The following is a 288,358-nucleotide window of genomic DNA, read 5'->3' on the forward strand; positions in this document are numbered from 1 at the left end:
ATCTCAAACTAATTTGAAAATTATAAATAACTTGAAAAAATCGAACTGCCTAAGGCGGGAATTGAACCCACGACCTTCCGCTTGCCGGGCGACTGCTCTTCCAACTGAGCTACTTAGACACTGGATGAACCCGTCGTCGTCAGTTGGAAGAGCAGTCGCCCGGCAAGCGGAAGGTCGTGGGTTCAATTCCCGCCTTAGGCTGTTCGATTTTTTCAAGTTATTTATAATTTTCAAAATGGTGAATTTATTAATTAAATTGAAGCCAATCGCGCCAGTGTCCGCCGCGGCTGCATGGCGTGTGCCCGCGGCAGGTGCGCGCGGCGACCGGTCTGCGCTCGCGCATACTGCACGCTCGCGCCACACATCTCATAGCCCCCGCAATCTACGCCTATACAAAACGATCTCGCCTTTGAGATGCTCGGGATTTTGTCTTTATTATACCCTGACGTTCAGTTTATCTGTAAATAAAAAAATCTTTTTTGCAGACAGCACGCGCATCACGATTCTGGGTTATTTTCTGAAAACGGATAGAATATCAGAAATAGTACTATTTTTATCTGATGGCAAAGTAGATTGATTACCTAATGAAAAGGATTTCAATAGGTCTTTTATTCCAGGCATATTATTGTATAGTACTAAATAACTACTTTAAAAAATATTATGTAGTTGAAAATAGCTATCGTTAAGTAGACCATAGAAAATTTATCAGTGCCTATGTAGAGTCCTTTTCCCGGAAAAGTTATAATAGCACAACGTAGATATTCAAGTAAACATGTAGGATGTATGTTCGATTATTTAACTCGATAAAATTATATTTGTCTCTAGGTGACATTCAGCAATTGACGTTCTATGGCCGAAATGATTTTTAATAGTAACGTTGTTAGGTCAGTTAATAAAACTGTAATATAAGAAAATAGAGACAGAACACTTCTTTTTCGATCATTCTTGACAGAGGAAAGCACATGGGATACCAGTTGCCATGGCCGGTTGTTATAATACCCTGCCGCTTCTCAGTTATTTACCAGACCGATGGTTACCAATTTCTTACACCACCGTTCGAATGGACTCTTACATTGTTGAAGCGACTATTGTTGGTAACTTGTTATACAGAGTAACAACATGATGGCAAATCTTATTGAGGTGTAATTTTGTTAATAACTTATCAGTAGGAAAGTACTTATCTATAGATTTGCCTAGAGTTACCTCCTATTGTTTCACCCTGACTGAAAGATGATTTTCACGCTTAACCCACTAAAGTAATTACATGAGATACTTATACATTTTTTTGTTGTGTAAGGCAAAAACATAGGATAATTTTTATTAACATAGGTATTTGACAGACCGAAATTCAAACATCGAAGAACCTTCCCTTCCTTTACCTAATTAATACATTGAAGAAAATATTGGATAACTTAAAACAAGCTCAACAACATTATTTTAATACAGAGGAATAATTACGGATGCATCAAAAAGAACTCCAACCGCAAGCTACGACTGCAAAATGTAATTCCCTTCTTACTTGTGTCTGTGTCACATCATAACGAATTGCAATTTTTATTATTGTATGCTTAGGGTTCCTCGCCTAAAAAAATATTAAGTCTGTAGTAGTAGGTAAGTAGTAGGATAGCCCAATTTTAATGTTTTATTTAATTTCATTTAAGTTCCATTCTAGGGTGTTATTAGCTTGGGAAGTAGTGCACCGCACAGAATATGTTTGATTTTCCCAATTATTATGCCATTTTCTTCTTCTTTTCTTCTAGCTCTTGTCCTGCCATTATGTCTCTTGTAAANTTCCTCATTGACAGGGGGTTTAGCATGGCATGTTAGTGTACACATATGTTAGATTTTTTCAATTTTCCTCTCATCATCTTCTTCTTATTTTTCATACAAGCCTTGTTCTGCCATTATGCCTCTTGTAAATAGACTTGCGGGAATAATTTCTTTCGTAACGAATAAGTTCCCTTGTTATTTTTTTAAAGCTTCGAGAACAGTTTGGGTACATTTTGTTTTTTTTTTTTCAGAATTTGACTTTCAACTTTAAAAACCCTACGGGCCCCTCAATCCATTGCTCACTTGGCTGATTTTATTTGAATGTGCATTCTTTCAACGCTGTCAGGACCTGCGCTGGGGCCACTAAGTGGTGCATATGCAGTGACTTGCATTCGCTTTTTAAATTGAGGGAGCAGCCAAACCCTTTTAAATGTAATGATGTTGAGAATAATAGCGAATCGCGCGCAGGATTGGCATGACTGGTATTACGCGCCGTCTTTGAAATGCCCGTGGCTGAGACGTGCGTTTGCATTTTTACCACTATATTTTTATGTGTATTCACTAGGTAGGTATGTTCTTTAATAAGTAACGTGCACTATTAAAACTATTACGGTTGCTTATGTAAAACAAAAGTGAAACTAGACTAATCTTTGCAGTTTAAGTTACCTATTTAGTTCTTAAAATAAAATAATATATTTATCCCTCTTCTAGCATTTAGCAAAAGTGATATAGACATAACAGCCTGGCTACAAAGGAGTTTTAGCGGTGAGAATCAGAGAATCATAGTTTAATTAAAAATAAAAAGTACCATAAAGGCCTAAGACGCGTGAAGAGCTCACTTGGCTCCGTAAAGCCGGTTCTAGCGGAATAGGATAGCCAGGGCACAGTCACGTTTTGAAGGAATACTCGGAAGATGTAACACTGATTTTAGTGAAGTAATGAATATTTCAATAGATTTCAGCCGCTTATTAATTCCATCAATCAATCAAAATTCCAAACATACAGGCTTCGTGCAGGCATGTCGTGTTTTTGAGTTTTAACTTATTTATTAGGCCTTAAATATAATCATAATGACACTAATGTAGGACAAGACGTTACGAGTACAAAAAATATTTTCAGTATTTAAAATAAAATTCGCCAAATTTCATTTTAGGGACATTAATGTTTCAGTATGAAATATGAAACAACTTTTGCATACTTTCATGTCGTGATCGAAGTAAATTATTTCTCGAATATTTAGTTCAAATATTTATCTTTTTCAAAGTTCGTTAAGATTAATCGTATCGGGCTCTGTACATCGCAATAACTGGTCCCCCGACATCGAATCGCCGACCTTTCTACAGCTCCGTTTGTTTTTTCACTCGCAAAACTGTCTTATTTAAGTTAATTAAGTGAAGTATAAGTTCGTGACTAGTACTGTGGGAGAGCGGTGCGTATCTCGAGAAACGTGACGCTCCCTGGCTGGAACTCTTTATGTCATACATAAAGCGATTTTAATCCATTTGCAGCCATGGGAATGATAAATTCGCAGCTACGGTGTTAAATTTTAATAATTTTTATGATAGGTGGAACTGAAAACTACAAACTTGTTTTTCATAACTTCCTGAAAAATGAAGTAGGTTACTTCAACCACGTTTGTTAACTAGTTTTATTGATATTAGTCAAGCTGTAAGTCCTGGTTACAAAGGACTTGTTGTCATGGTTTTGGTTACACAGTCACGGGAACGAGTAGTGGGAACAGTCCGGTGCCTCATAGACTACGTGATACGTGGCTTAAACCGGGAGAATACAAAAGCATACTCGATGATATACTCGATCGTATATCAAGTTTATGTAGATGTTCAATGTAGATCGTACAGGTTTAAAAATATTTCAATAAAGCTTTAATTGATCCACAATGGACTGTCAAAACTCCTTTATCCCAATATAGAAATGTCAGCCCATTGTTTTATGAGCCGTAAAAATTGCCTTGCGGGAAAATGAAATTAACTCGTAAAAAATCACACGCTGTTTTTTATGTCTCCGGCGAGTTAATTCGACCTATCAACGTGACTTGGACAGATTTTTTTGGTATTTTAATTACTTCATCGTCAGAAGTATTCAGAACCAATAAAGACAGTATTGGCCATAACTAGTGATGTCGATAGATATCTACTTTAGTAAGAAAGATGTACAAATGACGGGCTCAAACCACACATTCTCTATCAGTCAACTTTATTGCACACAGAAAAAAGAAGTGGTACAAAAGGTGAACTTAATACCATGTGGCATTCTCTTACGTACGATTTGAAATAACGCCGAAAACGTGATGCGTTTGTGTATGTTTTCTGTCTTAGATGTCATGCTTCGTACCTAGACTGCAGAAAGAATTCTTCGACTGACGGCAATTTTGTATTTTTCATCTCGTAGTCTTCAGGAGCATATTCCCTCGGAGTTAATCTGGCATTTTCTTAATGGGAACGCGATTCTACGGCTGCCGTGACTTATGGTGCCCGCGGTGCGTGTTATTACAGTTATTACGGGCCGGCGCGCCGGCTCACGAATTGTGCAGTAACGGCTCTGAGAAACGAACGGCCTTTTTTATCGATGTTCCACCCCAGGGAAAGCAGGTAATGTGTCATATTCGATCCGAGCTCATTTACGACATGATGTACAGACACATCAAGTTGAATACAGCATCGTGTAGTTGTAAAAGGTGCGATTTTGCAACAATGTGTACTTTGATGCTNAGGTACTCTATACCTATGCTGTCGACTGTATTTAAACGCAGTGCCCCGAATGTAGCAAGTTAACTTGATACGGTGATATGAACTTATTTGATGAACGAGTTTCAGATATGACTGAAAAATCTTTCACACAATCCATCATTTTCATCTACATAACTAACTCTTTACATTCAGGGCTGAAAACTAAAATAGACGTTAAACGACACTTCAACCATGTCCTTTATTGTACTAAGTATAATTAAAACCTTAGTACCCGCTAAAATCCATGACGATAAGTGTAAAGATGAACCCGCGATAGAGTCAAGTGAAAATACCATGTCGGAATCTACAATTTAACGTTTACTGTTTAAGTAAGCGAGTAATAAAGCTTTCGCAAAAGATGAGAGCTCATAATAATCCCACCTTTAAGCGTTCGTCTCCTTGGAGAATACTCCTTTCACTTAGCGTATCGTCGGCACTTAAACCATAGTAAAACTGAGATCAGTGGGCTTATTTAATTGTCCACATCACTAAGAATATGCTTAATGACCAAGAGTAGGCTGTCTTTTGGATGTGCTGCCATCTCCCAATGACAACAACTGACTAATAGACCCCAAATCGGTAAAGGGAAGGACATTTTTAGTTACAAATGATAAAAGTCCTAAACTAATGTAAGTATCTAACTAACTATACTTTAGAAATGTATAAATCTCGTCAGGTATTGAGTTAGTCAAATATGGTATTACAGCGAATGGCTACTGTATCTCTATAGATTTCTTTCTTTACAAAGTAACCAAAGAAAATGAACTCTTTCAAATTATATGAGCCTGCTCTACCTACTTGTAGCTGATAATAAAATATACTACCAAACACGCCGATTACTCGGTTAAAGTGAGTTTGATAGGCGTTTAAGGTAAACCATTTTGAAATAAAAGTTTCAAAACAATAACTCGTAAAGCTTCTAGTTACATGCCAATCAATTTTACGGTTATTCGTCTATTTAATAGGGCACATGAGTTGCGATTTGTTTCTTCAACGCGCTTTAGATGTGAAAAAATGAACAGAAGCCAGCTAATGCAATCAAAAGAAAAGAAAAACGTTTTACGAAAAGGAAAATACTTATTCGCCAGTAAGTAATTTGGTAGCACTAATTTCCTAAAAAAGCAACACAAACCAACGCTTATTTGCTGAATCAGAAGTCGTACCTTTAACTTATTCCTTAACCTTATTTTACGCTTTGTCGGCGAACTAAATTACATGATGAGGTTCTGGTGTTGGTGTAAAAAGGCGAACGGAGTAGCAAGCGTGACCGGCCCGGGTCTGTCTGTCGCACATCAGTTACGCCTTTCATGCGAACGTTTATGTAACGCTCGGCAACCTCTCTACAATCTCGGGTGTCAATAGACCATAAAAAAACATAACAAACAAGTACTAAAGATAGCACAGCGGGTGGTGAAAAAAAATAATCCAACATATCGCCAAGTAGGTATAATCAGATTTGATACTTTTTGTTTTTATGTAATGATCTGTTGTTGATATTGATGCAAAAATTAAGTTAAAAAAACTAAAAACAAAAAAAGGACGATATTACAATATAGAATTTGCAGTGTCTTCTGTTCAACTGCCAGTTACCTAATATTCAAGTTTTATTCCAGTAAGCACTTAGTAGAGTGCACTCGAGTGTGTAGGTGATATTAGTTTAAGCAAAAAGCAAAGTCACTGCAAATAACGAACGATGTCCTTATTGCACCCTGATGAAGATAATTCTCTGTTATTTGTACCAAAGTGCGCATCGGGGATAGCTCATAATAATTTCAGTTCATATTATAATGAATGGCTGTAAATGTATATTAATATTGCTGTACATAAAATTGTAGCGTACGTGCGACATTTCTATGAGATACAGGCCGATGCGTGCACAGATTTAAGCTAAAAGATTATACAAAACTTATTTCCGCGACCTACGTCCAATTATCCAATAATGTCTATGTGAATAGGTAAGTATAATTTAAAAGTTACATAATTTTACTACATGATTGTCTATGCACTTCAATTAGTTCTAATATGTGATCTTTTATTTTTCCTTATATTCTTCTTGGCATATCATTTCACAGTTGTGTAACAATAATCACAAATACCGCAATGTGATCCATTTTCCTTAATATTTGGCTTCAGTGATATTTTTTTTTCTTGGAGCTAGGTAATTCACCGCTTAGGAAAGGCATATTTAAGTATTTTATAGGTTTGTCCTCAAAATGTCATCTTATATGTATGTAGGTAAGTACCTACATAATGCAATAAATGCAATGCACGCTTCTACCACATATGAATAAAGAACTATGGAACTTGTAAATAATTGCATATTTTTAGTAGTTTGCAATAAATACAAAGTGCCAATAGTTACCTGCTAATACTGAAATGTATTATTATCTATCTATGTACTTACTTTCTGTAATGATTTTACTAAACTATGTAATAATTGTAGTGTAATACAGGGTGTGAATTACAAGTTAGCAAAAACTATAAGTCACACTATTATTTTAATTTTCTGTTCGGTCGATCATTCACTATTTTTAATATCTACCTACTTATATTTTTTACTGTTGTTTAAAAAAATAAATAAACAATAATTAAAATGTAGTAAGTAATTGAATACACTTTAATGAACAAAAACATTAATGAACGAAAAACTCTCGGCCTTCATTTCCGGAAAAATAAGTAGCATTAAGGCCGGAAAATTTGTCTTTATTGTTGTTACTCTAACCTGAGCCCCGATTACCATAATTTTTAACGTCAACAATCCAGACACGCTTCTCGATTCTGCGATACGATAGGTCGTTCAACAGCGTACGTCAGCTGTTTTGACCAATCGTATTGCAGAATCAGAAACGCGTCTGGATTGTAGACGTTAAAAGTTACCGTAATCGGGGCTCTGTACCTTACATCCTGTATTCTTTGTAAAAATGAATATTGAAAAATAATAGAGCCGCGGAGTAGACTCACTAGCTCATTTTCATGCTCCATACTTACACGCTGTATGAAATTGCCAATTACCTGAGTCTACGTGGTTATTATCCTAAGTAGGTAGTGTCCATTAGAGAGCAGAAGCCAAGTAAAATATTGGACAAACGTTAGGCCATGTCTCACTTACTTAGTAAAACTAGCTACTGCTATTCTCCGTGGTTAGTTATTTGAAGGCGGACGGTTTCAAAGTCATGGGTAAATACGTTTAGTGGGCCTTGGTCGAAACAGAGTTATTTCGAGAGTTGGGAAAGCAAACAGTACTCAATGCAGCGCAGCGAGACGTTTGCTCCGCACACAGAGTTATCAATCAGCGATGGCTGACGTTCACGTTTGCCGAGTTATAGATGAAATAAAACTGCAGCTTTTATAGAGCGAAGATTTTTTCTACAGTAAGCCTGGCTTGCTTTTTAAAGTTTAAAAGAGGTAGCATGCGACGTAAGCCCTAGCTAATAAAGGTTTTTACCTTATGTTTTACCAGCTTGATTTTGTACTGTGTGATTTGTTAATTCTTGCAAAGTTTTGAATAAATGTTATGTACCTGCCTACTTCTATTTATATTAATTAAACTGACGCGTCGGGAGCCTTGAGCTCTTAAGTTATGTAGAGATTCAAATCTAATATTAGAATAGTTTCCTATTAATTCTTTATTAAAAACAGGCTAGGTAAGTATCCACGTGGACTATAATAATGTCCTAGGTTAATTTTTAACGTTAAGTATTCTTGGAAGCTTTACTCCTGAATTACGTGAAACGGTGTCTTTTCCGGCACCAACTCCGCTACTCGCTCTGCTCTCATCTCCTCTATCTGACCAACGAGACTTTAGTTTGTTTGTCCTGCGGCGTGACTGAGGTCCTCACGCACCGCCACACGTGCGCTCTTTGTGCGCCTGCCCAGGATAATCTGACCCCTGGATTTAAATTACTCTGATAGCTACGAGAGATTACTGCTCTCTACACTTGATTTCACAAGGCTTTTAGACTTTTAAGCACGTAAAGATCAAACAATTTTCTGAAGCTTAATGGATTTTCTCGCATAATCTTTTTAAATGTTTCATTCCATAAATAAACTTCGTTTACAGTATAACAGTAGGTACACTTAAATCCGTAATAAGTTGTAATGTTTACTCATACGTAATTGGTTTCTTAATAAGTCGTTAAAGTTTTCTTTCAGCCATCAAAATTAGTCATTTCAACTAGCCGAAAGGAACGTGGAAGCAGATGTTCAATTACGGTTTGATTTACAAATTAAGGCGTCTAAGTGCCGAGAGCTCAGAGTAGAATTGTCTTTGTGAATTGAGAGGCATTGTATCTAATTCTCGGAGGTTGCAGCGCGTCACGAGCGTGCGCTGCCGGCAGCCGCTCGCGACGGCACGACGCGCATAAATGAGGATTCCGTCAACTGGGACCGCAATTAACTGGGACCGCGGTCCCAGTCGCCGGATGCGTAAAAATTAAATAATTTTCTTCCGGCGACTGGGACCACTCATAGATAACTTAAAAGAAAATATTATTCAATCCAAAATCGGTACAGTACTAAAATCTATGCTATGGAGGCATCCGGCGACTGGGACCGCGGTCCTAGTTAATTGCGGTCCCAGTCGCCGGAAGCCTCCATACAATAAATCATAAATCAGGTACAAGATTACGCTCCGACTGCGCTGGACCCGGGATCTCGCAGACGATTTTGTCGCCACAGAAATACAAGATTACAATGTTTGTCGTTTTTCAGAAGTAACAAGCCTAATATGATCGTCGTTTGTTATTTATTGCGTCAACACCGGCCCTGGGAGGATTACTACTGGCCACTGTCATTTGTTATTTTTGATTATCGTTTTGCTTGTGTCATTTGTTTTATGAATGATGAAGAAAGATGTGAGAGATGCATCTCGTACAGTACCTACCCATAAGTATAGTATTCTATAGGTAAGCTCCATTTGAATACTTCTACAAACATCTAATGTAGTATTTGACGTAGAGTTCTCAAAGTTTCAGAAATTACAGAAATGGATATCTACGAGTATTTATGCATTCCATATGTTTCGTTAAAAGTTAATGTTAGTTGAAAATGCATATAACATTATAGGCCGTATAATTATATGACAGGAAAGTGATAGCGCAAAGTGAACGGAGTGATTGGCTAAACATTGCATAATTTGCTTACTTTGTTTTAGATTTATTTGACGCATCATTGAGTTATGTATCGCCGACAATACTGCATAATGAATACAGTTTGTAATAGCTCAGTATTTTCACTTGCAGTGGTAACCGATAGACTTTTCAGGCCGATGTAGCATCCTAGCTTTCAAAGCTTTTTAGCAATTAAGTAGGTATATGTAGAATTCATATCTAATAGCGACTAGTTAATAAATTACGTTAGCAGCCATAAATACCTGTTTTAATGTTTATTTAATTAGTGCGGCAGATTTTAGTCTTCTATCTGGCTAGACTTTAGACAGCTATTCGAGGTGCCTAGTTTCTACCGCGTACCTGTGATTTATTATCCATCGTTCAATTACTTGTGAAGGTGTGTTTATAGACGAGCGTAGTGCAGGGCTGGCAGTGTGTGTAACAATAAAGCCACAACATAGCCATTAAATAACATTTGAATTTCTGCATGTTGCATGGTGATAGGTATTGGTGATGTGGGTTTATAATACACACAATGCCCTTTAAATACACCTTTGTCAACTTATTGTAACAGCTGAAAACTTTAAAGATTCTTTAAACTTTAAGAAACTTTAAAGGTAGAAATCAAGAATCGCAAATTCAAGATGGAAAAGTTTCGCGAACTTTTTTCGTAGCAATTAAGTAGCCTTGTGTCTGAAAATCATGTAACATTCGTAGCTGACTTCGATGCAATAGTTACATCCATCTTTTGTTTTGTACTTTATTAACTTCGAAGTATTGCGAAGAGATCACACCTAGCTTTTAAAGTTCTAGTCAACTGTAGCAGTTCCATCCTACGTGCGGCTGTGATCGTGACGCGTTAAACAAAACAAAACAAAACAAAAGTGTATCTTTTAGAAGCCTTCGTAACAGCCCTGGCAGCGGCAGTCTCATCCCACGAGCGGTTGCGGGGAGCGGCGCGCGACCGCGACGACCTCGCGCACGCCGCGTCTCGGGGTACACCCGAAGGACATGTTGACGCTAGCCAAGCCCATGATTTATTCTGAAAGAATTAGAATTTTGATAGACAATTTGAAAATAAAAGGAACTGTCTTCCTCAGTGAAACAATTGCTTTTTTCTTAGGTGAATCTTTTTACCAATTATTTGTAAGCCGAATAAAGTCGGTACCTAACTTCGGTTCCCATCTCATCATCTCTCTACTTACGGTTATGTTTTCAGTATGGTTAGTTTGCTGGTTACGGTAATTGCGACTTGACTAGCGATCACGTAAGTTTATGTGCCAATGCGCTGCTCTAGTATTGTAATCACTATCCAGAGGCCCAGTATTTCTTGAATCGGAACATTAAGCACATAAAACTTCTCCTATTTATTTATTTATGTAGAATTCTATCAATCTATGTAGATCTAATGAAGGACAACACAAAAGTTTGATGTGGCTAATAATTTCTAAAACAAATTATGCTTATCAACACTAGACTTTGTGTAGGTGTGTATACCAAGTAGGGATTGGTTATTTTTTTTTAGGTTCACATGTTATCTAGTACGATGACTAGTTTTATTCCGAATGACTGCTGGTAACAGCAGCGCAAGCTAACTTTTCCAGCTTCACCGTGCAACAGCTGAATGGAGCCCCATGAAGCTCTCAACCTCAAGACGATGACTAGTTTTTTTCTGAATTACTCTGCTAGTAACAGTAGCCTAAGCAACTTTTCCAGCTTCACCATGCAACAGTAGAACACTCGCTCTCAACCTCAAGACGATGATTATCGTCAAATCATCATGCCCTGCGGGTGTACGCGGTGTGGTCGCGCGCTGGGCGCGGGCGGCGCGTGCCTGGGAACCGGCGGCGCGCGCGCGTTCTCACGGCCTCGCCGACCTCCCCGCCCGCCCCGCGCCGCCGCCCACCGCATCGGTAGGTTGCCTGTAGGTCGCAGCCAGCAAGGATATTGTGACTACTGAAGTGACTACATCAAACGAATATCTACCTACATATTTCACAAAACACAACTTTTTCATCACTTATCGCCTAGGCGCCATTTGCCTGTGCGTGGATTCGCACACATTATTGATGGATGGGTTGTCAACGTGCATCCACAGGTAATAACTAACACTGAAAAGAACTTACTGTATCAAGGATTACTTTACTTCTGAAAATTCGAACAGAATCTTTAGAACTAAAGATTATTATGTACCTACTTTCTTTTATAATCCTCTAGTTTTCAAAATTTCGTGTTATGTACGAGACTGTATCTTGGCGCACTTATGCCTGAAAAGCCAATGACTGAAACTTTTCCTTCGTGAAACCACAATTGTTGTAAAGATTTAGAAACTATCTTTTTGAGTCATAAGCACACTATCATTTTCATCAGATGAGCCTACATGTATCTGAAACTATTCGTAGCTTATTTAACTTTAGGTTTCATTTAGAGAGATGCTGTGGAAAATAAATAAAGGGTGAGATTTCTCTTGTCTTTTTTCCATCCCAAGAAGCTTGGTAACCCTAAATGCATCTAACACACGAACATCTCGCACCGCGCTCGTGAGCCGCCTCTCGCGCCAACGCTTGCTTCCTTCTGGCTGCCGACGCCGGCTTATTTATTTACCTCTTTCCAGACGATGATCTGAATATTTAAGTCTTCTGACGGGGCAAAAAAAGTAGATATTTAGACACGAGACTAGTACCTAATATCAATTGTGCCTTGTGACTACCTAGTTATTTCAGGCATCTGAAAAACTGCTCTTATTATGTTGTGCTACCTGCTCTATTTAGTGTTGTGTGCATTTAATAAATCATAACACAAAAGTTTGAGGTGCTTGCCTACTTAATGGTAACAAACTGCCTTAGGAATATGGCATGACCTGATAGAGATAATTAATGAAACTGTGAAACTAGTGACTCTAAAAACTGTAAATTTTTTATTTCTACATACCTTAATAAATCATTGTATCATTTCTAAAACTTTAGAGTAGGATACCTAAGTTAGGAAGCTTTGCTATTTAACAGAGGTGTCTCTGTTTTGTCTTTCAAATGGTTTTTTGCTTGGTAACCCTGAATGCATCCTGTGTCTAACACGCGAATACCCGTGAGATCGCAGCGGTTGTGAGCCTCGCCTCGGACGGTACCTGCCACCTACTTACTTACCGCAGACTTATTTATTCGTCATTACGGAATATTTACAACAGCACTTACGAAATTGTTGTCTAATTGCATACCGGCTGTTTGATTTATACGCAATTAGTAATTTAACGTGGGCTGCTGATGAATGGTGACCTTAATCGATAGGTGAGGAGGGTAGAGTCTCAGTAAGGTAAGAAGGTGATCTTTGTGATATAAAAAAAAGCGTGAAATTTCATTAGCACAATGACGCATAAAAAAGAGTAAAGTAAGCTACCACAATACAGAATTTTTAACTTTAAGCATCATTACATTCATTACTCTTAATGGACTTAAGCATAATGGCCCGTACTTTGGCAAAGCTTAATAAATTCATACCTGGTGCAACAAAGATAGTTTCTCACAATCAACTGCTATCAANGATGCTAATCAAACTTGCTAAGAAGCTGTCGACTGTATTTTAGTGCAGTGCCGCGTTAACTGATAGGGTACGGGGTACTGTTTAGTTCGTTCTAGTTTGATTTTTGCACTGTCTATTACTTTCTCGAATTACTGAATATTAATGACTATTTTTAATGCAGAAGAAACAATGATTCCGCAATAACTTACAATGAATAAAAACATCCGACGTAGTATAAAATATTATAATCATAATGATTACGGATTTCCTTGCTTGATTTTTTCTATTGTTTGGTATTATGCTGTAGGAATAAGACTGAAACTCTCTCCCTCTCAATGCATTAATTTTCATCTTTACCTTTATAACGAAATCCCAGAAAATTAGACTGAAAATGTTATTTTAAACTCAGAACCCACAAATTCAGTTAAAATGGGATTTTATCTTATACCTTTTTGGATGAGATTAATTAAACCAATATAAGCGCCCGCTAAAATCCGTGACGATAAGTGTAAAGATGAACCCGCGATAGAGTCAAGTAAAACGGCTAAATACCATGTCTGAATCTACAATTTAACGTTTACTGTTTAAGTAAGCGAGTAATAAAGCTTTCGCAAAAGATGAGAGCTCATAATAATCCCACCTTTAAGCGTTCGTCTCCTTGGAGAATACTCCTTTCACTTAGCGTATATCGTCGGCACTTAAACCATAGTAAAACTGAGATCAGTGGGCTTACTTAATTTTCCACATGACTAACGCTTGCACAGGGTGATATATGAACCAATCACAGAGCTCTATTCAACGCTGTGTGCTTCACTTAAGCAAGCATCATTTCAGAATACGGGCGTAAAAATATCCATATATGACCAAGAGACACGAGTAGAAGTCTTTTGGATGTGCTGCCATCTCCAAATGACAACAACTGACTAATAGACCCCAAATCGATAAAGGGAAGGACATTTTTAGTTACAAATGATAAAAATCCTAAACTAATTAGTAAGTAGCTATAACTAACTATACCTACTATAGAAATCTATAAATCTCGTTAGGTAGTGAGTTAGTCAAATATGGTATTACAGCGTATGACTACTGTCTCTCTATAGATTTCTTTCTATACAAAGTAACCAAAGAAAATGAACTCTTTCAAATTATATGAGCCTGCTCTGCCTACTTGTAGCTGTTAATAAAATATACTTACTACCAAACGCGCCGATTACTCGGTTAAGGNGCTATCAAGGGAACAGGGTCCGGTCGTGTTCTTTTGTAATAACTCGAGCATACTAATTTTTTATGAACGCAAACCGAGCACAGAAATCCCTCGCAATCCGAAAAGAATGTTACAAGTTTCCCACGAGAGTGTGGTGTATATTATCCAGATAATGGCTACAAGGCACTGTCGGATCGCGCTTTTTGTATTTCGTGTTTCAACAGCACTCCTCCTGTTGCTGGAAAAACTTTAAATTAGCCATAGCTCACGAATTTCTTAATGGTCCTCCATTTAGCTGAAAGATCTCAAAGCATCTAAGGCTCTACAAGTATTTAGTCGGCATTTTTATTTTAATTACAGTAGTTTGCCTCACTAAGTCTAATTATACCTACTTTTAAGTTGTTTTGTTGCCAGCTATCGTACAAACACGAGCTACTTAGTACTTACTCTATATTAATGCACAGTTATTAAAGAAACTTATTTGTTCACTTTGCTCTCGCAACAGATCTTTTGTAGTTTTTATGGAGGCTTGAGAGGTCGAAAATGGAAGTAAAATTAAGTTAATAACAGTTGTACGATTACATTTATTGCATTTTGTGCACGGGTAACACTTAAATCAAAGGGAGCTGCGCCGCCCGCGAATGAGGCGGGCAATTAATGAAACGCTTTATTTCCCTTGAAAACACCGACTTTACTATTTAATTGCAAAACAATAATTCCAAGTTGCGCGTGCGAGGACTAGTGCGTGTAGTCCAGTCAATGAATGCTTTAACGACGGTGTAGAGAGAAATCCCTGGAACACAATTTCTGACCTGGGGACTTTATTTAGACTAGTTAGGAGGTGAACATAGCAAAAGTCCCCGCCCTTAGCCCTTGAGCCGGCGGGGAGAGGGGGGTTTAAAGGTACCACTTTTCGGTTTTTCGCTTAATCCTCGGAAACTATGCGTGCTAGTGACATGGCTACTATGAACCAAAAAAAGCTTATTCAATTTGCTATAGATGAGACAGTCAAATTTTTCTATATCTTGTATAGTTTTCGCGGCATCTGCTCTAGAAGGTCTGTAATATTGGAAATTTTAATTTTGTCTTACATGTTCCCATCAGGAGAAAATCGACTAAATCAACATTGAGCAAACATTATAGATATGCGGAAGCATGTTAAGCTTAGTTCCAGGGAGGGGACTGCATCGTGCGTATATTTAGACGAACTAATTGGAGCCACTTTTGACTCCTCATCACTCAAAAAGCACTGTGCATTAACACTTCAAATTAGGCTTATGTGTTGAGACTTGCAAGATAAACATCAGCTTCAAATTTCATAAATATACCTGAAACGGTTATTTAGGTATTGACGTTCAAAAATCGACATTTAGGACACTAAAATCTATCTATCACCTGTGAAATGTTAAAATTTACTGGTTTTTTATTTGTTCCTTTATATTTATACAACTACCTATCTGGATGCCAAATTTGAACCTTCAAGGTCATCTGGAAGTGGTTAGAATTTGGTCTTATAGGTCAGCCATGTAGATTTTTGGACGTCAATACCTAAAGAACCGTTTGAGGTATATTTATGAAATTTGAAGCTCATGTTTATCTTGCAAGTTTCAACATATGAGCCAAATTTGAAGTGTTAATGCACAGTACTTTTTGAGTGATGAGGAGTCAAAAGTGGCTCCAATTGGTTCGTCTAAATATACGCACGGTGCAGTCCCCTCCCTGGAACTAGGCTTAACATGCTCCAGCATGTCTAGAATATTAGCTTAATGTTAATTTAGTCGATTTTCTCCTGATGGAAACATGTAAGACGAAAATAAAATTTCCAATATTACAGACCTTCTAGAAAAGATGCCGCGTAAACTATACAAGATATAGAAAAACTTGACTATCTCACCTGTAGCAAATTGAATAAGCTTTTTTTGGTTCGTAGTAGTCATGTCACTAGGACGCATAGTTTCCGAGGATTAAGCGATAAACCGAAAAGTGGTACCTTTAAGCCCCCCTCTCCCCGCCGGCTCTAGGGCTAAGGGCGGGGACTTTTGCTATGTTCACCTCCTAACTAGTCTAAATAAAGTCCCGAAGTCGAAAATTGTGTTCCACGGATTTCCATCTATAATGCTTTATTGACTGGACTAGTGGTTAAAACGTGATCATACATTGGCGCGTGAGTTCTCACTAAGTGTATACCTATGTCAGTGTAACTTGAAATTGCATACTTTTAAGGTAATTAAATAGAGAGACTGGATTTCCTTGAGTGCAATAATTAATTTCCCTCCCTTTCAGACAGGAAGTCCTCGTAGCGTTTCTGAATTGGAATGAGCAATTCCACTACCTACTTTACTATATACTTTATTATTTTCTAGGCACACTGTCGTTTTTAGGATATTTTTCAAGCGGCACATCCATCGGTAGTCTAGGTTTGAATAGCAATATTGAAAAAGCTTAGTTCATACTAGAATAGATCAAGATAACTCTTGACTATGTATGTGTTCTATAATGATACAATAAATTATGTTAATAGAAGTTAGATATTGAAAAGTTGCTTGTATAAATAGCGTCATTTTCAGAGGCCATGTAGCTTGCAAATACACGGGCGTCTACACGTCTTCTGCAATGATTAAGGTTTGTGTTTGGATTTTAAATGAAATCGAGAAGAGGCTGAGAGATAAACCGTTGCAAATAAACCGCGTGATTCAGGCGGCCGCGTCGCATGCATTCAGCGTGCGTTCGTCCCGCACGTACTTGCACTGCGATGCAATCTGTATGCTTTATGCGCCGGGAGGCGGCAGGCTTTATTGTCGGGCCTAGCCTTGATTACACATACATACCTACTCGTACATGCTTAATATACTAAATAGAATATAGGTAATTAGGTACGTTGCAATCCTAGAACGCATTTAAGGAAATTATCATTGGATTTTAATTAAATAACCCTTATAATATACATAATTATGACAAATGCCCTTATTAAAGCAAATAGTGTTTGAGGAGAGCTGAAGTGCTGTGAAAAAAAATGTCGAGCAGGTTTTTCTTTTCTCGCGCAAATGAAACTCTATATAGTTTACCTTTATGATAACGTATGAATAAAACTTGTAAAAAAAGTCAAGAAGAATCTGGCAGTTAAGCCATCCAAGTACAGTTTTAAATTGCTCTTTTACTTTAGTATTACCTACTCTACATACATAAAGTCCAAAGTAATCTTGCTTTAATTAACCGCCTTTTACCATATAAAGGGCCTTACAAAATTACGAGAATTCAAGGAGGGTTAATCTACATAAAGCATGTCTGTGTCACCGAAAGACGTAAAGAACAATAAGTCGACATAAACGAGCGGTAGTCGGCGCACGTCCGCCGTATCCCGGCCGCATCGCGTGGAGCACCACATCTCAGTTAATTTACTTACGATTAGAGATGAAACGGATATCCGGCAACTATCCGGTAGGCCGGATATCCGGCCTAAATTTACTATCCGGCCGGATACCGGATAGTAACTCACTATCCGGCCGGATACCGGATATTAAAAAACTACGACAATTTTCTATTAATAAAATGAAGTACATTAATCTTTGAGGTAAATATGAATAAAATGGCTTATAATAATGACGGCTTTTTTTTAAAGTCCAAAAAGTATTATTATTAGTAAAGCATACAAAAAAGCTATTCTTCAAAAAGCCTTTCAAAAAAAAAATTCTTTTTCTGGGCTATTCACACTAATGACGAATACATAAATACAGGGTGGCCCAGAAGAAAATTCACTTTTGAAAATTGAAGGAAACGAAAACTGTAAATTTTTATAGAACTTTAACTTTTACAATTTGAAGGAAATTTAATGCAATATATTTTTAAATTTACCTTTATTAAATTAAATCGCCTAGGAGATTTCCTTGACGCTTACAACATTCGATCAACATACATCAAAATCTTGAAATGCGTTCGTTAGAATTACCTCGAAAAATTGAAAATAGGTTTTCAATTTTTTGCCGAATGCTCAGCTTCAGTTGCTGCATGTTTGTTGGATTATAAAATTTGTATACTCTATTCTTAATGTAAAACCACAAAAAAGAATTTTCTGGAGTGAGATCAGGGCTTCCTGGTGGCGAGGAGATGTCACCCCTGCCTGAAATTATTTTTTTGTGGGAACTTGTCTCTTACCATCTAAATGCTCTCATTTGAAATGTGACACGTAGCCCCATCTTGGTGAAGCCAAGTGCTCCGGTCATAGCCTTGCGAATCTTGCAGCTTTAAAAATCAAAAAGCTTTTCAGCCTACCGGTATAGCATTCTCAAAAATTAATCATCCTTTCAATGCAACAAACCAATTAAGCAGGGATGAAATCTCACTGCCTCTAAGAAGCGCTAGTCTCATTCCAGCAGACTTCTTTTTGCGGGGTTACCTTATGAGCAGAGTATACTCTAATAATCCAAAAACTCTGCAGAATTCATCCATCCTGAATCCATTTCGAGGTAAATCCAAACGAAAGTTTTCCAAAATTTTGATGTATGTTGACCGAATGTTGTAAACATCAAGGGAATCACATGTACGATAAAATTTATAAAAGGAAGTAAATTTTAAAATAAATTGCACTAAATTTTTATTTAAATTGCAATAGTTAAAGTTCTACAAAAATGTACAGTTTTCGTTTCATTGAATTTTCAAAAGTGAATTTTTTTCTGGGCCACCCTGTAGTAAATAATATCTGTTAATGTCGAAATATTGCCAAATAAAAAAGGCGATCTTTTTTTCACTGATGGTTTGATGACATGATGCATGCAGTTCAGTCAGATTACGCAGCAAGTAAACTAATTTAATTTTCGCTATTCAATCACACACGATATCAACCGAAATCGCTCAAATTGATCTGCCCCCTAGACAAGTGGCAAAATCTGACATTCTATTCGGACAGATTCGATTTTCGAAAAGTGTGACTAGTCTAGTCTACTAATAGACCCACTAATCGCGTTCGAAGCACCTGTGCGGCGCTAAACTCGCCACGACATGAAACGAGACAATGGGCCAACTATCCGGCCGCCGGATATCCGGCTATCCGGCCTAGCAGCTGGCCGGATATCCGGTATCCGGTATCCGGCCAAACAACTATCCGTTTCATCTTTACTTACGATCTTGTACGATAACGTAAAATATCGCGGACTCCGCCGACCGGCTTAAGGGCACATGAAATATAATCCTTACCGTTCGTGACGGCTCATAAACCGGGTACGAGTAAGTCACGTGTCGAGCTCGTGCGAGGTCACAAAATAAACAAAAGAATAACGCTCAACACGAAACGAGCGCGCAAAAACACGCTACCTGCGCATCGTCATTTTAGGACTGTTTGTAAAGACGCCGCGCGCCGCCTCCTGTGCATCTAAACAAAACGATGCATCACCTACACTCGAGAGAGATGAAACATCCTGCCGGCGCAAGCAAGAAAAGAACATCCGACCCCCTTCTAAGCAAGGGTTATGTCAAAGCGGTCGGTAGCCGAAACAAGTTATTTAAATTTGGTAGTCGGGACACTGCTACACCTACAATTGTGTGCCCCAAGCGACCTGCATCTAATTTTTATCTACCTGAAATTTTGAATGAAATTAGAAGCTGGAGACGATTTGGGCGACGTTAAAGTTAATAGTTACATTTAGGTTTGCAAATGTGCAGATGTGTCGGGATGGCGTATGGTCAATAAAGTAATCATCGGGATGGCCTAACCAATTACGCCGCTGCCGACTCATTCGTTGGCGATCGAAAATTAAAATTTAATTGATGGCGCAGCGCGAGGCATAAGTTGTGGCCGTCGGGCGCGCCGCCCGCTGCCGGTGGCGCGTACCATTTATGCAAAATAGACTGTAATTCAATTTTCGCTTTTAAACACGCCAAGTTCTTTATGCTTCAATATCACCATAAGTTTAGTTACATAAGCGCTGCACGGGAATAATTTTCTTGCACGAGCCTCACGAGCCACCTGTAGATTTTACGCCGCCGTATTATGGTTGTCATCCATAATTTGATGCAATTTTATGAAAAACTTCCACTTCGAAAATAGTAACCATAATCAACCAAAGCATGCTAAATGGATTTCCAGCTGCTCAATTGTTGTTTTGAAAGACATTTAGTTAAATGGATCGGCGTCTGTCTCGGTGGAATTTTAAAGTATCTCCATATAACGACAAGTTAAGTGGCTGAAATCGTGCATCTTCTTTATATGGGTACGCAAATACGACTTTTCAAACGGGCTATTTCCATGACAATGATTGACTTTTAAATGGGTTTAAACAGCGGGCAAATCGGCGTATCTTTCAGTCGCGGATACATTTGGAGGTCCGGCGTCGAGTGAGGTGGCACCGCACGTAGCCACCGAGCCGGGCTGGTTTCAATTACTCATATGGTGAGTTGAAAAACATGCGGTTATTAGGAAAAAAGATGGCGTTCGAATTTCTTAAAAGTAGCCACTGGTTAAGGCAATTTGTTGTGGATTGTGCGGCGCAGATGAATGGCGGCGGAATGCGGAGCTCCGCGCCACGCGCATACTGATGAGCCGCCGACCTCCCGCTTCTAAGTCGAACGTGATCCTAGAGATGGGCTGAAACACTATTTGTTCGGTGCGAATATCGATGTTTAAGCACAAACTACGTAGTAAGTATGCAGTTAGTTTTTAATTAAATAGAAACTAATGGTTCTATTCCTTTTAGAAGCGGTTGAGTAAAGCAAAGTTCTTTGGTTAGAAGCACGGTGCGAAAACTGATTCACCATAAGTTTTTTTTTCAAACGGTTCTATAATATCAATCCCGTATTCACAAACATTACTATGAAATCTCACAGTGCGCGTGGACGTACAGGGTGACATACGAACTAATCACAGAGCTCTATTCAAAGCTGTGCGTTCGATTTGCTGCTACACTTAAGCAAACCTTGTTGCTCTACTTGCACTGAGAACTTGCAAGAAGTTTGCACAATCTAATGTCATTTACAAGCGTTTCTTGTAATCTGGGGGCACGGCAGTGCCCCCCCACCAAGTCGAGCAAAAAAGCGGCACGGCCGTACCATCCTTTTCTCGAAGCAATTCAGGCCATTTTCGACCGCCTGTAACTTCGTTGTGGATAAAACTAGAAGGCTGAATTTTCATTAGCTATGCAGGCATTGTAAAGACACGGTATATTTAAAATTTCATTCAATTTGAACCAGTAGTTTAAGAATTATAACGGGTCAAAGTTACTTAATTTTGTCACTCACTGACTCACTGACTCACTGACTCACCGATCATCAAAATTCTAAGGCACTTTTAGCAGACCTAGAAGCTTCAAATTTGGATTATAAGTAGTGTTTGGTGTATGAATCAAGGAAAAACTAAAATATTTGGGGGCACGGTAGTGCAACCGCCAAGTCGAGTAAAATTTTTCAATTACGGTCCAGTTTTCTAGATACATAACTGCTGTCTACAAAATACAAAAAAAAATGAGATTTGGGGGCACGGTAGTGCAACCGCCAAGTCGAGTAAAATTTTTCAATTTCGGTCCAGTTTTCTAGATACATAACTGCTGTCTACAAAATACAAAAAGAAATGAGATCCCATCAAAAATGAAAACACGTGTAAATTAAATTATTTAGTGCGATGGCCAAGTCAATAATTTATGTAAAACGTTAAAGATTTCCTGGCCTGGACTTGGTATTACATGGATCTCACAACTTTTTACCGTAGAACAACTGAGTTGCGAGACTTGGTTTTTTTGACAAGTATTGTTTTGATGGGATGTTCTTTACTAAAACAAATGCACTGTAAAATAATAATAAAGAACTCTATACATACAGTCGATGGTGTGGTCATCCCTAGTGGTTCCTATCGTAAATGCGCCTATTACCGACAGTTTAAGCTGACTTCGGATAAACGTTAGAAAATTAGATATAAGACGTGGTGATAGAAAAGACACTTTAATTTATTTATAACAATGATGAAGTAATCTTNTTAATTATATGTGTTTTCTGGTCTATAGATAGTGAACTTGCCTTTTTGAGAGGAATACCTACATTAGATAAGGTGAATAAAACCTTTTGAGTAATCCAATAAAAGTTACTTCTTATGTAAATTTATCTCTTCGAAGTGTTAAGAATGCCGTCAAATTAGGCCGTTTAAATAAATTCTGAGTAAAATGGGTTTTAGAATTTTAAATTTGAGTTTCAAATGAGGCTCCTAAATTAATATGACAGAGAAAAGAATCATAGGTATCTAAGAAGAAACGACTCAAAAATCTCCAGCACAGTTTCTTCGTTAAACTTTGTTTCAAAATTATCGACAGCAAAAACACCACACGTTTTTGCTTAATATCAATATTATAAAATTGGGCTACTTATTTTATGTTCGGAAATTATTTTTTACTTCACATAAGAATACGATTACAGGCCACACAATTTACTCTCATTGCCCGAGTCGATTACTTATTACCGAGCCGAGGTGAAAAATAAGAATTGAGTGAGGAGCATTTTCCAAAATCGATTAAAGAAGACATGATTAAGTAGCCACGTTTTTGTGTCGAAGCGTACACACAGCCACCGTAGCTCCGAGAGAGGAAAGTTAACAACTCTAGAACTGAAAACTTTTTAACGTAGCTCCTTATTTTTTATTTATAAAGTTATTTAAAATATAAATAATTATGTGCTTCATCTTCCATTATTCGCATTCACCTAAACTTTAACTTAATAGATAGGTAGTATTCAAACTTAACCAAAGGATAATATTAAGTACAAATCTGAAAGACGAAAGAGGCTTACATGACTACTGAGATTCATTCAGTCACTAAGTATTTTCAGTAGATAAAGTCGCATTGTGTTTTTTCAGCGTTTCGAGCTATTGAGCTATCTCAAAAACGTCTTTTTAGGGTTGCCGATATTTTACTGCTAGGATGTATGTTCATACGCGGTAGTAAAGCAATCTGACGGTAAATAATTACGTCGCGTGGTATCTTTTTGTTGTCCCCATAACGCCATACTTATTGCATTCGCGTTGTTATCGGTTATGTATAATGCGCGGACACGACAGCGCGTGCGGTGTCGCCGATATATTAATGTTGGACAAATAAAAATGCAGTACAAATAAATTGCACAGCGCTGAACAGAAAGAAAGCAAGACCCTTATGATATAAGGAGCAGCTGCAGAATGTGCGTTTATGAATACATTCTTAAACTTTGATCTTATTTACACTATATTAGCTGTAACAATGGAAAATAAGGATCTGAAATGTGGGATAATTTTGAATGTTGCAAACAATTCTTGTTTTTCTAGTTGGATCAAAAGTCAACCTGTATCTTACACCCCTGTGAAACTTTGTATAGTACCTTACAATGTATAGGATATTTTAATGTGATTCAAATTAATCTATGTAGTTACGGGTCCGTAAAAACCAAATAAAAAATTGCGTAGAGTCGCACAGATCTGAAGCGTGCGAGAACTCAAGCAATATTATAAGCGTCTTGTTCAAAATGTAGGTAATAATTAAAACTCACGAACCGATTTCATCGAAAATCAAAAAGCCATCAGTAAAATCATGCCGCCAACATTCGCAATCGGTTTGGAATCGACACGCCCCCCGCAAGATTTAATTACGAAATCAATAATCGAATTGTGGAGTCGAGTTAATTGATTGTCTCTCGATGATACGCGTATCGAGTGCGTGCATCGGTGGCCGGCATAAACAAATAAACAAAGATATTACCGGCAAACAAATAAACAACGATAAACACGCGCGACCAAACGTTGGGGTAGATCAAGAGATGTTATCGTTTTCTTTTTGTTTTATGCAATGAGAAACTACGGGGGATTAAAATAAAGTTTTGGCGGTATAATTCAATTATTTTGCATCGGCTTTTTATGTTTTGTTATAAATCAAGCGTTTGGTATGTAACTTAAAAACTCTATCAAAGTCTTCTCTACAAATCACATTTTAAAACCCAATGAAATGTCATACCAAAACTCAACTTTTTTTAATGGTTAATAAATATCCTTTCCGATATAAAGTACCTAACTGTACCTTTCAGACCTGTTACTTTGTGCTTGACGGGTTATAAAAGACGTCCGTCCCTCATTGCGTATACGACAACATTCTTAGGAGTAATTTTTTAACTGAACTCCCCACTTGATAATTATCCTTAACAAAACGGTAGATGGTTTATTTTTGGTTGTGTTGCGGCGTGGTGGTCATTAAAATCACATCAGTGTTCAATAAATTATTTTATTAAATGTCGATTCACACCTTTGCCCCTGGTGGAGCGTGTCTAATCGTAGGGGACCTTGGCCATGTTTTACCGCGGTTCTTTTGGTTTTTATTTTGCAGCCTAAGATAGTAACTACCTCAGACTAGTTAGATTCGGTGACTGGACAGAGCTGTTGAGCTTTAAATGTTTTTGTGCAATGTAAACATAAGATACGACAAAAGTTGCACCAAAATGATAGATAGAGTCAAACATTTTAATTCCGAATTTAAATCGAACCATTTATAATTTATCAATTTAAGATCCTACAAATTATTCCAATCATTGTCACACTTACTAGCACACAGATAAATAATCTAGCACTGACTAGTTTTTAGAGCCACTATACAAAAGGAAAATCAAAACCAGCTCAATCACTCTTTGGAGCATTTTTGCTATTTCTTAGTTTTGGTTTTAGTCAAATACGTACACACAATAGAAAATTTTACCATTTACGAGTACATTAGTGTGCTATTACTTCCGACAGGTAGGTAGGTAATTACTTATTTAAGACGCGATCTTTGGTAATAATTATTAGCTAAGAATATCGATCAGTCAGCGATGAACAAGCAAATAGTATTCAATTAATTATCCAACAAAAAATAATTGCTATCTTTAAACGCATCACAAAAAGTCATGTAAAATTTAATGAACAACAATTACACGGTCATTATAAGCGCGTTATCATCCAGTTAATTAGCAGTTAATGCGAAAAGGAGATAGTATACTTGTATAGCTACATGAAACCCCCTTGGTCTTTATATCCATAGGTATAAGACACAGAATTTAACATATTGGGTATTGAATATCAGACTTATTCCATAACTTTACAATAAGTAGAGCTCAGGTTACATTCATCGAGTATTCTTTTTTCCGTTACATTACATCCCATAGCCTTGTAATTATTACTTATTTGTTTATTACCCCTCAATAGGGTAAATTTAAAGTAATTATAAGCTATATTTATTAAAATAATTATGATTAAGATGAATAAGATAGATCAGATCTGGTAAATAAACAGTAGGTATTTCAATTAGGTAGGTATGTGCTTTCTATAAAACGATTAGGTAGGAAGGACTACTCAACTATTGAACTGATATAAGAAGATCCGCATTTTAAATTAGATTTTTACATTCTGATATAGGTAATTATAGATGAATGCGAACAATCTTTAAGAGAAAATAGGTAATCTGTAATAAGATCAGGCACAACTATTAATCAAGTTACTTTGAAAGTGATTAAAAAAGCTTTTTTTAACTCATTACTAATTCATGCCGCTTTTGTGTGGCCTCAAAGCGGTAGCTTAGTTATTAATTTGTCTTTTTATGGTAACGAGTATAAAAGATGTGACGAAAATGCCATTTTGTGTGGCTGTCGGCCGTCTCCCGGTATCAGCGCGATCTGGCGCGGAGATTATCCTGCTAAGCTATTATTAGTGCCACCAACTTGACTTATCAGTGGAGGATAGTACAGAACACCAATCAGAACACAAGCTAAATAGTGTAGCTTCTTAGGTTTCAGGTGTGATAGGCATTGTTTTGCATCAAAAAGTATAAGAATAAGAATAATAAGAATAAATTTATTACTTAATAAAACTTAGCCTAGATACATTTGATTTCACTTACTTAAATTAAGGTTAGTGTGCGAAGGTAAAATTATTAATACCTAAACTAAGCAAAATTGTTTGCCTGTGTCTTAGGTATTTTATTAAAAGTAGGTTAGTGCATACTAAACATTATCACAATAACAGTATAGTCTGATGAGCCTTCGACAGTACTTATGCATGTGATGTCGACTGTACTGACTGAAACATATTTGATGTTATTGACAAAGTGTTGGATTAGGAAGTTTAATGCCCGTTTTCACCATCAATCCCTAATTTTTAGGTAAAACAAAATGCCTGTTATGTGTTACCATAGTGATCACTTAATAAGTAGGGACTGATTTTGAAAACGGACATGAAACTTCTACTTATGCCATTTTAAATTACAGATGTAATTTTCATAAAACGCTCAAACCAATTTGAAATATTCACAGCAGAGCCTGAAACTCCATAAAATCAAGGTGCCGTATTAAATACACGTATCTACTCGTAAATAGCTAATACATTTACCAATTTATTATGTAGTATTATCGTTTACCTACCCACTGTTTTTTATCACAGCACTCTACCTATAATGATTTATAATAAATCATAGTGCATCAAAACAAATGTTGAACGAACCTCTCTTCTAAGAAAAGCTCAATCTTACTAATTCAGTGACAGTGAAAACTTTTAAAAATACAGGAGAAAAGATTGTACTTAGTATTTTAATACCTTTAAAATTTAGTCGCAAACACGCAGCGGGCATTTAAAGAAGTTACGTTTGTATCCCAAAGTTACTGCTTTTATGGTAACTCTATTTTACGCCTCGACCGATAAGATCTCGGAACACCACTCTAATTCATGGTAAGCATTTTAGATTTACTATCTCTTTAATTGAAAGCTTCATTTCATACAACGATTTTAATCTCGAAGTAACTACGTAACGAGCCCGTTCGCGCAAATCAATTTATATGGCCATTGAATTATTAATTACATTCTATATTTAGCTGAGATGTAACTGATGCACTTTTAAGGAGTGCGGAAGCAGTGGGCTGTCGGTTTATGTAATATACAGCGGTGATGATTAAAGACTTGACTCAGAGACGCTAACAACCGAAAAGCAAAAGAAGTTTTATAAGCGAGGTTGATTGAGCTTGATAAAGCTGATGGTTTCCTCGTGCTTCTCCGTTCTCCTATTGATAGCATAGCAGTTTGATATAAAGTTCATGCTTTCTATCACACACATCATTATAGTGTGATAGTTGGATCTAACAATTAATATTATTGATAAAAATTAACATGAAAGTTTTATCCATACATTCAAATCCTGGTAGATGTTCGTATTTCAAAATCTTTGATTGTGTCCTCAGTGGGAATCGAATGTGCAAAGCTGTGTTTTATAGCTCAGTAGCCCATGCATGACTTGTAAACAGTCATGCATGAGAGTACTAGTGTATCTGTTTATGTAGTCATAAATGGTATACAAAGCCTCATTTAGTAATTTAGTAATCAATTACTATCAGCTTTACTATTATTAATAGAGATTCAACTGAATGTTTTCTCCATACCTTATAAACCGACAAAAAATCCGGGTAGATGTTCGTAATTTACAATCTTTGATTTTCCCTTCAGTGAGAATCGAATGGGCAACTGCGCTTTATACTTAATCCTGTACGTGAACCACCAGAAAAACTTGTAAACAGTCATGAGTCTATCTGTTTATGCAGTCCTATATGGTATACAAAGCCTCATTTAGTATTACACACCTTCCAAGTAATCCATGAATATGAACTTACGTTATCTCAGTAAAGCGTAATGAATCTTTGCATTTACATAAAAGCTTATTCGATGTTCATTCGTACAAAATAGTCGCAATTAACAAAGTCATTAGCGTCCCAGCCTTAGTTTAATTTCTGAGATATGCGCACGAGTCGCGCCTACATACACTTCACGCTATAAATCGTACGTCGTTAAACACCATCATTATTCCTTATGAGACGAGAACGATCGTGGTTAAATGACCCTGCTAAACCTACTGGTTACTCCGTGTCAAGCCAAGTTTTCAAAGACGGCACTAAGTAGTTTAATTAAGATAAACTAGGTATGTTTCTTACAACATCTGACTGATAGACTGATCGCTCGAAGGAATAAACTCTGCCGGTCATTTAACACGAATAAATGTCAGTTGCAGTAATTACATAGAAAAACATGGTTGTAAAAGTTATTTCGAATCATTATCCTTTCACACTATAATCATAGCAAGTTTGTCACGAAAAGGATGACGTGACGAGTTTATTGGTACTTCATTGGCTGTAATGTATTTTCAGACAGAAGACATTTAGGGAAATTATGAAATATGAGTCATACACTAAATCCTTGAACTTACACTCACTGAAAAAAATGATGAAAAATGTGGGAAAATTATAATTTTTCAGGAGTACGTTCCATTGATTTTCGGCTAAAAATTATTATCTGCCCTGAGTGTTTTCTAATTTTTTTAACGGTTTGATATCTCTAATGTACTTACTTGTTCTAAGGATAATTTTAGTTTAATTGTAGAGCTGATATCCAAATAAGAAAGCCGTGCCTAGAGCCAGCTTTCTTTCTTGCTATCACAGTGTCAAACGGACGAACTTTGCCTGCCTATAATTACGTCAATCAATTCTAATTACAGGCGTAACGCGTGACTTGTAATTTGTAATTATATCTGTACCTACAACACCTACATAATGGATAGTTGTGGCTATTGTATTTCTCGCAAATTAAGAGCTAATGTCAATTGTGAATGTTCGGACGAGCAACAACTGTTAATTACTTCTGTAATTACTTCTCGAAATTATGTTATTAAGCTTAATGAACTGCCTGTATAGATGCCGGCTGCATACAAAACGAATGGAGCTGGATGTTAGACCATGCTTGTTTAGGTTATGGGAGCAGTGGAGCTGGTAAAATTTTAAGATTTTTTTTTTAATTAAATGACTTGATAGAGAATGCTTACTGGCATTCAGTCCACCATTTTACACCGTAACATGTGCAATAAAGAGGACCTAAATAAAAAAAAAGTTGTCTAAACTATCCAGGTTGCCCTCTATCGTAGTAAGAGCAAAACAGTCGGTCGGTCCAGAAAAACCTCGTAGCATGGATTAATCTCATTTACATTGCAAAAAGGCATTTTGGAAAATCTCACGTGAGATTAGGGGGTGGGGGAGGGGGTTGGGCAAAATGTCATGAAATCTCACCAAGGGGAGCGGGGGGGTTAAAAAATAGCCAAAATTGTCTCACGTAATTAATGGACGCTCGCGCCCCCTTATCACTATAAAACCATCCCTTCANCCCCTTCAAAAAATTATGATCAACCGATGCTGAACAGATAACGAGTAGCTTTTCATCGATTGAAAGCAGCTATTCGGTTCAACAGGCTCTAACAAATATTAAATAACAACATCGATTGTTTTCTCTGTGCGAGCTCCGTCCACCGAGACGAGGCGAGATTTATCGGCCTTCGTTAATAATCGAGGCCGGGTTTAAAAGGGTGATTATGTCCGCCGGGATTAATGATGCCTGTGCACCCATTGAAATTATTGCAAATCAAGTCAATGTTAAGTAGTTTTGGTTGGTTTGTAGAGCCAAAATGCGATGAGTACGAAAATATCTCAAAAATGCAAGGGTTAAGTTGATAATCCGCTTCCATTTCACACTGAAAACTTTTATAAATATGTAGATGACTTCAGTCTTCAGTAAGTACATGAAGAATAATATTACTGATGTAAGGAGCTAATTTAGTCTTTATTTCTTAAAGCTGGTAAACCTTTGAATGTATTGAAGATTACCCTTTTTCTTTGCGGCCTAGTATATTTAAATTGAAGTAGAAACAAAACACATTAGTAATTTAATGTAACCTTACCTAAACTCATATTAAAGAGTGTCGTAATTTCGTGGTTTTTAACGGACTTGACCGTGACTACTTCTCGTCATTGTGGAATTATTTTAAAGTTACGTATTATGAAGTAAATTGGCTACCGGGCATGTTATTATAAGTACATTTTCTCCTTGACTACGGACGAGTAATTGGACAGACATTAAGTTTGATTTCTCACAGTTAAACCTTAAAGTTCCGTTTGTGAGCAATCAAGGATAAAGTTTAAAACATCGAAACGTATAAAATATAAATATCCGATTTTCATGAGTATTTTACGGTAGTTACAAGAAAACCCCTCTTGACCCGTATTTTCTGGTCCTGTATTTCGTTATACTTATACACATCCTTCATTCATAGATTCCATAGATATTACGGACCATAAACAAAACTTTAGTTAACCTATTAAAGAATGCAGAAATGGTCCTTAGTATCAGTAAACACACTGCTACCAGTGACTGTAGTAGATAATGTGCATAATTATGGGACATAGCGAAACAAATTTATATTACCTGATAAAGGTACGTTTATAGAAAACAAACTACTTAATTTATAATCGTAGACTCAAGTCACGTTTTATTTGCTAGGCATTAAACTAATATAATGCAGACGGCAAAAAGTGGTCGCAAAAAATGGCCGATTGAATCCGTACCTGCCACTCAAGTGTAATCGTTAGTTTACCATTATTGTGGTGGTCCGCAACGAGTCGTTAGCTACCGGACAACAGACAAATCAAATCTGTCACGGCGCTTGCGCACGCTTTGATGGGATACAGACACGGATTCTGAACAAAACAAAACAACTTAGGCCGATTGAGGTTTTTTTACTGTTATTTATTTATTTATTTGAACACCAACAAGGTTACATTGAGGCTTAAAATTATGGGCATCTATGTATAAAAAGTATATTAACTAAGTAGGATTTCCGACCTAACTTAATTTTAAAGCTATCCATATTCAATGTAGAGTCACACTTATTTTGACTGAAAATCCCAATCAATGTTAAACGTCGAGACCTAGAAATTATATTCTACTGTGATAATTCGGGTGTGAAACTTTTGTTTTATAAAAACAAAATTACCCAAACAATAACTGAAACCATCTCTGTACAAACTTTATCGAAATTATACGCCTCTAGGCCCTCAATTCAATACACCTAACCTACCAATGGAAACGTTTCCTCAAATTGCTAACGGAACAAATTAACAGAGTCTTATCGCATTCACTACGATCAAGCTACGTCAGTCACTACACAAAGGGATTAGTGCCAGACATTGAGTTGAGACTATCTGCCTTTTATAAAGCAAGTTAAATAGAGGTCATAGATAATTTTACCATTATATCCAAACATTTTGACAATATTCAAATAATCTTACATAGTATTTATTTAAACCACGTGACACTACACCAAATAAGCATGACACACATAATTATTCCTGAATAAAAATATGTAGCTACCTATCTACTTAAGAAACGAGGAATAAATAAATATCTCATTAAATGGCGATTAAAAAACTAATTGAGAGAAGAACAATAACACGTTGGAGATTAATAAATAGTGTCAAAAGCTCATTAATCGTATGGAGACAATAAGATAAACATTATAATCCCAGAGTGACATTTTTATTGGGCCTTTTTTAATAACGACATTAAATTGCAATGTGACTTACACTGACGTTCTTTTGTTTTATTTAAATAAAAAATAACTCGCAGTCCAGTGATGTCGTTTTTCGAAATTTAATAGTGTCTCGCTATTGTTTATTATGACATAAATCTGCCTTTTATTAACTGAGCTCAGGTTTATTTTTACTTTGCTTCTATTCTATACGAAGCGAGATATTATATAAATTTATAGCACAGGGTTAAATATCACGAGAGCGTTACAATACCAGAATACATATTTAAAATAAAACAATTTAAGGTAAGTATACGTCATGAAAATCTCACCTTTAAAGTTAATAAGTTACGAGTACCTAGGTTAGAATTTTACAGCAATAAATTAGTAAGTATTAATTAGACTCTACCTTTTTTGTCAATTTACGCAAAATTAGTAAAGTTATCTTTACTGTTTGGGAACAAATCTATGCAAAATTGGTATACCCTTGAAATAATGAATTATTTTGCAATCTTATAAGACCTCTGGTGTTTTCCTTTACCGTAAAGCCGGGACACCACTGAAAACATTTTATCTGTGCCTGCATTTAGGCCTCAACGTCTTAAATTAAATTAAATATTTTTATGCGGTCCCATTTCCTTGCTCGCATATAATTCCGCATATCTGTCGCGTTGGCAACGCCACCGGCATTGTCAAAAACTAAAGATAAGCCAAAACTTGCCGACAGGAACATTTACTGCTGCCCTGCCTTATCGTGGCGTGGCTCAACATTTCAATTAAAGCTACGATTAAGAAATTAAACGTAATGAGTGGCGAACGCAGGAGTGCTGATTACACATCCAGTCGATTTACGATGCAAAAGAGGGCGGTAATTGGTGGCATTTAGTGGACAGGATAGTGTTGTGCGCGCGACAATTTTGCAGCCTTCTGTGTCTGAAAAAGTGCTGAGGAAAACACGGCAATTTAGACTGTTAGGATTAGCATTAACTCGTATATTCTAGAGGGACAACCGGATTCGAACTAGTCTCTATCAAATCAATGTAGCGATGGCCGATGGAGTGTCATTAGTCCCTTTTTAGCCTGTTGTGTCCCACCGCTGGGTAAAGGTACCTTTTATTCCAATTTCGACTAAAATCTGCCAGTCCCTTTCATGAAGTATCTACCTACGTGAAGTAAAGTAACTAATTTGTTTCATTTTTTAAAGCCTAAATTCCTGAGATATCTCTTACTACCTTCTAAACTTTTCACTTCAATTTCCAAATCAACGATTTCTTTTTCCGATTCTATTTTAACCTTTGTGTAATTGATTTGGGATATTTGCTGATTCCTTCCTAGTGATTACTGAAAAGTTATGATTCCACTATGCAGCATAATTAACCGTTCCTTTAGTTTCCAGAGAGTTAGCGTCGTGAGCTTGTCATTTGCTTAATATTTAAGTTAGTTTTGTCAATCATTATACCGGCCCTGCATTATTTACCACAAATATCTAATATTTTATGCCATTTACTACCCTCCTTACCGAGTAGTTAAGATGCCAGTTCATATTCACTGAGGCATCTCTACAAATCTCTACTAACGAGGTTCGGAAGATGCCATTAAGAGTGATGTATACTCAGGCTTTGTTTTTACATCTTATTAAACGCATATCGCATAAAATACTCAATGGAACGAACGTTACTTATATGTAAAACATCTTTTTGCAATAATTCTGATTTACATCCGAGTCGTATTAAAATTTAATACCAGCGCACGGTACTTTACTCGATTAATTAATAAACCTTATGCTACGGGATAAATATTGTAAACTAAGTATGAGTAATAAAGTTTTATACTTTCCTACTTAGTATCTTTTGTAGCATCTTCTACAATTTTTTTTTCAAGGTGGTCATTTGGCACGATCTAATTAATTAAGACAAAAACTTGCTTTTCAGGTCTTTTGTTTTCAAGTAATTTATTTTTCCTGCCCTTTATTTCAAGATCTTGTTCGTTCTCGTCAAAAACAGCTTATATTCAGGTCTCATTAAAGTGACGCTGCGCGCACGGCACGTTACGCATTGTTAGTTGTTGCGCGTGCGTCGGTAATTGGACCGGGATATTCGCCAAAAACGCGAATAAAAACACCCCAAATGAGTATCGGCGCCGTCATAAGCACAATAATCCCGGTGAGTATCGATCAAGATAACAGTTCTGTCATCATCGGAGGTCTGGCTAAATTATATCATTATTTATGCTTTTTTGTACTTTTTAGTGAACATTTAAAAAAGCGATTAATGTTAAAAGTTCAACAATAAAAGTAATCGTACATAGCTTGTTTCTTTTAGTATGAAGGTTAAAGCTTTAAATTTTCACACCATGCCAACCTAATGTTTTAAGAAGTGAGTAGATTTTTCCAAATTCAAGTTATCACCGTTAAAAAGAGTTATCAAACTCTTTTTAACGAAATTATACAAATCAAGTATGTATGGTGAATAACGTCTTAAATCCAGTTTCTTTCTTTCTTTACTATAATAGAGCCTTAATTCTCAATATCCAATATTATTTGTGGTAATTATTGAACAGTTAAGTAGCGTTTCACCTAAAGCTTTGGGTGACTATGACAGCGCGTTTTCATCGCCATCAAAGAATGATACAAGAAATAATTACGCCCATTGATCGGAGCTCATTACAGCGAGCAATGTTCGCCGGCGAGCGTCACAAAAGGAGCCACCGCAATTTGCCGGCGCCGGCCGCGACTGCTTTCTTACAGGAATAATTCGAATCCGCTACCGTTGAATTCAATTAGATGGAACCCGTTGCTTCTGAGGATTTATCGGTTAATTGGCGAATTGCTGTGTATAACGAATAACACCTTTACAATGGCGATTGAAATGATGTTCTGAAAGTTGTTGTCTTGACGGACTATTGTTAACAACTGAGTAGGTAGGTAATAATGATATAGAACGTCTCTACATCGTCGTCGTGGACTCAATTTCCACCTAAAGCAGTTAATTTTGTCAAGTTTTTCAAAGCCTTTTATCTAGACTAGACCTACATTTGTACCCAAACTTGATGTAACGCCTCAGTCAGTAAAATCTCTACTATGAGTGTAACTAGGTCAATGGTTTTTCACCGAAGATTACTGCTGGAAATCAAATGTTTTATATTAATTTTATATTTTTAACTGTCACCCATCCCATCTGTATTACAAAGTTACAAAGGTAAAAAATTAAATTAAACATGAATTATATGAAAGTCAAGAAAAACAACGATTGGGAAACTTTTGAAAGCCCAAGGCAAATATTTCAAGCCAGTGCTAATGATACATCGCGCGCAATCACAAATTAGCAAACGTATCTTCGACGCCTCGCAAAAAGTAAGTTCGATAAGTGTTTACTTTGGCGGCGAAATGCGCTTCCCTTATGCGATGAAAATTTCAATAAAACCCGGTACGTTTTCGAGGAATGTCGTTAAGTAATTTAATTTAATATTCAGACAGTGCTGTGCAGTTTAATGTCAATTTGCGAATCCGTGAGCGACGAGGGCAGGACACGCACGGCTACTCGTGAACAGATGCTGTTTCGTTACAAACTCGACGGAATTTAATTCCGCATCCTAACGGAGATATTGAATTTATGAGGTACAGTAAGTAACGAGTTCAGAGTAAGACTGAAGTGTAACTTATTACACTTTATAAATTCTTTTTCATGTAGAATTATGAGTAAAGTTTTTAGATTTCATGAATTTCATTTAAGTCCTTACTAATAAGAATAAACTAATGTGATTCATAAATATCTCTGTTTACATCAGGAAAGCGTTTTATGGAAGACCCTGCCAGCGTCAGTATTATCGCGTGAATCAAGGTTTGAGATTGGATTATGGAAATAATAAAGTCAGGCCGATAGTTAAAAATTAACTGAACTCCAGACGTGGGTCGGGTAATTTACTGCTCCGACAGTTTATGTTCTTCGCTGTAATTCCCGTTTTTTCGTAAATGCACATTATAACGTATTTCGACCATAATTTAGCGGCTCATCAGGGCTTTAAGGACTATCTCGGGTTTTATTACAACAACGGTTTTGGCAACAATACTTATCGATTTTTATAATGCACGTAAAACACTAATTGCATTCGGCCATATCAGTGGCGCACGTAAAATCGTTATAACATAAATTCAGTGTTATTTATGAAGTTGTTTGTGTATTTTCAGGTGTTATTAATTATGTTTATCTTTACACAGCATTCTCAGTTTTGTCTTAGTTTATCAGCGCCCTAATGCGTCCCTTATTTTTACAACCGTTTAAAAACCCAGTTAATTGCAAGTCAATATCTGTCTCAACATCGCTGTGTAAATACTTGGGGACAATTGTCAATGCAATTAAAAGCTTGCCTCACCTCGGCGGAGCAAAAACCGATCACGTCCTTGTCGAAAAGTGGGGTAAAAAGCCGCAATTTTAGTTTGTGCGTTGCACAAGAGGAACGGCGAGTTTTTGTTTGGTCAGTATCAATGGAAAGCTGAATGGGTTTGGCGGTGGGACAAAAAGCGGCTCGCCGCGTGTCGTCATTAGTATGTGCGGCGTCGTCCGAATGTGAGCATTAATTTATTGGTAATATAATATTGAATAATGCACGCGTCGGTATGCCGGGCCGTGCCAGCACGCGCGTCGCTCTCCCTTCCTGCCCCGGTGCAGTGTTTCGGGAGCGAGTGCAGGATTGCAACATTGCAAAAGATACTTTTGGATTCGGACGGGGTACGTTACAAAGGCTGAACGGGTTTGTTCCCGTTATGCGATACTTTGTAGGTCGAAAACTCTGAAAAATTTAAAAATAACGTACTGTATTTAGCCTTGTTATTGTTGCAATGTTATTAGAATAATTTGATTTGAGATTGAGATTGAAATGATTTTTTGAAACAAGTAAAATGTAGAGTTTGTCTACATCTAAGTACGTTACAAATCTACTTTCTAAGATCAGACAAACTCTACATTTTACTGATCTCACTACCTTATTACAAACCGTAATGAAACGAGTGAAGATTGATATTCCGCCTTTCGGTAGAAAAGATGATCAATCAAAAGTCATAATGTTTATTCATGTAGAGTAGGCAGCGATAACGTAAGATATTAAATTTTATTTTTATAAACATAAAGCGAAATTCACAATGAAAAGTAGGATACGCAGCAATCGAGGAAGAATTTATGAAAGGCTGCACGGGCAATCTGCGATGCGCCGACGCCGAAAGCCTTAATCAGCACGATGGCCTGGAAATTTATGTGCCCTGGTGTGGCATTAATTAAAATACTTCGCGGCCGTCCCAGCCACACACGGCAATCTGTCAGGGACACTTGTTAAAAGGCAAGCTTTGATAAAAACGCAGATAGGGAATCGCTGAAATAATTTCTCTTTACCATTTGAGCGTAAACATGCATAAAGGTTTACTTAAACGAATGAGGCTTTTATGGTGCAGAATGTAAAAATGCGGGAGAGGGCACGGTAGTATAATTTGTATATTCTTTAGATATTATGCCGCCGAGAGCGAGGCGCTGACGCGGACGTGTCGCTCTGCGGGTAAGAGGCGTTTATCCATTTTGCATATCTCATGACCGGCATTGACAGCCGATTGACAATGAGCTCCCATTAAGTCAAGTGGGCCGAATTGTTTATCGGGTATGTATTTATGTAGATGACATGATATAATGAGGTAGTCGCTTAACACAGAGTAAAGGTTTTTTAAGTAGGACTTGATCGCGGACGGCGCCACAATGTAGATACCGTATCTGTGTACGCTAGCATAAATCATTATGAACAGAAGGTACGTACTACCTATGTATTCTTACAGTCATATAGAGTTCTCGTGAAAATAAGAATTAATCTAAGTTTTGAGCTTTTAAAAGCTTCTTCTGAAAAAACTCCACAAAAATATTCAGCTCCAGTCTAAGCTATTTGAAAGCTAAATGTATACGGCCGTGAGATTCCTCAGCACTATGATTGCGCTGCATTCATGTGGGACAATTACAAGTGACCGAAATACCGACAGTATCGTTTTATGTATGTATATTCAGACGGTAAAGTGGGGGTCCCGGCATCCGAGGCATCAGGACGGGTGCCGCAAAAACCCGGCTGCACCCAGCGCTGACCACTTATTTGTCAAAAATAAAATTATGTTCTGATTATTATTTCAAGAGAGGCGGACGCGGTATCCGCCGCCAGAGGCCGAGATCTGAGATGCACGCGATAAAGCGACAATAAAATATATAAATAATTCATATCGGCAACGTGAGTATTGATTCACAAGAACGTGTTTCAAATGTTTTATTGTGGAGGTATTAATAAATGGGGGCAGATGTATGGCGATTGCGACGCTCTCGCCGCTGCATGATTGCCCGATTGGCAGTTCAATTAATAAAAATCAAATTCGTTATTTTCAACGTATTGTCCCTCACCGCGGCTTTTCAAAGCGAGTGTTTTTACGAATTTAGTTTAAGAACAGGTTGTTGCTTTTCATTGTATATGGTGGCCGGCGGCTGATATTTCTTAAAGAAAGCCAGATACAATGACATCATTATAAATCGCTTTCGTCAACTCCGTCAAGTGATATACTGTTGTTACCTCCATATATTTTTTGTGTCTCGTTTTTACTTACCTACACCTAAATATAAACATACATTGTTGCTTGATTTTTACACATACCTAAATACACACGTTAAATTACACACATGAACACGTAATAAAGGCATGTAGAGTTTAGATTCCTCGCCAAATTATTTTAGTTTTTACTGCAGTAATGTACCAGTTAATTGGTCCAGAGTAATTATTTAGCTATTTTTATTTTTAAAAATGCCTATTTAATGCTGGTTATAAATAAATAAGCAAATGCATCATTGTCATTATTAATGACTTATTACGTGGCTTGCAATTACACCCACCAGCTGAAAAATGCGGCAATGTGAGCCATATTTGCTGACCAATGGTAGGGCCGCGGCAAGGTCGCAGATTGTAGGCGGTGCCGACTAGCCAGCTCCTCATACAAGCTAGCCTTCATACTGGTAGATCGCTACAATGCAATTGGCCAGCAATTATCTGATGTGCAATCGTTTTATTGGAATCATATCGATTTTTTTGAGGCTATGATAAAAGGCGCTAGTTTTAATAACCCACATGCCGAAGAGAACTAATTGGTGACAATATAAGCTTACAGGTATTAAGTTTTATGATTTATTTTGTAAGTAAATTAGGATACCTCATGAAAATTTCGTCTGGTGCGATAAGAATCAAAGAATGTAGGTAGTCACGCTACCTTGTAGAGCACTTAACTTTTCCTGCGTTGGAATTAACTTTGCTTAAAAAACACAACATCACTCCCCAATAGGAAAAAGGGTAAAAAACGTAATCGTATTCGTAAACTCGTTAAGAGTGTGCAATTAACCGATTAAGTACATAAGCAACTTTCAAATAAGCGTGGCGGTCCTCGGATTCCCGACCTCTGGCCGGTCCTTTGTCGGTACCTGCGCAGTGACATTTTGTGGGGCAAACCGTCATTCCGCGGCGCTTTTGATGTGCCCACTACATTGCTTTTTGATGTACGCCTCATCCCAACTAATATTATAAATGCGAAAGTAACTCTGTCTGTCTGTCTGTCTGTTACGCTTTCCCGCTTAAACCTCGCAACCGATTTTGATGAAATTTGGCATAGAGATAGTTTGAGTCCCGGGAAAGAACATAGGATAGTTTTTATGCCGGTTTTTGAAACAGGGACGCGCGCGATAAAGTTTTTCTGTGACAGACAAAATTCCACGCGGGCGAAGCCGCGGGCGGAAAGCTAGTATGCTATAAATATGTAATACAATTGGGTACCACTTTTCTTGCATCGTACCTCTTAAGGAAGATCGTGCCTATAACATATCAACACAGTAAGTATGATAGACTTTTCTATCCTTTAACTTATTTGAATCTTTGCATCTTGGGTCTAATTAGGTTTTGCGTGAGTTGTTAATTGAGGGCTATCGTTTTAGCGCTCACCAGTTAGCGCCACTGTAGAGTAAGGTCCTGTCACTTGCTAGTAGCGAAGACAGTGGCACCAACTGGTGAGCGCTAAAGTGGTAGGAGGACTATCGCATTTGCACTCATCAAGATGGCGCCACTGTAGAGTAAGGTCCTGTCAATCGCCAGGGGTGCCAACTGTTAAGTCTAAAAACGATAGCCCTCATTAAGCAGTTACGAGCAATATCGTGTTTAGTATACAGACAAATATAAGGTGACATAAGTACTCTACAAGTTACAGTTTACGCAAAGAGTTATTACAATGGTACTAGGGCATGAATATCGGAATCTCGGAATCTCGTAATATCGGAATCTCGGACTGCGAGATCCGATATTTCAATTCCGATATTGAGCGACCAAATATCGGAATATCGGAATCAGATAAAAGTTTTAATTGACATTTTAAACAAAGCGTTTAAACTCGCCACAACCTGCCACAAAGCCCAAAGTACATGATTGGCAAAGACCAATGATTTTCTCATGTCTCTCACCATCACTTTTTGTTCCACTGCAAATATTTTAATATCTTTACCATTAATGGTTAATTTAACTTGTTCTAAATCAATTTTANGTATGCAATTTGTAAATTGGAATTGCCGCCTTAATTTTGGTCACCAGTGGTGATGGTGATTGATGGTTTAAATCTAAGAAAGAACTTAACTTAACTTAAGGTACGAAGGAACTTAACTTACGTAGGTATTTACACTTATAAATGAAATAGGCACTCAAACATTGGATAACCCATTAACATTAATTTCTAGTTAATTGCAAACTTAGTTAATAAATTAAAATAGTTAAAGCCGAGCTTTAAGTTTGCTTATCTTAATTTGCTTTTAATTCGTCCGATATGCAGCATAATTTCTGACGAAATCTGTTCTAAGATATTCGATGAGAAGCATTCTGCATAATTTGCGTAATGAGTTGATATTTGTCGATACTTAATATTGAAATGATTTTAAGTCGGACCACACACCGCGGTGTTTGCAAGCCGCGATGCCGCAAGATGATCGTATTTTAGCAGCATAAGGTGGATTTACACTTAAAGACCACGTGAGAATGACTAATGTAGAGAAACGTAGCCATAAAACTAGGTTTTAACACCGTTTGTCTTTTACAAAAGGTATAAAATAAAATTGTTATAAAAATTAAATTATTCTGTAACTTTTTCAACCTATTTATTTGTACAATGTACAAATGTAGAGCACATTGAGACGTTGACATGTCTGTTTTAGGCATTTTCGTATTATCAATAACCCGCGAAGCCAGAGATTTCAATCCTGTGGAGACTTGGGATGTAGGGCCTATTTTAAGGTAGCTTTCGATCGGCCGGTGTAAATGCTCCTATTTGTAATACGAGTGACATGCGACGACGGGCGGGCAATCTTCTTTATCTCAAGCAGGAATTCGATTAATCCTTGATTAAAATAATTAGCAATTCGCCACGCAAGCTGCCGACTCGTGCTAAAAAGAAACTTTTTCGATTCGTAATAATATTTTATGACGAAAAATTTAAGTAGGTATATTTGTGTTATCAGTACTTATAATTAGTTCGAAATTGTTTATTATGGAATGATGTAGGGAGCTCTTTTTTATTTCATTCACAACCTTCCCTAACTTTACGTTCTTTCTATTCCAATAGCTAAGTAACTCTTACGCTGTTCACATGGGAGCATTTTTTTTAGTTAAGTACGAAACAGTAACTGAAGGACAATCAACCCTGCAATGTCAATGTGAATGATGTAAAATACAATGCGGACATCTCCAAGTCTCTACATTGTCATCTATGAGCCTCGTATTGTGCAGGTGATGGGTTAACCCATTCAAGCCTGCCCGCTGACAGTGGGATGCGCCCGCGCAATCCTTTTGCATGCCGTGGGAATTTTACGACATGCTTACTAACTCATATGAAGAGATTGAGATTTTTGCATCCGACAACATGAAGAAGTTAGAAAAATCGTTAGAATAGTGACAGGAACTGTTAAAATTAATTTCGTTATTTGTCTAGCTTAATTTTTTTTTTATTTACTTATCATTGAAAAAAAAACACAGTACATTATATTATATCGATAGCCTATACTATAAACACCACTAGGGTTTATTCTTAAGAGTATCTTGAGCTTACATAATTAGGTAGGTAGGTAATAAGTTTAGTTAGAAAAGCTCTACCTATTGTGCCTATTTGCAGTGCCAGAAAACGTATGGAAGTAGTTATCGTAAAAAAAATAACCTCACATTATGTATTGTGTTAAATTAACAAATCATGAATATGCATATTTGTGCACTTGTATTTTTTTTATATTTTTAACCCTTCTTTTACATACATAATGAAAGGACACAATTCGAAACCCCTTTCTAAGGGTCTATCTATTGAATCGATTTTTATGAATATTCAAAAGGAACAATTAAGTTAATAAATAAATCAATATTGGCAATGATCTTGACGTATCGATGAGTCATGCAAGGGTAATTTAATAGTTAAAAGTAGGTGCATTTACTTCTACTTTTTATAGAGGGTGCTTACTGCTTGTGTTCATTGAAGAGCACCTGGAAATTTGATTANTTTTATCATTATTAAAACAGATGCATAGTTTAAAATAAAGTTTAAGGTTGGGTTTACTACGCATGTGCGAATGACGAATGTCCGAAAGCATTTATCGATAAAAATATAATTATGTTTGTGCTAAAAAAACTCATTTGTAGGTACGATGATTAGGTGTAGTTAATTTATACTGTACAAGTTTGCTAGGTGGAATTTTACTTAAAATAAACTTGTAAGTAACCATTGATCCTAAAATTGTTACTGTATTTTTTAATTAACAAACTGACCTTACGGAAATTCAAAATTTTATGGCAACCTGCAGGACTTAAATCGTCAGCTCCCAAAGCTATAAAAGCTCTCGTTTTCCGAAAGCCTAGCGCCATCTCTCGATGGGGAAACGCACTACATATTGATAATTTAGATTTTTAAAGCAAGTGGGTAAAGCAAACCTCATCTTTGGACATTTAATACTCCGAAACATCCGCGAGAGTGCGCTTTTTTGTGCGCGTGCGTGCGTTTTTTGTTGGCCAGTTGACATTTATTATGTCCAAAACTACACTGGTCATCACAAAAATCGGCCCACCTACGTTTTACAGGAAAACTCGATTCTACTGACACAATCATGGTGCCCCAACAATATTGGTGTTATTTGAAAGCCCAATAAATATCCTTAAAGAAAAACACATTTAATCCCAACTAATATTATAAATGCGAAAGTAACTCTGTCTGTCTGTCTGTCTGTCTGTCTGTCTGTCTGTCTGTTACGCTTTCCCGCTTAAACCTCGCAACCGATTTTGATGAAATTTGGCATAGAGATAGTTTGAGTCCCGGGAAAGAACTTTTTCCGGGTTTTTATCCCGGTTTTTGAAACAGGGACGCGCGCGATAAAGTTTTTCTGTGACAGACAAAATTCCACGCGGGCGAAGCCGCGGGCGGAAAGCTAGTTTCCTAATAAACGATTAACATAATATTATTATACCTACAATAAATGTGACTTGAAAAAAGACCTCACTCTGGGCTCACCTCTGGGATCAATTTGACCAATTTTTATGGTTATAAAACCAAATAATGATCTCACGTGTCCTCTTTAACAGATGGATAGCGATTAATCCCAACTTAAAAGTTTTATAGCCATAAAAGTTGGCTCAAGCGTAACTACCTATTTTTTGAATAAGTGACTCTGGATTCTTCTACAGACACATTTTTGGGGTAAAAACCTTTCCTTTAATGAAATGAACTTTAGAACTAGGCTTTTAAATGGTAATATAGTATAGTTATATTGGTGGGAAGTGGGGATGCATACGTTTGAAAGTGCTTGTCGCGGGTGGGTCGATTTTTATGATGACCAGTGTATGTTAATCTTAGGAAACCTAGGCCTTGTCCTAAGTCCTGGAGGGCGAATTCGCCGCGAATCCTACGCACGTAGGATCATACGCGCGTTGGCGAGATACCAATACATTGCGTCCACAAGACGTACACGTAAATCTCATCATACATACGCTCGTGTTCGCGCGAAGACATTCGCGGCGAATTCACCCTCCTGGACAAGGCCTTACATGCAGGTCCTAGCTTTATGAGGACGTTTTAAAACTTAGCATAATAAAATTATCTTTATTTTTTGTAGAAAAAGCTTTATTCATTGAAAAACTTAATGAGCAAAATATAATAAGTAAATTCGGTAAGACATTCATAAACAGTCACCTTTCATCACTTATTAATTAATCACAAACCATTAACATCCGACTATTATAATGCAGAAAAGTATTTATAATACTTAAAAAGACACTACAATATCTTATTGGATAAAAAGGTTGGCATTTTACCAAGTTGTAGCTGGTAGTAATAGATACGGTTATCTCGAGATCGCTTTTAGCGACAAGAGCGCCTAAAATATTTCAATTGTTTTTTTTTTGTTATGGTGATGTACCTACAACAACACAGAGTTCCTACCTCCCTATTATAGTATAATTCAGAAAAGTATGTAAAATGGTTAAAAAGACACTACAATATCATACTGGATTACATGGTTGGCACTTTCCATTTGGATAAATGCAATTTTATGACTACATAATATTAATTATCTGACTTTAGTAGGTACTAGAGATGGGAAACAACTAAATGTCGTTTGAGTAAATAGTCAGTGGTGTTTGCCCCACCAAGTATAATACAGAGAACTTCAGAGAGGGATTAAAAATGTTTAAAAACAGTCTTTTAAAAGACTACAAATATGATACTGGATTACATTGGTCTTTCACTTAACCAAAATAGTTCTTTTACAAAGAACTATTAATGTAAAATAGTTCTTTTATTTTTATAAATAATAACCGCCTCAAATTACAAAAATAGTTTTTTAACTATTTTTGTAATTTGAGGCGGTTATCACACTGCGTCGCGCTCCGCCGCGGTCCGCGTGATTTCATATAAAAAATCCCGCGCGCGGACGCGTTGTCAGTGTGTTGTGCCGCGCGTGTTTTCTATACAAACTGAGGTACTTGCATACAATGATTAAATCTGTCGTCCCGCGTACCGCGGCGCAGTGTGATAATCGCCTAATAGTCAATAAGGTATCGCCAATAACACTCGACTAGGCCATGTTAGTTTTATTACGATGTTTGAGATCATCTAAATAAGTTGGTTATAATTTCAATAACATGGCTTGGTTACGAAAATGCATTGCATTTAGAGACAGTCGATCCATTCTTTCAGCATTTTTAAGTCAGCATAGTCGCGTTCATTACCAGTGTTCGCCGAACATTCAGCTACATCAACCTTGCAGTTCAGATGAGAGAACTGAAAATCTTTGCCTTGTTTGCCCAAAAATACAGCGGTGTTCGTCTCTGCTGGGTCTACTGATTTCAGTTGGTTTGACTTGGTTACACGCACCAGGTTTCTGTAACAAAACAAGCAAGCTGTTTAGTTTTATGTAAAGTAACATATTATTTACACCGCCTAGTTTAATCATGGTTAAAATAGCTACTAGAAAAATATTTGGAAAAATGACATAATAAATAACTTGAAAAAATCGAACTGCCTATGGCGGGAATTGAACCAACATTCCAACTGAGCTACTTAGAATTGGATAAACTTTCAAATTAGTTTGAGATGCAACTCTTGACACTAAAAAATTAAATAAGTAAATGACATACATTTCCTTTTCCAATAAGCCCTTGATGACCTGGCTGCCTTTAGCAAGAGGCTGGTCCTGTTTGTTGCAGAGGATCAATAGCGGCGGATTGTAAAGTTGCACGATTGGGTCAGCAAGGATTGTGTACAAATACCTGGAAAAAGATTGATTTAACACTTGAAACGCAAATTAGAATTTTTAGAAATAAGTAGAATAAGAATGGGCCAATGTAAGTTTCATATTTAGTTTGAAATACACTCGACGTCAAATAAATCGCACCTCCCGCGACAAGCATTTTCAAACGTATGCATCCCCACTTCCCACCAATATTGGTACCATTTAAAAGCCTAGTTCTAACCTTCATTTCATTAAAGGAAAGGTTTTTACCCCAAAAATGTGTCTTTAGAAGGATCCAGAGTCACTTCTTCAAAAAATAGGTAGTTACGCTAGAGCCAACTTTTATGGCTATAAGACTGTTAATTGCTATCCATCTGTTAAAGAGGACAAGTGAAATCATTATTTGGTTTTATATTAATAAAAATTGGTCTAATTGATCCCATAGGTGGGCCCAAAGTGAGGTATTTTTTCAAGTCACATTTATGGTATATGTTATTCATTTATTAAGAAATTAAATGTGTTTTTCTTTAAGGATATTTATTGGGCTTTCAAATAACACCAATATTGTTGGGGCACCATGATTGTGTCAGGAGAAAATCGTTAAAGTTTGCGTCGCGGAAGGTGCGGTTTATTTGATGTTGAGTGTATTAGTAACTTAAAACTGCATTTCATATTTTTGATTTAACAGTTTTGGACAGTTAATTTAACACTTTTATTAAATATAAATTTTAGTCCAATTGTTGATCCTAAATTGTACAGAAGTATTAAAAAGATAATATATTAAAATAATTTAAATACATACTCAGCAGCATCCCTAATTTCTTTCTGTATAGTAACCGAGTCAACTACGAAGACGATGCCCTTTGCTTTGTTTTTGTATTGATCGAAGAATTTATTCCTCAGCCTCTCTTGTCCAGGCAAGTCCACAAGAAGCATTGAATGCTGTAAAATATAAATTAACATAATCAATTTAGGTACTAATAAAAAATGTAAGACATTGAAAATTCTAATGGCTGGTTCACTCGTCATGTCTGTGAACAGGCGCTGCTTTCGGGGACTGGTCAATCCAAGTTATTCCAACTTATGTATGCGAGTCATTTCTACTGGTATTTGAGTGTGTAATCTGTAAGTCTAGATATTAGCACGTCACTACCTTGTTTAATATGCCACGCAATTTTGTATACCCATTCTTATAAGATACACTATACAAGAATGCATGGTAAATTCAGTGAACTGCTCCTGAATCGAATGTACCTACTACTGCTATTTCTATTTATTTATATTAACCGACAGACAGTGGTGACTGAGTTTGTTGCGGCGCTTCTTCTCAGCACTTGCCAAATGTTGGTCTCGAAGCGCTGGTAGGGTAAAAAGATTATGAGACATGTAGAGGCTCCTTAAGAGCAAAATGACGATTTGTAAGAACTATTTATTAGTCTAAACAAATAAAGAAATTTTGACTTTGACTTTGACTTAATTAAAATCAAGCTTACAGGGAGGGCCGGTGTCAAATACTCTTCTGTGTTTTCGCACATTGATGTGAATGTTTGCCTATACTGTGTATAAGCAAGTCTAACATAAATCAATGTTTTCCCGGAATCTGAGAGACCCGTCAGTAGAATGCATCTTCGAGGATATCGTTTATTATAGAGCCACCAGCAAACTAGAACAAGTTGAAAAATTAACACATGAAAACCAGACCAATATTGAAATAAGTACGACTATATTCTATTACAGGACTACTGTCTACATAGCTAGCTACAGTCTACATGACTGGAATGGTTACTTAAAAATAATGTAATGTTGTCCAAAAATGTTTTTAATCTTAAAGTGAATTATTGTACTTACACGCGGTTAAAGCAACAAGGAATAAACCAACAAAGGTTAAGAAGTCTATATTTTTCATTACATCGGCAGTATGCATCCTCTCTTTTAATACTTCTGGATCCATGGTTATGTTAAAGATTTACAAATTATTTCAATAAACTTTTGACGTTGTGGGCTTTCCACACTCGTTCGTTTCGTTCAGTTTCGTTGTCACACACGTCACGTCACGTCACAAACTCACACTTGTCACAACAACAACCACAACCAACAACCACCATCAGTGAATTTTATTCGATCGATCGATTTCACGATTTCAGCAGTCAAAAATAAAAGTGTCATGTCACTATTGTAATTTATTTATTTCGGTGGCAATACTTGTTGAAAAGTGAAGAATCCTCAAAATCTATAAAATTGTTTATAATAATTTTATTAGTGTGATAAAAATACTGTTGATATTTTATTTAAAACTGAGGTTATTGTGAATAAAGAGACTTAAAAATAAAAACTCAAATAAGTGGGATAATTGAATGTTCAATTGAACTCGTGCGTACATCCCTATCACTGAAGAAAACATCTCACATTCATTGATCAATTTCGTCAGTGTTTTGATATGCATAGAACGTGAATTTGTAGATAGTTCTTCAATTATTTTTCCAGTAAGAGTATTTTAATTATATTTTTACAAGTGTTAACATATGGGATTAAACCGTTTCATATTTTTATTTACGAATCTGAGGAGTTCCAACTTCAACTTATATCACAAAATGAGTATCGACATTGGAGGTATGTAATTCAAAAATATTTCATTGGTATTTTAATACTTGAGCACTTAACTAAATTTCCTTTATAGGAGTTAAATAAATTACATTTAATATGAAAGGTTATAAGGAATATTATTTTCTTGATAGTAATTTCAGCCATAAAATATAAATAAAATAAAATAAATATACTTTAATTGTACATGTTATGTCTTAGTTTTTAAAGTTACGCAATAAGTTTAACGTTATGTGTTTTAACCTTTGTTTTAGGTATGAGAATTAGGTATAAGGATAAAAATGAAACCTTTTTGGAAAAACATTTAGTTGCCAAAGAACCATTCGGGCAGTTTAAAGCCTGGTTTGAAGAAGCTTGTGGTCGTAAAGAGATTCTTGAACCTAATGCTATGTGCCTGGCAACAGCTACAAGGTATGTCAAGGATCCAGGAAAATGTTTTAAGTTATACTTGAATAGCAAATAAAATAAGTAAATAACTACACACACCNTTATAACAAACACATGAAAATATTAGATAAGATTATAATGGTTCGGTTTACAGTCTCTTATCAGCAGTTAATAGTAGGTATTACATTGTTCTCATTACATAATTTAGTCAACTCACAGTCTTACAATAGTTGTCTAATCTGAACTCAGTACAATCCTCACAACTAATTTAGCATCACGTTTTCCTCAATTAATTAACTTACTGGTAAGTAATTAATTAATAGTCCTTCATTGGTAACGTTTAGGTTCGTTCGTTCGAATGACGTTCACTGCTAGACAAAAGCCTCCCTTATAGACTTCCACAAAGACCGGTCCTGCGCAACCCGCACCCAGGCACCTCCCGTGACCTTCACCAGATCGTCGGTCCTGAAGTAAAATTTTCGTATTTTTGCCTGAGTGTGGTGGATGGGTGACTTTATTTTTTATATCTTGATTGAGCTTTTAGTGTGGGATCAAGATGTTTGTTCTCTATTTAAACTTTAAGCTGAACCTACCTTAAATATTAACTTCTATTTCTATTTTTGTAGAGATGGATACCCTTCGGCACGCTTTGTTTTATGTAAAGGTTATGGCAAAGATGGATTTAAGTTTTTTACCAATCATGGCAGTAGAAAAGCCAAAGAAATGGTAAATACTAGTTTTATCTACTGACATTATAAATAATTTATATTAATACCAGTTGATATTTATATTTTTGAGATAAGGTAGATACACTAATTAATTGTTTTTCCAGAGTGATAATCCAAATGTTGCGGCTACATTTTATTGGGAAATCCTGAATAGATCTGTAAGAATCGAGGGCCATATTGAAAAGCTTCCTGAAGAGGAATCTACAAAATACTTCCATTCAAGACCTGTACCCAGTCAAATAGCAGCATGTGCAAGCTACCAAAGTACACCTATAGAATCCAGAGATATTCTATGTGAACGTGAAGCTGTGTTGGAAGCAGAATACATGATACCTGGAAAAGAAGTTCCGAAACCTGAATTTTGGTGACATATTTAATTTAATGAAATAACAGTATAATTTTGTTTTGATATTTTTTATAGTTATTATAAATGTTGTATAATTTTTATATATTTCCAACTTTATTTTCTAGGGGCGGATACATAATAATACCACGAGCTGTGGAGTTTTGGCAAGGTCAGCGAGATCGCTTGCATGACAGAATAAAATTCAGAAAGCTTCGGGACGGAGAAAATGTAGATGGAAAACTACTGCATCAAGGCGACGAGGGATGGGTTTACGAAAGGTTGTCTCCTTAAATCACATATTATATTAAGATCGATTTAAACACGGGTAAATGTCTTCCATTCAAATAAGTACACAATTATTTTAGTTAATAAATGGTTTATTATAATTTTCGCGTTATTTTTAATATTTCTCTCTGAATGCCATGAGTGTTTTTCCAACAGACTTCACAATCAAGAGATTTATTACTATTGATTGAACTTTCAAATTGCCTTATGCCACCTCCTACACCAAAATAACATGTCTTTGCAGCTACATAAACAACACCATCCTCCTTAAGTCTCTTTATGAATAGATTTATTAGTTTTTCATAGTTATCTTCATTATAAATCGTCTCTGAAGTAAGAATAATGTCAAACTTGTCATCATCACCAAGTTTCTTATTAAAAGAACTCCAATCGCCCGAAAAGAAGTTACATTTCTTCAATTCTTGTTCCCATGCATCTTCGTCTTCGATATTCAAAATAACATTAGGTATTGTGACATATTCCAAGACTTCTCTATTCTGTAATAGTTAAGACCATTTTAATAACATTAATAATATTAGTAACAATAAAATTTTATTTATTTATCTATCATTATGATACTTACATAATCTTGGAATGTTACTTTTGATCCTTTTAGAAAGGAGTATATACCCAATATACCAGCCCCACATCCCAGGTCCAAAACCTTCTTGTCTCTCAATATAATTTTACTTTCATTGTCTGCTAAATACTCAAGCATGTCTTTTGTACACTCCCAAATTTTAAGGCCACCTAAAATGTAATGTACTTATTATGTAGGTATGTACTAATTACTATAACATGTAAAACACACGATAAAATCACTAAAGCCAACACTATTAAGTATCATACCTTCGTATATACCAGTTACCAGATCGCTATTTTCTTCTTCTGCTAGTTTTGAAGCGTTTTCCAAACTCATGTTAGCTATAGCTTCATTTACATTTACATGACCGATCTCTATGTCTCCACAAGTAAACATGTTAGCATGTTTCACCATTTCATCAAAATCCTTGAGTTGTTTAGATGGCATAACTTCTTCACACTCCTGCCATTTAATATTATCTTCTTTTTTTTCAACTAATGTAAAAAATAAGTAACATTATTACGTCATCAAGCTAAACCAAGTGATATCTTAAACAGTTGTATATAAGTGCGAATTTGCTATAAAAATAAGACTAAGTGTTATTATGAAAGTACCTAAATTATTCACATTTAAGTAGGTAATTTAAATCATATTATTAATAAATAATTTCACCTTCTTACTTGGATAGGTAGGTAATTTAGAGTCGGTTTATCAATAAAATCTATATGCTTACAATTCACACTCTGTAAGAAACTTCTTAAATGACAATTACATTTAATAATTTTAAGAGTTAGGTTTGTTGACAATAAAACAGATGCGAGCCGGGACATTTTTAAAACCACTGCCACTGCACTGATGCACTCGCATTTGTTTCATTCAGCGTTTTTTTTTGTATGAGTAGGTAAGTAGGTAATTAGTTTTTATAAAAATGATATTTTTTACCTTTTTCATCGTCGACGTCTGCGTCACCAACAAAATTAAATCGGAATGACATATTATTAACCTATCTATTACATTAAAAAAGTATGTGTTGGAAATTGTTTTTTTTAGAATTAACTTATATAATTTAATTCAAGTTCCTAAATAAATTAAGAATAACGATGGCTAGAGGGCTACGATAGCAGTAACATTTGCTTACTGACTGCTTTAAAAAAAATGTGCTTTACTAAAATAAAATAATACGAATTCGAATAAAGTAATTCTTATGGCCTTACNAGCCTTAACAATAAGATCGATTATTCTAAACATTGTAGATCAGCTGGAATAAGAAACACACAAACTTGACACTTAAGTGTCAAATCTGACATTGAAAACCAAGGGCCGCTCATAAAATAATAATTCAATTGAACATTCAATTGATTAACTTTAAGTTAAAAGGTAATTAATTGTGATGTGTAATTAATTGGTAAGAGTTGGTAAGTAACTTTATTAATCTAAGTAAGTAACTAAGTCGGCGTCTCTGTTTATAATATTATATTTCTTTAATTAATTCGGCGCGAAAAAAGTCCTTTTCTTCTATCTCCGGTTGGTCGTCGGAAAAGTACAAAAAGAATGAAAAATTAAAAAGTAAAACGACATTATGTTGTCAAAATACGACGGAAAACGGGGCTAATGAAATAAATTATTCTTAAAATGGCATCTGACTCCAGTTTAGAGGAGACGTTGGTTAAGGTAAATTATTTTGTTTGAATTAGATTTTACTTACGAAAATGATAAAGGAACGCGTTTTTTTCGATTACACATTTCTTTCTCAATCTACGACTCATTCGTTTTAATGACATTCGTTCATTCACATAACCGTTCCATTGATGTTCATTCACTCATTCGCACACGAGTTGTTGGGACTGTTGGGAGTCGCGAATTTATGTGAAACGTTTGTCATTTCTCCAGAAATCAATTAATTCGGTTTATAATAATTAAAGTATAGTAATTAATCTCTAAAACAATGACAGACGTTGCGTTAAAGGTAAAAGTGTGTATTATTCTTCTACCTACTTACAATTTTTACTTTGTTTGACGTAGTATGTAACGTATGATGATTAGTGTGCTTGACCTTAGATTTTTCTGTTGTATTACAATGAATTAGTATTTAATAGTCTAGTGTTTCATGTTTCATAAAATTTTTGATTGTTCTATGGGATAAACATGCCTATTATTGACTCGGCAACAATATAATTTGGCCATGGTCAACATAACCTCAATAGCGGCCATGGGGATAATGGTTTCCGATAATGATTCAGATATTATTTCACCATAATTGTTGCATGTGCATTATTTCAGGTCCAAGAATACAAAGACTCTCTGAAGCAGAAGGCTGAACATTTAATAATCAAAGGATTTCCAGAAAAAATAGTGAAATTGAATGAATTACTAGAGAAATCAAATTTCCAAAGCCGCGACTTGGCTGATGTGCATCAGGTACCTACTTACTAAAGATTACTTTAACAATAATCATAATTGTGTTGTTCATATACTTGATATTAATGTTTATATTTATGAGAATGAGAAACAAACCTCTGTTTTCAGGATTTAAACATTCCAGTTCCGCCTCCTGCTTCTTCAGCTAATGAACCAAATGCTAAGCGCCCACGAGTGGACTCCTCCGAAGTGTCCAGCAACACTACTGTAGAAGGCACACGGGTGTACTCCCTGCCCAACGGCACAGTTCCGTGCAACAAACCACTCAGTGACCTCATACATCTTGTCAAGCCTCACATCAGAGAACTTGTTGAAGATTCTAATCTAGTTAGTACATGATTTTTGTTTCAAGAAATGTGGTGTCCTCTCTAATAGACTGATCAACTGTTAAATCTAAATATATTAGGATAAATATACCATTGGAGATTTTGTATCTCATTACTTTGCAATCTAAGATATCTTGCTAAAATCCTATCCAGTTCCCTTTTGCTATTGGTGTGGTGTTCAGCATTACGATTTGTTTACTATTTTAGGGTTATAGTTTGTTATAATGGTGCTCAATCAATTTTATAGGGATTATAAAGCCATTTTGGTGCTATGGGCCACAAAATACTACTATTTAACAATGAAAAGGAGACTGCCATGTTTTCAACTATTGAAGAGGGAAGTCCAGAATTTATTGACCCTCACTAACATTATTGCTTTTTCAAATTTTGCAGCTGAAAATGTGGATCTCCTTCATGATTCCCAAAATTGAAGACGGAAACAACTTTGGTGTATCAATACAAGAGGACACACTCGCAGAGATTCAGTCGGTGGAGTCAGAGGCGGCTGCATTTTTTGACCAAATCTCAAGATATTTTATTTCAAGAGCAAAGATTTTGTCGAAGGTTGCCAAATACCCACATATTGACGATTACAGGAGAGCAGTCAGAGTAAGTATTTTATTTTTTAAATAAAGATCCAAACCATCAAAATATAAATCACAATCATCAAGTCCTAAATGATGTAATAAAATAATCTTACATCTGTAATTACATACTTTTTTGCATAGTGCCAGAATTTTAACCAGTTGAATAACAAATTGTGGGGTCTGGCTATATTATCCTGTAGGGACATTCAGATTAAACATTTACTTACTATTGACTCTTATGTTAAGATATTAATTCATCAATTTTTACAAGATTAAAATGTTTTTCTAGGAATTGGACGAAAAAGAGTATCTTTCACTATGGCTGGTGATGTGCGAGATCCGCAACCGCTACTGCTCACTTCACGACATTGTCATCAAAAACCTCGAGAAGATCAAGAAGCCGCGTTCGTCTAACGCCGAATCACTATACTAGGCCTCCTCTATCGCAATTAGTATTTTAGTCACATGCAGTTGTAAGAATAATTCCTCGTGGACTTAAGAGTAATTGATGCTATCGCGTTCCATTTTTATTCACTAAATGAGATAGCTAGCTGTTTTTTTACTTTCGACTTTTGCATTGGATTTTGTAACTCAAATTGTACTTAGGTGCTAAATATCTTGACTATAGTTATTGTCTGATGTTTCAATTCAACATCATCACTTATCACATACCTCTTATTCTCCAATAAGAAATAATCTAATTGGCCTGTATTCTCTATCAGCTTGTCTCAAGGGTGTGCCACAAAATAAACGGTACAGAAGTAAAGCTTCATAAAAAATTTACAATTGCCTACTTGATCTTACACATAAAACATCGCTCATGGACACAAAGTACTGGAACCGGTCGGAGCAGTTCTGTTTCACAGACGACACGACACGCGCTATGTAACATTTTTTGTGAATGATAGGGCACCAAAAATTTACTTATTCTAATTATTCTGCTTCTTTAAATTCAGCTTTGAATAGTGAATCGTTTTTCATACTTCCAGTTCATGCCTAAACAAGAGTTGACCTAGCGCGACCGTCGATAAAAAAAGGACGCACAAGCTTTACTTCTCTCCTTTTTGTGGCATTTATGCCCGTTTTTACCATCAATTCCTAATTTTTAGTGAGCCCTATGGAAAAAAAAATCATATTATGTGTTTTACTATAGGCATCACTTAAAAGTTAGGGATTGAAGGTGAAAACGGGCATTAGGCTACTATAGGCTATTAGGCAGTGACATGTTTTCTTGATAAAAATCAATAAAATTTGTAAGTAACCCTCTCGTGGGTAGCTCTGCTGAGTGCTATACCTCAGTCTCAGTATTTGCCAGTGCAGTTTTCTAATGGAGAAACATTTAAGTAAATTTAATTTTATCAATGCCTTACGCCTTTAAATTTGTAAATAAGAAGCTTTACCCAGTAGGCCTTTACTTCATCTGGTGAATAAGAATGGAACATTTTGTCATGTAGTGCTTATAGCAAGGTGATAGGATGACAACATATTAACGATATCATGAGACTGACTGTTAGGATTAAAATTTGTACATGGTCAGCCAATTTGTGGTTACCACAGGTCTTAACTTTGTTTTGTGTTGACGAATGAACTTCTTTTATCTGATCAGAATGCGACTAGTGCTAGGTCAACTTGCTATAACACTACATTTTTTTTCTATGACAGTGATTCCAAAACTTCTCATAATTAGATCTTAATTTAAGGGCATACTATATTGGCATATTCTTATTAGATACTTAATGCAGTTCCCTTTAAGATTAATGAATGGACCTAATTTATTTCNTTTATTTCTAGAAAATTTCAGTTATAAAGTGCCTGTAAAGATCGAGGTTGACGATTCCCATCTACTTTAAAAGTGATATTGATTGGCTGTTAGTCAACATTTATTTAAATATGTACCCTATGTCAATAACGTTAAAATACATTTTTATGAATGTGTAATTTATGTCTTTTATTTCACTGTTCAAAACTTTCTACTTAAAGGGAGAACTTTGTCTTTTTATGTACCTACTGAAGATTCAGAAAAGTAGGCATCTAAATTGGCGATCGATGCTTGTTTTAAAAGGTTACAATCTTTTCGTATAGTGCTGCTGGTGCTATAGGCGTATTTTTGTAACGACGAATTTGTAACAAAAATACGCCTCCAGCACCACTGCTATCCAGTATGTACTATTACATTACATTCGTGTATGTGGAATTCATACAGGAAATCTTTACGATTTGTGAGATACTGTAAGCGACATTGTAAACGACTTCATGCGTTAGGGTCATCTACGAATTTTCGGGCCATAAATTATTTTATTGTGGCCCATTTTCACAGAGCGCGCCGGGTTGGTTCCATTTGGCGCCGGGTTCGTTCCATTTGGCCATAAACTGCCGCTCGGGATAGGCGCCCCGGTTTGCCCCCCTAGAGTCGTGCCTCTGTGACGTCATGAAAGACATATTTGGCGTGTTTTTGGCTACGATAAAATCTAACTGGCCGCAAAGAAAATTGTTCGAAATCGTAACGAAATTGACATGACATTCTTTGAGTAAGATAATTTGACAGCCGTTAAGCTTTCACTCATATATTTTTTACATTTATTTTAGCATTGATATTGTAGCGTATATAGCTGAGAATTTGTTTGGTTGCTTTTACTTAGTTATGGAAATATTTTAAAGAAATGGCGAGCCACTTCGACAGGGGAAACTTTGGAGATAGCGCACGGAACAAGCCCGAATGGGATTTGCTGACTAAAAATTCTAATCATGTATTTGACGGAGCAGGCGAAAATGTTCAGTATCATAGTGATTCAGAGTCCTTGGGCTCCAGGAAGAGCAAGACCAGGTACATCAATCCGGCGATTTACATTGAGACAGTCGAGGCGACACATTCGGTGACGTCACTGCAGACAGATTCTTGCATCGATGACGTGACACCACACCCACACAGTAGCTACCGGAGCAATTCTACTCCGTTTCTGAGCGGACGCGATAGCGATTCATCGGGTAGCGTCAAAAGGAAGTCGTGCCGTTTGACAGAAAACATCAAAATTAATAACGATCATAATGCGGAAGAGGAGACTCCTCGCTACAGTCGTACTTATCGCGAGGACGGAGCTGACACGTTCAGGTTATCGGTTGCATCGATCTCTACCACCACGACGGCTAAGGAGGAGCGCGAGCGAAATGAGAAAAAGAAGCAGGACGCTTTCAAGCAGTGGTTAGCGCGGAAAGAACAAGAGGTGAGTAGGACAGTTTCAAGTGTCATAATTTATTTAATAATTTATCTCTCGTGTAATTTCACTAAATCTTATTCTCAATCTGTGTGCTCAGAAAAAAGACAAGCTACGACAGGAGAAGATGAAGCAGCAAACGGCACCGGTGACGTCACAGCAGCAGCGCGAAGAATCTTTCCGGCGCTGGATGGAGCGCAAGCGCGCGCAGATGGAGCGCCGGCGCGCCGACGAGATCATGCGCCAGTACCGGGACAACGAGCGGCTGGAGCGAGAGCGAGCTAAACGCGAGAGGGAGAAGGAAGAGAAGCTCAACGACTGGATCAGGAAGAAGGAGGAGGAGATAAAATGTGAGTAGGTCTAGTCTTCCTATTATCTATACTTATAATAAATCTGTAGAGAGGTCAATTCTGTACATGAAAGATATTTGCAAAATAACTATCAGGGGGTGATTAGTGATCGATACTGATGTCAAAAATGCAATCAGTAAATTTTTTGTCTGTCTGTCTGTCTGTCCGTCTGTATGTTCCTCTATAGAAACAAAAACTACTCGACGGATTTTAACGAAACTTGGTACAATTATTCTTCATACTCCTGGGCAGGTTATAGTATACTTAGGAATTCCGACGGGAACAGGAATTAGCGGGAAAATCCTTTTGTATGAAAAGTCTAAACCACTTAAGTCAGACGCTTGAAATTTGGCATGTAGGTACCTTTGTAAACTTAAAGATTAGTTACAACAAGGAATTCCCGAAATTCCCACGGGATCGGGAATTAGCGGGAAAGACATTTGTATGAAAAAATCTAAACCGCGTAAGATAGATGAAGGGGGTAAAACGGGATCCACGCGTACGAAGTCGCGGGCGGCCGCTAGTCCTACCTAAGTCTCTATTAATCGTCGGGCAAGTTATTTCTCGTTTGCAAAATCTCCTACTAACATTCAGTGAAAACCTTTGGATTGTATTAATGAAATATTTGTTTATCCATAGCGATGAAGACCCGCGAAGAGCGCCGAGCGGCGCGACAGGCGATCGAGGAAGAGCGCCGTCGGTCGAAGGGCGAGCGCGCGTACCGCGACTGGCTGCGGACTAGCAAGAACAAGCCGCTGCCCGTGCCCCTCAACCAGGGCGAGCTCAGTAAGTTCTTTATGAGAACTTTGTATGAGAGACAGGAGTCTTTAGCAGTTGAGGAGGAGCGGTGCAGTGGTGGACGTAGGGCCAGCGCGCGTACCGTGTCTGGCTGCGTCCTCGTGGTAAATACTATGCTTGTGTTACAAGTGGGTTCACACCACAATATTTAGCCGAGCGGCGCGCGGCGGCGGGGTTCGAACCCGCGCCGCATTCTTCGGATCACGGTGGTGGTCAGTGGACCACGTAGACCCCTTCACCGTTCGGCTATCGTGACTGTTCTACTTTTGGACCTAACCCATAGAATAAAGTACAAATTCCATACAGGACTAGGGTTGCCAGGTCCAAAATCACAAAAGCCGGACTTTGTGCTTGATTTGGCCGGACATTTTACCCTAAAAGCCGGACATGATGTGTGCAATAAGTGTCAGCTAGTGAGTACTTTCAGCATCGGTTGCTAACCAACATCCTGATGCGTGCGCTTCATATGACTCTGTGGCTCGACTTTCGCCTGGCGCGGCAACCAAATAAAAAGCCTAACAAAAGCCGGACAGGCCGGACAAGGCAATATTTGGCCGGACAAGTCCCTAAAAAGCCAAACATGTCCGGCTAAAGCCGGACGCCTGGCAACCCTATACAGGACTAACAATGAAGCGTTACTTTTCATAAAACCCATTAGATAGGATCTAATTATAGCTTCGGATATCATGGAAATAAATCTGTGATAAATCGTAGCACTAACTGAGGTTTAAAATATTTTAATTGCATTGCATGACGCTTGTCGTGTCTGATAATTATGTTCAATGCAGATATTTTATAGGCAACGCGATATAATCTTTAATGCTAAGTTTTATTTACGTTGATGTACTTATACATCCGATTTTTTTCTGATGCCTTTTATTTCGTTGGTACCAGGTATGCGGGGATCGGTGTCACAGATGTACATAAACCCAATCCCATGGCAGTCTCCCACTTGACGTTTTAGAAGATTCTCCAACGTCTATGGGGACAAACTTATACAAATCCATAATTTTTCAATTTCGGTAATACCTACGTATATTTTTTATGTTTAAATTCCTACCATGTTGTATGATATCGCTGTTATTTCTCGGCAGTTACGTGTATTTTAGATTAAATTTTCATTTTTAGATTAACGTTTTGTTGTAGTTCAATTTATTATTATCACGGTTGTTATTAGGATATGAACGTGTTTAGACAAAATAAAACAGACTGTTTTAACTTTAACTGATTTTTTATTTCTAAATCTAGAATAAATTTTCTTTAACAGGGTCCCGTCAAGTATAAAGTCGAATAATACGTTAGAAAATTCACAAATACTACGTTTAAACATTCGGCACACGAGATCTAAAGTTTCAATTTTACACCAAAATAAAATTATATTGCAATAAGTGCGTAAAAAGCGTTTTCTAGTCATTCATCGCTATCCATTCATCCAGAGCAAAATTTCTGATTTTTTTTTGTTTTCTAAGGGTGCTGAATTGTTACACTATGGCTGCATAGAGATGTCGATCTTATCATTTCTTTCAGTAAGCTTCCTCCTCTTCCTTGAGCCGTAGTATGTCGGATTTGTTCATAAAGTAGTACGTGGGCTGACGCCCCTTCAGGTCTTTCAGGACACGCTTGGCCCCTGCCCGTATTAGTACTCTGCTCAGTGACTCTATCTTCTCTACTCCCATCGCGTAATGTAGTGGTGTGCGTTCCAACTGGAATTAAGAAAATGTTGGTTGAGTTTCGTCACGTTTCGTAACCTAATTGAACCCAATTCCATTCATAAATAATTTTTATAAGGTGACCTGAAATTATGACTATTGATAACAAAGTTTTTCAGTATTTAGTTGCGGCGTTTTAACTTTTCTGAATATAGGATCCACTGTATTCTAATTTGGAAATTCTAAGTAATTTTCGATGTATTTTTGGGCCTATAATTATAATCGCTTACACCCACGCCATTATCAATCACGCCCAAACAGCATTAATGACACCCTCGAGCCACGCCCTACCACGCATTACCAGTGTGCTTTGTAACTGATTTGGTACTGATTACCGAACTTCACCATCACGTTACCGGCGTGTAAATGGTTGCTTTTAAAGATAAAGTGGATATCAAAACTAATAAAAAACTCGTATCTAATATTGCTTATTTCCCTGGCTTTATGGCTTATTTCCCTAAAACTATATAAGACTCTTCATTAGTATTAAAGCAAAGACTCACATTGTCCCCTATCCTCAGCAATTCTGGGAAGGATTGCGCCAAGTAAGCCACGATATCCTCGTGCTGCGCCAGCACGGCTATGTGCATTGCTGTTCTGCCGAAGGTGTTCTGTCCCCTAGCGAGGGTCCTGCCACCCTCAGCCGAGAGCAGTTCCTCGACAGCCGACAGGTCGCCTCGTCTGATCGCTCCGTGAAGGGACTCCCGTGATTCCTTGAGATAATAAACAACGGCGAATAAAATAATATTGTACAAGGCAGGTGAAGGCATTGACCACTGAGGCAGCAAATGGTTCGGCGAAATTCGTATCGCCTAATAGACAATGATTGTTGCCATTGAGATGGTACTGCGTCGTGGGCTACCCGCAGTTTATTAGATACAATAAAAACATCACCCTTATTTTTTGAGCAGTTGTTGGGTAAAAAGTAGTATACCAAATTTTATCAAAATCTATCAAGCCGTTCTTGAGTTATAAATGGTGTAACTAACTACGGCTGAGATGATGATGACGTTGAGCTAACACCACTTTGTTTTATGTAAGTATAAAAACATTTACCTCGAAGGTAGGTATCGAAGCAAGCAGACTTCCCATTTCAGTGTCACGCCGTTGAGTGATTACTTCCATTATTGGCATCCCTTCCTCGTCCACTACATCCAAAATGTGGTCGTATCCTTCCAATAAAAGCTCCATTATTTTCTCTTTGTTCCCTGAAAAAAAGTAGTTATAAAATAGAGTAGGGTCTGAATGTTTAATAGGTACTTTTTCTTTGTACTGGCTGAGAGACCGTCAGGTGTCTATGAAAAATTACTGAAACGCCTGAAGTTGAATATGTACTATGTTATCGATTTGTATTTCTCAAGAAACACTTATTATTTATTTATGCGAAGAAAACGATGATTATTTTCAGTCGAAAGATATATTTGAGGGAGCATCCCCCCACTCTGAAATCGACGGTGCCTGCACTTGCCCATTAGTTTTTATGAAATCTAGTTAGGACTTAAATTTAGTAAGGGTTGTCACAAGCTCTCGACTTACCCCTGGCGGCCAAGTGGACGACCCACCTATCTATCTCAGCCGTGTTTTCTGGCACATTAGCCTGAATAGACACGTCTCTTGCTGTTCGGTACAACTCGTCCCTGTAGCCCAAACTGACGTCCGATTCTTGGAGAAGTTGGAATAAGGCGTTCCTGGTATGCGTTCTTGCAGCTGCGAAGTGCAGCATCGACTGTCCATGCTCGTCCTGCAAAAATAAAAAACTGTTGTACCTACCTACTTACTGCCTAGTTCAAGACTCCGAATATTTCCCCGATTTTTAATACACTGCTTCCAAAATTTTAACTTTTAATATTAAGAGCCATTTTACATTTTCGTGCGAATTTCTAAGATTTTGGAAGCATGAATTACTATCTTAAGCAACACCCAGAGATTATTTAATAACTGCGAAAGATAGGTCAATCCTTGTTGTTGACCATTAATGAAACGGATTTACTAAAACTCTTTTGCTTAATTCACAGTGCCCCATCTCCCACAACCATTTTANTGTTGTTTCACTTCCTTGATTCCCGAAATTTTCAGTGCCGCCCTCGTATATATTACAGTGCGTTTATTAGTCGTTTATTTATATATGGATTGTGTAAGTATACGTATAATTATTTATTTTTTTTCCTGTAAAAAAATTTGCTAAATTTGCCGCCCCTCTAAATCTGCCGCCCTAGGCACTGGCCTACTTGGCCTATTGGTAAATCCGCCACTGTCTTAATGCCTTTTTCCTGTAATGCGGATTTCGGCACGCATGCGGATGGCAAGCAGAACAAAGATTTCGTATTGTGTGCCCGCAGCCGATACACGATCCGCGTGCGTTGCTTAGTCCGCTTAAGAAAAAATATGTATCATCATCATCATCATCTCAGCAATAGGACGTCCACTACTGAATATAGGCCTCCCCCAATGCTTTCCATGTTGCCCGGTTGGTAGCGGCCTGCGTCCGTAAACGAACTAAAGTCGCTGAAATAGCCCGACGGATTAGCAAACTGAAGTGGAAATGGGCAGGGCACATAGTACGCAGAACTGACGGCTCATGGGGCAGCAAGGTTATAGAGTGGAGGCCGCGGAAAACGCAGCGTGGGACGTCCACCCACACGGTGGACCGACGATATCGTAAAAGTAGCAGGAAATTGTATGAAATAATGAAATGCGAACAACCTGTATGCGTACAGGAAGAAGATACACTTACTCACTGTTTTAAACATTGTATAATGCTTGAATTTTTACCGTTTCATTACAGACCAAGGGTTCTCAGCGCAGAAGCACCTCTAAGGGAAAATTGATAAGGCCAATTATATCGGCAATACCAATAAAATAAATCGTTTCATTGCGTATTTTTTTGGTTTATAATTTACCTTGTGATACTTCAAAGTGATTAACGTTTGATTGATGGGCCTTTGATATATGAGAGCGCAAATAAATTATGTTTTTTCAGAAGTCAAATTAAAGTATCAATCGATAACCAATTAATGTTAACATAATATTAAGTAGGTACTGTATGTTTTCTTCTTTTTTCAAGTAGGTAAGTATATATTTTTGCGACTTTAGTTATGAATTAGCATTACATAATATTATTACATTATAACTATACAAGATAGTCCATCTTAAGGTATATCTGAACAATAATCCCTTAAAATTCACGTCGGAAAAATCCCGAGAACTCTCAAACTGATTCAGTCCCAATCCAATACAAAAGAGCTTGAACCAACAAGATTAAACTCACGTATCCCTAATACCCTGAACTAAAGTGAAACATTAAAGAGGAAACTCGAGTCCTAAAAGAGAATCTTGAAGAAAATTCAAAATCACTCGCTCCCAATCCTAACTATAGTCATTAAGATCAGCCTTTGCTGAATTTAAATAACTATTTAGCTGGGTAATAATGGGGTGGGAGGGGGGGCTACGTGCACCAGATGTTAATTGCTGGAAGCTATTTAATAAACACGGTTAGCTGATGACGGGTCGGGCGTGTAGTGAAGCAAAAAACGTCACGCGGCGTTTATTAAAATTTAATTTGAAGTATAAAGTGGAAAATTTTGTTTAATTTTTACCGGAACGCCCATCATTAGGGTGAAAGGTAGAGGTTTGATTCACGTTAAAAGTAGAGACGGCAAATAATACAAGATAAAGATGTCGTTTTTGTCCTGTGTCAAATAAAATGTATTCTATTCCATTTTGTTTTTAATAGGGTTACACAGTTTATAAGTATAGACAGGTATGTCATTTTCTATTTACATGTATGATAATTACCCATTACGACTACTTATCCGGTATCTACTCGTATAAGTGGTGCAAAGTTAAAAGTTTAGGTAATTGATAATACAGTTGAAAAAAAATTTCAAGGCATTTATTTTAGATTGAAATAAAAGCCAGCCATTATTTGCATAATATCTGTATCTATCTTATTTATAGCACAACGTAAAGATGTCAAAACCTTTTCTATTTAACTAAATACAATGTTGCAATGTTATCCATCATTAAATTGCAATAAACCGTTTCATTAACAACCCACGTGCACAGCAATAAATCTTTTTGACGTTTTAACTGGCTGATGAAACTCTAAGTGGGAAAAATATTGTTTTATTATCCAGTTAGCACTAAAACTATTTAACAGGCATGCTTGTCGGAGACAGTCCGGTCACGTACGACCAATAAATTCCCGTCGCGACTTTTATAAGCGCAAAAGTGGGAGCGGTGAAAATACAGCTTAATGTTAATGGACGTTGTACATGTATTAAGGTGCTGAAAATTTAATTTTAGGATGTTTTTTTAATTTTTTTAATTAACTGTCGACAGTGACATAGACATGTAGAGTGTGAAAGATTGAATCAGTACGTATTGTTGGCTTAGGTTAGTACCTACCTATTGTAATTAAAAGTACTATGAGTTTTTATACTCACAGAATATACTGTGGGTATTGTATAACACACTATTACGTATGAAACATTTACCGTATCATTAGCAACTCTTTGATCATCTCATCCGACACCAAAATAGCCATTATTTCAGTTAATTGCTGAATTCCACTAGATACCACGTATTGAATACATAAGTTTGCTTGCAGTTTAATGTAATCTAAAAATATTAGCGTCAATTATAACAACTATTATCTAGACAACAAATAAAACCTTATTAAATTACAAAACCTTATGTATGTAAATGCAATTTTGCAACAAAATAAATAGCCTAATATGCTGTCCAGTATACGTGAACCTTTATACCCATCGCTTCCAACTTCCTCTGACGACCGCATCCTATTCACAAGTATCCTGAAATACTCCATCTTACTTGCATACGTATGCAGAAACTACACCCGAAACATCTGTCTCACTCGCACGTAAAGTTGAGGCTTGACTAGAGGAGATTAATTGAAAATTAATGTAAATAATGTATTTCATGGGATAAAAAGTATTTATCTTCTAAATCTAAATTATATAACTCAAAGGTGACTGACTGACTGACATAGTGATCTATCAACGCACAGCCCAAACCACTCGACGGATCGGGCTGAAATTTGGCATGCAGGTAGATGTTATGACGTAGGCATCCGCTAAGAAAGGATTTTACGAAACTCCACCCCTAAGGGGGTGAAACGGGATCCACGCGTACGAAGTCGCGGGCGGCCGCCAGTTATTGAATAAGTAAATTGTATGTTTTTGTTAACTGTCTATTAAAATCGCTTGGCGTAAATGTAGCGTAAAATTTTATCATTAATGAATAACCAATTTAGTTCGTGAATAGCGGACTTATAAATAGAGTGTAAACCTTTACAAATAGCTTCATCTTGTTAAAGATTGATACCATCTAATATCATGATCCTTCGTTAGAGAGATTAATAATGAAGACTGTAGACTAATTAGTAAGAATATTGATACTCTAATTAATTATTGAAAACTAGCGGCCAGCTTCTATTTCGCACGGTTAGATATAGGTATTTAAAAATTATGATAAAAAAATGCCCATGCTCATCAGAAATAAATGTGGATTCTAATGGTGAAACCATTTTCAAATGAGTCCAATAGTGTCGGAGCCTATTCAATACAAATATACAATTTACAGATCGTCGGTCCACCTAGTAGGAGGCCTACCCACGCTCTTCCAGTCCGTTGTCGCCTCGAGAACTTTTCTGCCCCAACGGCCATCGTCTCTGCGAGCTATGTGCCCCGCCCACTGCCACTTGATTTTTAGCAATTCTGCGAGCTATGTCAGTCACTTTGGTTCTCCTGTAGATCTCCTCATTTCTGATTAGATCACGCTGGGACATCATAGTAATGTTTGTGAAAACGGGTGTTAGTGAATCCGCTTGCACACGAGCACAGCTTTACATTTCGTCAAGTTGTAAAGGGCATCTTGCGATATGCGGTTCGTGCATCGGGATTTGCATATTACTTCGTTTGAAATTCGCCAAAATTAATTTTACTAGACTTGCTCCTTGTTGGGGTTGTTTGGAAATGTCCATTTAAACGTGGGAAATTGCTGAGGCTTTGTCCGTCTGTTTGTGACTTTAATAACGATTGTTGATATGAACGCTGGAAGGGGAAATAATAATACACTAATGAGTGTAAGTTTTGGTCTCGTTTCCTCTTTGTTCTCATAAGTAGAACGTGTTTTAATGCCTTTAAATAAAACAGTTTAATAAAAAGCAATACTATAGAATAATTTATCTGGCAATACTGTGTTTAATCTATAATCTATAATAATAAATAAAAATGAATCGGAAAATGTGTTGGTAAGCACATAACTCAACAACGCCTGGTCCAAGGTTAACTATTTCTTATTTTTTTTAAATATTCGTTGAAGTCCAAGGATGGTTTTTAGGGTGATAAAATATTGAATAATTTCCGGGCAAACCCAGGGCGAAGCTCTGGGCTGAAAGCTAGTGTTACAATAATGGAAACTATTTGAAGAAGTAGACCGTTAAATAGGTTATTGTACCAAATACCATGTAGGTACGAGTGAGTATAGACAATTTTAAGAGAATCGATATAATACGAGTATTTATAGATGGGTTTACTCATCCAAACTGATTGTCTACTCCAAATAATAGCGGCTTAAATATGGCGACATGTGACCGAATTCTTACAACAATGGACACGTTCTAGTGATGGGACATGATTATCGATAAAACTTCATCATTATTATTTGTAAATTACATTTTTTTTAACAATTTTTTTAACTAAACATACTTTTATTTTTTATGCTGATTGAGATCGTCATCAATCTATAAATAAATCTTAATGAGTTGCCATAGACTTTTGTGATGGAAAGCCTCAATTTGACCTCTTTACTTCTTTAGATGCCAATATATCAAATAAAAATCTTGATTTTCAACTTTTTGCATATCAGAATACGTCTCAATAAGAACATTTATTAAAGCCGGTTTGATCAGATACCGATAAGCTTTAAAGCAGATTCTATCAAAGCTCACAGATCAGTCACATCACAAAAAACAGATTTGATTTAATGCCGATAAATTTTAACACATATTTATCGAAGCACAGATCTGTCACAAAACTCGACGCTTAAAATAGATTATCAGGTCATCACTAGCGCTTTTGTTTACGTCAGAATGACCGAATCCGAGCTCGAAACTAAGAACAATAGGGTTATAATTTAATGCCACATGCAAACTGGAATATGTCGGGAACGCTGCGTATGTCGGGATAGTTTCTGTGGTTAGATTTTTTGCTGGTATTTTATTCAGCGAAGCATTTCCAATATGATACACGTAGTTCTATTTTTGATTGCCTTTTAAAAAGGTTTTTGTGTTTATAAGTGGTCAATTAATAATGGGATCTTTTTAGATTTCAAAAACGCCTATCTCACACTTTTAAGAAGTTTGTGACAAAAATTAATATTTTCCTTCTTAGAGTAGTAAATCTATTATTTAAAACTATTAGGCGGAGTTGCATGACCTAATTTTAACAGTAACTATAACGATAACCAGTGTATTTTGTATGGAGTTTGACAGATGTTTGACGTTTGTTAAAGTTAAAGCAAGATGGTGCAACCCAACCTTAGAATAAAAAAAAGACAACCTATTTTTTTTATTAAAAATTATATTTAATTAATTTGGTTATGCCCAGAGCCACTAATGGAAAATGTCTTTATTTACGAGATTCTAATCTAAATTATCTACTTTAAACTGAACTCTCATAGATGATCCAGTTTCCAAACAAGGTCATCAATTGCCAACACCATAAATATTCACCGGTTTCAAATGTCCCCATTCCGTAACCCCGTCAAAACCCCTTCTCACCTCGAAGAGACTATATTCGGGAGGGTCGCATTAATACCCTAAATATTAATCACAATTGCCAATTACGTACAGCCTCGTCACATTAAATTCAATAATACGACCTGCAAATAAATTATTTATACGCTGCAATAAACTTAGTTCATCAAATGCGATAGTGTTGCTAGTAATTAATGGATTTGTCACTGATATCGATACTTTATAAATAATTCATGATGCCGTGTGCTTTGATTGAGCGCTGCTCTATTATGTATTGACGACCGATTTGTCATGTCAAGCAGGGTATGAACGCTTGATTTATTTTTGAAGGTTATTAGAGCCTTGGGTTATTTTGACAGTTTAATAAAAATTAAAATGCTGCCAGCCTTTTAGGTTAAAAATCATGTTTAAAAAAAGTGATAGCTAGTCACTGAAATTATAGTCTTTTAAAATTGTCAAATTTTGCACAAAAACAGGCGACAAGTGAAATTATGAGTGAACATCCCACCTCTATGTTTTATACTACATTAAAAACCGTTATTTGAAAATACCGGTAAATTACTCGAGTGTCTCATCACTATCCCCAGCTATGATTTGAATGGAACCTATAATGGCAAGTTTAATCACTACCAACCCAACTTATTCCATGTTTAAGTTTGCGTAATTTCCTCTGGGAGGGTTGTTTGACGATGGCCGGCCACACTGAATTACTAACCGTCCGGCCTATCGGTCATTTCGATCCTAATAATACTGGCTGTTTTGTAAAATAGGTTTAATAAAAACAATAATCTATAATATAAAAATGAATTTAACCATTTCTTTTTTTTGATGTTCGTTGAAGTCCTAGAATGGTTTTTACAGCAAGGAGATTTCGAATAATTTCCGGGAAAACCCTAAAAACAGCCCTTTTTTCGGCGGGCGAAGCCGCGGGCGGAAAGCTAGTTCTGAATAAAAATAAAGAAAAGTTTGGTGAAACAGCATTAGAAGTGAAAGAACTCACAGTTTTTTCTATTTTACATTTTAACTACCCATAACGAAGAAACTCTTAGGCTGAGTTGCACCACCTATCTTTGACCGTAACTATAACGACTAACCGGTTTTTTGTATGGAGTTTGACAGATTATTGACGTTTGTCAAAGTTAAAGTGAGAAGGTGCAACCCAGACTTAGTCTTCCTGTCTCCTGTTGGAAAGTAACGACTAAGCCGAAGGTGGAAGCAAACTTCACCCGGAATCTTCAATTACAGACGAACTGGCTATCTTACCTCCAACTGTTACAACAGAACAACGCTGCAACATTGTTGTTACGGCAAAAGACTAAAACTGGGTTGCACCATCTTACTTTAACTTTAACAAACGTCGAAAAACTGTCAAACTCCATACAAAAAGCACCGGTTATTGTTATTGTTACAGTTTAAATAAGGTGGTGCAACTCAGCCTTAGGAAAGATAAACGTAGCTAGCCAGGCAGACTTAGAACAAAGCACAAGCCCTACAAACCAAACTTTTCATCTTCCACAAAATTATTTTGGATAGTAACAGATAGACTAAGACAGTAAAAGCTAGCGAACGCCAGACCTACGTCATTTAATAAAAAATGAAAGTTTGTCAGCGTATGCTCCCAATATAGGATAGAATGTTGGTGAATCATGAAGTTTGGGTCATCATGGCTTTGGCAGCTACCTTAAAAAAACTGTCTGGCAAGGAGTTGGTTCTGTCAAAACTGTCTGGCTGATGGAGAAACTACTTATAATTATTTCCCAAATATGATTTATAAAAAACAGCTTTTTTTTAGGGTACAGGTACTACTTTTTTTAGCAGACAGTTTTTCTAGGGTAGCTGCCAAAGCCACGATGACCCAAACTTCATGATTCACCAACATTATATCCTATATTGGGAGCATACGCTGACAAACTTTCAGCTTTTATAAAATGACGTAGGTCTGGCGATCACTAGCTCTTAGTCTAAGAGTTTCACAAACATGCAACGTTATACATTTCAATCCATCTATCTCATTTCGGGCTCTGAATAGTTTGATTATGATATTGAATGTTAGTCCCAAACAGTAATGGAATTCATTATGATTTGGGGCTAATCAAAACCTATTGTTGATTGATGTTTGCGTCCTCGAAGATATAATTTCATATTACAGATTATTTCTTAACAGATAAATGAGCTGGTAAAGATTATTGTGCTTTATAACTTTTATACAGAAGGAAAAAACTCAAGTGATGATAGGAAAGTAAATATAAAAATAATAAACAAAAATACTTAAATAAGATTATTTCGATTAAAAGTGTTATTATAACGGTAATAATTAGATAATCCTTAAAATGTAATATGAAGTAAATTTAGCAAGCTATTCAACGTACAAAAACGACCCGTGCCCCAACTACTGATGTTCATTATTTAGTGTAAAATTTTCATCTTATAATGTAAAAAAAAAACAATACGATAACGTGTATTCGTTGATTATGACGCTAATTTCTGTTTGCCAAAATAAAACCTATCGTACTTCAATTTTTGTTTACTACGCCCTCACGCTTCTTTCTGTTACTCGTAGTACAGATGCTGCTACGGCGCTACGACGCTACGGCGTGGCAAGCATCGTAGTCCGAAGTTTACAATACATACTACGACGACTAAAATGTTTGAAATTATCTCTTACAAAACTAAGAACGTTATAAAATGGGGTTTTATATTCTAACATGAAGCATTATAATTTATAAAATATAGTTACCTCCTCTGTTTTCGCTGTCCGCCGGTTTCACCTGTATTGCTCGGTTCATCTGAAACAAAAATATAAACTTAATATTTTGTACTAAATTCTTGCAATTGTATATTTTGTACTAAAATTTTATATAAATAATTGTGATTTTAACTCCTTAACCGATTGAGTCCCAGACGGCATTAATTAATATCAACAATTGATTATCTATTGTGTCTAGATTCGCGGAGCTTGAAGGATTAAAATACATGAAATATTGCAATGACATACGTAGCAAATTACTGCTATGAAATTAATGACAATTATTTTATTTGTAACTTTATTTTCTCCAAATACTAGGGGAGTCTTTTAAAATTATCTTATTGTATATTTTTAAAACATTAGACAGTAAATTCAACAGTAACAGGACAAAAGGGGTATTTATGTAAATAACTTCATTGTCGTTAAATTTAATTAATTACTACCGACCCTTCTGGAAATACTGTCAATACAACAGAGCTTATCAGCAGGTATAATAAAGCAAATAAACATGTTTAAAGACCACTGCAACTGTTTAGGAATTACCGATCATCTACAAATATAACTATGTTTTAACTTTAGAGTTTGTAAGCCTCTTTATAGGCAGTATTTTAGGGACAAAATACTTAAACATTGAAGAATGAAAATAAGCTATGTTATACAAACAGCTAAAGTTATTTTAGGCAATGTAAAGTACTTTTGAATTATGCATTGAACAGCGATAGCCGAGGGCTTTATTTGGAATATCTAGCTGTGCTAATTTTAGAAAGTTTGTTTCTAAATTGACCCAACCGGAAATCGAACACGGCCCCTTGAGCTCAAGGCGTTTCACAACGTCACGGTTGTTTGCAAAGCCTTTTCTCGGATTGCCATTTCGCCATACTGATAGAAATATTTTAAGTCAAAGTCAAAGTCAAAATTTCTTTATTTGTTTAGACTAATAAATAGTTCTTACAAATCGTCATTTTGCTCTTAAGGAGCCTCTACATGTCTCATAATCTTTTTACCCTACCAGCGCTTCGAGACCAACATTTGGCAAGTGCTGAGAAGAAGCGCCGCAACAAACTCAGTCACCACTGTCTGCCGGTTAATATAAATAAATAGAAATAGTAGTAGTAGGTACATTCGATTCAGGAGCAGTTCACCGAATTTACCATGCATTCTTGTATAGTGTATCTTATAAGAATGGGTATACAAAATTGCGTGGTATATTAAACAAGGTAGTGACGTGCTAATATCTAGACTTACAGATTACATATTATTATGATAAGAATATGATGTAGTCATATCAGGCATAATTTTTAAGCAAGCAATTTTGGTTTGAGTTCTATCTAAAATGCATCATCCTAGATTAAGATAGATAGTATCTATTAGATACTAGAGAAGATAGACTGCATCTACACTCAACTATACTTAAGGTTTGACTACGAATACCTGATTTAAAAAAAAAACATTATTTCACATTATCTAATCGCAAATACATAATTATTTTGTTTTAAAGAATTGAGTTGCTTCTGGATCTTGATTGTCAGTCAAAGAAACTAAAAACATTTCGACATGATCCTATCTCTTGTGCACTTGCCTATGACATTGAATCGATTAATAAATGTTATCTCAGTTTCATAATTTTCACTATTTTACTACATCACACCGACAAAATTATTGCTCGCACAGCATTCCCAGTACATGAAAATGGTCGAGAAAAACTCCAACTCATGGGATACCTAACCTAGTTCCCAAAGTTGCTAGTCGTTCGCTGAGTTATATAAAAATACATTTGGTTTAGTTTTGAACTGCACTGGTAATATTGGAATTAGCTCAGAGGCAGAAAGAGACAAAAATATATATGCATTGCAGTGGGCGGGGCGAACATAGCTTACACACCTCTGCCACTTTAGGTATAAGCCTGATTCGTGAACACTTAAATTTCAGTTGACTGAAAAAGTTTCAGGAAACGCTAAAGAGTACTCGACTGAAAATATAGCGTCAACTCAAAAATGACCATAAATTCCGAACAATTTCTAAATGAGTAAACTAAAAATAAAAGAATGAAAAGGTCATGATATCATATTAGCAATGCAGTAAGTCATATTCAAAATTAAGCTCAAAATTAAATAAATGATTCGTAGTGACCTAAAATAATTATCTAATGATACTGCTCTAGTAGCTTACGAAATGAAATGTAAATAAAGGTGTAATTTGAAAAACAAATAATTTATTTATGACCTCTTGATCTGGAAAATAATTAAATAAGGGTCAATCTAAGTCTATCCATTACAGCCAAACCTTTGGATGTTCTAATGTTATTAATAGACGTAATCTTTTCCTTATCAACATGTATAGAAACTGTGTGCCTTTTGTCTAACCTTACAACTAAAAAACTCATTAAAAGGTCATTCTCTAATGACATAACCATTCATCCATTAACAGCCATTATGCTCTTCTCTTATCATTTGACATACAATTTCCCATTTAACCTAAACAACATTTCATTTCAAAGAAATATCAAACCATTATTACTAAGCTCATATTATTTGTCTCTTCGAATCACAATCGTACTCCCGACGAAAATATCGTCTAAACGAGCATCGAAAAACGTGAAGATAACTAATAGGTGTGCCTCGAACCAATCAATAACCATTTACGTTTCGAACGATGTAGCTTTGAATAACATGTCAGATGTTCAACTGTCAAACGGGTGAACTGTTAAAATGTCATCGGGCAATCCGTTGCTAGGCAACCGGTCAACAACAATCGAATTGAATGTCACTTTTATTCAGTTTGATGTGTACGTTTTTGGATAAATGTAGAGGTGACTTAAGTTGAGCTTTGTGTGAGCGATGTTTTTATAATGCAATATAAGTACACAAATAGAAATAATATACGGAGAAAAAAATATTATTTCACTTTGATTTTTTGGCTAAATAGTGACAGGATAATGACAACAATCTATTGTATAAAATGATACCAAACATTAAATTGACATTTTCAATTATCGATCCTAGTCATAGAACCCGCAACCCAATGTAAAAAAAGGTTTTCAAGTTTTTTAGTTGAGTCAAATACATAATAATCAAATCATATTAGTTAGATTCTAATTTTTGAATAAGTAGACAACGAAAATGTAATTTGATAACCTTTTTCATTCTTGAATCTATTAAAGTAATATCTAGTCCTAACTTATCACAGACGCATAAAGACCAAAAATTCTATAATGGAAAGTTACCTAGTTAAATGTGATCCTAAATTAGGTAGACTAGTTTGATACAACTTAGGTATTTGATCATTCAGGTCAATCTCTAGGCTGGCCTGAGAATGAACTCATCTCAGTACAAATAGTTTTAGACAAGTATTAAATAGTTCGAGCATAGTGCCGAAACTTCGTAGGTTATTACGTAGGTATTCGTGTAAATTCATTATTACATCTTAACCAAGAATTTGAGGTTAGTAGATTCGGGAAACTAATAAAAAGTAATTACTTGTAAGATGAAATCTTTTGTATTTAGTCAGTCGTTGAATTTCTTTAATATACCTCTTAAATATCTTGATAAGACTGTAACTTCTCTAAGGCTGAGTTGCCCAATTTTACTTTAATTCTGAGAAACGTCAAAAATCTGCCAAACTCTATACAAAAAGCACCGGTTAATGTTATTGTCATAAAATATATTTTTTTATGTTTGACGTTTGTCAAAGTTAACCTTTGACATAAACTTTGACAAACGTCAGAAATCTGTTTCCATACAAAAAGCAGCGGTTAAAGTTACGGTCAAAGTTTAGTGGTGCAACTCAGCCGTAATATTTCTAAATAACACAACTCAGTTTCTACATTTTTTAAGGAGTTTAGCAAAATTTTATTTAATACTTATGGACAGACGCTGAAAGAACTTGATTGATAACATTGTTTGTGACCGTGAAATTCTTACTTTTATTTTGTCAATTATTGGCAGTAGTTAGGTAGGTATACTAAAAATTATTGTTTATTATGATTAAAAACTTTAAATTGGACGACTTACTGAATTATTTATATTAAAAACCATGCCATAAATATTATTTACTTTAAGTTGATGCCTATTAAGAACCGTCTGTACTGATAAAAACAATGAAGAAATTACTTGGAAGAAAATCTTTTTAGCACACATTACAGTATCAAAATAAACTTCATCAAAAGTGCAAAGTTGCAAACGTGTCGTAAACACTAAAATTAACAACGACTGGCGCAGTTCAAAAGTCAAACATAGAAAATTAATTTAACACATTATATTAAATTTCCAAAGTTCGGGGCCGATGTGGTTCCAACAAGAAAATTCAGAAACAAATTATATAGCTTTTGTTTGAAAGTAAAACCGATCATAAATTACGAATCCGTTATCCAATCCTAAAACTTAAACAGAATTTATTAAGTAGGTAAGTAATTTGATAAAATAACTGGCTCCGGTACGGGTTTTGGACTGGTTTTATTAAATAGTAGATAGTGACATGAATTTGTAATTTTGTTGTCTATGAATTTTGTTATCGGTTAGTTTCTCATCTAAATAACTGGTACAAAAGTGTAGGCCTAATAGTATAAAATCAAAGGTAAAATAGATGCTGTATAAGTACTTAAGTATGCCCTACATTTCCGTTTTGTAATATTCTTAGTAGCAGGTAATGCGAATGCACTACCGGTAACAAGGTTACCTACTTTTTCTGAAACTAAAAAATCTTTTAAAAAACTTATTCTAATCATTCATCATTGTAAACTGTTCATATACCACAGAAAAGTTCGATAGATGAGTACTAAGTAAAATAATTTCTTTCTTCTACTATATTATTATTTGGAACGTGTATAAACGCCCTCGAACGAAACTTTGACTTTGACTTAAAGTTTACCAAACCCGACTGATTTAAGTAACATATCACGTGTCGTTGTTTCTGTCATCACTTTGTTACCCAAAAGTTTATAAATAAAACCGGTAAAGAACGGATTTTACTAGCTTAAATAGGTTCCGTATATTTTCTAAAAACTATCTAGTCTAAAGAAGGTAGATGCACTTTCAATTAAAAATAACACAAAATGATATTTTCTGAATTTTTAACGACAGTATCACATACAGTTTATCCTAAATTTTTCTTTGAGAATCTTTCAGACATGAGATGAAGTTCTTTTTGTATAACTTTTGTAAGGTGCACTTATCTTTATATTAATTAGGCCGATAAAAGTTAAACCCTTCAGTTTTGACCCACTACACTGTTCTTGTCTTCATTTCACATCTTTTTCTATGTAACTATACGTCATAACTATTCAATTTGTTTATGTGAAAATTGTAAGCGAAGAGACACGTGAGTGATTCTATAAGAGACCCGTTTTTTTTTAAGTATTAGGGAACCCTAAAAATGGAGTTTGGCGATACAGTCGAGGTAATGGCGCGAGGGCTCGGCTGGGCGGGACTTGATAAAACTTTTATGGCATCTTATGAGGCTAGTGATTCCCGAATATGTTATGTGAGGCCATCCGGCGAGGGTATTGTGAACTTACGAAACAAGAGTTCATAGAGTTTAAGCTTCATTAGATTGTAAAGGGGTTGCCTTTATTTTTGAGGTTGACACTATTTTTAGGTGTATATTAAAAGTCTATTATTGATAAAAGATGGACACACACTTTCTATTTAAGTTTTTAAGCCTTTGATATTGATAAAAAGTTTATTGTATTTAAAACACACACAAACACATTTCGATTGTTATAAATGTACTTTATTTTTAATTGATAGTTAGCTCTTTGTAATTAGTCCACAAACCCAGCAGTGTACTTAAATTTGAAAACGATTTGCTTTATTTATTTGCTCAATTAATTATGCACCAGCTAGTATTTTTAAAAACAATTATTAAAATATTTACAAGTAGGTAATTTATTCTAACACTAAGCGATAATTTGAGCGATAAAATTATCATTAAATTTCAATGGTTACTAAAATAAATTAATGATTATTAATTATAAATCAAAAAGTTAATGCCGCATGTTACTTTTGAACCATATTATTATTAACAAGAACCAATACTTTTGCATTTAGTATTGAAACAAATTGTAGTAAAATTGCACAGAATATAAACTTTTTAAGACGAAGTTTCACACATAATACAGTAAAAAAAACAGATACAACTAATAGCAAATTTATTCAAGGAAAAGACCCGAATGACAATTTCCAAAACCAGATGCGATTCCATAAGTCCGCCATTATTTATTATACAACTTCCACATTCACTGCACAAAACGACTAAGTACAAAAACGACAGAATCGCCACGAGAGAATTTGTTTCGAGTGCAAAATTAAACGGCACTGTCATAGTGAGGCAGTTATAAATGCTGTCATAAAGTAGAACCTTTTTTTATTAAGTCCCTAAGTATTAAATTCTGTAAGGTCACGATGAGATCGCACAATTAAGGCCAAGTAGTCCTTGTGAAGTAAAAGCGTGCAATTTTTTTCTAATGGAATTAAGAGAGTGTAATTAAAATGCTGATTGTTTTGTAAACACTGTGGGTAATCCTAATAATGGTTTTGAAGTTTTATTTGTAATGTTCTTGCCTTTTATTTTTTGACTTGTAAAGTTGACATCATTTTTATGCATTTATTGTTAACATAAATATAAAATAATAAATAAGATGTAAATTAAAATAATAATAACTAAATTAGAAAAATAAAACAAGCTAAAAATTAATTAATACTAAATATGTAATTGTAATAAAAATAATAACTTAATTACAATTAAAGGAGAGGTTTTTAATTAATAATTTAAAACAATATGTAAATTACAAGTATTAAGTTTACATTTTTTAAATTAAATATGTAAATTATTATTTAATAACAAAAATATTATTAGTAATTAAGCGATTAAAAGTTTTGACACAAGTTTGCAATATTTAATTAGATCTCGTATAAACTGGACACGCAGTGTTAGTAGTTTGTAAACACTATCTAGTAGCCACGTACCAAAACAAAAGCTAATAAGGTAAAAAATACAAACAGTATTTATTTACGAAAGTTAACAACAAACAATCCCGAAGAACTTTTATATGAAACCAAAGAAAATTAAAAACATAAAAGTAACGAAAACAAATAAAAATAAACAAAAAAAAAAGTTCATCCTGCCCACTTAATTTCAATTATTTACTTACAATAATAGGCGGTGGATAGTCAACTTTTGCGGAACGCAAAATATCTACGAGATGAACCATATGGACAGCTGAACTTAGTATCAGTTTTGAAATGAAACTTCGTTACGTTCGGTCGGGAGCGCGCGTCGTACGATCGTCACTCGGAGCGCGAGGCCGTACGTCTGACCCGTGCGAGCGGCGGCGCGCGACTGAGATGACTTGCGGGGGTGGGCATACGCACGCGGGGAGGTACGCACGCACGCAGACTTGACAGCCAATCGCGTGCGTGCGCCTCGCGCACCCCCGCGCCTCAGACCCCGCCCCGCGCTCGCCCGTCACCTCACAATCGATGCCCTATATTGCATTAATTATTTAGGAAACACGCAATAAGATAACGGAAGGTGGCAGATAAGGGCCTGCACGTAACTTTAAATAAATCATCGTCTTCGGTCACTCGCGGCTCTCGCAGAAAACACCGACAGGCGGCGCCACTCGCGTATTATTTACGTTGTCACTTCCGAAGCACCTTTTCTCAGCGATTGTTTTTATCTGCGTGCGTTATTTATGTTGTAACTTTATTGCGAGCGGAATAAATAATAAAATAAAAAACTGAATTTCATTCATAAGGCAGGATGGAGTTTATCTACATTTCCACCTTCGGTTCGCGACGCGAAAACAATCGTAATATTTTTTGGAACGTTGTCAAGTTGTCGTTTGCCGATATTATATGGGGGAATAGGAATATTCGGCGGCGAGAGGCTTCATACACGGGTACAAATGTTTCTATTATTTCGCAGACAATGACTCTGTAGGTATCCGCTTGTTTTTGTAATGTCGTACTAAGTGCAAAATAATAATGCCGTCAGGGAAGTTTTTGGCGGAGAATTTTCTTTTTTCTTTTTGATGGACGCCTTAAAAATGCGTTAAAAGAAAGAGCGTTGATTCTTCAGATGCTATTTTCGTATGAAAGGTGAATGAGGCAGTTTAAAAATATATGAATGAGAGTTTAACTCAATTTTACATAATAGCTGCTTTATTTTACGGCTGCCTTTAAATCTTCGTAACTTTTATTAATAGAAATTATGTGGGAACTTGGTACAATCATTGCAAAACTTTTTATGCAATGTTAAACATTTTCCCTTACTTAATACATTTTGAAAAGCGACTTTGTTCGTAACTTGATTGATATATTTTTTAATGATTTTAAAGCACTTTAATGTCCCAATTTTAAAGACATATTTTATTTCGCCCGCCCCTCCACGAACCCTATTAAATGAGCCGTACTCATAATGCGAATACAATACAGTGCCTAACTGGCCTAATGTCTTCATCGCGATTCAGGACAAGTGCAGCACGTGTGGTGACCACGTGACAGGAATCTTCGTATGGTTTGTAAACAACGTACTTTGCTGCAGTAGAATCACTAAATGAAGGTCTATTAGATGAATATGGCCGTATTACAGTGATGCTCGTTCAATTTACTCAAATATTGAGATCGAGGTGAGTTGTCACAGAGGACAGTTGTGACATTGTCGATTTTTAGGACTTATTAACTACTAGCGAGCGCATTACTTTGATCAAGTCTCGAGCTAACAAATTCGTGTAGTTGCGAGCTCGCAGTTAATAGGTTTCTAAATATCGACAATATCACAACACTCCTCTGTTACAACTCACCTCGGTCTCCCCTACACCTAAATTAAAGCCTCAGATTTCTTGCATTTTAATACATGATTCAGCTTAGTTTATTATTTTGGCACCTAACTCTCTAAATAAAAATTTTATAAACAATGATTTTTATGATTGGTAAATTACAATTGGTAAGTTAAGAATATTTTGTGATAGATCTATGGTGTAACGGAAAAGAGCTTAGTTATTTTTTTGGTGTTCTGGTCTTAATTGTTTGCTACATACAAGTCATAAATAAAAACAGTTGCGATTAATTTAAAAGAAGGCCAGTTAAATTTACCAGAAAATTACTTTTTCAAGTATTTCTAAACTTAGTGATTTATTTAGTAGTGATTCTTTTTTAACTTGTGAAAGACTTTACTGGTCACTCGTTTGTGTTTGATGGTTATAGTCACTAAAAACATACACTCGAATTGAGAACATCCTCCTTTTTGAAGTCGGTTAAAAACTAGCTCTACTGAGTGTGTTTGAGCTATGAACATGGTTTATAGTTTATTCAAATGGTAATTCCGACGTATGAATGCGAATCTGAGTGTTTGTTAGTGTATTTTGAGAGAACAAAATAGCAAATCAATTAGTGGGTGCATGTGGGTGGTATGCTGAATAAGGGATAGTAAAGATTGTGGGTTAGAAAGATTTTATAGGGACTGATAACAGTGTTAAAGTATCGGTACGTATTTATTTTTACTTGCCGGATTGTGATTTACGCCCGTTTTCACAAACATTACTATGAGGTCTCACAGTGCGCGTGGACGTACAGGGTGACACACGAACTAATCACAGAGGTCTATGCATGCAACGCTATGCGTTTGATTTGCTGCTTCACTTAAGCAAACTTCGTTTGTAAATACGAGCGTTATTTACATGAACCGAATTTAGATTTTTTATTATTATCTCTAATAGCTAAGTCATAAAAAATGGGTTCTCCTAAATAATTAGGTGCTGCATTGTTATAAATCAAAACTAATTATATGTATAATACGCGGAAGTAGCTCTACTTGTTTGATTATTATGTTTTAAGAAAAAACCTTTAAATATAGAGTAAGATAGTAGCAGGAACTGAATATTGGATTACAATTTGGTTCCAAAAACTCTTAAATGGAAGAGGTAATTTCTCTTCGAACGAACGAACGAATTTCTCTTAGTGGGAAGCGCATTATAGTTGTTGCAATTCACGAAGGCGACTGAGCTTTACATAATGTGTGGTGGCTCGCTACTGTTCGTTTTTCAAAAGTTTTCCGCTGTCACATAGTATGAAATTTTTGGCAGCGCGTCTGTCGCGCGTTTGTCGCGCTGCTAAACGCCTAAATGTGAAAACGCTCTTAATCCATGATAATATGATTCATGACATACCAAACTCTACGCTACTGAAACTAAATCAGGCATATTATAATAGGGATGTTTCCTGGGTCAAAAAGCAAGAGTTTTAATTAGTCCGTCAGTTAACTTATCAAAAAATACTCTACACGTATTTTTCACTTTTTCAAACTAATGAAAATTTAAAGAGATCAAGCGCGCCAAAGTTCATAAGAAGAGGCCCGTGACGTCAATGCGTGCATAAAAGTGCCGCACGTTGTGACGTCGTGCGGAACTTTAACGCACCATAACTATGTAATTATTTGTTAGATTGACAAATAAAAATATATGTGTACAATATTTTTTGATATTAAACATGACGGAGTAAAAAAATTTTTTTAGGAAACTAGCCCATTATTATTGAACACTATATCCCGGATATCAGACTTTGTGGTAACAGTATAATTATCAAGGGAGGCGTATAAGGGTATCGGATTCAAAGAGCATTCCTGAATAAGAGTATCGTTGTCGGCTGGTCTATTATAATTAATAACAATTCGTGCTATAATTCACTGAAATTCAGTATGTCAAATACAAAAATGGGTTATATCAGTAAGCAACTTGGCATACAAAGCAAGAAGCGCTTCTTAAGATTCAAACTACTGGGAACTTTAATTGAAATGTACGAATTTTGTTGAGATATGATACTTTTAAAGAGTAATATCGGTATTGTACACCTTGCTGCTTACTTAAGTGAAGCAGCAAATCGAATGCACAGCGTTGAGTAGAGCTCTGTGATTGGTTCGTGTCTCGCTGTGCGTCCACGCGCACTGTGAGATCTCATAGTAATGTTTGTGAATATGGGCGTTAGATTTTGGTTGGTAAAAAACGTTTTCTCCATATTTATTATCATCTGATTCTATGCCTGATCGGTATTTTCAGTAAATAAGGACATCATATTGCGCGCCATCTCACTACGTCTCAAGCTTGTTGACCGTAACTTTTCTTTCTAGTAGAAAACATCCAAAATCTTGTATCCGTCCAAAAACTTCACCGTATTTTGTAAGTCACTTAACAATCGATTGCTCCAATGTCAGATTAAGGTGCCATCCAAGTTGTCAGTCGTTAAACGAAAAAACATATCCACCGGTCATGAAGCTTGTTAAAACTTGTTCCTAGCTGGATAGAAAAAAGTTTTAATGGCCGAGGCTACAGGCAAACATGATCAAAGGGAAAGAGACATTTTGCCCAATGCTTATTATAAAGAAATCGCCGGCATTCCTTCAGAACTCGAGCAATTAAGTGCGAGACGAAATTGGGTAGTGTAATAAATACCTTACGGAATTACTCGAGCTGTCAATGTTGTTTTTCATATGAAATCTGGCACAAAAGTCTTTGTCACCTGGCACGAGTTATTTGGGGGTTATTTTGACTGGTTTTCTCGGTAATATACTTGACAAATATCAATAAAAAGATACCTAACTTTATGGAGAAAATTTTGCGTTACTATGGCAATAACTTAAGTCTTTCAGTTCATTAAATAAATATAAAATAAGAGACATACATACAACAATATGACCCAATAGAATTCAAACCAGCTCCAGCTGCCGTTTATGCCGAAACATACTACCATACTTTATAAGAAGGCCTTTGCTTTGTCCAGCAGAAGATGTCATTTAGATGAAACGAATCAACTTTCTAAGGTTGAGTTGCACCATCTTATTTTAACCGTAACAATAACAATAACCGGTGTATTTTGTGTGGAGTTTGAAAGATTTTTGACGTTTGTCAAAGTTAAACTAAGATGGTGCAACTCAGCCTAAGAGTTGGAAACAGCTTCAATTGTTATTTAACAATAGTTAATTAGGTATTGAGGTCTAAAGGTCCTTGAAACTAATAGTTAACGGTGTTAAACCCCTTTTAATTGGTTTACTATTTCAATAGATACGTAATTACCTCGTATAGAGCTCCAACATAATGTACCTGCACCCGGATCGGCGTGATTACATTATGATTTTCATCAAGCGGAGCCGACGGCGCAAAATTAAAATGGATTCAATCTCATTAAGGCGGCTTATTTAGCTATAGTAAACCCCTCAACGCTGTTCTCCATTTTGTTCTACCAGCCGCCGGCTGTTGACATAGTTTTTTTGCTGATCATTTAATTAGTTCTTTGAGCTTGCGTAAAATAAAGAACGTCGAAAATTAGATAACGCTTTTGTAAGATTTCGAGTCAGGCTAAGCACTCACGGCGCGATTTTCACCAGCGCCCGCGGCGGTTGCAGGCCCGCAGCTTTTGTAGAATGCAGATACTTATGTAAAAACTAATGCACAACTTACGACGCGGTTTTCGCCCGCAGCGGGCGCGGTTGTAATCGGGTCCCGCTCGGCGGGCGACCATTTTGTACCAGTGACTTAAAATTGCGCCGTGAGTTCTTAGAATAACCGCGCAAATAACCGCTCCCGTGAGTTTTAAATAAAACCGCAATTCCACAACCGCCGCGGGCGCGGGTGAAAATCGCGCCGTGAGTTCTTAACCTTACTTGTCGTGTTTTTGCGTGAGCTGAAATTTGTTTTAAAGGTACCGCAATAGAAAAGGTTTCAATTAATTAATGAAACTACTTGGTATGAGTTTTTGTTATTATAAACATAGCCAAGTCGCTTCCAACCCAAATATAGAGTTTTAAGTACAACATGAATGAAAAAATATCCAGGAAAAAAATTCTTAGTAATTTTACCTTCCTGGCAACCCTCAGTAAGGCATAAAAAGTTAATTATAAGGTGCAATAGCCTAATTATAAGATGGGCTCTAGCCCCAAAATTACCTGAAAATTAATGAACCGTAATTAATTAACATGGCCCTTTAAATTATGTAACTACAGTTTTCAATATTACCAAAGATGGGAAATTATGTAATGTTTCATTTGACATGGTTCTTGGTCAATACAGTTTTGGTATTTTATGTTTCAGAGTTCCTAAACCACTGAACCAATTTTGATGAAAATTAGCATAGAGATCACTATGTTATATCCTTAAATAGGATACCTATATCCTTTATAGGATAGTTTTTATCCCGGTTTTTGAAAAAGGGACGCGCGCGGTAATGTTTTTCTGTGACAGACAAAATTTCGACAAAAAGACAAAAAGACGCGGGCAAAAGCTAGTTTTTTTAATTAATTGGTTTAGCGATTTAATCATAAAAATATAACAAACCTACTCGTACCTACTTACTTTCTCATTTGAAGTAACTTAGCTCTAAATAAGACAAGTATAATAATGCAAGAAAGAGTATTTTCCTTCAATGCCATTAGTTATTATAATAGTCTTGTAGGTATATCTACACCTAATGAGACAACTCCAAATTGGCTAATTAAATCCGTCTTTATAGTGTGCCGACGCATCTACCTACTTCAGTATGCTATGACCCGTTGCTTGGCAACTGTTCGAATCACAGACAATTTCCGCTGCCATAGTCAATGAAGAACAGCTAATTCATAGTAGATTGTGTGAAAAAACTCGATGAAACCTTTATTTTAACTAAAATAGAGAAACACGGGTCTCAACGCGACATTTTTATTTTTATTTATTTATTTTATTTTATTTGGGATAACAAACAATTGCGCAATATTGCAAATACAACATATGACTATGTACTCATGTAATACTCACTACTTTATTTAAAACTAGCTTTTGCCCGCGGCTTAACCCGTGTGAAACAATAATACTGTAAATTTTCATCAAAATCCGTTTATAGTTTTTGCGTGAAAGAGTAACAAACATCCACACATTCATACAAACTTTTGCATTTATAATATTAGTAGGATGGAATGCGAAAGTTTAAAATCTAACCTTTATTTTGTTACAAAATCAAATCTTGTTCATTAAGTACATTGGAAACCTACTCGTAACAACTTATTTTTAACCTTAACATTTTAAAGAGAGATCGGTGCTAACGATAAAATGTTTGTGAACTATTTTGATTGAATTTTATTTGCATTCTATTTTCTAGAGTCAATAAAATAAGTCACAAACACGGTTTAGTTTTCTCAATAAAGTTATGATTTGAAACGTCTTCATACTGAAGTGGCTTTTCTCTCTTAACTGTACTCCGGTTTCTCTTGCTAGTTGGATTAAATCCCATATGAAGGATGTTTGTGCTTAATGATTAGATAACTAATGATGTGGGAGACGTATGTACTTACGAGGATTTATAGAATTTGAAGTCAAATATTTTGTCAAAGCTGCATTTTGATACTTTATGTGTATGTGAGGGCAGAATTCAAACCCTTTATTACAATATTATACTAATATTAGTTTGTGAGGATGAATGGAGGGACAATTGAAATTTTTTCGGACAAAATATACTGGACAGATTTTGTTGAAAAACATAAAGGTTCATCATAATTTAATCTAAAGATTATAAATGTATAACGATATGAAATAAATTAGCTGATTTAAGTATCACAAGTGCGACAAACTAAATAGCACGTTTATCCGCGGGCAAACGCTAATTTTAAATAGCTTAACTTTTTGCGTCCTTTTAAAAACTGTGGATAAATTCCCCTTTTAATTAGATGCAATATAATATAGACAATATGGAAAACTGCTATAACAATCTCGTGAATTGGGCTTTTTGATGGACGTCCTTATTAAGGGTGAGTACGGTTCATAATTGCCATTTCCGTATTGAAAGTCCACTACGTCATACTAGAGTGAACCTGTTCACTTGAAAATGAAACCAATTAAGGGTTTGCTCCAAGTTTTTACTGAAAGCGATTAAAATTATGTTTTTTTCTGGCGAAGATTATTAGATTACAGTAAAGGTTTGTTGGTGAAGATCGCGGGAGGTGCCTGGATGCGAGCGGCGCAGGACCGGTCTTTATGGAAGTCCTTGGGGGATGCCTTTGTCCAGCAGTGGACTTCTTTTGGCTGAAAGGAACGAACGAAAGGTTTGTTACGAAATAGCAACTATAGATAAAGTTGCCACAGTTATAAGTTTGGTATTATAATAATATGAACAAGAATAACATTAATACAGAACTTTATGCATTCGCGTTTTGCAAGATAAATACGATTGACGTACAATTAATTGATTTAATATTTTCTGTTTTAAAAACATTGCATCGTGAAAATGCACTATAACGTTTGAAAAGGCAATAATAACCCACACAGTTGGCCTATTTGGCATCAAAATGCCGATTCAATTTTAAGTACTAAAACTATTGTGGCGAATCCACTCCAAACATAAGCATAATAATATTTAATTGCAGGAGATAACATGATGTGTCACAAATACAACGCAACCTTTGAAAAATTCAGGGTATAAAAATTACTCTAAAACTCAAAAGAATCTAGTTTCGCTTACAAAACAATTAATTCACAAACGCAAACGCTTAACGCCACCGGCAATAATAATCCGGTTACATTTAATCAGTCGACCACAGTGGAACTATTGCTGCCATGCTATCACTTATTCATGACCTTACGGCAATGAAGGGATGGATCACGGTGACTTCTTACACTTTAGTGTAATGGTTTAACATCAAATACCGTGATAGGGTTTTCAGTTTTATGATTAACTAGCTGCCGCCCGCGATTTCGTACGTGTGGATCCCGTTTTATCCCCTTAGGGGTAAAATTTTGCAAAATCTCGTCTTAGTGAGCACCTACGTTATAAAAGGAACCCCCATGCAAAATTTCAGACTCCTAGCACTTGAAGTTTCTAAGATTCCGTGATGAGTGAGTCAGTTAGTGACCTTTCGCTTTTATATTTTAAAGATTGATTAGGTAGTATTTTTGCTGATGATCATGATTTAGTAGGCTACTGGATGGAGTACTAAGCTAAAGCTTGAGAGGAGGTCCCTGATTAGCGACCGCAGTGGAACTATCGCTGGCATGCTATCACTTATTGAGGACCTCGCAACGAGGGGACGGATCACGGCGACTTCTTACACTTTAGTGCAATGGTTAAACATCAAATACCGTGATAGGGTTTTCAGTTTTATGATGAACTAGCTTTGAACTACAATACTTAGCTTTCCTAACGCGTGAAATTTTGTCTGTCACAGAAAAACTTTATCGCGCGCGTCCCTGTTTCAAAGCCGGGAAAAACTTTCCTATGTCCTTTCCCGGGAATGAAACACATAAAGTTCTTGTCTCTATGCCTTTGACGCGGACCTATCCTTTGGCTGATGATGATGATTAGTTAGTAGGCTGTTGGAGGGAATACCAGGAATTTGGCTTGGAATAACCAGGGTCTCAAAAACTTATATGAAGTTTCTGTTGCGAATTCACTCCTTGGCCGCGCGACACTGGCCATTAACAAAACTACATTCTTTTTTCATCGCCGAATTTCGGTGCTCCTTTGTTTTCGCTCTTGCTCCCGACCCTTAGTTTTTCACTTATGCTTTTCCAACGTCTGGAATAGTGTTAACAATAAATATTGTAAATGATGCAGATAAATAATTTTACAGTATGCATTATATGGGCATTTCTACTGTACGGTGTATTTTTTCTCAATTCGGTGCTAAAATTTATATTTCGTTTTTTAAGAAGTTTTAATACAAAAAAATAAATGTTACTCCATTCTGAATGTAAAAATAGCATTGTCACTAAATATTGTGAAGTGGTTTATGAGAAATGTTAAGCATCGAATTGAGAGAGCACCGAATTGAGAAAATGAATTACGGAATTGAGAAATGAATCTCCAAATATAAAAATCGCTCCGCAAACTTAGAATTGATGACATTATGAAGAAATACCTAATGTATTTCAATAATTAATATAATAAATACTTAAAACGTTTTGATATCTGATTGCTGGTCCATTAGTTAGATGGTTCATTTTAGGTTTATGTATCTGAAATACCAATGGAATAAAACAAAAATCCTAATCAATATGTTTAATTTTTTATTAAGGAACTATAATAAATTCTTAATTTTTATATATTATTTTAATTTTATTTAAATAAAACAAATAAATACATAACACAGCGTCTCTTTGTTTATTTATTCTTAACCTTAAACATAAAACAAATATTGCAAAACCCAAGAGCTAGATTGACCTGACACTATACCGAAGATATTATATCGGACGTCAGTTTGTACACGATTAAAATGGCTCTCAAATAGCTGAAATACAACAAGGCAACAGGTGTTACGGCATTATAACTGAGCTTCGCCGGTACTAAAGGCTCTACAGAAGCAGTTCAATTCCGTCATTCTCGAAGAAAAAAAGCCTTCGGCATGGCACAGAAGTTTGGTGATAGCATTATAGACTCATTTCACTTATGAGGCGTGTTTACAAGCTGTTTTCGAGAGTCCTTACGAATCATCTCGTTCGCAGACTCGACGACTTCCAGTCTTCCGAACAAGCTTGTTTCCGAAAAGGCTTTAGTATTATGGTACACACACAGGTACGCTACGGCAGATTATACAGAAGACCAAGGAGTCGCGATATTGGGGATGATATTGGAGTCATGGCCTCCGTAGAGCCTTTCAACAAGTGGGTCTCAAAATGAACATGGACAAGACAAAAATCATGTCAAATGTCCGTGTTGCACCCACTCCTCTGAAGGTTGGAGACTACACTCGAAGTTGTTGACAATTGTGTATACCTGGGACAAGAGTCCAGATAGTTAGGTCCAACTTTGAGAAAGAGGTCTATCGCTGAATTCAACTCAGCTAAGCATAGATCGGGAAGTTTCGCTATTACGTCTGAAATACCGCAGCGTCTTAAGACAAAAGTCTTCTACCAGTGTGTGTTGCCAGTGATGGTGTATGGATGTGAAACTTGCTTACTATCGCTTACTATGAGCCTAATAAGAATCAGAAATGTGAATATCGGCAAGAGAATCAAAGTGACCGGCATAGCCCCTAAAATTGCATAAATCAAGTAGCAGTGGGCGGGGCACATAGCTCGTACAGATAATGTCTGTTGGGACTGAAAAGTTGTCGAGTGGAAACCACGGACCAGTAAGCAGGCCCCCACTAGGTAGACCGACGATCTGGTGAAGGTCGAGGGTAGAACCTGGAAGAATTATTTTAATAAGATAGCAATAGCAGTGTATTTTTTTTATTGAAACCTCAAAAAATTAGTTTTATTTTCTTCTGTCCAATGGCTGGTACGGTCCAATGATTGGTAGTTCACCCTATTATTATGCTCTATTGATTTCATTATTATTTTAAGTTACACAAACAATTTAAANATTTGTGTACTTATAATAATATTTATTTATTTATTTCTTAGCTCTGTCTGATAATGGATCTGGAGGAGATGCAATGGCAACCTCCATAACAAAACAATAGAACAATATGGAGTTTGGGCTTGTGTGATTCGCCTTGTCGAATATTTCGTATCCAGGGTCCGATGATGGAGCTGTAAGGGGGCAGATTTTTTTTTTCACTATGTGACTGTCTTTATTTTGTACTTAATATATCTAAATATATAAAAGGAGAAACTGACTGACTGACTGACAGATCAACGCACAGCCTAAACGGCTAAACGTAGGCACTTGAAATTTGGAAGAGACGTAACTTAGGTACCGTAGAGGTGCACTAAGAAAGGAATTCCCGAAATTCCCACGGGAACGGGAATTAGCGGGAAAAACGGGATTCACGCGTACGAAGTCGCGGGCGGCCGCTAGTTTTACATATTATACCTATTCGTGTTTCATTATTCGTATCCAGGGTCCGATGATGGAGCTGTAAGGGGGCAGATTTATTTTTCACTATGTGACTGTCTTTATTTTGTACTTAATATTATATTTAACATATTATACCTATTCGTGTTTCATTATGAATCGAAATATAAAAGACTTAATAAACTCTATTAAAAATTTAAATTAATTAATCAAGTTTGTTAAAAATAATAATTTAAATCAAGTCTTAATACGGTCACGGCTCAAGATTTTTTTGTCCATTTCAGCGTTCTTTTTACTCTTTTGACGTTGCGTTGACAGCTTTTACCTAAATTCGCGCGGAATATTTTTGTGAAATGGCTCTTAAGAAAATTTTGAGCACTTACTCTATTGGCACTGCTGAAAGCAGCCTCGGGGCCATCAGGGCTGATCTCTGGCTGTGGGTCCACGGTAACGACGTCGATGGGCCGGTGCCGCGTCGCCGTCCGAGTCCCAGTTCGCTTGTCGGTGATCACAGGAACTTCTGGCTCCGGTGGCTGTGAAGGCGGAGCATCATTGTTCTCTACCTCAGCCATCTGACGCGCTACGAACACTTTTGATTCCTGTTCACAAAGGTCCCAGTGGTGTTTTAATTTTTTTTCATGCACTAAGTGATCAAATCACTGCATTGCAATAACAGTAAAGAATACATTGTTGGCTCACCTGCGTACCTAAATGAGGCTTTTCATGGTCAGGAAAGTTGTGTAGGAAACTTGCAAGGAACGCGACCGGATCTTTAGGCTTTGCGTTTGCCACTTCGGTCAGACCTTTAATCAAAGGATCGCCGAGAGCTGCAAGAACGTTGTCCGCGTCATGAGAGTCTTTAACATTCGCTACGTTCATTTTAAATTATTTTAAAACTTAGTTAAAAAGTTCGCGTAAATGCTTACACTTAGCAAGATATCTGCCCTCTTCTGTCCGAAAGACGGGAATGTCCATGTGACCATTGGCGGCTTGAGGGGTTGTACCTGAAATCGATCAATTATTAACTGTGACGGCCTTCGGCACACTAGTGGGGGTATCGAATACATGTGATAATACACGCCAGTGTACACCTGGTAGAATGCGCGGTTGGACGTCATTTGTCAGCTGTGGTGGTCGAGTAAACTACACACAAAGGCACTATTAACTCTCTTCTGAAACCATAATAATTGATACGACCTAGCTAGTGTATCGATCAGTCATTCATTATGAAGTCCAGTTAATGATAGGCTTGACATCGATATACGAAAACGTTTTATACCTTTAATGATACTGTATTTATCTGGTTTATCACGGGCTAAGTTATTATTTATTCAATATCTAATACAGTTAAGTAATAAGTTTCAAGGCAATTGAATTTAGGTATTTTCCATAAAGTTTTCAGCATGTTGTAATTTTAGAAATGGCCTTAAAATGAAATATCTATAACAACTGAAAAGTTATCAATAACACGTACCTAATAACATCACACACTATCTAATGTTGGAAAGACAGGAATGGCTGGTGGTGAGCGTGCAGTAAAATACAAAAGCGTCAATATTTCAAACTGTCTGGTGTACGAGTAGCAAGCGTGAACGTTTTGCAATCACGTCACTCCAAAATGTAACTCACACGAACACGCGACACGATGCACGATAGTACAATACTGACCTAAAAGTTTCAGAAGAATTCGATAGATGTTTAAAGTCGCTCATCTTCAGCCATAGGTATGTAGTAATTTCAGCACCTAAATCTTTCCAACATTCGACATAATTACATTACAATACAGCAAAAAGTGAGATTATGTTACATAAAATTGCATAAAGTTTGCTATATAACTTTTTTGACATTATTGCTGTGGAAACTGCTCGGGATTATCTAAATCCGCCAAACTGCTTCTTTTTCTCCGGAAAATATTTGAAAGCATCGTCGCAATGTGTGCTGAGTTTTGCATAGCTAGATCTTTTTCTAGGTGAAGCAGATTTGAAGCGGCTGTTGCAAAATCATTAAAACAGTTGGTTTCTGTAACGCTTAGGCACTGGTAGTTGCTGATTCTTGCAATGTCCGCTGTCAAGGTTTCTCTATATTGCAGTCCTCTCATAGCACAAAGATGTTTCATATTATCTGGGTCCTTCGAGAGACCAGGAAAGTTAATAATCAAACTGAATCGTATTCCGGCGCCTAGGTATGTTGGTCTACTACTCAAGTGACCAAGCTTTTCATCCCAAACAAAATCTATCTTTTCATGTAAATACGCCATTATGTATGACAGTTTGCTAAATGGCAAACCAATTTCTCCTGGAGAATCGATCGGATTTGATATAAGGACCCTCACATGGTCGTGCACATTTATCCAAACTGCTAGTGTCTTGTCTTCACTAACAAAAACACCGCGACCGTAAGGCCAGTGAGTGCCGTGTAGACGGGCGCAGTCATCGATTTCGTCTCTATCACACAAAGCTATCAATAATCCACTGGCAGCCAGTGTTGCACATATTTCTGATGGCTTTTCCATTACCTCATTCAATGTATAGTAAGTTCCTCCTTTCTGATCGGATTCAGCAGTTGAAGTTTCACTAAATTTTGCAAAATCCTGCTGCATAAGAACTGTTGTTATAATTCTTTCTATGGTTTCTAATTTCCCAATCTTAAGGTTCAAGGGCAACTCAAACCCTGCCAAGTTTCGGGAACATTCAATAGTTCCTGATAGAACGAACTCGTCATTTGGATCGATGTTTAACTCTACAAGAGGTTCAGAAGAAATTGTGGTCGAAGGTTTCAATGACAGTTTCGTGAAATCGGATGGTGGATGCGTAGTTAAATCTAAATTGACATTGATATTGTGTAGGTCTTTGATGAGTGGGATTAAAAATTCGTGAAACACTTCGTAAACATAGTAGTCTGGAGCTGCAATACCCCCTGGAAAATCTTCCTCTACTGTTTGTATAATATTTCTATTGTCTGGTAGTTTTTTAACGGCTGGCCAAATAACATCAAATAGATCATGGTCTAGTTTGGTTACTCTGCATTTGATTATTTCAAATATAGGTCGCTTTAGAAATCTGCCCAAAACAAGCGGTGGTGTTGCTCTGTTTGAAGAAGCTGACAAAGGAGTTCGATTTGGTCTCGCGGACGCTAGCAGACGGTAACAGCGCTCAAGCGTGTCCAAAGCTTCAGGCACATCCAATGCTCGTCGTGACGACACGCGGTCCTCAGGAACTACACATTTATTTGAATTAAAACAAAACACCGGATCATATTTCTAGGATTGTAAAATTATTATTTTATAAATTGTAATTATTATTATTATAGGAGTAAATACTACTCTTCTATTATTCAGCTAAGGTCGTACCTTTATCAGACAACATTTCATGAGCTGCTTCTTCGCTTATTCCATAATCAGCTAACAGTTGTTGAAACGGTAATAAATCTGGATTTTTAAGGTAATCATCAGCTGATCGTCCACTCTGCAAAAGCAACCATTCAAAATAACACAAAGTCCCAAAACGATTGCGTTCCAGGAAACCAACAAAAATATTTTATTTATAAGAATTTTAAATACTAATTATTTATCTTACATCATCTAAATCCTTAGAATTGGCTCCAAGCTGTTGCAATAAGTTGTAATAATGACCATTGTCAGGTATTACAGCGGCATAATGTAATGCTGTCCTTCCTTCAAAATCGACGGCAGACAAAGTTTCAGGAAATCTATGAAATTGAATACAAAAAGCTTATAAAGTTGTCTTTCTAGAGTAAATATGAAAGTATAAAGTGTTTAAAAGTAGGTACAATTATTTACAAACCTTCCTCCCAAATATTTCATTATGTTAGTTTTTCCAAATACAGTTGCGACGTGCAAAGGCGTTGCTCCATTTGGCGATATAGGATCTCTAGCAATTGCAAATTTCCGTCTATCTAAGGCAGCCTGAAGATCTCGTATGTTGCCTTCTCTCGCCGCTAAGTGAACTTTGTTAATTTTTTGCTGAAATATTCATAAAATTAAGTACTACTTCTTATTACGAATATTGTCAATTGCACAGTGAAAATAAAATAGTGTATAAACACTCACCATGTACGTGGGTACATTATCCAAAAACGCTTGTAATTCAGAATTTCCTGAATGTCTGCCTACCAATCTAGATCCTTCTCCATTTAAGACTAAAGTAGCTAACATTTCCATGTTGGCGGTATTAATTAAGTCAGTTACTTCTGGATCTATTTCGTTATCCTGTTGAATGTAAAATTATCGCTTCAGTTTCAGTTGTTTCGTAACGTGCAGAAGAAGAACTAGCGTGTTAGGCGTTCGCAGGATAAAATGGTAGATTGGATTGGAACACAGAACTAAAAAGCTGGCAAATTATTTGACAGTTGTGTCACGAGGTGTCTATGAGAAATACACAGTGCCACAATGATGCTACTAATCTAAGAACACCACAATAACCTACGTAATTTACTTTTTTACCTTCATTCTTTGATTGTAGTAGTAGATCGTTTAGTAGTATTGTCATTTCTTTTCGAAGTACAAAAAAATATACTCACAACAATAAGTATGTCCTCATGTACTGATCCATTTCTTTCCGTCATACTTGCATCTTGTGAATCCTGCTCGGCTTCACCACTAATAATGCCTTCAATCAGACTTTCTAGTGCGCTTCGGCCGTTGGACAGGTTTCCTTAATTAGCAAAATAATCAAAAATGTTGAACTTGTCAGGGACCCTTGTATAATAGTTAAATTGATGTGTGGTTTATGTTTTGATTGTTTCGTGTACAGTGCCAGAAGAGATGTCAATGTCACCTCTCTTGACATGTTCTATCTCAATAAAATCTGATGTCTATGGATAATCACAAAAAGTTACGTATTTTTTTCGCGAAGCGACGATCGACTTATCTCACCTCCGCAATGGCAGGAGCGCGACTGACGTTAACCGAATAGAGCACAGTGATTGGTTGCTGGTGTTCGGTTTAACGGCAATCTTGTATGATTACTCAAAATTTTAGGTACCTAAAATCGTGTGACCGACGTATTTTCCTTCCTCAATTCGAAATAATTATAAGAAGATATTTTTTTAACTATTGTGTGGAAAGTATATTTAATTACGATGATTTTAGTATATGCTACACACAAATTGAATGAAAATTGTGAATGCAGTAACCAAATGTTTCATTGCAACCGAAGGTGTGACACGATGAGAACGCGAAAAATGACCCCGTTTTTTATCGTTTCATGTGATGTTTTCGTATTATTTTTGCTTCTATTACGATAAAATTTATTTTGTATGTAGCTAAATAGATATGTTATCACCTGATTTCAAAGTTATTGTTCTAACTTATACCGTTTATGAACTATTATTGTGTGACCATCAAATTTGAGTATAAATGAGAAGTACCCATTAATATGTATTATAGCTAACATCTGTTCATTGTTTTTCTCAGTACTCTTGCATATTCTATGTTTTTACCGTTATCATGTAGCAATGCTGGCTGGTCTTGGCAGGTTCAGTGATGTAATGTTTTATCTTGATGCAAAAGGTGTGATGTTTTTAAATAGTATCTGTATAATCTTAATAATAAGCAATTTATTCACTTTTGAGTCGCGTATTATTATTTCTTACACGCATTCTTTTTCCCACAGTTACCTTTTACAATATACTATGATATGTATGAAGATATTAATTTTTAACAGGGGCGGTTTCTCACTATCACAACAATGTCCAACTTATGCAGTGGAGGTTATTTTTCTTCTCAATAACTTAAAACGTAATTTGTACACTCACTTTCGTTTTAGATGGAATATATTGAATTTTATCAAAGACTGTCTCTCACTTTCACAATTATTTACAACTTATAAAATATTGCAATTTTTTAATCATATTTACTTATTTTTATACAAATTATTTAATCAATCTAATATTGGGATGGTATTTTATTTTAAAAGGCGCTGATTCGCTTCAATTCAACAATCAACAACTCTTACAATGATGTTTTATTGCAATAATTTAGAATATAGTTTGAACAATGGTTTTCATTTTGGTAAGAACATATTCAACTCTTTTAGAAGCTATCATCAACTCAACTATTTATAATTACTACAGTGATAATTACTCGTGCAATTGTATCTATTTTTACAAGCTTTATTTATGACTATTACGCTAGTTCTGCAAGTATAATATTTTTTTTATTTTTATAGTTAAATATGGATTTCAATAAAAAACCTATTAGTATCTATTATCAAAATGTAGGGGGCCTAAGAACCAAATGCTTAGATCTTTGTAACAACTTACTCAGTTCAGACTTTGACATAGTTTTATTCACGGAGACGTGGCTCCAAGACGACATTATGGATTCGGAGCTGTGTGATAACAATACCTATGATATATTTAGAAAGGATCGTAACTTAGCAAACACTGGTAAGAAAACTGGTGGGGGGGTCATGGCTTGTGTAAGGAATTCCTTGAATGCACAGGCATCGGGTAATTTCAATACCAATGCAAACACAGAATTGCTTTGTATTACTATCCCTGCTTCCAAAACGGGTTCAAGCTCAGAGTTAACAATAATATTAGTTTACATTCCGCCTGACATGTCTTCTAAGCCTGCTCAACTTGCCGAAACAAAGGAGTTTTTGGCTCAACTGGTGGACTGCCAACCCACTCATACCTTCTTACTGGTCGGAGACTTCAACCTTCCTTTCCTGAATTGGCAGGATGAACAGTACTCATTAGCATCATCTCCTGTGGTGAGTTCTGAACAACAGGCTGCAGCATTCTCTTTTGTTGAGGATTTAACTTACTTGGGCATGACTCAATATAATTATATCCGTAATAACAATGACCGCTGTCTTGATTTGGTATTCTGCAATATACACAGCACCTGCGATCAATGTATTCTTCCTCTGTTAAACGTAAGCTCTCATCATCCAGCTCTGACTATCAGTATTATGGATTTGTTTAATAGGCCGCTCTCCAAAACTATTATCAAACGTCGAAAATTTCATTGCTCTGATTACAGGCTGATAAATGATTATTTAAGCAAAATAGATTGGCATGATACCCTCTCGCATGGGTCCGTGGATGAAGCTATTGACAGGTTCTACTCAGTTTTGGGCGAGTGTTTTGACAAGTATATTCCTGTTTCTGCAGTGAGTACTAATAGCAATAGATATCCAATTTGGTATAGTAATCCATTGAAGAAAATTATCAAAGAAAAAAGCAAAATTCACAAGAAATGGAAACGGTTTAACAACCCTCGCGATTATAATGAATTTGCGATACTCAGACAACGTGTACGATTGTTGCAAGATGCCTGCTTCAGGAAGTACATTGCTACTATAGAGAATGGAATGTGTAAAGGTCCTAAAGCGTTTTGGTCTTATATAAAATCAAAGAGAGGAGGCTCGCAACACCCTAACCATTTTATTCATGACGGGGAGACCTTGGACCGATGGCAATGTTATTTGTGATGCCTTTAATAACTACTTTCATAACATGTTCTCTAATCCCCAAGATAATGTCATCCTTAATAATTTAGATAATGGCGATGAGATTACAGGAGATATTATAACTAATATCGACATTCAGCATGAAAGAGTGGTGGGGCTGTTGGAAAGGCTTGACGCTTCCAAGGGGCCAGGTTGTGATGATGTACCACCTATCTTCTTAAGAAACTGTGCTGAATCATTGGCTTTTCCTATAACCCTGTTATTTAACCGATCAATAAGGGAGTGTATTTGTCCCACTATCTGGAAAAAAGCCTTCGTAATTCCAGTGCATAAGAAGGGGTCTAAATTACAAATACAAAACTATAGGCCGATCTCTATCCTTAACACTCTTAGTAAATTACTTGAAAAAGCTGTATTTGAAAGTATTTACCCCATCATCAGCAACTCCATATCCACTCATCAACATGGCTTTTTAAAGAAAAAATCCACTGTCACTAACCTAGCTGAGTTTACAAATTACGTTCTATGTGAAATGGAAGGGGGAGGGCAGGTTGACGTGATCTACACCGATTTTGAAAAAGCTTTCGATCGTGTCGATCACGTCATCCTGATCAACAAACTATATACACTCGGTATACGAGGGAATCTGTTGAGATGGGTTGAGTCCTATCTAACTAACCGTTCTCAAGCAGTGGTCGTGGGGGGATACAAATCAGACTTCATAAATATTCCTTCCGGCGTTCCTCAGGGATCTCACCTTGGTCCTCTCTTTTATTGTGCTTATATATACGACATCCACAGATGTTTTAAATACTCTAAACATTTGTTATATGCTGACGATAAGAAAATATATATGAAAATTAATTCTACTCTAGACTGTGAACTTATTCAACATGATCTTAACTCTCTTTATACGTATTACAAGATGAATAATATTAAGGTAAACATAAAAAAATGTCAATGTTTAAGCTTTAGTCGTAAAAACACAATAATTAATTATCCGTATAATTTCAACAACACGATCATTGAGAGGACCAAGATAGTGAGAGACCTGGGAGTCTGGTTGGACTCTAAAATGCTCTTGTCCGAACATATTGACCACATCACAAAGCAGGCTTACCGCAACTTAGGCTTTCTAATGAGATCTTGCAAGCCATTTAGAAACATCCATAGTTTGAAAGTGGTTTACTACGCTTACTGTCGAAGTATCCTTGAATACGCAAGTGCCATATGGTCTCCTCAATACAATAAATACATAGACAGAATTGAGAGAATCCAAAAACTTTTTGTAAAGCACCTTAACTACAAGACCCATAGGCATAGCGTATCTTACGAGGACGACTGTCGTCACTACTCACTCATGCCTCTTAAATCTCGGCGTGAGTTACTAGACATGTCTTTACTACATGATATTGTAAATAGTAATATTAATAACCCTATTTTACTTGAACAAATTCAGTTCCGTACCCCCAAGTATCGCACGGCCAAGACTCCTTTGTTCAATGTGCCTTTGCACCGCACTAACTATGCCAAGAACTGTGTTATGTCTCGTTTGCTTAGTACCTATAACAATAATCATAGTGAAATAGATTTATTTAATATCTCAAAGGGCTCATTAAAACAGCAAATAGTTCAGGCATACATGGATATGGATGAAACCTAATCATTACCATTGTATGAGTTGGATATGACATAATTATGACACAATTGAACAGATTTTTTTTTCTTTTATCCTTTTATTCTGAAATCCAAACATCACACCTTCGTCTTTGTATTTCCTGTTGTCTAGGAGCTTTCTATCCTCGCCAAGCGCCAGCCAGCACATCTTGTTTTATTTTTGCTTTTTTTATCTGCATTATTGTTTATTTTTGTAACCTAAAATAACAAATTACATTATTTATTATGTTGTTCCTACACACTTAAATTAGCTGTGAGACTCTGTAATTGGCTAGAGTTATATAATGTACTACTCTACTAGTAACATGTAAATTGTCGACCAAGCTGTTGAGTTTCCAAATAAATAAATAAATTATACATAGTAACACCTAGACCCATCACAGAAATTAAAATGTATCAATTCAATTTCTGCCAGGCCGGGGATCGAACCCGGGACCTCTCGGCATAGTAGTCCGTTTCGAAACCACTACACCAAATGACTGACAAATAAATATTTTTACAATGCTCAATTACATCATTGTACCTACCTTACTCTATTTTCTTAGCATATTCTAAAGTCGGGTNTGCTTTATAAAAGCAACGCAAATCAATTGTAATAGCATTCCGTGATATATCATGCACAACTTACCCGGTTACATTCTATCATTGGGATGTGTACATCCCCTACATTTGGTTTACTTGTGTCATCTAAATCTGGCAGGTCTTTAATCAGATCCCGCGTGCTACTATTTTTCATGCCACCTACATGGTTGTCCGTGCTTTCTGATATGGTATTAGAAAGATTCTTTGATGATATATTTTCTGTAGATGCCTTTAAATTTCTCTTTCTGGATTTTTTGTGTAATTCAGCTATCACTTCTGTATCCAGCAGTTTCCAATCCCAAGAATTAGGGTAAGCACTCGACGCAGTTCGGGGTGCATCTGGTAGAGCTTTGAATAGGTTTTTGTCGATTTCTTGGGGTCTGTTTATGTAATAGCCTGGTGTTTTATTTTTCTAAAATATAGAAAACAATGTACTACGTTACCAAGATCTGTATATGTTAGGACAGTCTCAACAACATTCAACGTTCTAAATTATGAAATATGTATTTTTTAACGTTAAAAGGCCTATAACGATAAAACTATAAAGTGCACTAAAGATTTATTACGTGCATGTAACACTAATGCTCACGTTATCAACGATGCCCTCATCAGCACCGTAGCCCACGAGAGTGTTGTACGTGTGTTGTTCATCTTTGACCGCAGCTGCGTAGTGCAAGGGGGTGCGTCCGTCGTTATCCACGTCATTTATGCCTTGGGGGTACCTTTCTGCTATATACTTGAGGATGCCTCCGTGACCCAGTCCCGCGGCCTGTAAAGACATTTTAATATAATGTTGTTAACGTTCGCCTTTTACGTAATGTATTTCCAAGTTAGTTATTTATCTTAAATGAAATGGTCTAGTTCGACACAAATGAACCAACAACTTGCTTAGATAATAATTTTTAACAAAGAATTGCTTAAATGTAGACAGCGTTAATGTCGGGCGTTAAAAACTAAGCTCCAATTTTAAGCAATCTTACTAACAACACTTTGTTTGTGTCGATGCAATGATTTCATCAAAAATTAATCTTATTGTCGAAATGCCAGATCTATTGTCATCATGTGTACCTACTGGTATCGCTGTGACTCTACCTAAGTGCAAACCTCGGAAACTAAGGCTTGGTTCCACCATCTTACTTGAGCTTTAACAAACATCAAAAATATGTCAATTCCATACAAAAAGCACCGGTTAAAGTTAGGTGGTGCAACTCAGTCTAAGAAACATAAAAAGTGTAGGCATTATACAAAAACTCATGCCGTACCTTGTGCATGACGGTCATGTTGTTACCATCTCTGCTGGACAGCGCCTGCGGCGGCACTGGATCGCCCGAGTGCTTCATCAGACCTTCCAGATCGTTCTGGATCACCGCGCTGTGGATGTCGCGGATTGTGTTCTGGAACAGTATTAAGACATGTTTAAGTGCCTTGAAATTGTATTGGAAAACAAAAACTTCCTAACATAACTTCTAATATTGTCTATCAGTACTGAAATCAATATTTTCTAAAGTATCTAATCCTTCTGGCATCTTATACGAATACTGTAAGCACTATTTTTAATAGTCCACGCAAATAAAGGAATTTTGACTTTTTGACTTCGTCTTTGAGTTCTGCTTATTTTAAAAAAAAACAGAACCTAAATAGCTATGCACTCACTAATCGTTATTATCATCATTCCACTGTACTACAGTGACTGTAGAATCCAGGCTTCTCGCAATGTGCTAATCATAATAAAATATCCGCTGTCTGTACGAGCTTTACTTAATGTGGAACAAGATGTAAACTTTACAAGAATAAAATATTTAATACAATAAAAAAGTTGCACTTACCATGATATAAGGCACGGCCTCCAAGAACTTCTTGACCACAGGCTGGCTGGAGACCTCGCTGAGCAGCCGCGAGCCGTGGCCCTCCCACACGACCCGCTGCAGCTTCGCCATGTCGCAGTCGTGGCACCATATTCGTATGTTATGCCGTTTGATCACCAGACCTGACGAGGAGAGATGGACTTATTACACACATATACTTACCTCACACATACTTGATTGATTGTGGTAAACAAACATTAAACCTACTTTTTTAATTTAATTTAATTAGATTGTTTTGTTCTTTTCCTGTTAAAAGAATTATGATACAGATACTCGGGAGGAAGGCGCAGGCAGCTGTGACACAGTTTATACTAGTACGGCTGCCGACGTAACCTAACCCAATAGTTCAATTAAATTGTAATCTCTAAATAGGTTAAGACTTACTGTAATTTTGGAGCGAATAAATATTATTATTATTATTTTCGGTTTACACTTTTGTGTCTCAGCTCATGGCTGGTATCAGAGGAGAACACGGGCCTAAGCCAAGTGCAATCCCGATTCAATATTTTTACCTAATTTAAATTATTATGCTGCGTTTGTGCTGGTGGTAGCTGTCTTAATTGGTTAGGGGTTATTATTATTATTATTAGTGGTACGGCCTCAAAGTAACGGGACTATTCCTACCTCTTGTTCCCACCGCTGCAATTCCTGTGTAGCTAAGATCTACAGCTCGCCAATAAAAACCCAACCAGTAAAGGTCAAGTTTGTCCCAGGGGAACGTTAAGCTGTCATGGGACCCGCAACGAAACTAATCAGAAAAATATAGGAGGAGTTTGAAAGGTTAGGTAAGGCTCCTTACGAGCTAGATCCATTTTAGCTCACATCAATATGTCTATAGCTAAGCAATTGAAAAATGGGGCTCACTCATTCTTCTCCGCACCGGCCCGCTTTACTATCGCAAAGCAGTGGTAGAGTTAAAGATCACGAACTTAGTGGAGGATATGTCTTAGTTCTCTTACAACTGAATCCGATTAAAAGGGTTCTATTTCTTTTGAGACGAGATATCGTCAAAGTATAAAAAGCAAAAAAATATATAACTTCTACGACTACAAGTAAGGTATGAAGTGAAGCTAATAAGTAATTTATACCAATAAAGGAATAATAACAGAAGCTAGAGCCTAGTAATTTATATCAATAAAGGCAATAATAGCAGTAACTAACTAGTCTAGTGCGTGTAGGCACACTAGCTACAATATGTAAGTACTATTTGGGTGACCTACACATTTAGACCTTGGGTATTACAAGGTTTTACACATTTCATGAAAACACCTTGTCATCTCCTACTTTATTAAAACATGAACGTAGCTAACGAATTAAATTGATTAATGATACCTAGTTCTGAATACTACGCGAACTACTCAACTTTACGAGTAGGCATTATTCCTTTCGAACGTATGCACACTTTTACTGCTTGGCATATTGTTAAGCTTGCTTTTAATTGGAAATGAAATACTTTTTTTTAACCACGGTAGCTAAAAAACTTCCCTGAATGGGTATTTTTTACGAAGAATTGCAATCGATGGTAAGGTTCAAGGTGAAATGGTGTATATTATTATCAAAAAAGAAGTATGAGTAAACATGAGTAAAATGAATTTACGGTTTCATTTATATTAGGAAATGTAGCAAGACAACGTCAAGAGATAGCTAAGCGTAAGATGCCTGCTGATCCGGAAGTTTAAATTTTTAATTAATCGGTCAAGGTTTCATTAATTGATCATGTATGCGAGTTTCATAAAATAACTTTTTTTTATGCAAGACAAGGAGGCAGGTATTTCACTGCAATCGCACCTGATGTTAAGTGAGATGCAGTCTAGGATGGTAATAACGACCCTGTAAAGTGCCTATTCACTCATTTTATTTCTTCATCTTTCTGGACCAGAGTATCTGAGCTACAGCTAACATTGAACTGATTTTTGCTGGAGTGCGTGACAGCAAACGGCAAACCAATTGATTTCCAACGATGGAAGGCATCGTTCACACGTACATAATGAAGTAGATCCACTTTCGTCGAATCGAAGATATATTGCCAATCCACAATCAAATGAATGGTTTTGTGTGGGGTCGGCGCAAAACTTTTCTAATTCATTCTTGATTGCATTACATATAACAAAACTTTTCGAATCTACTTTTTGTTTGTGACTAGGTATCTCATTTGTAATGTAAGTTTGTGAGAACGGATTTTCATCTCTTTGACACAAAATTACTGGGCTGATTTCGACAAAAACTTTGGACACAATAACCTACATTAATTTACTGGCTTAGATTTCTATATGTGGTAGAACAATCTCGTTTGTAAAGTGTTTTCACCCGGTGAGGTAATATGTAGATCCGACCGAGGCGACTACTCCATAAGTTAGACGATTGCTACAAACTACAGCGCAGAAATACAATGATTATTAAGAAATTATTGTCAATTATCGGCCGATATTCTAACAGCCTTAGCTTCGACATTAGTGGCTCGACAGGACGAAAGGTCTGCTAGTGTCAAGGCCGCCTGTACATTATTCAGCTGAAGCACAGACAGACGGCTTAATTTTTAATGAGTGGGCTATCGATCGATGACAACACACCTGTCCTGTATGACCCAGCCTTTGTGGGGCAGTCAATCGAACTGCTTCAGGACAGTCATTCAAAAGCTATGTGGGTCGTAGATTTTAGATTTTCGATTAGTCATGTGAACATGTCGCTCATTAAGGAAAAATACTGTGGTTCCAAAATTTTTAGGAAAAATGTCTTTAAACATACTTAACACATTATCTAATAGTCGATTTGTTTGATACCCATATAATTTGGTTGGTGACACAATCAAACAAAATTCCAAGGCACAACTAACTTACTATCTTATCGTTACCCAGTGCCATTGTGTACCCAAAATCACCATTTGGAGGAACAACCCCTCTATTAAAACTGTTTACTTAAAAATGAAAAAAATATAAAATCTGATTAAACTTAAGTGCCTACGTAATTTAAGGTGTCCATTTTATTTGTATTAACCACAAAGATTAATAGTTTGTTAAAGACTATTAATCTTATGACGTGCTGTAGATTATTTTTATTGCTCTTTTTGCCTTCGTAATAAGTTTTAGGAATAAAACAGAATGTCCAATGCTTGTAATCATTAATGGAAGTACAATTTGTCTACATTAAACCCACAATATTGGAGGTAGATGGCTATTATTCCGTATATTTGTGTTATAACTTATGACTCGGTGACATGTGGGTGTGTCTGTGGTGGAGTATCGATTAGGTTTTACCATATTTTATCTGTATTCAATCTAGAATTGTCCGTAAGGTATAATATTATGTACTACTCAGCTATTTTCAATGAAATTGCATGGCTAGAGGGTTATGTATTCAAATAGTAAATTACTGATCACACATAAACCTAGTGTGTATTGTAAACATTGGTCATGAAATAATAATAAGGTAGGCAAGTACTAGCTACTAGTAACGTCTGTTTTGGATAAATCGATAGTTTTTAATTAACTCTGTTGGTAAATTGGAGCTTAAAAACCTTTAATCGACGAACCTTGTTTCTTTTGAAACTCTGTTTCGTTTAATTACCTAATTTAATTGAAAAAGAAACCGACTCTACGTGATGTCGATTTATTTCTGTGAAAGATCACGTTCCGTACAAAATACTCTAAAATTGACAGTCGTAAGCAGCTGTGAAGCTGTGAGATGACAGTCATCAAACTGAAATGCTGCGTTTACGTTGTGCCATACTGCTGTCATGCCAGCTGTAGGCCAGCAGCTAGAGAACGATCCTGACTCACAGCTTAGGTAAATCGTTTTAAATTTTAGATAAGATAGCAAATGTTTTGGTAGCGCAGGATCAAAAGATTGTGGGTATAAGGCACACGTAAATTTTTCCAGTAAAAATCATGTTTTATACTTAAGTACTTATGTCTCATAAATGTAAGAGCTATTAAAGCTTCAGCAGGCTTTCAGCTGCGTTAATTACCGCTATTGTGGTAGCTTTCCTTAGTAGCAAAGACAGAGAGGCAATATATTTCGGCAAGCAACAAGTTCGCGTGTAACTTTCTATCGCCGGGATTAGCATAATCGAAACTTTTACAAAACACTCACAAACCGAGTGATCGCGCGACCGATAAAGACCATTACCGAACCCTGCAAACGTCGACTCTTTTTATAGAAACGATTTAAAACTTTCGTAATGCTTTCTTTCAGAAATGTTAACCAAATCCGTGTATTATTAATCTGTTATTTGTCTCAAACAAATCAGTAGGAAACGCGAAGTCTTTTGACGTATAACTGCAACAAAGCCACATTTGTAATTGTAATTGGGTAGGTAATGTGGTAATTGTTTAATAATATAATCTGTTTCGAAACTATGTTTTAAGTTTTTTAAAATATGTATTTACTAGGATAAACAAGATATAAAAAGTTGTATAATTTATTATTATTAACTATAACTGAAAAAATAGTTTACGTAATCTGTGTAAAATTTTAAATTAAACTACAATTTTCAACGTCAATCATGAATATTGTTAATTAATTCCAGTTATAACGTTTTCCTTTTAATTCGTGTCGCTAGATTTATGGGAACTGAGATATGAGTTGACCTTCGCGGTTCAGAATGACCAGTTATTTTTAGAGGGTAAAAAAATAATGGCAGGGTGTGCCGTGGCTTTGGCACAAAAAGCCTTCCACAAAATAAATATTCATGACCACGCAAGCCGACCCCACCTATGTGGCCAAGCCTTTATTAAGTTAATGTAATAGTGTGAAGTAATGAAGGAATGCGACGAGCTGTAGACAGCTTTTAGATAACAGTGATGTATAGTTCATCAAATTTGTATAATAGCACCGAGAAACGTTCGGAACATTTTAATCGATAGGTGCCTACATTTATTTATTAAAAAATATTACATGAAACATTCTAAACAGAAAATTTTTCGCTGTGATGAGTTGATGGGGATACCCAAAAAGGAAAAAATCTATAAGATCAGTTAAAAAAAATCTTGCTAAAGTTTCATAAATAAAGTTATCTAATCAAGCCCTTTCTTTTTACAGGAGGCAGAAACATTGATTTGCCAGATAAAAGTTAGTACATCTTGTCAGTCAAACAGAGAAAAAAGCATTCAATGAAAAAATTAGAGTATCCACGGCAAAATAGGGCAGACCAGTGTGCAATTGTAAAGTTATTCAGTGTTTTCTCCTGTTAAGTAGCTATTATTGATAACAATCACCATAAACACTTCAGAAACACCATTGTGTTTGCAATTCAAACACTGGAATATTTGCATAATCGTTCCTATATTTAATGTCATAGCTGTCCAAGGTCAGTAAATGGTTTATAAACTGACCGTTTCTACGTTTGCAAAGAAATGTATAAGCAGTAACAATCGTTTCGTTATTACCTGCTATAAAAATTAATACGCCTTATCAACTGCGTAAAATTGTTAGAGCTAGACTTAATCTGGATACCTACACTTAGACTTAGGTACAAACCTAAAAAGAAAAACTGGTTTTTAAGAAACTCATTACGACCAATACAACTCACGAAAGTGTGTTCTTATTTTTTTTTTCAAGAAATCTACTATACTGGACGCATAGACTCGTGGCAGGCGGGGCCATAAGTATTTTAAAACAGAGATGCATATTCGCCAATATTTTTATTAAATATTACGTATTATAAACAACGCCTGCCTTTGTGTGACGTCACTCATGACCAGTGTGAGTGTGAGAGAAAATAAAATGTGATATGCACTTTTTATTATTACACCACCTGCCACGAGTTTTTGCGCTGAGTATAAGTATATTATTTTGGTCTCTTTGTGAAAAAATAATAAAAATCAAACGTCAAGCTATATTCATGCACTGCATTGTGGCATAGTCGTTCCATTAATCTTTCGAAATTGGTTTTAGGCCCGGTTTCCACCAAAACGGAGAAGAGACGAGATGGTTTTGAATAATCAGATTTCCTTGGTGACGTAGTAAACGTCACCTCTTCGCTCAGCTTCGGTTCGAAAATCTGATTGGTTATTCAACCATATCTCTTCTCTCGGTTTTGGTGGAAACCGGGCCTTACAGTTTGCTATGCGGTACAGAATTACCTAGTATTTCTGTGGTGTGAACTGTAAAGTACTGTTTGCACAGTGCATGTAGAGGGCAATTTAAAAATGAATAATAGAGCCTTTTGACAGCTAAGGCCACAAAACGAGCGGCACTTTGCCTTGTTATGAAGGATATTATCGAGACATATATCCAGCCACTATAGCAAAGGAAATTATTGGTATTAGCTTAGCAACAAACGTGTACTTATAATGTCCGTAGGCGAATAGTTTAGGTGGTAAAAATCTTAAAAATAAACATGTTTATTTTAAAACCAAAGATAGAAAGGAAAAACATACGTATGCAAATAACCTTTGCCGCAGTTGCCTCCTACTCTAGGTTTAATGTTTTCAATATGTTGGGTGGTAAGTTTTTAATTACTCAGACATTTTTTATTATTTTGCACATTATTTAATTTGAAACTTACTCTTACTTTGTGGTCAAAAGATTTACCGTGTCATGCATTTAAATATTAGAAAAAAATATTCAGCAGTTGCGTCCAATGAACTTGTAAAATTTTATTATGTGTTTGGAATAAGCCGTAAATATTGTAGCTTGCGTTCGTAGCTCGTAGCAAACACGTAAAATTTCGTAGCACGCTGGCATGCTACGTGTCGTAGCAGAATGTGTTTCTAGTAATTGTGTAAATTATATTGTAAATATTTGATTAGTAATATTACGTTTCAATATTTTGAAATATTATGTAATCATGACTTTCAATAATTGCTCCTGCCTAATCATCTTTTAGTAAGTCCTGATATTATGTCTCTAATTTTGTTAATGGGACTTCGTATCTTTGTAAATCGTATTTTTTTTCTATATAGGAAAATCTTAATAATAAGGATTTCGTAGAAAAATAAAATTACTAAGTTTTATCCACTGCATCTAAGAACTAAAAACTACAAAAAGTTTGTTCAACTTCCCTCCCAACTTTCAATCGAGAAAACGGTTTGCAAAACTTAAGGTGCGCACTCACCAGGTGGGTTCCTCGTCGTTTCGCGCGACATGTCCATCGGTAGCGGCAGCGCGANTCTTCTTCACTTTGACAGCTCAAGAAAGTTGTTTCATTTCATACATTTTATACATATTTTAATACATTATTCAGTAATACAATAATTAATTTATGTCATAAGCAACACCACCAAAACGGAGAAGAGACGAGATGGTTTTGAATAATCAGATTTCCTTGGTGACGTAGTAAACGTCACCTCTTCGCTCAGCTTCGGTTCGAAAATCTGATTGGTTATTCAAGCATATCTCTTCTCTCGGTTTTGGTGGAAACCGGGCCTTACAGTTTATTATGCGGTACAAAATTACCTAGTATCTTTGTAGTGTGAACTGTGAAGTACTGTTTGCACAGTGCAAGAGGGCAATTTAAAAATGAATAATAGAGCCTTTTGACAGCTAAGGCCACAAAACGAGGCACTTTGACTTGTTATGAAGGATATTATCAAGACACATATCCAGCCACTTTAGCAAAGGAAATTATTGCTATTAGCTAAGCAACAAATGTGTGCTTATACTGGTCGTAGGCGAATAGTTTAGTTAGGTGGTAAAAATCTTAAAAATAAACATGTTTATTTTAAAACCAAAGATAGAAAGGAAAAACATACGTATGCAAATAACCTTTGCCGTAGTTGCCTCTTACATTCTAGGTTTAATGTTTTCAATATGTTGGGTGGTAAGTTTTTAATTACTCAGACATTTTTTATTATTTTGCACATTAATTAATTTGAAACTTACTCATAACTTTGTGATCAAAAATTTTATCAAACTTAATACCGTGTTATAAAAAAATATTCTGCGTCCAATGAACTTGTAAAATTTTATTATGTGTTTGGAATAAGCCGTAAATATTGTAGCTTGCGTTCATAGCTCGTAGCAAACACTTAAAATTTCGTAGCATGCTGGCATTGCTACGTGTCGTAGCGGAATATGTTTTCTATTTGTGTAAAACGTTGTAAATATTTGATTAGTAATGTTACGTTTCAATATTTTGAAATATTATGTAAAGTCATGACTTTCAATAATTGCGCCTACCTAACAAGTATAATAATCTTTTAGTAAGTCCAGATACTTAATATGTCTCTAATTTTGTAATTGTGATTTTGTACCTTTGAAAATCTTATTTTTTCTATATGGGAAAGTCTGTCAGTCTAATAATTAAATAGTATTTGGTAGAAAAATAAAATAACTAAGTTTTATCCACTGCATCTAAGAACTGCAAACTACAAAAAGTTTGTTCAACTTCCCTCCCAACTTTCAATCGAGAAAACAGTTTGCAAAACTTAAGGTGCGCACTCACCAGGTGGGTTCCTCGTCGTTTCGCGCGACATGTCCGTCGGTAGCGGCAGCGCGAGTTGAGTGCGCGCGGCGCCGCGGTAGTGTGCCGGCGTCCGGCCGGACGCGTCCCGGGCGCCCCGCGACGCCCCCGCGCCTTCTAACAGCGCAGCCGCGGTCGGCTCGTCGCGACATACTGCTGCGTAGTGCAGTGGCGTCCTTCCTTCCTAAGTATGAGAAATCCTCATAGATCCTCATTGTCATCATAACAAATAGAACAACCATATAGGCACAGCCCCCTTGCCTCCCAAAAGCGCAGCCGCGGTCGGCTCGTCGCGACATACTGCTGCGTAGTGCAGTGGTGTACTTCCTTCCTAAGTATGAGAAATCCTCATAGAAATCTAAGATGTTTTTATGGTATGTCATTGATAGAAATTATCATTGTCATCACATAACAAATATAACGACCACACTGGTTTGGTTACACAGAGCCCCCTTGTTTCCCAAAAGTGCAGCCGCGGTCGGCTCGTCGCGACATACTGCTGCGTAGTGCAGTTTTGTCCTTCCTTCCTAAGTATGACAAAATACTCATAATGAGAGAGTTACGACTCATGAATCAATGATGTACCATCATGAGTCATGATGAGATACAAAAAGGGGAACCATGGTAAGGTCGCCGAAGTAGAATGACCACTCTGGCGAGACTAAGCTCCCTTGCTTCTCAACAGCGCAGCCGCGGTCGGCTCGTCGCGACATACTGCTGCGTAGTGCAGTGGTGTTCTTCCTTCCTAAGTATGAGAAATACTCATGATGAGAGAGTTAATTAAGACTCATGATGGTACATCAAATTGCAAAAAGGCGTGCCATGGCAACTGCAACATGCTTCCCAAAAGCACAGCCGCGGTCAGCTCGTCGTGATACTGCTGCGTAGTGCAGTGGCGTCCTTCCTACCTAAGTATGAGAAATCATTGTCATCACATAACAATTAGAACTACCATACTGATTAGATAGAGCCCCCTTGCTTCCCAAAAGTGCAGCCACGGTCGGCTCATCGCGACATACTGCTGCGTAGTGCAGTGGCGTCCTTCCTTCCTAAGTATGAAAAATCCTCATTGACATCACATTCCGTTCTGATTAGACAGAGCCCCCTTGCTCCTTGCCCCTTTCCAAAAGCGCAGCCGCGGTCGGCTCGTCGCCACATACTGCTGTGTAGTGCAGTGGTTTTCTTCCTTCCTAAGTACAAGAAATCCTCATTGTCATCACATTTCTATCTTGAGCATAGTCTTGGTAACAGGTCGCTAAGATGCCCCAGTGCCTATCAAAATGTCAACCGTGGTCAGTTCCTTGCGACAAAAAACTGCATACTTAGTGCAGCAGATCCTTCCTATGTATGATAATATATCCTCATCTTCTATTCGCGATCACATCATTATCCCCTGATAATGAACATTGTTTCGGAGATGAAATAACTCAAGTTCACAAATTCACCCGTCGCAAGTTATAGCTTGTGGTTCTTGTTCTAGGTAGGTATAGTCCGCATAATAAATAAAAGAAAACAACTATTTCGTTTTAAATAAATACAATACTCACAGAATCCTTCTGATGCACCAGCTCTGGACACTCAGCTACGAGCCACTTGGCGATGTCCATAAAGTCGTAGAACACAGCCTTATGCAGCAAACCCACGCCCGCTTCATCACGGCACATGATGTACTTGCGCCGGTTGTAGTCCGAGTCCAGCAACTCCTGGGAACACGACACCATAATTGCAAAGGAAAGTCAACAAGGCGGAAAGTGCACGCTCGTGTGCACACACCTGAATAAACTACGACGAAGTTAGGGTACAGTTTGCTACGAATATGCTACGAATATTTCAGTACTTTAATTTAAGTAGCCATTTCCTGTTACTTACGGTTCGCCTCCTGAATTTTCTAACGAATTTTAGAACTTGAAATTCAAATTTTTATTAAATACCGGAAAAATATATCAGCCTTGTTTTGAAATTTATTTCAAGTGATTAATCTGTAGACCAACATTTGTCCGCGGCCTTGCTAGGGTTAATATCGGTTTATCTTACTCACATTACTTTTAGGTATAGGTAATTAAGTAGAATGCAATTTTCATTTCCATAGATATCTTTATGGGAGGTCACACAAGTCTTGACAAAAAACTGAGAGAGTTAAGTAGGTACTACTACTAAGTGACTGGACTTGGTAGCTTTGCTTGATTGTCTTTTGCTAAAAATCCTACCTACCTATTGCATTGATGCATGTTTACCATCAGTACCTGGAGCTCGGCCAACGACCCCCTCTCGACGGCGGCGTGCAGCGCGTCGCATTTCGCCACCAGGGTGGGCAGGTGGTGCGACAGAGGCAGGGCCTCCGCCACGGCCAGCAGGCGGCGACCTTGCCCCGCCAGCACTGCTCGCTCCAGCCTGCCCTCGGAGCCCCCGCGAGCCCACTGACGCAGCTGCGCCTCCGATGCAACACCTATCACTTAAACAAACGTATCCTCACAAATATGACACCTTGAGTGACAGTTTGGCAACTACTATGGCGCAATATTCAAGTGATATCAAACATTCCTCAAGGCTTTCAGCTGAATTGCATCGATATCCGCAAAGAAACTAGACGGCTACCTTGAACTTCTTTCACGTTAATTGAAACGAATCGAATGCACCACTTCAATTTCTAGTTCTGAAATTAAACCGACTGTCAGTCTGAGGAGCTAAACTAGAAGTAAACGAGTGGATGTTCGAGTCAGGTACTACGGCACTACCGCAATCGGATTCGTGATATCGTCCTACCCGATCAAAGACCTACGATTAACAGATTATTTACAGCATGCTGCTCTTTAAGAAAAGTGAACAATATTTTCTTTAAGCTTTATTGGGTTCCGCATAAAACAAATTATTTTCTGCAGTGGAAAATTTATCGATACCTAAGTTTTAGCGCGCTTTAAAATACTACTAACGGTTGACATATTTTATTGCAGCTACTAAAGTTATTATGATTCTATGAATTAATAATGCCAATAATCGTAATTCAATATTCTCTTAAGTATAAACCTACTACGAAAAATCCTCGTAGTCTCGTAGCACTTTCGTAGCAAATTATTATGTTTTGCATTTAAATAAATAAATAAAAAATGCCATGAGTTGATGGTGGTTGATCTAAATAAAGTCTTTTATTTTTTAATTCATTTCATGACAACACCCTTACGATTGTAGTTCGCAAGTGGTCAGGCATCGTGGGAGGCGAGATTGTGAAATTTATACGTTAACAGCCGGCCTGCTTATCGGCACATCTCCTGACCTTCAACGCCAGCTTGCATTATTTTTTGCCAATCCGTTTCACGTGTTCATGTCAAATCGCATATATTAATATGACCTTAATACGCGAGTCGCATGCAAATTAATTTGCTTAATAGTTTTAGAGTTACGTGATTGTTTCGCGGTAATTTTTAAGTTCAGTATTTAAGTAATTTCACCGCTATTTATTACGAAAATAAATATAGTGGATATTTTGCAGCCATAATGGAAGATTGGTGGTTATAAGGTAGCATAAGTGTTCAAAAAACATAAAGTTCACACATATTGACTTACGTTAGGTGTTTAAATAAACTTTTGTAGAAATTTTTTACTGAATTTTTTCCAACATTTGAAATTGTCCTTAGATTTTAGGTCACAGACAAGGAGGTTAACAGCCGATTGGGCGTCGAACCCCATCAATAAACGTCAGTTAATGTACATCATGTCCACCACATTGTTGCTAGCCTGTGCCTTCCGCCTTCAAATTGTTGGGCTAACCCTAACTATGGTCATTTGGGCCTAATTGCTGTGGACACTAAAACACACACAATGTTATTGAATACAATGTAACGTGTTGTTTTACGTTCTTTTGTTTCTTTTTAGCTTAAAACCACGTTTAGTATCCATAATACAATCCCTTTTATAATTTGTTTTACTATTGTTTCTTTCGAATACTAATATCAAATTAATTCATAATATAGGTACCTAACCGCTCGATTTTAATTTTAAAATAACTAATTACTTGTGTAGTGTGGATTCGGTTATAATTTTAATATTAATTGAATAACTAAAAGGTTCCTCCTGTAAGGATTTCCAAATGGAAGCAATGTAAAATGTTTAGAGCTTGGTAGTAAAAATTTAAGTTAATGAAAGGCAAAATTAGATACATTGAAATACAATGTTTCCTTGTAGACTTTGCCTTGCCCTTGTACCCACCAGTTTAATTTTATCTTTGCGGGAAGGTGGAAGTATGCAATTGAAAAATATCGTGTAGTTAATAACTATATCTGAAGTAAAAGCGCGAAGTATAAAAGAAATGCTTTCGCAAGAAAAATGCAATTTGAAACATGAAATGGCACGTTTTAAAGCGTTTTATTGAAATTGGCACGCTTAAGCAAAATTCTTTGAATCTTTCAACTTCAAGGTTTCAAGATTTTCTCAAAACATTGAATGCAAGACACATAGTAATGTTACATACATTACAATTTCGTGCGTAGCAATACCAAAATAATATGAATCTTAGTTTTTTTTTATCGTAATCCAGATATTATCAAAGGGTCGACTAAAAGGAGGAGGCTAGAGAAATAATTCCCTCCCTCACGCGATCTGGACGCCACTCAGGCTGTTTGCACTCGTCCTGTCGGTTTGCATGTGTACGCTACCATCCTTTGTTGTGAGCAATTTTGGTGTCTATGGAAGGACGATCGTTTTTTAAGTGTAGTAGTTTTCTTTTGTTTTTTTTTTATGTATAGAATGACAGGACGATCATTTAAGTGTTTGTTGTAGTTTTCTTTTGTTTTTCTAAAGTTAGGTATTGTTCTTTGTTATGTGTACCTTTCATTTGTTTTTTTTGTAACACAGCTAGTTGTTAAAAGATATTGCGATGAATTTGGCTCGTCTGACCTTTTTAAATGGCCAATATAATTTAATATTCGTGCGTAAATGTCAAACTACAGGTAACACCCACGTCTACGAAATTAAGTTATACCTATAAGTATTGGTATTGGTACGTTTGTGTGGAACAGACATGGAAAATTCTACTAGATTCGATTTAGGATATTTCGACTCGGGTTACCGAATAGTATTTATTGCTTAGGAGTAAACAAGAACTAGAAAATTGTTTTATAGGTATCATAAGATCATTTTACTTACATTTTGGCGGGCTGTAGTGAACATACAGGCCATTCTTCTTAGTTGAACGTTCCGCTAACCATTTCTTTACACTTTCCATGAGTGGTCAGATTTACATTATAACTCTAAAACATGTAAAATTTCACAGGAATCAAAGTAATAGATTATGGTGTTAAAAATACAATAAGTATTTATGAATTTTCTGGTTAATAGTGCATGAAGAATAGAATGTCAGTTGCCATTGTATCTACTTATTTGAAACCAAAAGTAAAAAGCAAAGCACAAGGCAATTTAAAATGACAAAGACATCTAAAGTGGTGGTCTATTTTAAAGATAAATAAGTTAGTATGGCGGATAAATCGATTTTATAGTTTCCATTGGGCACGATCGAAAATGCTAGTTATAAAATATTTACGGCTCGTCCGACTAACACCGATGTACCTGTGGCCTACTATTGAGGCATATGTTTACGTTTCAATTGTTAAACATCACCGATTTCAATTTTAGATTAAAATGCAATGCATTGGTAACTAGCTTTTAAGATTTACCCTTACACACAAACCGAAATAAACAAGATCTGCAAATAAACTGTGTACCTACCTAAAAAACAAACAAAACATCTGAAAGTCTGGAAATAATACTTTTAAAAATGACACGACAGAATACTAATTTAATTCATAACTAATGATGCTAATGAGTAGATAATAATGAAAAATTCCATAACGGAATGGTCTCCAAGCAATTTCTATCAATTACCTTGCTCCCATATACCACACCCACGTTTTACCTAGAAACACACTTTTCCAACCCACTTCAAACGACCCACTAATTATAAAACTTTTAAATTTTATTCCTTTGCTTTATTATTGTTTTTGTGATAAAAAACAAGTATAATGTTTGCAGTTTGTCTGCAGACTGATGGTATAAGAAGGACATGAGTAAACGCAGCTGTTGCGGCCGCGTGAGACGTCCACAAATGGTACAACCCTCCTTGCAAGTATCGTGAATATTGTATGACCATTATTTTATTGGGAATTTAATTTTGTTTTGTTCAATATCGACTTTTTGTAGAGCTTCTTGGCTCTAATTGGCCAGTGGTATTATGATGCTAAATGAATCGCCAATAGTCATCATTGTAGGTTTTTTCTTGGCTGCATTTTCGTTTTTATCTATTGAATAGGTTACTTATCTATCGTAAAGTTATTCCTGATTTAGTGGAGTATTGCTTTTACAACCGAGGTCTCATGTTTGATTCCCGCTAAATATAAAGAATTGTGTCAAGAAAAAATGTGTTCGTGTTGGTCTGATTGGATATAAGAAATATTCTTGTACTTATTTAAATAAAAAAGTATGAATAATCCCTGTGTAGTAGACATTATTGGCGCCTTGTAATATGGCCAAAAAAAGTAGAGAGTAGAGTTTCCTGAAAATTAAGTTTTACAATTTTATACGAAACTCGTTTCCTCTTAAACAAACTGAGTTGATGTTGGAATAACTAAAACGGTACAACTATAAGTAAAACTGTACTAAACTGCAAAGTTACCGAAAAATTTTAAAGAGCACAACTTCACATACCCTCTGTACATGATTCAGCTGTAATTTAAATAAAAAACATCTAGTGTGAACACAAAGCTGCTGACATGGTAATTGATGGTCCCACGATGCGGCATGATTTGGCTTGAAAGAACCGTTCTACGCATAGTTGATGAAGCCTTTGTGTGTAGGTAACTTTAATTAATGGAGATTAAATCCCGACGAAGTGCTTATTATCATTAAGGAATCAAAGTTTCTGAAATCATTTTACAGATTGGATTGGGTATAGGTAGGAGAAATAGAGGCTATATTTTCTTCAGAGCAACTCAAACTTTGGAACCATAATAATAATAACACAGCAACTTAGAATTACGTGTTGACGTAATAGGGATTTTTAAGCGATGTTACAGTTATTTACTGTCACTTGTGGAGATGGTATTGGATTTAACTACATGCTGTTATGTTTCACTAATGAGCAGTCAGGTGCGGAAGACGTGATATTTCACACTCATTAGACCTTGTTAGCTATTTTCTACGCTATAGTGTACAAAGAAACCACCTTGTAAGATGTTAATTATATTTTACAAGTTTAAAGAGTAAAAGGGCAAATAAAACGTTTATGACAGAGTAAAGTCGGCTAATTGGTCAAGTGTGCAGAAGTAGGTCAACATCGTTAACGTTTTCCGTTCATTTCTTGAGAGCTGTTGGACAATGTTATGTTTATGTTAAAACCGATGTCCTTCTTCAAGTTAGTTTTGGAGTTCTGAGGTTCAATATTGTCCGAAGTTTCCGTCGAATTTTGAGCTACAAAAAGTAAACACATTAGCACACATAATCTATGACCTATTTAATTCTATATTAGTGATAAATTATTTACGGGTACATACCATTATTAAGTTGGACATTTAATATCCGATGGTAAAGTTCATTGAACTTCTTCTGGCGTTTTACATTGGAGGGAGTGCGGACTACTAATGTCGGTAAAAGAATGTAATGTTCCAAATCTGGACCTTCTTTAGACTGATATTTTCGACGCGATGTTTCCTTCTTGACGACTAGTCTAGGATTTTTAGATGGTTGCTTACAAGTGGACAGACTGCTTCCACTAGTAAAGTTTTGTGCACCTTCGCGTCTAGATGTTGCTGGCTGGGCATCTATGTTTCTATCTGTCTTTATATTATTCGAGGTATGATAACAACATGTAGCTTCCCTATTAGCTGGTGATCGAGGTAAAGCATAGCTGGTACCGGGAACACTGTCTTCCGGCTTGAACCGTCGATTTTGCCGCATGTCGGGGAACATGAATCGATCGTGGCTTCGGGGAGTTCTACGAGCATTTCGATCCTCCCAGCGTCTATCAGACATCATAGCGCTAGCTGCATTGTGATCACTAATCGCTAGATCCTTTTCATCGTTGGCTTCCCTGTTTTTATGACTGGCAACTATAATGTCCCCAGTCTTGCCGACCGGTCTACAGCTCTCATGACGATGGTTCAGTTTTACAATTCGATAATGTCGACGTCTTCTTCTTTCAACGTGAGCTACTCGTTCTCTTAGTAAGTTGTCAATCAAACGTTGCAATTCGCATCTTGTGCTGTACCTCTCTGGGTGTGGCACTCGACGACCTAGTCGTGCATTTGGCCAGTGAGTCCGACAAACATCTTCCCAGATAATATCACTTAGTACAGCTTCTCTTGAAGGTGTGAGCTTAATGCCGTCATCACGTGGAGCAAATTCACCTTGAGCTAAATAGTGAACAGTGTCCATCAATCTATAATCCCGAACGGGGTTGAGTTTATGTCGGATTTTGTGAACTCTTTCTGCTGCCATTTTAGGAATATCATCTCGTTTACAAGGAACAGACGCGCACTGCCGCCGACCTCTAGCTGTGATTCCATCGTATGTTGTAAAATCCCGCCCATATTGTTCAGAATTATGTTCCTTTTCTAAAGTTGTGGCTTTGCTAGGAGACAACGGCGCAGTTTGTTGGGCGTATCGTTGAAATGCTGATGTTTCTGGAATGTGACTGTATTGTTCTATGTAGCTACAACCCGGGCGTCCTGTCCCAGACGTCGCTCTCATAATGTTATCTTTGGATTCTTCATCTGACGAAGACAAAGGCACGTTAGGGTTCATCGAACGAAAAACCATTTCTTGTCTTAGAATCTTACGTTCTAGATGGTCTATTCTTTTGTATAATTTGTTTAGTGTACTAGTAGAAGGCAAAACTGTGTTTTCATCAGACGATGTGTTAGTGTATATCAAAGTTGCGATATCAATTTTATTAGTTTTAATTTTCGATTGCTCTGGTTTTGCGTCAGTCTTGGGAAGATTCATAGTTAGTTGAGGCTGAGTGTAAATGTAGCATTTTTCTGCAGATCTTTTTTTAGCATTGTAGACCATCTGAGGCGGGGTCTGAGGTTGTGAACATTTCGAGACGGTTGTGGAAGATTCTACCTGATTAGTGGTTGAGGACTCGTTGGTCAATTCAGTTTCACTTTTAGTGCTGACGTTCCCGTGACTATCAGCTGATTGGTTTACAACGTCAAAATCATCCTCACTGTAATCTGCAACAAACGTCTAATTCAGTAAGGTATCTATTTTAATTATTATTTAAATACTATTACTAAAATTACTAAGACTTACGAGTGGTGAATGACGGGTGGTCTCCTATGCCCAAACGAGAACCTGATTTGTCTGATCCCTGAAAATATAAATACATTCAGTGTGCATAATACAGTGTGCAAATAAACAAATATATAAAACATGTTATTGATAACAATGTCTTTGTTTATTTTGTTTTTGTAATATGTCTGTATATTGGCTTCATATACCTTTTTTGAACAGAAACGACTCTTTTCAGCTATGTAAATAGTCTTGATGGCAGGCGGTGCCCGAGGTTTTATGGACACCAGAACCCTTTGCGATGGTTGTCGACGCGTCCGATTCTTCGGGAATATTTCTAGATCTGAGGAAGAAGTTATCTTTGTAAAGTAGACATAGAAGGAAGGTTAAGTAGGGAGAGTTATGGAATGATATTTTCGATACTTTACTGACAGCTAATACATAACTACAATAGAACTTGTGAGAGCTGCTACAACATAATAAAAAGAGTTCTAGGTTACCTAGTAGAAGTGGCTTTTTGGGAGAATGTGAACTTTTGATAAAGGAATCGTAGTCAACTTCACGTAACAATTTTTCTTCTTTGATGGATATTAACTTCTTCTTAGATGGAGACTGATTATTTTCCATCACATCTTATTTTCCTTCTTCCGGGCATAGTTTTATAAAATAACACTGCGTTGACTACAAAATGTGATGGTTTGTACGATAATTTAGAAGAGAAGAAAATTTTACATTATCCTGACAGTTGCAAAAATTGACATCATTTTGTTCTTTCTAGTGGTCTAGAATTTATGGCTACATTGCAATAAAAACTTATTTTGATCTCATAAAGTAAGCCTGAAATCAGCTGTTCGATTTTTTTGTTAAAACTATAATATCGTTGGTGATAAATTGGATCTATATAGATCAGCATGCTAACAGTATAGTGTAGAGACAAGATAGTGCAATTTCAAAGTTACACTTGACTTGTATGAATTACTTCTATTAATTTTAATTTCATAATATCATTCAGATTGTTATAAAATTAAAAAATACTGTATAAAAAAGCATTGAAAAGAAATCACAATACACCTTTAAGGTGACTAAAAACTTTTCCATGAAAAACCATTTCGAAAATGGAAGAGTCGCAAAACAAGAAAGTTGTCTGTCAAAATTTACAAAGAGTGACGTTTCGCCCATTTGTGATTTTCATAAAAATTGTTTGCCGACTGTCTGGTGACAAATTCGTTAAGTTTTAGGGCATATAGTACATATGGATGGTTAAGTATTAGTGAGGATGTCGGAGCAAGATAAAAAAAGTGGCGGGAGTGGGGGTTCTGTGGTGATGGTGGAGAAGTCTGCTTCGAGCAGGCACAAGCCGTATCGCCCCACGGAGTTGCAGGACGAGCCCGCGCCGGACTTACACAAGCGCTCCAAAGCGCCGGCGGTGCCTTGTAAGAGTTTCAGCTTAAAAACCGCGTCTAGCGTAACATTTTCCGACACCATATTGAAGCCGATTACATTTTGCAAGTGTTACGCTTTGATTGACAGTGTTGACGTATTTAGACGCCANGGACGTGATTGACAGTGTTGACGTATTTAGACGCCATTCATTTTCGTTTTGTTGATCAATAAAATAGGCTCAATTAAATCTCCCAAAGTTGAAAAAATTATCTGAACGTTAACAACACTTTGCAAAATTTGGCCAGGCTATAATATCTCATTGAATGTAATGTTATTTTTAAATTTTCTGTTTTTAGCCGTGGCAGAAGAACTGAAAGATACAACCGTTTCCGAGACACCCGCCACAGTAGACCGAATGGAATGCGAGCGCGGTGAGATTCCAATTACTGTAATTATAGCGTTTAAATATGAACACCCTTTAAAGGTCTTATTTCGACCACTGAGTGACTGTGTGCCAATTTAACAGGAGTCATAATTCATTTAAGGATTTCAAAAATTCAAATCTTCTAATAAGTGTAATACCTTGAAATTCGGTAAAATCAGAGCACATTTTTTAAATTGCAGCTATGTCCTCTGAAAAACACATGCATGTGCCGAAGAACATATCCTCCACAGGCAAGAGACGAGGCAACTCGCCGGAGGAGATCACAATGGTCTCTCTTGATGCTAATAAGGTGATTTTTGTATTCAGTCTCATTCTTATGTTGTCTAAATATAAGTTAGTTACTTTTTTTTTTGTTTGGCCAGTTTATATTTGATGTATTATTATACTGGTTAAAGCTTTTTTAAAAGGCGGGGTCATCAAACTTATCAGTTTTTTCGTTGAAAATGGTATCCCATCAAAAACAATACTTGTCAAAAAAACCAAGTCTCGCAACTCNTATAAAACCAAATAATGACCTCACATGTCCTCTTTAACAGATGGATAGCGATAAATCCCAACTTAACAGTTTTATAGCCATAAAAGTTGGCTCAAGCGTAACTACCTATTTTTTTAAGTGACTCTGGATCCTTCTAAAGACACATTTTTGGGGTAAAAACCTTTCCTTTAATGAAATGAAGTTTAGAACTAGGCTTAAATGGTGCCAGCCAATATTGGTGGGAAGTGAGGATGCATATGTTTGAAAGTGCTTGTTGCGGGAGGTGCGATTTATTTGATGTCGAGTGTATAAGGGTTCCTTGACAGGACTACGGAACCCTAAAAATGATGGTTGTTTTAAATTTTTCAATGGTATAAACAATAGACCGTGAACATACCTTTTTTTTTCCACTTTTTAGATGCACGAAGTCATTACCTAGTTTAAAATTTTAAGGGCTTGAAATTTGAATTTGGCTATTTAACTAACAATTTATCACGAATCCTTTAACTAAGAACAGATTGTTAAATCTCACTATAGATTGGGCGAGTTATACCCTAGTGATTTTACAGGTATTATCTGGCCCGGACCTTCGGACGAGATGAAGACTAGTATTTTAAAAAGTTATTAACTGGTCCGCGGACCAGATTTTCGGTGGGCCAGATAATACCTAACCCCAGTGTGAAAATAAACAAATACATAAAACATGTTATTGATAACAATGTCTTTGTTTATTTTGTTTTTGTAATATGTTTGTATCTTGGCTTCATATACCTTTTTTGAACAGAAACGACTCTTTTCAGCTATGTAAATAGTCTTGATGGCAGGCGGTGCCCGAGGTTTTATGGACACCAGAACCCTTTGCGATGATTGTCGACGCGTCCGATTCTTCGGGAATATTTCTAGATCTGAGGAAGAAGTTACCTTTGTAAAGTAGACATAGATGGAAGGTTCAGTAGGGAGAGTCTGGGAATGATATCTTCGACACTTAACTGACAGTTAATACAAATTTATTACTACAACAGAAGCCATGAGAGACTACTGCTACAAGTTCTAGAGTTCTAGATTACCTAGTAGAAGTGGCTTTTTAGGAGAATGTGAACTTTTGATAAAGGAATCGTAGTCAACTTCACGTAACAATTTTTCTTCTTTGATGGATATTAACTTCTTCTTAGATGGAGACTGATTATTTTCCATCACATCTTATTTTCCTTCTTCCGGGCATAGTTTTATAAAATAACGCCGCGTTGACTACAAAATGTGATGGTTTGTACGATAATTTAGAAGAGAAGAAAATTTTACATTATCCTGACAGATGCAAAAATTGACATCATTTTGTTCTTTCTAGTCATTTTCTAGTGGTCTAGAATTTATGGCTACATTGCAATAAAAACTTATTTTGATCTCATAAAGTAAGCCTGAAATCAGCTGTTCGATATTAATTTAGTTAAAACTAAGGTAATGTCATTGGTAATGTAGGGTAGGATTAATTAAAACTAATATCGTTGGTGATAAATTGGATCTATATAGAGAAGTTAGTGCAATTTCAAATTTACATTTGACTTGTATGAATTACTTCTATTAATTTTAATTTCATATTATCATTCAGATTGATATAAAATTAAAAAATACTGTATAAAAAAAGCATTTAAAAGAAATCACTATACACCTTGAAGGTGACTAAAAACTTTTCCATGAAAAACCATTTCGAAAATGGAAGAGTCGCAAAACAAGAAAGTTGTCTGTCAAAATTTACAAAGAGTGACGTTTCGCCCATTTGTAATTTTCATAAAAATTGTTTGCCGACAGTCTGGTGACAAATTCGTTAAGTTTTAGGGCATATAGTACGTATGGATGGTTAAGTATTAGTGAGGATGTCGGAGCAAGATAAAAAAAGTGGCGGGAGTGGGGGTTCTGTGGTGATGGTGGAGAAGTCTGCTTCGAGCAGGCACAAGCCGTATCGCCCCACGGAGTTGCAGGACGAGCCCGCGCCGGACTTACACAAGCGCTCCAAAGCGCCGGCGGTGCCTTGTAAGAGTTTCAGCTTAAAAACCGCGTCTAGCGTAACATTTTCCGACACCATATTGAAGCCGATTACATTTTGCAAGTGTTACGCTGGACGTGATTGACAGTGTTGACGTATTTAGACGCCATTCATTTTCGTTTTGTTGATCAATAAAATAGGCTCAATTAAATCTCCCAAAGTTGAAAAAATTATCTGAACGTTAACAACACTTTGCAAAATTTGGCCAGGCTATAATATCTCATTGAATGTAATGTTATTTTTAAATTTTCTGTTTTTAGCCGTGGCAGAAGAACTGAAAGATACAACCGTTTCCGAGACACCCGCCACAGTAGACCGAATGGAATGCGAGCGCGGTGAGATTCCAATTACTGTAATTATAGCGTTTAAATATGAACACCCTTTAAAGGTCTTATTTCGACCACTGAGTGACTGTGTGCCAATTTAACAGGAGTCATAATTCATTTAAGGATTTCAAAAATTCAAATCTTCTAATAAGTGTAATACCTTGAAATTCGGTAAAATCAGAGCACATTTTTTAAATTGCAGCTATGTCCTCTGAAAAACACATGCATGTGCCGAAGAACATATCCTCCACAGGCAAGAGACGAGGCAACTCGCCGGAGGAGATCACAATGGTCTCTCTTGATGCTAATAAGGTGATTTTTGTATTCAGTCTCATTCTTATGTTGTCTAAATATAAGTTAGTTACTTTTTTTTTTGTTTGGCCAGTTTATATTTGATGTATTATTATACTGGTTAAAGCTTTTTTAAAAGGCGGGGTCATCAAACTTATCAGTTTTTTCGTTGAAAATGGTATCCCATCAAAAACAATACTTGTCAAAAAAACCAAGTCTCGCAACTCAGTTGTTCTACGGTAAAAAGTTGTGAGATCCATGTAATACCAAGTCCAGGCCAGGAAATCTTTAACGTTTTACATAAATTGTAAATGTAATTATGTGAAATAAAATATTGATCTATTTAAATGATTTTTAATAAACTAACATTTTTTTTCCTTTAAGTTAGGGGCTGGAAACGCACTTTAGCCAATTGGGCATAATGGTCATTGTTAGTGGAATTGAAATATGTATTATAAAAAATGCTTAATATTGAAAATGTGATAGGGCGACCAATTCACGAAGAAGAAATTGAAGGAGATGACTGAAGAAATATTGAATTTTGTTTAAAAAAATTAAATTGGGTACTTTCTTTTTTTATAAAATAATAACTAGATTTTCTTATTTTGTTTTATTGTTCTATTCAGTTTGCTGCTACAAATTTGACTGTAGATGGTATACCGCGATTTCGTCACTACTACATCCCTAGCTCTAATCGTGTTTTTTCATAACCAGATATATCCGAATCTATTAAATCAAAACTCTATAAATCCTCATTGCGTTTTTTCAAAGTTGGATAAATTGCATTCCATTATATCAAATGAAGGTAAATCCAAACTAAATATTAAATTTTTGAGAGAATGCGTGATTTAAATACTGAAATGAATAAACAGGATCATTTTCTTCAATAGTAGTGCCATAATAATAAAAAGACTGCCTTTTAATTAATTAAAATAAGACTATAAACACTTTTTATTAAATATCTCCGAACAGGGTAGAGTGGATTTATCCGAGTTTGAAGTTATGCGACACAAATATAAGTTAGTTACAATTTTTTTTTGTTTGGCCAGTGTATATTTGATGTATTATTATACTGGTTAAAGCTTTTTTAAAAGGCGGGGTCATCAAACTTATCAGTTTTTTCGTTGAAAATGGTATTTATCGTGACATGAATGGCTAGAGCAATTTGGCTTGCTTGCGTGTCCAGCCGGAATCATAAAGCTCGGTAGTTATTATGTAATTGATATAGGAAATGCTAATACAAAGTAAAAATATTTTTACGTTCAAAGAAAATATTGAAATTCCAAAATACTTTATCTTAAAATGATGTATCTATGTAATTGGCAGTTCCAACTTGCTGCGACGCGACTCGCGATGTACCTCGTAGCACATTATGAGCGTAGGTAGTAGGTTTAGTAAAATCGTAGCACGAGTTTTTCATTCAAATCATAATGCTTGTTACGTGTGTGTGTACTTATTAATCATAAAGCTTCTGCCCGTAGATTCAGCATTTCGGTTCACCGAAAATACGATCACAACAAAAAACAATTAGTCTCTAATGATGAACAATGTCTGATGACGCGACGATTTAAACCAATATTGCTTGAACCTTACGAACCGGAAACTTATGGAACCCTAAACTATTATCGCATTCCACCCCGAACGAATATCATACCAGCACGCTATCCAGGTACCTATTCGTCAACACTCATTGACGTGAATCATGCTTGCAGAGAGATACTATCGCACCACCAGCGCCAATTCCTGTCCAAGTTGAAAAAGTAGTCTCTGAGGCCTCAGGCCTGGAGGCCGTCGGGAAGATGGACGAGGAGAAGAAGGCAGACGACGACAGCATAACAGAGGAAATTACAGACTTGCGGACCCCCGAAGCGGCGGTCAAAGAACACTCTGAATGGGTAAGCTTAATAAAATTATTTATTTTCCATTTCATCTTTTTAGACTTTGAAAACAACTTCCATGTTTTATAAATTCATATTGACATAAATTATTAACATGTTGCACAGACCGGCACTTTCAGTCTTAAGACTTGATTAAGACGAAGATGATAGTGTCAAAGCGAACAAGGNTAACAAGGAATTTAGTTTTTGTATCGGAAATTGTCAATCATTGATTTCAAAACACATAAGTTAGCATGAATGCATAATTGACCGAAATGAAACCTACGAAAGGTGCCATCTCAATAAATCAAGCGCGGTAGCCCGCACGTTATCATGTCTAATTAGATTTCCGGGTTACACAAAATAATGTTGATTGATAATGTTGTTTGTTTATAGTCCGACGATGAAGAGGCGGGCGGGCTGCCGCGCAGCGAATCGCGCGCGTCGCGCGTCTCCCGCGCAATGCGCCAGCTGTTCTGCTGCGGCGTCGCACACCATGCCCCCTCCGAAGAGGAGATCCCACCCCGTGAATTCAGCGCTCTGTAAACCTGCACCCGCTCGTCACCAAACATCGGCATCGTGCCCCGTACCGACCATGTCATCGCAGCTGGCCATTTCTGGTCGTCGCGTTCGGTGTCGTCACTTGTTTTTTCCGCGTCACAGACCACGGAACGTCGGAACTCGACGCGTTCTGTGTCGTCACGTCACTTGTGATTTCTGGGCCACAGATCGCGGAAAAGCTTTAGAAACCTGTTATCTGGAAACATGCTTTTGAGAGGCCGATTGCGTAGTGTGCAAATCCCCCAGCCCGCGTATAGCGAAGGTCTAAGTGAGAAGCTCTACAGTTAACAACTAGTGTAGACGCCATGTCGGCGATCAGGGATGGCCAGCTAGACATGAGAAACGTTCGTTGTTGTGATATTCTGCGCGTGTATCTAGTTGTATATAAAATTTCTAAAAAAATAATTGTTCTTTTTTTTGGTTCCTGTAATGAATTGTGTAAGAGTCGTGGGCATGTCAATATATTGGATGTGAATTGCAATTTTTCATTTTTTTAATTTCTTACACTTAACTTACTCATTAGGTACTGATAAGTAGATTGGCATATGTCCATTATCGTACTCGTACACAAGTAAAAACACAGTCATATACACACATGTACATCACAACTATCAGTGGTATGCCTCTGAAAGTGAACTTTAATGTAATCATTTAAAGCCATTTAACACTAAAATTGAACTTTCCAGCCATCCTACTCGGCTAATATAAAGAAAAAGGAAATTTCTTGGAAGGATAGCGAATACTTGGATAATGTGCGACTTGAGGTAAAGCTTTTTGATACAAAAAATAACTTACAAGGAAACAAACTATATTACTAATTTGAAACAGCTGAAAGAGACTGTTTTTTAATAGGGCATTAGCGCCAAAGCTACGCGATGCCAATCTATCTTTCGAGACTTGAACGCCAAGAGTCAAGCTGCTATTCTGGAGAGGAAGCCATCAATTGGTCCATGTTTCAAGCCTAGAATGCTCTACGGAGGACCATCTGGCATTACTATCTGTGTGCCGAAGGTAGGGGACTCGAATAAAATTCAAGTTTAAGTTAATTATAGTGCAGGACGCTTTCCACTGGGAGATAATTTGTTTTAGAATATACGTTCATGTTCAGCGTTGCTCCGCAAACCCAGCAACGCGGTATGTTCCTAGTGAGTTTCGTCCTTTAGATAGTTACCTACCTCTTACTTCCTACATTATTGTGTGTAACTTATATAATCTCATTTCACAGAAATCAATAAGGACTATGAAAGAAGAGTTTAATCCCATACAGTCAGTAATTGATTTTAATGTTTCCAAGGTAAGTATTATATCGTTCGTGTAGGTGTTAAAAGTTTAAAATATTGACATTGTGTTCTCTTTTAACAACTTTCGCAACTTAAATGCCTGCCTTTCATGCCTTTTACAATTTACGAGTCCATGGCAAATATTTGTGCCACGTGACGTAGCTATTACATGGCGATATTGAACAATGAATAACTCTTTATCTTACAGAAAGCGGTTTCAAAGTCTACACCTCACATCATCAGTACCAAACAAGTTCCCAAGAAAACGCCAATGAAACTGGAGAAGGAAGCTTTAAAGGTATTCTAATTTATCTATATCTATATCACTCTCCTCCATACTCTTGTATATTAGTTTAGTATTTTGTTACTGTTTTCATTTTGTATTGCAGATTGATGATGATCAACAGCATATCAAGTTTCTTGGTGTTCTTCGAACTAAACTGGACAATATGAGTGGCAGAATCAGAAATTTACTTAACATGTGATGATCTGAGCATTTTTTAAATTTAATTTATGGAGTTTTAACTAAATGAAATTAAACAGTTTACATATTTTTTATATTAAAATATATTTTGGTTTTATAACAGGTTTCATTTTATAACAGCACCTAAACGCAGACTTTACACCAAAACTAGTAATACTAATGTTTACACCAATGTTTCATGAACTCAGATAAAATATCATTTTATACCCATTACAGTAGGAACAATTTACTTACAATGTACCTTTGAAAATAGCTGAGATAAAAAAAGCTGTTGAATCCAATCTTCAACATCAACTTTTCAGAAGAAAGAAAAGTTTCACAGACACTAATAATTTGCCTGATTTTTCCTCTGACGGTGTTGGCTGCTTCTCTTACATTTATTTTCTATCATACTGTGTTGGCATTTTAGCACGGGTCTTTCGCCCTGTCGCGTATTTCCTTCTCTATAGCGACACTGCGTGGCACTTGGCATATGTGGCAGGCGCTGCCTTTGAGTGGCATTTGGTGCGTGAGGTTGGACGCGCGCGCCGAGTCGTAGTCCACGGGCCGAGGTCGCCAGCACAGCTCCGTGGAACCGCACTTGCAAGTCATCTCGCGACATATCTGAAACAGGATCACACTTTAATATCGGTATACAATAAATGTAGTAGCGCGTCGGTAAAGTCGTTTAATTTCAATGCATAATTAACTTCAATTAATAATTATGTCATGGACGGTTTCGTAGTTTCGTAGCATGTAGCTGAGATTTAGTAAGTGGTCGAACGAATAAGGCAGTTACATGTGTAGTTCGTGGGCAGCAAGAACGATACGATAGGCATTATAATATTGCATTCAATAAAATCCAGAAATGTCGTAGTTTTTGTAGCCTCGTAGCGGCGTGGCACGCTGTAGCCTCGTAGCACCTATTATAGCGGCGTAGCACCTATTGTAGCTGAACACTGTAGCCTCGTAGCACGTATCGTAGCCTCGTAGCTCGTATCGTAGTAAAATGGATTTCTGAGAACTTTCGTAACGTACCGAGGCTAAGTACTCGTCGCGGCACGAGTCGGGGCAGTCGTAGGTCCAGTTGGTGGGCGGCACGCACGGCACGATGGGCGGCGTGAAGCACGTGCCCGGGTGCGCGTAGCACGACGGGCAGCAGCAGTGAGTGCACATTGTGTACACCTGGAAAATTTTATAGAGCATGTGAAGGTCGACTGGCAGAGAATGCCTTATGTTATTAAGTTATATGTTAGAAGGTCATCATCATCATCATCATTTCAGCCATAGGACGTCCACTGCTGAACATAGGCCTCCCCCAATGCTTTCCATGTTGATCGATTGGTAGCGGCCGCATACCGGAAAACGCAGCGTGAGACGCCCACCTACAAGGTGGACCTACGACATCGTTAGAAGGTATTAAAGAATAAATAAATTGCATGATTAAGAGAAGTTGAAAGTCAAGATTTTTGAAAGCTATAGGGCTGTCTCTGGTTGTACAGTAGAAACTGAATGAAATCTCTATTAAACTGACATTAAAATTATCTTTTAAATACTTACCAGCCATATCGCTCGGCATATTTCGTTCCTCACGTATGGAAGACAGTTGCACAGCAAGCAATTTTCAAACTTTGTAAGCTCCGGAATCCCAAGATTCTTTTCAACGCCTGACGGTCCCAATATAACCTGAAATACGCAATTAATTATTAGTGTTACAACAATTGATTGACTGCTACTTTTTTAAACTGCTGGCCAGCAGAATGGCCTCCTTTAGATTTTGAATAATCATTATCATCATCATCATTTCAGCCACATGACGTCCACTGCTGAACATAAGTCTCCCCCAATGACTTCCACATCGCACGGTTGGTAGCGGCCTGCATCCAATAATATAATTTTGAATAATATACCTTTGTAAAATACAGTTTTTATATTAAAGCTCTTAATTTCCATCGGCTCCGACATCATCATTCAATGTCATAAAGAACACTCCGTAATATTATCCCTATAATGCTGCTCTTACCTCGCTAGCAAAGAATTGGCAGTCCGGCGCACACGTTCCCATGCTGTCTACATAAGCGCATTGCACCACATCCTTCTGTCCTTGCAGGCCCTTCACCACGTTGATAGTAGTTCGCGCCACTGCATACGCGCCGGCCAAACAAGCCGTCTCTGTGCAGCAGCCCTTAGCAGCACAAACGGCCTCGTTACCGCTCATTATGCATGACGTCACACATTCCACCTGGAATTTTGAATTTTAGGGATAATTTTCCTTGGGTAGCTCAATTTGTTTCTTACATACTTGTTACTTGCATAATCATTTAGCTAGAGAATAAAATTAGTGTTATCAAAGATACTTTTCAAAAATTGTCTTAATTATAAGGCGCTACGTCATGTGAGCTGGTACGCTGTAGCAGTACCTTTTCGTTTAATGGTTGTAGCACGGCACTTTTAATGTAAACGTGTATAAAGACCAATAATTTTAGATTCGATAAGAAAGAAAAAATAAGAAGAGCTTTAGTGGTAATCCCAATTAAAATTAAAAGCGCATTTTCTCTCCTTAAAAAAGTACCGAAACTCTCACCTGTTCCTGGGTCATCGTGCACGGATGAACAGCAGCAGACAACACCGGCACCATCGTATTAGGCGTGGCACCTCCCACCACCGGCACTCTTACCGCCTCTGGTGGCGCTCGCAGGAAATCGGCGAGCACTGTGTTCGCGCGAACACAGTTCAGTTCGACGCACCCGAGCAGCCGCCGAGGGTTGTACACCCCACGCAGCCGCTGGATCTCACTCACTAGAGGCACCATGCTTTCGACCGGCTCGGTTGCCACTATTGTGAAACACTGAAAATAAATAATAATCTAACTATACTAATATTATAAATGCGAAAGTAACTCTGCCTGTCTGTCTTGCTTTCACGCCTAAACCACTGAACCGATTTTGATGAAAATTGGCATAGAGATAGTTTGAGTCCCCGGAAAGGACATAGGATAGTTTTTTCCCGGTTTTTGAAACAGGGACGCGCGCGATAAAGTGTTTCTGTGACAGACAAAATTCCACGCGGGCGAAGCCGCGGGCGGAAAGCTAGTACAGTAGAATCTCGATTATCCGGACTTCGATTATCCGGATATCCGATTATCCGGACTCATTCTTCACGGTTTCTAATTACCGATTTAGGTTCTGGACCCATAAAAACCGAAGGTCCGCCACCGTAACACGGTACGGACGTCGTCTTAGTTCATTGTTAAAAGAAATGGATTCATCCAATAGTGTAAAATTTAGATTTATAGACTCTAAAATGATGTTTTGGAAACCCTTTCTATTGAAGAATGTTCATGATTGTTTGATTTAGTTTGAAATCGATTATCCGGATTTTCGATTATCCGGAACACCCCTGGTTTTAATTGATCCGGATAATCGGGATTCTACTGTATTCACTAATTTTATTTTTATTGTTAGGAAAACAAACAGCACTTTATTAACACACATAGAATATGCCTAATCGTTAAAAACGGAACATTATGTACGAGTATTGATTTAATCTAAACCAACCAGAATCTGAATTTTCATTCTGAAAATTGAGTTATTCAGACTTAATGCATCGGCAATATTTCAAACGATTCAAGCGATTTGAAAACACGTTTTACTAATCAATAAAGTTAGGTAACAAATATTTTGTTTTACTAAGGTATACGCTACGAACCTCGGGCCTTTATAGAATTTGTTGGAAATACAGTTCATAGAATATTCACTTACCGTCGGACAGGTGTTGCATATCTGCAGTGCGATCTCTGTCACGACAGGTGAGCTGTGTTCAAAAGTGTCGCACCTGTCTCTTGCCACAATAACTACCACTTTAGAATCCTGAAAACAAAATTGTTATCCCAATTACAATTACGTATAAAAGGCGAACTTAATGCTTCATGGCATCCTCTGCCAATCAACATTTAGGTTATACAAAAAATTAGAGCAGCCGTGTATGGAAGATGGAACAGGAATACAGGATGCAATAAATGAATATGAAGTGATTTTATTGTCTAGTTTTTGGATAATGATTTGAATAACACGTACTGTATGTGTTAATCAAATATTAGGAAGGTATTGTAGTATTTTAGTGCACTTAAAATATTTTAAAAACCACTTTCACTAGGACTATCATTAATCAGCAACTACAGAAACTTGGGGGCAGCTCCAATTAACTTTTACATCATAGTGCAAATCTACCTGCAGCGCGTCACACAGCATGTGGCGGCCCGAGTACGAAGAAACCTTGCATTTGGTGTCCACGTGACTGAGTTCCATGCCATACCCGCAAGTGGCGCACATGTCGTACAGAGCGATCTCATCCAGCAACGGACATTGCTTCAGCAGGAGCGCCAAAGGTTGACCTTGAAGAGGACCATAAGTTTTGTGAGAAATCTGCAAATCGTCTATTTTAGGTCATGGGGCTCATTTATTAACTGCTACTAATCACAACACGCATACGATACGTAGCTCTACGTTGCTAAAAGATTTGGCCGTCCTAAAATGGTTGGATGGTGGAACTCGCGAACAAATCTCGAATTACAGGCTCAAATTGGAAGTGTTTTCTCTATTTACGTTAATGCCAATTTGGTAAAAGTATTGATTACCTGTGCATCCAGCTGCTCCACAAATAGTGACTTTCATCCCAGCAGGGCAGGTGCTGTAACACCTGCCGCTTTGTCTGCATGACTTGCGGTTGAAACGGTTCCATGCTTCGTTCGATAACACGTTCCTCACGACTTGTCTGGATCGGCATACAGCCCAAATAGCTCTACAAACTTGCATTTTTTTCGTAATTTTATATTTTTATTATTTTTTTTATGTTTCACTAGAATTTATTTTTACAACAACATAGGGTTAACGCTTGACAATTTAACTAAATTTTGACCTTGTCACAGTCATTTCTTATGGCGTTTATTCTTCTTTGAAACAGGCTTTATTTAAAAAATGATCCATTTNCACATCACAACTACAGTGGTATGCCTCTGAAAGTCAACTTTAATATAATCGTTAAAGCCATTTAACACTATAATTATTGAAATTTCCAGCCATCCTACTCGGCTAATATAAAGAAAAAGGAAATTTCTTGGAAGGATAGCGAATACTTGGACAATGTGCGACTTGAGGTAAAGCTTTTTGATACAAAAAAACTTACAAGAAAACACACATTAAAAAAAACACTTTCAGATATAGGTAACCACTTACATTAAGATGAGTCTGGTATTTTTGAGACGTGTGAGAGCTCGAGACTTATTATTTTATTTTCTTAGGGCATTAGCGCCAAAGCTACGCGATGCCAATCTATCTTTCGAGATTTGAACGCCAAGAGTCAAGCTGCTATTCTGGAGAGGAAGCCATCAATTGGTCCATGTTTCAAGCCTAGAATGCTCTATGGAGGCCCATCTGGTATTACTGTCTGTGTGCCGAAGGTAGGGGACTGAAATAAAATTAAAGTTTAAGTTAATTATAGTGAAGGGACACTACTGGTAGTGTGGTTTGGTAGTGCGGTGGGTCAGAAGGGGAAGGACGCTTTCCACTGGGAGAGAATTTGTTTTAGAATATACGTTCATGTTCAGCGTTGCTCCGCAAACCCAGCAACGCGGTATGTTCCTAGTGAGTTTCGTCCTTTAGATAGTTACCTACCTCTTACTTCCTACATTATTGTGTGTAACTTATATAATCTCATTTCACAGAAATCAATAAGGACTATGAAAGAAGAGTTTAATCCCATACAGTCAGTAATTGATTTTAATGTTTCCAAGGTAAGTAATATCGTTCGTACATATTTGTATAGTTTAAAGTTTAAATTGTTGTTTTCCTTATAACTACCTATACCTGAGAGAAAATTTTCGGAATATCATTCCAACTATTATAAGTCCAAAACCAATAATTAACTCTTATAGAAAGCGGTTACAAAGTCTACACCTCACATCATCAGTACCAAACAAGTTCCAAAGAAAACGCCAATGAAACTGGAGAAAGAAGCTTTAAAGGTATTCTAATACAACTGAAAATCTATACTTCTATACTAATATTATAAATTCGAAAGTAACTCTGTCTGTCTGTCTCTCATTCACGCCTAAACCACTGAACCGATTTTGATGAAAGAAGAACGGTCACGCCCCATACAAAAAAAAACCCAGACCCGACAGAAACGAGACATACCTACCTCAGTTTTTTTGTCATGTCTTAATTAGTTAAATTATATATTTTTTATATTCAAAATCTATGTATAACACCAAAATTACCCTTTGTTTTTGTTCAGGCGTTATACAAAAACTAATACAAAATGCCTATTTATCACCAAAATTGGTAAATGTATGAAATGTCTATTACAGCTGTATGGAATGTATCTAGGTGACCTGGAGATACAGCCGGATTATACAGGGTGCACTATTCTTCATATAGGTCCTATGTCCTTTACATAGGATAGTTTTTATCCCCGTTTTTGAAACAGGGACGCGCGCGATAAAGTTTTTCTGTGACAGACAAAATTCCACTCAGGCAAAGTCGCGCGGGCGGAAATCTAGTTCTAATATAACTGAAAATATTTATATCTATCATCCTGTATGTAATCTCCATACTCTTTTTCAACAATTAGTTTATGTTTTTGATTTGGTTTGCAGATTGATGATGATCAACAGCATATCAAGTTTCTTGGTGTTCTTCGAACTAAACTGGACAATATGAGTGGCAGAATCAGAAATTTACTTAACATGTGATCTGAGTATTTTTTAAATTTACTTTATGGAGTTTTAACTACCTAAATAAAATTAAACAGTTTACATATTTTTTATATTAAAATATATTTTGGTTTTATAACAGGTTTCATTTTATAACAGCACCTAAACGCAGACTTTACACCAAAACTAGTAATACTAATGTTTACACCAATGTTTCATGAACTCAGATAAAATATCATTTTGATGTTACCCATTACAGTAGGAACAATTTACTTACAATGTACCTTTGAAAATAGCTGAGATAAAAAAGCTGTTGAATCCAATCTTCAACATGAACTTTCAAAAGAAAGAAAATTTTCACAGACACTAAAAATTTGCCTGATTTCTTCTCTGGTGGTATTGGCTGCTTCTCTTACATTTTTATCATGTGTTGGCATTTTAGCACGGGTCTTTCGCCCTGTCGCGTATTTCCTTCTCTATAGCGACACTGCGTGGCACTTGGCATATGTGGCAGGCGCTGCCTTTGAGCGGCATTTGGTGCGTGAGGTTGGACGCGCGCGCCGAGTCGTAGTCCACGGGCCGTGGTCGCCAGCACAGCTCCGTGGAACCACACTTGCAAGTCATCTCGCGACATATCTGAAACAGATGATCACACTTTAATTTCGGTATACAATAAATGTAGTAGCGCGTCGGTAAAGTCGTTTAACTTCAATGCATAATTAACTTCAATTAATAATTATGTCATGGACGGTTTCGTAGTTTCGTAGCATGTAGCTGAGATTTTAGTTAGTGGTCGAACGAATAAGACAGTCACATGTATGTGTAGTTCGTGGGCAGCAAGAGTAGCCTCGTAGCACGTATCGTAGCCTTGTAGCGCCTATCGTAGTAAAATGGCATTCTGAAAATTTCCAGTTGGTGGCACGCGCATGGCACGATGGGCGGCGTGTAACACGTGCCAAAATGCATGTTCGTAGCCTCGTAGCACACAGTCATGTAGCTATATATCGTAGCGTCGTAGCATCTATCGTCCAACTGTCATTTCCATTGCATTCAGTATCAAAGCGCTACATAACGTACCGAGGCTAAGTACTCGTCGTGGCACGAGTCGGGGCAGTCGCAGGTCCAGTTGGTGGGCGGCACGCACGGCACGATTACGTGTAGCAGAAGGCTGTCTATGCACAGGAATGCCGTAGTCTCTATTCGTAGCCTTGTAGCACCTAGGCAGCAGCCTGTCTTCCTGAAAAGTACTTCTAGTGCAGCACTACCGTATCGTAGCGTATGTTATGTACTAGTCGTGGCACGAGTCTGGGCAGTCACAAGTCCAGTTGGTGGGCGGCTCGCACGCGCATGGCACGACGGGCGGCGTGTAACACGTGCCAAATTACATGTTCGTAGCCTCGTAGTACTTAAGTAGCCTTGTAGCATCTATCGTAGCGTCATAGCATCTATCTTCCAACTGTCATTTCAATTGCATTCAGTATCAAAGCGCTACATAACGTACCGAGGCTAAGTACTCGTCGCGGCACGAGTCGGGGCAGTCGCAGGTCCAGTTGGTGGGCGGCACGCACGGCACGATTACGTGTAGCAGAAGGCCGTCTATGCACAGGAATGCCGTAGTCTCTATTCTTAGCCTCGTAGCACCTAGGCAGCAGCCTGTCTATCTGAAAACTACTAGTACAGCCCTACCATATCGTAGCGTATGTAGTGACATTACATACCGAGGCTAGGTACTCGTCGCGGCACGAGTCTGGGCAGTCGCAGGTCCAGTTGGTGGGGGGCTCGCACGCGCATGTCACGATAGGCGGCGTGTAACACGTGCCAAATTACATGTTCGTAGCCTCGTAGTACTTAAGTAGCCTTCTAGCACCTATCGTAGCGTCGTATCATCTATCGTCCAACTGTCATTTCCATTGCATTCAGTATCAAAGCGCTACATAACGTACCGAGGCTAAGTACTCGTCACGGCACGAGTCGGGCAGTCGCAGGTCCAGTTGGTGGGCGTGTAACACGTGTCAAATTACATGTTCGTAGCCTCGTAGTACACATGCAGCTTCGTAGCACTTATCGTAGCATCGTAGCATCTATCGTCCAATCCAACTATCATTTCAATTGCATTCAGTATCAAAGCGCTACATAACGTACCGAGGCTAAGTACTCGTCGCGGCACGAGTCTGGGCAGTCACAAGTCCAGTTGGTGGGCGGCACGCAAGGCACGATTACGTGTAGCAGAAGGCCGTCTATGCACAGGAATGCCGTAGTCTCTATTCGTAGCCTTGTAGCACCTAGGCAGCAGCTTGTCTTCCTGAAAAGTACTTCTAGTGCAGCCCTACCGTATCGTGGCGTATGTAGTGACATTACATACCGAGGCTAGGTACTCGTCGCGGCACGAGTCGGGGCAGTTACAAGTCCAGTTGGTGGGCGGCTTGCACGCGCATGGCACGATGGGCGGCGTGTAACACGTGTCAAATTACATGTTCGTAGCCTCGTAGCACATAATTATGTAGCTTCGTAGCATTTACCGTAGCGTCGTAGCATCTATCGTCCAACTGTCATTTCAATTGCATTCTGTATCAAAGCACTACATAACGTACCGAGGCTAAGTACTCGTCGTGGTACGAGTCGGGGCAGTCGCAGGTCCAGTTGGTGGGCGGCACGCACGGCACGATTACGTGTAGCAGAAGGCTGTCTATGCACAGGAATGCCGTAGTCTCTATTCGTAGCCTTGTAGCACCTAGGCAGCAGCAAAAAAGACTCGACTTGAGAACCTCCTCCTTTTTTTGAAGTAGGTTAAAAACAATGTGAATGTGACTTTTTAGAACCTTCAACACTATGCACATAACAGGCGGGATTTGAAACTTTTTAGACATGAATTATTCTTTCCAAAATTGTCGACCCTAGACGCGTAAAAATTTTATTAAGACGTTTTATGTTTTTTCTCAAATATATCACGGAGTTTAAAGCTGATTTTATTAATACAATTAGATTAAATATCAGACTATATCTTGCAATTAAAAATGTTTGCATATATTAAGGTGTAATTGAGAAAAAAAATAAAAACAAAAATCACTAAAATCATTTTTCCTAATTAACTGAATGCGTTCACGAAGCACTTAATACGCTTATTACGTGTAGTTTTAAGAGCTCTATGAAGTATTATAACAATTCTGAATTAAATGTTATTAGTTAACGAGTGAGAATATTTTTGCATAATTTTGAAGTAAAAAAATAGGTAACTTTGAATTTTTATACCGCGAAAACTACGTGGAATTTTCAAACGGGAGTTTTACTATCATGTTTGTATAACTGAGCTCTATACGTTTCATCAAATCAATGAGAATGTCCGATTATACAGTCCCATAACACACTGTGCATGGTAATGTTTGTGAATACGGGCGTCAGTCTCATACACAGTCACGAAACAGTCACTAATCGTCACGTCACTATACTGTTTCTGTCAACTGCTTTGTTCTCTCACCTCGCTAGCGAAGAATTGGCAGTCCGGCGCACACGTTCCCATGCTGTCTACATAAGCGCACTGCACCACGTCCTTCTGCCCCTGCAGGCCCTTCACCACGTTTATAGTAGTTCGCGCCACTGCATACGCGCCGGCCAGACAAGCCGTCTCTGTGCAGCAGCCCTTAGCAGCACAAACGGCCTCGTTACCGCTCATTATGCATGACGTCACACATTCCACCTGGAATTTTGAATTCTAGGGATATTTTCCTTGGATGTTTACACATACATAATAAATACTTGCATAATCATTTAGCTAAGAGAACAAAATTAGTGTCATCAAAGGCACTATTCAAAAATTGGCATAATTATAAGGCGCTATACGTCATGTGAGCTGGTATGCTTTAGCAGTACCTTTTGGTTTAATTTTCCTTTTTGGTTGTAGCGCACGACACTTTTAATGTAAACGTGTACTAAAGACCAATAATTTTACATTCGATAAAAAAGAAAAACCGAGAAAATACAAGTAGAGCTTTTATGGTAATCCCAATTAAAATTAAAAGCGCATTTTCTCTCCTTAAAAAAGTACCGAAACTCTCACCTGTTCCTGGGTCATCGTGCACGGATGTACAGCAGCAGACAGCACCGGCACCATCGTATTCGGCGTGGCACCTCCCACGACCGGCACTCTCACCGCCTCTGGTGGCGCTCGCAGGAAATCGGCGAGCACAGTGTTCGCGCGAACACAGTTCAGTTCGACGCACCCGAGCAGCCGCCGAGGGTTGTACACCCCACGCAGCCGCTGGATCTCACTCACTAGAGGCACCATGCTTTCGACCGGCTCGGTTGCCACTATTGTAAAGCACTGGAAATAAGAAATAATATTTATTTAATGCCCAAATGCTAAAAACGGAAAATTATGTACGAATATTGATTAAATATTAATTAGACCAACCATTGCAGAATCTGAATTATCATTCTGAAAATTGAGTTATTCAGACTTAATACATCGGCAATATTGCTTGCCAAACGATCGACGAAACGTGATTTGAAAACACGTTTTACTAATCAGAAACGTTATCAAATAATATGTTGTTTTACTAAGGATTTTATACACGCTACGAACCTCGGGCCTTTATAGAATTAGTTGGAAATACAATATATACAACGTGTCTCAAAATTCAAGGATAAGCCGGCGCCGCAGGATGGACATAGTCATGACTACTTTAGGAAAAATAAGAAAAAAAATCTATCTTAATTATTTTTTAAGTTACACAATAAATTATGAAATTCTTCGAAAATTGACACCCCTTATGATATTGTACATTACCACGACCACTATTTTTTAAATATTTCTGTTTTTTTGTTTGTATCGGCAACTTAAATAGTGCTGCTGTCCACTCCAATTCTTAAAACCCCCAGAATCCTTGCAGTTTTTACACAAAAGTTAATCAAAATATGATATTTCCTTAAAATTTTGAACGATTTTTACTTTCACTCCACTTCGACGCGTCGCTTTGTAAAAAAAAAAATATGAACACTACTGCGGCAAGTTTTTTATAAAGTTGACGCAACTATCCAAGATTCCAAAATGGTATAATACTCTAAGAAAACTAGTCGCAAAAAAGATATGCGTACCATTTTTACAAGCACTTCGCTTGTTAGCTAGTGTGGGACAAATCTTGCAACTGAATTTAAGACCAGTTCTCCTCAACCGATTGAGCTGAAATTTGCTTACATTATGAAGTACGATGACGATGCATTATTATGGTACCATTGAGCTGGATGGAGTCTGGAGGTGACCATAGGAACTTCTAAACGAAACGGCGGAATCGCATCTAGTTTGGGTTCGTTGGATTTGTATTTTCGAGCACTTTAGTGCTAGATGATATTCAGGATCCTGATAATGAGTCAAGAGGTGGCCAGGAGCTGGCCAAAGGAACTCCTAAACGAAATGGCGGAAGCTTATCGAATTTAGGTTCGTTGGATTTGACTTCCCGAGCACTTGGACCATAAAATTGAGAAACAACTAAAAAGTGTAAAATAAACAAGCATTAATGCGAAATTTTAAGAAAGAATTTAACGATAAAAATAATTGCATGCAAGATTCAAATAATTTCGAAAGCTTGTAGCGCACACAGAAAAAAAGAGGAATAAATTCCATGCGCGATTATAACTTTATTTTAAACTTTTTAGTTGTTTCTCAATCTCATGGCCTAAGTGCCCGGGAAGACAAATCCAACGAACCCAAATTCGATAAGCTTCCGCTGTTTCGTTTAGGAGTTCCTATGGCCAGCTCCTGGCCACCTCTTGACTTCATCATCAGCACTCTGGACATCATCTAGCACTAAAGTGCACGAAAAGACAAATCCAACAAACCTAAACAAGATGAAATTCCGCCGTTTCGTTTAGAAGTTCCTATGGCCACTTCCAGACTCCATCCAGCTCAATGATACCATAATATTGCATTGTCATCGTACTTACATAAGTATACCAAATTTCAGCTCAATTGGTTGAGGAGAACTGGTTTTAAATTCAGTTGCAAGATTTATCCCAAACTAACTAACAAGCGAAGTGCTTGTAAAAATGGTACGCATATCTTTTTTGCGACTAGTTTTCTTAGAGTATTATACCATTTTGGAATCTTGGATAGTTGCGTCAACTTTATAAAAAACTTGCCGCAGTAGTGTTCATACTTTTTTTTTTACAAAACGACGAGTCAAAGTTAAGTGAAAGTAAAAATCGTTAAAAATTTTAAAGAAATATCATATTTTGATTAACTTTTGTGTAAAAATTGCAAGGATTCTGGGGGTTTTAAGGATTGGGGTGGATAGCAGCACTACTTAGGTTGCCGATACAAACAAAAAAACAGAAGTCCTTGAAAAATTGTGGCCGTGGTAATGTAAAATATCATAAGGGGTGTCAATTTTCGACGAATTTCATTATTTATTGTGTAACTTAAAAAATAATTGAGATAGATTTTTTTTCTTATTTTTCCTAAAGTACCCATGACTATATCCGCCCTGTGGCGCCGGCTTATCGTTGAATTTTGGGACACGTTGTATAATATACACTTACCGTCGGACAGGTGTTGCATATCTGCAGTGCGATCTCTGTCACGACAGGCGAGCTATGTTCAAAAGTGTCACATCTGTCTCTTGCCATAATAACGACCACTTTGGAATCCTGAAAACGAAATTGTTATCCCAATTGTACAATTCCGTATAAAAGGTGAACTTAATGCTTTATGGCATCCTCTGCCAATCAACATTAAGGTCATACAAAAAATTTTTGCAGCCGTGTATGGAAGTGATTTTACTGTCTAGTTTTTGGATAATGATTTGAATAACACTGTATGTGTTATATGTTAGGTATTTTGAATGTTACCTGTTTTAGTACACCATGAAGGTATTGCAGTATTTTTAGTGCACTTAAAACATTATTAAAATCCACTTTCACTAGAGTATCACTTTCAGCAACTACAGAAACTTGGGGACAGTTCCAATTAACTTTTATACCATAGTGCAAATCTACCTGCAACGCGTCACACAGCATGTGCCGGCCCGAGTACGAAGAAACCTTGCATTTGGTGTCCACGTGACTGAGTTCCATGCCATACCCACAGGTGGCGCACATGTCGTACAGAGCGATCTCATCCAGCAACGGACATTGCTTCAGCAGGAGCGCCAAAGGTTGACCTTGAAGAGGACCATAAGTTTTATGAGAAATTCGCAAATCGTCTATTTTAGATCATGGGGCTCATTTATTAACTGCTACTAATCACAACACGCATACGATACGTAGCTCTACGTAGCTAAAAGATTTGGCCGTCCTAAAACGGTTGGTTGGTGGAACTCGCGAACAAATCTCGAATTACAGGCTCAAATTGGAAGTGTTTTCTCTATTTACGTTAATGCCAATTTGGTAAAAGTATTGATTACCTGTGCATCCAGCTGCTCCACAAATAGTGACTTTCATCCCAGCAGGGCAGGTGCTGTAACACCTGCCTCTCTGTCTGCACGATTTGCGGTTGAAACGGTTCCATGCCTCGTTCGATAACACGTTCCTCACGACTTGCCTGGATCGGCACACAGCCCAAATAGCTCTACAAACTTGCATTTTTTTCGTAATTTTATATGTTTTATTATTTTTTTTATGTTTCACTAGAATTTATTCTTACAACAACATAGGGTTAACGCTTGACAATTTGATAAATTTTGACCTTGTCACAGTCATTTCTTATGGCGTTTATTCTTCTTTGAAACAGGCTTTATTTAAAAAAATTATCCATTTATTAAAGAGCTAGAATATAGAGAAAGAAAGAAAAATATTTTTATTTAGTCCAAAGTTATTTATATAGGTCGTTTTCAAACTCTTATTACGTAAATAATTAGGTAGTCAGATAATTACCTATCTGGGATGTTAGTTACGATGCCGTAGCACTTGAATTTACATCACTGCTCATTATAATGTCTTACTGATTGGTATTTAATTGTGGTATTTTGCATTTGGACACGAACTCCGTATGAATAAATAATAAGAGCGATGTTATCATCTGAATAGTCGTATGCTCGCATATTGTAATGACTGCACCGTATCGCAGTAGTAGCACTTCATAGATTCAGATTTTGTGTGGCGCGAAAATGTTTTTACAACTTCGAAAGTTATTTTCCTCTAAAAATGACAGTTTCCCGACATTACTGGAAATATTCAAGCCTATTTACGTGATGTGCCGCGTAGTAGGGCTATTCCCGTATAATGTTAAATTCAAAACAAAACACTGCACGCTCGATCACCGCTCGATCTACCCAAACAGTTTGCGTGCCATTACTGCACTGCTACTCTTGTTTGTGCATAACGTTATACAAGTCCGCGATATTGCCCTGATAATGAATGAAAAAGACAGTGCAATAGTGACTCAGATTAATTACATAGTAGAAATGATACTCCTCGTAGCAGCTTGTATTACTGCATACTGCAGTGTTTACATGTATCGCTACAAAATTGTTGATATCCTCAATTCATTGGCGTCTGCTTGGGTTGAACATCCGACTACAAAAAATAGCATCCTAAAGGACCTTAGAGCTCACGTCAGATTATCCCTATGGTGCCTCTTTATGCTACTGATGTTGCAGCTATCTGTGAACTTTTCACGGAAAGACGGCGTATGGGTGATGTATAAAGTTATCATGATCTTCATTTATCCTCAAATGTTACAGTTTCTAGTGATAGTAATGTACTACGTTTTAGTGCTCATGGTGGTAGCTTTATTGAGTAACCTGAATGCCGTTCTTGAGACTTTGGGGAGTAGGAGGATTTTCGTTGGTGGATATAGAAGTTCAGAAACAAAGCTCACTGTATTGGATCTGGCCACAATCGAGACGCTGTTTGTGAAGGTTGTTGAGATAAAACGAAATATTAATGAAACATTCCAAGCGACGATTCTGATTACCTCGATGCAATCCTTCCATGCTATCGTCAGCGAAGCCCACATCATATACCATGGTACACTAGTATCGAGAACTCTTAACACACACGAAATCATCAACTTTTCTTTATGGATTGTGTACCAGTGGATTAAAATTTATGCGTTAGCTCACTCTGGAGACCGTTTGAAAGTAGAGGCAAGTATTTCGAGCAAGTAGGTATACTTATAAGATAGGGACTCCTTAAACTAATTTGATACAATTCATCAATTTATCTAAATTCATATTTTTGTATTATTTTTAGACCCTCAAAATAGGCCAGACTCTTCACAGTATTCCCATGGAAAAACATGATATGAGATCGCTGTTAGAGGTATGTTAGACTAAGTAGGTAGGTACCTATGCCGGTTTAAATGTTACACATTATCAATATCCCACTAATATTTCATTGAATTGACCGCTAACAGAAGAGTTTCGCGACCATAATAGTTATACTAAAAATAGTAATGCTACTTACTTAAACATTAAAATGAGATTTTAGCTTGTTAAATATACTTTACTAAAACTAAAACGTTGCGACATTGTGGTAACTTTACTCTATGGCACTGGGGTAGTACTACTGTTAGAGGTATGATTGTCGATTAATTAAATAAATAAAAAATAATTTGTTGCGGCGCCATACGCACTAAAACACTTTAGTTAGGTACAGTCAACAGCACATCAAACTTTACATTTTTGTTGCAAAGTCTCACTTGTTGATTACCTAAGAGGCCACTGTGCTTTATGTGCCGTCTTCTGTACCTGCTTACCTAGTCGTAACGACTAAACAAACATTACACCTACCTAACTTAACGCTTATAAAAACCTTGGTGCACCTAAGTAATAAGCTAATAAATGTAAACAAACTGAGTACGTAAATGTTGAAGATGCTGTCCTTCTTTCAGACACAGCACTTTAATTCGTTGATGACATACCAATCTACTGATATAATGGTCTACGGATATTTTCCACTCGACGCCAGTTTAATGTTCCAGGTAAATTAAAGATACGACAAATATTATAGTAGTCACACATAAGCAGTTATTTTAATGTTGTTTATGGTACAATTCTCAACAAAAAATAATAAATTGAGACATGATTTTACCTAAAAACTTGCTTCCAAAACAGTATACCTAATGAGTATTATTTAATTATTCAGATGTATGAAATAATTATCGATAGCAAAAAAACGCAAACGCTTTTCTTTTTAAATGTACCTATTAATATTCTCTTTTTCACTTGTTACAGATAGTTGCTTCTACTGCAATGTACTTGATTATTTTGGTCCAGTTCGATAAGAAATCGTAAAGATATTTATTTAGGTACAATAATAATCTAAAAAAAATATTCTCTTACCTAATTTCTTTTAAATAAAAAAGAGCTCTTTAACTATTGAGCTGTTTTATTACGTAATAATAAAACTATATAGAGAATTTTGATGTTTTGTTAGCGTTTATTATGATTAAATTAATGTGAATATCAATCAAAGTATCAAGTGTTAACACTTTATTTTTATCATATCCTATAAAATTTTAAATGTGTTTTTAATACAACTTAGGTGTACAGGTACTTACTTAAAAACATGTTTATTTCGAACCAGGGTCCAATGTTAGTAACAATGTAAGCTTAAACTATCATTATCATTACAATTAGTATAAAACAAACTCGCTTTCAGCTGTCTGTCTGTATGTATGCTTATAATATTTAATACTACGCAACGGATTTTGATGCGGTTTTATTTATTAAATACCTAAAGTGATTCAAGAGGAAAGTTTTTAAGTACCTACTTATAATACCTACATTGTGCCTGTGCGAAGCAGGGGCGGGTGGCTAGTGTTATAATAAGTCATTGAGGTCTTTGATGATTTACTTACCTACATATATATAAATATTTATACATAATATTAATAAAACTTTTCAAATACCTACAAAAAGTTTTAAAGGACTTTTTGTCGGGAAAGTAAAGCGTAAGTATGGCTAAATGTGCAAACCACACGAAGCCTAATGCCATTAATTGTAAAAAAAGTCTGTAATCTAAAAAAAACCAAAAAGTTTGAGGCCATATTATTATAATGATTGTGTGAACAACGTGAGAACATCATCTCGGTTACTTTCTTCTTTCTCCACCCGTGCCCATACTTCGGAGTGCGGGCTAGCGCTTCGAGTTTTATTTTCCTTACGCGCCAGCCCAGTCATGACACCTTGGCGACATCTGCGAAAAGCTTTGTGAATGGAACTCCATTCGATACTTAATCGAATAGACACCGACTATCAATCATCGATATTAAATTATTTTTCTTACAGGCAACAACATCAATAATTATTTTTCTGATGTTGGCTACCTTGATTCAATCAATCCATTCAATTTTGAACGAATGGAATGGGTGGTGAGGATTCGTTCAATCAATTACTCACTCAATTTCGTCATTCATTCATTTTCCAGCCGGTGAATTTCTTTGGGGCAATAGTGTTATTTTACGGAATTTATTAAAGTTTTGAGTAGATAACCACAACAAAATAAATATTGTTTATCCTCTGGAGTGATTTTCTGGTGTTGAAGATAAAATAACTTTTAAAAAAATGGTAAGTTGTAGTTAAATGGACACATTATTTTGTATCAGCTGATTATTGATATGAAGTGATGACTGCGAATACCTAGGATGGCTTATACTTGTTTGTTCAGCGCAGTGGTATAATTTATTAGTGCACTGCATTTTATGCCTAATTTACTTGCCACCCGGCATGCGGTTCAGCCATCTTGGAGAACTTGTAATGGCCGGCGCCGCCGCCATGTCAATCAGACATACACACGTCTACTGAATTTGGTTCAAAGTACACGGCTTCCCTAAAATATTTGCTAGAAAGTGGTGAAAACGAGAAATCTGTGTAGATAGGTGCTCATTTTAATTCAAAATATTGGATACCATCGATAAATCGTTTGGCGTTAGCTTTAACTCCAAAATGTTTGTAAGTACCTACTTTTCTATGATTGCTGAAATTGTAGCCCAGATTACGATTTGTAAAGTGCATCATCAAATCGTGATCAGGGCTTAATTACGAACTGCTAAACAAGCATATGAAGTAATTTGTAAAGCTCGTATATCAATATCCCTTTGTGAAACGTATTGGAATTTTTAAATACTCTCATCATCTGTTTTCTATCAAAATATCTTTTCATAATCTATTTCTAACCTCGTCAAAGTAAGTCGTTGTTAATTCAACGTGTATAGTTTTAAAATTGCTAGTTGTTAAAGTGAAATCGTGTTGCCGCAGATGGATGGTAATGTGGTCCACCCACACCCAAACGTGGTGAGTGGGGTCCACGGGGTGGTGCCGAGCGGGGTGCACGGGCTGCCGGTGCACGGCGCGGGCCCCGACGGCGAGCACGCCGGGCACGGGCCGCGGCGCCGCTACCAGAACCGGCCCAAGCCGTCCAACAACTTGGAACGGCTGCCTCTGGATGAAGCGGCTAAGAGGGTAAATTCTTATTGTGTTTATTATGAAATCATAGGTACTATCGGCATAGGTACTGCCCATTGCCAGTCATCTTGTTCTGTTGCAAAGAATCACCATTTGATGAGAGCGAGAGCAAAAACGGAAATGGATAGTTAACACTGTGGCCGTGTGTACATAAGTCTGGTCATAAAGTTTTTATAATAGATCAGCTGTGCTCCGCCGCATGGGCATACAATAATGGAAAGATACAGGATTGTGACACATTGATTATTAGATATTTTTGTAGGTATTTCAGTTCTGACACTCATAAAAGTAGCCTGAATTCTTAACTAGTTGGAGAATATCTAGCGTTTCAGTGCATCTTGGCCTTTTGTTTATCATGTCAGTGATCTAGTTGTGCGAGGTTGCTGGTGTTTACAAATAACCCTGTACTGTCTTGTTGTCTCACCATAAACCTTCCTTATGCATGGATCACATTTTTACTACAAAACCTTGGCAACAAAACTAAATAATACACAACTCCTTGTATGTAGAGATGTATAATGATAGTGATTAGGCAACGCATCACAGTGAAAACGTGATGTAGGTGTGGATGTGATTAATATCTATCACCTGTTACATTTTTGTTACCCACCTACATAAAATTATTAATTCAGAAGTGTGAAAACATCTGATTCATTATTTATAACATGCAGGCACATTAACCCTTAATTAGTCNATATTTTTTAAATTATGCAGTTTTGTCTTAGATGTGTCATTAAACAGAAAGTTAATTAGTATTTAGTTAATTGATATATCTTATATTTACTTTTTTTTAATAATATCCTTAAGTTTTGTGTTACTTTGTACAGAGTGATGTAAAGTAAAATAAACATGTTAAATTGATCCCAAATGACACTGATCATTTAAAATTTTGTTTATTAATTATTTTAAAAATACACATTCATAAATATTCAGTTTTATTTCATTGAAAAAAATACTAATTCAAAACTGCCCCAGGCGTGTTCAAGGCTGCCCCGTCTACGGGGCAGTTTTGAACGTTTACAGGTCTGTGCAAAAATCTAAATATCTTAAAAAGCGTTCATGAATAATTAAGAAGAACATCATTATTTTGTTGTGTGATAACCATGACCTCTATCTAGGAAGAAAAAAATAATGAAAACGTTCAAATTTGGAAGATATTTAATAAAGTATGAAAATTGTTCAAAGCTGCCCCCCTAAAATTTCTTAACTAGTAAAAAATCCTTAGAAGAAAATATGAAAAGTGACTTTAGATGAAGTAATTGCTTGTTTCTGAAATATATTGTGGTAACGATGGACAACTACGGAACCCTACACTGCGAGTGACACGACACGCACTTGGCCAATTTTTTATTCTAATTATGGATTTTTGCATATCATTACAGACGTGCACTAGTTTAGTAAAAATTTTGTAAAAAAGAGTATTTTAGCGTACTCTATTAGTGTTATAGATTATAGAGTACGCCTACATGATAGAGATGACCCACGCTGAACTGTCCCGCCAAACTCAATGACAGGGGGGCGCTACCATCGTTCAACTATATGGTTTCCAACATGGCAAAAATCTGAACCAGCGATCCGGTATTGACGGTGGCGCCCCACTGTCAATGTCATCGACAGGACAGTCCAGTATTTTGGAACTACATATATAGAGGACAATACTCTATTTTAGAGTACGGTTGGCAACCCTACCTACATTGTGCCTGTGCGAAGCAGGGGCGGGTGGCTGGTGTTATAATAAGTCATTTATGTCTTTAATGATTTACTTACCTTAAAACTTTTCAAATACATACCTACATAAAGTTTTAGAGGACTTTTTGGCGGGAAAGTAAAGCGTAAGTATGGCTAAATGTGCAAACCACACGAAGCCTAATGCCATTAATTGTAAAAAAGTCTGTAATCTAAAAAAAGCAAAAAGTTTGAGGCCACATTATTATAATGATTGTGTGAACAACGTGAGAACACCATCTCGGTTACTTTCTTCTTTCTCCACCCGTGCCCATACTTCGGAGTGCGGGTTAGCGCTTCGAGTTTTATTTTCCTTACGCGCCAGCCCATGACAGGCCATTAGATTCAGTCATGACACCTTGGCGCCATCTACGAAAAGCTTTGTGAATGGAACTCCATTCGATACTTCGTCGAATAGACACCGACTATCAATCATCGATATTAAATATTATTTTTCTTACAGGCAACAACATCAATAATTATTTTTCTAATGTTGGCTATCTTGATTCAATCAATCCATTCAATTTTGAACGAATGGAATGGGTGGTGAGGATTCGTTCAATCAATTACTCACTCAATTTCGTCATTCATTCATTTTCCAGCCGGTGAATTTCTTTGGAGCAGTAGTGTTATTTTACGGAATTTATTTAAGTTTTGAGTAGATAACCACAACAAAATAAATATTGTTTATCCTCTGAAGTGATTTTCTGGTGTTGAAGATAAAATAACTTAAAAAAAAATGGTAAGTTGTAGTTTTATGGACACATTATTTTGTATCAGCTGATTATTGATGTGAAGTGATGACTGCGAATACCTAGGATGGCTATACTTGTTTGTTCAGCGCAGTGATATAATTTATTATTACACTGCATTTTATGCCTAATTTACTTGCCACCCGGCATGCGGTTCAGCCATCTTGGAGAACTTGTAATGGCCGGCCGCCGCCATGTCAATCAGACATACACACGTCTACTGAATTTGGTTCAAAGTACACGGCTTCCCTAAAATATTTGCTAGAAAGTGGTGAAAACGAGAAATCTGTGTAGATAGGTGCTCATTTTAATTCAAAATATTGGATACCATCGATAAATCGTTTGGCGTTAACTTTAACTCCAAAATGTTTGTAAGTACCTACTTTTCTATGATTGCTGTAATTGTAGCCCTGATTACGATTTGTAAAGTGCATAAATCGTGATCAGGGCATAATTACGAACTGTTAAACAAGTATATGAAGTAATTTGTAAAGCTCGTTTATTAATATCCCTTTGTGAAACGTATTGGAATTTCTAAGTACTCTCATCTCATCTGTTTTCTATCAAAATATCTTTTCATAATCTATTTCTAACCTCGTCAAAGTAAGTCGTTGTTAATTCAACGTGTATAGTTTTAAAATTGCTAGTTGTTAAAGTGAAATCGTGTTGCCGCAGATGGATGGTAATGTGGTCCACCCACACCCAAACGTGGTGAGTGGGGTCCACGGGGTGGTGCCGAGCGGAGTGCACGGGCTGCCGGTGCACGGCGCGGGCCCCGACGGCGAGCACGCCGGGCACGGGCCGCGGCGCCGCTACCAGAACCGGCCCAAGCCGTCCAACAACTTGGAACGGCTGCCTCTGGATGAAGCGGCTAAGAGGGTAAATTCTTATTGTGTTTATTGTTACAACAGTGTTAACTGCCCGTTGCCAGTCATGTCATCTCATTCTGTCGCAAAAAATCACCATTTGATGAGAGCGAGAGCAAGAACGGAAATGGATAGTTAACACTGTGGCCGTGTGTACACAAGTCAGGTCATAAAGTTTTTATAATAGATCAGCTGTGCTCCGCCGCATGGGCATACAATAATGGAAAGATACAGGATTGTGACACATTGATTATAGATATTTTTGTATTGCAGTTCTGACACTCATAATAATAGCCTGCATTCTTAACTACTTGGAGATCTAGTATTTCAGTGCGTCTTGGCCTGTTGTTTATCATGTCAGTGATCTAGTTGTGCGAGGTTGCTGGTGTTTTACAAATAACCTTGTACTGTCTTGTTACTCATCTCAGGTGGTCCTTACCATAAAACAACCTTCCTTATGCATGGATCACATTTTTACTACAAAACCTTGGCAACAAAACTAAATAATACACAACTCCTTGTATGCAGAGATGTTAATGATAGTGATTAGGTGGCGATCACAGTGAAAATGTGATGTAGGTGTGGATGTGATTAATATCTATCACCTGTTACATTTTTGTTACCTACCTACGTGAAATTATTAATTCAGAAGTGTGAAAACATCTGATTCATTATTTATATGCAGGCACATTAAAATTCTTTATATTAATGTTTTAAAAATTCATATGATCAATAGCAATCATCATTAGTTTAAACAGGTTTTTGTACATTTGTGACTGTTTTAATTTATTTTTACTAGACTAGAAAATATTTAGCTGTTCTTTGTGTTGCCTAGATTCAATTCCATTTAACTGACTACAGCAGTAATACCTCTTTACTTAATTGTTAATTTTACTTAACTTTTATTTTCAGGAGATGGAGTCGTTACCCATGAAGACTCCGGTGTCAGTATTGCAAGAGCTGTTGGCCCGCCGTGGGACTGTGCCCAAGTATGAACTGGTCCAGATCGAAGGTATGATCCACGAGCCAACCTTCCGCTACCGCGTTACTGTGGCTGACTTAGTTGGTAAGTAATTAATGTAGCACCAAGTTAGTCAGTTATTATTTTATGTGGTCATTATTGATTTGTGAAATGGTTTCCTTTGTGGAAGGATAAGTTTTTTTTATGGGATGGGAATTATTATTAGTTATTGTAATTTAATGAAGTTTTTTGTTAACAATTAATTATCTTACAGCTATGGGCACTGGTCGGTCGAAAAAGGAAGCTAAGCATTCTGCGGCCAAGGCTCTCCTGGACAAGTTGACCGGTGCCACCCCGGCTGACCCACCCACCAACGGAGCTGTGATTGAGACGTATGTATTATGATTCATTAGACGTTTTATTACATGCACCCCCAATAGGGCCGAACCATGAGTTTAGGGGGCCCTGGACTAATACTAGGTACTTAGGGGCCCACCAACTATACTCTTTTGCATTATCTTCTATCTTTGACTTAGCTGGGATATTGTAAGTCCGGCCCTAAATCCCAATTTGACCTTCTTTTTTCTGTTTTACTTTTGTTACTTATCCCTTTTTGTCTTACAGTGGCGCTGTTGTCTCATCATTTGAAGACAAATTGATGGGGAATCCTGTCGGCTGGCTTCAGGAGCTGTGCATGTCGCGCTTCTGGCCTCCGCCGTCGTACCATGCTGAGAACGACGACAATGTCAACAGGCGTGAGTGTAAATACATATTTACATATTATTTAAAAACTTACAAGGAACTTTTTTTTTATCCACGAGGAAGCTCTTGGCCTGTGTCTCACCTGATGGTAAGTGATGATCAGGCCGAAGGTGGAAGCGAGCTTCACCCGGAATCCTCAACCACAGAGGAACTGGCTCTAACTGCGGGAACACAACAATGCTGTAAACATTGTTGTTATGGCGACAGACTTAGGTAAGATGGTGGTAGCTAGCCAGGCGGACTTGAGCAAGCCCTACCACCAACCAAACCGAACAGAAAATTCTGCCCCCAAAGGGAATCGCACTGGGACCTCTGCGTCTGAAGCAGGTGGTCTTACCACTAGACCACTTCGAAGTTTAATTTGAAAAATGCAATGAAATCTATCTTGTTTTCAGGTTTGCCTCACGAGCGTCAATTTACGATCATTTGCACGTTGCTGAAACGCCGTGAAGTTGGCACTGGCAAGTCCAAGAAACTGGCTAAGCGTCAGGCCGCCTACAAGATGTGGCAAGCTCTGCAGGACAACCCGCCAGAGTCCTTCCAGCCTGAGGAAGAGGTAAATAAGATAAAACATTTGTTTTAAAATTTTGTAACTAATTTCTTAATGGTTTTACACTATTTTGATTAAAAATAAATTCATTAACTACTTGAGTGATCACTTAACAGACTTTTACTATCCATAAATAATCTTTTTTTTTGTGTTACCTAAATTCAATTGTGTTTTATAATCAAATGTACACTAATCAAATTATTCTTTGGCATGTCCCCATATAGTCAGCCATGTTAGAACGAGTGGCTCTTTTGTATCATTCCCTCGAAAGGATTGCTAGCACTTGGCCAGGTATTTTACTATCTTTCGGTCGGCTCTTGCAAGCTTGAATGGACAGAAGGGTCACTTGCGCAAATTGAACTCTTTTTATAACCGTGTTTGATTTCTAGGGCGGCGTCGCGGCCCGATATGCCGACTTGAAAGATAGTAAAATCTCCACTTTGACTACCAGTCACAGCCACAAGGTGTCGCAGTTTCACAAACATCTCAAACAGTCTGTCGGCCCCAACCTGGCCAAGTTGCAGGTACGATATATTTCGATTATTATGCATGATAAATGTTTTAATTATACTAAATTGAAATTACCAATCATTGTCATATTACACTAAATGCATGAAAAAGTGTGAATGAATGTAAGACATCTTTAAATTGGATGCAGCGTTTGTAGAAACACTGTCTAGCACTTCTGTAATGTTGTGTGATGTCTGAGGATTAAATAATATTATGACTTCATTTTGAAGCATCTAGTGTTCTCACTTTACTAATTCTTTCTGCAAGTGATGTCTAATCATTCTGAGACTTGGATTTGGCACATATAAAACTCACTTCCTGCCACTTAATTTAAAGATGTCTAAGGTAGTTAGCGGTGTTTCCTGGTTCAGTGATTGAATTATTTTCTGTTTATTAGTTTTCATATAGACTAATTGTGTTCAATTCGTAACAGGTGACGCCTCTGAACAACAAGGACTTCAATTTCGTGCAGTTCCTGCAAGAGATAGCTTCTGAGCAAGCCTTTGAAGTGACCTATGTGGACATCGAAGAGAAGTCCATGAGTGGCCGCTGCCAGTGCCTGGTCCAGCTGTCCACACTGCCCGTGGCAGTGTGCTACGGGGCAGGGCCCAACAGCAAGGATGCCCAGTCCGCGGCTGCCCACAACGCGCTTGAATATCTCAAGATCATGACCAAGAAGTGAATGCCTCTTTATCTTGCGGCATCAACATGCCACATTTAGTGCTCACTATGCAAGATTAAAATTGAAATCAAATGAATGGATTTAATAAATTTTTGTTAAAAATCTAGAATTTGGAATGGCATAGCGTGACACAGCAAACATGTGCATTTGATGTCGCTAGGTTTTGAGCCTATACTTATCTTTATCACCACTTCCCATTTGAGTAATGGCATTTAGCCTGTGTGCCAATAGCACTTCGGGCTATGCTTTATAACTGGCATATTTGCAGTATCTTACTTGTGATTCTTTTTGTGTATACCATTTTAGTTGAAATATTATGCTGTCTAACAGTATTTACAATGCAATACAAATTTGTTATTTCTTAAATATCTTTTATTACTTGTATACTCGGAAAATTTTCATCAATGCATTTGTAAATTTCAAAACGCTTTGAATTCATAAGTTTAGGTATATGTTTTGTGCTTTAAGTACCTACTTAACTGGCAAGTGAATCTTCACTTGTACTATTACTGCCAATGTGCGAGGATAATCTGCATAGCCCGTAATTTAAAGAAACAAAGTATGGAGTGGTCATATACAAAATACAAGCTATACTTTGCATAGAATTAGTGTAATTTTCCCAGCGTGGAAATTACTAAAAAAAATATAAAAAGGAAAAAAAAATACAAAAAATATAAAATATACAAAAAAAGTGTGGATTATATTTCCAGTTTAATATTCAGCATTATTATTAGGCATGTTTTGCATTCATTAATAAAACAATTATATTGTATACTTACCAAAAATAAATGACTTAGCTTTTAATGTATATTGTAATCACGGCGTAGCCAAGCCAATCATGATTTTCTTTACACTTGAAACAGGCATCTACTTATTTTATTTCAATTAGTTGTATGGTGTGTTATAAGGGAGTTCTTTTACATGCTGAGCATTAAACGGAAAAAATATTCTCAGCTAGTTTTTTGTCTTGTTGACGAACTGTCCGACCTTTGCTTTGTAACAAGCTCCGAATTGATGGTCACTCACTTGAACTTGGCAAGAACTTCTTACAAAGTGCTAGGGTTGGTATTGGGACGACACGTGCCGCGGTGCATGTGGAGAGGCAGGATTGCATATTGTTTTTATCTAAATTTCAATATCAGTGACTCTAGGTTTTCTTTTGAGTACATGATTGAAAACTTTGCAGGGAAGCTGAGAACTATGTGTTAGAGTGATATTTCACTGGAATAAGTGGTCGCGAAGATGGATCCCTTGCCTGTGAAAATGGGCATTATTTTAATGCAAAGTATAGAGGTTGTAACAATTTCTATCAGTTCAGTGTCGTCGTCGGTGCTTGCCAGAGCCAGGCAAAGACGAGGATCCTGCACGCACCCAGTTTCTTTTAAATTGAATGGTGTGAGTTCAACCTGCCCTTTTTGTAAAACATCGCACTGTTCAAGTTAGAAAAGACTAACGCTGAGGAAGGGCTGTAGTTCTGTTCAACCAAGACCAACTAAATAGATTGTAAAGACCACTAGAGGGTCACACGTTTACTTATTATTTTATGTTTAGTGAGTCTTGGTTTTACTTGTTCTTGTGATTAATCTCAAGGATAATAAATATAATATTAATGTAGTAGTTTTATCGACACTATTGTGAACAACTATTTCACCTCCTGCTTACTGTAACATGAATGAAATTTTATTAAATTAAGGTATTTTTTTGCTATGCATTGTTTCTGCTCTAACTTCAATAATAAAATTTGGTGTTGCTTATATCATCTTTTATTTTGTACCCTTCGATTAATTTTTTTNTTATTTTTTCTATTACAAAAAGAATTGTCAGGCGGCGACTACTAGTCCGGTCAAATTAGCGCTAACGTAATTTGATTTGTCCATAAAATAAGCCCAAAGGAAGTTATCTACTATGGGTAGAACAGTTCTACTATATAATAGTTACTATTGAACTACTTTTTTCTCATTAGAGCTACGATTGTTTAAGATTTTTTTGCAAATAATGGATGGATGGCACCATTTCCATAATTTTCATGTCCCTAAAATTCGTACAAATGCGAAATTATTCTTACTTGATGGTGCTATGGATGTTATAAATTAAATATTGGATATTTATAATATTTTGTTTGTTCATGTAAATTCTACTGGCATGTGGATTGTAGGTACAGTGGGCCACATTCTTAGCTACATTTCCAGATTGCCTCGTTCTATCGAAAACGGTAAAGGATTTTATTTGATGAGAGCGAAAGAACTGTGGCCCATTGTGCGTCTTGTGTTCTGTTCTTACTTGTGTTAAATAAATAAACGTCTTTTTGAAGGTAATTTTTATATATTAACATAAAATTGCATTATTAACGTTAAAATACAGTTTTAATGTTAACTACGTTTTTTTAAATGTATTTTTACGGTTGTATTTAAATTGACTCAATCTTTTTGTCATAGTACCATTTATATTCAGTGAATGGTTATTATAGTTTTCGAACAATTTTCTTNATTTTTTTCTATTACAAAAAGAATTGTTAGGCGACTACTAGTCCGGTCAAATTAGCGCTAACGTGCCTAATTTGATTTGCCCATAAAATAAGCCCAAAGGAAGTTATCTACTATGGGTAGAACAGTTCTACTATAGAATAGTTACTATTGAACTACTTTTTTCTTAGAGCTACGATTATGTCTTAAGATTTTTTTGCAAATAATGGATGGCGCCATTTCAGATTTCATAATTTTCATGTCCCAAAAATTCGTACAAATGCGAAGGGAAATTATTCTTACTTGATGGTGCTATGGATGTTTTAAATTAAATATTGGATATTTATAATATTTTGTTTGTCCATGTAAATTCTACTGGCTTGGACATTTCCAGATTGCCTCGTTCTATCGAAAACGGTAAAGGATTTTATTTAGAACTGTGGCCCATTGTGCGTCTTGTGTTCTTACATGTGTTAAATAAATAAACGACTTTTTATTAACTAATTTTTATATTATATTAACATAAAATTGCATTATTAACGTTAAAATACAGTTTTAATGTTAACTACGTTCATTTAAAAGTAGTTTTACGGTTGTATTTAAATTGACTCAATCTTTTTGTCGTAGTACCATTTATATTCAGTGAATGTTTATTATAGTTTTCGAACAATTTTCTTCGTATTGCCGTAAAAGATTGAGTCGGAGCCGAATAACTACTTTCAAGTTCATCGTCGCAATCTAATGTCCATGTTTCTATTTCATCTGAAGGAGTAAAATTGGCAGTATTTGGGAAAACCTGTTCATTTTCACTTCTGTTAAGTCTTTCTTCCAAGGTTTGGTTTAGATTTTCACTAAAACTTAACTGTTCAAAATCATCATTAACTGGCGAATAATCAATGTCATTATTACAGAACTCTGGAGGTGGAGGTATGATGTCGAGTGTTATGTCTTCCGTTCCCATATTTTGCAACAGTGTTTTGGGATTTAACATGGATTGATCTATTTTGAAATCGTCTTCTGTAATCTCAAGTGATGATTCTAAAAGTGTTTCGGGAGATTGACAGGGAGTCAAATCTAGGTAAGGTAATTTTTCAGGAGTTTTTGGAATTTTTTCCAAGGTCTGTTGGTTCTCAACTTCTAAAGCCTTCTCAATGCGGTTAGCATTAATAGATACAACATTTCCAACTTGGGATGGGGTGGCAGGTTTAGGTTTATTCTCGTAAATGATTGGTATTGGGGCATCAATTGTTTGAATCTTAGTGATTCTGAAAGGTCTTTTAGGTTTGAAGGTTGACTGTTGCACGTTGTTACTCATAGTACTTGCAAAAATCCTTGGCGAGCTCGTTGCTTCATTTTTTTTATTCCTGAAATAAGAGCGATTACAGGTTTAAAATTGTAAAAATATAGTTTTAGGTATTAATTAACTAAACCGATGTAATCACCTTATTATATTTCCAAATTTTTGAAGAATAGTGCTGATACCGTTTTCTTTATTAGGTTCTTCAATATTAGATGTGGGTTTACTGGCATCAAGTTTTGTATTGTCCATAACGACTGCATTATCTTGAACCATACTTGTTTCATCAGCTTTTACGCTTAACTCATTTGTTGAATCTTTTGACTCGTTTTTATCGTCATTTTGTATACTTTCAATCATATTTGTCTTTTCTCTGTTTTTATTTATGTCGGCAATAAGATTATTTTCAGGCGATTCCTTTGAATTATCCATCTCTGTGTGATTGTGGGTTAAACTGTTAAACGTTTCCTGGTCAATATAAGTCACAGATGGTTTTTCTTTAACACACTTATTAGAAATAACTTCTTGTGTTTTGTTACTAAGTTTTGATTCAGTTTTATAATCTGAAACAATTTCTCTTACATCTAAATCAACCTTTAATGTTCTTATAACCCGAATTTTATGATCTTTGGTATATTTCGTTTGAACGTCAACTTTTTCCGCTGAAAATGTGTACTTATTCTCATATTCTTTGTGTTTATTTTTGGTAAATTGAGAGTTATTTTGCTCATTTTGATTTGAAGTCGTATAGTTCTGTTTACATAAACTTTGGCCTAAATCTTTGGCCTCATCATTATTTGAAGAATTAAATACAGTTCCGATTGCAGATACATTTGGAATTTGTTTTTCATTGCCATTATGCGCGACAGAACTTTTAATTTGTTTAAAATCAATATCCTTCACATGCTGATTCCATAAACATATCTCATTTATTTTATCTAACATTGAAAGCTCATCAGAGACTGAAGTAGGTGATAGGTGAGATGGATGTAATTGCCCATGTTGACTGTTTGTATTTTTATTATCATTATGTAATTTTAAAATCGTTTCATTGTTGGTTGAGGTAATGCAGGTTTTTTCTGTGTCATTCGATATTGTGATATCTGTATTCGGAGACTCTTTCTCAGTAAATATTTCCAACGCAACATCTGTGATATTATTATCACAATGTTTGCTGTGGTGCGGCTGTGTATTGGAAAAGCTTAAATTGTTGTCATTTCTTTCGGCAGAAGTAATAGAACATATTGCTTTATTTTCGTATTTTTCAGTGTCTCTTGAGATATCAGAAACATGTGCTGAAACTTGTTTTGTGTTATGACCTATGACGTCAACTTCTGGCAATTCTTCGTGGATACAATCACTATCATTATGTTTATTTATATTTTCAGGTTTATTGGTACAGTGAATATTATTACTTAATGTGATGTTATCGTTATTTAGATTTGTGTTAGAATTTTCAATATTATTTTTGAAGAGCTCATCATTAATGATTTTAGTTATGGGACTTTTTGTTTCAGCAGGCACTGTAAGGGTCGAAGTAGACATATTCATGGATAAAGGTTGTTTAAAATCTGTATAAGAATATACAGCATTGTTGGATTCAACATCATAGATTGTTTTATTCGTGCTATTTACTGTCGGAACAATACTTCTAGTAGATTCAGGTTCTTGGTAAAGGTTTGTCATGGTCAGATCAATTGCAGGAGGTGCTAAACAAGAGCTTTGTATATATTTTTCAACCTGTTGTTTTATGGCATCTGAGAATCCAGTTTCTTTAACGGGTATAACGTCATCGTCGCTCAAATCCATATTCTTTTCTAAAAGATCTAAAAATTTATAGTTACATTTATTGCTTCCTGGTTTATTTGCCCTGTTTCTCATGTTAATGTTTTGTTTTGCTGTGCTATTTATTTTATTCATTGCAGAGTGTTTCTCACTTGGATATTTTTGATTAAACTCTCCTCTTTTTTCGGAATGCCCTTTTGGTGTTGAATTGGTTTTCGTTATTTCAGTCTCTATTTCACTTAAAATACTATCGATTTTTGCATCGTCTAATATGTCGTCATCATTATCCGGAAAATTAACGTCTACGTGTGTTTCATCGAAATTGACCTCATCGTTGATACTTATTGTATTCATATCTATAGCTTTTGAATAACTTTCAGGGTGATCGGGGTACACTAAATTATTCAACGCATTTCTTGTCATTTCTTCTGTCTTTTGTAAATCCTTCTTCAGTACGGTAGATGTTCTTCCAAAGGACTCTTTCAAAAGTTTGATTTTTTCTGCAAGAGCATTATCGCGTTTCTTTTTTTCTTTCGACTGCGAAATTTCTTCGCCATTGTTCTTTCTTTTCCTTTCTTTGGGCGTGTCTGATCCATTAGTTGGTTTTTTTAATGCTTCTTTCGAATTGCCCTCGAAGTACAGTGATGAGGTATTAGCGTTATGTGAATTTATGGGCATCAAGCTTGTGAATGTATATTCACATTGAGCATCGATTCCAACTGCAACAAATAATTATATTTTTCCAGACTAATAAGACACATTAAAAGATACGGTATATTGTTTAGGATAGGAGCTTATTCAAAATTTGACTCACCAATGCTAGAGCTGACACAGTGAACAGATATTTTGTGCTCAAAAGCGTGTTTCCTTGTTATTTCATAGTTCATGCAGCCATCGTAAACGCTTATTAAGTCTTTGTCCCTGAAATCATAACGATATAGTTCAAACAAGTTAATTAAGTGAAAAAAAAAAACAAGAGCAAGAAAATATTGTTTACATGAAAGTTGTGAGCAGCAGGATGTGATTTTCTGAATCCCCAACTATGACGTAACTTTTGTGCGTTGACGTCGCTGTAAGGTTCTCCATATTTGCTGCCAAATGTGCTTGGTTGAGCAGCAAAAGCTTTACAGACACAGTTTTTTCGTTAATTGGCGTCGCTTCGACCTGATATTTAGGTAGCAGACTGATTTGTTTTCTGAGAACGTTACCAGCTGGAGGACCTTTGTTCATTATCTACAAGACAAAAAAAATAATATTCAGAACTTCGTCTTCAATCGTAAATAATTGATAGAATGGAGTCTTTTTTGAAGCAGCTGTAACAAATTATTCTATTTTAAAAAGCATGACCCTTCTTGCTCCAATATTACAACAATTTCTTCCATTTCTTACCCTTTCCAAATCCCTTGGATGGCTTTCTTCCAACAGCATGAAGTTGACCTTCCCAGCAGTAGCCAGCAAGGTACTGAACATCGGCCCTATCCCTTTGAGCTGTTTACTCACATACGGAGAGTTCTCCCACAAGTGGGCCGCAATGCATTTCGCTAGGACGATAGAGTTTAGCACAGCTGAGAAGTACTGAAGCTGTAACGTCACTGGTTCTGGCCGGGTAACATAGGCTACAAGACCTGAAAGTGTGTATTGAGGGGCATTTTATACTTGGACGTTGAATTTTTTTACCAAAATCATTGAAAAAAAATTATGATATACATTTGCAGATCCTATCGGCGATTCTCATGATTTTCATGGCTTCTTGGTTGAGGGATGGGTCAGGTATGGGAAGGCACCCGAGTATCGATTGTATTATGCTGTAAATAATAATAAATATTTTATTTTACTGCATCCACGTTCAAAAATATTGAAAGTCAAGTCAAGACCTGAGGTCAAGATGTAACTGACGTAACGTTTAATTACTATCCAATTCATTTTGTTTTCTTTTTTAACCAAAGCACTAAATTTGTTAGCCACAGTTCAGAAATCGGTCTTTTTCTTCCATCAAAACAGGAGCAGAGAGAGGAGACGAGCGGAGATTTGTTTTGAATTTATCAATTAGATTTTTAAACGGAATGGAGAGGAGATGTGGAAATAACGATATCTGAATCATTAAAAACATCTCTCGTCTCCTCTGTCCTCACCATCTTGGTGGAAACCGTGTTTAAACCTTGCCTTACCAGCTAAGTTTCATCTGCCTAGAGCTGATCTTGCCCTTCATAGGGAAGCGTATGGTGGCCGCCGCGTTGTTTCTGTTGAGGGCGTTGAGCGTTCGCCGCTCGTCTGTGCGAAGGTGCATATCGGCCAGCTCGTGGCACTCGCATATTATCCACAGCAGACGTTCTAGGGATTCGTGGCCTTCTATCTAGGGATTTGATTATCACTATTAATGTTGTGGGTGTACTGTAAAGATAGCAAATCAAGCTAAACAGTAAGTTCGGTTTTGGAACTAAATCGAAGTCTGTTTGTACTAGACTAGATGAAGCTCTACTTACCTATATAAAAATGAAAAAGTTGGTAAGTATATTAATAGTACCTATCTATACAGGGTGTTTCTTGTAAGGTGTCAAGCCGAAGGCAGTTGATAGGTAAGGACTAGACCTATCGATTTCACCCCCATGTATGTTCTACGATTTTTCATAGTTTAGAAGTTATCGTCAATTTTGTGATTTTTTCAAATTGTATGACCCAGTAGTCTTTAAATTTTTTTATCTTTTTTTTGNTAGTATCGATTGTATTATGCTGTAAATAATAATAAATATATTTTATGGTGATGCGTATTATGAAACCACGATTAAAACTCATTCAATTAATTGGGTACATACTAATATAAAAGGGACGGACAAAACATACCTAAACCAAGTTGTTTCGTTTTTCGGCCGATAGTTTAGTCGGGCAGTTAATCAGTAGGGCATGTATGGAAGTGCGCACATTACGCCGATTTGATTTGGCCAATTCATTTCAAAATTCAAAAATCGATTCGATTTTCGATCGATCGATTTTTAGTTGGCGATAGTTGGGCCCGATTTTAATTTGTATGAAGAATCGGTCGATATCAAATCGGCGTAATGTGAGCACTTTCATACATGTCCATACTGATTAACAGTCCGACTAAACTATTGGCCAACTATAAGTTGGAGGTCTACGCCTAAGCTAACACTGAATTCGTTTACCACAGCAGCCCCTTACCAGCTAAGTTTCATCTGCCTAGAGCTGATCTTGCCCTTCATAGGGAAGCGTATGGTGGCCGCCGCGTTGTTTCTGTTGAGGGCGTTGAGCGTTCGCCGCTCGTCTGTGCGAAGGTGCATATCGGCCAGTTCGTGGCACTCGCATATTATCCACAGCAGACGTTCTAGGGATTCGTGGCCTTCTATCTAGGGATTTGTTTATGAATAATAATGTTGTGGATGTACAGACAATACAAATAAGACTACACATTTTTCTCAAATAGATATAGTACTATGACATCAACATAAAACCTGTGTTTATCTTGATGTGCTATCGTCAGTATTCAGTATAGATGAGGGCACATCAAGCTAAAAGCTAAGTTGTTAAATTTTGGAACAAAATTGTACAGTCTGATATACTGTCGTTTGTACTAGATGTAGCTCTACCTACGGGACTATTCCCACCTCTCGTCCCCACCGCTGCAATTCCTGTGTAGCCAGTGCCCCGATTACGCTAATTTTTAACGTCTCCAATACATACGCGCTTCTTCTCCAGTTGCGCTCCGTTTTTCATTCCAGCTGAGGTGCAAATTCGGTATCACGGTAATGGACGTACCTTCCTAGTATTTTTAATGTCACATGAGATATTGAGCTTTACGTACGTCTATGCTTCGTTTCAACTAGCTGTCAAAACGACACCGCGATACGGATTTGTCGTCCGGGCACGTTGAAGATAATTTTTTTTAGCGTAATCGGGGCCCAGGATCTACAGCTTGACCGCCAATAAAAACCCAACCAGTGAAGGTCAAGTTTGTCCCGGGGGAAAGTTAAACTGTCATTGGACCCGCAACGAAATTAATCAAAAGAACATAGGAGTTTGAAGTTAAACAGCTCTACCTATATCTAGTAATGAAATCTGTTGTTTTAATAAAACTGAAAAAGTTGATAAAAAAATCTAGTATGCGCATTTTCATACACTTTAAAAAGCGGAAAAGATCGCATTATACTCATAGTAAAAATGTAGGTATATTATTTATAATAATTAAAAAATAAATAACACCTACAGTTAGGTAACTTACCTTCATAATAAGTTTCATAGTCTCTACATCCAGGTAGAACACAGACATGAGTCGGCCCGCCTCGGTTGATTCGATGCAACTTGCCTCGTCCATGGAGATGAGGCCAGCACTGGCCAAACCGTTCATCGCTCTTACGCATAATTCTGTGGTGGCCAATTAAAATTAAAGAAAACAACTGCACGCGTTTAATGAAACTCAATTTTTTTTTTAGCAAAAATAAACTAAAATAATAGACGTTCCGGTCTAGTTAAGGGCGAATTTTCTTTAATTTTATATGCTTTTTGCAAATATAAGTAATTACCAGATTTTTCAGTAAGATACTAAATAGGTACCGTATTTGAAAAGTACAAATATCTTGTGTTACTTTGAAAAACGCTTTAGACCCTCAGATTTTTTACTAGGAAAAATCCGGAAAGTCTCGTGCTCTATTTTCATATACATTTTTAATTTTAATATTGAAGAGCTGTCTATTTAATAATTCTTTAAAGGGCAGATAGGTAGGTTATTTAACGTTATGAATCACAGTAACATAAATGTCGGATTTGTTCGATGCCTCGCGTTATTTATTTTACTAAGTACCATATACGGTACGAACATCACTATTTAGTCTTCATTAAAAGACTTCTCATGGTACTTACAATTACATCAAATGCTAATAAATGCCATAAAAGTAGCGAAGATGAGTAATTCCAATGAAGCATACCTAGTTGATATTTACAAACGTTTATTAGATTTAAGCACAATCATGCAGCCATTAAAGTGACTTCAACGGCGACAGAAATACCTTCATGTGTAAAGGGCATGTAGAACTATGGCACAAGTTAAAAGCTAACCTTCCGTAGGAGAAACTTAGGCTATACTTGTGAGAATTGGAACGAGTATTGGTCGACATTCTTGCTTTAAAATAAGTCCTACGGCCAACTTTTACACCTACCTTCTTATTTAAGTAAGACGAGTACCTAATTTAATTAGTAACCATCACATCACATCATTCACTTTATTACTTGAAATTACATCCTACCGTACAAAACTACGAGTATCTTACGTGGTAGGTGTAATTCTCAAACGAAAATATTCGTGCTCTATATTGCCTTCATTTCATTGATGAAAATGTAAACGTGTACTTCTCCTTAATTATAATCAATGGCCTTAAAGATAATGCAATTATATATTATGCATATTTATCTTTTATTTTTCACATCAGCTATCATCTTAAGGCAAGCGCAAACGCATCGCGTGCAAGTGCAACTCGAGCCCGGCGCGTCGACAAGGCTCATCCATCAATCACGATCCGGAACTGCCGAGGTCGTGTGAGCTCCTTCATAAACGCATGCCGACTGATACTGGTTGAGAAACCTGAGCTGTAGGACTCTTCGTACAAGGATCATCATCATCATCATCATTTCAGCCACAGAACGTGGCTGAACATAGGCCTCCTCCAATGACTTCCACATCGCACGGTTGGTAGCGGCCTGCATTCAGCACCTTCCTGCTACCTTTATCAGCTCATCGGTCAGGACAGGGATCTTGGACAGGAATTTTGGTGCCCCGAATTTGCTATTTGTAATTATTGCCTCTCGTTCTCACCACAGCCACTTCGGTCAGGATCTCTAGTTTGGCCCTTAAATAAACCTGAAGTTCCATGTGGTGGATAGTGCAGAGCCCAAATAATGACTGAATTCTGAATGAAAATAATTAAAGTTGTAAGAAAGTTGAGCCTGAACCTGAAACATCTGTGGTTTAAGATTTGAATTGGAATGGACGTTTTTGAACAATAACCTAAAATTAAAAAAAAAACGAAAATGGTCTTTATGGCCTAGAGTAGAGACTCCATACTAATATGTAGAGTCAGCTTTAAGCTGGAAGGGTCTGAATTGTTCGCAGTGTCGTAGAGTTCAGGACGTGCGTGACACACTAATCTCTTAATCTACAGCGATGATATTTACCTATACGTTGCCATTTGATCGGATCACTTTTATTTTCTTTGACCCGGAGCTACGGGCAAAGGTCTAACGTACAAGTCTTACTGCAAGCTTGCAGGTACACTTTATACAGGGTAGTTCTAATGTCAGCAAATACGGAGCAGGAATCGCCTTATTTATTACAGGATTATTTTTGTACATATTACTGCAACTAAAATATATTCAAAGATAATAAAAGTACTAACAAAAAGTTGAATTCGTATAAATAGATGGAATCGATTGATGTTAGTATTAGAAGAGAAAAATTGTGAATGAGAAATGTAAAAATGGTCTTCGCAAAAAATAAGTTAATTATATGTAATTACGATACAATAAATTAATGTAAACCGATGTAGGTTTGTTGTCGACACGAAAAGAAGAGAAGAATAAATTAATTACCTCCCTCTATTGCTACATAAAAAGTTTTAAGCACAAATACCTAATCTAATAGAATCCTTGAATGGCCTTATTCAAATAAGCAAAATCTAAAGTTAAGTGAAACCCTTTGGCTTGACATTTATTGAAGGTTACCATTTCGTAAATAGCGTCCTAAAAACTTGGCTTTGAGGGAATTTGTCTAATGTAAATAGGCAATTACAAAACGTGAGCCTAATAATAACCTATGTAAATTCATTTAGTTTGGTAAGTGCTGTTTATTAATAAGCAAGTATATACTTATTAAATGTGTAGATAACTTACTAATATTTCACAGTAAGTGCAATGTATCGGAAAAAGTTCAAGGCGACTTAATAAATAGTGTACTTAAAGGGGAATTTTAAAAATACTTTTCGCTGGTGAAGATTGATGAATACATGTGATGATAAATTTTAAATAAACAGAAAATTATTTCCTTAATTATACACTAAAGAAAACAGTAGTGCCTTATGCATGATTGATTTCGTTTTAATAAATTAGTATCCTACTTACCTACCATGAACGTATATACGTAATTTATCTTTTTCATTATTAAATTTACCTGCATTCAGAATCACAGCAACTGCTTGAGCTTTATTACCAAACACTTAAACAAAGTTCATAACTTTCAGGCATAATTTATCTGAACAAAAATAAATTAAGTAGAAATATTTTTTCAAATAGAACTGTAAGTCATAAGAGTCAATTAGATACATGATTGAGGCCAAGTTCATTTAATGGATAATAATTACTAAGTTACATAGGTGTAAACAACAGTCATATTGTAAGATGCGCATCGGTTTAATGTGACCGGATTCCTATAAAATCATTGCAGTTTCTACATAAAAAATAGATCGTCAGCGATGACATATTTATGTTATAATGACCGGAAAGCAATTATACCACGGATTTAATGTATAAATTGATATGACAATGTTAAGATGATTCTTGTTAATTGTTTCTTTTTTCGCAGCGGTTAAGTAATTGGTCCTTACAATTCCATTTTATTAACACTTCAACAAAAAGTAGTATTACATATACTTATATTTTTTTTTAAACAGTATTTTAGGTGAAATAAAACTTACAAGCTATTTTAATTTAATAATGCAGAGCAATTACACATTAACTGTCATACATATTCAAATTAAAATACAGAAATAACAACCCGAGTAATTTATTGTGTAAACAGTTCAACATAAATGTTTTTAATCATCATAATCTGTTTGATATAGCTTGGACAAGAAATAATTAAAATTAATTAAAGATTTAATATTTTTTTAATCTCCCGGCTTTGTTGTTATTATTATAACAATAGATATTATTATTTTAATCGCTGTTTCACGTAATCATGTCTTATCGGATGATCAGGCTTAAGCAGTGCCCTCTATAACAACATAAGAATTAGATATGAAAACTTTACAGATAATCATAATATAAGACCTTTGATTTGAAAGTTAAATCAGCAAATAAGTAATTACTCTTTAAGTTCATTGTTTTTCACTTATTTGCACCGTTCGTTCATCAACAGTCCTCAATTAATTTCGTGACATTACAAATGCAAAGATAAAATCCAACAGCCATTAAAAAGATAACTACAGCGATTATTCTGTCATACTGAAAATAAAGGCTTCATCAATCACCAAGACAATCCAAAAGTTCATGGTTCCATATTGTTTTAATGCAATCTTAGGATTCTACCAATGATGGAATTTAGATGTAGTGTTATTAGTAGAACCGTTAACAGCTTTTGTGTTGAGTTAAACTTTGCTACATAGGTTACGAATGCTAAGCTGGGTACCTAATTTTGAATCAAAGTCAAAATTGAAATATCTTCAGCTCCGAATCATACTTTTTGGGGGTCTGTTACTGATGATATTTGGGCCCATGCACACCGCGTTTTTTCAGGCACCGTCGAAACGCGTTTCATGCAACTGTGTGCGATATGGTATCGCAATCAATGTATTATGCAGTTAAGCAAACTTATTTAGCAGCGTAGCAAACGTGCGATCGTAAAACGCGTATCGACAGCGCCTGAAAAAACGTGGTGTGCATGACACAATGGGAGCAGTATCTCAATAGTAGGAAAGGTCCGAATAAGAGGAGCAAAAGTCAATAACTTGCGTCTAAACCGTGTTACCGTGGTAGTGTGCTCTAAGCTTAAGGTATTTATTGCCGTGTGACATCCTCCAGTGATTGCTTATCAAGTCAAGCGCATTAGCAATCGAATGTTTTGGATTAGTCATGAAGATTGTTCGCTTGATAAGATGTGCACACATTAACCGTCACGTTTTTCAATAAAAAGAATGAATTAGCCTTATAAATACACCATTTGATTAAAGGCATCCCGTGGAGTTATTAAATAAATGCCTGTCATTGATCTTCATTGTTGCATCAAGATCCAGGATCTTGCTTGGATATGGATATTGAAAAAACTTGTTTATTGACACGAATAAGTTATTGGCCGCGTCTGATTTACTGACCATTAATTAATTGATACTTTATTACTTGTTCAATCGTTAATATCGGTATTACTATGACATAAATCAGATCTAGTAGTTAGGTGATATACTCGCAGTAGTATAGATCTAATAGAATACTAATAAAAGTGAGAAAATTTATGAAAAAATGTTACTGAGGTATTACACAGTAGTTACTGTTGCTTAATACCAAATATAATTGTTTATGAATTTCAATAAAAAAGCAACATTAATGTTTCAGAATAGAAACTCACCTTCAATCTTCTTCAATATCAAATATTCTGGAGCGGTTGACGTCAGGCCCAAGTATTTCTTCGGGTCTTTAGCCGCTCGCACGTAGAGGAAAGTGGATCGCAGCCACTGCACGCACTGCGCAACGTCGCACACTGTGCCAAGTGCAGTTTCGCTGTTCAAGTTCTCTGCCAGGCGCTTGTGTAAGTAGCTCTGTAGGGGCTCGCTGCCGCCTGCTAGAGCTTGATACCGGGCCTGTTATTAATAGAGTAAATATTTAGATAAATAAATACTGTATTATTATAAAATTTATTCTGTAAAATAAACTCATGTTAAGTTACCCAATAAATACCTATACTAAAACATAATTAATTTAGATTTTGACTTGATTTAACTTGAACTTAAAATTTTCTGTGACAAGAACGAAAACTTTTTGTCGAAACTGTCAAAAAAAGTCAAATTAATGCATGTCATATTTGACAATAACACTGTCAGACACACGTATTTTGTAAACGATTTTGCGCATTTTTTGATAAAAATAGTAAATAGATAAAATAAACTACAATGGGGATGAGTAAGGAAGAAAAGAAAGCTAAAAAAGAAGCCAAACGTCTGGAAAAGTTAAAAGCAGAAACTGAAGCTCGTAAGAAGCTTAAACGTGAGGAACTACAGCGTGAAATGGCAGCTCAGGCTTTGAAGAGAGGTGAACTGGACAGAACTTGGCGCGAGCTTATGCTCAAAATTAAAGAACCTGTCTTCAAACAAGATATCGAGGTTATGTGGCATACGTTTGAACGGGCATTCGATAAGAAAGATCATCTTATAAACTATACAATGAAACTGATGGATGTTGCTGATGACCAGTTCCAACGCTGCGTCGCCAGTTTCTGTGATACAATAGATACAATGATCAATAAGTTTTTGACGGACTTAGATGACTTGTCCAAGGAAAACGATATCAGAACCGCCAACCTTTTGAAGAGTGGCGAAGACGATGCTGCTCAAATAATGACGGATCACAACGCAGCTGAGACTCATCTGCAACTGATGCTTTATCACGGGCACACCACAGCCGATGCTCTAGCTTGGACGACGAGAGGTGAAAACCTCGTCAAAGAAGATGAAGAGCGCAGCAAATATGCTAATGAACGCGAAAACCTGAGATCCTTTCTTGAAAACAGGTACAACGCTGTGTGGGATGAATATAAAGCTGTTCTCAAAGCGTACGTCGTTGAAACTGCCGATAATCAGAAACAAGTGCGTAAATTGCGTCGTAAGGAAAATTTAATGGCTGACATAATTGCTTCACAAGGCAAGAAAATTGCCAACAGTGATGGAATGCTCAAACGCCTTCGCACAGAGTTAGCGGCGTATGAGTCGGGTACAAAGCAGGCTGTTTTCCGAGACCGTCGTAACCGACACCGAGCAGCATGTCATAAACTGAAGAAACGACTCATCAATGGGTGCGCCACTGATGTAAAACAAATGGCTATTTTAGTCCGAGTATCAGATAGCACTGTAGAATGGCTTGAAGGAGCAGCAAAAAAAGGGGAAAGGATACTTCGTATGGCTGCGCTGTGTAGAAAATTTCAGAGTCAACGCGAGAAAGTCATGCCTTACGGTTCCGATATTCCACACTCTCCTACACAGGTGGGTAATTTGCGTCAGCAGAAATCGGATGATTCATTGGTTGCAAATGCCATATCCTCAACGTGCGGTTTGACTAGGCTGTGGCAACGTATCGCAAAAGCAGAGTTGACAAAGAGGGCTTTGTATCGTGAAAAACTGCTTTTGGAACAAGAAAACGCTTATATTATGAGAAAAATTCAAGCGCTAAAAGAGAACAAGATTGGTCCAGACACTCAAAAATGCATTTGTGGTGCTCCAGCTAAAAGAGGAGCGCTTAACCCACCCACCGCGGTTGAAGGCGTTTTGGAAATTAGTAAATATAGAAAACTTTAATGAAAGAGAGAAAGAAATGATCTAATAATAACTGTTTACTATTTAGATATCTCGATCATGGTTTCAATAAATAATTTGTTTTTTAAATTAAAATTGTCATTTATTTTGATTCCAGCTACATAAATGTAGGTACACATTATAATTTTTACACAATAGGAATACACCAGAACCTATTTTAAACCCTTTGTTGTTTAGACTTCGAGCGCATCCCGATCTCATGTGACAAAGTCGTATTTCTCAATTAGAATAAGTTGAGTTTACTGTTGAGTGCAGCGGCGGGCGTCGCGTGTTGCAACGGCACGAGACGAGCACGAGGCGCAAACGATGCCACTTTGACCTCACCCAATTCTAAAAAGACGACCCAAGGCATAATCCACGAGCGTGAATTGATCGTTTAACTCAATAATGACTATCCATTCAATGTATTCACAGAACGGCATGCAACAATACCGATAATACACGCTAATTTCAATAATTAGGAAAGATAATTAAATCTTCCAAGAATACAGATGTCTCACTGAGAACTGTGAACCGTGTTGTTCCCAAGTAGAGCGGAAAAATATTTTCCTATTACAAATGATACGTTACTCTTAAACGGCATTTTCCTTTAGTTCTTAATTATTACTAACTATAATGAAGAAGATAATAGATAGTCTATTTATGTTAGCTGTACGAGTAGGTAAGTAGTATTCAAATCAATAATCGCTAGGTATCTAATGAAGTGCCTTTTCACTTATCACCATCCAAATTACCTTGCTACTTATACCACAGATTTACGGAGTTCATTGGTAAATGCATGTTCATGTGTTATTATTAGATTATACACACCAACTAATAAAACATACATCCATACAAAAAACAGTAATTATTGCGTTAATGTCACGTGACAAACACGGCCTTGGCTATTCATGCAGACTTCAATTTATATTCTCTTAGCTTTTGCCTATGGCTTTGCTTGCATCTATTCAATCACAAGGGTCAGTGTGTTCAAAGACAGTAGTAAAATTATAAGAATTTTGGTTTTTATTTTACAAACGTGGCGAATGTCCTTCTGTAAGGTCTAACTTACCTCTTAACAAATAACATAGGGGCGGCGGCTTCAACGCGAAAACTTTACAAACCGAAAGAGCTATTTACCTATGCATTTATCATATTATTTGTATAGTTTGTATTTCATTTTACCTTAAACTCCACATTTGCGACTAATTGTTTAACCAAACCTTTAAATGATTTACTTTCATATTGTATGAGCGAATACATGAGCTTATTTGTTTACGATGAATGAAACTGAGAAGGTCGTCTTCAGTTAATTTAATGATAGTTTTGAACTAACTATATTTCAGTCTTTCCAGATGGCATCTTGTAAATCTTTTATACGTAGCATCCGCCGTAAAGAGCTATTTGCAGAGAATGACTCAAATAACCCCAAAGTAAGAGCTAGAGCACCTGTGGGTCTAGACAACGTGCATATTATAATCGTAAACCAGTCGAAAAATGGTCGAAAGGCCTCTTTTTTGTATGGAGTTATGACGGATTCGATTGTCGATTCGATCAAAAAGTGCAACTTGTCCAGGGGGGCTGAACAGGTTTCTTCAGACGACTTTGATTAGTAATAGAGCAAGTAGTTGAGTTACCTATCTAGGACTTTATTAAGTACTTACTTACAATCCTAGTGGATAGTTTCATGATTAGCAGCGTCGCGTTAGCTTTACCAATTTATGTGCGTGTTTGTTTTCTACACGAACATAATTCAAGTTAAATTAGACGGGTTTGGGGAGTTATTTTAATCAGGTGAAGAACAAGAGATAAGATCAAACCACAATGGCCGTCCTCGGACTAGTAATCGTGACAAAAAATTAAGATAAAACGCACTAAACAAAGACAATTAACAAAAAATCAAGTAATAAAACTTTAATCATGTCTAGGTTTGCAATTACGTTAAAAGAAATAATTGTATTGAAATAATGTCTACATAAATGCTGAGACTATTAAATATTAACGTGAAAAATATGTAACGTTTTTACGTAAAGAGCTTCAAACCAAATAGGTATTTGTTTAGTATATTCAAAAAACATGATCAGTAGGTACATAAATCATTTCATGCTTGAAGAAGCATCCTATCCGCCGAACGATATACCTACTTAAAAAGGTGTGTCTATATACCAAATAGGTTGATGATGAACAAAATGATGCAGATAATTTCCAAAAACTTCGATTTTTATTACTTTCTTGCTGACAGAACACCACTGGTACTGGAGGTATTACAAATACACATTACTCTGTTTACCACATACCTACAATGACCTACATGCATTTATTTTGGTACTTAACTTAACAAATAACTTTATTTCTAAATTTCAGGCGGGTGAATCTGCGGGCTACTTGCTACTTTTGAATAAAACATTAAAGTTTCCGACGCATATTTTACTAAATGTTTATGACTAATTGAGTCGATGATGATAAAGCAGACATAGGTAAGTAGCTAACGTAAATTTATTACTCCATAAATAATTCTATTCGCTTAAAATATGCTACTTAATATGTAAATTGAGTGAAATACTATTTGTATACTAATTTTAATGTATTTCATTTTGTACTTAAATATTAAGGATATTAACCCACTTTCCTCATTGCTGTGTGCAAAGTCATGAAGTAATCTATGGAATCTAGATTTGATGAGAAATAGAAGTGTAAAGATGATAAAGACATAAGTTATGTGAGTCACTTCCTCGTCATGAGCGGGGATGACAGATAGAGCTTTCACTAACTGATATGGCAAGGATCTCAAGTAGGAAGAAGGGCTGCCCCACTTAGAATAATGAACTGTATTGTAGACCAAATACAACACCACGAAGGCAATTCATTCATACTACATACCGCATTATTAAATGTTACGTATAACTTTACAACGTGAAGATTTGAACCATAATGAATTATGTAAATAGCTCAAAGTTTACACACCGAAACATATTCTAAACGTTCTTAATAACTAGTTTAACTACGTCCATTAATCAAGGATTACTTATTCACGCACCCGAGCTCCTTATAATTAAAATAAAGGTTCACGGTCGCGTAATTTGATATTTTAATTGGCTGATGACCGAAGCGAACACAAAGCCGTTATGAAATAATTACCGTCGCAGAATTTAAAGTACACATACTCGTATTTGTTACGAAAACTGATGTTTGATGGATTCGTTCCCGTGGTAAGAATTTGACGAATTGGACAATTAGATACAAAATCGCAGTATACTTTATTCTATTAGAGGTCAAAGGTTAAGGGTTATTTTGTTTTAATAAGTATAAAAATAAGTTTACGTAGAAAATTAACAGTATATCATGTCTACACGTGCATCTAGTAGTATTTTGCAAATACTTAGTAAGTCCTAAAAACTTTTCACATTACTAATCTAATAAGACTTTTGCAAGAAACTCTCGATTATATTGCTTCTAATTTCAACGCTATTAAATAAATTCGTGAAATAAATATCCTTGAAAATTCACAGCTCCATCTAGTACGTAACAAAGCAAAGCTTGTACTATGGGAACCAGACAAAAATTTAAATGTAAATACCTACACACATTTTACACTAAGACTATTACAAATAGATAATGTTCATACACACGAATGTCGAATTGTGTGGAGATCGAATCCGCGAACTCTGGCGTAATAGGTGAGTTCCCAGCTACTTTGCCAAATCTATCATCAAATACTAAAATACACTTAACGTAATTTTATTTCAATAAAATTCATTTTCCCGCAGATTCATCATCACCATCATTTCAGCCACAGGATGTCCACTGCTAAACATAGGCCTCCCCACATGACCCACATCGCACGGTTGGTAGCGGTCTGCATCCAGCGCCTTTCTTATTAGTCCCAACTAATATTATAAATGCGAAAGTAACTCTGTCTGTCTGTCTGTCTGTCTGTTACGCTTTCCCGCTTAAACCTCGCAACCGATTTTGATGAAATTTGGCATAGAGATAGTTTGAGTCCCGGGAAAGAACATAGGATAGTTTTTATCCCGGTTTTTGAAACAGGGACGCGCGCGATAAAATTTTTCTGTGACAGACAAAATTCCACGCGGGCGAAGCCGCGGGCGGAAAGCTAGTTCATAATAAATCTAAGACTACATGTAAAAATGGTGAACTTGTATTTTTAAAGATTCTCAGTAAAAATAGTCAAACACCACCTTCAGGGAATAATTCATGAAGCTCAGCGTAGCTGAAATCGGCTACGTTCATATGAAGGATCATTATGGTTGTAAGGTAATGCAAGTCGAAATCTACACATGAATGAATAATAAAAGGTAACAAAGTACCACCAGTTACCTCCAATCTTCTCAATACAATAAAAAGAAACTCAATCACTATTGTCAGCCTTTTCATCATATTGATGAGAGCTAGACACTTATAACATTCCAAAGGTTTTAAAATAATCTTCTTCTTTGTGCATCTTCACAATGCTGATTAAGACAATGTAAGTGATGTGTGCATGTCACCGGTTCACGTATCGACATATCGCGGGGCAAGGGACGCCCATCTCGATAGGGCGACATTGCAACACTCGCGGGGTGCGCATATAAGACAGGGTCGAAGTCGGGGCGCGCTACCAGTCGTCAGACGCCCACCACTCTTGACACTTCGCCAGTGTTTCTGTGTTGTGTTGTGTACCGTGTGTAAAGGTGAGTTCACACGCGCAATTAACGGTGATTGTGATCGGTCATGTATGACGGAGATGAGTTTGAGTCATTGATTGAATACGCGGCTTATGTGAAAAAGTGACAATGAATATANGAAAATTCAGAACAATGTTAAAGCAAAAACTTACGCTAATTTCAGTAAGCTAAAATTAAAAAAATAAGGAAAAGTCTCATGTAATCAAAACTTTTTGTGATAATTATAAATAAACATAGCTAATACTAAAATTGATACATAAATACATGTTATATTGGCTTGTATTAAGACATAATCACAATGTTCTACTATACAGAAGAAATAAAACATAATATTGTACAAAATTTTCGTAGAAATTGAAAGACCTTGAAAAATTAGATTTCCTTCCCATACAAACGACATCAACGAGCTACAACTCTACGAAAATTTATATTTTAATTATTAAGAAACAAAGCAGTTATAAATGAATTAAATATTTATCTCATTATTAAAAACACACGACAGTCATAAAAAGCCTCTAGGCAATTTTTGATTTGCGCAGTTAAGCTCCCGTTATGTCTTATTTACGATAATATTTCTCTAGATACGAAAATCTATATGATTGTTTGCCGATCGCGTTTGAAAAACGTGTGAAACTATATCTACAGCACTTGTGATACTGATTTATAGCTTACTATTATCGTAGAAAATTGAGCAAACTACTTTGTAGTGTTGCCATAGGGACCTACATACTTCGAATTTCATTTTTAGTGCCGGTTTTCCAAACTTTATGGCACTGTAAGTCAGTGGCTAACAAAAAATACTTAAAAACGTTCCCAGACTCCACTACAAATAAAGTTTAATAGCTCAATGTCAAATATGAACATCTGGATGACCTCATTTGTTCTAGTAGAGTAAATTCGCTAAAAACTGTGCTACAACTAACATAAGCATCGAGTTTCGTTTATAAATCTTAATACATACATATTTAATTACCATTTTCATAAGAGTAATAGTATTTATTTACGTACCAGCTTTTACTTTTGAACTGGAAGTTTAAATGTATTTAGGTATTACTTAGTAAAATTAACAGACATGAACCATAAATAAATAGAATGATGTATTGATGTATATTCCCAACATATTCTGTAAGCACATCGTATCAGCGTTGACAGATGGGCGCTAATATAATCTTTGGTACAGACGACAGCATATAAAAATAAACACTGTAGTATCTGATTGGTTAAATTGTGTGCTTTAATGCAATAAAAATGTGTAGACTCGTATGTCGTCGACTGTACATCGTTAAAATGAAAATTAAGAACTTGGCTTGATTATTCTTAACATACATCATTAGATCATTAATTACCATTAAGTTTAGTATCTGTAAACTTTATTGGATCGCTTAGGTAGTGCTGGCACTTAAAGATTTGATAGACTTTGTCATTATGCTTTATGTATTTTAGTAATATCTATATGTGACAGAGAGAAATTCACGCAGGTGAAGCCGCGGACCTAAGCTGGTTTTTATTTACACATAAACAAAATACGATCATAACATCACTTTAAACTAATTTTATCGTTAATTTGGACAATACTTTTTCTTGCAAAAGCTAAGTTTCATTAATTAAATTGCTTTAGATGTTGTTCAAAATCAAAATCAAAATCAAAATTATCTTTATTTGTTTAGACTAATTAAATTAGTTCTTGCAAATCGTCAAATGCTCTTAAGGAGCCTATACATGTCTCATTCTTTTTTTGCCCTACCACCTGTTAACCGTCGTTCACGCACAACTCACACCAATCTGTGTCGTTTCAGATTCGACGTCCGCATCAAGTTATAGATTTTTATGTTCAATATTTATTACAGCCTTAACTTCGACCAGGAGTCATAAGTTTGTACATATTTAAGGCTTATCAATGAGTTCAAAAATAGAGTCTGTAAATCCATACTTTTGCATGTATAGAATAACAATTATCCTGCTNAACGTACGCAACTCTTTACAATGTGACAAGGTATAATTTCATTCCGTAGCTTTTCATTAGCAAAAACCGTCGTATAAGTGCGCAATCACACGTCTCCGTGCAAGATTGCGGCGCACAACAAAGCCAACCCAAAGGAATCGATCACGCAAATCTCAATTATTTGTACAGTCCTTATAATTATGACCTTTGCATCATTGTCATTAGGTTCACATTCCCACTAAATAACGACCTCTCCCATGAAATAACGTTGGGTAGGGTTTATGCAGATTGAGTCGAGTTCTTTTGTTTATTTTAATGAGTGGATAAATTGAATTCATTCCACAGGCTAAGGGATTGAGCTGCGCACGCTATAGAAGCTTTATGACTACGCAAGTACAAGACTTGCATAATTTGTCACGAATAATACCTATCATCTAGTTAAATTGTCATTGTTCCATTTATTGTGTATTTTTTTCAATAAATTTTTCTCGACTAATTTTTATTTCCATATTACCTAATACGTCACAAAAGGAAAGCTCTTCATTTCACTTTATGCAAACTGGTAATCAGACCGAAGGTGGAAGCGAGCTTTATCCGTAATCCTCAACCGCAGAGGATCTTACTACCTAATAAGTACAGCAATACAAAACTACTATGGTGCTAAGTACTTAACAGTCGTGTTAACTTAAATAAGATGTTAAATAATTAAAATGGATCATAGTACCGTGAGACTATAAAAATAATAGTTAATTATGTAAAAACCTCATAATCAACAATTAACGCAATTAAACTTCATTAGTCGTATCATCGATATCTATCGACAAACCTGTTTTGTATTTTACTTTTTTCCACGCTATTGCTAAGATCGTTAATTGAGTTTTTTAATTATACCACTAAGAGACTACTAAAGATGCACTACTATTGCATAGATTTTATGTCTAAAGGAATAAAGTTCAAGCTGCGATAAAATAAAACTTCTAAGTTAAGTGATAATGCATGACACGTTTTTCTAATGGGTTATTTTATAGATCCGTGCTAATAAGTATAGGGGTTTTACGTATAAAATAAGTTTTAATACTAGGGATTGTCTCTAACGAATACATTAAACTTTAAAGTAGTTATGTCACCTAATTCCAATAAAAACATTATTATAAACATAAACATTGATGTTGCTAAGTAATTTTCAAATTCATTGCCCTAACAAAGCTTTTTCATTACAAAAAGGTTCCTAATAGAACATACTTTATAATAATGATTAGATTCCAAAGATGTTTATCTTGATATTTATCTACAGACACAGTTTAAAATCATGAGAAAATAAATTACCATGTTAGTTAGGATACTTTGTTGCGTGACTAAAAGGCATTTAGGATTTTAGCCATTGACATTTAGCCTTCAATCTTGCAGCTCATTATAAATAATTTTATCACTGTTTATTGAGTAGGTACCGGATAATCGAAGACGGCATTCTTTATCGGCATTAGTGGATAATCACTCATTGTTATGATGAGAGACGCAGACCTACGGAAACTTATAAATTATGTCCACGAGATGGAAATTGCCCTCGCAAAGATAATATTATGACAGTACCAGCAATACTAGTAGTTAAGAGAACAATAATCAGAGAGATTCAGATCTTTGATGGTTTTCAGCTATTAGTAGTCTACTTTATTAAAGTAGAAGCTTTTGACCGCGGATTTTTTACGCGAGAATTATTTTTTACCTAAATAATAATTGACAACTGTACATTTGCGTTTTGCCATAGTGATAAAAAATATTCACTTTTATAGTACTTACAAAGAATGTAGTAAATAAATAAATAATAGCGGGCATTCTTGAGTAAATTGATAATGCCCGTTTTCACCATCAATTCGTTATTTTGTGACACCTATGGTAACACATAACAGGGATTTTGTTTTCATAGGGGTCACTTAAAAATTAGGGATTGATGGTGAAAACGGACATAAAAAGTATTAGACTAAGAGCTACTGAACGCCAGACCTACGTTNTTTATAGGTAGGTATATCAAATTTAATCGTAAAGTAACAATCACCACTGTGGTCTAGTGGTAAGACTACCTATTTAGGACAGCCAATTCCTCTGAGGTTTAGGATTCCGGGTGAAGCTCGCTGATCATCCAGCAGTTTCCAACTTTCCATCAGGTCAAATGAAGGGCAAGAGCTTCCTCGTTGTGGATAAAAAATGTTCTGTTCAGTTATTGTCTCTAAACGTGTTCTACGTAACGTACACTTAGTGGATTGCAAATATTAGTTAGTCCTAAGAAAGTCAAAAACATGTAACGGAATCTCCGACTTACTACTTTAGTAGAGCGATTACAGAAAATAATGGCCTGTTAAGTATATGTTTTTTTGTGTTATTATGAAAGTTCAGAAAATTGCGCAGTTTTTAAAATTATTTTGGACCTATGGAAATTCTTTTTTTTCTCATACATTTCAATTGAAAATTTTAGAATGTTCTGCTAAAAGCATATTTTTTATGTTTCTAGCAAAAATTTTGTATCTTGCATCAAAGATAGGAAGGTGATTATTTTTTTCAAATATCTGCAACTAATAGGGAATCTATCAAAAAAAAGAAATCTGAGAAAAGTCAACCCAAAAAAAAGATAAAAAAAAAATTAAGCCACTAGGTCATGAAATTTGAAAAAATCACAAAATTAACGATAACTTCTAAACTACGAAAAATCGTAGAACATACATGGGGGTGAAATCGATAGGTCTATTTCTCACCTATCACCTGCCTTCGGCTTGACACCTTACAAGAAACACCCTGTATATATTTTTTTGTACCTAATGCATGTATGTATAACGAATCTGTGAAAACATATTTAGGGTTACATTTTAGTCTATATCTACATTTAAGTATTATTTAAACCATGTAAAGAATGTAATCTGTTTTGTTTTCCAAATAAATTAAAAAATTAAATTAAACTATTAAAATAATAGTTAATTATGTAAAAACCTCATAATCAACAATTAATGCAATTAAACTTCATTACTCGTATCATCGATATCTATCGACAAACTTGTTTTGTATTTTACTTTTTTCCGCGCTATTGCTAAGATCCTTAATTGCGTTTTTTAATTATACCACTAAGAGACTACTAAAGATGCACTACACTATTGCATAGATTTTATGTCTAAAGGAATAAAGTTCAAGCTGCGATAAAATAAAACTTCTAAGTTAAGTGATAATGCATGACACGTTTTTCTAATGGGTTATTTTATAAATCCGTGCTAATAAGTAAAGAGGTTTTACGTATAAAATAAGTTTTAATACTAGGGATTGTCTCTAACGAATATATTAAACTTTAAAGTAAGTAGTTATGTCACTTAATTCCAATAAAATATTGATGTTAGATTCCAAAGATGTTTATCTTGATATTTATCTACAGACACAGTTTAAAATCATGAGAAAATAAATTACCATGTTAGTTAGGATACTTTGTTGCGTGACTAAAAGGCATTTAGGATTTTAGCCATTGACATTTAACCTTCAATCTTGCAGCTCATTATAAATAATTTTATCACTGTTTATTGAGTAGGTACCGGATAATCGAAGACGGCATTCTTTATCGGCATTAGTGGATAATCACTCATTGTTATGATGAGAGACGCAGAGACCTACGGAAACTTATAAATTATGTCCACGAGATGGAAATTGCCCTCGCAAAGATAATAATTTATGACAATACCAGCAATAGCATAGATAACAATAATCAGAGAGATTCAGATCTTTGATGGTTTCCAGCCCAGCTACACCTACCTACCTACCTAAGTAGTCTACTTTATAATAATAAAAGATTTTAAATAGATACTAGTGGCTTCTAATAAATACTGTTAGGGAATTTTTGAGTTATTGGACTATATATTTGACTTTAAAAAGTATTTTATCAAGCCCGTAGGTTTTTACATAAACATCTAAATACCTACTTAAGTTAATAATGTTTAACAAATAAAATAATGTCTTTTTTTCCACCAGATGTCGTCAGGAAAATGGATAGTATGCGCGCTCGCGATCGTATGCGTTAGCGTGCGGCAGGCGGCAGCGGCGCCCGCACCGCAAGAGGATAACGGGCCGCCCACGCCGGTGAGTACACTGCCTTAAATTGTTTCAGAGAACTTTAATATTAAGCTTAGAGCAAATCCCTCAGCAGTTGCTTTTTTCTACGACATACATTATCTTCGAGTAATTCGAATTCAACGGCAATGAATAACACCAATTCTAAAGAAAAAAGCAGCCGTGTTGGAAAGCTATAGATAGCATGCTTTGTGAATACATGATAACTTAAATTTCTACTATGTTAGGTAAAAATTAAACCTACTTGCAACCATTCAAAAAATTTAGAGTCCCGATTTTCGTAGGGGTTGTAGCTATGGAATGTCTAGTTTAACACGAAACAATGTTTCAGAATAGGATGAAAGCCTGAAGAACTCTATGGCATGATTAAAGTATACATAATCTTAAACCGCATTTAACAATTATGCATCACTGCACAGTAAACTAATGTTCGTGCATACCGCAAGGTTAGGAATACCTACTAATTATAATTTATCGTGCATTATTTGAACATGACAATAATTTAAAAATAAATTTCATAGTTATTAATGTTAACTTTAACTTTAGCCTAACTACAAAATCAGGGATAAAGTATTTGCATGACATTTTAAAATTAATTGCCATTACGCAAGTGAGTACCTATAGGTAAATACCGATAGGTAATAAATTAGCGAAAATAGCTTTTAAACTAAAGGGCAATATTTTTTAAGTGTAAATGCGTTATTTGTTTGTTTGAACAGTTAACTGAAGGACTTAGACATGTCGCGTGTTAGTGATTTCGACTTATGGTATTGTACCATTTTCAAAACATGTTTTTGCCCATTCAGATTAATAATTATTTATCTATTAAATCCATATACAAACGATCGCCTATAAGGGTCTTAAACTAAAAGTTGTCAGCCTTAACATTAAAAGCGGGTCTTAAGGATGCGCACGGCCATAATTTAAACAAAACGTGCATACCTTTGACCTACAGTTGCGACTACAGATTTAGACGCAAGAACCTTACATTGCGACATTTGAGACGGCGCATCTTCATACGGAAACTAAAGTTTAATTTAAACAACATTTGTAGTGCAATAAAGTTGCATAAGGAATGAGCGAGGCTTGTGCAGAAAATGGGGCATTTCAGTTGCTTTTCTCACACTCATAGGTAGATACATTTTACATAAAGGTACAAGTCTATAGACTATTCTTATAGTCTTATAGTTCTTATAGTATACTCTTGTATATGGGTTAAATTCCCAAAAAAATATATAAGCACAAATGTAAACTTTCGCTGCATTAAACAGCTACTGTTCGTAAGCTCCAAGTTGAGATATAAAACTCAAGAAAAGAAAACTTTATTTGGCCCTTTTTATTTGCCTATTTTAGCATACTAAAACAAGATAATCTAAAAAGGAATACCTGCTTTCAAGGATCATACAAATAGTCAGTCGATCTAAAATGAATGTTATTTGTAGGCTTAATACCTTTTATTTCCAAGAACTATTAAAAGGATCTGCCGATTGCGATTCTATAAATGTGTGCTAAATCCTGTTTACGGCATCAATTTGCCTTTGCCCTTTACATGATGCATATGCGAAAGGACATTGTCAGAAACCGCCTAANTCAAAATTGTTGGTTCTTTAGGCGAACAATGTATGGAGAACGAACATTGTCCTTTATGGCTCGCTCATATCCAAGGCAGGTCAACCGATCGCTGATAGCGGCTCAACTCAGCAGCCCAACGTGACTGTTGTTTTTCCAGCCCGTATTGTTCATTCATAGCGCACTCCGCGGGCGAACAGTCCACTATCGGCACATCAAGCTATTATGCTAACGATGTGAACATTCGCGGTGCAAACCCACTAATTGGAGCCAATTGCGTCCAACCGCCTTTGTGTGCGCTCTTTGACTATTATCTCGATTAATTGCACTACTATAATAATACTAATTGAAACGCACCGATTTGAACGCGAAAAACTTTTAATCTAAACATTTAAAGAACAATTACCTAAGTTTCATCTACATCGCAATTAACTTCCAGATTCGAAACGCTTAGTCTTTGCATAAGAATTAAACTGAGCTTGCAAAACGCTCATGCGATGTCATGCTCAGTTAATAAAACCTCTCATGACGTANTTGACGTAACATTACAATTAACATAAACAATAGCAATTTTATAAACATAGGTCTGGAAATTCAATTACGGCTCTATTTTCATAAGTCACCTTTCATTTGGTAGAACAAAATTAACTATTGCAATTTTACCAAAATGTTTATTAATTAATTTGAGCACACATTTAATATCTTCTTACTTCCACAATATATGAGATTTCCTCGAAGCTCAAGCTTTTTCATAAATGGTAAAATGACTTTCGCAAAAGTCTGTGAGTAAACCTACCTAGGTATATCAAATAAGATAGTCGGCCGTTTGGTGTAGTGGTTCGAAACGGACTACTATTCCGGAGGTAGCGGGTTTGATTCCCGAAGAGTACAAACATTTGTGTGCATGAACATATTTGTTTGTATTGGACTGGGTGTTTTCTATGTATAATAAGTATGTATTTACAAAAAAAAAGTATTTAAGTATGTTTATATCCGTTGTCTAGTACCCATAGTACAAGCTTTGCTTAGTTTGGGACTAGAAGCGCAGTGTAAAATGTCTAAGGATATTTATTTATTTATTTTATGTATAAAATTAGAATTTTTCAGAGGTAGAGAAAAATGATTTCCCGGAAAAGCACCTTAAGTAAACACATATGCTAATGACATTACCTTATTTATTGGTTTCTATTACGAGTAATCAGTTCAATTGAGACTGAAAACATCTAGCTCTAGTGGTGCGACAAGCGGTACAATACGTAATATCCAAAAAATGTGAAACACAACCCCGAATGAATGAGACGTTACAGAATGTGACCGACCTCCAAATCACCTTGGCCGATTTTCACACGAGAAATTCTATTAGAATGGATCAATGGAAATTTTGAAAAATAGTCCTTTGTGTTTAAATGTATTCTCACATAACTTATTTTGAAAATTTCACGTGACTTGAACAACTTCAAAAGCTTCCCTGATAATGTTAGTTAAGGATTTTTATTTTTGTAAAAAAAATATGTAATTATAATATTGCTTTGACGTATTGGCGTGTCTTTCAATCACATGATCTCTGATGTAAATTAAAGAATGAAACATGAATGAAAAACACACTGAAAAACACACTGAAAATCATGAATTAAACAGTAGACAACTATCCAACTATCCATGTAATCCATCTTCATCAAATCCCGCCCACATGAAAAAGCCTAATTTACGAAATAGTGGGTGAGCTTAATGATTATGCAAAAGATAATATTAATCGGTATCCCGGTAGTTAATAGTTGGACTTGGAAGGGTATTCTTAAAAAACTAATAAGCGCAAAAAATGCCACAAGTAATCACCAAATATCGAACAATAGTTAATGTGGTTACCAATATGAACCTTTTTTGCAGTGCTTAGTGTTGACGCTACTGAAACTTAGCTCGCCTATTATTGAATTTGGTAATTTTCCAGAGGTTAATTCAATGCTCATATTTCCACCAAAACCTCTGAACAATTGAAATTACTTTTCGCACCGTTCAACAAACTATTTAGATTTTATAAAGCCACAGTGCCATAAGAACAATAAACAATACAAGCTTAGACACCGCATGGGAAATAGTGGAAAACTTAGATGAATTAACAAATTCGCATTTTAATTAATTCCGTTCAGTTTGCCACGCGTAGCATAATAAAACTGATATTTTGACTGATTCTTCTCCCAAAAAATAACTAACAAATAGAGTTTCTAGATTACCTTTTGCTTCGTGATCGTTTCGCTACAACCCTTTTAACAAGCATATAGGTATCTAATTCATTTGTGTTACTGTAACGGGGTACCCTAGACACCACACCAATGAGTTAGATAGGGAGAAAAGAGAATATTATCTTCCAAAATCCTTTTTAAAATCTGAGACCCGAAAGTGGGTCCAAATTAAATATGATAAAATAGGAAAAATATATCAATCCATTTATTACATTACAGCCTAACTTTATAATTATTTTTTTAACAGTACGAGTACAAATACGACGTGGAAGACCAAGAAAAAGCTCTCTACTTCGGCGCCAACGAAGCGGGAGACGCGCAAGGCAAGGTCATCGGCGGCTACAGGGTGCTCCTTCCCGACGGCAGGCTTATGACCGTCGAGTACACGGTCGAAGGCGAAAGCGGATTCGTCCCCAAAATCACCTTCGAGGAAAACGCAAACCCCTTCGGCAAAGGAAAGTAAACTCTCAAATCGGGCCATAAGACTGGATTTAAATGTACATACAATATTAGCTCCAAATTAACCTTTTTGTGACGTCATCAAAATTAAAAGACTAAATTGTATAACGAATAACGACCGCCGCAGCATTTCATAGGACAAGTTAGATTAACATAGTGCAGTCAGTTTAAACGCCGTAGTTTTAGGTTTTATTATGATTTCTTGCTTTACCATCCGATATTTGGTAGGCGACAAAACATAATCTTATGTTAATAATAATATAACATTTTTATAGATAGTAACAGACTGTAAGTTTGTTAGTTGTCTTTGTACAAAGTACCGAAATCAAACATTTTGCATAGTACAAGAAAAGTTACCGAAAAAATAAAGTTATAGTCACAACCTGTATACAGCTGACGATTTATTTACTAAGTTTTACATCGACAGTATTGATCGGCGATATAAGAGTAGCATAGTGATAATATTTCAGATGTTACCATTAACTGTGATTAGATAGAGTAAGTGGAGGCCATTTTTGCCATTATTATAAAACTATGATTAACGTAATATTGATATTTTGTATAATAATAACTTTAAGAATTTCTACCGCATGTAATTTTTGTATACGATAAAATACTATAAATAATAATTATTGTTGTTTTATTACTTTTCTATAGTTAGGTTTTTATAAATGCTGTTTTAAATGGTCAACAAAACAGAATGCTATATGCAAAATCTTTTTTCTTTAATCATGAAATAGCACTATTCTTTGGCTTTAACTATTCGATCTACCAGTAGGTATATTCTAGATAATACATAATCCACGTACCTTATCCCTTTGCCTCGTCATAATAACAGCAGTGGCCTCTGTGTCGAACTGCGGCCGCCCGGCGCGACCCACCATTTGAAGGACTGTACTGATGCTGTATTCCTAAGAAATATTCCTTTATTTTATATTTTCCGGGCCTAAAATATTCCTGGAACCCTGGAATCGATCTAGGGGTCCACCATTACAATAGTTCCACTGCATCCTGTAGGATGAATCTACAGATCAGAGCTTGATCACCAATGAAAGCTAGCAAGTATGGGGTTCCATTCCTTAGGTATGTCAATACAAGCTATATCTCAATGCCTACATTGAGAATTGAAATAAAAAATCCTGGATTCTTCAGATTTTCAGTACACACGTTTACTGATATTTATACACAAGTTTTTCTTCTTTAACTATTTTAATTATTAAGTAGACTGAAACGAAAAACTCCACAGGACACACTTGAAACCCAATAAAGTGAAGTAGGATGTGACACAGGCCACATACCGAGCAAGACATGACATATCCCAACATACTACTCAATGTTCCAGCAAGGCAACAGATTGTAGTGAACAAGAAAATAAAAAAAAATATTTTAATTAGCTCTAGAACAGAGTGAAATCTTACTTGGTAAGCTCCGTTCACGTACTGTTGAGTGTTCTTGATGATCACAAGATGAGCTGGTAAATTGACACCCATTGCTGCAAAGATAATACAAATTAAATTAACAAATAATATTTATGTTGTATTAGAATGAATAAACACAAATAAAAAGTCAAGTGCAAATCTTATAGACTCAATTATTAAGGAACAACAAAGCGCAGAATTAGATTACTCGTATGATTGAGACTGAACGAACTGAAGGGTTTTAAACGAAACTGAAACAGAATAAAAGTGCATGGTGTCAATCGATCGAAACCCTCCGTACCTAGCAAATCCTAATCGCACTTAGCCGAGTTTTACACACAGCTTATTGGCGCATCTAGAGTAACTTTGCAGGATGGCCTGGCCCCTGACATTTCATGATACGGAGGGAGGGGGGTACATCATTTAAAACAAACAGTTCGTAAGTATTATTATGCTAAAATACCTAAAGTAGTTGTGGTGATGAGTATCGGCAAGTCTCCGTTTCTGAACGCATGCTCTATGTAGATTCTCTCTTCGTAGAGCATTCCGGCGTGATGGCATCCCACGCCGGCTAGTACCAAGGACTGAAAAAGAATTTTTGTCTGCTTGGGTAGTCCTAAACTAAGTACAGACTACGACACATCATGCAAAATAAACAGTAGGTACATACCTACATTATCTCGTGTAAGTAATTACAATTTTTACAAAAAAAAATCAGCTAAGTCAGTTTTTAATAGGAATAGAGTTATCACCAATCTACTGACGTGGAGTAACATATATATAATATAAATATAAATACTTGATAGTACTGAAAATAATTATTAGGGATGGAAAAATCCCGCAAAACCTATAGGTTTAGTAACTATACAATAATGCAATACGAATCGTTCGTTAGTCCACGCGACATCGACATCTTGTTAGGTGGCCTATTCCGTAAAATGTCCTGTAAAATATCGTGCTATGGCGACTCCTTTAACGGTAATCTTTTGACAAATTATCTGTAGATATATTTTAATTTTCTATAGAAAAGAAAAAGAAATAACGTAAATTCATGTATATTACCTGCAATTTCTTAGTTTTAATCGTAGACGCTAGTGCAGTGAGCTTCGCCTTTTGCTCGAGACTGAACGTAATCGTGATCTCCTTCGATAAGGTTTCGGCAGTCAGTAGCACGCTCTTCCTTGTGTTGCAAAATATCTGTTCTCAAAAACTACAAGTCACATATTTGTCTCAGGAGAAACTAGATATTGTCAGCATTGCGCTGAGAAAATACGTGACAAAGGATGATATAACCCGGCTACATGCAAAGGTAGAGTTTGGTTATATGGCTATTACTTGGTTATTAAGTTTAGGGATCGTACATAATGACTTATTTAGCAAAATCACAAATAACGGAGTATTAGCATCGAGGCACTCTCTCCCAGTCAACTAGTAGTGACAAAAACCTTTTTATGTTTGGCATTTGACTTAAAAGATGTTTAGCAACATTACAATACAAAACAATTTACACTCCGACTCCGATTAACTACTTATACTCGTATCGAATTAAGTAATTCCCGTTCGGGAAAAATAAAACTCATGGAATTTACCAAAGTGGGTTTTCCATCATGGTATTTCTGGATAATCGGCCAAAGCTTGTAGTTGAGAATGATGTCGAACTTGAAGATGCTGGTTCCGTCCGGGCAAGGGTAGCCCTCTACTACACGCCTTAGCTTCACTGGACGACACTCGTCTCCAAACCTTTTTGTTAGAAAGTATATTCCTTGGTTTAGGACTTTTTAAAGGCTTAGAAGTTTGTGAAGATAGTAGAAAAGGACCAAACTTGGCCATATTATTTAATACACTATTAATAATAACTCATGGCTAAAAAAGTAGTTAGTGGTTTTAAAGAAGGTTGGGTTTTGAGCCTCAGGGCGTCTACTGCTGAACATAGAATATGATACTTTCAGCTAGGAACATTAATCCGCAATTGGGTTCAAAACAGCAACACATACTTAGTGGCGTTGTACGAGTAGGTATTTTAGTACGCCAACCATCAGATCAGACTGTAAAAAGTAACATAGTAACCTTTTCCCCTCTTAAATAGTATAATCTGCTACTAATTATTCTTTGTTATTTCTTCAGGAATACAGAATACATGAGTGGAGAACTAAGAGATAGGAATAGTCTCATTAAACTTGTTAACTTACTTGTAATAAACTGCAGGTTTATCTTCAGTGTTTAACCAGGCAGCCACATCCTCAGGGTTGCTGACCGTAGCCGAGACGGCTACGAATCTTATCATAGGTGCCGAATTAACGGCCTTTACGTTTATTTCGTGCCCATTTTCAGAGTTATTTGGGTTCATTTCGCGGCCATCTTCTGAGATATTCTGGTACTGCTTTTGGAGTTGTTCTATTCGATGGGCCGATTGAGCTGCACTCTTTAAAACCGAATCAAAGGACATAACGTAAGATAAAACAATTACAAATCAGTAGTATTGGAGCATAAATAAATAAAATATTATTTAACGAGCTTTTTAGATATCCTATCAAGCATGTGCTTTATAATGAAAATATTTGTATCTCATTATTAAATGTTTAAGGTGAGCTTCAAATCTATTTCAGTGCTCTACATTTTCTTTAAAAGTTTGAACTTTATGCAGGCAAATATGTGAGAAAGTTCTAGATATCCATAAACTGGATCTACTAATAAGTATTTAACGACCTTACAACATAAGCATCTCGACTACCTTAATGGATTAGTCAATCACGTTAATTAATTATGCTAAATAACGAATTGTTTTAACAAAAACGGTGGACTCAGATCGCCCATGTACGGAGATTTGGAATGCAGGCATCACTGGATTGCGAACGCGCAGAATTCTTTTGTTACCCTTTAATGGCCAGACCCGTTTAATTAAATGCTTCCTTCTATATTAAGTAGAGAATGAAACAAATTGATAAAAAGCTTAACATTTCACAGCTTCATTTATACTTAATATCTACGAGTAGATATACATCATAGTGGTATATAAAACACGGTAATCACTAACAAGGGTCAGGGTACTTATCATTTCTTATACGTATTAGAGTCAAGGTACCACTTTCCATAACGTCTATTTTACCTGAACTGTCTTCATTCGGCTCACAACTGCCTCAAGAACAGGCCCGCGAGTCTCATCGTTCAGTATGTGAACCTCATCAATCAGGAACAGCTTGATCATCTCCACCAGGCCTCGGTGGTCTTTCCACCTTCGCGTCAACATGTCCCATTTCTCTGGTGTGGTTATTATTATCCTGAGTGAACGAATTGAAAGAAAGAAAGAAGAAATGTTTATTCAGTATCGTCGACAATAGACGATACTTAAAATTGCGCCTTTATCAGGATAGAGCGACAAAAGAAGTCGAATCTTTTGTTGAGACTCGTATGCCCGTTTTCACTATCCATCTCTAATTTTTAAGTGACCCCTATGAAAATAATTCCTGNGGGATTATTTCGTGCCCATTTTCAGAGTTATTTACATTCATTTCGCGGCCATCTTCAGAGTTTTTTTGATACTGCTTTTGGAGTTGTTCTATTCGATGGGCCGATTGAGCTGCACTCTTTAAAACCGAATCAAATGACATAACGATTAACGTAAGATAAAACAATAACGCATCAATTAAAGTTTTAGAAATCCTATCAAGCATGTGCTTTATAATGAAAATATTTGTATCTCCAAGTAATTAAATAGGCGAGTTTCAAATTTATATTTTCAGTGCTCTACATTTCCTGTTAAAGTTTGATAAAACAGAAAAATATGGAAGAATGAACTAGATATCTATACCTAAACTGCATATGTATACCTACTAATAAATATTTACCAATCTTACAACATAAAGCATCTTAACATTGACTACCTTAATGGATTAGTAAATCACGTTAATTAATTATGCTAAATAACGAATTGTTTTAACAAAAACGGTGGACTCAGATCGCCCATGTAAGGATATTTGCAATGCAGGCATCACTGGATTGCGAACGCGCAGAATTCTTTTGTTACCCTTTAATGGCCAGACCCGATTAATTAAATGCTTCCTTCTATATTAAGTAGAGAATGAAACAAATTGATAAAAAGCTTAACATTTCATAGCTTTATAAACTTAGGCTGAGTTGCACCACCTAACTTTGACCGTAACTATAACGATAACCGGTGTTTTTGTATGAAGTTTGACAGATTTTTTACGTTTGTCAAAGTTAAAGTAAGATGGTGCAACTCAGCCTAACATTATCTTCGAGTAATGAACAATTTAAAATAATATAGTAGCTCCACATGCAAAATAGGGATGCAAAAAAAAATTACCTTCCCAGAAAAATAACAGTTGACTATCGAAGTTTGTTCATGAATAGAATAGAACGAATGAAGATAGAACATCAACTCATCAAGCTAATATAGACTCTAATTGCAAATTAGTAATTTGCAACTAAAATGATGTGCTATCGGCTGTATTACGTAAAAAATATAATGCTGTCTAAAGCATGGTATGTGGGTGATAGGTACCCTGACCCATAACTATTAGGGGTCAGGGTATTTATCACTTCTTATACCTACCTATTAGAGTCAGGGTACCACTTTTAGTTTACCTGAACTGTCTTCATCCTGCTGACAACTGCCTCAAGAACCGGCCCGCGAGTCTCGTCGTTCAGTATGTGGACCTCATCAATCAGGAACAGCTTGATCATCTCCACCAGGCCTCGGTGGTCTTTCCACCTTCGCGTCAACATGTCCCATTTCTCTGGTGTAGTTATTATTATCCTGAGTGAAGGAATTGAAAGAAAGAAAGAAGAAATGTTTATTCAGTATCGTCGACAATAGACGATACTTAAAATTGCGCCTTTATCAGGATAGAGCGACAAAAGAAGTCGAATCTTTTGTTGAGACTCGTATGCCCGTTTTCACTATCCATCTCTAATTTTTAAGTGACCCCTATGAAAACAATTCCTGCTATGTTACCATAGGGGTCACTTACAAATTAGAGATTGATGGTGAAAACGGGCATTAGAGTGTTCTACTTGATGACCACCCTAGTAGGCAGGTAATTAAGTCTTGGAATATATCTGTCTCCTAGTGTCCAATATTTTGGTGGATAACTTTACTTACCTAACATAATTAAGAGGCGTTAAATGACAGTCTACTTAGTGCATACCTAACAAATTCCTATTCCTTATTGTGAGACCTAAGATTTTTAATAATCCCTAATGTACCTTCTCTTGACATTTAATTTTATGTCCGTTTTCACCAGATTGATGGTGAAAACAGGCATTACAGTTTCTTTTAATAGGCAATCCTTAAGTCATCATAGCTCTAATCGCTTTACCAACTAAGTATTAGACCTAGGACAAAAAGAATCTCGTAAAATAGTCAGTCAACTTACTTATAGGCCTGAAGTTGCGTGAAATCCACGTCAGTGTCGCCGGTGACCTCAATACAGAGAAGCCCCAGCCTGGTGAACTTGGAGTACCATTCTGTCAACCGCTCCGTGCATAGAGCTTTTACTGGTGCCACTTTTAAAATAAAATATACGATAGGTTGGGAGAAAATATAAGGCAAGAAAAGTTTATACGATCTAGGCGCAGACCATCAATTTTAGTCAGCCGATAGTTGGGCCTGATTCTAATTTGTATGAAAAATCAATCGGTGTAATGTGCGCACTTCCATACATGCCCATACTTACCAACTGCCTGAAAAATCGGTGGTCTGCGCCTAGGCTTTTAATGGAATAGCAGATAAATTAAGAACTGCAAAAAGAATATAATATTTTTCAAGCTAAGACATTAACTACGTAACTACTATTTATAAAGGCTTATTACAGTAGAAAGCCATAAAAAGAGAAATAAAGTAAATAAGGATACTTACTATAAATTATTTTGAAATCCTCGGCGCTATTATTATTTTCGATTTCCATCAGGAGCTGAACTATGGCCATTTCAAACACCACCGTTTTACCGGAGCCAGTGGGTGCGCATACCACCAGTGATTTATCTATGAAGAGTAAAACTATGTTTTAGTGAGTAATTGATATTTTTCGAGACTTACGAATTTGAAAAAATAAAGTCTGACCTGAATATAAAGCATCTTCGATTACTCTTGATTGGACCAAATTGAAGTATGGGTAAGAAAAAACTTCTCTGTATTTGGTATCTGTAAAAAATATGATAAAATCCAAATATTATTTTTTACCTACTTAGTTCACTTTTACACTGAAAGAAACCATTTACATAGTAATATTAATGTGGCATGAGTTTGCAAAGCAAGTTAAATCAAATAATATTATTTACCTATTTCTTCCACACTTCGAAATTCCTTGAATTGTCCAGTACCTTTAGCAGGCCGTATTATTTTATTCGGTTCATTGTTTCTTACTTGAGGATGTGAATCAGTGCTAGAGGGAAGAGATAGTGGCTGCGACTGCTGGGAATCGCCTATCTCATCTTCATCACCCAGGATATCAGTGAAATTAGCACTAATACAAAATAAAGTGAATAAAAGTTTAGCTTTATAAATACATTCAGTCAAATAATGAAAAGTAGTAGTTAATTCAAAGATTAAACTCACAGATTTTCTGTCATAATATATTTTAAAGCCACAATCAATAACGCTAAGCACAACTACAACTATACACGCACGATTTGTAATTTTAATTTAACTGAAAACAACTTTTTTAAAAGTTCCCGCCAACCAAATCGATCTTTTTTTTTCCAATAATAAACAAAGGAAATACTGACATTAAGTATTAAGTTGAGCCAAATCGTCATAGAAGTCATATTTTTTTGTAAAAAGGAATAGTGAAAAAAAAAGAATTTGACATTTAACGTCACTTGTTGTTGCGTTTTTATTTTTCGAATTGTTTTCCTCAAAGTTTTCTCTGCGAAATGCGAATCATCTGTGATAATTTTATGTGGAAACGATGATTATCTTTTGTTTAAATTAACTATTTTTTATTAATTTTAGGATAAGTAGTTAATTGCCACGATGTAAGTACCATTAACCCAGATTTCTAAAACGCATTGAACAAATTAGGGATTTGTGGTATTTTTAGAGTATACATGGTGGATTTTTTGTTTTCAGGGATATTTTAGGTGATTTCGATGATGCAGACAACGTGAGTGTTGACACATTAGCATTGGAAAAAATAGTGTTGGAAGAAAGATCACGAGAAATATCTGAATTGAAGTCACTTAGCACTAAAGTGCACAACCTACATACAAGCTTGTTATACTACAGAAACACAAAATCAAAGATGGGGACTGTATGTTATGAAGCTTGGAAGACTTTGGTAAAGAAAGTGGGTGGATCCCAGAATGGATGGCTTGACCTTGGTCATTGTTTACAAATTGCCGGGTCTGACTTAGATGTGAGTATATTTCAACATAATGCTTTATGGAATAACATAACATAATGCTTATAAGTGTACAGACACTTTCAAGAGAAAGTAGCTACTAGTAGCTAGTAACTAGTGTAATAAAAAATTTCTTTTGTTTTCAGTACATTAAGAACTCAGTCAAAGATGACCCAGTTGATACTGTGCTAAAAGTGTACATGCAGAATGAAAAGGCAACTTTAGATAAAATTATAGATGCATTTGTGACTCTCAACCGCTATGACATCCTGAAGAGTATTGAAGAACCGTTTCTGAACTTAGCCCAGTGTTTCAATAAAGATGACAGTGGATATCAAAGTAATGGCAAAACTAATGGTTCCAAGGAAATTATAAGCTTAACAAAGAATTTGCCCAATGATTTACCACTGGCATTGAATAAAAATATTGTGATCAAAGATAAAGATCCTCAAAAACCGAACCATCCCAAACCAAGGTCTCCACCAAAAAAGGCTGACAAGGAAAATAAGAATGACACTCCAATATTATTTTTGACTTTTACGGAAGATGGTCACCAGACAGCCCAGAATATTCAAGATTATGTAGAGGGTTGGACCGATGTGGCACCAGTTACTGTTATAACACTAAGTGACAAAAGAGAAGAAGTCTATCAGAACCCAGAAAAATTCATAAGAGAATATTTTGAAAAGGTATTATACCTCACTTGAATAATTTATAATATGACGTGAATGTTTTTGTCATTTTATAGCACATGTGGTGATTTTCGCTTGTCAGTTCCTACTATTCAGTATCCAATATTAGTAATAACACAATCAATTGTCATGTTATCTCTTAAAGTTATGTAACAAGTTCTTTTTTTTCAGGCTGATTTTGTTGTACCCATCATCACATCAGGGTACCTGAATGAAATTCGATCCTGTGACTCAAATGGACCTAACACCACCGACAACTTAGACTACAAATATGTAAACTTTATTTATACTCTCATTGTTAATCATTATATTCATGCAACAGGTTGTCTAAATAAAAAAGTAAGGACTGTATTACCGCAACGAGTAGATGTTGATGTGTTCAGACACATTAGCATGTACCCTGATCTGATGCCTTGGACTCATGAATCTAAATTCAATGAACAGTTTAAGGCCTTCTTGAAAAAAGGCCAGACATAACACTTTTTATCAAATTGATTTTTATGACATTGTGGCCATATTTTATACTTTTACACTTTCAATTGAACTTGCCTTTTAGTATTTATGAATAGTTAATAGACTGAATTAGTATTGGTAAAACTAAATGTTGTACTCACTTTCATACACTGAAACTTCAAAAATGTAAAGGTCAATCATGAATATAATAGCACCTTGCAATAATAGCATTTTTTATACAACTTTTACACAACAGGTGATATATTCAAGATAGCCCTTTTATGGTTGTGTACCTGATAATTAATAATAATGTCTGGCAGTTTTAATAAATAAATGATGTATTGATAAAATATATTACTTTTATTCATCAAAGCTTACATTTTTCCTAATTTTACACTTCAATAATTAAAATATAAATGGGTGTATTATTTTGTTAATCCAAGAGTTAGTTACTCTTTAGTAGATAGTTCACACATTCTGCAAAATTAATGACATAATTCTTTAGTTATCTTGTAAAAATAAAAATTATCTAGTATTTATTCAAAATATGTTTATTTAAGTGCACATTCATACAACATTAAACCTTAACAAAAAAGAAGTAAACTGCAATAGACGAGAGGCTAAGTAGAATAGATTTATTGTAATAATAAAAACTATGTAGGTATGTAAGGCACTTACTTGTTTAGTCTTAAACGTTATGAAAACTATTGAAAAGTGAATATATTAAAAGTTTACACATACTTTGGCAAACTTAAAGTTTTATGTTATGAGGTTCTAAAACGTCATCTATAGTGACAAATAAGAAGTTATTAACTAAATTATAATAGACAAAAAAGGGGCAGAATAAAATAGCTTCATTTCACATGAAAATACCTTTTTGCCCCTGCAGTTCATTGAAAAATTAAATAAAGTAAGAAAATTAAAACTAATTATTTTCAGTGCTTTTACTAATCACTAGTTATTATCAGTTTCAGGTTTAGACTGATCATCAGTTTCGTCAGCAGTGCTGACATCATTCACATCTATGCCTGTGTCATTGTTGTCATTGGCCAACTCCTCCTGAAATGTAACATAGTTTAAATTATTGACAAAATTAGTATTGAGAAGGACTTCAGTTGTGCATTTAGTAAATGGCACAATAAGGCTGGGTTGCACCATCTTACTTTAAACATCAAAAATGTGTCGAACTCCATATAAAAATCACCGGTTATCATTAAAGTTACAGTCAAAGTTAGATGATGCAACTCAGCCTAACTGTTCGTAATAATTGACCTTTTTATTCCAACTCATTTGTCAAATAAAGTTTCATGTGAACTCGTTAAATCTTGTAAATTGGACACAGTACAGGAACTTTTCTCAAAATAACAGCTACTTCACTGATAAGATTATAAATACGGAAATTAATGATAATAATAAAAAGTAAGACATGGAAATTCATTTTTCTTTTGGAGTAAGTAAAATCATTGCATGGCATTTAAAATGCCATGCAAAATTTACTATTTAAGTGTTTGTAAAATAAGGATATTACCTTTACAACTTCAATAAAGCTATTGGCTTCTTCCAGCATTTGCTTAGTTGCTCTGTTTTCCTCTTTTAGGTCATCAATAATTTTAAGCAGCTTTTCATTTTCATCAAGTGCTTCTTGTAAAGCTTGTCTGAAAATTATATTAATTATAAGAATGGCATATTGGATAAGAATGTACCTAGTGCACAAAAATATAGTAAGTCAAATAAGTACTCACTGTCTCTTCTCAGCTAATATTTTCCAGTATTTCTCTGAGGCACCTTCCGGGTTTGTAAGGTCATCAATGGACACTTTGGTGTCTAGATCTGCTTGGGTTTCTTTGGTTGACAAATTCTTACGCTTGACTTCAATATCCCTGCAGAAGAATACAATTCAATTAATCTGAGATCTAATATTGCCAAATTAAGATTACATTTATGTAACATACACAGAAGGTTCCTGAGAGAGTTGATGCTTCAAACTTTTTGATGGTCTACCCACTAAGTTTTCACGATCACTGGCTGTATGCTGGAGGGTTTTAAGAGATCTCCTCGTAACCCTCGTAGACTCCTAAAATGTAGGAATTTAACATCAGACATGTATTAAGACTTGCAAACAAAACATTCCAATCACTGAGTACAGTTAGGTTATTTCAAAGATTATTCGTACCTCTTGGGAACTCATTTTTAATATTCTTCAATGCGCAAACAAATGAAATTCCTTATCCTGATGTATAGGCCCGATTAAAAGGGTATTTATTACGATCCAACCCGAATCACTCGCAAAAACAATAACCGCGTCCAGACAAATTCTCTTAAAAATTTGACACTGACAGCCAGCGGCGGCTGTCAAGGCTGTCATAATTCCCGCCATTTTTACTTTTTTTAGTTGCAAGAATAGTCAAAAGCAGTATTTTATACAGCCGAGTTCAGTTTTTATTTTTATTTTATTTAACGTTTTCAGCGCCACGATCTTCTAAAGAAGAAAGGTTTCCGTTCCTTTTGGTAAGTACTATACTCTATGGGTTTCCGTGCCCTCCACATGCTGTGCCACGTCTTCTATAGAAGACAACGCTATCTCCCCCCTAGACAAGTTGCACTTTTTGACGAATCGAGAATCAAATCCTTACAAAAAAAGGCCTTTCAGTTTCAACCATTATTCGCTACGCACGCACCGCAAATGTTAAGGTTATGACGGCTAATAGGTTAACCAAACCAGAAAAAAATTTTTATCGATTATCGATTGATACATTCGATTGTACGTTCCACAGATAATCTGTGGTACGTTCATTTTCTACTGTCAACACAAGTGTCAAGTGTCAACTTTGACAGTACGTAAAAGTTCGCGAGACGGATTGAGTGTTTGTCTTGAAATAAAATTTTAATTAGATTTTAATGAAATTGTTTACTTTCGCATAAATATTGGTTTAATTAGGTTAAGGGAGATATGCGTCTATTAATTTGGTTTAAGTTTTAGTTATTTAAAGCTGAATAAACAAGTTATTGGGTTAAGCAGTGTTATCTTATCTTTACGTGAATACCTGTTCATTTAACGTGTTATTGCTTTCCTGGAACTTTAAGCGAGCTTACAGCGAGAAAATGGACACTTTAAAGTAAGTACACTTTTCCTCACAAAGCTGTGGAAATAAACCTAAATGTAGGTCATACAAAATTCACCAAGTTAGTAATAACTACCTTTGTGCGCGTCAAAGTCAAGGTTAATATCGCAGTTCATCGATTATTATAACTTCTAAGACGTCGTAGAATTGTTTGAGTTATGGAGAATAAAGATTTAGCTATGCTTATCAGATACTTCATGACCACATCACACATGTAGACCATCAATAAAATGCTTCACCATTCAGTGATTGTTAAGAAAATAATGTTTAAAACAATAAAATTGTGTATAAGATTTTCTATTATTTTTGTTTCTACAGCAATAGTTAAAATACTTCTGTTTAATAACCCTCTATTCAGTATAATATAACAGAAAGTGTAATAAATATTTTTTTATTCTATAACTACAATATTACTAAATCTAATAGAGTATTTAAATCTTTAATTTATTTATACTACACACATTATTTTATTTATTCTAGATCTAAAGATTTATCTATCAACAGCATTATTATTCAGTCCATTGCGTTACAGTAATAAATTCATATTATTTGTACAGATTCTACTTCGTAACATGGAATGTGGCCACCCGGTCTCCGGGTCAAGATCTCAACTCTTTGTTGGACTTCCCGTCACAATACAACAAAAACAAACCTCTTCCAGACTTCTACGTCATTGGGTGAGTATTAACCCTTTAACTGAAAGAGAAAAAAATCATTGGTTTTAAATCGTATGTCATCTCAATAATGTTCAAAATAAGGCAACAATTCAGCCACTATCAGTAAAGTGGTTAAATAAAGAGGCGTAGCAAGTTCAAAGTTTTATTTATTTTTTAATGTTAGAAAAAAGGATTAAGATTTAAATATGCTGGGAACTTTATTTACTCAAGGATCAACCTAAGGGTTAATTGTATAGTACATAAAAACAACTACAATAGGGTTAAAATGCTTCTTGTAAATAATTTTTAATTGTATTTTATATAATTTTTAATGTTGTTAAAACTAAGTTTAATGATTGTATCTTGAACTCTTTGCTGTCTTACAAAATATTAGGTTTTGGAGATCATTAAATTTCAAGGATAGCTGTTGTTCAGTTAATTTCTCAATCCCAGCCATTATTTCATTAGGCAATAGTTTTTAAACTTTCAACATTACAATGTTTATGTAACCAGATGAAATAACCACATTGCTTTATTAAATTTTTCATTGTGTTGTGGATCCATATGGATCTACTTCAAAGGTTCCTAAAGATTAGTCAAATTGAATAAAATATACCTAGTTGTAAAATTCAATTGCACTAAATAATACAATGATAAAATATATTTTTTACTTATGCTATAATTTGATTCAAAGTACCCTAGCCCTGAGTGAAGCTGTAAATAATAACCACAGAGAAAGTATTCACTTTCTTTCTAGTATAATTTACACATTACTTTTACTTTTAGACTACAAGAGGTGAAATCACAGCCACAGAATATGCTTATGGACTCAATATTCTCTGATCCATGGACATCGACTTTCAATAAGATACTGTGTAGACAAGGGTTTATTATTGCGAGAAGTACGAGACTCCAGGGTTTGTTGCTCTTGGTGTACACACAGCTCAAGCACGTCACACACCTCAGGGATATTGAGGCGCAGTACACAAAGACTGGCCTTGGAGGCATGTGGGTGAGTTCACAAATTGACCAAATTTTTTTGATGGATGTTGACACTTTCCTACACCATTACATAATCTCTCTTTGTTACTGGTTTGTGCATTAGCTAATGCGATTATGTTTTTCTTTATATTGACGTTTTCAACTTATGTCTAGCTAAAAAATAATCAATTATTTTCTAATTTATAAGCACAAGGTATAATAACATCAGCAAAGCCGATTGAATGATTTATGATATGTATCATAAATATGGTTTTAAAATATTTTCAACAAAAACAAGTCATTATTTTTATCAAATAAATCAAACAAAATGAAACATAAAAGTAGGTATCCTCCATTTAGAAAATAAGCAGTAATGTTAATTTTTTCTGTAAAAACGAAGAACAGATTCAAAACAAATATTATGAACTGTAGCAAACATACACCAATTCTTTGTAATACATTTTTAATATTCTCTACTCATTCAACCTTGCTACCAGTTTAAGCTTAAGTGTCTGAGCTAACTGGTTGATTGACAATGACCATAGAATCTCAACACATTATTTGAATATAGTTCATATTTCCAGGGCAACAAAGGCGCCATCAGCATAAGATTCAATCTGTATGGATGCTTGATGTGCTTTATAAACTCCCACCTTACTTTACATGAGTACTACCAGTTTAAGTTTAGGCGTCCGAGCTAATTGATTGATTGGCGATGACCAATGATGACCATAGAGATTATCAACTCATTATTTGAATCATCAGCATCATCATTTTCAGCTATAGGACGTCCACTGCTGAACATAGGCCTCCCCCAATGATTTCCACAATGGCCGGTTGGTGGCGGCCTGCATCCAGCGTCTTCTCGCTATCTTTATGAGGTCGTCCACCTTATGGGTGGACGTCCTAGGCTGCGCTTTAGAACCTTGCTGCCCCATCGACCGTCAGTTCTGAGTACTATGTGCCCTGCCCATTGCTACTTCAGCAGGCTAATCCGTTGGGCTATGTCAGGGACTAGTTCGTTAACGTTTACTATTATTTGAATATAGTCCACATTTCCAGGGCAACAAAGGCGCCATCAGCATAAGATTCAACCTGTACGGGTGCTCGATGTGCCTTGTGAACTCCCACCTTACTGTACATGAGTACTACCAGTTTAAGTTTAGGTGTCCGAGCTAATTTATTAATTGGCGATGACCAATAATGACTATAGAGATTATCAACACATTATTTGAATATAGTCCATATTTCCAGGGCAACAAAGGCGCCATCAGCATAAGATTCAACCTGTATGGATGCTCGATTTGCTTTATAAACTCCCACCTTACTTTACATGAGTACTACCAGTTTAAGTTTAGGTGTCCGAGCTAATTGATTGATTGGCGATGACCAATGATGACCATAGAGATTATCAACTCATTATTTGAATCATCAGCATCATCATTTTCAGCTATAAGACGTCCACTGTTGAACATAAGCCTCCTCCAATGATTTCCACAATGGCCGGTTGGTGGCGGCTTGCATCCATCGCCTTCCCGCTACCTTTATGAGGTCGTCGGTCCACCTTATGGACGTCCTACGCTGCGCTTTCCGGTACGAGGCCTCCACTCCAGAACCTTGCTGCCCCATCGGCCGTCAGTTCTGAGTACTATGTGCCCTCCCCATTGCCACTTCAGCTTGCTAATCCATTGGGCTATGTCAGGGACTAGTTCGTTTACGTTTACTATTATTTGAACATGGTCCATATTTCCAGGGCAACAAAGGCGCCATCAGCATAAGATTCAACCTGTACGGGTGCTCGATGTGCCTTGTGAATTCCCACCTTACTGCGCACGAGCACCTCTTAGCAGATCGCGTCAATGATTACAATACGATCATCAAACAGCATGCCTACCACGTCACGGAGACTTCGAACATCTTGTACCATGAGTAAGTGATTTATTTAACCTTTAAGTATGGACGTGGAGTCGCACAGGCTCCGCGCGGGTTTCAAATTCTTGGTTTCACACACTTCCTCCCGCTCCCCGAACCCGAACTTCTCAGTAGCTTTAGTTTTCGTAAAAAAATATTCATTGAAATATTGGCAGGAGGATTGGTTACACTCTTTAAGTAGGAATATCTTGGAAAGGGTTAAATAAGGACGGTAGGTCTCATAGTGATATCTGTCAGAATAACCCTAGACTACTTCCCCTTAACGGCTCCGCCACTAATTACCAGTCACTCTGTATAGAGCTTATTAAAAATAAAATTGATACTGATTGCGAAGTCACCCTGTATAAACCTTGCTCTTGAATCATTCAATCTATTGATGAAATCTGTATCCGTTGCGTATTTAAAAAGGTCTAAGCGCACAGACAACAGAGTGACCTTGTTTTATACTGTGTACAGATGTGTATCAGCATACATAGTGATATAAAGGTATCTCGGTATCTTCTATCTGTTAATCAATTTCCTGCAGATTATTATAAGCCATTATCGTTATTTTACCCAGAAAGTACTGTATGTACCTACTGTACCAACTTGTCTGAAAGCTGAAAGAGGAGAAACTATGTAATACTACAAAAACAAACAACAAAAAACTGTAGTAAGAGTTTCGTGGGCTAATCGAGGAGTTCACCAGTAAAAGATGTGTTCCCATCATTCCTTGGAGTCATCTCAGTCGTTTCGCTCTTGACAGAGCGGTCGTGGTCAAGTTGAGGCATCCACGTCGGTTGTGGAGGCAGATACATCTCTCCGCACGATTTCCCGCCATCTCTCCCTGTTCGCAGACTGCCTGGTGCAGTCAGATACGCGGTTCCCCCTTGCGGTTCTCACTTGGTCAATCCAGCGAATAGGTGACCTTCGATGTGTGGTTTCTTCATCTTTCCCCTGAATTCCTTAGAAACAACATTTTAAATAATTTTGACGAAATGCTATCAGCATCGATTTCTAACGCACGTAAGTTGGTTAGATTGTAAGTGATAATTGAAACCGTCATCATCAGACATAGACACAAATACTTATATTTTTCGTCTGATGATATTCTGGTATTGATCGTTAATACTTATACTTAGCGCTCGGCCCTGACCTTGCTACAGCGTGGAAAAATAGCGCGGGCTTTGTTTACAGAGTAATGTTTTCCCTCAGGTCTGCATACAGTAGTTTATCAGATAAAGGGTTATATCGAATAGTGTTTAATGAGTTTATGCTTTAGAATGAATTTAATTTAAGTTTCAATGTTATAGGTGTTCATTCGAATGGTGAAAAATGAACCTTAGTCTCAGAATAAATTATATTCAATCTAACAGTAGAGGATCCGATCATAGTTCCAGTGATGATTCATAATGCACTTTGGAAAAATCGTCACTTGTCTTCATGCTATTTTTGATTAAAAATTAATAGAAGCGTGTTAAATGTTATGCGCGTTATAGCTTATCACGATCGCCTGTCGCTTAGTTTAAAGTCTAGTGATTGATAAGTTAGTGGAGTCCCACTATTGATAATTAATTGATAAATTAATTATTCAGATAAGTGTATCAGTGTCCCCAAATCATGTCCCACTTCCTTAAGTTTAGCTGTGGCTCTCATATACCTACGTAAAGCATATCAAGTTATACATTTCTGTTATTGCAAAATCGCTCTTAAAACAACTTTATAAGATGTCATAGTGTTTAAATGCCGTCGCGTCACTCGTAGATCTCTTCACGTGAATATTTAATTTGCGCCAAAACGATCTCATTTTTCAGAGAGTGGCGTATTTTTGGCCAAATATAATTTTTGACACGATGAGGTTGCGCAATTCTTTACAATTTTGCTTTTGTGATCTTTTTTTATTTTTTTTTATGCAAGACAAGGCAGGTATTCGACCGCAATCGCACCTGGTGGTAAGTGAGGTGGTGAGATTCTAGGATCAGTCTAGGATGGTACATACTTATCTGCCCTGTAAGTGCCTATTCATTCTCTCTTTCTTTCTGATCTTTCTGACCTAAGCCCTCATTATTTAAATAGACAGTCACAAAACTTTATTGCGATATTAAACATAGGTATACGATTCCCAAAATAAACTTTATTGCTAAATTAAACGTAGGTATACGAATCCCAAATTGTCTGCAGTTGCTAAAGTAGCCATGATGATGATGCAACTCCTGACCGCGGATGTAATACCTATAATACCTGGCAACGTAAAGTTTTATCATTTGTAAATATGCGAACCGTACTATACGTGTTTTAATAATACGTTTTCCCGTTACTAAAACAAACAATTACGGTTATATCCGTCTGTAATACAGATATAATATTTGATTTATTGTGATGTGAGGAAAATTTAATGCAGAAGCATTAAATTAAATTATGAATAACTTTAAAAAAATTGAACTGGCGATATTTTCAAGTTTTAGATGAGAAGCCACTCTAAACGCTAAGAAATTTCGATAAATTAAAGTTTCCCTTCACGAAAGAAACTCATTCGTCATTACTGATGGACTTTTATGGTAATAAAGTAGACATAATCAAGACAATAGAAATGACGGCACATCAGGCTTAATCCTAGCATCTTATTCCGATGTGATAGGTGCTATTTTTGCAATAAAAATGTATAGTTGTTGCAATTCATGAAGGCGAGTGTGCTTTACATGTGTGGCTCGCTACTGTTCGTTTTTCAAAAGTTTTGATAGACATTACTTACACTATCGTTATGTTCATGTACACGTACACACAAGTAAAGCACACTCGACTGTAATATAATATTGTCACAATCCGCAAATGAGATTATACCAATACGACGTAAAGTCACTCATCGGATCACTTAAAACACCTATAGGTAGAAATACATTGATTTCAAGTATACGATAAAACGGCGGTGATATTCAATAGCTCAACCGCGTTGTACCTATTTGAAATGTATAGCAAAGATAAAGGCAAGTATATCTCTGTGCTTATCGCAATATTAGTTTAAGGCGATTAGAGTCCTCAATGACCTTGGGCGTTTGACCTTCACGCCGCGAGCAACACCCGCGCACCCCGCACCAAAAACTCCGATTTGACACCGATCAAAAATACACGGGCATAGGTAGATANCGTGAACTCCCACCTTACTGCGCACGAGCACCTCTTAGCAGACCGCGTCAATGATTACAACACGATCATCAAACAGCATGCCTACCACGTCACGGAGACTTCGAACATCTTGTACCATGAGTAAGTCATTTATTTATTACTATTAACCTAGGCGCAGAGCCGCAGACCATGGTTAATAGTAATAACCATCTTTTAGTTATCCGATAGTTGGGCCCGATTCTAATTTGTATGAAGAATCGGCCGATACCAAATCGTTGTAATGTGCGCACTTTCATACATCTCCATACTACCGGCCGACGAAAAATCAGTGGTCTGCGCCTAGGCTTAGACTAGCTACCCGCACCGGCTTCACACGGAAAATATGCATCATATAAACATTGCTCTTGAACTTGAATCACTCAATCTATTCATGAAATCTGCATCCGTTGCGTATTTAAAAAGGTCTAAGCGCACAACTGGAGTGACCTTGTTTTATACTGTGTACAGATGTGTATCAGCATACATAGTGATATAAAGGTATCTCGGTATCTTCTATCTGTTAATCAATTTCCTGCAGATTATTATAAGCCATTATCGTTATTTTATCCAGAAACAGGGTTCGAAATTATCAAGATAATTACGCTTCATGATAATTATCAACAGTATAAGATACATTTTGTCATATTTCATAAGAAATTCTGATTGCGAATATTGCTCTATATTTTTGGTTGCTGATTGTTGTTTAGTTATCCATCGCTAGTCGCATAAAGCTTGTTAAATAGATAAATATTTTGACGCTAGATAACTAGTGATCTAAATAGATAGCTTTTATAACTATCTATGTTGATTAACGCCCACCATTAGACGCAAGTGCGGAAATACACGTTCAAAAATTTCGAATACAGGTCATTTTCACGAGCGCATTTTTTTGTTATTATCACGATAATTATCATGATAATTATCGTTGATAATTATCCTTTCGAACCCTGTCCAGAAAGCACTGTACTGTATCAATTTGTGTGAATAGTTGGCTGAAAGAGAAACTAATGTAATACTATAACCAGTAAAAGATGTGTTCCCATCATTCCTTAGACTTTTTAGTTGTTTCGCTCTTGGCAGAGCGGTCGTGGTCACGTTGAGGCGTTCAAGTCGATTGTAGAGGCGGGTACAGCTCTCCGCACGATCTCCCGCCATCTCTCCCTGTTGGGCTCCCTGGTGCAGTCAGATACGCGGTTCCCCATTGCGGTTCTCACTTGGTCAATCCAGCGAAAAGGTGACCTGCGATGTGTGGTTTCTTCATCTTTCCCCTGAATTCCTTAGAAACAAGCTTTTGAATAATTGTGACGAAATGCTATCAGCATCGATTTCTAACGCACGTAAGTTGGTTAGATTGTAAGTGATAATTGAAACCGTCATCATCAGACAGAGACACAAATACTTATATTTTTCGTCTGATGATATTCTGGTATTGATCGTTAATACTTATACTTAGCGCTCGGCCCTGACCTTGCTACAGTGTGGAAAAATAGCGCGTTCTTTGTTTACAGAGTACTGTTTTCCCTCGGGTCTGCATACAGTAGTTTATCAGATAAAGGGTTATATCGAATAGTGTTTAATGAGTTTATGCTTTGGAATGAATTTAAGTCAGTTGAAATCAATCTAAGGTTTAAATCCATGCCTAGATAAGTTTCAATGTTATAGGTGTTCATTCGAATGATGAAAATGAACCTTAGTCTCAGAATAAATTATATTCAATCTAACAGTAGAGGATCCGATCATAGTTCCAGTGATGAATCATAATGCACTTTGGAAAAATCATCACTTGTCTTCATCATTAAATTATTATTTCTTTCTTTCTTTCATGCTATTTTTGATTAAATTAATAGAAATGTGTTAAATGTTATGCGCGTTAAGTATAGCTTATCACGATCGTCTGTCGCTTAGTTTAAAGTCTAGTGATTGATAAATTAGTAGAGTCCCACTACTGATCATTTTGATAAATTAATTATTCAGATAAGTGTATCAGTGCCCCCAAATCATGTCCCACTTCCTCAAGTTTAGCTATGGCTCTCATATACCTACGTAAAGCTTATCAGGTTATACATTTCTGTTGCAAAATCGCTCTTATTACCAACTTTATAAGATTTCATAACTTTTATGTTTAACTGTGCCGTCGCCCGTACATCTATCTCTGTGAATATTTAATTTGCGCCAAAACGTTCTCACTTTTCGTACAGTGCGTATTTTTGACCAAATATGACTGATAGTTTGCAGTTATACCATGAAGTAGCTTATTTATTTTTTACAATTTTGCGTTTCTAATCTTTCTGACCTAAGCCCTCATTATTTAACTACTACAGTCACAAAACTTTATTGCTAAATTAAACGTAGAGTATACGATTCCCAAAATAGTCTGCAGTTGCTAAAGTAGCCATGATGATGATGCAACTCCCGACCGCGGATGTAATACCTATAATACCTGGCAACGTAAAGTTTTATCATTTGTAAATTTATATACGAACCGTACTAACTACGTGTTTTTAATAATACGTTTTCCCGTTACAATTACAGTTATATCCGTTTGTAATACAGATGTATAATATTTCATTTATTGTGAGGAAAATTGGTTAACAGAAGCAATTACCTGATATAAATTAAACCGATAAATTAAATTATGAATAACTTTAAAAAAGTCGAACTGGCGATATTTTCAAGTTTTAGTTGAGAAGCGACTCTAAACGAAATTTCGATCAATGAGGGTTTTCGCGATTGAAAAATCCGCCAGATGGCAATACGTAGACGCGAGGTCCAAATGCTGCATGATTGGTTATTTTTGACATGATATTGACAGATATGTCAAAATCCACCAATAATGCAGCATTTGGACCTCGTGTCTACGTATTGCCATCTGGCGGATTTTTTAATCGCGAAAACCCTCATTAAAGTTTCCCTTCACGAAAGAAACTCATTCGTCATTACTTTATGGACTGGACTTTTATGGTAATAAAGTAGACATAATCAAGATAAAGTTTTCGTACCTAGTGTAAATAGAAATGACGGCAGTACGGCACATCAGGCTTCATCATAGCATCTTATTCCGTTGTGATAGGTGCTATTTTTGCAATAAAAATGTATAGTTGTTGCAATTGACGAAGGCGAGCGAGTGTGCTTTACATGTGTGGCTCGTTACTGTTAGTTTTTCAAAAGTTTTGATAGACATTACTTACACTATCGTTATGTGCATGTACACGTACACACACAAGTAAAGTACACTCGACTATAATATAATATTGTCGCAATCCGCAAATGAGATTATACCAATACGACGTAGTCACTCATCGGATCACTTAAAACACCTATAGGTAGAAATACATTGATTTCAAGTATACGATAAAACGGCGGTGATATTCAATAGCTCAACCGCGTTGTACCTATTTGAAATGTATAGCAAAGATAAAGTCAAGTATATCTCTGTGCTTATCGCAATATTAGTTTAATACATTCATATCGATAACTTAGCCTTAGTTAGATATATTGCGAAATTACTCATTCAAATACCACGAGGTGAAATTGTATCGCTAAATATAAAATGAGCCAAGAATGAAAGTTATATTTAGAATTTCAATCGTTGTATACTTCATATTATCATTTTAGCTCTGTATCAAGCGCATGTTGTCAGTGTTATTGGGCTTGCACTTATTTAACATTGCGAGAAGATGAACTTTAACGACTATAGTTATCATACGCAGTCAAGACGTCAATCAAAGTCATCGACCTATTACGCTTATGAGTATTTAAGTATAAAAACAACCTTTGTTCCTAATGGCTAACAAATTGATCTTAAAATTTTCTCAGTTACATTACATACTTCATTTCTGGTGTTTAAAATCGTATAAGTAAGTTAAAAGTAATCAAAATTTTATTCCTGAATAAGTAAGTAGTAGATTTGGTCATGGAATTGCCCATCTGATAAAAACCAGTCGTATCATCAAGAAATGAAGGTTAGAATCCGGCATATTTAAGGACTATACAATGCCAGGACATTAGACTATATTTTTGTTGCGGAATTGCACTTAATACAGCCTCAAAACTGCTATCGTTATCCGTACCTTTAATCTTATTCTATGGATAACATATGCCCGTTTTCACCATCAATCTCTAATTTTTAAGTGACCCATATGGAACACATAACAGGGATTTTGTTTTAATAGGGGCCACTTAAAAATTAGGGATCGATGGTGAAAATGGGTATTAGACTTGTAAGTGTGAGTGTTATTGTAACTAATAGTCGTCAATCTTTCCAGCTACGTATTTTGGATAGGCGACCTCAACTTCCGCACCGATCATCCCACCCCGGACAAGCCAAGTCCTACATCAGAGGAGATTGTAGAAACGCTACAGAAAGTAGAAAAGGACAAATACGTGTCGCTACTGAAGCACGACCAGCTCATAGCAGTCATGGAATCTGGGGAGGCCTTCTCAGAGTTCAAGGAACCAGAGATACGATTCCCTCCGACGTACAAGTTCGGCATTGGGGGAGACGAGTACGATTTGAAGTACGTTTTTTGCGTTAACTATTTTGTATTGCATAAATTACTATAGTCCTGTTAGCCCCTAGTACTAAGCTAAATATGCTTGTATGTACGAGTGGGCTCACCACAATAAGCTAGTTTCCTAAAAAAAAAAAAACTTTTAGTCCGTCAATTATATTATCCAAAAATATTGGACACGCATATTTTTATTTGTCAATCAAACAAGTAGTTACAAAGTTATGGTGAGTTAAAATTCCGCGTGACGTCACATAGTGCTATACTTAAGCACTCCTTGATGTCACGGGCCTCTTCTTTTGAACCATGGCGCGCTTTATCCAAATTTCATTAGTTTAAAAAATGAAATGGCTGCGTTTCTCGGATGTCGAGTCGGCTAGTCCGACCCATTCACCGTTCGGCTATCGCGGCTTCTGTTTGCTTTAACGATACGGTTTCCAGATAATATTGAGCTTGAATTGCATGACATCATAGAGTTTTTTATAGATTTGTTTTGGGTTTTCTAAGTATAGTTCCAAAATACTGGACTGTCCTGTCGATGACATTGACAGTGGGGCGCCACCGTCAATACCGGATCGCTGGTTCAGATTTTTGCCATGTTGGAAACCATATAGTTGAACGATGGTAGCGCCCCCCTGTCATTGAGTTTGGCGGGACAGTTCAGCGTGGGTCATCTATATTCGCGATATTTCTAAGGAACGCGTATTTAGGGCACGTGTAATAAAGTATGTTTTGATGTCTGTATAGCGGCTGCTATAGATAAAACAACTTGATGTTCGATGTATTAGAACACGCATAAAAAATCTTAGTTAGACCAATAGTTGTTAAGTATATGTTATTATAATGTTAACTGTAATTTATTGTATTTATTTTTCTTCTGTAATTATACAAGTATAACAATCTTCAATATGATTATACGCGTTATTTACACTGAATATGGTCGATTGCATAGATATGCCAGATGACTATGTACATTTTATTGTAGAATCGCACTTATTTAGTGCTTAACTTGATGTGTACATTATACGCAGTCGTTATTAAACATGACGTCATTTAATTTTGGTGAGAATCGTTCATTCGTTTCAGCCAAATGACGTCCACTGCTGGACAAAGGCCTCCCCATGGGGGATCAACAACGATTGGTCCTACGATGCCCGCATCTAGATACTTCCCACGACCTTCACCAGATCGTCGGTCCACCTAGTGGGAGCTGCCCACACGTCTTCTGAGGCTTTCATTTGTACTACGACCTTTTTACTGATGTTTCCAATTGTTTTCTTCAGGAGAAAACCGTCGTGGACTGACAGGATTCTGTACAAAGTGATAGAAGACAACTACGAGAACATCAAGCTTCGAGCCGATTTAGTCTCGTACGGTCACATGCCTCACTACACCATCAGTGACCACAAACCCGTGGTTGCACTGTTTAATATCAAGGTATTTCAAGCATACATATTGAGATTATTTTATTGTTAAGGGACCCTCCACACTAGGGTCTTTCGAGTGTCGTAGTCGCAACGTCGACGCTACGCTAATGCTGAGCGGCTACCGAACGCAGTCTCTATGGTTACGCTGCGTAATCGCTGGTGAAATGACGACATTAGAAAGACGCTAGTGTAGGGGAGGCCTAACTTATGTTAAATCTTCAATGTAAGGTCGACAGCGCATCAGACTATACATATTTTGCTGCAAAATAGTACTTATAATTTTCAAAATAGTACTATTACTATAGTATTATAACTGAATAAAATGTGCCGCAGTGTAAAGTTTGATGGGCTGTCGTCTGAACAAATTCTTCAGTTGCACGTCATTTACTGTGTAGAGACACTCAGTACATAGTATATTTTGACACTTCTAAAGCTATTTTTTATGTTGACTGTACTTTATTTGACGAAGATCCAGCGCTATAAATATTTAGCATTCATACCGCGGCCTAACGAAAGTATCAAGTATCCATTAGTGCTGTAATGACACTAGTTATGTAATGTAGTAAGAGCTGCCTAGTCGTAGTTAGCTGGATTGTGCAATTCGCTTTTAATTTCCGACAAATATCATTTAACAGAAAGAGCCTGGTTACCTGATAGATATTTAAGCTATAAGACCAACTAGTTTGTGTACTTTTTGTCAGTATTGTTGCAAAATTAAAAAAATATCCTAAAATGCATCAAATTGACGTAAATGTAAATACTTTTGAATCTCTTTGGGCTGATTTTTCAATCGTCAGATAACTTTTCTTATCTGAAGAATAAACATGTCATTTTGACACATTTCCCATACTAAAACTGTCAATGTGCCAAACTTATTCTTCAGTTAAAGTAATCCCACGATTGAAAAATCAGCCCTTTAATAAATAAATAAACTTCTTATCTATTTACACCTTTTAAAGATTTTAGAAATGAAGTCAAAGAAGGAAAATGTAAAATCTTCCTTGTACTTATCTAATAGTCTATGATAAAACTAATCATTTCATGGTATTCGCGAAAACTGCGTATCAGTTTGAAGAATCTCCAAATATTAGATAGATAATGAGATAAATATCCAAGAATGGCTTGTAGATAAATCATTGATAATTATCTAACAGTAGATAGAGGAAAGCTTTTATTTATAAGCAGAATATCTTTATTTTTTTAAAAAGGCAGATTTATACGACTTCTCCACTACCTAAATATGACCGTTTTTTGGTCAAACAAAAGTAAGCACATCCGTTTTAAATGATACAAACTGGAATACGTATATGAAAGACCAATGTATATTATAACGTACCTCCGTCTGCCTGTTACCTTTTCGCGCACTGNACGCACTAAATTGATTTATGTAGATGAAAAGTATAAGTTTTTGTCCAAGTTTTTGAAACGGGAACAGACGCGCGACATTTTTCTGTGACAAAATCTAGTATCTTGTAAATCTGCCTTCCATTTAATGCATGTATTAACTCGCACAGCTACTTATTCGCACTGTAACTGCATGCTAGGTCCGGCACGGCTTTACAAGGTCCCTTATGGAAGAACAACCCCGCGTGGCCCGGTCAGGCGTCAGAATGCGAGCGGCCATGGTGATTCCTACCAGCGCTCTAATAGATGACGCTCCTACAGAAGATAACGTTGATAATCCCTTGCGCTCCGTTGTGGAAGAGGCGTCAGACCCTGACGCATTGTCCAGGCCCTTAGAAGCGTATATTCCCCCGGACTTCACGTTAGAAGGGAGCTCCGCATCTGAAGAGGTACTTATCTGCTTCAATTTAATATTTACATGGTGAAATGTAAAGTCAGTCAGTCGCTAAGATCTGAAGAACATTCAGGAGGATTCTAAACCTGAAGAGATTATTTGGCTCTTTGTCTATCTTGTCTCGATCCGATGGATCTGGGTTCGATTCCCAGACTATACACACTAGCTTTGAAACACACGATTACTCATCAGTGCAACTTAAATATGTCAGAGTCATCAAGGTTCATAAAGTCCGACTAGAAGTTGTTACAGCCGAAGGAGAGGTACAAATGAATTTTTAAAGATAGTTACATTCTCCATTTGGTGACAGATTTTATGATACAAAAGGTAAGAAGTACTCTTCAATAGCATGCACCTAAAGCTTTGCATTGTGAGTATAATAATATAATTAACATATTTATTTTTCCGCACTTTGAGGTAATATGCATGTAGGTAATACATACATATTAACATTTCGTAGATTAAGAAAAGATTTTTTGTTGCATTTAAATTAGGTAGCATAATTATAATTTCTTTATGTGTGCTGTTCTGCGGTTTGTGAAAAAAATTGGTTGTATTTAAATAAAATGACAGTAATTTTCCACTGTGTTTTCGTACTTATATAACTGTAATTTAAGTTTGTAATGTGTTTGGTTTTATTAATAATATTTATTCAAGTCGGATATCAGCAATGACCCATTTGTTCCAGACATTCTCCAACTACACGGAAAAGACCGTGGAATTTGCGCCCATCCACCGCATCTGGTACATCGGTGACGCAGACTTCAGGACTCAGTGCACGCTGTCACATGACGTTGAAGTGTATGCCAACGACTGGATTGGAATCTACGACGTTAGTACTATTTATTTAGTTTTCATCATCATCATCATCATTCAGCCATAGGATGTCCACTGCTGAACATAGGCCTCCCCCAATGATTTCCATGTTGACCGGTTAGTAGCGGCCTGCATCCAGTGCCAGTACCAGTGATGACATTATGGAGAATCACTCTGTCGCTTTTACGGCGCTTGCGCATGGGTGACTTTAGTTACCGTGACAGTATGTCTCCATAGAGAAGCATAAGTACTACGTTGTCTCGTTTTCTCTTTATAAAAGTGTAAAAGAGAAAGATATACTTGTCATGGTGACAGAAGCGAAACCTGCCCCCCTAGACAAAACGCAGTTTTTGATCGAATCGAAAATCAAATCCGTCAAAACTCCATACAAAAAAGGGGCTTTTCGACCACTTTTCGACTGGTTTGCGATTATAATTTGCACTTTGTTTAGACCCACTGCTCGCGCGCCGTTATTCACTTCATCATATGTTCTACCGTTCACTTTTTGTTCTAATTTCAAAACCGAATCTTATTTTGAGAGTCATTTGAATGTTAACTCTTGATTTTTGAGGAACGTAACGTTTTTGCCAAGAAAGAAAGTTAAGACTTCAATACTACTCAAGCTGTGTAATTTACTCCAAATGCTTTTCAAGCTTCTTCTACAAAAGGCATACTTAATTAATGAATACTATATCATAGTTTTCCATTCACAGGCAAACTTCCACAGCTTAGACGACTACATAGCGTACGAATACCTCACCAAAGTGAGTTTGCCGCATACATCGGAGGCTGGCCAGCCGCGCACCGTCACTCTAAGTTTCCCAGTGGGCAGTGGAGTGAGGACACCTGGCTTCTACCGGTTCATATACTTCAGCCAGCCGAATAATGACGTCAGGAGTGTGCTAGGTAAGGGAAATACTTGAAAAGTCTACGCATGATGATGACGTGGCGTTTGCAAGTGCATGCCTGATTATAAGGTGACAGGACAGATCAAATGCACATTTTTAAGGGACGATACCACTGCTCAAATACAAAAACATTCACTAATATTAATGTCGCAATCACAAAAAAATCCAAACAAATTATAGGAACCGATAACTTTAGGCGATTATCACACTGCACCGCGCTTCGCCGCGGTCCGCGTGGCGTCATATGTATAACGAATCCCGCGCGCGAACGCGTTTTCAGTGTGTTGTGCCGCGCGTGTTTTCTATACAAACTGAGGTACTTGCATACAATGATTAAATCTGTCGTCCCGCGTACCGCGGCGGAGCGCGGTGCAGTGTGATAATTTTTTTTTAAGATTTCGGCATAGGCCCCATAGTAAAAGTTGTTGCATTTGAACAGTAGAATCACCCCTTAAGAGAATACTCGTTTAATCTGTGTCACCTTGTACATTATAATTTGATATTTCCTTTCAAATTCTAATGACCAATCTTTAATCCCGCAGGCATTTCTGAACCCTTCGAAGTAAGCAGCAAAGAGGACAGTTTAGTGACCATTGACCCCTGCGATCAACCTTCAAGCAGTAGCTCGCCAGGCCGGTCAAAACCGGCAACCGGTTTGGACATCTTCACCGACTTCTCAGGTTTAGACGTGACCAAGCTCTCGCGACACGTGTCTCACGACCTTAGCATCGACTGACTAAAGACCTACCTTCCTGGGTCGCCTGCCAACGGAAGGAAAAACAACGGTGTCTAATTTTATATACATTTTAGAGTTGTTGTACCTTTTGCGGGGAGTTTTGAGTTTAGGTAAGAAATGGTGGTGGACTGGTTCTGTTTTTTTTATTGTCGGACATGAAATTTATTATGTTAATAGCAATGAAAATTTTTATTTTTATTGGTGATACATTTATCAGCGTTATTAGATATGAAAAACCAAGACATTCAGGACTGGATTTTTTTAAAATAAAATCAATGATCCATATAAGATTACCTATACCTACTCATATAGGTCAATATTGCTGACCAAATGATCTCGCTTAGGTTCTCAAATATTCCTAAAGCCAATCCAGATTGCTCTTTTTTGTTGTTTTTGTTTAAATTAGTATTGCAAAAGGTACAAACAACTCAGTCCCTATTATTAGTGTTAGATGACTTGTCACAATTTGAACGCATGTTATATTTATAATCGTACTTAATTAACTAAGAGAAACATCAGGCATGCAGTGATTGGCTAGCCATTGTGTCAGTATTAATTTCCGGAATTATAAATATGGTAACAAATAATTTATTGACATACATAATGTAGGTGTAAATACTTTAGCGACTAAAAGTTTGTTCCCAATTTCGGTTTCAAACTGTTAAACTGCTTTTTAAAAACTTTTCATTTGAATAATTGATAGCGGAGCGCTTTTCATTAAAAACACCTGTGCCTTGGATTTTGTAGGCCACTAGTTAAAGTAATTATTGACTTCGAAACGATTTTTTAAATCAAGGACATTCAAATACAGAACATGATCTTTTTCATTTTTCTGGGACCAAGAAAAGCTAGCTTTTGTTAACCTAGTAGGTGAGACTTGCCATTATTAAAATTTTGTCATGGTTGGTTTACATTTTTTTCTTTGTTACGTGACAGTTACAATGTTAGAATTTATGGTATTGCCATTATAAAAATAACTTGTAAATGTATACTGTAGTTATTAGGCTGTATTTGTATTGATGTACACATGCATATAATATTATGGTAGTGGTGTAAACGTCGGCTTAACTTAATGTCATAATAAGAATATCTTAAATATAGTTAGTTATCATATCAAACGTGTAGATAACAAAAACGATCTTTAAGGATATTGACAAAATAATTAATTTTGGCTTGAAACGTGATAATTTATACACGTGTAGTGTTTTAGTACAACGTAGTATTATCATTGAAAGAGCAAAACTCCATGGCTTTAGACAATAACTATCGCCGATTGAATGCCATTTTGTTGTTGATATTTTGATATCATTGTAATACACATTATAATACCGATTAACCTATAGCTAAGTATAAAATTTGATTTTTTCCTGCCTAGATATCAGTTATGGCAACAAAATGGTCGCTATAAGACTTTTTAGTCTATGTTTGAGAGTCACATATTTATCTAGGCAGTGATACAGATCAAAGGTAGATGGCCTATTCTAATATTATCTGTGAATGTAACTATGTTGGTAAATAGCATCTATTCGAGGTTGCCCTCGCTGTATTTTTTAGTCACAAATATTTTATTATATGGTAACACTGTTCGGAGATTCTAGTTTACACTTGTTAGTACAATTTGTAATTTTTAATCATGCCTGTGGCACATGAATATGTCAATAAATATTGTATTGCTACCACACAGATTACAAAGCAGTATGAAAAAATATTGTGAAAAAAAAATACATTTTTGGACTGAATTACATTTTAAACTACTTGAAATTGGACTGATGATGGCATAATTTGAGCTCTGCAAATGTAATAAAATTAAAATTGACAAATATTTCAGTAGTTTGCGTAATAGTAAGAAACATGATAATTACAGTGCAGTGATCGCAATATTTTTTTTATCATTGTCAATATGTTTGTGCCACGACATTATTTAGTGCAATCTACTGATAAGAATATATTAGCAGTTATAATACCTATAGGAATTGATTACATCGCTCGTGTTCCAATTAGTCTGGGTATATAAATTATATTTATGTATGTATTAGCTTAGCATAGATCGGTTGAGGTTTAGAATATGTATTCGAGGTATGTTTTGTAATGTACATACTATTATGTGATATAGTATGTTAGGTTTATACATAGTTATTGCTTTAACATCTTGAAAGGTACCGGTAAAAAGTATGTAGATGTGAGTAGAAGCTAGAGTTCCACGCTAATAAATATAATGTGTATAACTTAGTTTATAATTGTATAATGGATATATTATATTATACATTAAAAGCATAGAATGCCTGACCCCATATCATGTCGTACCTGGCTTTTTGAGATGATAATAGTAATTTATGTTATGTTAATCAACTGTTCTAGTTCAATGGAGTTCTAGTAACACTGCGACCGGTTGCTATAATGTTTATAACGGACTTGCTATGTAAACAAAGCAAATGTTAATGTTAATCATAATTATTGCCATAATAATAGAGGGTTGAATATGTAGCGTTAGTTGTTAACTTTCTGCAATTCCTAAGATTTTTTAAATTGCTCCTTATTGGCTCAAAGGATAGCTCAGTTGAGACAATAATTAAATAGAATTAAATAATGTGGCAAAAGGTTTATCAATATTATTTTTATGATCTAGAACAAAAAAGTTATAATAAGTAGCTTAAACTCTCAACAGTTTTGAAATAAGTTTGCACTTTATTTTTTGTTTTCCGCACTGCTAGTGATTTGGATACTTATAAACAGTTAATCTACACTACCATTTAAATTTACAAAGATTTTACCACCGATTTTTATGAGATATAGTAAGAAACATGACAAGATTTATTATTTACTTAAAATAGTAAAAAAAGTTAACAAATTCAATGCAAGATAGAATAAAGTTATATGCATATAATAATATTTTATTATTGTAACGGATGACTATTTGCACTTCAAAAGTTAGTTACTTAAATAGTACAGTTCTGTAACATTTTATAGACAACATGCATCTTAATAATTTAACATGTTATAAAAATATTATTATACCTTTACATAGATACCAAAATAATTACGGGAAAAACATACAACTTGTATTTATAAATTTCTTGTACAAGGTTCTTTTTAAGCCTGCTTGCCAGTCAAAAAAATTGTGAAAATTCTTCTCAATCACACATTATTAAAAATGTTGACAAGTGAGTATCATAATACTAAATGTTATTTAAGTTTAACAAGTCTTTTAAATCTATTATTATTTTGGTGTTTGTACACTGTCAGACTATACATTACATTATTATTTATTACAGTTACATAGAAACTAGTGCAATAAATTATTATACTTATTTTTCATCAAAATGGTTCAGTTTTTGAGATTCTTTGTGTTCCTATGTTTTTTATTGATTAAATTAATGTTCGAAAACCGCTATAAGTGGGCTAAATTGACGTTACATTTTGGTTATTTTACTTTATTTAAGATTTGGTCTCTTGATTGCAAGGCATAAGAATACGGTATTGCAAGTGTGTGAAAATATTATGATACACTACGTACCACCGCTTTTGCAATGTTGTTTTTCAACGTAGAGGCCAAACTTTACTAATATTATGTTAAGATTTTTTTTTTCACTAACGGCCGAATACTGAAACACTACTCAAATCTGTCACTCAGCTGACGGGCTCCTAAATTTAAGTATCCTTCAATTTTAAATGGTATTCTCAAACGCCACTCAACGGATTTGAAGCCGTGATCAGCTAAGCAGCTCTCAAATGTTTACATAATGGCAACATTTACCAAAAAAAGTATGCTTTCATTTACACAAATGATAACTTTACGTTTTTTATCCATTACACGCAGCATCGTTTGGTTATGTATTGTCTTTTATGGAAATATTACTCAATCAACTTAACATACAACACTTTATTTTTAGTTTCTATTATACATAAATGTCGTTTTATCATATAAAAAAATTAATGCTTGCATTTTTATTTAATTAAAAAAATAATTTTAAAGGTGATACTTTTTATTGTTGAAATCTATTAAGTGGCGATCGTGGACCGAAACGTAACCACAATTGACATTTATCATTGTTGACAGAGCATCAAATTGACAAATCAACAACTCTTGGAAATGCTACTATGCGATGTCCCCATATTCCTCAGAAATAAGCATGTTTATGTAAAGCGATTTCATAGCAGCTATTTTGGTTGTTACTTTGTGCACTATACGATGCACAGTTGGCTGTTTGATGTGGAAGATATCACCTAGTACACGTTCATAACTTCCCGTTGCGTAGAACAGTAGGGTTATAATAAGTATTTGGTCCACTGGTTGTATGGCGTTTGGTGAGGGGTTTCAAAGAGCTTCCAAATTATGAATCCAGACACAACACCGTTTCTTTAGAGATGCGGAACCTCGCTCGGAATTGCATGTCATTAAAATAATATTTTTCAATAGCGTTCAGCATTATTGCGTTCCTGCGATTAAGTAGATCTAGGTATTTCCTCGAGCCTCGAAAGAAATGATAACGATGACACACATTATTTACCACTATTTAGGTCGATTTAGGTATAAGAATAGGATTTAAGATACCGCGCAAGCACTCTCAAATTTAACAGCTGCTTATGACGATTTGACAGTTGTTTGAGTAATGCTTAGCGTTGAATGGCGTTTCAGTATGCGAAAATTCATTTAAGTGGCGTTTGAGTGCAACTTAATTTGAGAGGTGCTTAAAAATTGAGAACTGCTCAGATANTGGGATTTAATATTTACATGGTGAAAGGTAAAGTCAGTCAGTCGCTAAGATCTGAAGAACATTCAGGAGGATTCTAAACCTGAAGACATTATTTGGCTCTTTGTCGATCTTGTCTCGATCCGATGGATCTGGGTTCGATTCCCAGACTATACACACTAGCATTGAAACACACGATTACTCATCAGTGCAACTTAAATATGTCAGTATGGGTTACAGCCGAAGGAGAGGTAAAACTGAATTTTTAAAGATAGTTACATTCTTCATTTGGTGACAGATTTTACGATACAAAAGGTAAGAAGTACCCTTCAATAGCATGCACCTAAAACTGAGTATAATAAATAATATAGTCAACAAATTATTTTCTCGCACTTTGAGCTAATATGCATGTATATAGATAATACATACCTACATATTAACATTTCGTAGATTAAGAAAAGATTTTTTGTTGCATTTAAATTAGGTAGCATAATTATAATTTATTTATGTGTGCTGATCTGCGGTTTGTGAAAAAAATTGGTTGTATTTAAATAAAATGACAGTAATTTTCCATTGTGTTTTCGTACTTTTATAACTGTAATTGAAGTTTGTAATGTGTTTGGTTTTATTAATAATATTTATTCAAGTCGGATATCAGCAATGACCCATTTGTTCCAGACATTCTCCAACTACACGGAAAAGACTGTGGAATTCGCGCCCATCCACCGCATCTGGTACATCGGCGACGCAGACTTCAGGACCCAGTGCACGCTGTCACATGACGTTGAAGTGTATGCCAACGACTGGATTGGAATCTATGACGTTAGTCCTATTTATTTAGTTTTCATCATCATCATCATCATCATCATCATTCAGCCATAGGATGTCCACTGCTGAACACAGGCCTCCCCCAATAATTTCTTTGTTGACCGGTTGGTAGCGGCCTGCGTCCAGTACCAGTGATGACATAATATGGAGAATCACGTCGCTTTTACGGGTGGGTGACTTTAGTTAACGTGACAGTATGTCTCCATAGAGAAGCATAAGTACTACGTTGTCTCTCGTTTTCTTTTTATAAAAGTGTAAAAGAGAAATATATACCTGTCATGGTGACAGAAGCGAAACCTGCGCGCGTGCCGTTATTCACTTCATCATATAATTATACCGTTCACTTTTTGTTCTAATTTCAAAACCGAATCTTATTTTGAGAGTCATTTGAATGTTAACTCTTGATTTTTGAGGAACATAACGTTTTTGCCAAGAAAGAAAGTTAAGACTTCAATACTACTCAAGCTGTGTAATTTACTCCAAATGCTTTTCAAGCTTCTTCTACAAAAGGCATACTTAATTAATGAATACTATATCATAGTTTTCCATTTACAGGCAAACTTCCACAGTTTAGACGACTACATAGCTTACGAATACCTCACCAAAGTGAGTTTGCCGCATACATCGGAGGCTGGCCAGCCGCGAACCGTCACGCTTAGCTTCCCAGTGGGCAGTGGAGTGAGGACACCTGGCTTCTACCGGTTCATATACTTCAGCCAGCCGAATAATGACGTCAGGAGTGTGCTAGGTAAGGAAAATAAATAAACAAATTCTTTATTGACATAAAGTGTTACACTAAAACATACAACACAGTAATGGATTACTGATTAAATACTTGAATCGTCTTCGCATGATGATGACGTGTGTGTGATTACGTACGTATTCTACAAGGTGTAACAGATCAAATGCACATTTTTAAGGGGCGATACCACTGCTTAAATACAACAACTTTCACTAATATTAATGTCGCAATCACAAAAAAAAAAACTTCAAACAAATTATACGAACTGACCGATAACTTGAGCGGTTTTAACAGTTTGGTATGGGATTTTTTTGAGATTTCGGCAATGGTCCCATAGTAAAAGTTGTTACATTTGAGCAGTAGAATCATCCTTTAAGATAATACTCGTTCAATCTGTGACACCTTGTTCATTATCTATGACACCTTGTTCATTATCTGTGACACCTTGTTCATTTGATATTTCATTTCAAATTCTAATGACCAATCTTTAATCCCGCAGGCATTTCTGAACCCTTCGAAGTAAGCAGCAAAGAGGACAGCTTAGTGACCATTGACCCCTGCGAGCAACCTTCGAGCAGTAGCTCGCCAGGCCAGTCAAAACCGGCAACCGGTTTGGACATCTTCACCGACTTCTCAGGTCTTGACGTGACCAAGCTCTCGCGACACGTGTCTCACGACCTCAGCATCGACTGACTAAAGACCTACCTTCCTGGGTCGCCTGCCAACGGAAGGAAAAACAACGGTGTCTAATTTTATATACATTTTAAGCTTCAACCACACCAACGCGTGCAGATTGCTATCGCCGGCGCGATCAAAGGCCAATGACAGGTCGCGCGACCTATGACAGTTCACGCGACCTGTCACCTGCACGCGTTGGTGTGGTAGAAGCATTAGAGTTGTTGTACCTTTTGCAGGGATGTTTTGAGTTAATGCAAGAAATGGTGGTGGAATGGTTCTGTTTTTTTTGATTGTCGGATATGAAATTCTATTGTTATGATCTATTATTATGCAATGAAAATTGTAGTTTTTATTGTTGATACATTTATCAGCGTTATTAGATAGTTATGACAAAACAATACATTCGGGACTGGATTTTTTAAAAATAAAATCAATGATCCATATAAGATTACCTATACCTACTCATATAGGTCAATATTGCTGACCAAATGATCTCGCTTAGGTTCTCAAATATTCCTAAAGCCAATCCAGATTGCTCTTTTTTGTTGTTTTTGTTTAAATTAGTATTGCAAAAGGTACAAACAACTCAGTCCCTATTATTATTAGTGTTAGATGACTTGTCACAATTTGAACGCATGTTATATTTATAATCGTACTTAATTAACTAAGAGAAACATCAGGCATGCAGTGATTGGCTAGCCATTGTGTCAGTATTAATTTCCGGAATTATAAATATGGTAACAAATAATTTATTGACATACATAATGTAGGTGTAAATACTTTAGCGACTAAAAGTTTGTTCCCAATTTCGGTTTCAAACTGCTTTTTAAAAACTTTTCATTTGAATAATTGATAGCGGAGCGCTTTTCATTAAAAACACCTGTGCCTTGGATTTTGTAGGCCACTAGTTAAAATAATTATTCAATTCAAAACGATTTTTTAAATAGGACAATCAAATACAGAGCATGATCTTTTTCATTTTTCTGGGACCAAGAAAAGCTAGCTTTTGTTAACCTAGTTGGTGAGACTTGCCATTATTAAAATTTTGTCATGGTTGGTTTACATTTTTTTCTTTGTTACGTGACAGTTACAATGTTAGAATTTATGGTATTGCCATTATAAAAATAACTTGTAAATGTATACTGTAGTTATTAGGCTGTATTTGTATTGATGTACACATGCATATAATATTGTGGTAGTGATGTAAACGTCGGCTTAACTTAATGTCATAATAAGAATATCGTAAATATAGTTAGTTATCATATCAAACATGTAGATAACAAAAACAATCTTTAAGAATATTGACAAAATAATTAATTTTGGCTTGAAACGTGATAATTTTTACACGTGTAGTGTTTTAGTACAACGTAGTATTATCATTGAAAGAGCAAAACTCCATGGCTTTAGACAATAACTATCGCCGATTGAATGCCATTTTGTTGTTGATATCATTGTAATACACATTATAATACCGATTAACCTATAGCTAAGTATAAAATTTGATTTTTTCCTGCCTAGATATCAGTTATGGCAACAAAATGGTCGCTAAGAGACTTTTTAGTCTATGTTTGAGAGCTTATCACTGTCACATATTTATCTAGGCAGTGAATACTGATCAAAGGTAGATGGCCTATTCTAATATTATCTGTGAATGTAACTATATTGGTAAATAAATAGCATCTATTCGAGGTTGCCCTCGCTGTATTTTTTAGTCACAACTATTTTATTATATGGTAACACTGTTCGGAGATTCTAGTTTACACTTGTTAGTACAATTTGTAATTTTTAATTATGCCTGTGGTACAGGAATATGTCAATAAATATTGTATTGCTACCACACAGATTACAAAGCAGTATGAAAAATATTAAGAAAAATAAAATACATTTTTGGACTGAATAAAATTTTAAACTAGTTAAAATTGGACAGATGGTGGCATAATTTGACCTCTGCAAATGTAATTAAATTAAAATTAACAAATATTTCAGTAAATTGTGTAAAATAGCAAGAAACATAATAAATGATAACTACAGTGCAGTGATCGCAATATTTTTTTTATCATTGTCAATATGTTTGTGCCACGACATTATTTAGTGCAATCTACTGATAAGAATATATTAGCAGTTATAATACCTATAGGAATTGATTACATCGCGCGTGTTCCATTAGTCTGGGTATATAAATTATATTTATGTAGGTATGTATTAGCTTAGCATAGAACGGTTGAGGTTTAGAATATGTATTCGAGGTATGTTTTGTAATGTACATACTATTATGTGATATAGTATGCTAGGTTTATGCATAGTTTTTGCTTGAACATCTTGAATGGTACCGGTAAAAAGTATGTAGATGTGAGTGGTTAAAGCTAGAGTTCCACGCTAATATATAATGTGTATAACTTAGTTTATAATTGTATAATGGACATATTATTATACATTAAATGCATAGAATGCCTGACCCCATATCATGTCGTACCTGGCTTTTTGAGATGATAATAGTAATTTATGTTATGTTAATCAACTGTTGTAGTTAAATGAAGTCCTAGTAACACTGCGACCGGTTGCTATAATGTTTATAACGGACTTATTAATATGCTATGTTAACAAAACAAATATTAATGTTTATCATATTGCCATAATAATAGAGGGTTGAATATGTAGCGTTAGTTGTTAACTTTCTGCAATTCCTAAGATTTTTTAAATTGCTCCTTATTGGCTCAAAGGATAGCTCAGTTGAGACAATAATTAAATAGAATTAAATAATGTGGCAAAAGGTTTATCAATATTATTTTTATGGTGTAGAACAAAAAAGTTATAATAAGTAGCTTAATATCTTAACAGTTTTGAAATAAGTTTGCACTTTATTTATTATTCTTCGCACTAATAGTGATTTGGATACTTATAAACAGTTAATCTACACTACCATTTCAATTTACAAAGATTTTACCACCGATTTTTATGAGATATAGTAAGAAACATGACAGGATTTATTATTTACTTAAAATAGTAGAAAAAGTTAACAAATTCAATGCAAGATAGAATAAAGTTATTTGTCTATTATTTTATTATTGTAAATGATGATTATTTACACTTCAAAAGTTAGTTACTAAAATATTACAGTTCTGTAACATTTTATAGACAACATGCATCTTAATTTAATATTTTATAAAAATATTATTATACCTTTACTTAATAGATACCAAGAGACATACCTACAACTTGTTTAAATTGCTTGTACATGGTTCTTTATAAGCCTGCTTGCCAGTAAAAAAAATTAGTGAAAATTCTTCTCATTCACACCATAATAAAAATGTTGACAAGTGAGTGTCATTATACAAAATATTAATCAAGTTTAAGTATTCGTATGTCTTCTAAATCTATTATTATTTTGGTGTTTGTACACTCTGTCAGACTATACATTACATTATTATTTATTACAGTTACATAGAAACATTAGAAACTAGTGCAATAAATTATTATTTATTTTTCATCAAAATGGTTTAAAGTTTTTGAGATTTTGTTCCTATGTTTTTTATTGATTAAATTGATGTTCGAAAACCGCTATATGTGGGCTAAATTGACGTTATATTTTGGTTATTTTATTTTGTTTAGGATTTGGTCTCTTGATTGCAAGGCATAAGAATACGGTATTGCAAGTGCGTGAAAATATTATGATACACTACATACCACCGCTTTTGCAATGTTGTTTTTCAACGTAGAGGCCAACCTTTACTAATATTAAGTTAAGATTTTTTTTTCAGTAAATAACTAAACAGTTCTGTGGGCCAAAGTTTAAGTATTGCTGTTATGACCTATCTTTTTCCAACATGTTAATTCATAACATTTTTAATTGTCATTCCATTTCATTATGTACAATACATTTATTTTTTTACTTTTTTTACGTTGTGTGTCAAATAAATCTAACAAATTAGTTAAATTGCCAGTAGGTTCTTCTAAGATAAAAATTGCACATTTTTTATCCCATTTACTTGCCAATGTTAATTTTATTATGTTACGGTTTTTTTTTCGTTAGTGAGAGCTTGCTGCTTTAAAATTGTTAATTTGTTTAAAATGTTCTGTTAAGACCTTGCACCTGGATACTTAGATATGCCAAATTGTTTAAATTTTAATAAATGATAACTATGTTTGGCAGGACTGTTTCTAAATGATGCATGATGATGTCGAATATACTAAATGAAAATTGAAATTACGAAATTAACTAATGGATTATGTATGTTTTAAAACAAACTAAATTACATAATAGTTATTGTTTAAATAATGAAGACATGAATGGATGAAGGTGATATGTCGCATTTTGGGGTTTTCGCTGTTCTATGCTTGGATAAAGGTGTCCTTGCATACAAAAGGTTTTAAATCTTTAAATAACACCTTCATCAACCAAAAAAATACTTTAATATAGCCTCAAACGTAGTTATTTTAAAGTTTTAGCATAGAACAGCGAAAAATCCGAAATACAACATATCACTTCCATCCGTTCAAATACCATTGAGATGTAATGCATTTGTGAACCCTATGCAGTTGTAGTACAAAAGTTAATTTGTAGTTATTTGTCACAACAGTTGTGTTAATTTATGTGAATAGAATTTATTTAGTTGGAATACCTATGTGTTTTATTCAAATACCTAATGAACTGCCTCATCATATCAAGTAGATAATCAAAAAGAAAATGGTGGATATCGACAAAATTAGTAGTGGAACACTTGCGAGGTTTTAGAAAGGCACAGTCACTACGACATATGGATGTTATGGATATGTAGTTTCGGTTATGGATACGGTTACGGATATAGGAATAATATTATACCGGTTTCGGTTACGGTTACTGATATTTATTATATCGGATATCTGAATGTTTCGGTTACGGTTACGGATATCTGTGATTTACAAATTTGCAATAGTTGTCCAACACGGTTCATTCATGGCCGCACACTACATCGAATAAAAAGTAATAAAAAAATAAAAATTGATACTTAAAGGTAAATCGGGTTGTTATGCCTTTCATATAATGCTATACAAAAAACAATTTAAACTGCCTACTTACATCCGAAACTTTTGAATCGGTTACGGTTACGGTTGCGAATATTTTTTTATTTCGGATATCCGAAAGTTTCGGTTACGGTTACGGATATCCATAATTAACATCCCTGCTACACAGTAACGTATTAGTACTCGAGACTACTCTAGAGAGTAAGAGAGAAGAGGTTTGTACAAATTGACTTTCAAACTCTGTTGTAAAACATGCACAATCGAGCTGTTAACGGTTTTACGTGCCCTACAATATTTGATGAACCAGGTTGATTTAAGCGCTGTAATGACCATAACCAAACCACAACGACAACGTTTTGCTATGAATTTTAGGATTGCATGTAACATTTCTGAAGTTTTCTATGACAGCACATAACATCTATTACAATTGGAAACTAGGTTTGGCTTCCTTTCTCATGACACATCCATCGTAGTCACTCACTCATGAGTCATTTTACATGAGTAGCTCCTATTAGACAAAGTGGAGAGCAAAAAAATAAGTAGGTACCTATACTTAGAAAGGGATAAGTTCGTACAAGAGAAAAAAGAACGTTCGTACGAGAGAAAAGAGAACGTTTGTACGAGAGAAAAGAGAATATTTGTACGAGAGAAAAGAGAATATTCGTACGAGAGAAAAGATAATATTCGTACTAGAGAAAATAGAATATTCGTACGAGAATAGAGAATGTTCGTACAAGAGAAGAGAGAACGTTCGTCCTTCAAAGAAATAATAATGTTCATCCTTCAGAAAATAGAGACCAAATTAAGTTGGTCTATAGTTTTTATGACATTATGGCGAGCTAGCAAAGTAACGTTAATAGCTAGGGGAATAGGTACTAATGTTGGCACCCACCAGTGATTGGCACTAATGTGATTTTTATTCAAATATTAAGGTACATTGATTATTAAACAATCATTAATAAAAAATAGTAACTGAAGTCGGTCCATCTCCAGGATCAGGACTCGAAACCTATCCAATTGTAGCGAGGGGTGAGACAGGGAGACGTCATATATCTCCGAAACTGTTCACCACCGCCCTTTAAGATGTATCATGTTTTCAAACTTCTGGATTGGAGAGGATTCGGTATAAATATCAACGGCGAGTACATCATCCACCAAGACCTCTTCCCCTACTTAGCTTTAAACTGTATTTTTATAATCACTAAAGCGCGCGGCTTAGTACCTAACTACAGTGAAAAATAAAACATTCTTTTAAAAATTATAATGAGATCAAAGTAAGTAGGTATACAGGGTGGAATTTTGTAATGCCACCTGGAAGGAAAGTACTCTTAATACTGTAGATAGAAAATTTTACTGAAAGAAAACATTCCTTTATTTTTGAAAAAAAAAAGAGAACTGCATTCAAAAATTTTTGAAAATTTTTAGAAAATTCCCTACTACCTACCATACAATTTTCTGTACATAATGAAAATAACTCAAGAATTCATGGTTTTCCTTTCATTTGATTTATCAAGTTTGTTAGAGAGATTTCATCCTTATACTTAACCCTAACGATCGATGCAATAAAAATACAGGGTGTAATTTTTTAGTGGTTCGATTCCCGGGTGTGGCAAAAAAATTTTTAGAAATCTTTGAATGCAGTTCTATTTCTTTTCAAAAATAAAGGAATGTTTCCTTTGAGTAAAATTTTCTATCTACAGTATTAAGAGTACTTTCCCTCCAGGTGGCATTACAAAATTCCACCCTGTATATTCTAAAACCGTAGGCATTCATGATTGATATGGCACTTAGTAGTAGGAAATAATAGGCAATTCAAATGATAATGACTAAAAATATCCTAAATAAACTCAAACAAAACACGTGTTATTTTGTGTCAGTTTATAACGACTGATTTTATCTTGACGCCCTTTCCGTCCGATGGGTGTAATGTTTGTCGTTATCAAACAAATCGCGGCATGATAAGAATGATAAGCGCCACGTAACGGCCCGTGCTACGAGTGCGTGTAGCGCGTAGCAGCCCCGTAGCGATACCGTGAAAAGTGTGGAGGAAACGCGGGAAAAGCTTGCAATCGCGCTCTCGAGTCAGTTGGCTCGCGCCCGTCGTGAGAGATGGCCGCGTCCGCGCGCTCGCTCACGCTAGCACTCGCGGCGATCGCGATCGTAACCGCGCGCGCTCACATTCCCTCCCACGATAACATATTCAGAATACAACTGTGGGACGCCGAGGGCCTCAGCCGCGAACCCATCACCACCCAGCCGCCCACCACAGTCCACGCCAAACACAAGTTGAGGGTCAGCTTAGACTCCCTCAACGACGCCATGCTGGAGGAGTGGTACGGAGCCGGCAGGTTTGCGAGGCACCGGGTGCGGCACAAGCGCCGCCGGCCTCGCCACAGCGGCGACTTCCCGTGGAAGTTCCACCACGGCGGCGAAGCCATCAATGTGCTCACGTACGACAACGAAGTGCCGTGGGATGTTATCGAAGCCCAGAGACGCGTGAATGCCAGTGCAGTGAGTGACAGTGCCAGTTCCCCGGAGGAGCGGGACGTCTCCCCTCCGATGACGCTGCGCCTTCCCGAGGAGGTAATGAGGGCAAACAAGTTTGTTTGTTCTATATAACGTCTCCTTTCAGCGTTATCGTCGCCCGAGGTGGTTAATAGCCATTCACTGAACTGATAGCCTGCCGGCGTTGCCGCAGGGATTCCTATTCAAGGAACCTTTTCAGAATGCGCCCTCGAGCGGCGATGCGTTGATAAAAGTGAATGCCCTTCATTGTTTTTAAAAAATATTTTCCGTTGGCTGCATGTAGATTGTATCGCCCCTGGTGATGCGGGTGTGAAGCAAAATATTTTTAAGGGAGATTGGCTCTCACAGTGCGTTATCACGAGATATAAAGCAGGGTTATCTCGCCGTACTAAGGCGTCGACGTTTGTTTTGGAGCTTATCGGTACTTATCTTTACACTGGCATTTTGTGATATCGGCGAGGCACTAGTATTGATATTATCAGAGGATTTTATTGTTCCAGGAAATAGGACCCAAGTTACATACTATAGATTGTTTTGCGGGCGATAACAGGCGCCACTTAAATTGATTAATATTATGTACTTACTTATATGGAATGCATAGCATTGATACCAAATCAATTGAACAGCAACCGGTTTCTATACTAATAATCTCGGTCAGAATGTAAATGAGTGCAAATAATACCAGTTCCACCTTAAAAATTCTGGCAAATATCTACGAGTCTCAAACCAAGAAAAATCTATTATACTAGCTATGTAGAACTACTTTATATTCCAGTTGAAAATAGAATATCTTTTCTATTGTAGGTCAGCCTGCCGGAACCCTCTGATTTGAATACGGTTTGCACATGACCGGTTTTCGCACTGACCTTTCAACATTTCACCTGGCACTGGGTATTAACTATTAACCTTTTACGAAACTAACTAAAGTTGCCCATGCATGTTTTGGGCTAACTCACCCTCAACTACAGCCTTCGGAACGGGTAGATAAAAATGTAGAGTTTATTAATATTATTATTTTCTGAAGTCCATCTTTTTTACTTACTGAAAATAAATACATAGGTACATACATTTTACTATGAAACAATCAAAATGTTACTAAGCATTTCTAAGACTTTATAAGGAGCTCTAATTAAATAAATAGTTACCAGCAAACGAAATGAAAACTGGTGCTAAATAATATTTTGAACTTAGTGCTATGGTAGAGAAGACTGTCTTTGCTATTAGTAAGTTGTGGCAGTAGCCGTAGTTAGGGATTATCGGCAATGATATTCTAAAATAAAATTTTATTTCTACAGTATTAACAGTACTTTCCCTCCAGGTGGCATTACAAAATTCCACCCTGTAGAGATCTATCTATAAAACCTACGAATACATTTACTATAGTATAAAATTCATAATTTTTGATTTATAAAGTTATTAATAAAGTCTAAAGACCGGCTACGTAACTAATAAATCTTTACTAAGCGATCCTTGTTACAGTCCTAACAATGGGTAAAACAATTTTCCACTGCCTGCTAATAAGTCAATGTCCATTTTATTCGCACGTCCGTCTGAAATAGCTGCTAAATGCAAAGCGCAGAGTTAGTGAACCGCTCTACATGCGATAGGAGTTAGTTTAGTCGAGATGTGGACGAGATTACCATCAAATTAGAACTTTGAACGTACTTTTGAACTTCCCCGTTGCATTATGTGAATAACTCTATACAGGAATTTACACTACCCATGTTTAGGTAATAAATAAGTTTAGCCTTTGACCACAGGTCGGTGTAACCCGAATACCTATGGGGGAAATATTAATTAAAATTACGTACTTCGTACGTAAATATAGTTTATTTTTACCGCATGTACTCGTAGTTTAGGTAGAGAACTGCATCTGAATACTAAAATCATCAACATTTCTGTCTACGACAATCCACAGCTGGACGTAAGCTTAACAGAACCTCATAAAGCACGACGTCCCGCTTTTATATACATATAGTCAACTTTAACAACAAAATGTAACATAAATCTAATTCTAAATGATTTCAAAATTAAAAGCTAAGAACATTTCTTGCTAGCCAACTTAAGGGTTTAAGTTGGCTAGCAAGAAATGTTCTTAGCTTTGAATATTGAAATTACTAACGCAATTTTAAACAAAATTAAAATTTCCACAAACAGAAAACAAGTGTGGGTGTTTTATTTCGCACGTCTTCGACTTCTGAAGTAGCTGCGAAGTGCAAAGCGTCAAGTTAGTGGGCCGCTCTACATGCGAGAGTTAGTCGCGCCGAGCGTTCGGACGAAATTACCTGCTAACTTTACGAAACTTTGTACGTAAATAGAATAAGTATTTTTTCACACTTCGCTTGGTTGATTTCGAAGTCTTAAGCGGTTCATATGATTCGAAATCGTCACCTTAAAGTGAATAACTTGGGAATGCATTTTTTCTCATACTTATGCATTTTATGCATTTTTTACACTTATGAGGTTTTCACTATAAGGCGTCGAAATGTTAGTTATCGTCTACCGTCTGCAGTAAAGTATAGGTAATTTCGTAATTTCATACTATATTTAGAGTTTGATAAAGCCAAATCTAAAACATTTATTGGTCTCGACAAGATACCTGAAACTAATAAAATCTATTCACGATTTACCTTATTACTTATTAGATTATTATTTTTGACTAGCGGCTGCCCACGACTTCGTACGCGTGGATCCCGTTTTACCCCCTTAGGGGAGGAGTTTCGTAAAATCCTTTCTTAGCGGATGCCTACGTCATAACATCTACCTGTATCTCTAGCATGAGCTACTTTCGTCTTCGAATCGTTTGCGTATTCGACAAAATTCGATACTCAAACTTTCAATTAAACGATAATGTGACAATTTTGATGCTCAAAATAAGTTTCGTGCAACCATTTCTCATACCAAGTTCATTTTACGACATGTTCACAAGGGCGCTGTTGTAGTTTTCGTACTAAATATTTTGATGGCGATTCGAATACGCAAACGATTCGAACTCGAAAGTTTTTCGTGCTAACCGTACTGCATGCCAAAATTCAGCCCGATCCGTCCAGTCCAGTGGTTTGGGCTGTGCGTTGATAGATCACTATGTCAGTCAGAAATCTCGTTTAAAATAAAAAGTACTTTATCTACCTTATTACAAGACAGTGATAGGTTATTGGTACTTGGAATTGACTTTAAAAGTCGATATACAGCTTTATTATCGACTTGGCAACTGCAGGATCCAACAGCTGGCACGACGATATCATTAAGTGGCTGGCAGCAAATTGCTGATGATTGAGAACATCAGTTTGGTTTGGCTGTATTAAGGGGGGCTTAATTGTTATGAATTTCTAAGATGTCGCAAGAAATCAGAGTTTGTATGATAAGTAACAGTCTGATTTTAATTTGTCCGAATCTGACTTTAATCAAATCAATATCCATTCTTGGAATTCTAAATTAAATTTTATTGATAATATAGTTGAGATTTTGTAAGTGATTTCCAAGATTTGGAAATCTGACAATAATTCGTTGCCATTCGTACTTATGCTTTATTTTCTGGTCAAGTAAGGAATTTAAATGTAATAATATGTATTAAGCTTAGCTTAATCCTATGTAGCGATAATCTTAGACAAAGGTCTTAATCTCATTGATGATCTTAACTACCACTTGATATACCGATGTTCACGGCATATTCAATCAGCCTAACGCAAATTCACTCAAGCCATTCATGTGTTAGGCAGGCAATAAGCTGCTATGATGCAGTATGTATTATGTAAACCTATAGCGATGCCACATCATACTATGAATTTAAACGTACAGTCGCGGAATGAAAAGGTTCGTCACGTTAGTGTCGGTTTTCGCTTGCACTAGGTACTGTAAGAGTCAAACCTGCCAACATAACAGTGCAAGAAACAGTGCTGCTAACATTTAAATAAATATGACGTTTGCTAATGAATAAGGTTTTGATTGTTTATTTTTCTATCCCATTAGTGCAATGCAATGATGACATTGACCAATTGACAATAGTTTTTTTTATTTAATAGAAATAATAATGGCAGGTTGAACCAACACGAAGGTTTTAGTTTATCAATCTAATCTTCTTGACAAGATAAATCGTCAAACAACTTTGATCTGTGTGCCTACTGCCTACCATGAGTTTACGTTAGGTGTGCTCGCTAGCGACTGCGTAAAAAAATGACATTTAAATGTATGACATATTGTGCAGCGCCCCTAGCGGCTACTTTCAAGAAATAAAATCTTCATAGAATTTTTTGACGTATTCGCTAGCGAGCTCACCTAACGTAAACTCATGGTAGGCACACTGAATAATTTTGAACTTTACTGACGAACAGTTAAAGATTATTTTCTCTAACTCGAGATTATTCTGTAACATAGTTTCAAAAGGTAATATGTACTCGCGATTCGTTGAAGGAATCAATTTGAAAACTGACGAACCTTTTCATTCCGTGACTGTACAAAGCTGCAAGCATATGAGACTACCTACATTTTGGTTGTTTAATGCCCGTTTTCACCATCAATCCCCAATTTTTAAGTAACCCTTATCAGGAATTTCGTTTTCATAGAGGTCACTTAAAAATTAGGGATTGATGGTGAAAACGGACATTACTCATATAAAACTACTTAAATGATCTAGTGATTATAGGTTTAACGCTTAACTCAGTCAGTGCCTGAGGTATGAGAGCGGCACGGGAGGGGTGACATTGACATAATTATGACTTGACAAAGCATACAAATCTGTGGGTCTAGACAAAGTGCAAATTATAATCGCAAACCAGTCGAAAAGTGGTCGAAAAGCCCCTTTTTTGTATGGAGTTTTGACGGATTCGATTTTCGATTCGATTAAAAAGTGCGTTTTGTCTAGGGGGGCTGAAGCACATTACAAGTATCGTTGACGTTTGACGTCCCAAAAACACCCCGTGTCGCTCGTATACCTACTCCAGACTGATATTTTAAGCGCTAGAAATATTTTTTGACGTACTGTCAAAAAAATTCTTTCTTCTTTCTTTCTGTCGTCTGTAGAATATGGTAAGCTAATGAGTTACAAAATTAGTGTTAGGGTCNCTGAAAAATATGGTTTGGCTTGAAAAAATTGATAAAAATTCAAATGCAAATACAAAAAATGAAAATCCTTCGTTAAATCTACTAGTGAAAATGTTAATTGTAAGGAAATAGATACAACTTTAGGGAAGAATAACCAACAGCTAATTGAACATTCTGAGCAACCACTTGAACTGATATCAAAGAAGATAAAAAAAGAAATACATATAAAATTTACATATAAAATTCAAATTTTTGCGTCATCTATGTTTTGAAGTAGATGATTCAGTCTCTACCGATTCTGACTCATCAACATCAGCTCAAGAAATATTTGATAATATGTTAATAAGGCCAAACGCAATTTATTTTGAAATTTTGAAGACTGTAGGTAGATACTACTCGAATTTAAGTTTAATGTTTTGTTTATTTAAAGTCTATTTTGTCATTTTAAAATTGATTATTTTGTTTTAAGATACTGGGCAATTACTGTGCTTTGATGTGGGCAATTAGTGTAAGTAATGGGCAATGACTGTACTTTTTGGAGGATTTTAAATTTATTTCAATATTTTCTAAGTTACGTAAGTTTGAACTAAAAACTGTTAATATTCTGTTTAACAGTTTATTGAGGTATAAGAAAAAAGTCATAAATGGTCGATAATTAAAATACTTTCTTTAATTTTTCATCTCAATGTGTTTGAAATCTTTAAGTGGGCAATAGCTATACGGTTTACCCTACTTACTTATATCATATGGAATGCATAGCATTGATACCAAATCAATTGAACAGCAACCGGTTTCTATACTAATAATCTCGGTCAGAATGTAAATGAGTGCAAATAATACCAGTTCCACCTTAAAAATTCTGGCAAATATCTACGAGTCTCAAACCAAGAAAAATCTATTATTCTAGCTATGTAGAGCTACTTTATATTCCAGTTGAAAATAGAATATCTTTCTATTGTAGGTCAGCCTGCCGGAACCCTCTGATTTGAATACGGTTTGCACATGACCGGTTTTCGCACTGACCTTTCAACATTTCACCTGGCACTGGGTATTAACCTTTTACGAAACTAACTAAAGTTGCCCATGCATGTTTTGGGCTAACTCACCCTTAACTAGCCTTTGGAACGGGTAGATAAAAATGTAGAGTTTACATGCTTTAATGAACAGTTGAAGTTCTATATCATTATTTCTCTAAGAGATTATTAGTTTTAGTTATTTAGATCCTCTATTAGGTACTTTTTAAGCTTTAATTAAATTGCTATCAGCAAACTCTCCCATATAAAACCTGGTGCTAATTAATATTTCGAATCTATTTAGTGCTGTGGTAAGAAACAAATTGTCTTTAAGCTAATTTTATGGCAGTAGATTAGACTGAGTTAGAGATGGCACTCTATTTGTTTGAAGTCTGTCTTCTAATTCAGCGCTCTATGTGTATCAAACCTCTGAACGATACCTACTTAAATCTTTGCGTATTGAAAGTGAAAGTTAAATACAAACATCTTGTTATATGAATTTAACGGTCCGAGTACATAACTAAAAAAATATTTTAAAACAGTTAAAGCAATTTTCCCCTGCCTGCTAATAAGCCACTGTCCATTTTATTCGCACGTCCGACTTCTGAAATAGCTGCTAAGTGCACAGCGTAGAGTTAGTGAACCGCTCTACATGCGATAGGAGTTAGTTGAGTCGAGATGTGGACGAGATTACCATCAAATAAGAACTTTGAACGTACTTTTGAACTTCCCCGTTGCATTATTTGAATAACTCTACAGGAATTTACACTACCCATGTTTAGGTAATAAATAAGTTCGGCCTTTGACCACGGTCGGTGTAACCCAAATACATATCTGGAAAATATTAATTAAAATTACGTACTTCGTACGTAAATATAATTTATTTTTACCGCATGTACTCACACGTGTATGTCACTCGTAGTTTAGGTAGAGAACTGCATCTGAATACTAAAATCATCAATTTATATCAAGTCAGAAATTTGATATCATCATTTTAATTTGTTTAATTTTCATACAAAATAAATTTTATAAAATCCGATTTGTATGAAAAATAAAATAATTAAAATGAAGATATCAATTTTCTGACTTCACCATACCATTTATATGACCATGTTAACATGGGCTAGTGTCGGCTCATATACCCATTTACCTAACACCCTGTATAGTCAACTTTAACCACAAAATGTAACATAAATCTAATTTTAAATGACCCTTAAGTTGGCTAGCAAGAAATGTTCTTAGCTTTGAATATTGAAATTACTAACGCAATTTTAAGCAAAATTAAAATTTCCACAAACAGAAAACAAGTGTGGGTGTTTTATTTCGCACGTCTTCGACTTCTGAAGTAGCTGCGAAGTGCAAAGCGTCAAGTTAGTGGGCCGCTCTACATGCGAGTTAGTCGCGCCGAGCGTGCGGACGAAATTACCTGCAAACTTTACGAAACTTTGTACATAAATAGAATAAGTATTTTTTCACACTTCGCTTGGTTGATTTCGAAGTCTTAAGCGGTTCGTATGATTCGAAATCGTCACCTTGGAGTGAATAATTCGGAAATGTATTTTTCTTACACTTATGCATTTCGGTCAATCTTACAAAATATAATATTTCTGGATTTTAAAGCGGCTAATTTTAATTTTTAACACTTATGAGGTTTTTACTCTAAGGCGTCGAAATGTTAGTCTACCGTCTGCAGTATAGTATAGGTAATTTCATAATTTGATACTATTTGGAGTTTGATAAAGCCAAATATAAAACATTTATTGGTCTCAACAATATACTCGTATAGGACACGAAACTAATAAAATCTATTCACGATTTACCTTATTAGATGCTATGCTATGCGTGGAATTTTATCTGTCACAGAAAAACTTTATCGCGCGCGTCTCTGTTTCAAAAACCGAGATAAAAACTATCCTATGTCCTTTCCCGGGACTCAAACTATCTCTATGCCAAATTTCATAAAAATCGATTCAGTGGTTTAGGCGTGAAAGTGGTGAAAGCAAGACAGACAGACAGAAAGACAGAGTTACTTTCGCATATTTTATAATATTAGTAAGTATAGACTAGTATAGATTATTTTTGATTAAAAAATCTAAAATAAAAAGTACTGTCTCTACCATATTACAAGACAGTTTACAAGACATAAATGTTAACATACAGCTTTATTATCGACTTGGCAACTGCACGATCCAACAGCTGGAACGACGATATCATTAAGTGACTGGCAGCAAATTGCTGATGATTGAGAACATCAGTTTGGTTTGGCTGTATTAAAGGCTTAATTGTTATGAATTTCTAAGCTGTCGCAAGAAATCAGAGTTTCTATGATAAGTAACAGTCGGATTTTAATTTGTCCGAATCTGACTTTAATCAAATCAATATCCATTCTTGGAATTCTAAATGAAATTAAATGTTGTTGATAATAGAGTTGAGATTTCGTAAGTGATTTCCAAGATTTGGAAATCTGTCAATAGTGCGTTACAATTCGTACTTATGCTTTATTTTCTGGTCAAGTGAGGAAATTAAATGTTCTGTAGAATATGTATTAAGCTTAGCTTAATCCTCTGTAGCGATAATCTTAGACAAAGGTCTTAATCTGCTTGATGATCTTAACTACCACTTGATATACCGATGTTCACGGAATATTCAATCAGCCTAACGCAAATTCACTCAAGCCATTCATGTGTTAGGCAGGCAATAAGCTGCTACGATGCAGTATGTATTATGTAAACCTATAGCGATGCCACATCATACTATGAATTTAAACGTAAGTTATTAGCACTAAAGAAAGAAAGAAAGTACAGTACAGTTTGGTTGCTTTACTACTATTACAACTACTCATGATCTAGTGATTATAGGTTTAACGCTTAACTCAGTCAGTGCCTGAGGTATGGGAGCGGCACGGGAGGGGTGACATTTACATAATGAGGGCTATCGTTTTAGCGCTCACCAGTTAGCGCCACTGTAGAGTAAGGTCCTGTCACTTGCTAGTAGCGAAGACAGTGGCGCCAACTTGTGAGCGCTAGTGGTAGGAGGACTATCGCATTTGCACTCATCAAGATGGCGCCACTGTAGAATAAGGTCCTGTCAATCGCCAGGGGTGCCAACTGTTAAGTATAAAAACGATAGCACTCATTATGACTTGACAAAGCATACAAATCTGAAGCACATTTGAAGTCTCGTTGACATTTGACGTCCCAAAAACACCGTGCTGTCAAACATTTTTCTTTCTTCTTTCTTTCTGTCGTCTGTAAAATATGGTAAGCTAATGAGTTACAAAATTAACCTTGTATAAAAATCTGGTTTCATTAAAATGCTCAAAGCTAGGCTTTGATGTGTATTATCATTACCATACTAAGTTAACTCTAAAGGCTTCGTATCGTAGACGTGTTTTATTAGTCAATGAAAAACTATTAGGTACCTAGGTAGTCTGTTTTTTATCGGACTTAAAGATTTGTAATTTAAATTCATAGAGAGGAATTCACCAAATTTCATGTTAAAATGTGTAATAGGTACTTATAAACTTACTAAGAAGTCCAAATTACTCGTCCCAACACCAAAATAATTTCTAATACCAAAAATCTACTAAGAATTTCATGATAATAATAACAACCTATTCAATACTGATGGTTAAATAGTGCACTACTAACTAGTTACCCTACTGGCAGAGTTCATTTTCTATGTTGAGTTTGCAAAATTTTGCCTTTTCATCGCAAAAACTCCGCTTTCTGTCTGAGCTGGAATATTGCAGGTACTAATTGGCAAGATTAATTCCTATAATACCTCCATTCCTTTCAATTAATTAAGCTGTGTCCGCTATTGGATGAACGTCGGAAATGATAGGAAGGTAAAATAAAAAAAAATTTAGTCTATTGCTTTAAAATTAAAGATAATGTTCAATTGGCTCAAGTAGTGGTATGAATGCATATCGTAAATACCAATGCTTGGAAAGATTTCAGTAGCAATCGACGAGTATAATATCTAAGCGATGTGACGATTTGATGTCCGTGTTGCTACCTATACTTGCTGATAAAAATAAAATAATGGTAGGGTAAACCGTATAGCTATTGCCCACTTAAAGATTTCAAACTCATTGAGATGAAAAATTAGAGAAAGTATTTTAATTATCGACCATTTATGACTTTTTTCTTATAACTCAATAAACTGTTAAACAGAATATTAACAGTTTTTAGTTGAAACTTACGTAACTTAGAAAATATTGAAATAAATTTAAAATCCTCCAAAAAGTACAGTCATTGCCCATTACTTACACTAATTGCCCACATCAAAGCACAGTAATTGCCCAGTATCTTAAAACAAAATAATCAATTTTAAAATGACAAAATAGGCTTTAAATAAATAAAACAAAACATTAAACTTAAATTCTAGTAGTACAGTCTTCAAAATTTCAAAATAAATTGCGTTTGGCCTTATTAACATATTATCAAATATTTCTTGAGCTGATGTTGATGAGTCTGAATCGGTAGAGACAGAATCATCTACTTCAAAACATAGATGACGCAAAAATTTGAATATTANAAATAATCCGGCTCGAAGGACCATTGTTAGGGTCCTAACGAATATTAGTTAGAAATAAAATAGTGGACTGTATTAAAATAGGTGCTGTATTCTCGCCAGCCTAATTTACAATAATTATCTAGGATACGCGGTAATCGTGCGACGACGGTGGTGTCCCAAGGCGAGTGTGTGACCCGAGCGCAGCCGATGATGACGCTGTCGGCCCGAGGTGACGTTAGTCATTGTACGCCGCCCGCACGTCTCCTCCCGCGCGTTGTTGGGTTCCCAACAATTAGCCTTGTATTAAAATCTGGTTTCATTAAAATGCTCAAAGCTAGGCTTTGATGTGTATTATCATTACCATACTAAGTTAACTCTAAAGGCTTCGTATTGTAGACGTGTATAATTAGTCAACGAAAAACCATTAGGTACCTAGTTTTTTGTCGGACTTAAAAGATTTGTAATTTAAAATTCATAGAGTGTAATTTACCGAATTCATGTCAAAAAGTGTTATAGGTAGGTACTCATAAATTTCTTACTAAGAAGTCCACATTAGTATTTACTGAATTAGTTTACTGGATTGCTCGTCCCAACACCAAAATCATTTCTAAAACCAAAAATCCACTAAGAATTTAACAACCTATTCAATAGTGATAGTTAAATAGTGCACTACTAACTAGTTACCCTACTGGCAGAGTTCATGTTCTATGTCGAGTTTGCAAAATTTTGCCTTTTATTCGCAAAAACTCCGCTTTTCTGTTTGAGCTGGAATATTGCAGGTACTAATTGGCAAGATTAATTCCTATAATACCTCCATTCCTTTCAATTAATTAAGCTGTGTCCGCTATTGGATGAACGTCGGAAACGATAGGAAGGTAAAATAAAATAAAAATTGTAGTCTATTGCTTTAAAATTAAAGATAATGTTCAATTGGCTCAAGTAGTGGTATGAATGCATATCGTAAATTCCAATGCTTGGAACGATTTCAGTAGCAATCTACGAGTATAATATCTAAGCGATGTGACGATTTGATGTCCGTGTTGCTACCTATACTTGCTGATAAAAATAAAATAATGGTATTACTTATCTTCGACACTTTATGCATAAATAAGTAGATTACAATAAAATGTTTATTAAACTTATATTACTGTTGGTTCTTACTTCCATTACTTAAACTGTAAACATAGGTAATTAGGTCATGGATGATCGACTTTTACCCAAAACGAATTTTCCTAGAAATTTTACCTAGTTCGATTAATCTTTTGTTCCCCGAAAAGCCTCCATGTTAATTTCATAGAAATTGTTAGAGCCGCTTTCAAGAACACGATATATTAAACTGATTAGTACTTACTTGTACATACTCCAAAGAACACGTCACATAGATTACCAGAACAACGACCGTGACGAAATGAAGTGACCTTTTCAATTGACATCGCTTGATATTCCCGTTATTTTATACCTGAGTAATTGGAAACAATCAATATGCTGGCTCTCTGTATCAATCAATCATTGGTTCAAAATTTATAGTATTTATCAAGATAAGTATTCATCTTTGACACAGTAAACTTGGTACGGACGCCGGCACATAAGGTAAATACTGTAGCTCCTGAAGTCACTGTTACAGGTGTGATTTTGCAACAAAATCAAAAAAATTAAGCAAAGTTGGAGTAAAATGGCTGTCTTGTTTAAAATATTTATCAGTCCAATGCGCGTGGTAGACGATACTTAAACATGATGCGTGAGTAATCAAAAATATGGTCTGCAGACCACTTCGGTTCGATTCGATTTTCGGTGCGACTGTATGATTCACGTTATCACGAAATGCTCGAGCTAGAGTTGGTCTAGGCTCGTAGTGTAAATACCTATATCGATGGGAGATAAAAACCACGCGTATCTGAAAGATTTAAAATTGGACTTATTCAATTTAGTATTTCAGGATACTGTACCCAGATTGGAGATAGCAGACTAATTCCACTATCTATACTATGGCTCTTGTACATAGGAAATTAACGATCTTCTTGAAAATCAAATAACGTAATCAGAACTATAAAGATTTCTAAAACCTTATCAAGCGTAAGAGTTAAGGAGGAAGGAAGGAAACACCTTAGAGCCAATAACCGAACCAGAATGCACTTGAAACTTCGTTCAAATTTATCGACATCGTCTACTTCCAGACCAGCACATCACTTGTCCGAAGTTCACGTTAAGTTAATTGGCCACCTGTCAGCGTAGGCTGAAACAGTATATTACGCAGTCATAGATATAGAATGTAGGTAGGTACTACCTATGTAGGGTGCGAGATACCGCAACCGCGTTACCCATCGCGAACTATATGCCAATTTGTTAAGTTCGAAGTTCAGTCTTTGGAAAGGCTTTCTGGCCCGATGCATGTTTGATTTATATCAAGCTTCAAAATCACCATTAAAGTCGATTTGTCCTAATGAGTCCATACAGTCGTATTCACTTGTACTTCGCGTGGCAGTCACACCTATGTCTATCAAAATTAATTAACTAAAGTAGGTTCTCTCTAAATAGATGTGCGCAGATAAAACATTTTCGAATAATAGTATAACAATTTCTGTACTACGACACAATAAAAAAAACATTATTTCTAATGATGAACGCCATAGGCGTCGCCCACCACACCTAGACATAGTTTTGTTCATTCATGAACAAATATCAGACTCTACATATTTGTGGCAAAATCGCACCTATTTGAACAACATAGGTGCTACAATGACTTCATCGTTCTTTTCTGAAGGTCGTATCGTGTTCATAATGCTCTAAACATACAAAATTACTTTTATTATATCCAAAAACCAGACAATGAGCTGGTTTCCATACAATAATCCTTAACGGTACAGAAATGTCTCGCAAAAACCTGTTCTTCGGTTTGTTTCAATGGTGCGGGGTGTGAGAACTGGCGTTTTTCCATTAATGTTACTAATTAGATTTTAATTAAGAACGCTACAAAGTGTGAGTAATAAACGCGAATGCAGTCTAACCCAATCAGACTGCATTAGCTGGCATATACCGGCGAGCAGTGTCGCGGGAAATTATTGATTTGCGCCTAATATCCGCCGGTCAGGTCGCTGCGAGCGATGCGGGCGGCGGGCGTGGCGCGGTCAGGCCCTAGCCCTAGACTAGCAATTAGTGATGCCCGTATTTTAGGTTTGCACCGCATTGTAGAGTGTTGTGATCAATGGTGATAATGTGAATTGAAATGCAAAAACTAGTTCTGTGTCAAATAAAGTTTTTCTTATTCTTAATCTTTCTTTCATTCATTTTTAGGGTGCGGATGGCTACATCGCCCACTAGTGATAATTCAACAATAGCTATGCAGGTTTCTTTCTAGGATAGTGCCATTTTTCTAAAAATTGTATGCGTCTATTTTTGTAAAAACTCACTCCAGTTTGTGATTCGAGTATCTAAATTGACATTTAATCTTTTCACGCAGCAGTGGGCAGTGTTGCGGGAAATTATTGATTTGCGCTTATATCCGCCGTTCGCGATCGCTGCGAGCGATGCGGCAGCAGGCGTGGCGCGGTCAGGCCCCAGCCCTAGGCTAGCAATTAGAGCTGGATGTAGGTATTTTGTTGTTATGTGCATACAACTGATTGTAAAATGGTTATATTTTAGCTCTAATTTAGTAGCAAATTAGGTTATTTACATTGAAATCAATAAAAACTTGTTGTTTTAGAGCGAGTGTAGAGTCTAGAGATAAGACAGTGACTTTTCGCCGCGCTCTACATATCAAGTTAAAATCAAGTTGGTTATAATGGCGTGATTTTAATACACTGATATTAATTATTAAATGACTAGAAGAGTCCTGGGATTTATATTTTTCTGCGGAGTGACGTGAATATGGTATACAATACACCTACGATTTGATGATCCTTGCACTACAAAACATAGTGCGATGTACGCTCTAATGAACGAAACACGTAATTAGGCGGGGTAACCCAATCAGGCGCTATTAGCGACGTGCGGACAGTGCTGTCAAATTATTGATTTGCGCTAATAACTGATCGCCACGGTCAAGCCCCGGCCGTAGGCTCCAATTAGTGACCGTAGCATTTCCATAAAATGAAACAAGCCTTTTCCCAGTTCTACTGATTTTAGTTTGTCCCGGGATAAAAAAAGAAGAAAAAAAAAGTCATAGATTATAAAATCAAAATCAAAATCAAAAAATATTTATTCAGTTTAGACCACAAGTGGCACTTATGAACGTCAATAGAAAATAATAAAAAAAGAAAAGGTAGCCCTTATGGGGCACTTTACATGTCTCCTTATCTTTTGGGCCCTACCAGCGCTTCGAGACAAACATATGGCAAGTGCTGAGAAGAAACGCCGGAACAAACTCAGTCACCACTTATTGCCAGGAATTATCTAACGGTAAGAATAGTCAAATTTAAGTACATCAAATATGTGCAGACTGAACTGACCACGCATCCTTGTCATCAATATAGTCTCGAACCTTGTAGTACCCTTTGGACATAAGGGTATTTTTTATATGTATCTTAAATTTGTTTATTGGCAATTCGACAAGGTTGTGTGGTATTTTGTTAAATATGGTAATACATTTCCCCAAGAATGAATTACCTATCTTATGCAACCTAAATGATGGAACAGCAAGTTTATTCTTATGTCTCGTGTTAAATGAGTGGACGTCACTTTTCTTAGTAAATAAATGTATATGTTTACGGACATACATAATGTTATCAAATATGTATTGCGAAGCCACAGTCAATATATTGATTTCTTTAAAAACTTCTCTAAGCGAGTCACGTGGTTTAAGACCGTATATTGCCCGAACAGCTCTTTTCTGTAAAATGAAAATTGATTCTATGTCTGCTGCTGAGCCCCACAGTAAAAGACCATAAGACATAATACTATGAAAATAACTAAAATATACAAGCCTTGCTGTTTCAACATCAGTCAAGTTTCTGATCTTTCTCACCGCAAAGGCAGCTGAACTAAGTCTTCCCGCCAAGGCAGGAAGATAACATTCATGTACGGATGCTGATGACACATCAAACTGCACTCGGTGGATTTTCTTTAGTGTTTAATAATTATCTGATGAATAGTTTTATACTTGTCTGTAAAACGCAAACAAATACGTAAACCATTAAAATAAACACTTAGGTATCTTGACTCTTCCTCAAGGCTTTCAACGAAAACAAAGCTATAGAAGATTAAAAATTCTGAATTATGAGATAGAGCTAAGCAAATCTTGTTTTAAGATTAATTAAGTAATTAACCTTGTTAGTTTTTTGGGTTTCGCAAAGTAGTTATTATTATTTATTTATTATTATTAAGTTCAGTAATGTCAGACACTAGCAACTAATATAAGTTTGACAACAGGGATGTGACCAAAGTTGTTACAATGCAGATTTAGAAGACGAAGACCTAAAGAATTTGACATAAACTCACGGGACACGGGACAATTGTAAATATTTAATTAAAGATAATGTAACAAGCCATAAAAAATAATTTTGAATTTTGTTATCATAACAGCACGCACTGCACACTTAGACCCTCAATATTTTGGGCATCTACAAAAACAGACGCTTTATTCTCGACAAAGTTTTGGTACGTGCTCTCTGTGAAGTTAGAATGGAGTCAACTTCGCTCGTATGTGCAAAAACTTGGTAGGCTGTCTCCTTAATTTATCACTCTTACTTACTCGAGATGACATTTCAAGTGCTACCTAAGTTTTGTAATTTGTACGTACCATTTATAAACGGAGACGTAAACATTCCGGGATTGCTCGCTAACTGAGATCTTCAAAACACTTTTATGCAGATTGGGCCATAGTAAACATTGGAACTTCTAAAGTTACCTTACCTTCATCAACATCAAAATATTCATGAACACTCGAGGAACGAAGTATCCTCTTGGGTAATAGCGTGACTGTATTTATTATTACGGGTCTTTTGTCTACAACGGTTTAGTCTTTAATTACCGAAATATGTGTAGCACATGCTCATGTGCAATTATGTTATCCTAAGCCGGGAGGTTTCCATTAATTATTAACCTAATAAAGGGATCAAGTTCGTAATTTAATCTCGTTGCTACATTGCACCTTGCGGAGCCATTCGGCCATTCGTTCGCATCCGTATCTTGGTATGGGATCGTTGTCGTAAGCGTCCGTACCTTCGCTTAATCTTCATTACACTATTACTTAAATTTATGAGAAACAAAACAATTCGTTCGCGTGACAAGAAAGTTACGGCTCGAATAGCCACTCGCCTCCATTTCAATGGACTGTATTGAGGATATTTAGAGTTAATAATCTTGTTCTTTTTATTGCGATCATTAAACGTTTATGATAGGTAAACTTACGGTAATTGTTGTAGGAAAATCGTAACTGAAATTAACAATGAGTCAAAACCTAACTGTAAGTATGAACTTCACTGACCTGAACTAATTTAAACTAAACGGTTTTATAATTAATTTGTGTTTAACTAAGTTTATTTTCTTGACAGATGCAACTAATTTAAAATTAATTTTGTAATCTTAATCAAGAACCTTCATTAATCTACAGAATTTAAGTTTTTTCTTAAAGTGAAGGCCACTTAACAGAATTTTCAGTTAATTTTGTATTTTCTTGTATTAATTAGTCTCTCTCTCAGGGAAACTTAATGAAACTGTTATAGTAGATAGATTAAGGTAGAGTTTATAACTGTGAAATTATTAAATGAAGTATTGGTAGTTTGGGAGCTTTAAGAATATTTAAGTTAAAAAAATAGAATCATATTTTTGTTGTAGAGCTAAAAGTACCTTTCATGTACTCAGTGAATTATTTTTTAAATGTCGATGTACTACATAACGTATTAATACTCATAAATATCTTGCAAAACGAATCTTTACCCTCGAAATCATCAATGAATATATCATAGCCCAAATTAGTTGGCGCCTAACCGACATCGATATAAAGGTCCTACTCTGTACCTCGTCATTTGTTTCATTGACTCTATCTGTCCTTGTCGTTCATGCTTCGCGAGAGAGAGACGAGTAGAGTCGATGTATCGTAATAAGGTTTGCTTGGTAGACCTTCAAATATTATTTGGCTCCATTTGTCTGAATTAGCGGTCGTGCCACGTAAATCAATGCGGCAAGTTTATCGGCCGATAAATCTTTATTAGGCGTAACTTTGTTTGGTAGGGTAATGGTATTAACGGGATGAGATCACATTGATTGCTTTTTTGGGTCACTAGAGTTGTGCTTTAAGAAGTAGTTAGCACTACAAAACTTTTTGGGGTATTACAGTGGCTCTTATTATTGAAATATGTTGGTTAGTTAGGAAATAATTATAAACTCACAAGTCACTCGTTCATATTTGTGACCTTGGAAGAACTTTTGGATACTGATTACTTAAGTGATTATTATGTTGAATAATATTCTATAGGTAGTAAAGGACAATATTTATATGACATTTTGTCCCGACTCTTGGTAAGTCGGCTTTTACCATAAAGCCATTTTGCATGTTACTTAGAATCTGTAAACCTATTAAAATGCTAATCCCTGGCTGTTTGCCCACGTAATTTTTATATCCAAATTATTTTTACCTACAAATTCTTCAAGCAAAAATATTAAAGCATACAGATATTAAGGACAAAAAGAAGAATTTCATAACACGGACTAATATCAAACGTGACCTAATATGTGTCACTCAGAAATAATGTAGCTTTTTATCAATGTAGAGTTCCCAGAATCGGATCAGCACGTGATTACGTGATTTTAAGATTGAGATAATAGATAAATACATAGTTGTATAATAATACATATTAATTACTTGTTGTGGATACGTATATGGATACTGTAAATATTGTTAATTAGCTTGCGTCAATATTTTTGTCTAATTGATTTTCCTAAATCTACAACAAATTTTAATACAAATCTTAGCTAAACAAACATTGATAAGTTATTTAGGTATTTAAACAAAAAAAATATAAAGAATTACGATGTCTATTAAAATGCTACGTACAAATTGTCTAATTTGAGCGTGCAAAGAAAAACAAATGCCAAACAAAAGTCGCTATTAAAATTCTTTCGACGCAAATTGACACTGCGTTCGGTTGGCGCTATTCCAGTATTGGCTGACGACGACCATAATAAAGTGTCGATGAAAACTTATCTCTTTTTAATTTTATTGCACAAATTCAATATCGGAGCTTATAAATTTTTAATAATATAATTTTCGGCCAGTGTTATCTATATTCATTGCATTTTTTCGATACTACACTAATCTTTGTCAGGTATTTTTGATAACAAGGATTAAATAACATAATTATTATCTCTCTGCGTCTGGTCGATTTACACGATTTATTAATATGGGTGATTTTATTTATTTTTTAATTTACGGGTTGAAACGTAACCCTCTTCCTGCGATATGAAATTTTGATGTGTTACGTCTTTATCAATGAATAACGTGGGCGTGTAGCGGTACTCACGTATTCGAGAACAATGTCATTGTTTATACGATTTGAATATTATTTGAATTTCAAACGCAGTTCTGTGAACACATCTTTATAATTGTTCACTTGTTTTCGATTCGATACATTCAAACTCGTTATTCAAATATTTCGAGCGGTAAGCATACTGTTTTTTATTCCATCCTCATTTCAATCTTTCTGGTAGTGCACAAAATAATAATACGAGTAGGTGTAGGATTTATAATGAGGCATTCGAATTTATAGTCGATCATTAAATTCATACTTAGCTCAATAACTTAGAGCGTCAGTGCTAATAAAAAACTAAAATTAGCTACTTAGTTTAGTTATCTACTTTTTTTAAAATAACTATGTAGGTACATACGTAAACTGAGAATGAAAATCATGTTTCCTATCACAGAGAAATCAAACAGTAAGCAAGCTCACTGATTAATGACATAAAAATCAGTGACACCTATGCTGATTTGAATGCTTATCTGCGTTGAAGTTAAATTGTTTCCTTATTAGCTCCACACACAAGTAATGAAGTAATATTCCCGAGTTCCCGGTTTTTAACCGTACAGGTTTAATATCAGTCATCAGAGGTTCCGTAATTCCGGAACCCCGTAACAACTTAATGCGGGCTCTCTAAATAACGTTCATTAGTAGAGAGATACAGATCTGCAGGATGTTCGAATTCCGAAGGAGCTCGTTTAGATAGACTGTGCCTATTACAGCGTTAGAGTTGAAGCTTGATAAACGCTTACTTTAGTAACTGCGGTTTGAAAGGAGGAATGAGTCCGGTTTTGAAATTACTCTCGGTTTGTGCATGGTGATAAAATTACGATTTGTGAAAGGATTGCTTATTGATGTGATTGTGATTAAATTTTTACTATATCAGAAAGACTTGCAGGACGTACCTAATAAATAAATAAAAAAAAAACGTTTATTTGGCACAACATAAAATTACAAATTAAAACTTAAAATTAAAGTTTAATCTGTAATTTTATTGTTTTATGCCAAATATGGTATGTCTGCACTGTACCTATACTCTATACGCAACAGTGTGCCTACCATGAGTTTACGTTAGGTGAGCTCGCTAGCGAATACGTCAAAAAATTCTATGAAGATTTTATTTCTTGAAAGTAGCCGCTAGGGGCGCTGCACAATATGTCATACATTTAAATGTCATTTTTTTACGCAGTCGCTAGCGAGCACACCTAACGTAAACTCATGGTAGGCACACTGGACTCTACGCTCATTTCAGTTGACAACTTAGGTGCTAGAATGATTACTACTTCTCACTGTAACAATGAATATGGATTAACAAATAGTCACTAACGTATAACTAAATGCTTTTATTGGAGACCTATTTTTAAAAACAGAAACAAAAACAAAAGAACTCAAGTAATTATTTAAAGGCACAACAATAATTTACCGAGAAACGTCGGCGGTAAGAGGCGGCTCAAGTCACGAAATGTCACTACAAGTCACAGATATTTTATACAAGTCATAAGTCTCGTCTGTAATTGAATTACATACAGGGTGTATTTAATATATAAAGGTTACCGAATCTTACCCTTATGATGAAATCAATTTTAAACTTTCATATCAAATCAATCAAACACTAAGGCGACTAGTAGGTATAGGTAGACTAATAATTAAATCTATGGATCCAGTTCTAATATTCTTAGTGTGACGAAACTGACCCGGCGGGATTCGAACCCGAGGTCAATTGTCCCAGTTGGCGTTGACCATGAACACCCATAAATAGGTGAAGCAGTCATTAGGTGCAATATGATACCTACTTCTCTGGTTAGTATTTTTGATTTTCCAAATTCAAAGTACCTAATTTATCTTAAAAAGTTAAATTGCTAACTATTCTCATTACTTATTGAATGTAGAATCAATTTCATCTCCTCAGCACCTATTCCATCTATCTTCACTATTCCCATGCGTATAATGAATGTAGGGGACATTCGTCTTCTTTTGAAACGTCTATGGAACTGCATTATACATTACAATCAGTCGAATTGTGTGTCAGACAATAAATTACGAGTAGAGACATGTTGAGTAGAACTAATTAAGTTCTTCTGCGCTCTAAAGATGCGTAGGCGTCGCAGCCAGAGCTATAACGATGCAGTTATCACAGAAAAGGTATATTGAACCTTTTTGTTATTGAAATAGAAGTGGGTTTCGATTAAAACATGCTTGTTATGAATCCCAAGCAAATTCAAAATATTTAGTAACCGGTACTGACTTAATTTCAATAGATGATAAGGCTAATGAAAAGTCAAATAAGAAATATGCATTTGATTCGGGCAATTGTTTTTTATATGGTAATAAGGTAACTGTATACTGTATTTAATTTCGTATGGTAATCTTGAGATTTATTACTTGAATTGAAAGATTAATAGGGCTTTTATATGACTTTAATGAGTTTTATTTTGAAGCAAAGTTATTTGTAGTGTTGGACAATATTTTTCTTCAATGATAATACTTTTACGCATTCTTTGATTACGATCCTTGATTGTAAATGCAACATATTATAAGTGGTGTAAATGTTTTCTTCAAGATATAAATTACTAGCGGCCGCCCGCGACTTCATACGCGTGGATCCCGTTTTACCCCTTTAGGGGTGGAGTTTCGTAAAATCCGTTCTTACTGAGCACCTACATTCTAAAAGGACCCCCCATGCCAAATCTGAGACTCCTAGCACTTGTAGTTTCTGAGATTTCGCTTTTTTTACCTTTTGCTTTTTATAAAATTTTCACACTAAGTATAATATTTTAATTTTTGATGAAAAATCACATCTACTAAATTCACTTAAGATGCTATAATATGTTTAGCTTGTAGTGCCACTGTCTCTACCTCTACAAAAACGATGACCTGCCATCATCATGATTGAAAAATGCTATTGTTTGTATTGACTTCTCACTAACTGGACCATTGATCATACACTGTTCACACAACTTTTGTCTCTACTATTTGTCAAACAACTAGTTAGCAATACGAGCAAGACAAACGATGCCATTGTGAGAGTTACAAATAAACAAACAATATGATAAAGTGCTTTTGTCTTACGGATTTTGTTTTAGACCTAGAGATTTTCGTTAGTTTTGTACGTAAGCTGATTATAGGATATTTTATTTTGGGAATTTTAAGTTGGAACTAGCGCAGCGTGTGGTAATCTGAATTTTAATCGCATTTAATTGTGGCTTTATACAAAGCCTTGACTAGATTTTGTTGGTAGAGTCCGAATTATATTTTACGATTAACAAATCGCATGCTAAAAGTTTCTGTATATCTTTTGGCTTTGTCTGATAGGGATGCCATAATTATAGGTACATAGTGTAATAGTAGTTAATGTCTCTATGATAAAATTATCTACTTATCTTATTTAACTAATTACCAAAAATCAATTACATTAAGCTCTAAAAAACGTCAATAGTAGGGGAGACCTAGGAGAGTTGTGACAGAGGTGAGTTGTGACAAGGGCGATTTCTCCTTACTTAATATATTTAAGAAGCTGGTAAATACGCTTGTTTGTCGCTTTTAAGACTCTCTTCTTGACTAAGTACCTGCGGGCGGCGCATGAGACACGGTTACGTAAATATGACGTCTGTGTACAAAAAAATGCGAAAACAAAGATTTTCTTCAAAATGTTATGTCAATTTATATCATGTTTTAGTATATGTGCACTGTTGTGTTATTTTTTCTCAAGTTGCATGGTTATTCAGGTCTCAAAATGTAGCACTGATCTTTTGTGTGCGCATCGTGTTTAGAAAATAAAAATTATTATTCGAACCAAGTCGTCATTTTAAACACCTAGGAGAGTTGTGACAGCCTGTCACAACTCTCCTAGCTTACTTAATTTTTCTGATGGGTCATTTCCACGATTATTTTAGATGTTTTTTTGTGTGTTAGTAGGTTCATAATTTGTATAATTGCATGCTGTTACTTTTTTGATTCAGAATGCCTAATAACTATACATGAAAGCCATATAGAGGAACTGCTTGCTAAAGTCGAAATCTAGGACCTAGCTTATGAAGTGATTAGGTTAAAGGGTTAAAGTTTAAGATATGCTTCGACCTCTTACAATCTAAACTTGTCAAGATATATTAAGAAGAAAGAGGCTTATCAAGTAAACCCAGAAGGCGAAGCTCCGTCCATGGATTATACCACCGTGACTATTTTATTTTTATAGAAGAGAAAGAAAATACTATAGGTATTAAGTGACTATAATATTAGCTAAAAATATCAAATAAAAAATCCAGGGTCGTGGGAGAAAAATGAAAACTGGAGAAATGTGGCTCAATCTGTGTAAAGACATCCTATAACTATTTGTTTTAACTGGTACTAAAGGATGATTAAAGTACTTTTTTGCTAAAAAATCATATTTGATTGAGTATTATGGTATTTTTTATATCTAATAGATGAAATACAATGCTGTCACAACTCACCTCGGTACCTGTCACAACTTACCTCGGTGCTAGGAGAGTTGTGACAGAGGAAGTGGTCTAAGATTTTGGTGATTTTCTTAAAAACCTTAATACTTTAGTTAACTTTGGTGATTGTTTTGAAAACAGAAGGAACGGTGCTACATTAATTTGTATGATTTATAGCTGTGCAATGTTTTTTGAGCGAGATATGGCCCGTAAAGTAAAAATTGTCACAACTCTCCTAGGTCTCCCCTACGCTTACTTACATGACCCATTTTCGCTAGTGAAGTTCGGTGAAAACGTTCGATTCGGGACACTCTTTAATGCATCGAGGCTTGCCTGTCGCCGGGACGCGGGACACCTGTCAACACTAAGCCGACTGCGGCTTTGCACTTTGCAAATGCAACGGGCAACACTGCACTATCTTGTTTTGGATCTCTGTTTTATGACGTATGAAGAACTGGTATTCAATTGTTTGGTAGGTAAGGATATTTCAACTACTCGTAATAAAGAGTAAAAGAGTCACAAACCATTAACTCAATTGATAAATAAAATAAACTAATAAAGAACAAATTAGTTGGGTGCTGATTGTTATTCATCTTATTAAATCCGTTAAAAAGTAAAACAAAGTTACGTTTTATAATTTGTCTTTTTGACCGCTAACTTGTTTCTGAGTAAGTGTTTTTTTTATCCACAACGAGGAAGCTCTTAGCCTGTATCTCAGCTGATGGTAAGATCTTCACCTGTTATGAATAATAATGATTCTCCAATTCAAAAAATAAATTCTTTAGATCTTATCAATGTGTTCAAAGATTGGTAATACTAAAATAGCTCTATTTTCATTTAGGTTGCCTTCGTTTCCTCAAATAGCTATGCTAAACCTGTAATGTATGCCCAAATCATGTAACGCGTAACTATGGAAACCTATTATATTTGCTCAACAAACCCATTACACTCCAACAAACAATAAGATTTAGATTTATTCACTTTGTAAACTGTATAACTGTATAGGTCTTTATTTATTCAAGGCTTGGGCGGAGGGTGCCCCACGCCACGCGTTTTGGGCGAAAGTAATTTTTCTGCTGCCAGAAACGTTGTACAGGTCAAAGAATGTAATGGAAAAACAAATTGTTACAAAACAAGTATTGCTTATACAACCGAACGGGTTCAATTTTGTTTGTTAACACAGAATTTACTGAACACGTTAATGTTAATATTACACAAGCTTTAATGTCAGAAAAACTATACTGATACTGAGCTTTTTGCGAATGCGTAAAGGATTAACTTAATTAAGTAGTCTGTTATAATTGTTAGGGATATATTAAGTCCGCTACAGAGCAATAAACACAGTGGTTGGTAGTAACATAATAAATATATTGGTATCAAAGCACACGTAGAATATTTACAATAGAGAGTTCGGCACAGCCATTACACAGCTAAAGACAACATCACATTTGAATATAAATGACAGTTCTATCATAGCGGTTCCAGCTAGCCAGCTCTACGTTATACAGCATGAAGGTGCTCATCAACAATAATAATGAAACGAAGTCTCAGAAATCTGAGAGCAGGCTTTGACAGACATACCCACATGATAAAAACAATTTTAGCTTTGTAGTCTTTTTCATTCCACGAATTTTACATAATTTAAGAATATCAAAACGCGTGAGCATTTATTCTAGCTATGAAAATTTTCGTCCTCAGACCTAACATAAATATTATTCAATTATTATAAAAGGGCTCGGCTCTGAGATGTTTTCTATCTCTATAACTCAAAGTCAGGCCAGCCGGGAAACTAATTTGACCTTATGTTTTCGTAATATTTTAGCGGAGATATGAAAATGCTTTCTAAGATTTTCTATCTAAGATCTACTTTTCTATTTCACATTAAATTAAATGATAAAATTATACTTTCATAAGACGCGTAGGTTTAAATTTTTTTCAATGTGCGCTAATTGGTATTTCCAATTTGGAAAATCGGTGAGAACTGTTTACATTAGTAGTTTTTTAGCTTCGTTGATTTCGGCTTGTTGAAGGGTCCTTATCCCACGCGTGCCACCTGATAAAACAGTTTAAATATACCACTTTAAGGTTTCTTTTTGCTCCAATAGTTTAGTTCGCCTAGTTCCTTGAATCAAGGAACTAGGCGAACTAAACTATTGGATCAAGGACCTTGATAGCAAATAACTCGCCTACCTATTTAATTCTCCTAGATGATTCATCAAAACGCATTTATTGGGAGGATTTAAGTCTTTTGGACTCAAAATCCTACATCTCTTGTACTAGGGGACTATTGGCAGCGTTCAGGATCTAGAAAAGACATCTCCTTGCTTAACATGTCTAGTGAAACGCGAAGCTTTTAGCAATGATAAAGATGGCACTTAAACTTGAAACGTAAGAAAACCATAATATTTTTTCACGCGGCGCATGTTGTCGAAATATGTCAGCTAATACGACCGAGATTGCTATGACAAGTGGAACAGAAAAAAATAAGGGTAATATCACACGGGCGGGTTGTCGCGGGTAAACTAACAATTTATGCATGGAGCCTAATGGCGCGCTCCATCAACGTTGTTTGCGAAGCTTTCTCTGAAATTTTATTCGGTAATAGCTGTAGGCTCGCCGCTTCAATTTCATGTCAATATGACTCGTTAAGTGATTCGGGATGGGTGTCTCGTTACCTCTTTGCTTGGGTTGAAGGGAATTTGTTTAGACAGAAGCGCATATAGGTAGTTGGTTTATTTGTGAATTTACTGTTTTTGTGTTTGATTCAATGTTCTCTGTTTTATTGTTTTATGTTACATACTTTTTGTAATAAGTAATCAGTGTATTATTTTCAATTCGGCGAGGGCTTTTTGAACTTTACGCAAATTAGGTCGTGGTTGGGCATTACTCCTATCCTACATTTATTGAGAGAATCTACTGCCTCATGTGTCAGAAACCCACGATCTTTTGCTTCAATATTATTTTAGGCTATGTTCACTTTCCTAGTTAACGATACGATCCACTTTACCGTCAATTTAAATATGCATTAAGAAACACGTCAGTCAAGAAAGTGGCCCAATAAAAATTCATCTCTATCGTAGTTACATGTCATGCTGACAAAATGGTGCAATAATAGGCGTCCATTTGTACTAGCTGCACGGTCACCGTGACTCGCTGGGCACATTCACATACCCAGCGTAAGTACGTTTTAAAGGTGACAGGCAAAATATATTCAAAGTCGAACAAACAGATGGAAGTTGGTCTCAAACCCGGAATGTGTTGAATAGAATTCTTCTCTGGCCTTTATCGGGTCGCCTTTAACTGGTTGGCTGCCGAGACGTCGCCAGGGTTGCTGATAATACAAACTTCTGAATAGCATGACTTTGAATCGGGACGTTTTGATCTGAGATCTTCCAAACTAGGCACTTTGTGCTTATATTTTATGGATCTAGATAACACTGATAAAGTATAACAAGTTGTGGAAGTTCTTGATGGATTGGTCGTTTGCGATTAGATATTTTCGGAGGAAATACTTCCTCTGGCCGTCTTCAAAGAAATACATTACAGTTATTAGTAATATGGCGGCGGAGGTGACCCGTTTGCGGAAAATGAAGCAAAAGCAATAGGGAAAAGGTTTAACGTTTATGCGTGGGAAACCAGTGCATTAGCATCTATTGTTACAAAGGTTCTGGTTCCGAGTTTTCATGTAAGTATCTCTATAATATCTTAAGATCTCTTTTCTACCTTATCAAAAGGAAAAAAGTTTTGTTTTCTTTTTCTAAGAAATTTTTAGCTTATATTATATTAAACGTACATTACTTTTACAGGTGGTAGGTAAATTAATGTTAATTTTTTGTTACACGAAAATTCAATCTGACGACTTTTGTGAAAAAATTGTACAGTTATTTTTGTACCTCGGAAATTAAAATTCTAAAAGTTTTTAAAATTGTGAGCACGCCCATTTGAAATCCGCATTGCACATAACGGCCAACGGTAATTATTTGAAGCACAAAAACTGTGTTAAAATCTGTTGGAAATGGGATATGACGTTTTTTAAAGCTTAAATTAAATTATATGCTATAATGCGATTTTTACTACTGTAGTTATTAAAGTAACTTTATAATCCGATTTTTACACAAAAGAGTTAGTGATTGTCNTAATTGATTGTTGTCTTTTGTTGTCAAAGGAATGGGAAAGGCCTCGTTCTACTGTGACCTGAACACTAAATACAGGGGGTACCCTATTTTTTTTTGAGAAAATTAATGTTGGTCGTTAATGTAGTTAATCGTACTCGTACATTCCATTGTCAACCCTAAAAGGCCGGAGGCGTCGTGAGGAGCGCGCGAGTTTCCGATGTCCCTGTCGAAAGCGGAATGCCCACTACGGTGAACGGGTTAAATTTGGACCAAATTGCAATCCAGATTGTTGAAGAATCCAAACTATTTAAGGGTTAGGTCTGGCGTTTTGTGAGGGCCCGCCTCACCGTTGCGATTTGCGTTAAATGAGATTACCTCGCACAGATGATGTTGAAACTCTTTTGTAGTCGAGTAGTTAAAGGAGTTGACTTTTAAAAGGACCTAGGTACGGTTCCTAGGTAGACATGAAAAAATCTTGTTTGTGAAATCTGCTTGAATTGATTGTCTACTAGATAAAAATAAGAAAGAGGATTGTGTGCTTTTTAATTTAAGTTTTATGGCAACTAAAACTGTTAACGCCACTAAATGTTAAAGTAAGACTAAAGACTTCAAGAGTAAACCTTATTTGATAAGAAAGTCACGACGCTATAAAATTAAGTTTACTTTGTTGTCTTATTCCAACATTAACATTGTATTCTTTCGTTGCTAACATCCCTTATTTACGAACATTACTGGACTAAACTAAACATTATTAATTATAATAATAACAATGAACTATCGCCCGTATTCACAAACATTACTATGAGGTTTCACAATGCGCGTGGACGCACAGGGTCACACACGAACCAATCACAGAGCTCTATTCAACGCTGTGCGTTCGATTTGCTGCTTTACTTAAGCGTGAAAATTTGTGAATACAGTCGTATCAAACCAGTGTGCTTACCATGAGTTCACGTTAGGTATGCCCGCTAGCGAGTACGTCAAAAAAAACTATGAAGATTTTATTTCTTGAAAGTAGCCACTAGGGGCGCTGCACAATATGTCATACGTTTAATTTCATTTTTTTACGCAGTCGCTAGCGAGCACACCTAACGAAAACTCATGGTAAGCACACTGTTCCAAAATAACTTCAACGCAAGTGACATTAATTACTCACCGTATTATTGACACGAACCTTGAATCTTGGTGGGTCGGGATTAATAAACCAATCCATTAATTTGGCCAATTTGATAAATACGCGTTCGATCGCAAGTTCATTGGTTCGTTCGCCTCTATTTAATCATTTTAACAAGCCTGTGTATTTAAAGCTACCTAAAAATTAGATGTCATACATAGATTAAAAACGGCGTTACGCCACTAAATGATTGGCTTTGTGCCCATTTCCAAAGGTCAGGTACGTGTATAGAATGGTTTTCTATATTCTTCTACAGTTTTGGCACATAATTTCTCTCAGTGCATAGATTACTTCAAATAACTTGTTAAGAATCTGTATAAAAATTTAGGTTCTTATCATAATACTCTACAAGTGCTGCGTAACAAAACAAACAAAAACTGACTTATTAATACGAGCACGATAAGTGATAATGAAAACATACCTTGAAGTCATATAGGTAGTCAATCACAAAGGATGTACATCTAATTTAGGACTTTATTGCATATGATTTAAGAAGTCTTTCACTTTCACTCTTTGTGACTTGTGGTACTTTATTCACTTTGGTACTTTCGCTACTGCACGCGTAATGCTTCTGTTAACGATTTTAAAATGATCACGACACTTTGATTGATTTTATATTTTGGAAATAAATGGTAAAATGATTATTGTTATTATAAAGCCATGGTCATTATTTTGTAGAGCCCTTGACAGAAAAAGTACCTTTAATATTTGTACTCAATTTTTAGTGTGGGTTTTATGACCTACAGATATGTTTAATAAGAATTCTGGCTTTTAAACTATAATTTACTAAGAATTACTATGAATATTGAGGTTTGTAAATGTGTTATGCTTTACACTATTCAAATTACTATCGATCAAACAAAAGCTTTTCCTATTCCTAAGTAAAAATTGATCAAAATATTTCCCAGTAACGTTTCAAAATCACCGTTAAAGCTTTATTTTTAATTGCATGTAACTTCTTCTTAAATTCTTTCTTTTTAAAACTCTACATCGAATGGCCAGTACCTACACGCGAATGCTCTCAGCAGACACGCTTTGGAACCATTCAAAAAATAAACTCCTGAATTTCCTGACTTCCGAAGTTCAAACACGAGGTAGTCTATCGCCAATTTCCGAATCAATTCGAACCGGCATTAGCTCCCACAATGCAGGGACGGGCTTAGAACAAGACTGTTTCAAGCACGGACGGCCTGCTTTGTTGCACTAGACACTGCGTCCCGGGAGACGGGCCTGGATCGCTGAAGGAAGCACGTATTACGGTTTGTGATCGATACTCTTGATGACAATCGCTTTCAGGCTCGTATTAGAAACACACAAGGCGACTGACCTGGTAAACTACTTCTGAAGGTTACTTTAGTAAATAATACTAAGTAGGTATGTACAAGCAAGTTAAAATAATTTTTGTTCTCTAAGGAGTTCTGGAATCGTAAGTTCTTTGTTTTTAGATTTGAGACACGGGGTTTAGGAGGGGAACATTTTGGAAGTTTTATAAGTTTCGTTATGTAGGTACCTTAAACTTGAGTATTATTATTATTATTTTTAAATAAATAAACTTTATTGCTAAAATTGTTACATAATTTGAGTTTATTTATGTTTGATGACAAAAACGTTCTCGGTCGGTACTTACTAACACGTTCGATTAATTTTGTACCTTGAAAGAGATTGACTTACTTGACTTATGTTCCTATGTCCCCTAGATGGGGCAGAGGGGCGTNTTCAATTGAAAGGAAGATGAGTAACGTGTCTGGAAATTGAATAAGCAAAATATTTGTGTATAATTTGTAAGCTTATAGAAAGTACCTACTTAGGTACTAGTTATTACAAACCAATGTACTTTAATTTAGTAGTAGCATTAATTATAATATAGCTTGTCTCGAATCAAATAAAATAAGGAAGAGATGTGGTGTACTACTACACAAATAAAGAGTGTGCGCTATGGCAACACTGACTAGTACGGCGCGGTGGGGGCTCAGTCGTAGTCGGGCCGCCACACGGGACGGACGTCAGTGCTTGCACTAGCTTACACAGTGAACATATACCAGTGTTTTATTTAAGATACCACACTACCATATACCATAATAATATACGCAACGGCAGATTATACGGAAGATCAAGCAGTATAATCAGCTACTTTGCGTTTGTGAACTATGAGTAAGCCTTCGATTCGTTTGAAACATGGGCAGTGCTTCAGTCTCTTCAACTGTGCCAAATTGACTATGCATACATTAAAGTGTTGAAAGGGTTGTACAAACACGCCACAGTGACAGTCAGTTTTAAAATCAGGACCCGAAACCTATCTAGTTGCAGTGAGGGGTGAGATAGGAAGACATCATCACCACCGCCCTGGAAGATGTTTTCAAGCTTCTGGGCTGGAGTGGATTCAGCATAAATATCAACGGCGAGTACATCACCCAGACAGCAGACGATATCGTAGTCATGGCTGAGATCGTGGAAGATCTAGGCACAATGCTCGATGGCCTCAATAGAGTCTCTCAACAAGTGGGTCTCAAAATGAACATGGACAAGATTTAAAAATCATGTCTAAAGACCGTGTTGCACCCACTCCTCTAAAAGTTGGAGACTCTACACTCGAAGTTGTTGACAATAATGTATACCTGGGACAAACAGTCCAGTTAGGTAGGTCCAACTTCGAAAAAAAGGTCAATCATCGAAACCAGCTGGGCTGGGCAGCATTTGGGAAGCTTCACGATATATTCACGCGGCTTCTCCGTCGCGTCACCACTCTGCTTTAAATCCACTTTGAATTCGCTTTGAATCCACTTGCAATCCGCCAGGGTGGCAAGGGCCTTAAAACTCAGAGGCACACTGATGTTCAAATACCGCAGCCGAGCCCTAAAGCCGCGGTACGCGTTCGCCACGAAAAGAGTGAGCAAGACAGCAATATCTCACTCACACGTTTCATGCCTTGTTTATAACGACTAGTCTTAACGCCCAGTTAATAAAACATCGAAACATTACAAATAATATCACATATAAACAACAAAATTAAAATTGAAACTAAATGTATTCTGTCGAGAACACTGAGAATATTCCCGGGAGCGTTCTCGGTTCTCGAGAATATTCTCACTGGGAATATTGCCGGGAACGAGAACTTTCTCAGCGGCACATCTCTATGTACTTTATTAGCAGTCAATCAAGTTTGACATTTAGTTATCCTAACACACAGTATAATAACTTTCTACCCTTGACCTTCTCCGAATAAAATTATGCGATCAAGTGTTTACATAGAAAACATTCTACCTAAATTATATTCTTTTCTTTGCACGGTTTTCCTCCTCTGCAAAAATACTTTTATACTAATTATTTCTAAAGCTAGAGATCAGGCCTAATTAAGTTTCGGTAGGTAGATAAGACTAACAGAGAGAGAGAATGAGGGTAAATCATGAATGCAAGCAAGTGTATTACTAATATTAAATGTAACATAATATATCGTAATTTTGTCAGGATCAACATTTTATTACTCAGAATAAAATATTTTATACGAAACGTAGCAAATGTCAATACAACCAAGGTAAAAAGTCTTGCCCCGGCATTTCGCCTTGTTAACAAAATCACACGTGTCTACAAAATGTCAGCATTAGCGTGAAACATGCGATGTGAAAATGTATTTTTTCATCATAACATATACCTACAAGAATAATCTTAACCACATTAGGTTACGGGGCAATGTAATTTTCGTAGCAAATGTTAGGTATTTTTGGGCTGACATTGTGAAGGAAACTAGATGTGGCTTTGTTAATTTTATTTTATACGTAGAGATGGCACGCGAGCTGACGATCTGCCTGATGGACTTTTGTTCTGATGGACGTTGGGCAGTGTCTTACATACCGCTAGGCTTTGAAACATGATTGTTTTAACGCGATAGACTTACGGTAAAAGTTTTCTACAAATTTTAAAGAAATTTTACTCAACCACATTTCTAAATTTAACCTTAAATTAGTGGGTACAGAAAGCTCATTGAATATTTTAAAGGTGACACGACAAATTCGTTGAGCTTGAGTATAATTTATATTCGATGACAAAAACGTTCTGGGTAATAACACGTTACAATATTCTAAGCACTTATTATTAGGCATCGGAACGTTATTGTTTAGGGCAAACGCAAACGGTTAATAGATCGATTTAATAAAAGTTGCAAATTAAATTAAAGAAAAATGTTCAGATAATTAGAAAAAATGTATTAAACTTTACCGAATATTATGTAACTTTACCGAATGTATGGAAGCTGGAAACTTTGAATTTTCGGATAGTTCCAGTTTATTGTGTAACCTATTATTGGTACCGTTTGAAAGAGCTTGTGAACCACTTTCAGGATCAGTAACCAGTTTTTCGATATCTTGTATAGTTTAGAAATAATCGAGTGAGATCACTTATCGTTTCCACCCTGTATACTCGGTAATACCCAGTTTGCAAGTCAGTTTTTCGCAAGCACTAACCATTATGGGAGTGACTTGTGTTAATAAGCACCAAATATTTTCAGAAAAACCAACAGCACTGTTGTCTGGCTTGCTGTCCTAAAATCTGTTGCTGTCACCGACAAAAAGCGGTCGTGTGCGCTGCCCCTTATTAGGTACACGATGATTTACATCACTCATATAAATTACCCGACAGCGTTTAACGTCGATATAATTTTCTACCTTTGTTGGTGAATTTATGTTGACGCGTCGTATATTATTTTTTCCATATTTCCTCATGGTGTCGGGAAGGGTTATTATAAGCCATGAGCTGGCGTGTAGGGAAAAGGTTTTCTATTTGGCCTTAGATGTATGAATATTTCATGACATGGTTTTAATTTATTCTAATTTAATTTATGGCCTGCTACTCGGGGACGTAGCCCATAGCTTATGTTATTACATATTTTTCTTAAAATTACTCTTTTATCGTATATCTTTAGCTCTATTAGTGATATTTATTTTTAATTTCTACGAAGCATAAAGGTAGCTTAGAAGTAGAAGCTGAAAAGAAAAGTACGTAAAGTTACCATCGTTCCTTTAAAGTTATATGTCATAAAGTAAACTTTCTTAGTAAAGTAGTGGAGATAAAACTTTCTAAAGTAACTAGTCTAGGATTAGCTGTTATTAAAAAACTATAAGCCTTCTGATATAAAGTTGGTAAATTGCTTTTCCAAACTGAATAAAAGTTGCTACTGAAATGTAGGTTAATAAGTATTTGAAATCGTGAAAAACGTTGAATACGCGAGCGTCATAGACCAAACGCTAGTTCAATTTCCGACTGTTAACATTTGCGCGAAATCGTTTAAAATATGTTTAATACAGTTTTGATATGCCCGAGTTAGACCAACGAACGGATTTCGTTTTGATAAAGCAAATATGTGCACATTTTTAACTGCCAAAATGGATGATTGATAACTTGTTTGAGTTCTAACAGCGGAATGTTTTTAGTCAATTTCGGATATGTCGGAAAACCGCTTTTGTAATGTGTTTTCAATGCATCCGAACGTGATGTGATTGGCATTTCTATTTCTGTCTGAATCTCAGTTTAGGATTTTTTTATAAGCTAAATTATTGTCTAAACGATTTCTATTTTTGCCTGAATCTCAGTTTAGGATTTTTTTATACCTAAGCTAAATTATTATCTAAATTAATACGTAAAAAACATGAAGTAAAAATTGTAAGCCTTAAATGTCTGACACAATAGTATTGAATAAGTACCTATAGACGTGAAAAATTACATTTTGAGTAGGTAGTTTGGGTTAACAATTTCAAGGACACTTAATTGCTATGGTTAATTACACTCAATTCAGATTGTTAATGTCAATTTAAACAATATTCATGACTATAGTGTCAAAATTGTTAATCTGGGATATTGAGCAGCTTGCGTCAGTATATTTTTTCTAGGACACTTAAATGCCACATTTAATTGCAATCAATTCAGGTAGTTAATGTCAATTAAGCAATATTCATGAATATAGTGTCAAAATTGTTACCCTGAGTTAAATTGTTTCAGTCTGAAGTCATGATAGAAAGTACGAGTGTCGCCTCAAAGTTATTCCTGAAAACGAGGCTGTTAAACTTGCGAAGCAAATGAGGACTCGGCTTATTGTGTGCCATTTAAATAAATTAACTTCTGAAGACTCCGTAAACATCACAGATTTATAGAGTAATCCGGTCCGCGCTGCAGAAGATGCTCTCAATGAAATTGAGATTACAGTTTACAAAGATGGCTCCCGTAAAAAGAACAAAAAGTGTACGACTTTTTTTTCTCATTATGCTCTGTTGGGAATCCAAAGAATCGGTCCGCCGAAAGGGAAGAGAGGGCAAATTAAGGAAATTAACTTTTTATAATAAAAGTACGTTTTCTCGCTTTTGCAAATGACGGCCCATTAATTTGTGTGATGTAATTAGGACTTGGAACAAACAGCACTTTGATATTCGTAAATTTTTGCTCGACGATGATAATTTATTCACAGATGCATTAGTCTTGTTTCTCGTATTATGAAAATTAATGATAAACAGTTCTCTCACTTTACCATCACTCAAATTAATAACATGCAAATCGAGTTTGTTGGTGACAAAAGTATTTCTTTATTGAAATTGATTACGTTCAAAAACCTCGAATTTAAAATCTTCCTTTTGTGGAAAGATTTTAATTAACCTGTATTTTTTCAGACTTCAATTTCTACTGGTAGAGACGTGACAGGATTTATAATAAATGTCTACTTATACTTGAGTTCGTACTTAAGTTCAAGCAAATAGAGTTGGAGATTTTATTTATTTACTAAGCCGTTTCTCCAAATATAGACAGTTCACAGTCCATCGAATATTTATAAGGGCGTTCCCACACAATAACGTAGGCCGTGTACAATGTTTATTGTTCCTGAATTGCTGAGTTTTCTCGAAGCGAACATAAAATTGCTACTTTATTCTGTACGCACCCACCTGGGCATAAGCCGGGTACATTAAAACCCGTATGTAAATTACAAAGTCGATATCATGGGAATTTATGCGCAAACTTAGAGATAGCGTTCAAAAGTCCCAATAAAGAGGTTGTGATATGGAGTGCTGAGTCGGCTTTAGGAATTTAACGATTGTTCAAGCGTGTTTACACAACGCGTTTAAGATCAAGCTTACGATAACAAAAATGATCATTTCATTTGAGTCTGATATCGATTCTCGAGCTGGTTCATTCATAGTACGATTGCTTTAATAGAGATACTGCTTTTACACAATATCTGACAGAATGTGATGACACAAATGGAGTGATTTGTTACTTAATACTTTATTTACCATGATGGTTGAGATCTTTCTTTAATCTGGGATTAACCTTACCGAGGTTTAAATTATTGCCCGTAACGAAATCATAAAATTTTGCTCTTCAAGTGCTAAGTTAACGCCTAATTAAGAGATAAAGTGGCGTAACTCATCCTAAACATTTAACTACTATTTGAAATATTTGGTGTATAAATAAATAACTCATTAATATTAGATTAAATAACAATTGTTTTGATTCCTCGCAGACAGACTTGACTATTCGTTTATAGTCACGTTCTAATCTTTTGTAATTATCGTTGGAACTAAACACAAAGGTAACTTCAATTTGTGACGTCAAATATCTCGTTCCATGTAATAGGTACCAATGACTAAACTTATCGAGAAATCGAGAGAAATGCTAACGATATTATTAACCTTATCTCGAATTGGTAAATGAAGGAATATACGAATATACTTGTCCGTTAATTTGTGCTTGGGTTTCGATGTTTATTCGCACATTAAGTTTTATTCGCGGTTAGTATACGAGTAGTAGCCGGTTCTCGCTAGTGATGTTGTAGTGTTTGTTGTTCGATACTTACCGTGACAAGAGAAACACGGTTTGGGTGTACTCGACCCGAAGTGTTTTTTTTGGGTTATCGTCATCATGTCTATAACATAACAAAATAACAATGCATTGTTTTTTTATTGTGAAGACACTGGAGCCAGTCTGGCACATCTGGAATCATATTTTGTATATGTCGCAACTATAAACTGTGAACAAATATTAGTATACAAAAGCTTATGTGTCTTTGAATTAAACCTAAAACGTCTGAGTCTGAGAGAAGTTTTCGTCTCTAACGGACGCATTATGTATCAATCTATCATTATACAATTACTACAATTGTGGAAATAAGACGCAATTTTTTTAGTAAGTATCTTTAGTAGGTAATGTATTTGTAAGCTGTTGGTTTTCTGAATAAAACAAAATTAAAATTAAACAAATTAAACTTTTGCCAGATTTTGTCGATACTTTTAAGGGTACAAATTAGGTGCATCACTAGTTTCAGCTTGTTATCGCCCGATGGACTTGATGTGCAGTAATGGTGTGAGTTAGCATTTTTATGCAAAATACGTCGGTTTGCAGCCTCGTCCGTTTTGGTATGGTAAAGGGAATTAATTACTTATAATTGTACCGGACGCTGTTGATTTTACTGCTGCAAACATGTTTAAAGACTGGAGACTAAACTGGAATGTAACTTCATTTCACGGTATGAGGTGTAAACGTTATACAGTTTATTATAATTGAGATGTTGGGGTGTAAAGTTTGGTATATTAAGATACTTGTCTTAATCTGTTTCTTGGGTTATTATTTACTTTTGTGATCTTTTGAAAAGAAAAAGAATAAAGATACAAATGCAATCTTTGAGGGATAATTCTTTATAGATTCTACCACATACTTTTAAACTTTTAAACAGTTATAAACTTTTTGGGAAAATTGAATTTGAACACCAAACTGATATTTTATGTATAAAAAACTTAAACATAGGTGCGCTGGTAAAGGTAGTACAAGGGTACTCTTTTTCGTTTTAATACCTACATACTCACCATGTTTAGTTGTGAAATAATTTGCCATGTCTGTCCTACCTACCAACACTTCCCCACAACACAGCACTCCTATAATTGGCTCGTTCCATACAATTAGACCCGTATTGACAATCCGTGCATTATGGTCGCATGCGCACAATAACTCATAGCAAACATCCCGCTAAGCCGGCGGGCCCATAAATTATAAACCGGTGACGTTCCAATAGGAATATGGGCATTTACCACTGATTCAGGAGTGTGGCCGCCATGTACTTGCGATTTTATTGCGACTTTATTTTATTGTAACTCTATTTGGGATCTGTCTTGTGCTTATTATTGACCATCTTTGTGTAATCGTAGGGAATCTGTGACAGTGTCTGTGTTTTAAATAGTCACTCCTGTTTCTGTGTTTGGATCGTATACTATTTATTGTTGATTGCTTTCCAAATGGGGCTATTTTACATCCTTATGGAAGTTTGCTAAAAGAGTCAGTAGATAGTTTAAAGATATGATGTATGTACCAAGTGTAATGAACATAACTTTAATGCTACGTTGTTTTAATTATTTTTTATGGTTTATTAGGTCTTAAAAAGAAAATGTTTATACAGTTATTTTAATTATGTATCTATTTATTCTAAAATGTGTCTTTCGTCTAGTAAATAAATCATTATCCTCATTGAATTAGTCGTATCTCTGTGGCATACAGTTTGGACAGGGCCCAAAGGACCTTAAGCCGTTAGCGTCACAACCCAACCCAAATTGAGAAGGAATTAACGTATTGTCCGACTGGGGTTCCCTCTGTGTTCTTAATGATTTGAATGGAACTTCTCAACAATTTGTTTGATGAAACAATTCCATACAAATTACAATAATATTTGGTATATTTATTTGTAGGCGTTGCAACTGGCAACCCTTAAATAGAGCTTTGATTCTCCGTTTATGATGTGCTTTCAAAATAAGAGTCCCATTTACTATTCAGATGACAGAGCGAAAAGATTGGAATTTAACTCCATAGGCATTGATGTAATGAAAAAATCTATATTGCTCTACTAAAAACTACATGCACAAAAAATATACATTCAAAATAGCAGACTAACAAAAGGCACCAATCTCTACATGGTACTGGCTGGCTGAGCTTTTAAACTCATTGCTGATTTTCAGATTGGCCCTGAGGCTAAGGCGTGGTTGGGTTGGGAGCATTGATCTATTGTGTTTGATTTCTACAAAATTGATATTGTTTTACCCAAAGAAAACAAAAACAAAACATCATCTAGTTTTTTCGACTCGCGTGGCATATTCGATTGACTTTCATTGAAATTATCCACGATGGCGACGCAATTAAATTATAAGGGCTGACTCATTTGTCGTACAACTATAATGTCTATAATTATACACCGTGTAGGTAATTATTCCTGCCTTTTACCGTGGTTGTACGTTATTCGAGTATTGTACTCGGTTTGCGGTCAAATCCTATTATTACGAGCAGTCATTAAGCTAAATTAAAGGGCCATGGTCCTTGTACATAATTGAAGCACAAACTACATGCTGGCCATTATTCGGTTATATATTTTTCGCCAGGTATATTAAGAATGTACTTTTACGTAATCAGTTATTGTATGATTATTTCGCCCGTGTGTAGGTCAAGCAGACTTCACGCAGATTTGGATTTATTACCTATAGCTATTCCCAGAATAAAGGTAGGTAGTTTTATTGTTGTAAAAATAGGATCCTTACACGACACATAAACGGTACTTTTTCTGAGCACCAGCACATTATGTTATCCCAAAGTGGTGGTAGAGCAAGCTATATTTGGGACATGTACTTAGTCATAAGTGCCATGAGAAGGGCCTATTGATCTTTTTGAATCATATAAGAGTTATTTACGTTTATCATAATTTACATCAGCGTCAGATTATTGGTATATAGATTATAGATAAAATATTAAATACACCTCTTTCTCCATTAGGTAATCCTTTAATTCTTCCATGTCTAACATAGTCGGTTATAAATAGCTTATCTTAGTTCAATATTTTGCAGGATAGACCCATTGGCCCCATTTGATCGGAAACACAATTTGTCTGAATAATAATTACGTTTACATGACCCAAGGCATTACGTTTTGCGTCCGCTGGTATCAAACAATAAATCCTGCAGCACATTTATCAAACGCGCTTCAAACGATTGATCAATAGATTGCAGCGAACACAAACAAATGTTTAAAGGTGCAGTAGGTTCAATTAAATATCAAATTGGTAAAATGCCGCTCTTGAGAAATCTTTTGATTTTAGACTTTTAAATTCAAAACACGTCCACAGCTGGATAACTGCCTCCCCAGTGGATTTTCCATCTTCAGTGGGCCAAGGTCTAGCTACAACTTTTCCCGTGATCGCCACTTGAGAACTTTTNGTTGAACTTTTCTGCCACATCAGCCATCTGTTATTCGAACTACGAACATGTGCCGTTCACTGTCGCTAAAGTTTGTGCAATTCGGCTGTAATATGAATTGTATGCAAATACCATTCCAGTGGAAACGCAACCTTAAGTACTTTTTTCCTAAGCTGTCTCTATAGTTACAGTCCTACTAACTCCATAAGGCCGCTTGAACACGCTAAGAAAGGTTGCCGGGGCTACGCAAGAATCCGTATCGTTTCTACATACGAACCGTGTACGAGTACATACAAGATGCATAAAAAGGGATTTTCCACTACGACTGCAACGGAGCTAGTGTGTCCCTCTACATTGTGTTGTATCGGATAGAAGCAGCTCTCCCGGGACGCACCACGATGCTACAGTCCAGATAGAGGCGATAAATCATAGCAATACAAATAATAACAAATGAACGCGCTTGTGGAACTAGACGGCACTGTTTCAAAGCGATTAGATTTTTTTACATTGCTACGTCATCCAATATTTCAATTGATTAATTTTTGAGCTTTTACAGCATACTTACTCGTCGTACCTACTTGTTCACAATTTGTACACAAAATATCACAACAATAATAATGAGCCTTCCAAATCTAGTCATCAGTAATTATCTGAAGTATTTAGGTATACTTTAAATAGAAAATTATTTGCAATAGTGCCAACTGGCAGAGAATGCCTCACGGCCTTATGGATCAATTAATGTGGCTATAAATAAAGGCTAAAAATAAAATGCCTAATTCAATAGTGCTAAAAATAGACGATCCACCTACTATCGNGAACTTTTCTGCCACATGCAGCCATCTGTTATTCGAACTACGAGCATGTGCCGTCCACTGTCGCAAAAGTTTGTGCAATTCGGCTGTAATGTGAATTGTATGCAAATGCCATTCTAGTTGAAACGTAACCTTAAGTACTTTTTTCCTAAGCTGTCTCTATAGTTACAGTCCTACTAACTCCATAAGGCCGCTTGAACACGCTAAGAAAAGTCGCCGGGAAAACGCAAGAATTAGTGTCGTTTCTACACACGAACCGTGTACGAGTACAAACAAGATGCATAAAAAGTAATTTTCGACTACGACTGCAACGGAGCTAGTGTGTCTCTCTACATTGTGTTGTATCGCATAGAAGCAGCTCTCTCGGGACGCACCGCGATGCTACAGTCCAGATAGAGGCGATAAATCATAGCAATACAAATAATAACAAATGAACGCGCTTGTGGAACTAGACGGCACTGTTTCAAAGCGATTAGATTTTTTTATATTGCTACGTCACCCAATATTTCAATTGATTAATTTTTGAGCTTTGACAGCATGACCTACTCGTACTTACTTTTTCACAATTTGTACACAAAATGACACCTCAAGTACCGGCAAACATAGAAATAATAATGAGCCCTCCAAATCTAGTCATCTGTCATCGAATGAGGTAGAGTCAACAATAATTATCTGAAGTATTTAGGAATACTTTAGATAGCAAATTATTTGCAATAGTGCCAACTGTCAGAGAATGCCTCGTGGCATCAAATGTTCGCCTTATGGATCAATTAATCAATTAAAAGTGCTAAAAATAAACGATCCATCTACTATCGATGCTAACTGTACTAGTTCCTAGTTCGTTAGTGCAAGAATAAATAAAATCACAGTATGACATGTATCATTTCCCATTACATAAATACGCAAACTTGGTACCTAATTGGACTGAGTGGGTGCAGCCTTTTCATGCTAATAAATGGCGTATGTATTCAATGGAGCATTTACCCTATTAAATAGGGTTGTCAGTCGAGTGGTCCGCGCATTTCGAATAAATCGTCCGTAATATCGCAGGGTTGTCGCGGTCACGAAATGTAGAGCGCGTTGCGTCGCACTCCTTCAGATGACGAGGGTCGTCAGTCGTCACAGGGCTTTCATTCCGCGCCGGCACGCCGCCCATCGACGGCACGGGGCAGGGTTGTCACTGGGCACTGTATTTAGTGTATTCAGAAATAAATATTGCAAAAAGGGTAAATATGTAACATAATTTAAGAAATTATAACATTAAAACATACATTTAATTCACTAAGACAATGTAGTAATGATAAACTGCGTCGTTTACTTTGACAGAACGAGGCAGGGGTGGAGCTGTGAAAGAATGAGGTAGTTTAATCTAGACAATAACGCACAGTTCCGTCCCAATAATATTTGAAAGACAGTCAAGTTTTAGTGGGTAGCTCCTGTCCATTTGGTAAGAAGAGCCCCACAAAACCCTGGTCCCCCCGGTCTACTGGGTATGTGATTCGATGAATTTTCTGATGATAAAAAACACTATTGATGATTTAATTTTTCATGTTTTTATTTGCTACTGTTTTGCAAAGAAAAGGCAATTTGTGAAATAATGACTAATAAATCATTTTTACAAAAAAAATATATGTTGTTAGACGTGCCTTATATGGAAATTCCAGTTATGAAATTGTATTTATATTAACTTTCGCACCAACCCTACAGCATCGGGTAGGCTTTGGTTACATAATCGTCACCGCTGCGGGCATTGGGACTCTTAACTCCGACTTGACATGCCCCATTTTTGTGGAAATTTGACATCTTTCCCGTTTTCAAAGCGAAGGTTCGCCGAATCTAATATTTCGAGTGTATACCACCTGACAGGTAAGCTGGTCTTCAGACGTTTCTACATGTTATGTCAACGAGTAAGGAATTTAGATGACGTGTGTCAAAAAAATTGTAATAGAAAAATTCGTTCAGTTTTTTTTCTTGGCTTTCGCGGTTTGCGTTTAGCCATAACGGTATTCGTTCAGCCTAAAATGTAGGTTGAGGAAAGCCATTATTCTTACGTTTAAGGATATCTTTCACAACTGCCTATTTATTAATGAAGTATGAAATCAAAACAATAACCTATTTACTGTTTTTGATTTTAATTTATTCTGTTACTCGCATTTACCTAGAGCTACAGTTAAATATTGGTAATATATACTCGTATACCTACATAGTACATTATTATACAAAGCGTTTTAACAATACTATTTAGACCGCGAGCCACAACAGGTCATCATTATTGTTGTAATGAGGAAACCATGTACAAAAATCTTTTTGAATACGTAACATAGATAAAATAATGACAGTCGAATTTACTTATTTACTTATTGAATTGTTTGTTTTACTATAGACCAATGAACGTGATAAAAATGCAGATGACGTAAATGTACCACCAAACATAATAGGTATGAGTCACACGAGTTGACCTAATATTATTTTATACATTTTATCAATGTTATGTTTCGCACGTAATCCGTTCAGACAGGGCTCTGTCAAAACTTCTGTGTAATAAGCTTAAGTTAACAAGTAATTAACATGTTCTTTTTTTGTTTACAGGTACTGCAAACGTGTGAAGTGTTATGACAGGTTTTATTTTTACTTTCTTACAGCCTTCCTTGCTTGTGGAGGTTGTTTTAGGCTGAGTTACACCACCTAACTTTGACCGTAACTCTAACGATAACCAGTGTTATTTGTATGGACTTTGACAGATTTTTGACGTTTGTCGAAGTTAAAGTAAGACCGGCCTTAGTAACACACATGACAGTAGATAATCTTCTCTTATGTACTGAAATATTTTTTTATCACATTATCATTATTTTTGACAGAACCGGCGAGACTTTCTGAAACTAAAATTATCTTGCTATGATTTTTATTACTAACTAGCTGACCCGGCGAACTTCGTACCGCCTTAGCGTAGAGATTTTCTTAATATTTTTTTCCGTAAGAACCATCCTTGGACTTCCACAAACATTTAAAAAAAAGAATTATCGAAATCGGTTCAGCCGTTCACACGTGATGCCGTGACAACGCGAAACGGGTTTCATTTTTATATATATAGATATATTACGATAATCAACCTGTAATCACTGTGAAATTTTGTGACTCACTACATAAATATGTTACTTACGTAATTGAGTCAATTTTGTAATATTTAAATAATGATTCGTTGAATGATAACATTTTCAAGTGCTTGTGCCAAAATCGACCGATAAGCTAGAGTTTGACACACTTACTCAAATTATACTTATACGTCATGTGCTTAATAAGACACGTACTTAAAGGTACATACGCTGGCACATAAAGCTATCTAAACACTATTGCATCTTATACAATCCTAAAAACTTAAAGTACGCTTGAGTAGAGAATAAATCGAGTTTCAAGTGTCGTTTCGTAATACGACCAAATGTTAACATTTTGAGCATAGCTTCAAAACAATTCGCTGTACGAAGCCTCTTTATCAGCATCGCACTGTCAAACCAATTAAAGCTATGCACACACCGACTGCGGGCTCGATTGGATTCCGAATCGCTGCGTTCCGCGCCTTTGATTTCGGTGCGGGCCGTGTGTACCCCGCTTAGGAAGCGATTGATAAGATTTTCATTTGTTTGTTCACGGTTTTATTTGTTCCGGTTCAATAAATGTCACGATATAATAACGATGGATGAGATTTTTTGGCTTTATTAAGGTGTCCGACATATTATTTAGATTATACTAGATGATATTCGAAGATTATGTAACAGAATTTGGACAGTTTTGATGATCAATTTATGTAAATAAAGTGAAATCATCACACAATATTACAGTTTATTATTGATCTAATACAAGCTAATACAGTATGCAGAGCGTTGACTTTTTGATAAATAGAGGAAAACCGTATTCAAAACATGAATCAAAGCATTGATTCAAGCAAAATAACCTTATTGGATGAATAAATTAATATTCCATTTTAATTATTTAAAAATTTTATGCCATATGAAATTATGAATGCACTAAATAAAGCATTCACGACCAGTTTACCTTATTTTAAGTAGTTTATTAGAGCAAGCCCATACTTTCCATGGATATTTTAATACGTGAAGACGCTTTCTATTGACACATAAGCGTGCTTATCCTCTGGGCTATTGCGGCTTCCTTCAATACCTCAACAATTAGATAATAATTTATCGCCAGTGTACTCAGTTCAATAACGATTTTATGAGCCGTATTTTAACTCAACAAACGGACGAATGACATCATAAAGTAGTGTGAGGATTAGGGACGAACTCATTAGCATATTATGATGTATTTTATAACAGTATAAACGTGGCTATGGCCGCTGTCAAGAAATAACCTAATGATGCAATGTATGAGAAGCTTAGGGTTGCCAATACCAAGATAATTAGCGTCAAAATTGTCACAGAAAATTCCACAAAATCCATGGTGTGATTAATGATGGTAATACTTATGAGCACCTATATGGAGGTAAATAAGCGTTAAGGTTAAGATAAACTTTGTTCATGGAAATCATGGAATATGAAATGAATTTTATGGTAATGCCAAAGTTCCAGTTTGAAATACTCAGATGGGAATCATGGGACATACCCAAGGACACGACACACAATAATAAAGTAGTGCAAAATGTACAAGGATATTTATTTATTTGAGACAGTATAGTGTGATCTAAAAATATAAGAAATAACAGATAGGCTGTTACCATGATTCTTTACTTACCTCGATATTGGGTTTGGAAGTTTTTCACAATTGTGTGAAAACCCTATATTTTATTACGTACAATATTTTATATCATGCAATATCCATCAACCAACATTAAGCCTGGCTTAATTATACGTTAATGTACTTTATCTAATTGTCAGGAATCGGGGGATCACGCGGTTTACTCTGCTAACAGGTCGTTAACATACAGTTGGGATTGTTACGAATTTAAAACAAAATTCATTGTTAATCTGTCTGCGGTTTTACCTGAATTGCGGGGTTAGGATATTTGCTACGAATTACAATATTGTTTGTATTGGTTTTATATACGATGGATTTACCTACTTCCTTATTATCTTAGTTGCTATTATTATGTATTCTGTGGTCTTAGTTACTAAATGTTTACTGCATCATCATCATTTTTGCCATAGTGCGTCCGCTGCTGAACATGGGTCTCTACCAATGATGCAACTACTATAATAAAATTATTTACCTACTTTTAAATAAATAAAATAAAGACTAAAATTAAAATAAATTATGTGAACAATTTTGAGGATTCGCTTATAAGTAAGAGTTCAGCATTAGTAATTCAAAAGGAAGATGCAGTAAAACATAAAATATTCCAAATGCATAATATGACGAATCGAGCAAATAAAACATAACATACATTGATACTTTCAATGCCCAAGGTTACGTATGACTCAAGTCGGGTTTTCTACTACGGATGCATATAGAGATAAGGGGATGTCCGAGTGTAACGCATACCTGTAAATTGACGTAAAGACCGATTTTATATCTACGGGAAACACCTCGTTTATCCATTGTTGATTCATCGCTTAGTTAATTAATTTGTTAAGTAGACTGTTAAAATTTACGACTTGATATTGATGATGTAACGGTCTAGCATTGTAAGGCGATTTAGAATTATTTACCAACAATGATAGAATGTCTAGAAATGCAACAATGTGCTAGAGTTTGATTATAATAAGGATATGAAGATAATAAAAAGAAAAATAAAGAAAAAAGAAGGATATGAAGGGGATGACCTAGAACATAACGCATACCTACTGTAAAATGACGTAACGGCCAATCTTATATCAGCGGGAAACACTCGTTTATCGATTGTTGATTCATCGCTACATTCTCAATTAATTATGTGAGATTACGAGACAGTTAAATTTATGTAGACGACTTAATATTGATGATGTAACGGTCAGATAGCATAGTAAAATTAGTAAAGGTGCAGTTATACATAAAATGTCACGCTTATTAACATGCTAAAAAAGCGTTCTCGAACATTTCGAAATGTTAGCATGCTTGAAACAATCGTGCTCGAATAATTCGAAATGAGCATGCATAAGCATGCACAATATTAGCAATATTTCGATACACATGCTAGCAAGTAGCAATATTGCTCAATAATAGCATACATTCGGCAAAAAGGCAATTTATAATTCTTTACCCACAGCGTTTTACTCAAGTTTGATTTGGAAATTGTTACTGGAGTAAGGATATTAAGCAAACAGCCTTGCAGTGTCCCTGTCGCTCTTCATTAGTAGAAAATACAGGCCGTTTTTATTGCTACGATTCATAATTTTTCCTGTGGAATCTAGGTCTAGTTTGAGTTTATAACCTTCTGTGATTTTGTGAACTTTTTATCGTTAAATTATGGAGATTTATCACAAATTTACTGTAAAGAACTATTGAATGTGGATGGACCAACATTTCATATCGTGATTCTTCTTCTCAGTCGGTACACTCTAGTTAGAGTGATCGTGGTCATCATTGTGAATTACGATGAGTGATGTTCCTCGCAATACGGCGTCTTTCCTCGCGGACTGAAGCTTTCCGGGCACTTTCGTCAACCGAACACTTAGTTGCGGCCTTGATCTGGTCCGTCCATCTCATTGGTGATCTACCACGTGGTCTGGTGCCCTTAACTTTTCCCTACACTACGAGACGCTCTATGATTACCTATCATGATTACCTATTATTATTTTACCATTTATGTAGTCGCATGTATACGAGTAATAGACCTTTGTCTTACAGATAGATCTCTATCACGTATATTCACGACAAAAGTTCTGAGAAATTAAAACGTCATCACTTACATTATTAGGCAGGCAGCTAACAGGAATTGTAGGGAAAACGACAAATCTGAATCACCTAACGACGTCATAAGTGCGTCAATCACGTAGCTAAAAGTTAAATTTTTCATAAATACGTAAGTTTTAAACGGAATATAAAAAAAGTTTAATGATAAAGTGACGCACACGGCTTACGCACGTGTGTATCCTGACTATTGGTTATCTTATTTATTTACTTAGTCTTTAATGCCATATAGTTGGTACATAAGGCGAAATTAATGCCATCGGACATTCTCTGTTAATCTTATGGTACTTGTTTACTACCACACCAAGAGTTCGTTAGTAGATTGCTGGTAGATGCTGAAGAAATGGTGCAGGGAAATGTCTATGCCCTGAAACGATCTGCAATAAAAAATAATAAAGATTTTTTTAAACGGGCACAGAACTATCTTCAATGAAAAAAATCAATATATCAAATAGTTTGCTTGAATTTCCATACTTATACCAATCACTGCTTTTTTATATCTTGAGTTTCAAGTTATGAATGTCGTTTTTAACACGTACTTTAGTCAGATATTAGTGTATCAGCGATCTCCAACAAATACTAGTTGGAAGAGTTGTTGTCAGTTAATAATAGTACAATATCTGCATGTTCAGACACAATCATTTGTCTCCAACAGCAGCTTGTCGGATATCTAGGCATTGAAGTGTGATCATACTTAAATGTACTCTATGCCATACAAGTTTGCCCACATATTCCTAACTGAATGTAACTGTTTTGAAATTATTTTCAATAATGTATTCACCATTTAGGTCAACGCTATCATGGTTAGCTCTACCGTTTACGATTTCCATATGATTATGGCCGATTCTGCCCACAGATACACTAACGTTTAGTGCTTGTGTAGCCTCGTATTTATTACAAAACATTTTAAAATTTTCTTGTTCATGTATCATGTTGTGAATATTTAGAAATTAGGATACCTAATTACTTCATTTTTTCAATTACGCCGTCGTATTCCCAAACTAATCAAAGCGTGTACTATAAAGTGTTTACATTCTTTAATACATGGCATTCCAGTCATTGGACAAAATGAACAAAACACCCCTTGAATGTCCTTAATGAATATTACTTCAAATGCAAATTCCAACTCAACTTTTATTTTCCATCAGTCGGAATCTCCTAGTTGAGAGATTTTTTTAGTAAAAAACTGTCCGATAACTCGACTACATGACCCTTAAGTGTAATGACTGGAAGTTTATACATAAAAATCTTAAAACTAATTTTGGCCTTTCTTCTTCTTTCTTTTTCTCTTCTTATACTGATGTTATAAGGATTTTGGACTAAATAAATACATCTTTCTATCTTCCATATTTTAAGACCCATTCTCTATTTGCACCACACACCGGCCAGCGCATACGTCAAAACACCAGTTCTTGGAACGGTAATAGCCGCTTGATAAATGGACGCTCACGTCGCCAGCAACCATCAACGGATCAACCTCATTCGCTGGAAAAGGGGCTACCTTTGTTTATTGCAAATTATTCAATCATCTGAAAATTGAGGATAACGTAGTCGTACATAGTGTGCTATTTTTATGGTTGATCAATCAAGAGTTGATTCTCCTACTCAAAACTACTATCCCCGCAGGATGTAATCAAATTCTCAAAAAGATACCTCCCCGTACTGAATGACTGATTGCTGGTGATAATTTGTATGAAAGGATTTATTTTAATACTAGCTGACTCGGCGAACTTCGTACCGCCTTAGCGTAGAGATTTTCTTTATATTTTTTTCCGTAAAAACCTTGTACAGAGTATTAGAAAACTACAAAAAAATATCAACCAAATTGGTCAAGCCGTTTTCATGTTATGTCGTGACAACGGAAAACGGGTTTCATTTTTATATATAGGTATAGATTGGGACTTCGGTCTCTTCGGGAAAGTTGTTGCATTTAAGCAGTACAAGCAATCACGTCGGCCGTTTGGTGTAGTGGTTCGAAACGGACTACTATTCCGGAGGTAGCGGGTTCGATTCCCGCACAGTACAAACATTTGTGTGCATGAACATATTTGTTTGTATTGGACTGGGTGTTTTCTATGTATAATAAGTATGTATTTACAAAAAAAAAGTTTAAGTATGTTTATATCCGTTGTCTAGTACCCATAGCACAAGCTTTGCTTAGTTTGGGACTAGAAGCGCAGTGTAAAATTTCCAAGGATATTTATTTATTATAATCCTTTTTGTTTGATCAAGTAATAAAATAACAGCCTGTATAATAATATCTCAGTTACTTTTACTAAAAGTGAATATTGCAAGTAGAACTATGGATAGTTTTACTGCGTTCGGTAATTTTATTGATACACATTCGAAAGCAAATAACACATCAAAATAAATGTTATAATATACGTTTGCACTCTCGCTATAAACTTCTGTCGATGACAGTTTTATCAGTACTACCAATCCAAAGAATTTTTATTTGCTCTCCGTTTGCTTTTGCAAGGTAATAAACTAGCTAGCTCTATTTGTATTTGATGTTTTCCAGGATGGGTGGCATATTGTAAAGAAATTTATTTGCATTGTATAATTTTTAAACTTTACAATATTTACATACTCGTATTATAAAACAAAGTCACTCCCGTTGTCTGTGCGCTTAGATCTTTTAATGCAGTTTATAGAAATAGATAGAGCGATTCAAGAGGAAGGTTTTTATGTACTTACTTACCACCCGTGCGAAGCCGCGGCGGGTCGCTAGTTTTGTATAAACGGTAGCCATATTAATCTAAAAACTATGAAATTTTACTCAGTAAGGTATAAAATGGGCTATTTTATATTATCGGCTCTACATAATCTTAAAAATGCCTATACCATTAAAAATGTCCGTGAATTAGAGAATGCCTGTTTTATTTCAGTATCATATAAATATTTCTTTAGGTTTTCCATTCAAAATGATTGGCATTTATTTAACCCGCTAGGCTACTGCTTGAATATAAAAAACAAACTCTAATCGGCTTTAACCTGTTACTCATCAAATCGCATTACTTATTTTCAACGTTATTACCAGACAGCATTTAATTGGATGTAGGATTGTTGGCGTATCGTTTTCGCCACGTGACAAACGTGTTGATAAATCAATTCAATGTCAATGACGAAACAATAGACAACAGCTGCATGCTTATCGTCTAGAAGCGTAGGTCTGCAAATTCTTGGTTTGTTTGTCAACAAGCAGGAGTCATTGATGATTTTAGAGGGTTCTTCAACAAAACTGACACTGAAATTACGTAATCAGATTTTTACTCTGGCGCTGAATTACGCTTCCAGCTTATTATCCTAATGAAATTAGACGATAATATAAGTGTACTTTTTTGTAAATGTCAGCAAATAATATTTGCTGTAATATTGTGAGTTTTGTAGAAACTTTTAAAGACTTAACTGAGCGGGAAACCTATGTGACAAAGGCCTCTAAAATTTTAGTTGCATTAAAAAGTTACATGTCCGTTTACCCCGTAACTGGATAGAGCAGTTGTTTACCCGATATTAACTCACATCAGGCAAAAGCCTGCTGGTGTCTACAAAAAGTAACGACGCGGTGTAATGGATATGGTTCAGGCACATTACTTTTAATTGGTGATTCAGGTGTGTTCCATACTGGTTAACACAGCATGCCCACGATAATTACTATCGGTATATTATTTTGATTCGAAACACCAGAAGAGAAATTTATCTGCTTTATTCGTCGGGAAAGCCCATTTTGATTCTACAGTGTAACATAACCAATCCTGTTTCAAATTAAAGTCGATTTATGTCAGCGCTTGCATTTGATAAGAGTACGACTTTATAAATATAGAGTCAAATTTAATAGAAACATTTTACTACTGTTTGGAAATATATGAGAAGATAACTACTCTATGGATCTATGCGAGTTGTTATTTAAGGATTACAATGTTATTATCCACACAATGATCCAAATAGAAATTAAAAAAATATTTGTTTATTACTAACTGCCTATTTTGTCACAGTGCGTAACCGTTCAAATTGTTTAATTAGAGTTGAGTGATCATTTTATTCTTATCTGAGATAACAGTACCTATATTAACTGTACGGTTTCACAACAATAGTGATATAAGCTCCCTAACTGTATCAGAAGATTACCAAAATTATAGAGACAGTAATTTTAAATTGATACAGTCTGTATTATAAATAATGCATCATTTCCTTATTCTTTTTAACGAGTCGTAAAAAATTCTGTGAAGATATTTTATAAAGTGACCGTACACTGTACAGTGAGCGTCAAATAATTCGTGACACCCAAGTGTCAAAAAGTTGACAATGCAACCTTATTCCAATTGTAACAAAGACGTGCTGCGAACTTATTGGCTACTTTGGGTGTCACGAACTATTTGACGCTGAGTGTACATGATTGCTTAGTCATATTTTTTAGAGAACTGCTGCTTTGATGTTCCGGTTACTGACACTAGACTACAGATTGTATCTGCATAAAAAGTGAATTAAATTAATGGAATCTCGCTGGCACGGTCATTTCGTAGAATCATGAGTAATGGTACGTGCTGTTATTTTTTTGTATGTGTACTTCAATTACCAGACGGAGTTAGGGTCACTGTATTGAATAGGATATACGAATATTTTCGTTTTTTCGTGTATAACCATACGTTTAAATGTTAAACGCTGGACAAATATTGAGTCGATATTATCACAGAATAATAATGTGTATTATCTTTAAGTTGAGGCACTCCTCTTTAATTTCTATCGCGACTTATAAAGTAAACTAAACTTGTAAAGTGACATCAGAATATTGGAATTTATCTACGAGTATGTTTAATAACACTACATTACTCGTATTTAATGAGAACCTAAGTAGGAACTTTAATCAAAAACAAAACAAACTATGAATAAAATTTGACATTGATGAATAAATATTAAAACAATTAATTTATTGACAAACAATTACTNTAATTACTCAAAACAGTTTTAGGAAAACACTGATTTAAACACAAATAGTAATTAGTTACTGCAAGTTTATCTAGGTCCGGAAATATCGGTACTAATACTAATAAATGGACTCTTGAAGAATGTTAGTAAGTCACGCTTTAAGTAAGTAGTGGATTATAAAATAAGTGAAGACACAGGCAAAGGCCATTTATAAATGAGTCAAGCTTATATTTTTGGCAAGGAAGATGAGTTTACTTCTCAGTACCAATTGAGAGTTTTCTGAGAGTAAAATATCCAACCTTGTGTCACAACTTCGGTGGTCAGAGTGACATGACGACGTTTTGATTGTGATAAATTGTCGTAGAGACGATGACTCATTGAAAATTAATACTGCATTGTTTTTATTTGAAGTTATACACACTGGTAATCAAAGATTATTCGTAGTAATCCGATGTCATAGATATTTTTAACGGGAGCACGCTTTAAAGTATTTTATTTTTATTTTTTCTTAAGGAAACAAACAACATGAATTGATAAAAAAATTATATACAAAGTTATCTAGTACCCATAGTACAAGCTTTGCTTAGTTTGTGACTAGAGGGGAGATGTCAAAAGATACTTAGTATTTATTTTTATTTATTTAAATAGATACGCAGGACCGGTCTTTGGGGGAGGCTTTTGTCCAGCAGTGGACGTCTTTCGGCTGAAACGAACGAACGAAATAGATATAATGTATTCGTTTGCCTAATGTTTCGAAGTTCAATAGTTGAACTCTATATCCAAACATTAGTTTCAGTTCGGACATACCGATGATGCAGTGTAAAATGCCCAAAGATATTATTTGAATATTATCAACATGATGATTTTACAACTAAAGATACCTATTTATTTATTTAAGATAAAGATTTATTTATGAATATTAATTAACTAACCAGTGATGATTTCACGGCTACAACTTATTTATTTTCCAAGATAATGGCAGGTGTTATTAATTAGCGGCTCAGTCGGCAAATTAGTTCCAAACGTGCCGTGTCAGTATTGGCATTTAACTTCTTCGACGCCAGCTGTTACACAGGTGATGCTAGTGAGTTTAATTTAATGAGTACTAACACCCGTATTCACAAACGATGCTTGCTTAAGTGAAACAGCAAATCGAACGCACAGCGTTGAATAGAGCTCTGCTCTAGATTGGTTCGTGTGTGACCCTGTGCGTCCACGCGCACTGTGAGACCTCATAGTAATGTTTGTGAATACGGGCGTAAGTGTCAGTTAAATCATCATCATCATCATTTTCAGCTATAGGACGTCCACTGCTGAACATAGGCCTCCCAAAATGATTTCCACAATGGCCGGTTGGTGGCGCCCTGCATCCAGGGCCTTCCCGCTTCTTTTATGAGGTCGTCTGTCCACCTTGTTAAGTATCCACCCTCAAGTGTCAGTTAACTAAGGATTAATTTCCTAATTTACGTTTACAGATTTTTCGGAAGAATTCCTTTTATGGTTCGTTCGTTTCAGCCAAATAATGTCCACTACTAGATATAAAGGCATCCCTTAAGTTTTGATGTTTGCTTTTAAACTATTTTACGGCAGAAGAAAACATTATTTGATTAGTAAAATTATATTGGTTTATTCTTTTTATCAGTCATTATGTTTGTCCTTGCCCTAGTCACTGATAGTATTGATCCAATGTACTAGTCATAGGTACATAAAATATTAGAATACAAGTAATGGTTGACAACAAACATTGTTTATGTTTAATGTAATGACCTAACGAGTGGCCATGTTGACTGCTGTCACCCGACGGCAAACAATGTGTTTGTTTTGGCGCGCAAACAACTCAAAACAATGATCGCGAGCGGGTTTAAACGAAAATAGGTACCTTATTAGTATAATTAATAAGGTTTAATTTCGTGTTGAGTTCTCTTTTGAGGTAGTTATTATGACTTTTGACTTTTGAGATAGTAGGTGCCCTTTTTTGTTTGGCGTTTAATTGTCATCTATTCTATTCACATAATCTATTCTGTTCTTTGTTGCAACTCCAAATAATGATACAGAAGGATCTTCAAAAATATTATAAGACAGTATTTTGGCCCAAAAGTCGTGGAAGTATTAACTAAAATACTAAAGTTGTAGTTGCACCATCTTACTTTAACCATAAGCGGTGTTTTTTGTATGGAGTTTGACAGATTTGTTTGTCAAAGTTAAACTAAGATGGTGCAGCTCAGCCTACGTTGTCTACGAGACCGGTCTGAAGAAGGATGTGATTTAATTAACAAGTATAAAAAAGTAAACACCAAATCAAACGCAACATGTTGACCTTGAGATCGCTCTTATTCTTCATGATATAAAAGCCACCTTTACAGTGCACCTGTTACGCTTGAAGTGGTATCAAAAGTAAAGAGCGTCTTAAATGTAGTTATGATAGATTCCAATTTGCAATAAAAATAGTCTTTGTGCTTTTGCTGTACAATTATTATGGATTCATAAGGGCTGTATGACGTACACAGCAAGGTTTAATTTCAAAAGAAACATGTCGACGACTTGTAATTTCTATGACTTGACAACATGTCAAAAGTCGACGACTCATGTCGGCGGGTCGACGGGTTTAGTTTGTTGACTGTATTTCGTTATACCTATAGCTTAATTTATAGATTGTTATTCTCAAAATCTTATTGAATTTATCTCAATCACTATTATGAGCTGCGTAACTAATTGTGGTGGTAGAGGTGTGTACAAAGCCATGTTTAACAATGACCCGCCACTCCTAAGGGAACGCTCAAGTTTATTACGTAACAACGTGACGTACCAATTAGTGACACAACAAATGTTTGTAGATGAAGAATATGACACAAGAAACTGTGTTTGTCTTATACGAATAGCCAAAAGGTCACGATAAGAAGACATATTAAGACAGTTTCGTCTAAACAGCTATGCTTTTGCCTGTGGCTTCATTCGCATGGTTTTTATTTTTATAAGCATTATCATAATGTAGGTTTAATGAGTTTTCCCCAAAAACTTTAACCCCTTTTCACTCCTTTCAAGTTTTACCATCACGACAAAACAAGCTACGATTTGTGTCTGCGTTTTGTGTTAATGTCCTGTATTATGTATGTCCTAATTAAATGTTGACACTTCTATCTATGTAGTTAATAAAATTATCTTTATTTTTTTAAATTATCTTTAATTATTATCTTTTCGTCTTCTTCTTTACTTAGTCCTGAAGGCTAGAAGGTATTTTTTTCTCAATTTACAAACTATTTCTCGAATTCTAGACCAAAATCAATTAAATTGATTCAGCAGTACTTTTTGCCAAAAAAATGTAACAAACAGACCTTCGCATTAACAATATTATTATGTTTAATGTGGTGACGTAACAGCTACAGCATAACGAGTAGCCATGTTTACGGCTGTCACCCGGCGGCAAGCAGACTGTTTGCGCGCAAACAGCGTCGCCTAACAATGGCACGGGCGGTTTTAAAACATTACACTGCGTATGAGGTGACAATGAGGTTCTATTTTGATATTGGTTTCAAATTGTGAACCTTACGTTTAAATTTAATGATGTAAGGATGTACTTTCAAGAAAATTTTAGGCAAGTAGAATGTAGAGAATCATGGAAATCATTGGAGGAGGCCTATGTTCAGCAATGGAGGTCCTGTGACTGAATTCATAATTAGAATGTAGAGAGAACATGAGTGGTGCTTTAGGGTAAGAGAGGATGTGGCATAAATTATTTAAAAGGTAGCCTCATTACAACGATGTTCGCTACATAAAATTTCTAGTTTATATTGGTCGTAGTTATACATGAGGAAAGCTTTTTGAATATCCAAAAGTTTTACGCAACAACCAGATTTCTATCCTAAACCTTAGAAAAATATAAATTCGTAAATAAAGCGTATAATAAGAGTAATATTGCTGGCGTATATTGCTAAACCAATCTCCCTAATTCATATTTACTCTCCAAAATTGCCGTTTATTCGCATCGCGTCTCTATTACGTAGTCTAACAAATCATTACCCATTCCACGTACGTCGCGTTCAATTATCGCCTCTAAATCTGTAGCTATAAAGTTCATGGGATTATACGGAGGTGCGATTAAAGTTTTAACGTAACGTTTTGGTGCTGTAAGAACAAACAAACAAACAAGTTGCTCCATTAACGCTAATTGTGTTAGCACAGCTCGCTCACGTGGCGCCTGCTGTATATCATTGAGTTAGGAACACGCGAGGAAAAACTTTAAGCTCCACTAAGCAGCCAGGTGCATTTTAAAGGTAACAAAACAGCGATAAATGGGTTCCCAAGACCAGCATGAAACAGCAATCCTTCTATTTTGGTTGTAACAATTAAGGCTCTAGTGTCAGTCCCTAGAAGCCGCTGTGGGCGTTCATTAATTTGTCTTGAAACCTACATGTAACGTCATGTAGAAGGTATTTTGTACACACGTATGTTTATATGTATGTATAGAGGCTCTTCACTCCTGGGAGCTCATAAGTGCATTGCGTAACAGCATGAGGTCCCAATTAGTGACAACATCTTTACTTATCGGTATGTTAAGTTAACAGTTACACTTACAATGGTTTAAGTGCTTTAATCTGAAGAGTAAGGTCACGTGTTTAAATTAACCGATGGTACTATTTTTAATCCTAAATTTGATCATTCTTGATTCTTCTGAGTTCTGACATAACTTGATAATTCGTATTTTTATAGCATTAAAATTCTAAAAAGCACGCGAAGTCGCAAAATCAAAATAGAGATTGCTGATCGAAATTCAAATGGTTTAAAAATGGGTCTTTAGTTCTTTTATAACATTGAGATTAAATTCGCTAATCTTCATAACAGGGTTGTAATACCCAGTGCATTTGCAAAGGCAAAGGGTATTATGTTTGTGGACGAATAATCTCATTGAAGTGAGCTATAAGCTCTTTTAGACTTACAATAATAGAAAGATACGGTAAAGGCGGTATCGTTAATATGACATTTATTTATTTTATAGGAAAGTAGGGAAAAACGCGCTTAAAAAACATAATCCACTATCAGTGGTGGGCACAGAAATAAATAACTACATACATCATTTAAAGCTGAACAACTTCTAGACCTCTAGCAGTAGTACATACCTATATTCTGCTCTCTATAAATTAGATAGTTTGGTAGACCAACCGTATTCGATACAATCTACAATAACTGCACAGCATAGTGTATGTTCAATGCTAGATTTCCAAATAGATTTATCGAACGGCGCTAATATCTGGAACGGTAAATATGGAACGCATCAGACCTAAATGATTGAAATACCCATTTAGCTTCGGCCATGTTTGAGCATATTCTAATTTCCAAATTCACTCGTTAGCGAATGAATTTTGGAAACTATCATCATGGATTATTTGATTTGTCTCTTTGAAAAGATATGACCGTTTTATGTATAAAATAGCTTTCCGCCCGCGGCTTCTCCCGCGTGGAATTTTGTCTGTCACAGAAAAACGCTATTGCGCGCGTCCCTGTTTCAAAAACCGAGATAAAAACTATCCTATGTCCTTTCCCGGGACTCAAACTATCTCTATGCCAAATTTTATCAAAATAGGTGCAGTGGTTTAGGCGTAAAACCAAGACAGACATACAGACAGACAGAGTTACTTTCGCATTTATAGTATTAGTATAGAGTATAGATAATATAGAGTATAGATGAGATAAGATAATATACCTAGCAGTAGATAATTTGCTTAACCACAGCCAATTTTGATTGTGGTTAATAATTGGGAATCTCAACAGGATTAATTTATGGAGCTATTGACAGTACACCAAAGCTCATTGATCCCAATTAATAACATAATTATATTAACATATCGATCACTTAAAGGTTTATGTATATATTATGTCAATGCTTCTACAAATATTTTAGGGATTTAGTGGTAACATGAAAACTGTTTTAGAGTATCAAAAGAAACTCGTGCAAGCCAATAAGAGAGAGGATATTGAATGAATTACACGCTACACCTAATTGCAAAATAATATCATTAATCATTAGAAATATCATCATGTAGGGCATCTTAAACCGTTAGTTTTAGTTACTGCTCTAGCAATAGCACTTAGGCTGAGTTGCACCACCTTATTTTAACCGTAACAATTACGAAAACCGGTGCTTTTTGTATAGAGTTTGCCAGATTTTGGACGTTTGTCAAAGTTAAAGTAAGATGGTGCAACTCAGCCTAAATCAGTT

At 36.0% G+C, this 288,358-nt stretch overlaps 20 protein-coding genes across 36 annotated transcripts; 10 read left to right on the plus strand and 10 right to left on the minus strand.

Annotated features, from left to right (window-relative positions):
- Positions 1-44,802: 44,802 nt before the first annotated feature.
- On the minus strand, positions 44,803-47,628 carry SrpRbeta (signal recognition particle receptor beta). Its single transcript, XM_028317717.1, has 5 exons — positions 47,341-47,628; positions 46,986-47,155; positions 46,295-46,434; positions 45,398-45,529; positions 44,803-45,141 (listed from the first exon to the last, which is right to left on the minus strand). Exons 1-5 carry the CDS (start codon positions 47,441-47,443, stop codon positions 44,931-44,933), a joined length of 756 nt encoding a protein of 251 aa, XP_028173518.1. The 5' UTR covers positions 47,444-47,628; the 3' UTR covers positions 44,803-44,930.
- A 274-nt stretch (positions 47,629-47,902) lies between these two features.
- On the plus strand, positions 47,903-49,940 carry Pnpo (pyridoxine 5'-phosphate oxidase). Its single transcript, XM_028317712.1, has 5 exons — positions 47,903-48,102; positions 48,348-48,504; positions 49,107-49,206; positions 49,313-49,572; positions 49,680-49,940. The coding sequence occupies exons 1-5, from the start codon at positions 48,015-48,017 to the stop codon at positions 49,843-49,845; spliced, it is 771 nt and encodes a 256-aa protein (XP_028173513.1). The 5' UTR covers positions 47,903-48,014; the 3' UTR covers positions 49,846-49,940.
- On the minus strand, positions 49,914-51,807 carry LOC114362346 (histidine protein methyltransferase 1 homolog). 5 transcript variants are annotated; one of them, XM_028317709.1, is made up of 4 exons: positions 51,646-51,807; positions 50,689-50,916; positions 50,423-50,589; positions 49,914-50,336 (listed from the first exon to the last, which is right to left on the minus strand). In XM_028317709.1, exons 1-4 carry the CDS (start codon positions 51,668-51,670, stop codon positions 49,935-49,937), a joined length of 822 nt encoding a protein of 273 aa, XP_028173510.1. In that variant the 5' UTR covers positions 51,671-51,807; the 3' UTR covers positions 49,914-49,934. The 5 variants fall into 5 exon arrangements, with proteins under 5 accessions (XP_028173510.1, XP_028173509.1, XP_028173508.1 ...); XM_028317708.1 differs by lacking the exon at positions 51,646-51,807 and adding an exon at positions 51,365-51,612; XM_028317707.1 differs by lacking the exon at positions 51,646-51,807 and adding an exon at positions 51,156-51,324.
- A 232-nt stretch (positions 51,808-52,039) lies between these two features.
- Positions 52,040-55,627, plus strand: REG (proteasome regulator gamma). Of its 3 annotated transcripts, none has more exons than XM_028317713.1 (5): positions 52,040-52,093; positions 52,703-52,840; positions 52,949-53,167; positions 53,560-53,775; positions 54,043-55,627. In XM_028317713.1, exons 1-5 carry the CDS (start codon positions 52,055-52,057, stop codon positions 54,184-54,186), a joined length of 756 nt encoding a protein of 251 aa, XP_028173514.1. In that variant the 5' UTR covers positions 52,040-52,054; the 3' UTR covers positions 54,187-55,627. The 3 variants fall into 3 exon arrangements, with proteins under 3 accessions (XP_028173514.1, XP_028173515.1, XP_028173517.1); XM_028317714.1 differs by lacking the exon at positions 52,040-52,093 and adding an exon at positions 52,262-52,394; XM_028317716.1 differs by lacking the exon at positions 52,040-52,093 and adding an exon at positions 52,262-52,388.
- A 664-nt stretch (positions 55,628-56,291) lies between these two features.
- LOC114362344 (vicilin-like seed storage protein At2g18540) lies at positions 56,292-59,273 on the plus strand. Its single transcript, XM_028317704.1, has 4 exons — positions 56,292-56,974; positions 57,066-57,315; positions 57,955-58,101; positions 59,008-59,273. Exons 1-4 carry the CDS (start codon positions 56,414-56,416, stop codon positions 59,067-59,069), a joined length of 1,020 nt encoding a protein of 339 aa, XP_028173505.1. The 5' UTR covers positions 56,292-56,413; the 3' UTR covers positions 59,070-59,273.
- A 204-nt stretch (positions 59,274-59,477) lies between these two features.
- LOC114362343 (ankyrin repeat-containing protein At5g02620) lies at positions 59,478-93,926 on the minus strand. Of its 5 annotated transcripts, XM_028317701.1 has the most exons (12): positions 93,637-93,923; positions 93,167-93,325; positions 92,901-93,079; positions 92,673-92,805; positions 92,447-92,561; positions 90,024-90,101; positions 89,797-89,924; positions 89,481-89,696; positions 61,359-61,563; positions 60,879-61,030; positions 60,326-60,535; positions 59,478-59,816 (listed from the first exon to the last, which is right to left on the minus strand). In XM_028317701.1, the coding sequence occupies exons 1-12, from the start codon at positions 93,679-93,681 to the stop codon at positions 59,637-59,639; spliced, it is 1,800 nt and encodes a 599-aa protein (XP_028173502.1). In that variant the 5' UTR covers positions 93,682-93,923; the 3' UTR covers positions 59,478-59,636. The 5 variants fall into 5 exon arrangements, 3 of the variants coding, with proteins under 3 accessions (XP_028173502.1, XP_028173503.1, XP_028173504.1); XR_003656668.1 differs by lacking the exons at positions 59,478-59,816; positions 60,326-60,535; positions 60,879-61,030 and having other exon boundaries at positions 61,413-61,563; positions 89,805-89,924; positions 93,637-93,926; XM_028317702.1 differs by lacking the exons at positions 92,447-92,561; positions 92,673-92,805; positions 92,901-93,079; positions 93,167-93,325; positions 93,637-93,923 and adding an exon at positions 90,766-90,983.
- A 4,521-nt stretch (positions 93,927-98,447) lies between these two features.
- On the minus strand, positions 98,448-115,132 carry LOC114362358 (serine/threonine-protein phosphatase 6 regulatory ankyrin repeat subunit A). The gene is made up of 10 exons (XM_028317735.1): positions 114,936-115,132; positions 114,201-114,304; positions 111,305-111,513; positions 110,609-110,764; positions 109,044-109,245; positions 100,622-100,782; positions 100,058-100,189; positions 99,385-99,564; positions 98,842-99,207; positions 98,448-98,474 (listed from the first exon to the last, which is right to left on the minus strand). Exons 2-10 carry the CDS (start codon positions 114,277-114,279, stop codon positions 98,448-98,450), a joined length of 1,512 nt encoding a protein of 503 aa, XP_028173536.1. The 5' UTR covers positions 114,280-114,304; positions 114,936-115,132.
- Positions 115,133-116,303: 1,171 nt separating this feature from the next.
- On the minus strand, positions 116,304-121,933 carry LOC114362342 (uncharacterized). 2 transcript variants are annotated; one of them, XM_028317700.1, is made up of 5 exons: positions 121,708-121,933; positions 121,412-121,545; positions 118,359-118,416; positions 116,600-118,279; positions 116,304-116,516 (listed from the first exon to the last, which is right to left on the minus strand). In XM_028317700.1, the coding sequence occupies exons 1-5, from the start codon at positions 121,832-121,834 to the stop codon at positions 116,386-116,388; spliced, it is 2,130 nt and encodes a 709-aa protein (XP_028173501.1). In that variant the 5' UTR covers positions 121,835-121,933; the 3' UTR covers positions 116,304-116,385. The 2 variants fall into 2 exon arrangements, with proteins under 2 accessions (XP_028173501.1, XP_028173499.1); XM_028317698.1 differs by lacking the exons at positions 121,412-121,545; positions 121,708-121,933 and adding exons at positions 118,547-118,680; positions 118,838-119,043.
- A 476-nt stretch (positions 121,934-122,409) lies between these two features.
- On the plus strand, positions 122,410-134,230 carry LOC114362359 (uncharacterized). The gene is made up of 13 exons (XM_028317736.1): positions 122,410-122,668; positions 122,942-123,016; positions 123,210-123,319; positions 125,011-125,193; positions 125,572-125,717; positions 126,864-126,870; positions 126,962-127,030; positions 127,225-127,314; positions 132,557-132,633; positions 132,820-132,937; positions 133,202-133,270; positions 133,412-133,501; positions 134,135-134,230. Exons 1-13 carry the CDS (start codon positions 122,512-122,514, stop codon positions 134,228-134,230), a joined length of 1,287 nt encoding a protein of 428 aa, XP_028173537.1. The 5' UTR covers positions 122,410-122,511.
- On the minus strand, positions 127,574-132,346 carry LOC114362345 (malate dehydrogenase, mitochondrial-like). Its single transcript, XM_028317705.1, has 8 exons — positions 132,116-132,346; positions 131,709-131,872; positions 131,241-131,348; positions 130,064-130,327; positions 129,503-129,721; positions 129,040-129,165; positions 128,518-128,664; positions 127,574-128,103 (listed from the first exon to the last, which is right to left on the minus strand). The coding sequence occupies exons 1-8, from the start codon at positions 132,291-132,293 to the stop codon at positions 127,906-127,908; spliced, it is 1,404 nt and encodes a 467-aa protein (XP_028173506.1). The 5' UTR covers positions 132,294-132,346; the 3' UTR covers positions 127,574-127,905.
- Positions 134,231-134,590: 360 nt separating the features above from the next.
- On the minus strand, positions 134,591-141,836 carry LOC114362360 (malate dehydrogenase, mitochondrial-like). The gene is made up of 8 exons (XM_028317737.1): positions 141,586-141,836; positions 141,179-141,342; positions 140,723-140,830; positions 138,246-138,509; positions 137,667-137,885; positions 136,783-136,962; positions 136,554-136,658; positions 134,591-134,827 (listed from the first exon to the last, which is right to left on the minus strand). The coding sequence occupies exons 1-8, from the start codon at positions 141,761-141,763 to the stop codon at positions 134,630-134,632; spliced, it is 1,416 nt and encodes a 471-aa protein (XP_028173538.1). The 5' UTR covers positions 141,764-141,836; the 3' UTR covers positions 134,591-134,629.
- A 363-nt stretch (positions 141,837-142,199) lies between these two features.
- On the plus strand, positions 142,200-144,430 carry Gr68 (gustatory receptor 68). The gene is made up of 4 exons (XM_028317727.1): positions 142,200-143,268; positions 143,375-143,443; positions 144,015-144,104; positions 144,358-144,430. The coding sequence occupies exons 1-4, from the start codon at positions 142,288-142,290 to the stop codon at positions 144,415-144,417; spliced, it is 1,200 nt and encodes a 399-aa protein (XP_028173528.1). The 5' UTR covers positions 142,200-142,287; the 3' UTR covers positions 144,418-144,430.
- Positions 144,431-145,585: 1,155 nt separating this feature from the next.
- Loqs (loquacious) lies at positions 145,586-155,151 on the plus strand. Of its 6 annotated transcripts, none has more exons than XM_028317723.1 (8): positions 145,586-145,692; positions 146,383-146,586; positions 150,845-150,998; positions 151,168-151,285; positions 151,518-151,654; positions 152,051-152,211; positions 152,595-152,729; positions 153,149-155,151. In XM_028317723.1, the coding sequence occupies exons 1-8, from the start codon at positions 145,690-145,692 to the stop codon at positions 153,395-153,397; spliced, it is 1,161 nt and encodes a 386-aa protein (XP_028173524.1). In that variant the 5' UTR covers positions 145,586-145,689; the 3' UTR covers positions 153,398-155,151. The 6 variants fall into 6 exon arrangements, with proteins under 6 accessions (XP_028173524.1, XP_028173522.1, XP_028173527.1 ...); XM_028317721.1 differs by lacking the exon at positions 145,586-145,692 and adding an exon at positions 145,897-146,076; XM_028317726.1 differs by lacking the exon at positions 145,586-145,692 and adding an exon at positions 145,897-146,076 and having other exon boundaries at positions 151,518-151,648.
- Positions 155,152-156,391: 1,240 nt separating this feature from the next.
- LOC114362373 (putative uncharacterized protein DDB_G0282133) lies at positions 156,392-159,856 on the minus strand. Its single transcript, XM_028317755.1, has 3 exons — positions 159,756-159,856; positions 157,302-159,660; positions 156,392-157,223 (listed from the first exon to the last, which is right to left on the minus strand). Exons 1-3 carry the CDS (start codon positions 159,826-159,828, stop codon positions 156,431-156,433), a joined length of 3,225 nt encoding a protein of 1,074 aa, XP_028173556.1. The 5' UTR covers positions 159,829-159,856; the 3' UTR covers positions 156,392-156,430.
- Positions 159,857-159,934: 78 nt separating this feature from the next.
- On the minus strand, positions 159,935-193,219 carry LOC114362361 (probable ATP-dependent DNA helicase HFM1). The gene is made up of 18 exons (XM_028317738.1): positions 193,206-193,219; positions 192,929-193,113; positions 192,711-192,791; positions 192,477-192,632; positions 192,025-192,172; positions 191,234-191,405; positions 188,818-189,050; positions 188,218-188,368; positions 187,691-187,825; positions 187,092-187,212; positions 186,629-186,702; positions 186,020-186,121; positions 168,282-168,513; positions 163,176-163,318; positions 162,119-162,303; positions 160,649-160,746; positions 160,331-160,566; positions 159,935-160,174 (listed from the first exon to the last, which is right to left on the minus strand). Exons 1-18 carry the CDS (start codon positions 193,217-193,219, stop codon positions 159,935-159,937), a joined length of 2,706 nt encoding a protein of 901 aa, XP_028173539.1.
- Positions 168,776-170,224, plus strand: LOC114362374 (dynein regulatory complex subunit 2). Its single transcript, XM_028317756.1, has one exon. The coding sequence runs from the start codon at positions 168,823-168,825 to the stop codon at positions 170,218-170,220; it is 1,398 nt and encodes a 465-aa protein (XP_028173557.1). The 5' UTR covers positions 168,776-168,822; the 3' UTR covers positions 170,221-170,224.
- On the plus strand, positions 174,796-185,652 carry CPH5 (cuticular protein hypothetical 5). Its single transcript, XM_028317758.1, has 3 exons — positions 174,796-174,908; positions 180,844-180,951; positions 184,999-185,652. The coding sequence occupies exons 2-3, from the start codon at positions 180,844-180,846 to the stop codon at positions 185,212-185,214; spliced, it is 324 nt and encodes a 107-aa protein (XP_028173559.1). The 5' UTR covers positions 174,796-174,908; the 3' UTR covers positions 185,215-185,652.
- Positions 193,220-193,469: 250 nt separating the features above from the next.
- On the plus strand, positions 193,470-195,377 carry LOC114362367 (uncharacterized). The gene is made up of 4 exons (XM_028317748.1): positions 193,470-193,624; positions 193,719-194,004; positions 194,136-194,678; positions 194,853-195,377. Coding segments are annotated over exons 1-4 (1,137 nt in total). The 5' UTR covers positions 193,470-193,622; the 3' UTR covers positions 195,159-195,377.
- Positions 195,378-195,708: 331 nt separating this feature from the next.
- geminin (geminin DNA replication inhibitor) lies at positions 195,709-197,491 on the minus strand. Its single transcript, XM_028317749.1, has 5 exons — positions 197,308-197,491; positions 197,087-197,208; positions 196,877-197,014; positions 196,663-196,789; positions 195,709-196,193 (listed from the first exon to the last, which is right to left on the minus strand). The coding sequence occupies exons 1-5, from the start codon at positions 197,320-197,322 to the stop codon at positions 196,089-196,091; spliced, it is 507 nt and encodes a 168-aa protein (XP_028173550.1). The 5' UTR covers positions 197,323-197,491; the 3' UTR covers positions 195,709-196,088.
- Positions 197,492-197,961: 470 nt separating this feature from the next.
- LOC114362356 (inositol polyphosphate 5-phosphatase K) lies at positions 197,962-226,716 on the plus strand. The gene is made up of 10 exons (XM_028317730.1): positions 197,962-198,250; positions 198,814-198,933; positions 199,699-199,924; positions 201,647-201,822; positions 209,232-209,483; positions 210,758-210,911; positions 212,446-212,694; positions 213,388-213,531; positions 214,229-214,421; positions 221,920-226,716. Exons 1-10 carry the CDS (start codon positions 198,237-198,239, stop codon positions 222,111-222,113), a joined length of 1,722 nt encoding a protein of 573 aa, XP_028173531.1. The 5' UTR covers positions 197,962-198,236; the 3' UTR covers positions 222,114-226,716.
- Positions 226,717-288,358: the final 61,642 nt, after the last annotated feature.

The sequence above is a fragment of the Ostrinia furnacalis genome, unplaced genomic scaffold, assembly GCF_004193835.3.
Source record: "Ostrinia furnacalis isolate ACB-3 unplaced genomic scaffold, ASM419383v2 OfSCF6417, whole genome shotgun sequence".
Lineage (NCBI taxonomy): Eukaryota > Metazoa > Arthropoda > Insecta > Lepidoptera > Crambidae > Ostrinia > Ostrinia furnacalis.

Excerpts from the sequence above, each read along its gene's own strand:
- Loqs (XM_028317721.1), top strand. Across the intron at positions 146,587-150,844 it reads TGGATGAAGCGGCTAAGAGG|GAGATGGAGTCGTTACCCAT; the intron begins GTAAATTCTTAT and ends TTTTATTTTCAG. Across the intron at positions 151,655-152,050 it reads CAATGTCAACAGGCGTGAGT|GTTTGCCTCACGAGCGTCAA; the intron begins GTAAATACATAT and ends TCTTGTTTTCAG.
- LOC114362358 (XM_028317735.1), bottom strand. The coding sequence starts at position 114,279 with ATGGAAAGTGTAAAGAAATGGTTAGCGGAACGTTCAACTAAGAAGAAT. Across the intron at positions 109,246-110,608 it reads TGGTGCATCAGAAGGATTCT|GAAGGAAGGACGCCACTGCA; the intron begins GTGAGTATTGTA and ends TCTCATACTTAG. Across the intron at positions 99,208-99,384 it reads ATGAGGGCATCGTTGATAAC|AAAAATAAAACACCAGGCTA; the intron begins GTGAGCATTAGT and ends TCTATATTTTAG.
- LOC114362361 (XM_028317738.1), bottom strand. Across the intron at positions 189,051-191,233 it reads GCAGGATGAAGACAGTTCAG|AGTGCAGCTCAATCGGCCCA; the intron begins GTAAACTAAAAG and ends TCGGTTTTAAAG. Across the intron at positions 187,213-187,690 it reads TTAAAACTAAGAAATTGCAG|TCCTTGGTACTAGCCGGCGT; the intron begins GTAATATACATG and ends ATTCTTTTTCAG.
- LOC114362342 (XM_028317700.1), bottom strand. The coding sequence starts at position 121,834 with ATGGAAAATAATCAGTCTCCATCTAAGAAGAAGTTAATATCCATCAAA. Across the intron at positions 121,546-121,707 it reads TAAAAAGCCACTTCTACTAG|ATCTAGAAATATTCCCGAAG; the intron begins GTAATCTAGAAC and ends CTTCTTCCTCAG. Across the intron at positions 116,517-116,599 it reads AAATGTCCAACTTAATAATG|CTCAAAATTCGACGGAAACT; the intron begins GTATGTACCCGT and ends TACTTTTTGTAG.
- LOC114362346 (XM_028317707.1), bottom strand. The coding sequence starts at position 51,252 with ATGTCCCGGCTCGCATCTGTTTTATTGTCAACAAACCTAACTCTTAAA. Across the intron at positions 50,917-51,155 it reads TTTCTTACAGAGTGTGAATT|TTGAAAAAAAAGAAGATAAT; the intron begins GTAAGCATATAG and ends TTTTTACATTAG. Across the intron at positions 50,337-50,422 it reads AAGTAACATTCCAAGATTAT|AATAGAGAAGTCTTGGAATA; the intron begins GTAAGTATCATA and ends TAACTATTACAG.
- LOC114362356 (XM_028317730.1), top strand. Across the intron at positions 210,912-212,445 it reads TTGCACTGTTTAATATCAAG|GTCCGGCACGGCTTTACAAG; the intron begins GTATTTCAAGCA and ends ACTGCATGCTAG. Across the intron at positions 214,422-221,919 it reads TGACGTCAGGAGTGTGCTAG|GCATTTCTGAACCCTTCGAA; the intron begins GTAAGGGAAATA and ends TTAATCCCGCAG.
- LOC114362359 (XM_028317736.1), top strand. The coding sequence starts at position 122,512 with ATGTCGGAGCAAGATAAAAAAAGTGGCGGGAGTGGGGGTTCTGTGGTG. Across the intron at positions 127,315-132,556 it reads TGGAGAAGGAAGCTTTAAAG|CCATCCTACTCGGCTAATAT; the intron begins GTATTCTAATTT and ends TGAAATTTCCAG. Across the intron at positions 132,938-133,201 it reads TTACTGTCTGTGTGCCGAAG|AAATCAATAAGGACTATGAA; the intron begins GTAGGGGACTGA and ends CTCATTTCACAG.
- LOC114362343 (XM_028317701.1), bottom strand. The coding sequence starts at position 93,681 with ATGACGGAAAGAAATGGATCAGTACATGAGGACATACTTATTGTT. Across the intron at positions 92,806-92,900 it reads ATGAAATATTTGGGAGGAAG|ATTTCCTGAAACTTTGTCTG; the intron begins GTTTGTAAATAA and ends TCAATTTCATAG. Across the intron at positions 59,817-60,325 it reads TGCTGAGGATAGGGGACAAT|TTGGAACGCACACCACTACA; the intron begins GTGAGTCTTTGC and ends TCTTAATTCCAG.
- LOC114362367 (XM_028317748.1), top strand. Across the intron at positions 194,005-194,135 it reads TTGCCGGGTCTGACTTAGAT|TACATTAAGAACTCAGTCAA; the intron begins GTGAGTATATTT and ends TTTTGTTTTCAG. Across the intron at positions 194,679-194,852 it reads TAAGAGAATATTTTGAAAAG|GCTGATTTTGTTGTACCCAT; the intron begins GTATTATACCTC and ends CTTTTTTTTCAG.
- Gr68 (XM_028317727.1), top strand. The coding sequence starts at position 142,288 with ATGTTTTTACAACTTCGAAAGTTATTTTCCTCTAAAAATGACAGTTTC. Across the intron at positions 143,269-143,374 it reads GAGACCGTTTGAAAGTAGAG|ACCCTCAAAATAGGCCAGAC; the intron begins GCAAGTATTTCG and ends TATTATTTTTAG. Across the intron at positions 144,105-144,357 it reads ACGCCAGTTTAATGTTCCAG|ATAGTTGCTTCTACTGCAAT; the intron begins GTAAATTAAAGA and ends CACTTGTTACAG.
- LOC114362345 (XM_028317705.1), bottom strand. The coding sequence starts at position 132,293 with ATGCAAGTTTGTAGAGCTATTTGGGCTGTATGCCGATCCAGACAAGTC. Across the intron at positions 131,873-132,115 it reads TGGAGCAGCTGGATGCACAG|GTCAACCTTTGGCGCTCCTG; the intron begins GTAATCAATACT and ends GTCCTCTTCAAG. Across the intron at positions 129,166-129,502 it reads GCCAATTCTTTGCTAGCGAG|GTTATATTGGGACCGTCAGG; the intron begins GTAAGAGCAGCA and ends TGCGTATTTCAG.
- Pnpo (XM_028317712.1), top strand. The coding sequence starts at position 48,015 with ATGGGATTAAACCGTTTCATATTTTTATTTACGAATCTGAGGAGTTCC. Across the intron at positions 49,207-49,312 it reads GTAGAAAAGCCAAAGAAATG|AGTGATAATCCAAATGTTGC; the intron begins GTAAATACTAGT and ends TTGTTTTTCCAG. Across the intron at positions 49,573-49,679 it reads GTTCCGAAACCTGAATTTTG|GGGCGGATACATAATAATAC; the intron begins GTGACATATTTA and ends TTTATTTTCTAG.
- LOC114362360 (XM_028317737.1), bottom strand. The coding sequence starts at position 141,763 with ATGCAAGTTTGTAGAGCTATTTGGGCTGTGTGCCGATCCAGGCAAGTC. Across the intron at positions 141,343-141,585 it reads TGGAGCAGCTGGATGCACAG|GTCAACCTTTGGCGCTCCTG; the intron begins GTAATCAATACT and ends GTCCTCTTCAAG. Across the intron at positions 140,831-141,178 it reads TGCTGTGTGACGCGTTGCAG|GATTCCAAAGTGGTCGTTAT; the intron begins GTAGATTTGCAC and ends TTTCGTTTTCAG.
- CPH5 (XM_028317758.1), top strand. The coding sequence starts at position 180,844 with ATGTCGTCAGGAAAATGGATAGTATGCGCGCTCGCGATCGTATGCGTT. Across the intron at positions 180,952-184,998 it reads ATAACGGGCCGCCCACGCCG|TACGAGTACAAATACGACGT; the intron begins GTGAGTACACTG and ends TTTTTTTAACAG.
- SrpRbeta (XM_028317717.1), bottom strand. The coding sequence starts at position 47,443 with ATGGATCCAGAAGTATTAAAAGAGAGGATGCATACTGCCGATGTAATG. Across the intron at positions 47,156-47,340 it reads CCTTGTTGCTTTAACCGCGT|TTTGCTGGTGGCTCTATAAT; the intron begins GTAAGTACAATA and ends AACTTGTTCTAG. Across the intron at positions 45,530-46,294 it reads GAAATTAGGGATGCTGCTGA|GTATTTGTACACAATCCTTG; the intron begins GTATGTATTTAA and ends ATCTTTTTCCAG.
- geminin (XM_028317749.1), bottom strand. Across the intron at positions 196,790-196,876 it reads ATATTAGCTGAGAAGAGACA|ACAAGCTTTACAAGAAGCAC; the intron begins GTGAGTACTTAT and ends TATAATTTTCAG. Across the intron at positions 196,194-196,662 it reads GCTTTATTGAAGTTGTAAAG|GAGGAGTTGGCCAATGACAA; the intron begins GTAATATCCTTA and ends GTTACATTTCAG.
- LOC114362373 (XM_028317755.1), bottom strand. The coding sequence starts at position 159,828 with ATGAACTATGAAATAACAAGGAAACACGCTTTTGAGCACAAAATATCT. Across the intron at positions 159,661-159,755 it reads CTGTGTCAGCTCTAGCATTG|TTGGAATCGATGCTCAATGT; the intron begins GTGAGTCAAATT and ends TATTTGTTGCAG. Across the intron at positions 157,224-157,301 it reads AAATTTGGAAATATAATAAG|GAATAAAAAAAATGAAGCAA; the intron begins GTGATTACATCG and ends CTCTTATTTCAG.
- LOC114362374 (XM_028317756.1), top strand. The coding sequence starts at position 168,823 with ATGGGGATGAGTAAGGAAGAAAAGAAAGCTAAAAAAGAAGCCAAACGT.
- REG (XM_028317713.1), top strand. The coding sequence starts at position 52,055 with ATGGCATCTGACTCCAGTTTAGAGGAGACGTTGGTTAAG. Across the intron at positions 52,841-52,948 it reads ACTTGGCTGATGTGCATCAG|GATTTAAACATTCCAGTTCC; the intron begins GTACCTACTTAC and ends CTCTGTTTTCAG. Across the intron at positions 53,776-54,042 it reads ATTACAGGAGAGCAGTCAGA|GAATTGGACGAAAAAGAGTA; the intron begins GTAAGTATTTTA and ends ATGTTTTTCTAG.
- LOC114362344 (XM_028317704.1), top strand. The coding sequence starts at position 56,414 with ATGGCGAGCCACTTCGACAGGGGAAACTTTGGAGATAGCGCACGGAAC. Across the intron at positions 57,316-57,954 it reads GAAGGAGGAGGAGATAAAAT|CGATGAAGACCCGCGAAGAG; the intron begins GTGAGTAGGTCT and ends GTTTATCCATAG. Across the intron at positions 58,102-59,007 it reads CCTCAACCAGGGCGAGCTCA|GTATGCGGGGATCGGTGTCA; the intron begins GTAAGTTCTTTA and ends CGTTGGTACCAG.